Raw genomic sequence first — 288,358 nt, forward strand, 5'->3', positions numbered from 1 at the left:
AGTGGCTCTGGTCTCGGCAGAGAGACGCCCCAGAGGGGCAGAGCATCGCCCCCTGGTGGGCAGAGAGTGGCCCCTGGTGGGCGTGCCGGGTAGATCTCGGTCAGGCGCATGCGGGAGTCTGTCTCGCCCCGTTTCCAGCTTCAGAAAAATACACACACACACACAAAAATAAAGTATTGTCTGAAATAGTATGAAACTGAAAACAAATCTGATGTCTATCACTTTAATGTATCTATGTGAATAGGACATAGCAAGTAAAACAAGCTTTTGAATGAAACATACTTTTCACACTGTTAAATGAAAAACAAAACAGTGTTGATATATATGTACAAGATGATCTTATTTTTGTTTTGGTCTTGTTTAAAATTATTGCTGAGTATCTTTAGAGACCAGATAGTCCCAACATTACATAAATTCTTTCGGAGCAAAGAAAGGAAAACTTTTCTATCTTTTTAAAGAAGAAAGTATAAAATTGATACCCAAGTCTGTAAAGATACCACATAAAGAAAAAAATTATCGGCCAGCATCCCTTACAAATATGGATGCAAAAGTTATAAATAAAATGTCAGCAAATAGACTCAAACATCACATTAAGAAAATAATTTACCATGACTAAGTATGTTTTATGCCAGAAATATATAGATTGCTGAAGGTTAGGAAATATATTAGTTACACTCAATGTATTAATAGATTGAAAGAGAAAGATCACAAGCTTATCTCCATTGATGGCTGGAAAAGCCTTTGACAAATTTAACCATTCCTTATCCAAATCCTTGAAAAAATCAGAGTAGACGAACACTTTTTTTTTTTTTTTTTTTGTATTTTTCTGAAGTTGGAAACGGGGAGGCAGTCAGACAGACTCCCGCATGCGCCCGACCAGGATCCACCTGGCACGCCAACCAGGGGGCGATGCTCTGCCCATCTGGGGCGTCGCTCTGTTGCAACCAGAGCCACTCTAGCGCCTGAGGCAGAGGCCACAGAGCCATCCTCAGTGCCCAGGCCAACTTTGCTCCAATGGAGCCTTGGCTGCAGGAGGGGAAGAGAAAGACAGAGAGGAAGGAGAGGGGGAGGGGTGAAGAAGCAGATAGGCACTTCTCCTGTGTGCCCTGGCCAGGAATCGAACCCGGGACTTCCACACGCCAGGCCAACGCTCTACCACTGAGCCAACCAGCCAGGGCCTAGATGAACACTTTCTTAACATTATAAATTACATATTATAAAAAGCCAGCCTGACCTGTGGTGGCGCAGTGGATAAGGCATCAACCTAGAAATGCTGAGGTCGCCGGTTCGAAGCCCTGGGCTTGCCTGGTCAAGGCACATGTGGGAGTTGATGCTTCCAGCTCCTCCCCACCTTCTCTGTCTCTCTCTCCTGTCTCCCTCTCTGTCTCTCTCTCTCTCCCTTTCTCTCTCCTCTCTAAAATGAATAAATAAATAAATTAAAAAAAAAAAAAAGCCAGAATTTTACTAACTGCAGAAATACTAAAGGCATTCCCACTAAGGTCAGAAACAAGACAAAGATGTTCTCTATCTCTACTATAATTTTATGGGTGGTATTAGCCAATGCAATTAGATTAAAAAACAATTAAAACTATGTCTATTTAAAGATGATGGGATATCACCTGACCAGGCAGTGGCACAGTGGATACAGCATTAGACTGGGTCACAGAGGACCCAGGTTCAAAACCCCGAGGTCACAAGCTTGAATGCAGGCTCACCAGCTTTAGTGTGAGGTCACTGGTTTGAGCGTGGGATCATAGACATGACCCCATGGTCACTGCCTTGAGCCCAAAGGTTGCTGGCTTGAGCAAGGGGTCACTCGCTCTGCTGTAGCCCCCTCCCCCATCAAGGCACATATGAGAAAGCAATCAATGAACAACTAAGGTGCCGCAACAGAGATGATGCTTCTCATCTCTCTCCCTTCCTGGCTGTCTGTCCCTAGCTGTCCCTCTCTGATTCTCTCTATCTCTGTCAAAAAAAAAAAAAAGGATAACTGAAAATCCACAAATAAATTATAAAACAAACTGAAACAAAAAAATAATTTAGCAGGATAGGACATAAAATTAATATGCAAGAACGATAGCCTTTCAGATACCAATAACGTCAGAAAATAAAATGGAAGAGAAAAATCCATCTACAATGACAACAACAAAAAAAATACTTGAGAATAAATACATTTAAGAAATGGGAAGTCTATGTAAAGAAAATTAAACAACTACTGGAAAAACCCTAAAGTATTCTTGAACAAATGGGAAGACATCCCTGGTCCTTAACAGGGTGTTTCACCAAGCGGTCAATTCTCCCCTCATTAATTAAGAAATTTAGTACAATCCAAATTAAAAGAGTACATCAGGATTTTTTTTTACATTAAAATATGAAAAATTGAACTTAGAGTATGATCTCAAGTCAGTTTGTCAACCTAGCACAAAACTGGGACTTCAAGAAGCTGCATGCTGGCGTTTCTCTAAGAAATGAACCGAGTACCATTGAGTCAGCCCTACTCACCTTTAACTGATTTGCTGCATGAAGAATGAGGACCTCGGGTTGCTAAATCATCCAGTTTCCAAGAGAAGCTGAAAAATCTCAATATTCACGTGACATTTTACATGTAGGTATGTTGCAATTAAATTAAAAATAGTTGAGGCAGAAAATACACCCTGTAGTGCCAGTTTTTAAAATGTTGGAGTCTGACAAACTTTTTCTGTAAAGGCACAGATAGTAGTATTTTAGGCTTTGCAGGCCACATACAACCTATGTTGCAATACGCTTATTTTTACATCATTAAAAAAGCAAAAAGACATTCTTAGCTCAAGGGCCGTAAAATCAGGCCTTGGATTTGGCTGTCAGGGTGGTAGCTTGATGGATCGTGGTAAATGGAAATTAGCCTTGAGACTGAACAGGTACCTTCTAAAGAGAGCTACGTTACCTGATATCTATCTCTCACAAATAAATTTTTTTTTTAAATCAAGCTGGGTTAGGGATAATATATATAAAGTCACTAGTGATTGGCAATTTCATAAAGCAGAAAAATTTCCTCCTGTTATACAGTCAGGAAGCATATCCTGAAAAGAGGTTAATACATAATTTTGAGATACCTCTCCATAACCTGTAACCGCTCTTATCAAATGATGCCATTATTAGCTGAAAACCGATTTTCTATTTTATTCCAATCATGTTTTCAAAAGACAGTATTATCAACTTTACAATTTACATATTTCTGCTCCAGATTAGGGTGGTTCTGCCTTCTTGGCTGCCAGATATACTCATTTCCTTTTCTATTCCCTTAAAGAGAATCATTTTGAGAAAGTTCAGGACAACAGCATCTATTTCTGTGACAGGCCGAGAACTTTATCATTCCACTAACTAATGATGTGGCAAACAGCAGAGAAAAGTCATTCCCATTCATCCTTACAAATTGCTTTGGTCTTGGCCCAGCCTCAGAGGGGACATCTCAGTGATTTGACCTGACCCTGGACAATTGTGAAACTAACTAGGAGACTATAAAATATTTCCCAGAATCATTTAAAAATAGGATTGTGAGATTTAAAAAATAACTATATGTGAAGATTGGTAAGATGGATATCAGCTGTCAAATACCTTAAAATTTTTTTTATCTATTGATTTTTAGAGAAACATGGATTTGTCGTTTCACTTATTTTATGCATTCATTCGTTGATTGTTTATGTGTCCTGACTAGGGATCGAACCCACAACCTTGGTATATCAGGTTGATGTTCCAACTAATTGTGCAACCCATCCCAGGCCTCAAATACCTTTTAAATTTCAGAATTCACTGAAAAGATACAGGGAGTATCAATTATAACATTATTTACTGAATCAAATTTGATCCTGGATCACTAGTAAATTGACTCCAGGTCTATCCAAGTTGAACTCAATTTTCAGATCAATAACAAAACCAGCCCAGGATTAAGGATTATCTTGTGTATGGACTAATGCCCCCTCAGGGCACTACCTCTTGATCACTATCTCTAATTTCAAGAAAGAACAAACTCAAACGGGACTTTAAAAAATTTTTTTATTTTATTTTTAGAGAGAGAATGAGAGAGTAACATCGATTTGTTGTTCCACTCACCTGTGCATTCATTGCTTGATTCTTGTGTGTGCCCTGACGGGGGAGCAAACTCCTAATTTTCATGTATTGGGAAGACACTCTCACCAACGGAACTGCCTGGCTAGGGCTCAAAAGCAACTCTTAAATTAAGTACAGTGATGTGCTTGAGTAGGCAAGCCAACTAACTGTTAAGTAACAGAGCGAGCCAGCTGTTAAGCAGCCATCAATAAAGATTAAGTTACATAAACTAAGATGACTATATTATATTCAAAACAATGGCACTCAAACTAAAGCTCATCACTCTCTATTTTACCACTACCTTTACTCTTGAGATTGCTTACATGTATTGTCTCTGCATGTTAGGAAAAGTAGATAATGGTGTGTTACTGAGAATCTTCTACCCACTCTGCATTTGTCATCACACTGAACATCTGAAACTGGTGATGCTGGGGTATTCACACCACACAACAAAGCAGATACTTCAATAATAAGGCCTTTTCTGCACTCTTTATAGAGTCGGTTTAGTTCCAGGCATCCCCAAACTACAGCGCGGGCTGCATGTAGCCGCCTGAGGCCATTTATCCAGCCCCCTGCAGCACTTCCGGAAGGAGCACCTCTTTCATTGGTGGCCAGTGAGAGGAGCACTGTATGTGGCGGCCCTCCAAGGGTCTGAGGGACAGTGAACTGGACCCCTGTGTAAAAAGTTTGGGGACCCCTGAAACATTTCCAAACACTACGGGATCAGGAGGGTTGCACAACCTCTGGTTAGTTCCTGTGCAGACCCCATCTCAGTCTTTCTCAGGCCAGTCCTATCAAATACTCAATTTTAAAAAAGTTACCTAAATATTTATAAAATGGAATGTTTCCGTAATCAGTAGAAGTGGTTTCCTTTTTGAGCACACACACCTTCCCTCTAAAAAGGAAAGCATCTTTTCTAATAAGTAGCAAGCTGGGTCTGAGAAATTTTGGAATTCCCACAATCAATTTTTTACAGAAAGGCTTACCATGGGATATTTTTACTTTTTGTCCTTTGTTTCTTCATCTTTCTCCTGTGAGAAGAGCTGTTGCCCTAAGGCAACACAAACTGGCCTCGAGAACAAACAAAGATGGAAGATGGACCAATTGGCTCCCTCTCACCTCCAGGAAGTGATTAAGTAGGCCCTGAGCTACTCCAGGCAATACAAAGGCCAGATTCACTAACAAATGGCTTGATGCCATTTGGGTCGTTTTAAACATATGGAGTATCTCATTCAAGTTACTTAAAAGAGTATGAAAGCTGGACAGTGTGAGAAAAAAAATTAAGGCATGTGTATAAACATTACATGTGATTTTGATTTTGTTTGTTTATCTTTGAGTGCCTGCAAATACTCTGAATGCTAAGCTACACTGGAAAAAGATATATATATATATCTTTTATATATATATATATGACCCACATTATTTTTAACCTGCTTTTAGATAGTTTAAAAAATCCCCAAATTCAGGGCATATGTAATATACTAATACCACTATATCATCTTATAAAAAGTGTATAAATCAGGACAAAGGGCCATATGCTTGTTCTTTACAACAGAAAGTCACCAAAAATTCAAACGAAAGTAGTTTTCATGTCTGAGGAATAGCTACCTAACTCTAAATTTGAGGAACAGCAACTTTCTCTATTTTTTTTCTGTGGGAAATTTGAAAATATGATGCAGTATACTAAGAATTAATCACACACATTTTCCACTAAATATTAAGAACATTAAAGCAGCCACAAGGGTTTTAAAGGTTATTTCCAAGTATTTATGTGTGAGAGTACATGTGTATAACAGAACATTTAAAGGTACCCTTAGTTAATATTTAATATGAATAAAACTAAAAAATGTTACCAAGTCATGATGGCTTTGATCTCTCAAAAATCACCTATGGACCTGCGGTAGATGGCTGTACTTGCACATCCTACTTTGATGAGCACTGTGGGAACCCTGCTATCATCCTGCTTCCTATCAAACAAAAAGTGGGAAGAACATCTACACCTTATACTTTATTTAAAATGAATGAAATGATCATCACAATTACAGTGAATGACAATTCTATACATTTGGTTGGGTAATATAAAAATTTACATGTTCACACGCACACAGATCCTTCACCGACCCCGAACACTTCAGTCTATGTAGTCAAAGTCTTCTGGAATCCCAAAATGTTTATCAATTTTATTTTCTTCAAACCCAAATTTTCTTTTGGCCCAAGATTTTATTGCAAATATGTTATCTATAAAGAAAATAAAAAACATTTCTGATATTTCAAAACACTACCATAAAATATTTCAAATATAATTATATCCATTGTTTTTACTTTCAGAAGTATCAAAATAAGGAGGTTTCTGTATTTTCAAGAGTAATGGCATAATGGCAATTAGCCATTGAGAAGAGAATATTTCATGAATATTTTGAATAAACAGATCTCATACTTAAAAATCCAGTAAATTAGGTGCCAATGAAGAATACCTGACAAGAATGAGCCATAGACAGGAAAAGTTCCACAGCAGCGGTCAGGACTCTGTCACCCAAGGAGTTCGAGTGGCTCCCACTTCCCGAAGGGTACATATTTTCTCCAGACCTTCTCCTGCCCTCCGACAGAAAGTAATGGCTTCCAGACAACCAGGCCAGTGTGAGGGAGAAGGTCAGGAGGAGAGAAAGTGGGTCCCCTCTCTAAAGACTAAGATAGGAACAGCTGTCTCCTTGTAATCCTCTAGGGGAATTTAAAATGCATTTCACCACTGAGAAAGTGCTATATCTACTGAGAGGAATTGATCCTAAGAAAATAAAACAAATTGTGTACAAAGATGTATGGTCAAATCTTCATCCAAGTATAAAAGAAAAAAAACAAAAGCAATTGCAACGTCTAATCATCCAGAAGGGCGTCTTTGCACTTAACCATTTTTACTCATTTTATTATCATATCAATGGAAGGAAAGACACGTTTTAGTGAAAAGTTTCAGAAGATCTGTGATTGACCTTTAATTAAGTGATTAAGTGTCCTATTCCAACCTGACTGGTGTCCTTCTAAGAAAAGGCAATGTGGACAGACCACGTGAGGACACACGAGAAAGTGGCCATGTACAAGCCAAAGAGAGAGAGGCCTTACAAGAAACCAAAGTTGCCGACACCATGATTTTTAACTTCCAGCCTCCAGAACTTTAAGAAAATAAATAATTTTCGTTTAAACCACACCCAGTCTGAAGTATTTTGTTATGGTATCCTTAGCAAATTAATATATGGAGTTTGATAACTATAAAATTTTTTAAGAAGTTTGATTCCAAGGACACCAACACACAGAGGGAAGACCACGTGCAGACACTGTGAGAAAGTGATCATCTACATGCCAGGAGAGAGGCCTCAGAAAGAGCCAAGCCTGCCCTTACTTTGATCTTGACTTCCAGCTTCCAGGACTGTGAGAAAATACATTTCCTCTGTTTAAAAACACTTAGATCGCAGACTGCAGCAGAAAACAGATGGCACACCCAAAAAGAGTGAGTGAAGAGCGTAGGCCAGGATCAAAGAAACCTACAGATGGTGAAGCAGCCTGGGCAAGCAAGAGAAAGATGTTCCCCCTCCTCCAAAGACAAGGCAAGAAAAGTGCTTCCTGAAGCGGGAGCTCTCTGTCTGGAGGAAAGGGCTATATTAGTGGCTGCGATGCAGAGAGACAGTTATTTCCAAATCACTGCACGGCACGAGAGGAAGCTACTCCAGGATGCGATCTACACGAATAAAGGACTGAATCTAAGAAAGACATGCTATATAGGGAAGTGGAAAATCAGGACACCCAACACAGGGGAGAGGCAATAACCCCAGGATGATGGTGAAAGGAACTTCTAGCTGTGGACCAGCTACAGAAAGCCAGAAGTCCAAATGGTACAAAACAGAAACAACTTCTTCAAGAAGGTGGATGAAAGTTATGAACAACTGATATGTCTGAGCATATGAAGACACTGATGCATCTAGTAGAGTTTGGGGTTGAATTAGCAATAAAGACATGGAAACCTATGCAGACAAAGTCAATTATTAATTCAAGGAAATAAAAATGCAGTATAGGGTTACAATAATACATCATTACATAATTTAATAATGTAAATATTCTTAGCCAGTCAATAATGTAAACACTGAATTATAATAATTATGCTGGGAAGAAAGGAGCAGGGAAGAAAAGTTGTAATGATTAGGAGGCAGAATAGTGGAGCTTTACCTTAGGAATTAAAGCAAAAGCAATATATAAATTGTTATTTGGAATATGATCAGAAGTAATACCAATAATGTCCAATAATTTCCCTGTTATGTGGAAATTTTTATAAATGGACTTTAAAACAATGTTTTGTATTGTTTTTTTAAAGAAATGGCCTTATTAAGACTGGTAGAATTCCTGTTAATTCATACGCTGGCATACTCACAGGAGTAGGAGGGGCGCTAGAGATGCATGAGTCCATGTCAGGGCTCACCACATCCTCCCACTCGCTAAGATGCCTCTCATACAAAGTCACAGAAACTCTACCAGCTTAATTATTAAACAAGATGTTGGATGATATAATTTATTAAATCACATTTAAAGTATATTTACTATCACAAAACATTTAAATGTGATATTTCTAATTCTATTTGTACCCTGAGGTAATCTCTCATTCCATAAAACTGAAACACTGAATTACTGAACAGTCAATATTCTCAACTCTACATACAGTACATTTTAGGGATTTTTTTAAGTAAAAAGAAATCAAACCTTAACTAATAATTACATAACAATCTTTGGTTGTATTATTGATGTTTTCTTTTTGTTTGTTTTGAAGCCTGAGAGATTTCCTGAAGTGCAATTTGTTTTAACTCCATGATCTTTTCATAACACTTTTATGTTGAAAGGAGAGTGTTATAACCTCAAATGGAAATATGGTTCCTAACAGCTGTTCCTGCTCTTCTAAAAATATCTTCCTTCCTACATGATTTTAAAAGTTCCCGGTTCTTTCTCACCTAATAACATAGGGAGAGAAAAGTTGTTCAAAAATATTTTTAAGTTATAATTCTGTAAGTTTGTGATTAACTGGAAATCATGAAAACATTTTTTAAGAGGAGGAAAGGAAAAGGGGAATATATTGATTTGTGTCTAATGTTGTGTTAAATGGCTTACCAACTGTCTTATTTAATCCTCCCAAAATATGAGGTATATATTAACAACATTGAACAGATGAGGAAGAGGGTTCCAAAAAGTTCCGTAAGTCAGAGAGCAAGTAAGGGGCACAGCCTGGACTCCTTTCAGAGCCGAGTTCTCACTGTACACACAGGCTGCCTGTTCCTACTGTTTGCTGAACTGCTTCACTGAGAACTACTGGGAGAAATCTCTTTGTCATTCTTATTTTATTTTTAACCTAAAAATCCACTTGCTATTTTTTCTCACTCAAAATTTTGTATCTTACAAACCCATATAGCACTGTATATATTATTTATTTAGACTTTATTGGACATACTTCATTATTCTCTTTTCTTTAATGTTTGTTGGCCGTTTTACCCCTCTCTGTTCTCACCAGTGAAGCATTATTACATTATTTAGGAAATAACTTTGTAATAAGATTGCAATTTTACAAGAACCAAAGGCCAATTACATTGATTTTATCAGTCTACTTAATTCTAAAATAGAAAAGAAAAAAATGATTCTAAATATGAGAAATAGAGGCCTGGACACAGAGTCAGGAAAGCCTGGCGCAAATCTCTTTCTTCCCGTGACTATCACCTCTGACTTCTGGTGGTCACTTTGCGCTTTCTGATCCCTGCATTAACACAGTCTTGTCCATCCTCCCCCACAGAAATGGAACCAGGATGAGTAATACAGGTGAAGGCATTCTAGACTCTTACCAGGATGGAACAGTTCAATTACCATTATTTTATAATTAAATACTGAAAAAATCTCAGTGTAATTTTCAGACAGGTTTTAACAATACTAATCATACTTGTATATAATTCACAGCAATTATTTATCAGCTGTCTTCTAATAAGGCACATAGGAATGCCTTATAAATTCCCATTCTTTAGAATATCTCTGATGTAGACCAGAGGATATATCCATTGGCAAATGGATGAATGAGGCATTTACAAGAAGGCAGGTAAATAGAGAAGACAGTATCATGTAGTGTTAAGAGCTTGGACTCTGAATTCCGAAAAGCTGGATGCTTATATTTGTTCTACTGCCTAGCACCAGTGTGGCCATGGGCTCCTGCAGGTCTGTGTTTCATCTCTAAAATTAGGGATAATAATCCTATCTACCTCACAAGATTGTTGTAGAGATAAAATGAGAATGCCACAGACACTCTTTATAATGCCTGGCTCCCAGTCAGCCCTCACCAAATGTTAGCTGTTATTATTATTAGCAAGAAGTCAAATCTTTCGGATTCCATGAAACTCTTAAAGTCATATGAAGGTTAAGTGATTAGTCTAAATGACGTATCTGGGGAAAGTTACACAAAAGTTAAACTGTAAAGCAATTACTGGTTTTTCAAAAGTATCTTATACTTTAGAAAATGACTCATAATAAGATATTTTTTAAAAAAACTTTACTACAATGATTTAATATATAAAAACCTGCTTAAATATATGCACTTCCAGAAATGTCTTTCCTTGAACAAAACCAGGCTCAATAGTGTCTGCTTTCAATATCTTAATGAGTAGTGAAGAATTCTAACTATTATTTAGCAGTGCCATTATGATACATACCAGTCCATCTGTTAGCAGCTTCTTTGGCTACTTTATTTGCTTGACCTGAAAAAAGAGAAGAAATATATATATGAGCCTTCCAACTTTGTTTTTTTCCCTCAAGATTCTTTTGGCTATTCTGGGTTCCTTGAATTTTTATATGAATTTTAGGACCCTCTCATCATCATCTGAAAAGAGCAGTTGAATTTTTGATAAGATTTCACAATGAACCTATATATCAATTGGGGAGTATTTATTTCCATCTTAACAATATTAGATCTTCCACTCCATGAACATAGGATGTCTTTCTATTTACATAGGTTGCTAATTTCATTCAATGTTTTGTAGTTTTCAGTATGTCATACACTTCTCTGATTAATTTTATTCCCGGGTGTTTTATTCGTTTTGCTGCTATTGTAATGGAATTTTTCGTAATTTCACTTCAGACTTCTCATTTTTAGTATATAAAATACAAATAATACTTTGTATATCGATTTTGATGTTGCAATCTGATGACCTCACTTATTAGCACTAATAGTTTTGTTTTATTTCATTTTGTTTTGGTGGATTGTTTAGGGCTCTCTAAGATCACGGCAACTACAAATAGCGATACTTTCACTTTTCAACATGGATGCCATTTACTTCTTTCACCTAATTGCTCTGGCTTGAACTTCCAGTATGATGTTGAATAGAAGTAATGAGAGTGGAGAGTCTTGGGGTAAGCATATAGCCTTTTGCCATTCAGTATGATATTAGCTATGGATTTTTTGTAGACATCCTAGATTGAGAGAGCTCGCTTCTGTTCCTAGTTTGCTGAGCGGTTTTATTGTGAAAGGGTGTTAGATATTTTTCAAATACTTTTTTTGGTTTATTGAGACAATTATGTGGTGTTCTTCCAACTTTATTCTATAAATATGTTGTATTTGATGGATTTCTGTATGTTGAACCAACCTTGCATGCCTGGAATAAATGTCAGTTAATCAAGGTGTGTAGTCCTTTTTATATACTGCTGGATTTGATTTGCTAGTATTTTGTTGAGAATTCTTAAATCTATATTCAGAAGCAATACTTATCTATAGTTTACTTTTCTTACAAAGTCTTTGTCTGGTTTTGGTATCTGGTTTTGCTCTTATGGGTTTTTTTTTTATTATTTTTTATTTTAGTAAGAGGAGGGGAGGGAGGGCAGAGAGACAAACTCCGGCATGCACCCTGACTGGGATCCACCATGCAAGTCCACTAGGGGGTGATGCTCTGCCCATCTGGACCGTTGCTCCATTGCTCGGCAACAGAACCATTTTTTTGGCGTCTAAGGAAGAGGCCACAGAGCCATCCTCAGCTTCTGAGACCAACTCGCTCAACCAATTGAGCCATGGCTGTGGGAAGAGAAGAGAGAAAGAGCGAATGAGAGGGAGAAGGAAAGGGAGAGAGAAGGAAGAAGGGTGGAGAAGCAGATGGTCACTTCTGTGTGCCCTGACTGGGAATCAATCCCGGTCTATAATTAATGTGTTCTATGAAAATAGATAATATTTTTAAATGGAGGAAACAAACAGCACAAATCCTGGAAGGACTTATCCACTCACTCCCCTATTAAGATCAGAAATGTACAATGTGAAAATGTCAAAAATTAACACATATATAACAGATTCATCATTACAAATTACATAAAATCCAAATATAGATCCATCTTATGTAGCTGCATGAATAAATATTAAAAGATAATCTAGGACTAGTGTTGATGAAAAATGAAAAAGTCTCTTAACTCACGCTAAATCAAAAAACATTTTCTTCTTATTCAATTAGACCTCAGGCCCATAATGCTCATTCACATTGGTATGTTTTCCTTGGCTGAGAAACAAATGACCAAGTTTTAAATTCAAGGGTTAAGATAAAGAGCAGAATTCAGGCAGCCAGTACAAAATTATTTACAACTTCTTCCTCAACTATGTTTTCTATTCTCCAGAAATCCATCACCCTCTATATACCCTGAAACTTCTTCAAGTTTTATTTTTTATTTTAAGAAGTGATGCACTTGCCAAAACTGCTGCTTGAGTCAGGGGTACAAGGAATGGTAACATCTGAAACCACATGCCTGAAATACAAGTTTTCCCACTTCATGAATCAGCCTGGCACAGTTCTCTATCCCTGTTGCTTTTCTGCAGCTCAAGATGATCCACTGCCTTCCAATTATCAGCAGTATATGTCAGAGCAGTTGTGTAAGCCTAAATAAGTGTTTTGGTCATTCTGGAGAGGATAGACCAAATCAAAATTATGAAAAGTACTGTAAAAATGGGAGGTCATAAGTAGAAAAGATATAAGTCAGGGTCATCTAACCAGCTGTGGCAATACAAGGGGGACCACAGAGTGGGAAAGCGGAAGCCTTGGCTGGGGATGGCTAAGAGCTGCGGGTCCTTGACAGAAAAAAGAATGAAACAGGTAGACCAACAGTTGGTACTCCAAGGACAATGTCCAAGAATTACACAAAACTGAAATCAGGAAGCAAGGCAGAGGCAAGCAGGAGTAACAAATGAAGGATCAGATCTGGTTACTGTTTTGCTGTGTGAAAAGAGAATTCTCAGGATGAACTGCTAGAGGGCACAGCCATATCGATTCTGAAAATAAACCAGGGGAAGTTATAAAATCTGGATAAGAAAACTGTTCCTAAAGTTCTCTTTCTTGAGAAGCTGCTCTAGACAAGACATACAACATCTGATGTCCTTCTTACCACGCAGTCTGTGTTTTCTTTTAAAGGTGAAGCAAAAGCAGACCTAGCTTCCTGGTAGTAACGCCCTACCTCTCCCCTGTTCTCTGATGTGCTTGTAGTCACTGAGGTCATTTGATAATAGTTAAAACTTTAAAATAGATTAACATAGCTAATTTTGTAGCAATCTGATTAGCACTTTCTTCTGCAGGATGATAAATGAAATAAATCTGTGGGTGGCATGAAAGAGCTAACATGTCTCTCCAAAAACTTAATTTACAGAAAATGACTAGTCAGGGGGTTCTTCCGCCTCCACCTTTGAAAGTCACCCTGGGTAATGAGTGGAACCAGAGCCAATACCCAGAACCATCTAGGCCAGGGGTAGTCAACCTTTTTATACCTACCACCCACTTTTGTATCTCTGTTAGTAGTAAAATTTTCTAATCGCCCACCGGTTCCACAGTAATGGTGATTTATAAAGTAGGGAAGTAACTTTACTTTATAAAATTTATAAAGCAGAGTTACAGCAAGTTAAAGCATATAATAATAATTACTTACCAAGTACTTTATGTCGGATTTTCACTAAGTTTGGCAGAATAAATCTTTATAAAACAACTTATTATAGTTAAATCTTTTTTTTTTTTTTCATTTTTCCGAAGCTGGAAACAGGGAGGCAGTCAGACAGACTCCCGCATGCGCCCGACCGGGATCCACCCGGCATGCCCACCAGGGGGTGATGTTCTGCCCCTCTGGGGCACCGCTCTGTTGCATCCAGAGCCATTCTAGCGCCTGAGACAAAAGCCATAGAGCCATCCCCAGCGCCCGGGCCATCTTTGCTCCAATGGAGCCTCGGCTGCGGGAGGAGAAGAGAGAGACAGAGAGGAAGGAGAGGGGGAGGGGTGGAGAAGCAGATGGGCGCCTCTCCTGTGTGCCCTGGCCGGGAATCGAACCCGGGTCCCCTGCACGCCAGGCCGACGCTCTACCGCTGAGCCAACCGGCCAGGGCCTAAATCTATCTTTTTATTTATACTTTGGTTGCTCTGCTACCACCCACCATGAAAGCTGGAACGTCCACGAGTGGGCAGTAGGGACAAGGTTGACTACCACTGGTCTAGGCTATATACATGTATGGGAGTGTGCCTCCTGGCACTGTGCAGAGTGGGGACCCATCTTTAAAGTTCATTTGTGTTTTTTAGATATTTCATTTATTCATTTTAGAAAGTCAAGAGAGAGAGAGAGTGTAAAGAGGGAAAGGAGCAGGAAGCATCAACTCCTGTATGTGCCTGGATCAGATGAACCCAGGGTTTCAAGCCAGTGGCCTCAGTGTTCCAGGTCAATGCTTTATCCATTGCGCCACCACAGGCCAGGCTAAAATTAAGTTTGACTTTAGATTACACTAACTGATTTGCTCAGAGTCTTTTAAATTGTAAAGAATACCATCAAGGATAACTTAAATCAAACTATTTCCAGGTTAATTTTAAAGTGCCAAATATTTTCAGTTTCTCCTGAAGCCTTCAATCACATCATATAATGTTAGTTTTTCTAACAGTTTCACAGTAAAGTTCCTTAAATAAAAAGACAGGCTAAGACAGAAAAATGTGAAGAAAGTTGTATTTTCCTTAGCATCTAAATGCAATGTCTTTACAATACACCTTTTCATTTCTTTAAATATTCATATTTCTATAAAAAGCAAGTCAATACACAGACCGATTTTCTATAACTTGAAAACACTTATATTTTGGTATCATTTTTCCTAGAAGATAATGGTGGATTTCTTTCTAGAGTCACGGTACTTGGGGTCAACTTAGCTTCTTCTCTGAATCTTTAGTTTCCTAAGCTTATATTTTACATTTTTATCCCTTTACCCTACCTAACTTCCTTACTTTTGAAATGCTTTTAATTTTAGTTATCGCTATTCAATGCTTTGACATTAAGTCTACTTAAAGAAAATTTTAATGCAACATTAATACTAGTAATAGCTTTCTTTTCTCATATACATGAAGGTTCCTAGGCAACCAGAAGTGCAAAGTCTCTTTCATTAGCAAAGTTAAAATCCTCAATATGGATATGTGACACAAACTTACGTATTTCTTCCACAACTTGCGGGTCACATTCTTTGTATTTTTCTACTTCTGCCTTTAATTGTTTCCTTTGTTCTTGAAGTGAAGAAAGCTCTTTTGCTAGCCTGGTCCGCTCTTCCTAAATTTAAAATAGTTTTATGTAGAATTAAAGCAAACAAAATGCCATATATTATAAGGTTATACATTTTATAGAAATTTTCATTTAATTTCCTATAATTGATGTACATTAGGTTTCAACATTATAAATACACCTAAAAATATTTACAGCATAAGAACAAACTCAATTATCATTATCACTTTTCCCTGACATCTCAAGCATCCTTTATGTAGATTGACTAGGGCAGCGGTTTTCAACCTGTGGGTCGCGACCCCTGTGTTTGGGTCATTCGACCCCCGCCGGGGTCGCGACCCACAGGTTGAGAACTGCTGGACTAGGGGAATGAGAACAGGTAAAACAAAATGCTCATGAATAGATAAGAGGTCACCGATTATGCATGAACTCAAAGACAATGCCATCTTTTGTTAGGTAAAAAAGGTATATCACTGCTTAGTTTCACAAGATTGTGTCTATATATATATATATATATATATAATATTTAGGGTAGCATCAATTGTTATATAACTTTCCTTAAAAGTGTTCTAGACAATTTTTTAAACTTTAAGGATGATTAACCTTTAAATATATTTAAAGATAGAAGAAATAATGGAATTGTAGTTTGTGGTCTCCATTAAAGCTAAACCAAAATGAACCCTGGCCAGTTTATTCAATGTAGAACACTGTCCTGGAGCGCTGAGGTCACAGGTTCAATCCTTGGTCAGGGTACATATGAGAAGTAACCAATGAGTGTACAACTAAATAAAAAACAACTTTTTTCTCCCCCTTCCTCTCTCTCTCTCAAATCAATGGAAAAAAATAATAAAGCTAACAAGAATAAAGCTTATAAACACAATGTGACCTAATAAATGCCAATTAAAATTTCTAGCCATCCTTCTCACTAAGAGGTAGAAGTCGTGGTGCTTATCAGTATTCAATTCAGTTCATACTGAAATTTGAAAAGTAAGTCCAAATAAAAATCAAATACTGGCAAAGATTATGGTACAGAATTATAGGATAAGTCTGAGCCAAAACCAACTAGTTCATGCTGCTTTAAGGTTCCTTGCTAGTTTGTACAGTATTTATGTACTTGTATTTTTCTGCCTTTGCCTTCCTGTTCTCTTTGGTTCCCAAGTGAAGAAAGGCCTTTGCCAGCATTTGTACAAGACAAGCATGTAGAAAGCAGCCTGCTCTGAAGCAGCACAGCCCAACAGGACTCTGCAGTGATAGGCATGTTCTCAATCTGTGTTCGCCAATACGGAAAATATTGGCCACATGCGGCTACCAAGTACATGAAATGTGGCTATTGGTAACATGAGGCTGAATTAACAGTATTTAATTTTAAGTATAAATAGTTATACATGATTAGCATATACCATATTAGAACAGCTTAGGAGAGATTTAAAAATAACTACACTATAGGATGGTCATTATTTGCCACCCATACCCAAATTATACATGCTCCACAATGAAAAATGAGAGGAGAAAAAGTTAGTACAGACAGAAGAAGCAGAGAAGTAAACATCTGTGTGAATGTAATGATGGCTTTCAGACCCTGAACTGGGAGCCACCTCAGTCTGCTACTAGCACTGAGATTTGTGCCGAATTAGTTAACCTCATTGTGCTTTCACTAAAATAGAGATAGTAATAGTAACTACCTCCTTGAACTACAGGTAAAGTTCAATAAAGATATAAAAGACACTGGGAACAGTACCTGCCTGTCTCATGTTAAGCAGAATATTTATGCTAGCTATTTCTTCCTCCTCCCCATCGTCCGCATCATCACCATAAATGATATCTAATAGATGGGGCTACATATTTCTGAAAAATCCTGACTAGTGAGTTCAGGATGAACAAAAGAGTGCATCTTTCTCAGGAGCCTTTCTGACCACTATATTCTTCTGATAGCTGCAGGTACCAACTAGGCTTGCTTCTGTTGTTTTCCTAGTTGCAATGGTTCCAGTGGACTGGGTAATACTCAACAGACTGGCCGATAACTTGTGTGCATGGGTCATTATTAGCTGTAGGTGTTTCTATAACGTACAGTTATTGCCAATGTTAAAGAAAAAAAGAATCAAATAAAGCAGTGGTAATTGCTACTGTCAACTGAAGAATAAACAACAGGTTCAGGTGATAACCAGAACTTACCTTCCCTTGAAGGTCCTTCAGAAATTACCATTCTCTAATTCCTGTGACTATTCACATGAAACGAGGTATGTGAAATAACTTTGAGAAGCATAAAGCCACTGTAAACCTGAAATGCATTCTTTTCTACAATGTGACAAGTTTGAGTCTCTTTCACAATGAAGTGGGACAAATAGAAGCCTAGATGGAATGCTTAAGTGGTTCGTGTTGATCTTCAATATTTTCTCAAGTCAAAAATCTGTACCTGATAATGATGAACCTAGAGGGTGATTTTTAAAAACCTCTAACACAATACTTTAGCGAACACTGCACTTTAAAAAATAAAATAGTAAGTCAATACTCATTTAAATAATTTAAAAATATTACAAGGCCACAAGGATATTATATTGATAGTTTTCAATTTGTTCTATGCCAAGACTTAAAAAATAAGACTCTTAAAAACATATATAAACATTTATATAGGGCTTACCTTATGCCAGGTTCTCTTCAAAGTGCTTTGCCAATATTAATTTAACCAACACAATTACCCAATGAGGTAGTTTTATTATTCCCTTTTTACAACTGAGAAAACCAAGAACAGAGAGTTTTAGGAGACTTTCAAACCCAGGCAGTCTGGCTCCAGAGTTTATGCTTCTATGCTATGCTGCCATATACAACACAATAAAATAATAATAACCCTAGATTCACAATTAGTGAATCCTGCCAGGTCAAATGTCCCTGCCCTTTGCTGTGACTCACGCCTCTTCTGGTAGAAATGGCACACTCCTGGCAGGAAGCTCTATGTCCTTATTCTTCTATTCAGAAATCAACATTAAAGAATCTGCAGATACAAACTTACTGTTTCATGCCGGCCAATTTTAGCTTTCTCGATGCTTTTCTGCAGGTTTGCATACTTTTGGTTTCCCTCAGATAACTATAGAAGTAAAACAAATAAAATGACTTGCTAAGATAACTTGTTAAACGAAGTTTATGAGTCAAAAAGACAAAATGAGATCTGTCTTCTGCCCAAATCAATGTAATAAAAAGGTCAAAGACTGCATTGGGAACTACTCTAATTTGAAGAAAATGAAGTACGATGAAGCATTAGGACTGAAAAAAATGTTTATTTCTTGCTATCTTATTCAGAAAATGAATAATAAGCTATTGGTCTTTTCTAATCTTCTAATCTTCATTTATCAGGTTCCCCACCCCTATCCCAAATAACTTGAGGTATATTATTTAAAACTGAATTTGAAAATTCAAAATCTGTTCTATATCAATTCTCTTTTCATTTCACTTCTGACTAGTCTTTTCAAATATCCTAAACTGTTTCTTATACACTTGTAGTACTGTGATGTTTCTCACTAACAAAGTCAAAAATAAATGCATCGCTTATTATTCTTAAATAACTTTATGAGGAATTGATACTTTATATTCTAAGTTCTCAGGGAACAAAAACATCTAGCTGCCTGTGGTCAATTTTATGTTTTATGTACCTTAAAAGTGATTAGTTTAAGCACTGTACTAAGCTTAGAAAGTAGTAAATTACATATGAAAATGGATTAAATACTACCAGCATAAAGAGACCATAGATGTAGGAGACTCATTAGCACGTGCCTGGGCCCAAAGAGGACTAGTTAATTTCAGAACATTGCTTACCCTTCTAAATTTTTAAAATCTCATTTAGGCCCATTACTAAATAAATAATCACAGGAAATTCCCAATACTGAATTTTCCATCACATCTTTTGCCAAAAACTAGTCAGAAATTACAGACTCATTTGATTAAGGGCCATCTTAAAATATGTTCCAATCCACCTGACCAGGTGGTTGCACAGCGGATAGAGTATTGACCTGGGATGCTGAGAACCCAGGTTCAAAACCTCATAGTGCTATAACTATGAATTGATGCTTCTCATCTCTCTCCCTTCCTGTTTCTCTCTCTTGTTTAAAAAATAATTTATATATATTATGTATATGCGTATGTGTGTGTTCCAATCTTCCCTCATTCTTGAGTTACAAACATTTAGAAAATAATTAATGATTAAATGAATGATTTCTTTTGGGAGATTATAAGAAACTGACCTTTCATAATATTACCTAATTATATGTAAAGGGTATATACTATTTAGATACTCTTTTTTTATTTAAAAATCACAAACAGTATGTCCAAAACAGTTGGTAGCTTTCTCCTAGCTGTAGGAAATCTTCCACTTCTCAATATGCATAAAGGGAGTAGCGCGGGCTTTCTCTAGCAGCTCCTCCATCACTGACTCTAATCCACAGCATAAACAAGACCCATTCATGATGCCAAGAAGACAGCACCACCGAACCAGTTATACCTCTTCCTGAGAGTAAATATCTTTAGAAGTTGAAACACAAAATCTGCTGTAGATTTAAGAGCCAAAATAAGCTGTCTAAAGCCCTACATTTAGCAGGGAGATCTAGTTCTTTAAAATAAGACTTCTCATTTATAAGATAAAACCATGCAAAAAATGTAATATTCTGCCCTGAAGGATTCACTTGAAATAATAAATGCATGCAACATTTAAGTTCAGGAATGGAGAATTTTCCAATGAAAAAATACATATACACATATTTATTACCATAACCTTTTTCCATTAAAAATGTTTTTAAAATAACCAGATAGGTAGATGTTATAAACAGTTACAAATAAGTTAATAATTATATAAAACTAAGTTAATAATTAATGGATATATATTAATTAATGGACATATACTAATTATAATAAAGTATTTTCCAGGTATTGTATGCCTGCTTATAATTATATATAACTTAAAAGCATTTGAAGGACAGGTAATTCAGGAATTCCTTAACTCTAAAAATAACCTTCTGTATTTGAAATGTGATTTCATGATTTGTCAGTGTTAGTATCTTGATAATGAAGGGAGACACAATCTAAATGATGGAAAGAAATTAGAAGTTTCTGCTAATTGTCCTAAGTACTGAAACAATTTGGTTTAGCTCAATAGTGAAGGATTCTTAGCTCTGTTTAGTTCTTAAACTTTCAACTACTGGAAACAATGAAAGCAACACATGAGGTGGTTGGTCTTTGCTATCAGTGTTTCAACTACACATCTCTTAGAAGCAATATTGCTATAGTTCCTAATGCGTATCTTGGAACTAAACCAAAACCAGGCCTCAAGTGATAAGAGCTGTACAGATAGTATCTTAATCAGTAGTTCTCATATGCCAGACTCACCCAAAGGGCTTGTTAAAACATAGGCTGCTGGGCTCCACCTCCGTGTTTCAGAATAGTAGGTCTGGGGCGGAGCCTAATAATTTGCATTTCCAACACGCCCAGGTGAGGGCGATTCTGATGCTGCTGGTTGGAGAAACCACACGTGAGAACTACTGATCTAAACAAAACCTATTCTTGGGGTAACAAACTCAACAATAATGCACCAGATATTAATATATGGGAGAGTATTATCTAGTTCATTAGCAAAAATGAGTCACTGCTCAATATTGTAGCCTGGATGTAAACAAAGTATCAATCAGTATTTCTGTCACTAGAAGAAATGGAAAAGTCCACATTTACAAAAATAGATAAAAGAGCGGGACTGTATTCAAAGACGGTATTCAGCACAGGATTCTTTTAAAAAGCAAATTCTCCTGACACATTTCTAGAACATAAAGCAAGACCCAACTATATCCTGTAACAAATCCATTTCCAGGTTTCACTGAAGCAAATGATAATTTTTAAAAATCCAGTAATTCAGAACAAAACAACAGCAACAGCAGCAACAAAAACTACCTATAATTAGTAAGAACAGGATTTCATCTTTAGATTTGAGGACCTAACACAATGCTTCTCTTGATTCCAGGCCACCTATACAGACACTCGGGTTGAGAAATATAATGCCAATGTTTTCTAAAGGGGTAATTCACTGCCTGGAGGAACTGCCTATTCATAAGAGGAACAGAAAGATTGATTCAAGCTGGCGGCTTTGGAATTCTGATTTGCTTCTTCTTAGGAAACAAAAAAAATTCCCAAAGCATTAGGGAAGAAAGAAAGAAGTTTTCATAGGTGGGAAAGAATGTCAAGGGAGAGAGAATGGGGAAAAAGAGGTAATAACAAGAGAGTTCAGATCAGCCTATGGTTTTATTAAAATCTATGTACAATATGTCATGAAAAAATAGGTTTATATCTTTAGTTTTTCCTTTTAAGAAAAGTATCATTTAGTTTAAAATATTATATTAATATATTTAAAAAATCTTAAGAGTAGCTAAAACTTTAAAATTACCTTTTAAGGTAATATTTCATTTATGAATCAATCATAACAAAATAAATACAATGAAGATATATTTATATATAAAGACAGAAGTCATGTAACTGTCTTAATAGAGAAATGTTAAATCAATATTTCATGGTATGATGTGTCACAATTATGTAGCCAAAGGAAATGTTTTGATAGAATTTTTAACCCTTTGAGTAGTGAGTTTTTTTCATGCTCACTGAAGCCCGGGAGTGAGGTTTTTTTTCAAAAAATGTTATTTTCTGAATTCCTTTGAATAGTGAGTTTTTTTTCATGCTCACTGACCCCCAGGAGTGAGGTTTTTTTTTTCTTCAAAATGAATGGTCTGGATGGTCAGGACATACATAAACGTTTGTACTACTCAAGGGTTAAAGACACTAAAATACTCAAAGAACAGAGTTTATACTTCCGATACATTTGAATGCCTATATAGGACCAAAAGAAAAAAAAACAAGAAAATGCACAAAAATTTTTAAATGGTTATCTCTATTGTGGAACACACTTTAAAATTCTCTATATAATGAACATATATGAATCTATTACTTAAAAAATTACTTTCCCATGATAAGCAACATATGAATGTATGCTTAAGAATTAAAATAAGCACATTCTTGTTTTAAAAGACTCAAACAATGCAGAAGTATTTAAGCCAAGTCCTCTTCTGTTCTCCTCCTGTCACCACCCCCATGCCCCCTCCCAGAGGGGGCCCCTGTGAAGTCCAGTGGGCATCCTTGTCCTGTTGCTTTGTTTTATATTCAGATAGAGATCACTACAGAGAACATTTCTTTTTTTTTAAATTATATATCTATTTATTCATTTTAGAGAGGAGGGGGGAGATAGATAGATAGATAGATAGAGAGAGAGAGAGAGAGAGAGAGAGAGAAAGGGGGAGGAACAGGAAGCATCAACTCCCATATGTGCCTTGACCAGGCAAGCCAGGGTTTTGAACCGGCAACCTCAGTGTTTCCAGGTTGACGCTTTATCCACTGCGCCACCACAGGTCAGGCTACAGAGAACATTTCAAGATAATATTGGATTATCCTTTACATAATGTTCTGCAACTTATTATTTTCAGAGAACTTTCCATGTCAACATGTCTACTTCATTTTTAAAAATACATTTTACTTTTTTAAATGTGATTTAAAGGTGAAAGGGAAAATATTCCTCATTTGACACATTTATTGTAATCAGGAAAAAAAATATGGTGGTTTATTTTTTAATTTTTGTTGTTGTAGAATTTATTGGAGTGACCTTGGTTGATAGGGTTAGGTAGGTTTCAGGTATATAACTCTGTAATATATCATCTGTGTTGTGCTGTGTTTACCACCCCTAGTCGGATCTCTCTCCCTCACCATTTATTCAGAGTTTGGCAGGGATAAAGACATGGTGGTTTAAAAGCCTAGTCTCTGGGCTTGGGTTCCCTCTTTAGAAGGGCAGTGCTACAAGGGTCCCTGGAAATGTGCTTGGCATGCGATTTTTAAAGTAATTCCTCTTTGATTCACCCCCAAATAAAATTAAGTAAAATAAAATGAAGTACATTTTAGTTGTTAGAGCAGCTTGGGGTTCACGGCAAAACTGGGTGGGAGGCACAGAGCATTCCCATATAACCCATCCCTTCATACACAAGGTTCCCCTGCTGTCAAAGCCCCCAAAGGCTGGTACACTTGTTAGTTTATCAGCTTCAGCACACACACACACACACACGTACACACACACGTACACACACACACACACACACACCCCATTATCATCCCAAGGCCATAGTTTATATCTGGGTTCACTCTTGGTGTAGAGGTTGTGACAAATGTATACTGACGTGTCCTCATTATGGTATCCTTGAGTGTCTTCTCTGTCCCAAGCATCCTCTGTGCCCTCTGCCTATTCATGCCTGCCTCCCCCAACCTCTGGCAAGCACTGGTTTTCCACTCTGTAGCTCTGCCCTTCTAGAATGTCATATAGTTGGAATCATACATCTTGTAACTTTTTCAGACTAGCTCCTTTCATTTAGTAATAATATGCATTATTCACAGCCTGATGCTCATTTCTTTTTATCAATGAATATTCTAATGTATAAATGTAACATAACTTATTTGTGGATTTACCTACTGAAGGACATTGGTGGCTTCCAAATTTTGGCAATTATAAATAAAGCTACTGTAAACATTTGTGGGTACATAAGTCTGAGATTTACACTGAGTAAATCTCAAGGAGCACAACTGCTAGATCATGTAGGAGTAGGTTTAGTTTTGCAAGAAGCTGTCGAACCATCTTCCACCAGCATGGAATGAGAAGACCTGTTGCTCCACATCCTCACCAGCATTTGGTGTTGTGTTCATTCTTTTTTTTTTTTTTCAGTGTCTACATACTATTACTTTATTATTCCACTCTTTATCAATAGCCATTTTGTTAATGTCCAGGTTTTTATTATTGCAAGGCTCCAACACTCCCATCATTGGACATGTCTCTGGGCACATGTCTTTCTGTAAGGTAGATTATAAGCAAAATTGCTGGATCAAAGGATACAAAAATTTAATTTTAAATGCTTTTTATTGTGGAAAAATATATATCAAAATTTACCATTTTAATAATATTTAGGTGTATAATTCAGTGGTGTTAAGTACACTCACAATGTTGTACACCCATCATTATTAGCCATTTCCAAAACTTTTTCACCATCCCCAAAAGAAACTTCATACCCATTACCAAATAGCTCCCATTCCTCTTCTCCATGTAGCGCTTGGTAACCTCTATTCTACTTCCTGCCTCTATGAATGCCTATTCTATGTGTCTTATATTAGTGGAGTCATACATCTGCCCTTTTGAGTCTGGCTTATTTCACTTAGCATGTTTTCAAGGTTCATCCACTTTGTAGCATGTATTGTACCACAATTTCATTTATTTTTATGGCTGAATAATAAATATTACATTGTTGGAATATAACATTTAAAAAAATCCATTTATCTGTTGATGGACATTTGAGTGGTTCCTACCTTTTAGCTACTGTTAATAATGCTGATGTGAACATGGGTGTAAGTGTCTGAATCCCTTCCCTGACTTCAATCTTTTGGATAAATATCTCAATACAGAATTGCTGGATCATATGGTAATTCTGCCTAATATTTTGAGGAATTGTGTTACTGTTTTTCCACACTGGCTCCATCATTTTATATTCCCAGCAGCAATGTAAGGTTTGATTTCTCCAATACTTGTTATTTATAATTTTGTCTTTCTTATTTTTTAATAACAGCCATCCTAATGGGTATAAAGTGAATGTTTAACTTTTAGTCATTTTTCCCTTCACCAGTAGTATATAACAGGCTGACTGCCTGCAGGCAGATATGGGTAATAGTTTAATAGAATGATAATCGGATGGCTGAAAAATGATATTCTATTATTGTTTTAATCTGTATGTTATTAAGATACAGCATCTTCCCAGATATCCATTGATCATATGCATTTATTAATGATTTGTTTAGTAATATCCTTTGACCATTATTTTATTGCACTGTCTACCCTTTTATATTTCTAGGAACTGTTTATATGTAGCAGATGGTAATTATTGGTTATAAATGTTTAACTTTTAATGTTATCTTTCAATGTAAAAATTTTAATGTCTTATGCAAATGCACCTTTTGGTTTCCAGATTCCACGTCTTGTTTAGAAAAGCCTCTCGGGCACCCTGACCAGTTGGCTCAGTGGTAGAGCGTCGGCCTGGTGTGCAGAAGTCCCGGGTTCGATTCCCAGCCAGGGCACACAGGAGAAACGCCCATCTGCTTCTCCACCCCTCCCCCTCTTGCTTCCCTCTCTCTCATTTTCTCCCCTCCTACAGCCATGGCTTGATTGGAGCAAGTTGGCCGCGGGAGCTGAGGATGGCTCCATGGCCTCCACCACAGGCACTGAGAGCTTGGGTGCTGAGCAACGGAGCAATGCCCCACATGGGCAGAGCATTGCTCCCTAGTTGGCTTGCTAGGTGGATCCTGGTTGGGATACATGTGGGAGTCTGTCTCTGCTTCCTCTCCTTTCACTGAATTTAAAAACAAACAAAAAAATGAAAAAAAAAAAGCTTCTCAAACTAATAATATTATACAAATAGTTTCTTTCTATCAATTGTATTCCCTTGATCTTTTGCTTCTTAAAAGGCCGGTTATTTTGGAAATGGTGTGAGTTAAGGCTCTAACTTCATTCATTCCAATGGATATCCAATTATCCCTATAACTCATTAAACAGTCTGTCTTTTTTCCATTGAATTGATAAAGATGTATGGTATCTTTATCACAAAGTAAATAAGTATGTACACATTAGCCTGCTTATGGCTTCCCTGTACTGTTCCACTTACATTTGCATATTCTTACACAAATAGTAAGTTTAATTACTGTAACAGTATATTTGTTTTGATATCTGATAGGGAAAAAAAATCCCACCTCACTGTTCTTCCTTTTTTTTTTTCATATTTTTCTGAAGTGAGAAGTTGGGAGGCAGAGAAACAGATTCCCGCATGTACCCAACTGGGATCCACCTGGCATGCCCACCAGGGGGCGATGCTCTGCCCATCCAGGGTACTGCTCTGTTGCAACCAGAGCCATTCTGGCATCTGAGGCAGAGGTCATGGAGCCATCCTCAGCGCCCGGGGAAACTTTGCTCCAATAGTCTTGGCTGCGGGAGGGGAACAGAGAGACAGAGAGGAAGGAGAGGGGGAGGGGTGGAGAAGCAGATAGGTGCTTCTCTTGTGTGCCCTGGCTGGGAATCAAACCCGGGACTTCCACATGCTGGGCCGACGCTCTACCACTGAACCAACCGGCCAGGGCTGATCTTCCTTTTTAATACTCCTTCTGGCAGTCTCTTCATCACATGAACTTGAGAATTATCCATAAAAATCTAGTGGGACTTTAGTTACCATTACATTAGTTGTCATAGACATAAACTGACATTTTTATATAATAATTGAGTTCTCTCATTCATTAATATGTTGCCCCATTTAGAGTTCTCTCATGTCTTTCAGTAGATAGAGTCTGGTGGTTTTCCTCATGTATGTCTTGGCCATTTCTTATTAGGATTTAATACTGTGTTTGGTGCTGAGGGATGGTGATGATCCCAGGCCTAGGTCTATCACTGTCTATAGCGCTCTTTGCTACAGGGGTTGATTTCAAGTGTTACTTAATCAAAATAAAGTAAAATAATTTGTTCATGGTTGTAGAAAACAACCCTCTGCTGCTCTCTGGAGATTCTAAACTATATTGCTATAAGAAGCAAATAGGCCAAATTACTGCTGGCAGCCATATTAAAACCAGAAGAAAGCCAACTTGTGGACATAAGCATCATAGAAAATGCAAAACAAAGACACAAATGCAGAGAAAAATGCAGAATGTTGATTAAATGATGTCTGGGGTATACTCTACTCTTGAAACTTTTTAATTTAAATGAACCATTAAATCAATTTCACCTTTATTATTTATATCGAATAAATTTGGGTTTTCTATCATTACTACAATAAACATTTTAACTGTTACTACAGATAAAGCTTTAACAACAGTCTGTTTCATAGAGTGCTGGCCAACCATGAAAGCTGTGAAACATTTTGAAAGATATCAAATTTAAAATAGCCTTATTCTTGCCTGACCAGGCAGTGGTGCAGTGGATAGAGCATCGGACTGGGATGCAGAGGACCCAGGTTCGAAACCCAGAGGTTGCCAGCTTGAGCGTGGGCTCATCTGGTTTGAGCACAGCTCATCAGCTTGAAGCCAAGGTTGCTGGCTTGAGCAAGGGGTCACTTGCTCTGCTATAGCCCCCCCTCCCCATCAAAGCACATATGAGAAAGCAATCAATGAACAACTAAGGTGATGCAATGAAGAATTGATGCTTCTCATCTCTCTCTCTTCCTGTCTGTCCCTCTCTCTGTCTCTGTCACACACACACACACACACACACACACACACACATACACACAAGCTTTATTCTTCCATATTGAGTTATAGAATGAAGTCTCCAGGAAAGAGTGGGTGGAATAAAGTAATATATGCCAGTAAGGCTTTTTATTCAATAAGCACCTATGAAGTTCCCACTGTATACAGTTATAATACTATTGGCTCAAATATTTTCATTAACTTAATATAGTAACAAATACCTCAAGGCCTGTAATTAGCGCTGAATGTTTGTTGAATATTTTGAATTAAATTATTTTCCCTTATGCTATAAGACGGTGCTCATTAAAAGATAACAGTCTGAGAAGCTAGTAAAAATATAACACATTAATAGTCCTTTTAGCCGAGATCAAATTTCCAGCAATCCAATCCCAGGGAACACATTGGCCCTATAAACGAGAAAAATACATCAGGAATCCTGAATAATAGACAAAGGAAAAGTGTGGAAATTCCATTAAGAAAGCAACATAGCCTGATGCATTCGACAGAGTGCAGTGGTGGCGCAGTGAAGAGAGTGTTGGCCTGGGATGCTGAGTTCTCAGGTTTGAAACTCTGAGGTCGCTGGCTTGAGGACAGGCTCACCAGCATAAACGCAGGGTTGCCAGCTTGAGCATGGAATCATAGACATGACCCCACGGTTGCTGGCTTGAGTCTAAGGCCGCTGGCTTGAGCAAAGGGTCACTGGTTTGGCTGGAGGGCCCCCTGCCCCAGGTCAAGGCACATATGAGAAAGTAATCAATGAACAACTAAAGTGCCTCAACTACGAGTTGATGCTTCTCATCTACCTCTTTTACTGTCTGTCTGCCTCTCTCTCTATAAAAAGAAAGCAACAACCCAAAGCAATATACAAATTTAATGCAATTCCCATCAAACTTCCAATGACATTTTTTAAAGAAATAGAGCAAAAAATCATCAGATTTATATGGAACTATAAAAAACCCCGAATAGCCAAAGCAATCCTAAAGAAAAAGAATGAAGCTGGGGGCATAACAATACCTGACTTCAAACTCTATTATAGGGCCACGACAATCAAAACAGCATGGTATTGGCAGAAAAATAGACACTCAGACCAATGGAACAGAATAGAAAGTCCAGAAATAAAACCACATATATATAGTCAAATAATTTTTGATAAAGGGGCCAAGAACACACAATGGAGAAAAGAAAGCCTCTTCAATAAATGGTGCTGGGAAAACTGGAAAGCCACATGCAAAAGAATGAAACTGGACTACAGTCTCTCCCCCTGTACAAAAATTAACTCAAAATGGATCAAAGATCTAAACATAAGACCTGAAACAATTAAGTACATAGAAGAAGACATAGGTACTCAACTCATGGACCTGGGTTTTAAAGAGCATTTTATGAATTTGACTCCAATGGCAAGAGAAGTGAAGGCAAAAATCAATGAATGGGACTACATCAGACTAAGAAGTTTTTGCTCAGCAAGAGAAACTGATAACAAAATAAACAGAAAGCCAACTAAATGGGAAATGATATTTTCAAACAACAGCTCAGATAAGGGCCTAATATCCAAAATATACAAAGAACTCATAAAACTCAACAACAAACAAACAAACAATCCAATAAAAAAATGGGAAGAGGATATGAATAGACACTTCTCCCAGGAAGAAATACAAATGGCCAACAGATATATGAAAAGATGCTCATCTTCTTTAGCTATTAGAGAAATGCAAATCAAAACGGCAATGAGATACCACCTCACACCTGTTCGATTAGCTGTTATTAGCAAGTCAGGTAATAGCAAATGTTGGAGAGGCTGTGGAGAAAAAGGAACCCTCATACACTGTTGGTGGGAATGTAAAGTAGTACAACCATTATGGAAGAAAGTATGGTGGTTCCTCAAAAAACTGAAAATAGAACTACCTTATGACCCAGCAATCCCTCTACTGGGTATATATCCCCAAAACTCAGAAACATTGATACGTAAAGACACATGCAGCCCCATGTTTATTGCAGCATTGTTCACAGTGGCCAGGACATGGAAACAACCAAAAAGCCCATCAATAGATGACTGGATAAAGAAGATGTGGCACATATACACTATGGAATACTACTCAGCCATAAGAAATGATGACATCGGAACATTTACAGCAAAATGGTGGGATCCTGATAACATGATACGAAGCGAAATAAGTAAATCAGAAAAAAACAGGAACTGTATTATTCCATACGTAGGTGGGACATAATAGTGAAACTAAGAGACATTGATAAGAGTGTGGTGGTTACGGGGGGAGGGGGGAATGGGAGAGGGATAGGGGGTGGGGAGGGGCACAAAGAAAACAAGATAGAAGGTGACAGAGGACAATCTGACTTTGGGTGGTGGGTATGCAACATAATTGAACGACAAGATAACCTGGACTTGTTATCTTTGAATATAAGTATCCTGATTTATTGATGTCACCCCATTAAAAAAATAAAATTATAAAAAAAAGAAAAAAAAAAGAAAGCAACAAAAAGGGAAAGTAAAGGCAGTCAATAATTAAGTGAATGCTTGAAAACCCACAGAACTCAGATAAATATAATACCTGCTGAAGATAAGGTCCTGATAATCAAAAACTACAATGTGTAGAGATGAACTGGTGCAGTCAGAGCAGAGCACAACAATCATGAGATAAGCCTTCCTTCAAGAAGATTAAAGTAACATAATGAGAAATGGAAAATTAAAGAAATTATAAGGAGAAAGCAAGATTTGAAACTGAACTATTTAAAGATGAATATCTGAAACTGAACTATTTTTAATTTCTGGGAAGTGACAAAATATCAAAAGTAGGTAAGAGATATGGAAGATATAGAAAAAGGCCCAACAAAAGCTTAGAGTGTCATAAGAATGAACTTAGAAGTTGTGCCTACTATGTAGTCAAAGTCTCACGCAGGATCCAAGTAGAGGCCATTTAGATATTTTGAAGGCCAAAGACATGGAAAATCCAATTGATGCAGTGAAGAAAGTTAGAAACAAAGCTTTGGAGAATTATAGACTCTTTAGACATGAGATCTGAGTTCTAATATGACAAACTCAAAGATGAGGACTAAGTAGTAGAAGCTACTAATGGTCTACCAATATCTATTCTTTCTTAGTGACAGGAGCCCAGACACTAGTGAAAATAAATAGGAATTTTTATGTCTGTCAGGCTGTGGGCACAATATGCACTAGGTAAGAAATCTTTGTTAAGAAACCCATCTCACAGAAGAAAACCCAATACCGACTTGGAAGGGCAATTCCAAAATTATCTGGAATGACACTGGTTTCTTTAATAAGTCATTTCTTTAAATTAAGGGAAGATTTAAAATTAAGACTAAAGATGAGCAGATTTATATTAATATTTTTGTGTTGAGAAATAACCTATACATATTTTGCACTGTATGCATGAAGTAAAACCATAGATGCAACTTAACTCTCACCCCTAACCGCCATTTCAGCTCAGTGAGGGAAGGAATTCCTCTGGCCCTAGATAAAGAGTTAGGAGGGCCCTGGCCGGTTGGCTCAGTGGTAGAGCGTCAGCCTGGCGTGCAGGGAACCCGGGTTCGATTCCCGGCCAGGGCATATAGGAGAAGCGCCCATTTGCTTCTCCACCACCCCCTTCCTCTCTGTCTCTCTCTTCCCCTCCCGCAGCCAAGGCTCCATTGGAGCAAAGATGGCCCGGGCGCTGGGGATGGCTCCTTGGCCTCTGCCCCAGGCGCTAGAGTGGCTCTGGTCGTGGCAGAGCGACGCCCCGGAGGGGCAGAGCATCGCCCCCTGGTGGGCAGAGCGTTGCCCCTGGTGGGCGTGCCAGGTGGATCCCGGTCGGGCACATGCGGGAGTCTGTCTGACTGTCTCTCCCTGTTTACAGCTTCAGAAAAATACAAAAAAAAAAAAAAAAAAAAGAGTTAGGAGGACATGACTTTTTGCACTACTCTTTTTGATTTTTTTTAAAGATTTATTTATTTAAAAATTATTTTTATTTATTCATTTTAGAGGAGAGAGAGAGAGAGAGAGAGAGAGAGAAGGAGGGGAGGAGCAAGAAGCATCAACTCCCATATGTGCTTTGACTGGGCAAGCCCAGGGTTTTGAACTGGTGACCTCAGCGTTCCAGGTTGACGCTTGATCCACTGTGCCACCACAGGTCAGGCTGGACTACTTCTAATCAAGATCTATAGTTGTTTTGGCCCTGGCCGGTTGGCTCAGTGGTAGAGCATCGGCTTGGCGTGCAGGAGTCCTGGGTTCAATTCCCGGCCAGGGCACAAAGGAGAGGCACCCATCTGCTTCTCCCCCCTCCCCCTCTCCTTCCTCTGTCTCTCTCTTCTCCTCCTGCAGCCAAGGCTCCACTGGAGCAAAGTTGTCCCGGGTGCTGAGGATGGCTCCATGGCCTCTGCCTCAGGTGCTAGAATGGCTCTGGTTGCAAGAGCGACACCCCAGATGGGCAGAGCATCGCCCTCTGGTGGGCATGCCGGGTGGATCCCGGTCGGGAGCATGCGGGAGTCTGTCTGACTGCCTCCCCGCTTCCAACTTCAAAAAAATACAAAAAAAAAAAAAAAAAGATCTACAGTTGTTTTAAGCTGTTAAGCAAAACCTTGATTCAGAAATTAAAATGTCTAGCCTGATAGTGGTGGCACAGTGGATAGATCATCAACCTGAGATGTGGAGGTCCCTGGTTTGAAACCCTGAGGTCACCAGCTAGAATTCAGGGTTATCAGCTTGAGTGCAGGCTTGCTAGCCTGAACAAAGGCTTACCAGCCTCAGCACGAGGTCACTGGCTTGAGCCCAAAGGTCACTGGCTTGAGCAAGGGGTCTCTGGCTCAACTGGAGCTCTTTGGTCAAGGCATGTATCAGAAACAATCAATGAACAACTAACGTGATGCAACTATAAGTTGATCTTCTCATCTCTTTCTCTCCCACTTCCTCTCTCTAAAAAAAAAAGAATATCTAACACAAAAATCAACATACAAATCTAGATGTCTCCCCTTTTCAGCAACAGCTGGCTCTTTTGCTAGAGGACACATTGTCCTTTTCTCTCCCGGTCTAGCCTTGCTGTTCTTCCACCAGTTCACTGATTCCAGTTTCTCCTTCCTGGCCCCCACCAAGGCTTGGAGAAGGAGTGAAAGAACAGGTAAAGGAGATAGGAAATATCCTACTTAGGTACTGCCGTTAATGTTCCCCAGCGCTCTTCGGGCTTAAGCTGAATACTTGTATGTGCGGGCTCCTTGGTTCTTAGTAGGTTTTTCTGTTGGGTCTCCCTAACTCTAATCCCTGTAAGGCAGAAGGCATAGTCTGTTCCTCTGGGGGCTAAACACCATGCCACCTCTCACCATCCCACTTCCTTCTAGCCTGGTTTTTCAGAGGTTCATTCCACAAAGACTGTCAGTGTTAGGTTTCAATGTCCTCAGGGACAGGATTTAATAAAGCTCCAGGTGGGCTCCTATTCTGTCACTTTTGAGTGTGGCTCACATGCGGTCCACATACATACATCCACATTCATATACCCACTAAACTCCAGATTGCCACCCAGTTTCTTATTTTTCTATATTATAATAATTGACATACTCCATCAATTGATATACATAGATGTTAAAATTATCTTTACATAAGGAATTGCTTATTTTCCTACTACCTTCCAAAAGCATTGGGAAATAATATGTTCACATTTTACTTCTAACATTTCCAATAACTTAAGAGAATTAAGATCATCCACTATTGAAACTTTTAAGAAAAATTTTGTTTAAATACTATTTAAAATGTTTTAAACCATTAAGTTATTCAAGTAATTTAGTTTTATTAGAAGCCAACAATCTAAAATACAACAAATTACTTACTAAAAAGCATCAGTTAAAGTGCTTAAGCTCAAATTTTTATTTAATTTAAATAGAATTCATTTAAAATCAATGCTATAAATTTCTATTTAGGCCAGATCACAATAAACTGCACATTAAATTATAAAGCCAAAGAAAAAGTCATAAAGGGACAATAGTGTTGAGAAATAGTGTCTGGAGTACCTGCCAATAAAGGCATTTAAAAAAATCTTTTTAAGAGAAGGAACAGAACAAGAGCAGAGCAGGCTTTTTGGACAGCTTTGACGATCCTTTGACTTTGACAATATGAAGTCACTGTCAGACATGTCAGTTATGTCAAATGGCAATATGCCCAAGACTGAGGTAATGGGGTGTAACGGTCACGCCCAAGTCCACAAGACTAGACACTCCGATAAGGACTCCAGCTGGAGACTGATATGAGTGGGACCCTGCCCACTGCAGACTGTAAGAATTCAGAGCTCTGACCACCCAACACTCGAGCCTTGCTGTACCACGAGTTGTGCTCGTAGCCCTGCTGGACTTCCACTACACCAGATGCTGCTGCCACCACAGATGCCTGGCTGGAGCCCAACGCCCACCTTTCCACCTGCAGACACCCCGGTGACCAGAAGTTCAGGGCAGATGCTTGCTCTGCTCCCTCCTATGGCATACGCTCCCCTCTCTGGGTGTAACCTGCAGTGACTCTATGTATGGCTCATTGGGGAGGCCTCTCCTAGTAAACTTGGAAAGACACAAATGTATGGGTGACTCCTTTCAGGGATGTTTCCTTGTTCAGAACAGGGAATAATGTTCTTTCTTCTTTTCCTATTTCTGCCTCATAAAATGGAAAGATGCGAGAAAAGTTTAATTTCAGAGGATTAGAAAAGCAAACCATGGCCTTCTCTTCCACAGCATAAACAGCTTAGCAGAGTGCAGAGAGCGACCTAACACATCTCGATGGCACACTAACTCAAGAGTTGAGCAGCCAGAGCTTTGAGGCACTTTGAAGTGTTAAAAATTATTGAAAAGGTGAAATGCATATAGGTTTAAAAAAGAAAATAATTACAGTATTTTTGAAATTGAGGTTGTTTTGCATTTAATCTAAAACTACTTTTCTTTAAAAAAATTTTTTTTCAAATTTATTGATTTTATTTTAATTTTTATTTATTTATTCATTTTAGAGGAGAGAGAGAGAGAGAAAGGGGGGGAAGAGCAGGAAGCATCAACTCTCATATGTGCCTTGACCAGGCAAGCCCAGGGTTTTGAATCGGCGACCTCAGCATTCCAGGTCGATGCTTTATCCACTGCGCCACCACAGGTCAGGCTAAATTTAATGATTTTAGAGAGAGAAGAAGGGAGGGAGAGAGAGAGAGAGAGAGAGAGAGAGAGAGAGAGAGAGAAGAACACTGATCCTTTCCTGTATGTGCCTGGATCAGGGGTTACCTGACAATCTCTTTGCTTTGGGACAACCCCCCGCCAACCGAGCAATCCAGCCATGACTCAAAAGCTACATTTCAGAGTTACAGTATAAAAAATTTATGGTTATAAATAAATATAAATGCTAGGGAACCTGAACAAAGCCCTCTATTTGAATCACATGAAAAATCATACTTTAAACAAAAAAACAGCACACAACAATCAGGGCTAGTTTTGTGAAACTTCCAAATACGTAAGGCAACTATAGACATAAGGAATATTGAAGTATTAAAAAATATAAAATATTGATACACTTTTTGAGGGGAAAAGTGGCCAAACTTACTGAAATTAGAAACTAAGGCTATATACATGACTCTGACACTGCCACCACCTGGTGGCAGGACATCAAAATTGTAGGTCCAGTTCGTGGAGTAAGTCTTCCGGGCTGGTTGATTTTGAGAGAAAACAGTTATGACTGCAGAGTGGCTGCCGTAACCCTGGAACTCCTAGGAAGCAGAGTGTTTTGGGTATGGAATAGAGAATTCGGTAGCTCTAGGGTCAGGTTCCTCCAACTCACCCAGCAAGCTGCTCCAATAGCAAAGGGGAAGAATTCCTGGGGGAGGGTTTAGAAGCTCAGCCCAAAGTACCCTTCTACAAAATCAAAACAACCAAACAAATATAAAAGTAAATCTTTTAAGTCTTAAGTCCTCTCATAAAAATTCATGCAAGTTTCATAGCTGTAATATTAACTATTATAATTTTACATTACTTCAAATTATCTACCAATAAAAATACTCAGTTTATATACTTCTCCTATTCACCACCCACGCACAATGTTTGAGTCACTTGATTTCAACAAACGTATTTAACTCTTGACTATCTAAGGTGATGGAGAAAAGTGACTTTTAAGTGCATATTGATAAAATTTGCATATCCTGTTAGTTGCCTCTCTGAAGCCTCTCTTTGTACACAAAACTCCCACTTTGTCCAGACTGGGTCTGTCAATCTCAAAGGGTGGACCGCGATGGCTCAGCCTTTGCACGTGAGCCTATATCTGACCTGGCCAAGGAGGCATAAAGGAAAGTCTACTTGGGAAAGGGGACATTCTGAGACTTTCCTCTTAATAAAAAGAGAGAGAGATGTACAAGAACAAAGTCCATCTTTCTTCTTGCTTTGAGCTCTGTCAAGGGAAGACACAGTAGCTATAGTAGCTACTTGCATCCAAAATCATGTCAGAGAAGCCTGTCCAGACCTCTGATACCAACATATGATTAGATTAACCAATCCTGAAAGAGCCCACCCCTCCAAATTTTATTTAAGCCAATATGGATCTACTTTTCTGTTATTTAGACTGAAAATATCCTGATTCACGTACATAAAAATGAAAGAATACATATTAAAATACTAACAGTATTTAGTTTTAAATAATAGGACTGCAAGCAATTTAACTTTTTCCTTTTTTCTACTGTGAATACATTTTAAATTTATTATAGAAAAATGCAAATATAAATATTTAAAAATATTATAGTTTTTGTGGCTTGAGACATTCTCACTTGGGTAACATCATGCTAGAGGTATAAATCTAAAGTATGCTAGATGGGTAGCGAGAACAGATGTGAATCCCTGAAGTAGACACTATACATACACACTAATAGAAAGTTGACCACCGTACTTTAGTGCCTTGTAACACGGAGTTGTAATGGGTAAGAGATTATGGGTTAGCTCTTTCAGAGACAATGCATAGGAATATTTAATCAGTACAGCTTTGAACATGGGACGTGGTTTGCCAACTGGCAAGATTATTACAGAGAGCAACATAGAATACATATCAGCTCTGGATATAAGAAAGTAGGCTAAGGCAGTACATAGCCTGATCTGCTTAAACAAACTCATAAAGTTGGGCTGCATTTCCCAACGTATATTCCATGGAACATTAATCCTTCATCTCATGAAAATAGGTCAAGTGAAATTCACAACATTTAATACATATGACAGCAATAAGAACTTTTAAAAACTGATGTGAAATGATTAGTGCTAACAGACTTAGTTGATATAAATATGTTATAAACCAACACTTCCAATCTCCCTAATTATAAAGAAGGGTTAGCTTATTCTTTACATGAGAATCTCATTTTTAAAATTTTTTTTTGTATTTTCCTGAAGCTGGAAACGGGGAGGCAGTCAGACAGACTCCCGCATGTGCCCGACCGGGATCTACCCGGCACGCCCACCAGGGGGTGATGTTCTGCTCATTTGGGGCGTCGCTCTGTTGCGACCAGAGCCAGTCTAGCGCCTGAGGCAGAGGCCACAGAGCCATCCCCAGCACCCGGGCCATCCTTTCTCCAATGGAGCCTCGGCTGCAAGAGGGGAAGAGAGAGACAGAGAAGAAGGAGAGGGGGAGGGGCGGAGAAGCAGATGGGCGCTTCTCCTGTGTGCTCTGGCCGGGAATCGAACCCGGGACTTCCGCATGCCAGACCGACACTCTACCACTGAGCCAACCGGCCAGGGCTGAGAATCTCATTTTTTAAAAAATTATTATTATTTTTTCCCCCAGAGACAGAGAGAGAGAGTCAGAGAGAGGGATAGACAGGGACAGACAGACAGGAACAGAGAAATGAGAAGCATCAATCATTAGTTTTTCGTTGCGACACCTTAGTTGTTCATTGATTGCTTTCTCATATGTGCCTTGACCATGGGCCTTCAGCAGACTGAGTAACCCCTTGCTCAAGCCAGTGACCCTGGGTCCAAGCTGGTGAGCTTTTGCTCAAACCAGATGAGCCCGTGCTCAAGCTGGCGACCTCGGGGTCTTGAACCTGGATCTTTTGCATCCCAGTCCGACGCTCTATCCACTGCGCCATCACCTGGTCAGGGGAGAATCTCATTTTTTTAAGAACTACCATTCATGAGATTTTATAAGTAAATATGTTCTCTGTTAAGATTTTTGAAATAGGAAAAGTAACTCGAACCCAAGCTACCACACTTGACACACTTGGGATGCCCAGCTGGTCCCCAGTGTTCTGTCCTCAGTCCCTTTCCCTCCACACTCTGCACATTCTTCCTGGGAAGTCTCAGCTGCTCCTATGGCTTCCATCGCCACTTCCATACTTCTGAGCTCCCAGTTTTTATGTTCTGCCTATACCTGTGCACTGAGCTCCAGACCTGTGGACTCAAGCTACCTACTGGACATCTCTACTTGGTAGGCAACTCATATGTAGTATGTTCAAAGTTCAGGTCATTATGCAAACCTTTCTTCTGAGTCTTTAGACTCTGAAACTATAGTACTATCCACTTAGTTGCCCAAACCAGAAATCTGGTAAAGATTTTTTTTTCCTCTCCCTTTTCTCCATATCCAGTTGGTTTCAAACCGGTTAATGCCATGTGCTGATATCTCTCAAATCTCTCCCGTTCTCTCCATCACCACTGCCACCACCTTGGCTTGGATATCTCTGGCCCAGAATTCTGATTTAGAGTCTTCACTGGTCAGCCTGTCTCCAGTCCTCACTTTCTCCCATCTGCTATAGTAGTTATCTTTAATGTCCATTGGATGGTTTCCCAACTCTAAATAATAAAGTCCAGATTCCTCAGCCTGGCTTTAAGGCTCTCTGTAACCCTGTTCCTGCCACTGGCCAGCCTAATAAACTGCTGCTGCCCCTTCTGTAACCCTACACACCAGTTATAGCAAATTGTTCACAGCTTCCTGAATGCCATTCATGTAATACCTTTGTGTTTTTACATGCTCTGCCTGGCTGGCTCTTCTTACTCCTCTAACAAACTCCAACTTATCTATTAACCAGTGACACACACAGACACAGACACAGACACACACACACACACACACACACAATCTACTGCAGAAACCTTTTCTTCTGGGAAGTTTTTATCCCCTTCTCCTCAGCAGTTTAGTACTTCTTGTGCTTGACTTTTCATAGAGTGCCTATTTCCACGCAGACATCTTTTTGAGGGCAGGAAGATCTTAATCATGTTTATCTCCAGGTCGGGGTGCTGTTTACGGAGGCATGTAGAAACCCAGTACACATTGCTGAATGAATGCAAAAATCAATGCAGCATTGCCTAGTTTCTGTCCCAACTACCGTGTGCTTGGTCAGAAAGCACATCTCTGGTCCAAAGCTTTTATTTTCCTTCATTTCCACAACATACAGCAGTAAAAATGACTTCCATTAAGTAGCAATGACTATAGTAATCTTGATTTTTTAAAATCAGCCTTAGCAATAGCCTATAGTATATGGAAATAATTAAGCATTACTTTTAATCATTGCCATAATCTACGCTATCTGAACCTGACTCTCAAATAGACAGCATGTATCCCCCATGCACACACAAACAGGCACCAGAGAGGAAATCTATGTTTAGATAAAAATTAATCTGCTTATTTTAAAACCTGAACTTTACAGACCCACAGTGCACACTACTACTGAGCATAGATTCTACCTCCAAAGCTTCTCACCAGTCTGTCTATTATCCCCAGCCCCTGGCCCAGGGTCACAGTTTAAGACTTCATCATCTCCTAGCTGGACAATTTCACAGTGCACACTCCCCCATACAGCCAACAGAACCATCTTTCTAAAATAAAGCCCTGATTATCTCACTTCTCTATTCAAAATTCTTCTGCCAACCCATCTAGTTATAGTTCATTGATCTCTCACACACAAGTGAACAGTACAAAACAACTCAACATTCTCTCACACATGATGTAGTTCTACACACACCACTCTGTCGGCTTTGCATATAATAATGAAAGCACTTACTATGTATTAGTTATTGCTGTAAGCAGTTACATAATACACATTGAATTGTCACAACTCCCTTGTAAAGTAAAAAATATTAGCACCATTTTACAGATGAGAAATCAGAGGTACAAGAGGTTTCTAATAAATGGAAGAAGTTGGATTTGAATCTAGAGTCTAGGTCTAGAGTGTACTCTCTTAAACCACTGCACTATATATACTGCCTCAAAATACTGGCCTCTGTACCCAGAATACCCTGCACCCTAATTACCTCATGAATTCCCATTTAAGTTTCCAGAGCGACCTTCAGTGTCTCTTGCCTCAACTGTAACACCTTTCCTTCCTCAGCAGACCTCTCACTCCTTGCACATATCATACCATATTGCAATGATTGGTTGACATGTATGTCCCACAAGACTATGAGGTCCTGTAGGGCAGGAACTACTAATGTATTTGTCACAATGCCTGCCATAGGAAGCATTCACTAGACAATTATTGAACTGAAAAAAATTCCATAGAGTGTATGCCTATTTTTATTCAAAAACATCTCAAGTCCACACAGGCCAATAGTGGACCTACTCTTTATTCACTCAATTTTGACAAAATTCTCTATACTCATGTCTAAAAACTGATTTTAAAAAAAATCTTTAAATTATCTGGAGAGTCTATTAGTGTCTCCCAAAACCAATACACTATATGTGAAACCCAGCATGATCAGAGTTGACATCAAAATGTAAATCAACTATAGAAATCTGTCCTCTTAACTATCTCCCACTAGCAATAAATGGGATGTAAACCAGAACTTGGATGAAAAACTATGGAAAAATCTTAGTGGAGCAGGAAAACAAAAGAAAGAGTATGATTTCCACAACTTTAACCCTTTAAATAAAACATCAGTTGAAAACTGCTACACAGACTCGTTGCTGAACTGATGAAATTCCCTGAACTACTGAGTGGTTACCATTAAGACTACCTTCACACCCTTTGTTTCCTTTAATTCTCAAATTATCTCCCTTATGCCAAGTACTGCGCTGGGTACTGAGGCTACAAACTGACTAAGAGACGGGGCTCAGTAAGCATACAACGTAGCACAGTGTGGTCCACCGGAGTTAGTTCGGGTGCTACAGCAGCAAAGGAAAATCCAATTTAGGTGGAGTGTGGAAGAAAGGATAGGGGCAGAAACACAAAAACAAAAGCATGTGGGAAATGCTATTCCTTTTGGAAAGTGCTTAAAAGGCATTTCTAATCAGCAGCGGTCAGTCTCTCCCCACTGCCAATAACTCTGCATGAACAGCACATCAAGCACCATGGCTGCAACACTGCCCTTACCCAGTCGTGTAGATATTACAGGACACCATCCTGCATCTGTCAATAGAGGACAAAGTAGGAAGTCATTCCCTTGAAGTTGAGATTGTTCTTTCATTTTTAAAGGCAAGCTACTCCAAGGGGTAAAGAAAAGGAGAGCGCCAGAAGATGAGGAGAAGAAATACTTATCCTCACACATTCTGTCTTGCTTCTCATACAAAAATATTCAGAAAGACCACATACAACACACAAATCATGATCACACTGAAGTAATCAAGTTTCAGCCAACACTGAAAAGTTATCAAGAAGAAAATAGCCTGACCAGGTGGTGGCTCAGTGGATAGAGCGTCGGACTGGGATGCCAAGGACCCAGGTTCAAGACCCCAAGGTCACCAGCTTGAGCGTGGGCTCATCTGGTTTGAGCAAAAGCTCACCAGCTTGGATCCAAGGTCGCTGTCTCGAGCAAGGGGTTACTCGGTCTGCTGAAGGCACATGGTCAAGGCACATATGAAAAAGCAATCAAAGAACAACTAAGGTGTTGCAATGTGCAATGAAAAACTAATGATTGATGCTTCTCGTCTCTCCATTTCTGTCTGTCTGTCCCTGTCTATTCCTCTCTCTGTAATCTGTGTAACAGCTATTTAGAGAGGCTAGCTTTTTTCCTACCCAACCTAAACATTTATTTCAGTTTTGTAGAAATAAAATACTGTATTATATATTTTCAGCAACATTAACAATACTGTATTACATACAGAGATGAGGCAAAAAGTTTTAGCTTAATATAATGCAATAACACTATTTTCTAAGCTCATAATCTAATTTTCAACAGTAATTAGATCAGGAAAAAAACCCATAAAAATAATCTGGCAAGAAAATTTCAACTTCCCCTGCTTGGTGTATGTGATAAAATCCAACCAACCACTAAAACATCCCATAATAAGGGCTAAATCTAATTTCTAACCTTATTTTCCCATTATTATACAACAAAAAATGGCACATTTTTTCCACGCTGGTCACCAACTATTCACTGAGTGTAACTGGCTTTAAGTTTTGTTTCTTTGTGGTCACGAGCAAGGACTACGGAATTGGAATGCCTAAATTTGGACCCTTCTTCACCCCTTACTAATACTGCCGCCTTGGGCAAGTTACTTAACCTCTTGATGTCTTAGTCTTCTTTATGTAAAATGGAGTTATTATCTAATTCAGGCAGTTGTAAGAATCAAATGATATAAAAAAGTTCTGCTATGATCTGAATGTTTGTGTGACCCTCAAATTCATGTATTGAGCCCTAACCACTCAAGGTAATGGTATTAGTAGGTGGGGTTTCTGGGAGGTGGGTTAGTCATGGGGAGGGAACCATCATGAATAAGGTTAGTGCTCTTAGGAAAAAGTATCCAGAGAGATGCTGAGCCCCTTCTACCCTGTGAGTACAGTGAGGAGTCTTGATCTGGGAGAGGGCTCTTACCTAACCCACTTCCAAAACCATGAGAAATAAACGGCTGCTGTTTACAAGCTACCCGGTCCGGGGCATTTTGTCATAGCAGCCGGAACAACTGAGATGAGCTCTAAAACTGTAACTGGCTAAGTGCTCAATACATTTTGGCTGCTATTGTCAATATCAGCCTGAGTGGCTCCCTCTGCCCCCTCCTCGGGAATTTCCTCCATTCATCTACCTCTACTCAACTTTGAGCTCAAAATAATTGTTTCTAAGAAGTTTCCCTTAGTGATATGGATTTTAAAAAATCTTGCTACTCATATAACAGTTAGGACCCATAGCAACAACAGTATTTGGCACTGATCTTACATAAGTTATATCTTACATAGTTAATTAACTTTTCATTAAAAATTAATTCTTTTCATAAAAAATTAACTACTTAATGTGTTTATCTTGCTTTACCAAGTAAAGTGTAAATCATCTCAACATGAAACACATATTCTGTTATTTTTATATCACACAAAGAACTTGGTCCAGTGCATGCAGGGCAGGCACGTAGTCAGTATCTGTTGAAGTAGTTAATGCAACCCACACACTTGTTTGCTAGTGTAGAAAATGTTAAAGAGAAACATAAATTATAATCATGAGGCTTTTTTAGACTGTCTTTAATAATGATCAACACATACAACCTACAGGGGAGAGAGAGAGAAAAAAATGTGTCTCCTGATTTAATTTTCAGATCTACTACAAAAATGTCTATTCCCAAGAGACGAATACATTCCTGCATACAACTGAAATCACTGACAGAACCAAAGCAGAAGAGAATGATGGGGGAAAAAATGAAGAGTTTCCCCTCTTGCTAATCTGGAAGTAATTAAACAAGAAACTCAAAGGAAGTTAACATTTAACTTTGGCAATGTGTTGAATAAAGGGATCCTCAGTGCAACCTTGAATCTGGACTCTGGTTCAATTCAACGTTAACTGAGTGCCTCCTATCCTCATATAAATCCCAGCATCTCCTGCGGCATTTTTATTCTCTTCCACTCATTCAGGCAGTTGGCCATATAACACTCTTCACTCTTACATGTGTATATACACTGCTCACAAAAATTGGGGGATATTTTATCACTCAATATTCATTTTGAAATATCCCCTAATTTATATTAGCTTCAGCACAGGTTACAAGTTCTTTCTTACGAAGCATGGATTTTGAATTCTACTTTTTCTGATATCGTGTAAAATGTTTTATACACAGTAGACCCTCAAATATTTGTTCTGACTGAAAAAACTTATAGTATATACTCCCAGATGAGTACTAATCGAGCTGAATCTGTGGCCAGCATATACTAAGTGCCTATTTCCACCAAGCACTTTACACATAGTGCTTCATCTGCACCACAACCCTTCAAAATAAGTACTCTCATTTAAAAATTGATAAACTGAGGCTTTATAGAAATTAAGATCCTATGGTTAGTAATAAGTAAAATGTGATTTAAATCCATGTCTGATTTCTAACTATCTTTCCATTAAGCCATATCACTTCTCTAAAATGGTAAGTGATCTTCAGAACCATGGTTGAGGGGCACAGTATGATACTGACTTCTCAAATTTCTGCGAAAGAATAAAGTAGGTTTAGATCAGTAAACTGGCACCACATTTTTAGAAAAATTTATAGCAAATGCCAAAGGCTATCACCCTTTTACAAATGATGTATCAAAATCTCATTCATTCATTTACTTCTGGAGTGCTTTAGCCACTGACTTGACCTCTGATTTCTGAGCAGGTGTGTGAGATTAAGCTTTGACCTTCAGCTTGTAAACAGGGATGGGGAAAGAGGGGTGTGTCACAAAATACACTGGACACCAACTCTCAAACCAGTAGAGAGGAGTATATTGACAGTAACTACTTAGAACACCTTACTCCTCAATCATTCAATAAAAATAAGCAATGATATTATTTTTACTTTTAAAAATAGATTCACTGGCCTGACCTGTGGTGGCGCAATGGGTAAAGCATCGACCTGGAATGCTGAGGTCGCTGGTTCAAAACCCCGGGCTTGCCTAGTCAAGGTACATATGGGAGTTGATGCTTCCTGCTCCTTCCCCTTCTCTCTCTGTCTCTGATTCCTCTCTCTAAAATAAATAAATAAAAATCTAAAAAAAATAGATTCACTGTATTAGTATACTATCAAGAATCTCTTGTTTATTTCTATTAATGTTTGCCACACTCCTCTGCTTGCTAAATAGAGATCATGCTAAATCCAGAGGCAAAGAAATGAAGAGTGTACATTCACCGTTTTTTCTCAAAGTCAGAGTTTCTCCGGCTTACAAAGTCAACCAAGAAATGCTTAATCAGCTTAACCATTTTCAGGCATGAATAATTGCCTAGAGGAAAGTAAAATATAGCACCAGAAACACCGGGGGATGCTTTTGGGGAGACACTAGAAGCTATGTAAACACAATAAATAAATAAATAAATAAATAAATAAATAAATAAATAAATAAGCACCAGAAACACCAACCATAAAGAAATAAATTAATAAAAGAGACTTCATCAAAATTAAATATTCTGCTCTTTGAAACAAGAGAATAAAAACGATAAACTACAGACTGGGAGAAAAACATTTGGAAAGCATTTACCTGATATAGGATTTATATCCAGAAAGTACAGAGAACTGTCTAAACTCAAATTAAAAACAATTCAATTTTTTTTTTTTTTTTTTCATTTTTCTGAAGCTGGAAACAGGGAGAGACAGTCAGACAGACTCCCGCATGCGCCCGACCAGGATCCACCCGGCACGCCCACCAGGGGCGACGCTCTGCCCACCAGGGGGCGATGCTCGGCCCATCCTGGGTGTCGCCATATTGCGACCAGAGCCACTCTAGCGCCTGGGGCAGAGGCCACAGAGCCATCCCCAGCGCCCGGGCCATCTTTTGCTCCAATGGAGCCTTGGCTGCGGGAGGGGAAGAGAGAGACAGAGAGGAAGGCGCGGCGGAGGGGTGGAGAAGCAAATGGGCGCTTCTCCTATGTGCCCTGGCCGGGAATCGAACCAAAACAATTCAATTTTTTAAAAGGCAAAAAGATATGTACAGATACTTCATCAATGAAGATACATGGATGACAAACACAGGCGAGGATGCTCAACATTATCAGTCACTAGGGAAACAAATGAAAACCACCAGATATCACTATCTGTTTACTAGAATAGGTATCACACCAAGTATGAGGGACTGGAAGTTTCATACATTGCTAGTGGGAATATAAAACAGCACACACTATGAAAAACACTTTGGCAATCTCTTAAAAAGTTAAACATATGCCTACCATATGATCCAGCTATGCCATTCTGAGATTATTTACTCATTAGATATGAAAACAAACATGCATAAAAAGACTTGCAAATGAATATTCATAGCAGCTTTATTTCTAATAACCCAAAACTAAAACAAAAACCCAAATTTCCATCAATAGGTAAATAGATTGTTGCATATCCATACACAAAATACCACTCAGCAATAAAAACAAATGATTAATACATACTGCAACATGGATACATCTTAAAATAATTATGCTGAGTAAAAGAAGCCAGGAAAAAGAGTACATACTGTATGATTCCATTTATAGAAAATTCTAGGAAACAGAAACTAGCACATAGTGACAGAGCCAATAAGTAGTTGCCTGGGGAGGAGACAGGGGAAGCAGTTCGGGGAAGAGCAGGAGAAAAAATCAACAAGGAGAGTGAAAACCTTGGAGTTACCCACACTGTTGGAGTGATGGGTAACTCATTACCTTGACTATGGTGATGGTTTCATGAATGTACACACACATCAAAGTCTCATTAAATATGAGCAGTTTTTGTGTGTCAATTATTCCTCAGTAAAGTTATTTTTAAAAGCTAATTGAAAAGATAAGACGTATACATGAGAAAAGTTAAAGAAGAGAAGATCTGTGGTATGCATCCTCAAGCTCTGCGAGCTCAAGGTTTCTGAGATGTTTAGAATCGGCTAAGTAGCAAGGAAGGACAAAGGAATCTGCAAAGACGACAAGCAGAACAGAAAAAGTTAGCCTGCAAAAAGTTCTTAATTGCATAACTTTAAACATTTTCTAATTGATTGATTGATTTTAGAGAGCATGGAAGAGACAGAGGCAGAGAGCAAGCGAGAGCGAGAGAAGCATCGATTTTCTGTTCCATTTATGACCACAGTGGTGATTCTTGAATGTGTCCTGACTGGGGATTGAACCCACAACCTTGGCATATCGGGATGATGTTCTAACCAAATGGGCTATCCAGCCAAGGGCCTTCAATTGCACGAATTGTTTAAAAAATTGCTGAATGATGAATACGCATGTTGTTTCCTCACAGGAAAAGTATTCAGCAGCATGTTTAAGAGATAAAAGATGGGCAAAGGATCTAAATAGACAAGTCTCTAAGAAAGATACACAAATGGTGAGTAAACATATGAGAAGATGTTCAATATCCTTAGTCATCAGGACAATGGGAATCAAAACAATAATGAGATACTTCATAACCACCAAGATGGCTAGAATGAAAAAGTCAGGTAAAGTTTTGGTGAGGAAGTGGTGAAATTGGAACCTTCCTACTCTGTAAGTAGGAATGCAGAAGAGTGTAGCTGCTTTAGAAGACAGCCTGAAAGTTCTTCAAACAATTAAACATGTTATTAAATGACTCAGCAATTCCCAAGAGAATGAAAGCCTATGTCTATGCAAAACCTAATACAAGATGGAAACTGTATTAGGTAGGAAGAAGGGGGTAGTTTTAGGGCACGCTCTGTACCTTCCCATCAATTTTTCTGTTAACCTAAAAGGAACTAAAATACTAGGAAATAATATCATGGCATGGGGGAAGATGAAAGTTAAAACATTCTAAGGTCCGTATATTGTTTGGGAGAAAGAGATGTTGATTATCTTTTGACTTTCAGCCAAATAACCCGTGAAAAGTTTAACGGTAACCACTAAATGAAAAGATTAAGTAAAACAAAGTTCTAACAAAGAAAATCTTTTTTAAAATTTTAAATTTTTTTTTATTTTTCTGAAGTGAGAAACAGGGAGGCAGAGACAGACTCCTTCCTGCATGTGCCCAACCAGGATCCACCCAACATGCCCACCAGGGGGCGATGCTCTGCCCAGCTGGGGTGTTGTGCTGTTGCATCCAGAGCCATTCTAGCACCTGAGGCAGAGGCCATGGAGCCATCCTCAGCTCCCGGGGCCAACTTTGCTCCAGTGGAGCCTTGACTGTGGGAGGGGAAGAGAGAGACAGAGAGAGAGAAAGAGAGAGAGAGAAAGGAGAGAGGGAAGGGTGGAGAAGCAGATGGGCGCTTTTCCTGTGTGCCAGGCCGGGAATCAAACCCAGGACTTCCACACACCGGGTCTACGCTCTACCACTGACTAGCTGGCCAGGGCTATTTTTTTCAGAAATACAAGTTGGACCTCATTAGTCACTGGCCAGGGCTGTATTCTATTATTTTTAACATGGTAGCTTACCTGAGACTCCAGAAGCTCCAACTTACGTTTCCTCGCATGAAGCGCTTTACTTGGAAAAGCCCAGTAATAATTAGATGTTCCAATCCTCTCACAGTCAACCATACCATCATCCACTAAGCTTTGAAGAACTTCTTTTACTGACATAGCAGCTAAAAGAAATCATTTTAAAAAATATACCATTAAATAAAATTAAAAAGCCAATAACTTGGGAAAAACAACAAAATTATAGATCAAGAGTTAATAAATAAATAAGGTGCTTTTAAAAATAGTAACAAAAAAAGCTAAATACTCGAATGGAAAAACAAAAATATACCAATAGGCGCCTACAAAATATGCATGGTGAATAAACAAGAAAAATGTTCAACACCATTAATAATTGAAGAAATGTAACATAAAGTAATATAATAAAACATGGTTTTTTAACTACCAAATTAAAAACACTAAACATATACGAAAGGATTCAGGAAAATGGGTTGAGAACACTGCAGCATGTATCTAAAACTTTAGATTTATGCATGGCTTTTATGTAGAAATTCCACTTTTATATATTCAGCCAAAGAAAATAATGACGTCTACATAAGGATGTTTGTCAAAGCACTGTTTTCAACAGTAAAAAGTTGAAATCAGTCCAATAATTGGGCTTTTAAAAGTATTTTATTGTGATGGAATACTATGTAATCATTACATTTTTTATAGAATATTTAATGGCATGGTAAATATACATTCAAATGTATTATATAGGCCTGACCAGGTGGTGGCGCAGTGGATAGAGCGTCGGACTGGGATGCGGAAGGACCCAGGTTCGAGACTCCGAGGTCGCCAGTTTGAGCGCGGGCTCATCTGGCTTGAGCAAAGAGCTCACCAGCTTGGACCCAAGGTCGCTGGCTCCAGCAGGGGGTTACTCGGTCTGCTGAAGGCCCACGGTCAAGGCACATGTGAGAAAGCAATCAATGAACAACTAAGAAGTCGCAACGCGCAACGAGAAACTGATGATTGATGCTTCTCATCTCTCTCCATTCCTATCTGTCTGTCCCTGTCTATCTCTGCCTCTGTAAAAATAAAAATTAAAAAAAAATGTATTATATAGAAAGTATTATATCAAAAAATAGCGTTAAAAGACTATATACTAATTTAGCAGTGGTTATCTTTGAATAACAGGTTAAGAGTAGATTTTTATTTTCTTCTTTTGGCTCATTTTTTTTTTGAACAATAAACATGGATTGCCTTTTTTGCTGCTAAGAAAACTAAAGTAAAACTATTATGAAAAAATAATAAAGAATGGTTAGGGGTAAGTTTAAAGATCAGAAAAGTTTTTTAAAATGGCATATAAAAATACAAAGTCATATTTATAAATGTTTGAAATTAATGATGAACAATTCTTACTATTAAATAAAACTGCCAAGAAATTATCCATATTGTAATGTCCACTTTAATTTTTCCTAGAGCAGATCCCCAAATATAATGAAATATATTAAAAAACTGAAGATTTAATAAATAAAATTGACACCAAATATGGAAAACATTCAACCTCACTTGCAAGGTACAAACAAATGAAATGTCAAAGAATTCTAAAAGTAAAAAGTTCTGAGAAATGAATGTGAGTTTAATTTGGGTAGCCTTTCCTGAGGTAATCTGAGAATAGATGTAAAAAGCCGAAGACTACACAAGTCTCTATTTTCTACTCTATTTCCTTCTGAAGTAATATGAGATGTGGAAAAAAATTTATGAGGGGGAGAGGCAGGGATGAACGGGCAGAGCACAGAGGACTTTTAGGACAGTGAAACTACTCTATATAATACCATAATGATGGATCTGTGTCACTGTATGTTTGTCCAAACCCATGGAATGTACACCACCAAGAATGAACTCCAATGTAAACTGTGGACTTTGGGTGATTATGATGTCAATACATGTTCATCAAATGTAACCAAAGTACCATTGGTGAGAGATGCTGATAAGCATGTTGCCCCTAAGCATGTTGGGGGCAGAAGGCAGGAAGTATATGAGAAATCTCTGTATCTTCCTGTCAATTTTTCTGTGAACCTAAAACTGCTCTAAAAAACACCTATGGATAGCATGTTAATTACACATTAATTTTAGCAGAAAAATTGGGAACAAACTAGATATCGGTTGTTGAACAACAACTGGTAAAGGGCTAAGCAAATTATGGCACAGTAGATAGAGAATTGAACATTAGGAGATACAGACGTTGTACATAATCTTTTAAAGCACATGACATAAGTAAATCTGGGTGATCTAATCTTATATAAAAATATAAGAACACAAAACTATATATATAACACAGTTCCTTCTTAGAGAAATGGACAGATACATACATACAAAGACAGCCAGACCCTGGCATATGAAATCAAAATATATCAAAATGTTAACAGTGGTGGTCTCAAAATAAAGGGATGATGAACAAATTTTATTTTCATTATAGTCTTTATAATTTCCAAATCTGTTAAAATAAGCATATAGTTTATATAATCAAAAAGCAAGGTTTTAAAAAATATGTATCTTATATAGGGGTTTAACAGTGATACCTCAAAGATAACTCCCAGAACCTGTGAATGTGACTTTATTTGGACAAAGCATCTGTACAGATGTAATTAAGGGTCTCAAGAAGAAATCATCCTGGATTTTGGATGGGTTCCAAATCCAATGACATGTGTCCTTGTAAGAGACAAAAGGGAAGGCCACGTGCAGACAGAGGCAGAGATTAGAACGATGGGTCTATAAGCCAAGCACTGCTGGCAGTCACCAGAAGCTAGGAGAGACACAGGAAATGGATTCTCCCTCAGAGCCTCCAGAAGGCTCTTCTTGATTTTTGACTTCTGGTCTCCATAACTTTGAAAGAATAAATTCCTATTGTGTAAGCTACCGAGTTTATGGTAATTTGCTGCTACAGAAGGCTAATACAGCTACAGAAAATCAAAACACCATGTAAAGAGAGAAAGTTAATTTAACAAATATTAAAGTATATATGAACAATTTTTACTTCTTTTGAAATACATTATACCCATAAATAGATAAATGTGTATATTTATGTGCACACATACACGTGTGTCGATTTGTACATGGGCAAGAACGCATATTCCATTTTAATCTTCCTAGAGTAGATACTCCAAACACAGGAGTCATGGCCGTGGCCCAAAGACATCATGTAAGGGATTTTTATAAACATTCATCTCTAGAAATTTGTTTCCATACAGTGAAAGGCTAGCAGAAAAGACTGATATTTCCCTAAATATCCCAGCACATCTTTGATACTTACTAATTCCTTTCTCTTTGGGAGCAATCTTCTCCATGTCTTTTAACTGAAATACATCTTTCTGTTAAAAAAATGTTTTAAGTAATGAAAAACATGTTTTTATTTTCTACTATATATTTATACAATAGTTACCATACTTATGTTCATAAAATATTATACTATGCCTGGAAATCAGCAGTGCACTAGAATTTTGGAGCTGGAAGAAACTGCGATTATTTTATTCAATACCTTCAATAGAAGTTCAAGTGGATAGGTTTCACATAAAAATGCCATTCTGAAGTAACTGGAGAACACCTTCCCACTGAAGTACAAAACTAGTTAAGATGAATCATTTGTTAATATGACATAATCCAGCTTTTCTGACATTGATTTTAAGAAAACACAAATAGTACTTTGCTTAGCATATATCATACATTATAAATTTATCAGTTCTAACTAAAAGCAGAACAGACAACTGTCAAGGTATGTTTACATTTCATGAAAGAGCCACATGGTTTCATGAAAGAGCCACACTTATACAAAAGGAAAGTTATATAATTCATCACTGCCTATCAATCATTCATCTATACATGCTGCATGTCCACCAAAGCAAAACATTATGAGAAGAAGCTCTACATGTAGAATATTTAATCTTACGGTTAGAAAACTTATATAACCAAAGTGAAATATTTAAGATGGAAATATTTAGTAATCAGAAGAGAATTATTGTGAATATTGTTATGGGAATCTGGAATCTATTTCTTCCAAAATAAACTTGAAAAGGCAACTTCAACAGGATGGAAATTAGATTTCATAAAAATTTAAAACTGCTTATCCAAGGGTATATCAAGAACTGAAAAGACAAATACTGACTAGAAGACAATATTCACAAAAAACATACCTGACAAAAGACTAGAACCTGGGTATATATCCCCCCCAAAGGCAAATTAATGGATGGATAAATGAATGGACAGATGACTATATATGTGATAAAGCAAATGGAGTAGAGTAAAATGTTCATGTAAAATGCTTTCATTTTTCATAATAAAATGTTGGAAAAGTAACTTTATCTCACTACACTTAAGATTTAGTAAATTAAGGAAACTACTAAAGTCATTGGTCTTAGGGTATGAAACCAATTTTTGCACATCTGGGGATAAACTGTTTAAAGATAATACTTTAGGGTCTCAGAATACATGCGATGAATTACTGACTTTAGGCCTGTAATGCAATAAAAAAATCAATTAATTGAACCTATCTGAAAATACTTCAGCTTCCCTGAAATAAGGACATGGACTCACTGAGACATCTGCTTATATGTGGTCATCAGGGAAGAGCACAGACATACTGGCTGGCCCAGTGGGGTTGCAGTATAAATAAATGAGCTTGCCAAGAACCCCAGAACTAAAATGTGGTCATTTAAGTGTACAGAGAAAATGGTCTCAAGTATATATTAGTTCTACCCAGCATTAAACAGAGATAATAAAGGAGAGATGAACACAGTGGTTCTAACCCTTAAAAAAGAACAAAACAAAACCTGTATGTAAGATACCACTAGATAACTTAATTAAGCACTTATGACTGGGGCATTATAATGTTTTACAAAGATTATCTCATTTAATTCTTATACTAACACTGTGGCCTGGGTAAAATTATATATTATCATCCACCTTATTAGATGAGGAGAATGAAACTTAGGTCAAATAACTTCCTAAAGTCACAAAGCTATTAGGTGAAACACACTTCAGGTACAAGCTCTCTATCACTGAACTACACTGCTCTCATGTTCTTAAGTAGAACAGGCACAGACTTCTTTTCCTAGTACCTTAGCAACTTCAAATACATATGTTATATATTTTCATGAATGAATATATTTATATATAGGAACATGTGAACTGAAAGCAATCAATCAATCAATCAATCAATACAATTACAATCATGCAGTGTATAATAACATTTTGGTCAACATCCCATAAAGTTACAATGGAGCTGAAAAATTCCTACCACCTACAGACACTGTAGCTAGTTATCCTTCTAGGCAACATATGTATCAATATTATTCACGTGTCTGTGGAGATATTGGTATAAACAAACCTACTGTGCTGCCAGGTGTATAAAAGTAAAGTACAATTATGTCTAATATATAATACTCGATAATGACAATAAATGACTGTTACTAGTTTATGTATTTACTATACTGTACATTTTGCCATTAATTAATTAATTTTATTGATTGATTTTAGAGAGGGAGAGAGAGAAAAGTGAGGGGAGGGGGGGAGGGAGGAAGCATCAACTCCCATATGTGCCTTGACCAGGAAAGCCCAGGGTTTCAAACCGATGACCTCAGAGTTCTAGGTCAACACTTTATCCACTGCACCACCACAGGTCAGGCTGATCTCAGGGTTAAAAAGGCTAAAATCAAATCAACTACACCAAGAGACTAGCATGTAGGAGGTATTCAGTAGATGTGAACTATTCTCATTATTATTTTGGGGCTTAAAGAAGACACAATCAAATATATGCTTCAGAAGATAGTTCTGAGGCCATGTGTAGAACAGACTGAGCGCTGGGGCATGGTTCTTTCAGACCCCCAAGCTCACAAGTACCAAAGATTTGGGGAATTTTATACATTCTTTAGGAAATTGGTAAGTACTGATCTCTAATAAAAAAGGTATAGTTAACACTAGATGATGTATACACAAGAAAAATATTGTGCAAAATATTAAAAATCTTAGGAAAAATGACTTACCGTCTCAAAAAAAATTTCCATCATGCGGACTCTCTTTTCCTCCGCGCTCAGTCCTTTTTTCTTTGACTAAAGTACAAAGATTAAAAAAAACAAAACAAAACAAAAATAAAGCACAAAGATTAAAAAATAAACACTGCAATTTTTTTAAACACTACATTTTAAAATAACTTGGTTTAAGCCATTATCAGAAATTTTTATGCATGATCATAGTGATACCAACAGGTTTGACAACGCTCAGAGCTGGCTTGAAAACTGACTTTTAACTCTTCCACTACTTTAGCCCACGCCTTGTGGGAGGTGTCACCAGTATAATAGAAACCATGATTGAGACAGAGACTGGCATTGTGCAGAAATTCATTATTTATCAAATGATCCATCAACAAGTCACTGTATTGACCTTCAAAAGACTTAGAAATCTCTTTCCAAAAAAAAGATATAACTTATTTATTTATTTATTTATTCATTCATTCATTTTAGAGAGGAGAGGGAGAGACAGAGAGACAGAGAGAAGAGAGACAGAGAGAGAGAAGGGGGGGGAGGAGCTGGAAGCATCAACTCCCAATGTGCCTTGACCAGGCAAACCCAGGGTTTCGAACCGGCGACCTCAGCATTTCCAGGTCGACGCTTTATCCACTGCGCCACCACAGGTCAGGCCAATATAACTTCTTATAACTGATGAACAGGTACATGCACAAATTGTTATCCAGAACAGAATGAATTACTACCCAGGTCAGAATGACTTAATTCCACGCTGGGGAGGGAGGAGAGTTTGCTAGGAAAGTTAAAGATGAGAAGAATTTTGGTGAATTAAGAAATGGTGAGATGGGACTATATCAAACTAAAAAGCTTTTGCACAGCTAAAGACAACAAGAACAGAATAAAAAGACAAACTACACAATGGGAGAACATATTTGACAATACATCTGATAAGGGGTTAATAACCAAAATTTATAAAGAACTTGTAAAACTTAATACCAGGAAGACAAACAATCCAATCCAAAAATGGGCAAAAGAAATGAATAGACACTTCTCCAAAGAGTACATACAGATGGCCAATAGGCATATGAAAAAATGCTCAATATCACTAATCATTAGAGAAATGCAAATTGAAACCACAATGAGATATCACCTCACACCAGTCAGAATGGCACTCATCAACAAAACAACACAGAATAAATGCTGGCAAGGATGTGGAGAAAAGGGAACCCTCCTACACTGCTGGTAGGAATGCAGACTGGTGCAGCCACTGTGGAAAACAGTATGGAGATTCCTCAAAAAATTAAAAATCGAACTGCCTTTTGACCCAGCTATCCCACTGTTAGGAATATACCCCAAGAACACCATAGCACTGTATGAAAAGAAGAAATGCACCCCCATGTTTATGGCAGCATTGTTCACAATAGCGAAGATCTGGAAACAGCCCAAGTGTCCATCAGAGGACGAGTGGATAAAAAAGCTTTGGTACATATATACTATGGAATACTACTCAGCCATAAGAAATGATGACATTGGATCATTTACAATAACATGGATGGACCTTGATAACATTATACGGAGAGAAATAAGTAAATCAGAAAAAAACTAAGAACTATATGAATCCATACATAGATGGGACATAAAAATGAGACTCAGAGACATGAACAAGAATGTGATGGCAATGGGGGTGGGGGGAGGGGGGATGGGGTGAGGACGAAGAGAGGGGTTGGGGGAGGGGAGGGGCACAAAGAAAACCAGATAGAAGGTGACAGAAGACAATTTGACTTTGGGGGAGGGGTATACAGCACAATCAAATGTCAAAATAATCTGGAGATGTTTTCTCTCAACATATGTACCCTGATTTATCAATGTCACTGCATTAAATTTAATAAATTAAATTAAAAAAAAAGAAATGGCGAGAAAGGTGTCCTGAGCAGCCCACACACAGGCACAATGTTATGAAAGGACATGGAATGCTCCAGAAAGACTTGATGATTATTGCACGGTACATGCAGAGAGAATGGCAAGTGAGATGAGAACAGTAGAAATCAGATGATGGAAGGCTGACTGTCCAGCCAAAGAGAGGTGCTCACTTATCTTTTCAGCAGATTAAAAATCTTCAGAACAGAAGTGACTTCAGAGAAATGGTGCCGTGAGGAGCGCTCCCGATACCTCTCCCCAAAATTTCAACAAGTTCTTCAACTAGAGACAGAAAAAAACGACAGGAGCGTCGAGTAAAAGCTCCACCAAGAATACAATAAAATTAAATTTAAACTCTGACAACAAAAATAAAAAAGGGGAGAGGATGAAGATTAACAGTAGCAAAGGACGATGGAGTGCAGAAGCACTCATAAAATATTGTACTACAATGAACATGGTAGGTACCCTTTCCATTACCTAATGGTAACCACCCCTGAAATAACCACCACGGAGCACATGACTTAAAAAAAGAAAGTGACAGAGGAAAGAAGTATGGATTACAACCAATAAAAAACAAATGATAGAAAAACAAAAGAAAGGAATCAAACAAGATACAAAATTAACAGAAAGCAATATATAAAATGGCAATAGGAAACCCTCAAGTGTCAATAATTACACTAAATGTATTCAATACATGGATTGAACTCACCAATAAAAAGACACAGAGTAGGCCCTGGCCAGTTGGCTCAGCGGTAGAGCATCGGCCTGGCGTGCGGGGGGACCTGGGTTCAATTCCCGGCCAGGGCACATAGGAGAAGCGCCCATTTGCTTCTCCACCCCCATGTCCTCCTTCCTCTCTGTCTCTCTCTTCCCCTCCCGCAGCCAAGGCTCCATTGGAGCAAAGATGGTCTGGGCGCTGGGGATGGCTCCTTGGCCTCTGCCCCAGGCGCTAGAGTGGCTCTGGTCGTGGCAGAGCATCGCCCCCTGGTGGGCAGAGCATCGCCCCTGGTGGGCGTGTCGGGTGGATCCTGGTCGGGCGCATGCGAGAGTCTGTCTGGCTGTCTCTCCCCGTTTCCAGCTTCAGAAAAATACAAAAAAAAAAAAAAAAGACACAGAGTAGCAGAATGGATTAAAAAAGAAAATCCAACTGTATACTGCCTACAAGAAACACATCTAAGCAACAAGGATAAAAGCAAATTCAAAGTGAAAGGCTGGAAAACAATACTCCAAGCAAATAACATCCAAAAAAAGCAGGTGTAGCAATACTCATACCTAACAATGCTGACTATAAGACAGCAAAAGTAATCAGAGACAAAAATGGTCATTTCATAATGGCTAAGGGGACACTGAATCAAGAAGACATAACACAACTCTTCTTAATATTATACATATGCACCAAACCAAGGAGCACTAAAATATATAGGACAGCTACTGACTGACCTAAAAACAAAAACTGACAAAAATACAATCATACTTGGAGATCTCAATATACCGCTGACAGCTCTAGATCGTTCATCCAAACATAAAATCAATAAAGAAATATTGGCCTTAAACAAAACACTACAGCAATTAGATATGATAGACATGTACAGGACATTTCATTCCAAAGTGCCAGAGTATACCGTTTTCTCTAGTGTTCATGGAACATTCTCAGGAATTGACCATATGCTGGGCCACAAAATTAACATCAGCAAATTCAGAAAAACTGAAATTGAACCAAGCATATTTTCTGATCATAAAGCCTTGAAACTAGAATTCAGCTGCGAAAAAGAGAGAAAAACCCCCCACAAAAATGTGGAAACTAAACAACATACTTTTAAAAAATGAGTGGGTCAAAGAAGAAAGAAGCGCCGAGATCAAAAGATACATACAGACATGAAAATAACAATATGACATATCAGAATCTCTGGGATGTAGCAAAAGCAGTAATAAGAGCAAAGTTCATATCACTTCAGGCATATATGAACAAACAAGAGAGAGCCCAAGTAAACCACTTAACTTCACATCTTAAGGAATTAGAAAAAGAAGAACAAAGACAACCCAAAACCAGCCAAAGAAAGAAAATAATAAAAATCAGAGCAGAAATAAATGAAACAGAGAACAGAAAAACTATAGAAAAAATTAATAAAACAAGGAGCTGGTTCTTTGAAAAGATCAACAAAATTCACAAACCCTTGGCAAGACTCACCAAGGAAAAAAGAGAAAGGACTCATATAAACAAAATCCAAAATGAAAGAGGAGAAATCACCACAGATATCACAGATATACAAAAAATTATTGTAGAATACTATGAAAAACTATATGCCACCAAATTCAACAATCTAGAAGAAATGGATAAATTCCTAGAACAATACAATCTTCCTAGACTGAGACATGAAGAAGCAGAAAGCCTAAACAGACCAATAAGCAGGGAGGAAATAGAAAAAACTATTAAAAACCTCCCCAAAAATAAAAGCCCAGGTCCAGACGGTTATACTAATGAATTCTATCAAACATTCAAAGAAGACTTGGTTCCTATTCTACTCAAAGTCTTCCAAAAAATTAAAGAAGAAGCAATACTTCCAAACACATTTTATGAGGTCAAAATAACCCACATACCGAAACCTGGCAAGGACGGCACAAAAAAAGAAAACTACAGACCAATATCTCTAATGAATACAGATGCTAAAATACTAAACAAAATACTAGCAAATCAAATACAACAACATATTAAAAAATAACACATCATGATCAAGTGGGATTCATCCCAGAATCTCAAGGATGGTTCAACATATGTAAAACGGTTAACGTAATATACCATATCAACAAAACAAAGAACAAAAACCACATAATCTTATCAATAGATGCAGAAAAGGCATTTGATAAAATACAATACAATTTTATGTTTAAGACTGTCAACAAAATGGGTATAGAAGAAAAATATCTCAACATGATAAAGGTCATTTATGGTAAACCATCAGCTAACATCATATTAAATGGCATAAAACTAAGGACTTTCCCCCTTAAATCAGGAACAAGACAGGGTTGTCCACTCTCTCCACTCTTATTTAACGTGGTGCTAGAAGTTCTGGCCAGAGCAATCAGACAAGATAAAGAAATAAAAGGCATTCATATCGGAAAAGAAGAAGTAAAGGTTTCACTTTTTGCAGATGATATGATCCTATACATCGAAAATCCCAAAGACTCCACAAAATGATTACTAGAAACAATAAACCAATACAGTAAGGTTGCAGGATACAAAATTAATATACAAAAGTCCATAACCTTTCTATATGCAAACAACGAAACATTAGAAAACGAACTCAAAATAATAATCCCTTTCACGGTTGCAACAAAAAAAATAAAATACCTAGGAATAAACATAACAAAGAATGTAAAGGACCTATATAATGAAAACTACAAAGCACTGTTAAGGAAAATCGAAAAAGCTACAATGAAATGAAAAAATATTCCTTGTTCTTGGATAGAAAAAATAAATATAGTCAAAATGACCATATTACCCAAAGCAATATACAAATTTAATGCAATTCCCATCAAAATTCCAATGACATTTTTTTAAAGAAATGGAACAAAAAAATCATCAGATTTATATGGAACCATAAAAAACCCCAAATAACCAAAGCAATCCTAAGGAAAAAGAACAAAGCTGGGGCATTACAATACCTGACTTCAAATTATATTATAGAGCCACGACAATCAAAATAGCAGCATGTATTGGCAGAAAAATAGACACTCAGACCAATGGAACAGAATAGAAAGCCCAGAAATAAAACCACATATATATGGTCAAATAATTTTCAATAAAGGGGCCAATAACACACAATGGAGAAAAGAAAGCCTCTTCAACAAATGGTGCTGGGAAAACTGGAAGGTCACATGCAAAAGAATGAAACTCGACTACAGTTTCTCACCTTGTACTAAAATTAATTCAAAATGGATCAAAGACCTAAATATAAGACCTGAAACAATAAAGTATATAGAAGAAAACATAGGTACTAAATTCATGGACCTTGGTTTTAAAGAGTATTTTATGAATTTGACTCCAAAAGCAAGAGAAGTGAAGGCAAAGATAAATGAATGGGACTACATCAGACTAAGAAGCTTTTGCACAGCAAGAGAAACTGACAACAAAACAAACAGACAGCCAACTAAATGGGAGATGATATTGTCAGCCTGACCTGTCCTGGCGCAGTGGATAAAGCGTTGACCTGGAAATGCTGAGGTCGCCAGTTCGAAACCCTGGGCTTGCCTGGTCAAGGCACATATGGGAGTTGATGCTTCCAGCTCCTCCCCCCTTCTCTCTCTGTCTCTTCTCTCTCTCTCTCTCTTTTTCTCTCTCCCCCCTCGAATAAATTAAATGAAAAAAAATAAATTAAAAAAATAAATGGGGAAAATATTTTCAAACAACAGCCAGATAAGGGCCTAATATCCAAAATATACCAAGAATTCATAAAACTCAATAACAAACAAACAAACAATCCAATAAAAAAAATGGGAAGAGGACATGAACAGACACTTCTCCCAGGAAGAAATACAAATGGCCAACAGATATATGAAAAGATGCTCATCTTCATTAGCTATTAGAGAAATGCAAATCAAAACTACAATGAGATACCACCTCACACCTGTTAGATTAGCTATTATCAACAAGACAGGTAATAACAAGTGTTGGAGAGGCTGTGGAGAAAAAAGAACTCTCATCTACTGTTGGTGGGAATGCAAAGTAGTACAACCACTATGGAAGAAAGAATGGTGGTTCCTCAAAAAATTGAAAATATATAGAACTACCATATGACCCAGCAATCCCTCTACTGAGTGTATACACACATAACTCAAAAACACTGGTACGTAAAGACACATGCAGCCTCACGTTCATTGCAGCATTGTTCACAGTGGCCAAGACATGGAAACAACCAAAAGCCCTTCAATAGATGATTGGATAAAGAAGTGGTACATATATACTATGGAATACTACTCAGCCATAAGAAATGATGACATCAGATCATTTACAACAACATGGATAAATCTTGATAACATTATATGGAGTGAAATAAGTAAATCAGAAAAAAACTAAGAACTGCATGATTCCATACTTCCATGGGACATAAAAACGAGACTAAGAGACATGGACAAGAGTGTGGTGGTTGGGGGGGGAGGAGAGGGAAGGAGAGGGGTGAGGGGAGGGCCACAAAAAAAACCAGATAGAAGGTGACAGAGGACAATTTGACTTTGGGTGATAGGTATGCAACATAATTGAATGACAAGATAACCTGGAGATGTTTTCTTTGAACATATGTACCCTGATTTATTAATGTCACCCCATTAAAATTAAAAAAGAAGCTACAAAAACATAGTCATAGAGCAGAAGGGATATAGTCAGTAATATTGTAATTAACTACGTACGGTGCCATGTGGGCACTAGCATTATCAGGGGATCACTTCAAAAATGATATAACTGTCTAACCATCTAACCACTATGCTGTATACCTGAAACTAATATAAAATAAAATTGAATGTCAATTTAAAAAAAAGAAAAAGAAAATCTTCAGAACATGAACTAACTGCCTTTGCCTTCCCAGAGCTTAGTGCCAGGTTAGACAGAGCAGACAAAAGGCCAAGCTTTAATTTTTAGGATCATGTGTCTAAAGCTTCTCACCCTAAAATTTGAGGCTGTTCAGGCTCCCAAATTCCACAACACCCACTGGACTCAAATAAATATAATACAAGGTGAAATAATAAGAAGAAATTCTGTGATAAGCATTTCTTGCATGGCTTAGAGAGTGAAATCAGAAAAATCTCTGGTAGACCTGTTCACTGAATTTAAGGTCGAGAGCTAGAGTTCAATACTGCTTTCTCAACCTTCCTTCCTTCCTTGGCCTCTGCAGCATCTGAATACACCAAGCATGAAATGCAGTTAGAAGGTCCCCTCTGCTCACTTTGCTAGTTCACTGGGTTTCAAACTGCCATTAGAATCATCTCAGAGGCTTTTAAAAAGTACTGACGCCCAGGGACATTCCCATATGAAATGAGTCCGACTCTGAGAAGGGGCGTCAGCCTAGGCACACTTATTTTAAAAAATCTTTTCCAGGTGCTTTAATTGTGCCCTAGGATTAAGAACACGGTTGGTTTTTTTCCACCCTGGGGAGCAGTGAGAATCCCTTTAGGTCTTCAGTCATGGCTGCATCAGCGAAAAACAGATCCAAAGCTTTAGGAAAGGCTCCTGTCTTGTTATTATAAATAGATCCTTGGAGAGACCTATAGACTCCACAAGAATCTGCCACCCAGAGGCAGGCCATGAGGAAAACGAGTGTCCTGGGGCAGTTTTAAGAAAGCTATATCACTCAGCTCCACAGCTATAAAAGTTACTCAAGAACTATGGATAAATGTTTCATCCATTTACATTGCTTTCAGGCTAATTTAGTCATCGGACTCTTTTATGACTACAAATAGTTTTTTATTATTAATTACAGTAGGGAAGTGTCATGGCCAAAATTAAAATAACATAAAAGGATAATAATATGCCATGTTAATCCATATTTAGAAATTTCTCTAAAAATCAACAAGAGCTCGTTTAATACTAAGATTAATGAAAATCTCCTGATATAAGTTAGAGATGCATTCAAATTAGTAAGGGGACTCAAATCTTAACTTGAGGACAACAAAGGAACCTTCTCCAATTAGGAGTTATAGAATTCCTAAAGTCAACCCTGTTGATCAAATACAATGAAATTTTGGAAACTTAAAAGTAGATGTTATCTGCAGCGCTCAGAAGTGGAAGATTACATTGCATCTCTCCACTTTCAAAAATATAACTGGACTTACACTAATTATAAGCCCAAGCAAATCCAAACAGCTACTCATTCACAATCAGGAAAGAGAGCAAAAGTTATCTTTGATCAACACTGAACTTATTTCTTAATCATTAATAAAAAATAGGAAGTATATAGATTTAGTTTTCTAATGTTTCATGTTTTTCCATTATCAGAAGAATCTGAAAACAGTTAACAGCACATTAAACCATTAAATATTAGAAGATAATTTATGAGAGAGATTAGGTAAAAGGACAAAGTTAATGCGTTTTTGCTGCAAAGCTATCAGTAGTTCTTGATATTAGGCCAGTAACTCTCTAAAGAGACATATATCACAGAGCACTAGTAACAGATTTAAGGGCGGCCCTGTTTGGTTTCTTACATCATTTCATGCCCAGGTGGTTAAGATGGTAGTTTAACCACAAAGAAGCCGTTATCAGCTCTAATGACATCTGGACAAGCATCTTCAAATAAGCACCGTACAACCTAAATCCTTGTTTACCATCACCTTGGGAAAAAAACGGCCACTTAACTAAATTAAGATATTAAAATCTTCTATCCATTTAATTAAGAGGTTGATTCTCTGCCAACAAAGCAGAAAAAAAAACCGAGTATGAAACTTTGAAGTTTTATGTAAATGATCTGATACCGACAAAAGCCATTAAGTTCTGGGACGATGGGCGGGCATGGACACGCACTTAGGGCGGGGCTTCCCTAATAAAGGAACCAGCTCCCTACAATCAGCAGACCGGGGCCCAAAAGGGCAACGATGCCTGCCCTTCAGTAAAACAAAACAAAACAAACCCCAACGAATTGGCACAGAAATCGCCTAACTAGCATAAATGAAGAGTCACTGGGTTACTTCTGAAATTGTGAGCAATTCAGGAACGTGCTCTACACGTTGCGAGGCTTAAAAACCACTCAACTGTCAAGGATCGAGAGAGCCATTTGGGACCCTGGGCGCCCGGTTCCGTCTCGCTGATCCTTTTTCCCAGAGGCCGAACCGGGCAAGCAGGGGCCCAGGTCCGGAAGTATTCGTGGTCTCTCCAGCAGGTGTACGAGTATGTGACATACCCGGGTCACACTCCCCAGCGCTTAGCGTGTTGAACCTAAGCGAAGGGCGGGAGCGGCCGGCGTCCCCGCAGTGCCCTCCCGCGGCCCCGGGGCGCAGGGGACGGGGGCGCAGCGCAGCGATGCAGCCTCCGGCTCCCGCGGCGCAGCGGGTGGGCGGGCGGGCGCGCGCGCGCTCGGGCCGCCCCGCCGCGCCTGGGAAGTGCGCGGTGGTTAGGGCGTCGACCTGGCGGCGCCTCCGTGCGAGCCCCGGAGCCCGAGCCCGCTCGTAAGATCTCCAGGGCCGGAACCCCTACAGCCTCGAGGGGATCCGGGAGCATGACCTCAGCTCTCACCATGTTGCAGGCGGCGCGTCTTCCGGGGACGGAGCCCAGCGCTGGGGGCGAGGGGCGGGTCGCACCAACGAGGGTTTGATTTTGGCGCCAACCCCGCCCTAGGGGCGGAGCAACGTGGGAGAAGGTGGGAGAAAGACCGACCCTGGCCCGGATGGCGTGCAGCGACCCCTGGCGGCTCCACCGAGGCCGGTCAGGGTGGGGCGGGACCTTCTCATTAGTACAACGTTTGGTTGAGGGATTGCTGTGTTCTACAAATTCTAGAACATCCCTTTATTTCTCTTCACTGGGAGCGACACTATGTCAAATAAATTAACATTCACCCTGGAAACGGAGAAAACAAGCTTTATTATAATGATTTGAGATTTTGTGCATGGTAAAGATAATACACATGGATCTTGTTTCTCCTATATTTCAAGACAGAATTAAAGTTTTATTTTAGACTAAAGCATCCAAAATACTTGGTACGTATGTAGCTACGAACATACAAACACTTTGATGCACAGCGTTTATTCTTTTCTTTAAATAGGCAGTCAGCATTTTGATCATAAAAGAACAAATGAGAATATATCAATCAGTATCAACTGCAGAGAGCGCAAGGCTTCGTGTTCTATACACGAAACGTACGAAACAGAGCTATAAAGATGGAATGTACAAAATTTTAGAAGAAAATAAAAGCAAAAAAACCTTTACAGTCATACATAGGCTTGAAAAGCTATAGAACTGAGAATGACATAAAGAATTCTATTACAAGAATACACTCTTGTTGATGGCAGAACATTCCATGTCATAAAGCAAAAGCGCTGAGTTTAAGGCTGCACTGCTTTCAAAAGTTAATGGAAGTGCTGTACATTCACTAAACAACATAGCCAATTTATTAACCAATTTTAGAATATTAATAGCTTTCATACGTTCTCCACAAACAAATCACACAATCACTGCCACACAATTCATCTTCAGAGAGTTTAAGATTAACACCATGATTTGTAGCTTACTGTCATTTAAAACAAACAAAAATTATTTATACCAAATAAATCTTTAATGGGCACTTAGTTCCTTTATGGCAATACTAGATTCCTAGTTATCAAAAATATTAAAATAATTGTAAAGTTTAAAACCCTGCAACGTTGACAGAATGCAACAGTATTACAACTTTCGGTTTTAAGCAAAATTAGATAATGTTTGCAGCAACTATCTTTAATTGTATCCTATCTGGAAATGTCTTTAAAAATTGTTAAACTAAAAATACTCCTCCCTCTTTTCAGAAGCAGGTCAATAGGGAGGATACTATAGAGTCCAAATGTACAAAAAGATTTTTCCTGTTTGAAGCAATCTGATGATCTGATGTTTATTTGGCATTCCCTCCTATTAACTCAGTAGGTATTACCAAAGCATTGATTTGAACCCCTTAATGTTAAGGATCCATAGTCACTTGCTAGTGTACTGCTATTCCAGTTAACTCTGTGTTAGGACATACCCTGTATATTTAGTAGTAGAAGCAAGTGTGTTCTAGTTTCATGGACCTGTAGTATTTATTTGCCTCAAATCTAGTAAAAAAAAAAAAATGAAATAAGGAAACTTGGGGGCTTGTCTGGTTACTGGAGACAAAAGTTTGATCAAGATACTAAGTACCGTTAAAAAAAAATGGCAAACAGTCATAAAGGCTTTTTATTCATGTATCTCTGAATGGTCAAGTGACTCTCTACCACCCCATGTCCAGCAGGGGAGGTCTGTATTGGGAGGGAACACATTGTCACTGACCTTTATTTACATTCTAGCTGGCAATATTTTATCATAGTGCCCGGGGGAGTTTGAATGGGTAATTTTTCAGTGCTACTTATCATGAATGTATGACAGGTTCTGTACACTTGATAAAGAGAAATCAAGCAATAATGGTAGCCCAGAAAAAAATAATCACTTATTTTAATATCCTTCTCAGTTTACCAAAATCCATTTTCCGTAGAATGTGACAAAATTTCACTTAAGTCTTGTCTATCTGTATCTTAGCAGCATTCCCCCTAAAATATGCTTACCAAGAAATACAGTAAATGCACATAGGTATCCAAATATGAAATGTTATATATATTTTAACATATACAATTACATATTTTCGGGGGAAAATATAGTGTTTCCTGGAGTGCCCATAGCATGTGTTTTAGTTACAGAGAAACAGGTCTGAGTATTCTTTAATTCATTTTTCCAACATTGATATGTAAAATAAATTAGCTTTGTCTTCAATCTACTACTTGAGATATCCAACCTGATACAGTATGATGGCTGATTAATTTCTAAATTCACACATGTAATTTAAAGGTTGTGGGGGAAAAAACACACAAAAAACAAACCTTTAAGTAAACTAGTCTTAATTAAGATCAATAGTTTCTGACAGAATGTAAATAAGGAATCCAATTTTACTCATAAAAATAAATTAAAATTAACTTAACCATTTTAAAAAGTTTTCTTTTAAATAGTCTAGGAGCTGCTAAAAGTCTAGATTATTTTTTATGCAGAATATTACTAAATGGAAAAATGGAATTCCCTTCCTAGAGTGTAAGCTCAAGGGGGCAGGAATTTTGTCTGTTTCCCCACCACTATGTCCCCAGTACCTAGAACAGCGCCTGGCTCCTAGTAGGCACTCATTAAATATGAAGGTTTAAATTCAAATACTTATTTCATTAGTGCTAGGAAACTGCATCTTAACATTCTAAAAATGTTACTGAATTTTATAACTTTATCACAGACAATTTCAAATATTTGGAAAGCTCTACATAACTAAAAAAGTACTAAAGCTAAATGTAAATCTTTCTTAAAAAATTAATTTCTGAGGTTGATTTGGGCATAAATTTGATAGACAACTGGAAGTAGCTAGATTTCCCTTCTAAATTTAAAAAATTCCTATGTAAGAGAGTGACTGAGTTATAAATTAATAAGCAATAAACATCACATTCATATAATTATACACTTGGGAAATGTTTTATTATAGTTCAGTTCTAAGGTGCTTTCAGTGTAAAAGATCCCAAAGTCATTATCGAAAATGCCAAGCATGACATCCTATTTGGTAGAACTGAGTAGAAAATTAAACAGTGAAAATAAACCACATCTTATTTTACAATATCAATGACAGACTGATTGACTAAATTATTCTTAACATTTCTCAAAATGCATTTATACTTTGTTCAAACGTAATTCAAGTTCAACTTTTCTCTTTTGACCTGCTTTTTTTTTTTTTTGAAAGACCAGAAAGCCATTTTCTGATGCAATGTCAGCTGGTACCAGCATTCCTGGAAAATGGCAAAAATTAATCTGCTTTAGGGCTTGTTCTACTAGGAAGGCTTGAAGCTGCTCCATGAAGGAATGTGCTGAAGAACGGCTGGATGAGCTTCTGTCTTTCAGAATGCTGCCTATTTCAATACACCAACAATTCAGCTATATATATAGATATATACGATACATTCTACCTTACCCTAATCATGTATACATAGTCCTTTAATGCCTCTACTATTCATTAGACAATGATAAATAACCATAACATGCCCTTACCTGTAACGCTTTCACAACTTTGGTAACACTTGCTTTCTAAGGGGAAACCGTTACTCAATCACATGCCTTTGGTCGACACCATCCGTCCTCCAAAGGGCTACTTATGGCTCTCTGTCCTAGGATACTGGTGTCCTACTACATGTGTTGACGTTTTGCAGGAGGTAAAGCTTTCGCTTTCATGAAGTGGAAGAGGAGGGACACATGTGAGAACATAGCACATAAAACGTCACTAACTTTTTCTTGATTATATTCCAGTGCATTGATCTGGAGCTGGGCTGTTTACCAACGGGTAGTGTTACTGTTATAATATGCTTCTCAAAGCATTAGGAATTTCAGGTTTCCCTGAAGGTGTATTTTGTCTTTTGATATAAGATGAGCAGGAGAGAGGAGGTGAAAAGAACACAAAAAGGATCTCTGCTCTAACCCAGGAAGGATGGAAAATTTGCATTTATTTTTTAAGTGCTAAACTCAGAGGCCTGCTAATCACAGATGAGAAGATTATGCAAGACAGTCTTATTTTTCTTCCTAAAGTAATTTATATATAGTTATTGATAACCAAAAAATGTCACAATACCTAGTGTAAAAGTGAGGTTAGAAGATTCCCCCCGATCTTGTGACCAACGTTAAAGTATATAACTACAACAGATTTTGTTTTTGTTTTGTTTTTGGAAGCTCTGCGCAAAGGCTACCATTCACAGGATTAACAAATACCTTTACATCTTATACGTTGTTTTTTAATGCTTGTTTGATTTGCAAGATTAGTCTAACTACATAAATCCCTGTCCTATAAGCCATAGTTCACAGGTATAAAACTTTGCAGTTTTTATAGATTCAGTAGAAGATCTCTCTCTCCTTTTAACCTTTGAAGTTAACTATAGAAATCAGTTTTTAAGGAAATTGTTACATTCAGAAATAATCTTAGAGAGTTCGCCAATGATTCCTTCTAGCATGAAAAGTTTAGTATGATCTGGTCCCGCGCCGAGACATCCATTCCAGTTTCTAGTGCAAGACCTTTGTGAAGGGCTGTCTCGCTTCCCGCTGTTACTGTAAGTACCGATAGACCTTGAAACAGTGGTTCCCAGAGTCTGCAACCACAACGTGGCCATCTGAAGTCAGGGCCAGGCCTTGGGGGCCATAGAGTGGGTCAGCGGATGTGTTAATGTAGGACAAAAACGATCCACTTCCATCAAAAACCTGTCAAAAATACAGAGTGTGTTATAGGAAAAGTTATAGTAATAGGATGAAATAGGAATTAGGAAATTCTTGATGCTAATGTTTTTAATATATAAAGCATGTGTGAAATACCCTAGGTTTGTTTAGGTCACTGTCATATATATATATATATATACAATCCCTTCCCCAGCTAACCTTGCTTTTTCTCCTCTCGTGCTCTAAGAGTTACTGACAAAGAACATGCCACCAGATCACACTTATATTCTTTCAGTAGTCATATTTGAGGGGAATGCCCTGGATGGCACTTGAAAAATGAATGACCCATATTTTTCACTCAAAGCTTTCATTTTTCCTCCCCTCTAGCCTCACATCCCTCTTTTATCCCCAATCATTAGTGGGAAAAATCAGCAACTAAATCACAGAAGAATGGTCCTGAATCATAATAAGCAATGAGAAAGAGATTCTTTTTTTCCTTTTCAGAAAAGGTAAATTATAAGAAGTCAATGGTTGCACATGTACATTTGGATATAAAGTAGTCTCCTTTTGGTCTGTAAGCTTCTGCTATGCTGAAATAAAAGGATCAGGAACACCTTTCCTTCAGACAGCCATCCTGGTTTCTTTTGACCATTCTGTTTGGCCCGTTGGGTGTCCTAAAAGGCAGGTGCCATGAGGGTAACAACACAGCTGAGCATCTGTGGTCCTACACAGAACTGCTCTGTGAACCTGGTTCCCTGTCTAACTTCTGGCTTCCCAGCAAACATAGACTGCCCCTTTCAAATGTAAATGTCCATTGGGATAATTATGCAAAACAAATATATTTCAGAAATGAAAGCATTTAGCACTACATTTATAGTCTCAACTTTTTTTCTGAGAAGTAGGTAAACAGATCAGTCAAATTGCTGACCATAGCTGTCCTCCCAGAGGCACCTGAATGCTAGTAGATTTAGCCAGTGCATTCCTGGTTTCTCATGTGCATTACATAGGGCCACATTGGCAAGGATGAATAGCCCCATCTATAAATGTATGTTTAGTTAGATCCATGCAGGGTCTACATGGACAAATGGTAGAAAAGAACAGTCTTCTTCAGCCCTGGTTGGTCCGCTCAGTGATACAGCGTACGCCTGGATGTCCCAGGTTTGAATCCTAGTCAGGGCACAGAGGAGAAGCACCTATCTGCTTCTCCACCCCTCCCCTTCTTGCTTCTCCCTCTCTCTCTCTCTCTCCCTGCACTTCCTGCAGCCATGGCTCAATTGGAGCAAGTTGGCCCCAGGCACCAAGGATGGCTCCATAGACTCCGCCTCAGGTGCTAAGAAGAGCTCAGTTGCTGAGCAATGGAGCAACACCCCAAATGGGAAGAGCATTGCCTTCTAGTGGGCTTGCTGGGTGGATCCTAGTCAGGACTCATGCAGGAGTCTGTCTCTGCCTCCCCTCCTCTCACTGAATAAAAAGAAAAAAAGAAAAGAAAAAAAAGAATAGCCTTCTTCAGTTTGAGGATTTAATAGCTTTATTCTGAATTTAGAAAAAATATCAATTTTTTTTGTATCATGGGCCCCTTTGCAGTCTGACAAAGACTATACAGTCTCAAAATAGTGTTTTAATGTTATTTTTTCCAGAATGTAGCCAAGTTTTATTTCTTATACCCAATCAAAATGCCAAATATCATTCATGATATCATTATTCTAAAAACATGAAAATATATTTAAGTTCATTATTATTCTTTTAAATTTGATTTTGTTAACTTTTAAATTTGAAATAATTATAGATTTATAGGAAGCCACAAAGATAGTACAGAGGGGGGCCTGTGTGCCCTTCACCCAGTTTCCCCCAATGGCAAACCCAGCACACTGACATTGGGATGTGTATAGTGTATATCATTTTATCACAGGGATGGATAGGTTCATATAACCACCGCTGCAGTCAATATGCAGAACTATTCCATCTTCACAAAGATCTCCCTCATGCTGCCTCTTTATAATCACACCCACTTCCCTTCCCCCACCACTGCTAACTCTTGTCAACCAGGAATTAATTTTCCTTCTCTGTAATGTTAACATTTCAATGTTACACAAATGAAATCACACAGTATGGGATCTTTTGACAGTGGCTTTTTTCACTCAGCATGATGGCCCTGAGATGCATCTAAGTTGTGAGTATACCATTAGTCTGTTCCTTTATACCTGTCAAAAAATATGTTGGTTATTTTCAGTTTGGGGTTATTACAAATAAAGTTTCTATGAATAACAATGTACACATTTTTTGTGTGGACATTAAGTTCTCATTTCACTGAGTTAAATGCCCAGGCGTGTGACTGCTGAGTTGTATGGTAAATGTATTTTCAGTTTTTGTAAAGCAACTGCCACTATTTCTAAGGCTGACTGTCATAATACATTCCCACTAGCAAGGTATAAGAGATTTAGTTTCTCTGCATGCTTGCCAGCATTAGGCATTATCACTATTTTTAATTTTAGCTAATCTAGTATGTGTGTAGTAATGTCTCATCATGGTCTTAATTTGCACTCCCTTCCTGTCTAGTGATATGGAACATCTTTTCATAGGTATATCCTCTTCAGTGAAGTTTTTCTCTATGTCTTTTTCCCATTTTCTTTTATTTCTTTTTCTCAAGGTTTTATTTATTGATTTTACAGAGGGGGTGGGGGAACGAGAAGTATCAACTCATAGCTGCTTCTCTTTTAGTTGTTCACTGATTGCTTGTTGTATGTACCTTGACTGGGCAAACCCAGGGTTTCAAACTGGAGATCTCAGCACTCCAGGTTGAGGCTCTATCCATTGTGCCACCACAGGCCAGGACTTTTGCCCATTTTCTAATTGGATTGTTTAATTCTTTTACTGTTAAATTCTGGGAACCTTTATACATATATTCTAGGTGTTAAGTCCTTTGTCAGATCGGAAATTTATAAATATTTTCTCCTAGTTTTTGCTTATCTTTTCATTCTCTTCACAGAGCCTTTCACAGGGCAGAAGTTCTTCATTTTGTGGAAGTCCAACTTATTTTTTTTCTTTAATGGATTTTCAAATACTGACACAGCTATACACCCTTGGAATAAACCCCACTTGGACATGGAGAAATTTTTATATATGGTAAATTCTATGTGTTAATATTTTGTTCAAGTATTTTTTCACCTGTATTTATAAGAAATGTGGTCTGCAGTTTTCTTTTTTGTCTGTCTTAGTCTGCTTCTGGGGTCAGGGCATCATAGCTAAGTGGGCAGGTGAATTGCAAAGTGTTCCCATGTCTTCTGTTTTTTGGAAGATATTGTATAGAACAGATACTAAATCTTTAAATATGTGGTAGAATTCTCAAGTAAAACCATCTGAGTCTGGAGTTTATTTTTGGGGAGTTTTAAAATTATGAACTAAAATTCCTTAATCATCGTAGGGCTATTCAAATCATTTATTTTATATTGGGTGAGTTGTGGAGTTTGTATTTTTGAGGAATTGGTCCATTTAAGCTAAATTGTCAAATTGTTGCATGTAGAGTTGTTCATAGAACGTCCTTACTATCCTTTTGATATCTGCAAGGTCTGTATGATGTTAGTATTTTGTATCTTTTTCCTTTTTCTTTGCCAGTCTTGTAGGTTTGTCAAGTTAATTGATCTTTCAAAAGAACCAACTTTTTGTTTTTCTGTCTTGGATTTCATTGACCTGACCCTATCTTCACTACTTTCTTCCTTCCGCTTGCTTTCAGTTTGTTTTACTCTTCTCTTTCTAGATCCTCGAGGTGGGAGCTTAGATTACTGATTTGAGATTTTTCTAATGTATGCATTTAGAGCAATTATTTCCCTTTCCGGTAGAATGGTACTTACCAGGGCTGGGGGTGGAAGAAATGGGGAGGTGCTGGCAAAGGGTACAAACTTCCAGTTAGAAGATGAATAGGTTCTGGGGATCTAATGTACAGCATGGTGATCATAGTTAACCCTGTATTATGCAATTGAAAGCTGCTAAGAGAGTAGGTAGATCTAAATGTTCCTACCACAAAAAAGAAATGGTAATTATGTGACTGTGACAAGATGGAAGTGTTAGCTAATGCCACGGTGCTAATCATTCTATAATATATGTATATCAAATCAACACATTGTACGCCTTAAATTTACACGCTGGGGAAAAAATTTCCCCCTTGGCATTATTTTAGCTGTATTCTACAGAATTTGATATCCTATATTTGCATTTTCATTTAGTCAATATATTTTAAATTTTTCCTTGAGACTTCCTTTTTGATTCAGGTTATTTAGCAAAGTAATGTTTTTAAATGCATAAAACAAAATATATGGGATGATGTAGGAAAACAAACATATTAAAATATAATCAAAACATTACAAAATTTTGATTATAATAGCATGATGTGCTATTTAAACCAACACATTAAATAATAAGAAATAGTGATAGGTCTAATAATAACTGTAATTTTGAAGTAGTAATGAGCATAAATGATAATTTGAGATGTCTGCAACTGTAATAGGAAAATTTCTGTGATTTCTCTTGGTGACAAAGTTATAGATATTACAAAAACTACTGTGATTGTTACCTATATTCATAATTAAAGTAAATGATAATTTTTAATTAGAAGTTGGTAAAAACAATAATGTAATACTTTTATTCAACAGAATTCATGAATTCTTTCCACAAACTCTTTGTGGGGGTATCTGGGGGGTACATGTTAAAAACACCTGATTTAGAGAGTTTCACTCTGGTAATAGGTTGACATTTTTTCTACTCTACCCTCCTTAGTTTGGCAATTCTTGTGAGATTATCTATGGTCTTATGACCCAACCAATGAAGAATGAATACTATTAAGCTTTGGCAACAGCTAATTCTCCACTTTTAACAAATACCAGTCACTACACAAGTAAGTTAGCACTTTAGCCTACCTGGATTCTGCTGTTTCCCCAGTCGGCTACAATGATGTTTCCATTTGAATCCACTGCTACACCCGTTGGAGCATTAAACTGCCCATTTCCTTCTCCATTTGAGCCAAACTTCAACATGAATTCTCCTTCCTGATTAAACACCTGTAAAAATGTTTTGAAATTATTTTATTTTAAATGAAAATAGGTGAGTATGCCTGGCCTGTGGTAGTGCAGTGGATAAAGCGTCGACCTGGAAATGCTGAGGTCGCCGGTTCGAAACCCTGGGCTTGCCTGGTCAAGGCACATATGGGAGTTGATGCTTCCAGTTCCTCCCCCTCTCCTCTCTCTCTCTCTCTCTCTCTCTCTCTCTCTCTCTCCTTCTCCTCTCTAAAATGAATAAATAAATAAAAATTAAAAAAAAAAAAAAAAGAAAATAGGTGAGCCAACATTACGGATTTAAAAATATGTGAGCAGGTTATTTATAACAAGACCTATTATTTAAGTAATCCCTTTTGTTGTTGTTGTTTTAATTAAATGAGATGTGGGGAGGCGGAGACAGACTCACACGTGCAACCTGACCAGGATCCACCCAGCAAGTCTCCTACCAGGTGATGCTCTGCCCATCTGGGGTGCTGTGTTGCTAGGCTACTGAGCTATTTTTAGCACCTGAGGCAAGGCCCTGGAACCATCCTCAGTACTCAGGGCCAGCTTTGCTCCATTTGAGCCATGGCTGCAGGAGAAGAGAAAGAGAGAGATGAGGGGGAGGAGGGGGAGAAGCAGATAGATGGGCGCTAAACAGTCTACAAACTAGATCCCCATATCACTCGAGGTTTCCCAATTTACTGCATAAATCTGATTTATACTGTTTGTTAAATCAGTTTTTTTTCTAGCTTATATCTGTTTATTGAATACTTATGTGAAAAATGCTTTCACCATAAATTATAAAATATATACAAAAATAAGATAGCATGAGAAAGTAGAACTATAATTTTCAACAATACTATTTTTTCTGCCTTTATATAAATAGCTAAATTTCAAGAATAAACTTTGTATTTCTAACAGGATGAGTGATGATTCAAAGTTGGGTCAGAAAGTAGGAGCTTTTTGTTAGTCCAGATGCTCAGAATTTATTACTATTTTACTAAGTCAACAGAAGAAAAAGTAGACTGGACTTCACAATTATAACACAGGAAATGTGTGTGTGTGTGAGAGGGAGAGAGAGAAAGAGATAGGATAGTGGGTGAAGAATAAGAAAAGGGATTTTATATATATATATTTTTAGAATATATTTCAATTAAAATAGAGAGTTTACATGGCCCTCGGCTAGTGAGAGAAGGAAGGCTGACAGAACTGGGAGCTAATCAGAACTCTTAAGCAAATTCTCTAATCTGATATCGGCAAGCAATGGGTTGGCTGCAGTTAATTAAATATTCTTGTTACTAGGGTGTAACTGTGCATGTATCAAATGTAGATTACTGATTTTGAGAGAATTAATATGTGTTTAATGATAAGACTAGAGTAAGTATAATATTATCTTGACAATTCAGGTGATACTTAATGGTTTTGAAATATCTCTAAGATATTATTTTAAGCTTCCATTGTTATGCAGTCTACATGTGGGGAAATACTCATTAATGATCCAAAAGTATTACATGCAAGGCACCATGAGGGTAAGGGTTCCTACAGAATGAAATTGAGGGACTTCACTATAGCTGAGCACAGATCTAATTTGAGGATGACCTCAGGACCTTCCAGATATTGTCCCATTGCCATCTCTGTGATCAAGAAAGAATAAAATGACTTTCTTAGTTACCTACACTGGGAAAATGAGATACTTCCATCTCTGAAGGCTAAACTTACTTTAATATGAAAAGAGTCCAGCCCACTTCCTGAATTACTTGGCAAGTAAGTTTTACCTCTTTGGTTCTTTGGAAAGGACACAGGAACCAGCTTTTATTAAGATACCATGTTTAAAAATCTCTCCTGACACTTTTAAGATATCTCCTTTTGCCCTGGCCGGTTGGCTCAGCGGTAGAGCATCGGCCTGGCGTGCGGGGGACCCGGGTTCGATTCCCAGCCAGGGCACATAGGAGAAGAGCCCATTTGCTTCTCCACTTCCCCCCCCACCACCTCCTTCCTCTCTGTCTCTCTCTTCCCCTCCCGCAGCCAAGGCTCCATTGGAGCAGAGATGACCTGGGCGCTGGGGATGGCTCCTTGGCCTCCGCCCCGGGCGCTAGAGTGGCTCTGGTCGTGGCAGAGCAATGCCCCGGAGGGGCAGAGCATCGCCCCCTGGTGGGCAGAGTGTCGCCCCTGGTGGGCGTGCCGGGTGGATCCCGGTGGGGCGCATGCGGGAGTCTGTCTAACTGTCTCTCCCCGTTTCCAGCTTCAGAAAAATACAAAAAAAAAGAAGAAAAAAAAAAAGATATCTCCTTTTACATAAAACATTCTAGTTTGATAGACCAATGGGAGTGTTTGTATGCTGGTGAGGATGTAATTTATTGTTCTGTAACCTTTTCCTTAAGTCCTACAAATAATCTTTTTGTTGGCTTGTTTGTGTTTATTGCCGACTCAGAAGGTCTTTCTTGGCATCTCAGGTGCTTCTCTGCTTCATTTTAAATGATAGAGAATGCCAAAGTTAGTCTTACTTGTTTTGCCACAAAAAAGAAAGCATATAATGGAAGTAGCTAAAGAATTTATCAAACCATTCATTAGCCCTGACCTACAGGTATAGTTTTTACATTTATCAAGAGAATTGGCCTGACCTGTGGTGGCACAGTGGATAAAGCTTTGACCCGGAACCCTGAGGTTGCTGGTCTGAAACCCTGGGCTCGCCTGGTCAAGGCACATAAGGGAGTTGATGCTGCCTGCTTCTCCCCGCTTCTCTCTCTCCTCTCTAAAATGAATAAATAAAATCTTAAAAAAAAAGAAATGAAGAGAATTGACTTGAATCCAGAACTATTGCTAATTGCTCTGTGTTATATGGGAAAAAAATAAACAAATAGAAAACCTTCAACTATCCATAAAAGTTATATGGTGGCCCTGGCTGGCTGGTTCAATGGTAGAGTGTGTCAATCCAGCATGTGGAAGTCCCGGGTTTGATTCCCAGTCAAGGCACACGGGAGAAGCAACCATCTGCTTCTCTACCTCTCCACTTCCCCTTTTACTCTCTCTCTCTCCTCCTCCCACTGCCATGGCTTGATTGGTCTGAGTGTGTTGGCCCCAGGTGCTGAGAATGGCTCCCTTGAGCCTCTGCCTCAGGTGCTAAAAATAGCTCACTTGTGAGCATCAGCCCCAGGTGGGCAGATCATCAACCTCAAATGGGGGTTGCCAGGTGGATCCCAGTTGAGGTGCATATAGGAGTCTGTCTGTCTCCCCTCCTCTCACTTAAAAAAAAAAAGGCTATATAGCAACTGCCATCAAAGAGAGATAAAAACAAACAAAAAAAGAGACTGGTTTTGTTAAGTAAGAGGAAAATTAAGTTTAAACAACTAAAATAACCTACTTCTACTGTACTAAAAATCCAGTTTTAAAAATTAATAAATGCCCTGGCCAGTTGGCTCAGCGGTAGAGCGTCGGCCTGGCGTGTGGGGGACCCGGGTTCGATTCCCGGCCAGGGCACATAGAAGCGCCCATTTGCTTCTCCACCCCCCTCCCCTCCTTCCTCTCTGTCTCTCTCTTCCCCTCCCACAGCCAAGGCTCCATTGGAGCAAAGATGGCCCAGGCGCTGGGGATGGCTCCTTGGCCTCTGCCCCAGGCGCTAGAGTGGCTCTGGTCGTGGCAGAGCGATGCCCCGGAGGGGCAGAGCATCGCCCCCTGGTGGGCAGAGCGTCGCCCCTGGTGGGCGTGCCAGGTGGATCCCGGTGGGGCGCATGCGGGAGTCTGTCTGACTGTCTCTCCCCGTTTCCGGCTTCAGAAAAATACAAAAAAAAAAAAATCAATAAATATAAATTTCTCATATATTCTCTTTTCCCATCTAAAATGTCAGTTCATTGCTTATGAATTATTCAAATGGAAACATATTAAGCAGTAAAAGTATGAGCTGAAATTGTTATTTATAGCTTTTCTTTTTACAGCAAGCATTTACAGCATGTTTTGTTTTGCTTTTTTATTATAACATTGATAATAATCCTTTTCTGATTTCAAACTTCTGCTCAACTCCAACACTACTCCACTTGGAAGTCTTCCCTGATAGTTTTAGAAATCTTCACTTTTCTCCTGGATACGTATAGAACTTTATATGTACCTATTTGTAAGAAATAATTTCTTGCTCTCTGCCTTGCATTTTTGGTTTCTTACATATGTCCTATGTCCTTCTACTGTGCCAGCCAGGGCTGGTAAGTAGGAGCCATCCATCTCAGGGCCACAGGGTCACAGAGACTGCCTGGAGCCCTGGGATGGGAAAGGCTCTGCAGCCACCGTTGCGCTTCATCCAAAAGAGCAACTTGACTAATGTCACTGCCCTCGGGTGGGGGAGCAGGAGGAGCATATATGGCCAGACATTTGCTGGCCTTTGTATGTTATGATTTATATGGGTTTTCTTCTGGTTGAGGGCCCTGTAATTAAATAAATGATTTCTCTATAAAGTGAGTGAAGGGTAGAAAGCATGATAACTGCTCGTGCCATCCTTTTATACTTACACTCATTGCACAGGACCGTTACAGCCCCCAGGAGGAGGGACAAAGCCCAGTCCCTGGGGTGAGAACTGCAGCTTATTAGCATTAAGGGAGGTGGGGGCAGTGGGGATGGAGTTCTCCAAAGTTGGTAGCAACTCTGGAGAGACAACTTTGGAAGTGAGCTATGGTGGGCATCCTTTCCTTCGGCCTGCCCCATGCCATGGCCCACTGTGCTCTACTCTCTGCACAGGAACTTGGTGTAACCAGCAAAAATATTTGAGGCTTTTCCATTTACTCAGGTTAAAGAAATCCACAATGGGCTGAGAAGAGAGAGTTCCTTTGGCTGTTAAAAATCCCATCTAGCTATTCCAGTTACCAACTCTGACAAATCATTTTTAATGCTGGTTGCTTCATGGTTGCCTCTAAGTGTAAACCTTAGTCACTGGCAATACTGCCTATGCCGTTTCCTCATTATCCTTCCTTTAAAATTCTTAACTTTACAACAGTTAAATGAATTTACTTACAAGGAAACATTCTATCACTTCTATAAATACAAACCAGTATCAAAACATAAACAGAAGGTAACCCTTAAAAATAAATAACAACACTCTTAAAATGAAAACGTCTGCCAGTGCCTGCCCATGACCACCAGGCACACGTTCAGTGAAACATACATCACAGCTTGAGAGGCTTTTTCTAGAATGTTACTAAATATTTTCTCATTTCCGTAAGAAAAATTTGTTTTGAACCACTTTATTATTTCCTGATTTGCTCATAACAAAGATCAAATCTTTCTTCCCCCTATGCCTAGTAAAAAAGATGTACTATACTACTTTACTACATACTTGGAGAAGGGGGGTGGGCGTTTTCTCAATTGTGTGAAAGCATTCTAAAAAGTATGAAATATGCTATCTGAATATATGTTAGGGCTAATTCACTCCCCAAATCTTTTATGGTAGCAGAGTTCTAATATCTATTTTTGTTTGAAGGCTTTATGATGCAGAAAATTTAAAAAGTGATCTTGTTTTAATTATTGAATAGTCACAAAATATTAAGTTTCAGAAAGTTCTGCCTCTCCAAGTTCAAGCAATTACATTGTCAAATTTAATATTCAAGTTGAAATTTACACATTTTCAAATTAAGAAACATTGCCACCATATTCTGATCAATTTTCTGACCCTGCAAAGCATTTATGTCCAAGTTAACAACTGCATCTTTAAAGAGAAGAAAAATCTTCTCTTTTAGGTTAAATCCCTGAGGTCCAAGTGTATATGTGAGTATTATGTTATTTTCTCCCAGATTGATTTATCAATAAAAGCAGCAAAACAGGTAACAACAATTGATGTGTTTATAGTACCTTGACAGAATGATTATGGAAATCTGTAACAATAATTTCATTATTGCTATTGACAGCTGCAAAATGGGGACCTGCAGGAAGAGGGGGAAAAATATGAGATGAGCACATCGACAGAAATGATATAACAACACAGCAGTTATAAAACTTGACATATTACTTAGTTATTTAAGAAAAAACAAAAAAGAGGAGCCTAAGTCCTTGAAAGTGCTCAGCCAGACCTCTGGCTCCAGAGAACAGGGAATCTCTATCATTCTACCCTTGGGACCACCTGCTCTCACTTCCTCCCGATCAAGCTAAGATTCCAGCAGCCCTCAGAAAGAGGGGGGAGCAACACGCATCAGAATTCATCCTCTGAACCAATCTGAACATCATGTCTGCCAGCTTGCCTGAGTACGTGTTAAGTCATTTTAGGGTCCTCAGTTCACACTGAGAAAAAACAGGGTAACTCTCAGCAGTGAGAAAAAAACAAAAAGACTCAAATATATACAGTAAAGCAGAAAACCCACATTCCATAATTTTGGGTGACATTCAGAACACGGCAGAACTAGAGACAAAGCACAAAAAAGGATTATGCAAATTAAGGTTAAAAGCCAAAAACACCCCTCCATGAAAGAAATTTAATAAAGTGCTTTCGGCCTCTTCTCACAGATGTAGAAACAAAGTATGCTGTGACTGAGAAGTGGTATGCCAAAACCCTGTCTCTATAATCACCCAGAAAGGGGAAAAGAATTCTCATTCAGAGGCTCTTTAAATAAAGCTACAGCTAGATGGAAACAGGAGCTAACTCCATTGTTTCTCAAGCATTCTTATTTTAAATATTTTATTTTAAAATTAACATTTTATTTTTTATTATTAGTGGAAGATCAGGCTTCTGAGTTGTGAAGTGCCGCTGATGAAAACTACACAGAGAGGGCAGTGCAACTTCTGGCTGGGGAGCCGCTGAGGAGCACCTAACCGTGCTTTTCCTGAGATTTCATCCCCGGTGTCCTCCCCAAAGCCAGCCCACATACTGGGGGGTGAGGCGTCTCCAACATGCTCCATCATGCAAATGTGAGCAGAAGAGGCATAGAAAAGGGGGTGTACATATTACCATCGAGTGTACCTGCAAACTGCCTGTCCCCGTTTCCTCGGCTACCAAACCTGGTGACTATCTTCCCGTTGGGCTGGAAGATAAACACGCAGCAAGCCTTGTTATCCACCACGATGATGTGCCCGTTGCGGTCCACGGAGACTCCTTTGGGCCCCATCAACTTTCCGGATCCGATTTTTGTCTGTTAGAAACGAGTGCAGCAGTGAAGTTTAAAACATGGCACGGAACTCGAAGACAGGTATTTTCCTTAGTAAAACGTGTACTTGAATAGTTCACACAGGAGAGACAGTGACTCATGTCACAATGATCTCTGTCTTGGAAAATTGCCTTTGTCACATCCATTATCTGGTATGGATATTTATATAAAATCCTTATTTTTCTAAAGGGATCAACCACCAAAAATGTTCTGGGATTCCTTTAACTGGGGTCACAGTTCCCTTCTAAAGAGGCAAAGGTCCCTGAATAAGGAGTAGGGAAACTGTCCTCTCTCTGTCACTTGCTTTGGACACACCTGAGATAGCACAAATATCTTTAAGCTTCAGTTTCCTTATACATGAAAAAAATGTCAAAAAATGATCTCAATAACTTCCAGCGGTATTTTTGGAATATGCATTAAAGTAACACAACGTAGGTAAAGGGTTTAGTGTAGAGCACAGCACATATTAAGCAGTCATAAAAGCGAAGCCATCACTGTCATCATTTTATATTAAAAGTCGTATCGAAATTGCCAGGCATCTGCCATTAAACTTTACTAGAATTAAGTTCCACACAGGCAGAAGTCATGTCTGCTTTATCCAGCACCAGGTACTCAGAATCTAGCGTACTTCTTGCTGTCTAATAGATACCGAACAAATATTTCCTTAGTGTATTCATTTTAAAGCTATGGCATTATAAGGTAAAATGATGATGAAATGGCTCCACTTTTCATGACATTTTGAAACGGGAAGAACACAATAGATTTCTATCAAACGTATATCATATGCATTTTATATTCTTATTCATCTTTGAGTAGACTACAGTGTGTGCGTAGATGCCTGTTAGCCACAAGAGCCATGTCGTAAGCCTTTACTTTTATAACTCCATTTTCTAGAGCTCTTATGCAGTTCTTTAGTCGTTTCCTCAGTTACTTTCTAATTCTACAAACACTGATCGAGCACCGGCTCTGTGGTACTTGGGAGACAAAGACAAATAAGACACAGCCCCTACCCTCAAAGATGCCTCAGTTGCGTTGCAGAGACAAACATGTCTGCCATGCCCTTTTTAAAGTGTGTGGTAGTGAGTGTTCAATTTGGTAGATTTGGGAGCAAATAGGCCATCTCAGAAGGCATGTGGAACGAGCTGATGAGACAGGTCACCATAGACAGGAAAGAGAAAGCGTACCCAAGGCGAGGGAATGGCCAGAAAGAATGCCCAGTAAATGAGAGGACAGCAAGAAGCACAGTTGCCCCGGCACCAAGGCTTAAAATGTCAGAGCAAAGTAGATCTCTGTGCATTCTTAAGAAAGATCTGTCAGATTGCAAAGCAATGTGTAGAACAGTAAGTATAATCTGAGCCCACTTGTGTTAAATGTGTTTATAGATATATACATACTCTTGGAAGAGAAAGGGAAAAAACAAATAGTATTTATATCTTGGAAAGAGATGCTAGTAATGGTAAGAGAAACTCCTAACTTTTCATGTTATACCTGTCTGTAGGCTAATTTGAAAAATCTATTTGCAAACATCACTTTACAAATTAAAGTTTTTAACTCCAGACAAGTTACATTCTCAAAGTTTCTGTTTTAGTCCTCTAATTTTCTATCTCTATATTAGTGCTGTCTGATAGAAATATAATATAATGTGAGTTGCACATGCAACTTAGAAGTCTTCTAATAGCCAGATAGAAAAAAGAAAGAGGGAAAATTAAATTATACGTTTCGTTTCACCCAATATATACCAAAAGTAATCATTTCCACATGTAATCAATATAGAAATTGGGGGTTAAGTCTTTCAATCCAGGATCTATTTTACACTCACAGCACATCTCAAGTCCGACCAACCCCATTTCAAGAACTCACTATTCACATGTGGCTCGTGGCTACCATATTGGACAATGCAACTCTACACTTCTAAGATCTCATTTATCAATTTTCAACTCTATTTATGAAATTCTCACATCTGTATCTTTACTCATGGCCTGTTTTACAAGATTCACCTTAAACTCAACCAACGTCAAGACAAATTTATCTTCTTCATTTCTACCATGGAAAAAAACAAAACAAAAAGAACACTCAGGTCCTGGCCGATTGGCTCAGTGGTAGAGCGTCGGCCAGGCGTGCGGGAGTTCCGGGTTCGATTTCTGGCCAGGGCACACAGAAGCGCCCATTTGCTTCTCCACCCCTCCCCCTTTCCTTCCTCTCTGTCTCTCTCTTCCCCTCCTGCAGCCGAGGCTCCATTGGAGCAGAGTTGGCCCGGGCACTGAGAATGGCTCCATGGCCTCTGTCTCAGGTGCTAGAATGGCTCTGGTCACAACAGAGCAGCGCCCCAGATGGGCAGAGCATCGCCCCCTGGTGGGTGTGCTGGGTGGATCCCGGTCGGGCGCATGCGGGAGTCTGTCTGACTGCCTCCGCGTTTCCAACTTCAGAAAAACACTAAATAAATAAATAAATAAATAAATAAATAAATAGAACACTCAAATTAGCACCTCCCAGTTTCCTAAATCCTTTTATGAGGCCATAGTTTATCCAATTGACCAGGATCAAAATTTCAGAGCAAAATTCATTCATTCTTTCATCAGTTTGAACTTCAGTTTTCTTATTTGTAAAATGGCAACTATGCTATTTACCACCTGGGTCTTGCATATTCTGAAGGAAAAAAAAATGTCAACCACAGGGTATGACACACAGATAATCTCTTTCTACTTCATCCTACTCAGCTGATACCATACTTGACCCACAAAATTATCTTCTTTCCCAACAGTGACATGAAGGTATGTGCAAAAAAGAGTATGAAGAGAAGCATGGTGACTTCCCATTAGTGGGGCTTCAGACTTTGTGTAATCTTTTATTCTTGAAAGTTTATAAATGATGAAGATTTATTCGGTCTCTTTAGAACAAAGACACATATTTACTTAGAAAGGAAACAATGGCATTCTGGCAAGGGAATCTCTTGTATAAATTTAAGTCTGATTCTACAATCTAGTCCAAAGATCAAAGAGGCTACAATAGCTTATAAAGAAACTGTGTACTTTCTTTCATGTCTGAATAGAAGATATGTCAGTAGGGATCAAAAGAGAGAAGACTCTGATTATTAAAACAAGAATTTTGTTAGTACCTAACATTATGAACACTAGTTGTTACTTTGAATGATTCAGCCATATAATAATACCAAGTGGATGATAATTATGTAGCTTAAAAACAGAAAACAAGGGATTACCGCCATTTTATCATGTAGTAAGAACAAGCATATGGGGGTCTAAAAGAAAAAACTTAAATGTTGAATCAAAACCTCTTTTCCTTCCACTTCCCTTCAATCCTAGTTTAGCTGCATTAGCTTCTACCAAGTAAAATAAGAATTCTAGCCTTTGACCTGACAGTGTATCTCCCACCATAAACAGAATAGTAAGCAAAGATATTTTAAATCCTGGCTCTGAAACAGTCAAATGAAAGAATTTAACTCAACAAATAGGTCATTAAATTGAAGAAAGAAGAGACGAGATATTTTAGAATATGGTGGCCAGGATCTTCATTTCCACCCTTAAAAAAATAAAAGAAAACCCCAAATAGCACCTCCTGATTTCCTGATTTCTATGACAGGGGCCTCTGTATCTATTCTGGAGTTGCAAAGGGTTCCTGGATGGGGTGGATGATATAAGTAAGGGGGGAAGATGGAAAGGAAAAAAGAAGCAGAGGGGAATGAGTTTTAGGGCTAAGAAGTTATTGAGTAAAAGAAGGAAAAGGAGATAGGCTGTTATATCCTTAGAACTATTAGGAGTAAATACAAAGAATACACATTTATGGTAAAAGTGTGTCCCTGTGAGCAACTGTTTGATTTTGTTGAATCCCATCAAAGAAGAAAACATGTATCTCTTAGTATACGGTCATGGACATCACACTTGGATAAACTCCCCTAACAGTACTAAACGCTTTCACCTGCTATCCTTCTACCCTTTGGGTTTTAATCAACATCTATTGCAAACAAAAAATTGGTTAGGGGTGGTATGTTGAAGTTATACCATGTCTATTCCTCCAATCCTCTAGGGGGCATAAGAGTTCTTCAGTGTTTATTCTAATTATTATCAATAGTATTCTAACCATGTGCATCCAATTCTTCCAGGAATTATTACATATAGGGTATTGAACCACTTAATAAAAAATGCTTAATTTAGGAAACCCTTCTATCTTCTGTTTCAATATGTTTTAATATAGGTACAAAATATTTCAATATAATAGATGTAAAACTCCTGTTTCAGTACCTATTTTAGCATTTGTTTCTGACTTTAAAAAGACAGGTTATGGTTTTGCTAGAGTATGAAATAAGAACTATGGGTTGTCTCCAAACTAGATAAGATATTTTCAAGAGGTCACTGAATAGTTTTTATTCTATTGATGCTAAAGCTGTCATATTTGGGTATGGTGTACTACAAATACAATTATGAAAACACAAAAGAAAGGGGAGGAAGTCAGAAAGTCAGAGATTCAGAAAAACTAGAAAACTTTCTGTGTCCATGGCCATCATATGAAGTTATTACATTACTAAGTGGTGCAAAAGACTCAAATGCAATTGAAGAATTATGTACAATATAGCAGAATTAAAAACAATTGCTTTTAATTTTCCTAGGCTGAAAAGATGCTGCCCCACACAAAACAGAGACTCCGATCTAAAAATTAGTCATTATGTAAGCAACTTATTTAATAAAAGAAATGCTATAACTATAGTGATCTAACAACTGTCAAAAGGAAAATGTAAGTTCCTCCAATGGAGACAAATGGGTGAACTGCACGTGGTCTTCAGGATTCCAGAACGGATTATGAAGAGCATCATCATCTCTGAACATTTAGACAAAGAAGGGAGGACCATTAAAAGCTAGCATGTGGTCAGGAAGCCCAAATCAGAGCTAACTGAACCGACTTACTTTTGGATGTGGTTACTAAATGCATTGGAAAAGAACATTTCTTTGATGCCTATTTCATAGATGGCATATATAAAATCCAGAAATAAAATCTCATTGAATCCTTACCCAAATCCCAAACCCAAAATTGAAATATGAAGGTCGAGGAAGTTATATAATTAGCCAAAGGCCAAACAGTGAATAAGCTACAGAGCTGGGATTCCACTGGGTTTTGATTTGTCTGAGTTCAAGTTCATGTGTCAACTGAAAAAGAAGCCTCTAGAAGGCTGGAAGGGGGGATATAGGAGGCATAGTGCATATGGCTTTCAAAACCACCTTTGACAAAGTATCTCACAATCTTGTGAACAGTGTAGAAAATGGGCTGCATGATAATATTCTGTGATGATACCTTAAAGAGAGATTTCTGTTATCACCAGAGAGCTCTTTACTCTCGGGTGACTTGCTGAAGAAACAGAAGTGAAGCTGAGAGCGACAGCAAACATGTCAAATGATGGGATCCCTCCAAGTGTAGTAGTCAGTTTGCATTTTCTCTGTGAAGCCAGCCACCATTGTCTTTTCTTTCCAATTCTTACGTTCTATACTTTAACGCTATACTGTACTTTTAGATTGTACTAAACAATGTATGACTGAATAAAGGCTGGCATGAATTGTTTTCTGTCATTTCTTGTATATTAGTCTTATTTTCTCAAGGAGCTTGTAGGGACCGTGTCTTACAATTCTGTTTCACCCATATACCTATCACAGACCTGAGAAAGCAGAAGGCACTTCATAAATGACAACCTGTAGGTTAGTTTGGAAAATAAAAATCGCCTCTTGCCTGACCAGGCAGTGGCGCAGTGGATAGAGCATCGGACTGGGATGCAGAGGACGCAGGTTCGAGACCCCGAGGTTGCCAGCTTGAGCGCGGGCTCATCTGGTTTGAGCAAAAGCCCACCAGCTTGAACCCAAGGTCGCTGGCTCCAGCAAGGGGTTACTCGGTCTGCTGAAGGCCCGCGGTCAAGGCACATATGAGAAAGCAATCAATGAACAACTAAGGTGTTGCAACGCGCAATGAAAAACTAATGATTGATGCTTCTCATCTCTCTCCATTTCTGTCTGTCTGTCTCTGTCTATCCCTCTCTCTGACTCACTCTCTGTCTCTGTAAAAAAAAAAAAAAAAAAATCGCCTCTTAACTCTTTTCTAAAGGTGGTAGTTTTTCGCTGAACTGAAGTGAATCTGACGGTATCACTGACTAGGTAACCTAATTGCTTTACAAAATGAAACCACGTTTAGGATACATAGGAGTAGAATCATGATAATATCATGTCCCTCTCACTTCATGAAACTTAGATGTAACACAGTCAAGATGTCTTTGTAGATGAAGAACTGTCGAATATTTTACTGGATCTCAAAAAAGAAAAAGACAGTTTCATTTTGAATTTCCCATTCCTTCTCTCAACTGTTTAGTGGTTAATCAGTAGTGAATCTTACCTTAAACTTCCCATCTGAAGAGAAAATGCTAACCCATTTATTATCATAATCTGCAATAATTATGTCCCCACTGGGATGCACAGCTACCCCTGTGGGCCGCTGCAGCTGCCCAGGAGAGCGTCCTCGTATGCCAAAACGACTTTTGAACTGGCCATCGTTGGAAAATATCTGTAAAACAAATTACATTCATTGGAATGAAGACTCGCACAGAAATGACAAAGGAAGACACAGGCCAGAAACTTAGTCATCTGTCCCACAGGTCGAAACTTACAAGTTCTATTTCTACAGGAAAGTCTATGCGTACATTGTAAACTTTCCTTGTACCACATACTTCGAGTCTTAATAGAAAAATACACAACTGTCCCTATTTTCTCACCATCATGGTTAAAGGTATACAATTAGGGGCCATACCTGCACACACTGGTTGTTGCTATCTGCAATTAATATCTTCCCACTTGTGGCTGCAGCTACCCCCTGAAGATTTGTAAATTCTCCTTTATTTCTTCCTTTGGTACCTGAAAATAAATTAGAAAAAGACAGGCATTAAGCGATAGAGAATTAGATTTGTCAGTTTCAGCAAAAGACTTATTCAGGCTTCCATCAGTAATCTGAGAATGTGTTGTTTTAAAATTACACTTTAAAAGAGAGAGAGAAAAAAGAGAACTCCCTCCCCATAACCTAATCCACCGTCTACTAAATCTCCCTTCCAGACCAATCAAATCTTCGCAAAGTCACTTTTATAGGCAAATGCCAACTTTCTCTTATTGTCTTGTAACTGTATATTAACATGATTAAAATTGATCTAGAGTCCACAAAGACACCATAATAAAAACTAACATGATAATTGAGGATATGCAATAGGACAGAGTCTTATTTTAGAGTTTTGCCAAAACCCCATCCTCTCTCACTCAGCAGCTCTTAGCAGAAACCCAGGCATTTGAATTTCAGTGCATGTAACAAACAAGGCCACAGATGTTATTAGACTAGCAAGCTGATTTCCATTGACTGAATTTACCTCTGCAACATTTTCACAGACTCAGTATCTCATAGAGTGTATATTCAATATTCAATAGGCTGTATGCAAACGTAGGAGACATCCTGACCGAGCAATTTCTGGATTAAATAAATAAAAAGAGCAAAAGAAAGTAAATTAATGCAAGTTAATCTCATCTTTTTTTTTTTTTTTTAATGAGAGAAATGAGGCAGGAGAGAAAAACAGCAACGGTCTCTACAGGTTAACAGATTTCTTTGTTTCAGAAGAAATGTTTATAACTTATTTAAATAGGACCATGTAATTTATAAAGGATGGAAAGAGAATAAACTTTGCTCAGAAATAACTGGAAGGGAGATTTTTCATAGTGACAAAAAGCTGTCTCGGTTTTATAATTTCATTTATATTCAAAAGAGCAATTTGATATTTTGTTTTTAGACCTCAGTGCGGCGCCTCAGGTGAGAGAGGACAAGGATGCTGAGAGTGGCTTACCTTAAACATGTGCTTAAATTAAGCATTATTCTTAAATTTATGGATTGACTTTAGTGAGAGAAGAAGGGGGAGAGGGGAGTGAAAGAGTGAGAGAGACAGGAACATCCATCTATTCCTGTACGTGCCCTGACCTGGGATTGAACTGGCAACCTCTGTGCTTCAGGACAATGCTCTAACAAACTGAGCTATCCAGCCAGGGCAGAATATATTCTTTTGAAACCAGATTTTTAGGTTGGGAAGTGAAATGGGTGATGGAAGTGAATTCAGAATAAAATCAACAGCAGGACTGCTGGGCAGACCCATGTCAGATCAGCCGGTTCTCACCAGACCCACATGGTCGTGGTTTTACTAAAATCCTGGACTCATCATTTCCTTACCACCTCAGTATCTCAAGTATTCTCACTAATATGAAAGAAAAATCTGAGGTCCAGATCCTCAAAAGAACATCTTCCACATTGTGGAGGAAACTGTTTTATTTTTATTTCAAATGTATAAGGAGAGATGGCCTTTTATACTTGGCCCACATAGTATCTCTATAATATGCATGTCTATGCCATCGGCTACCACTCTTTAAAAATGGGGTGTTGATATGTGTGGTGGGGACAGGGTACGGGATGCTCAGCCCTTGAAGGAGGCATGTGCCAGCATGGTACTCATCATTGGTCATTCCTTTGATTGTTGAAAAACAGCTGGTTGATGGATACAACAAAACTAAAGGGCTAGGAAAAGAAACAGTTCTTCTAAAAATGCTCAATTGATGAATACTTTTTAAAAGGTAGCTGGGCAAGGCCAGGATATCTCAAGAATAAAAACTTATCAAAAACTTTGATAAACAAAAGCATGCAAGTTAGAAAGGTGAAGAACTGAGGCTCAGGTACAGAAACACAACAAAAAAGTGAGTCCAATGACTGAACTGAAATATAAACAAAAGAAGTGACCCTATGAAGACAGCCCAGGCTGGTCGAGATCCCTGCTTAGGTAACGCTGGAAGTGCAGTGTGGCTTAGAGGGCAAACAAGCCAGGGTAAGAAATACTGAAAGTGGGGAGGGGAGTTAAGAACAGAGTAGATGATGAACACTGGTTTGCTTGTCCTCCTGGTCCAGGGAGGGACCAAAACCTGCCCGCTGCCCTCTTTCATTTCACCTTTTGTCCCTCCTCCTAAGGACAAAGCCTGTTCCCTAAGAGTAGGCTCTGCAGGCAGCAGCAGTTAGTGTTTGAAAGAAAGGCAAAAATGGGGAGGATGGGGCTTTATCGGAAGTTAAAGGGTGACTTAGTCAAAGAGATTGAATTTTACTTTTTCTTTTCTTTTTTTTTTTTTTGGTGAGAGGAGGGGAGGCAGAGAGACAGATTCCTGCATACACCCCGACTGGGATCCACCTGGAAAACCCAGTAGGGGCGATGCTCTGTCCATCTGGGGCCCTTGCTCCATTGCAACCTGAGCCATTTTTTTAGCACCTGAGGTCATGGAGTCAGCCTCAGTGCCCGAGACCAACTCACTGGAGCCAACTAAGCCATGGCTGTGGGAGGATAAGAGAAAGAGAAAGAGAAAGAGAAAGAGGGAAGAGGTGGAGAAAGCAGATGGTCGCTTCTCCTGTGTGCCCTGACCAGGAATTAAACCCAAGACTTCCACATACTGGCCAACGCTCTACCACTGAGCCAACCCACCAGGGCCACTTTTTCTTCGGGAAATATAAAGGTGATGTTGGAGGAAGAAAAACACACAAGCAAAAAAACCACCAGCACTTATTTTTCTTTGAAGAAATAAACTTACTTTTGAACGTCAGCAAAAGTGAGAAATAATTGTATTTTGGGGTATAATTTAAAAACTTGAGAAGACATTTAGTTGGACTCCACATCGATGCCATTTGAAAGACTGCCCAGTTTGAAATGAATGTGAGATGCTTGGTACATACCCATACTGGGTCATGAGAGCAATGGAGCTATGCCGGGAAGACCACACTTGCTGGAAAGAGGTTCTCCAACCTCTGCTGAGCTCCAGGGCCATGTGTGGGCCCAGCTCTTATTCTTGGTCTCATGTTAACTAGAGCTCGATTCGAGTCTGTTACCCCACGTGTACATAAAATCACAGGGTTGGAGGCACATCTGTTAGTCCAAGATGGCTTATACCTTTAAAAAGAGCTAAATGGAACAGGCATTGCCATTTTACTTTTATAATATTTGTTTTAACAAAACTGTTTCCTAAAGCCACCTGGCTCAGTTTACAAAGAGCTGGGGCTGCTATCACTGGTAACATCCACTGATTCTAATGAGCATCTTTTGTCAGAGTTATTATTGATCAGCATTTTTTTTAAAAGTCTATGTGTTTTTTTAAGCACAGCAGGATCACAGCATTACTCCTGAGGGTTAAAATAAACTAGCAACATGTGCCAAGAAGTACTATTTTTTCTAGCAGTTAAACTGGGAAAATCTTGATGTTGAGCAATATCACAGAACTACAGCATATTATCATTATAATTATCATTATACTGAAATACCCACAGACCAAGTGTTGATAAAGTGTCTTGAGACCAAAATAAAATAAATAGAAATTCCAGAAGTTAGAAATAATGTGGGATCATGCTTCACTCTTCAAGGTTTTTAGTAAATTCCTTTTAGTCTATAGAAGAGTCCCCCCAAAGTATTCTAAATATAATAATGAAAATGTGTCCTTTCATAACGAATATAAATATAACACACAACACATAGAGTATTTACAAAGTACTGCTACTTTGATATAAAAGATTTCATTTGATGATTACATTTGGCTAGTAGAGCAAGTAACACAAGTTTTAAAAGTCATCATAAACAGTTTGGCAACAATTCCATAAGATAATTAAACTTGTTTTTCCCAGGTGTTAAACTAGCCTACAAAGCACAAAATGAAATTTTAAACCAAATAGCTTCTCATCTGTGCTTCTCCTGGTCACTTCCACCCATGTCTCCAGGAAAATTATAGAAGTAAGGTCATAAGGACTGAAATAGGGAATCAACAACTGTAGATCACCCCTGCCCTGGTCAGCTTAATGAAAAAATTAATATTAAGTAAATCTAGATACTCAGAAAGGGATAATGCAAGAGGCTGAAACTGAGCCAAATATAAGATCTAACACAGGAGCTTCGTGTGGGTGCTTAACCAATGTTTGTTGAGTGAATAAGAGCCTGAATGAATAATTAATAACTGAGTAAGTTGCGACCCATATTACATCATGGGAAAATAAAATGTTCCATAATATTTATGGCACTGTCATATACTTTCTCTCATGAACTCCTTATAACAACACCATGGATTAATACGATAAATATGAAATACCAGTCTATTTTATGAATGCAAATTGAAGCTAGGCATATTAGAAAGGTAGCAGAGACAGACGGAAGACTAAAACTTGGGTTCTCCTGACCAGGAGATTGATATTTACATACCATTTTTTTTTCCTGATACGCACATGCTTCTTTCTAATTGGACTTAAAAACACCAGGCTTCTGAGGTAAGGATAATTACCCTTTGGGCTCTCATGAATCATGCTTTCTCCATAAAAGCCTTCAAAAAATCCCAGTCCTTATTATATGATATTTTAACTGTGTAACCGTCTCCTTCACCAAACTGTGAGGGGTAAGGGGTAACACCGGAAAGGGCAGGGGTAACACCGGAAAGGGCAGGGGTAACACCTGTCCTGTTGCATCCTATAACACCACGCTGCATCTCGCTAGTACTCAGAAAATATTAGTGGCATCCTTTCCCACTTGACATACAAGAACAGTTCCCAAGGATGAGCTGCTTAAGGTGGGTGAGGGCAGGGTGCCTATGATGACCTCGGATGCCAAATTAGTAAGATCTCCTTCCTCTGAAATTCTAGGGAGAGAAAGTGGTGGTTTGCAGAGGTGAGGCTGGGGGGGCACAAAATACCCTATCTTCCGGTGAGCCTCTGACTCATGCTAAGTGATTTCACACATCCATATTATATTAAGAGAAAGCACACTGTTCTAGAGCACAAATGACTGGTTCATTCAACACTTCTCATGGACTCACTGAGGTACGGTGTAGGAATTACATCATTTGAAACAATTCAACTGTACTTCTTTCACTCCCTCCCACATCTTCTGGCTTCCTTTATTCAGTGTCCTTCTTTAGTAGCTGACAAAACCAGCTCCCGGGCTTCTAGTTAGCAAACTTGACACTACAGGGAAAAACAATCCCCATGTTTCAAGGAATCAACCTCAACAGATGCTCTTCCCCAACTCATTCAGGACTGTTCTGAAATACGACATTAGAGAAACACAATAACTCATTCAATATGGGCACATCATTAGGTTTTCAGACGTGGGAGGTTTCAAATATCTCAAATTTGGAAAAGCGCGGAAGTTAAAGGACATTTTAGGTGAGGAGGAATCACTGTGCAATGGAAAAGGCACAGGGCATGGGAGTCGCAGACAGCCTGGGCTCCGACCCCAGCTCTCTGGGCTTCCGTTCTTTCTATGGTAAGGATAATTATACACTGTCCTGGTAGTTTGGCTCTTGAGGGTCAGGGGCTGGGCAGGAGTGCTGGGAGAGGAGCTCTGATTTGTGGCATTTGCCCATTTCAAGAATAAATGCTCCCCTCCTGGCTGACTTCAATCCACAAACATGAAGCCACAGAACACAGATTTGGGAGGTGATCTGAGAACCAGTATAAGCTGACTCTCGCACACCACAAATTATGCTGTAGTGGGTATATGATACTGTGGGGACATTAGGAACTGAAAGTATTTAACACTTACTAAAGATTTTCAGTAGGATGACATACAGAATGGACTGCACAATGCCTGGCTCAGAGAACACCTGCCTCTATTCCCCATCAATTCCTCCCAGAACCACAACTCCTCCCTTCAATATTACAGTGAGACTCATGACATAGAGTAACTTCTCTATACATACACTTCCAAATTGATGTCTAGCCCTGACTTCTTTGCTGCGCTCCAAACCTATACTACCAACTGTCTACAGCACACTTCAACCTGGACGACGAAAACTGAAACATACCTCTCTTTACCTTGCCTTGGCCTTTCACACTGGTCCCTCTACCTGGGGTATCATCTGCACTTGTCAACTTGGGAGGAGTCATATTCATCATTCATGTTCCATTTAAATCCCTACTCATTTCTATAGTTTTCTCACCTAACTCATGGTATCAGGGTTAGCTGGTCATATATCTGTCCTTGGGGGAAGAGATCTCATTTCTTGCATCTCTATATTCCCATCACCTGGCATAGTACGTGGCAGGCACTAGGTGTTCTAGATATGTTCTCAAATTATATTATTGCATAGTGAGTGCCATGCTTCAGCTAGACTCTGGATAGAACATGAGAAATAGGCCAGAAGGACCTGCTTTCCTTTCTGCCCCTACCTATCTGAGGTGTTTAGCATCTGCTGTGGGCTACACTGTGTCACCCCTAAAATCCATACATTGAAGTCCTCATAAGGTAACTGTATTTGGAGATAAGGTCTATAAAGAGTTTATTAACTTAAAATGAGGCCATTGGGGTGAGGCCCTAATCCCATAAGATTAGTGTCCTCATTATAGGAAGAGGAAGAAGCACCAGGGAGGACTGCACAGAAGGACAGCCATGTGAACATAAAACAGCAAGGAGGCTGCTGCCTGCAAGCCCGGGAGAGAGACCGCAGAGGAAACCAACCCTGCCGCCACCGCAATCTTGGACTTTCATCCTCTCAAAATGTGAGAAAATACATTTGTGTTGTTTAAGCCACCCGGTCTGTGGTATTTGATGGCAACCCAAGCAAACTAAGACAGCATCTCTACTTCATGAATACATTCAGACACAGTGCTGCTTGCCAGGCAGTATTTTAAGTGCTTTACAAATGTTTAAACATGTTAACACCTTCCCACCAGTGTCAGTGAATCACTATGCCTGCATTTCTCAATGGTTAGGAGGAGAGAGAACAGACCCTCTTACTCCTAGGGTGGGAGCTGGGAATTCAAAGTCAATATATATTATCGTTGGAGGGAAGACACCCTTTTCTCAGATGAAGATCACAGGTGGAGATGTTGATGACTGATAATAACAATAGTAAAATACGAGCTGCCAGGAACTGAGCACTGTATTTACACGGCAAGTGCCAGCCATACTACAAGAATTCTCTCTCTTTCAACCTCACAACAACCTAAGAGTTAGGTATTATTTCATCCTCTTCCTTTTACAGAGGAGGAAACCAGGTTAAGAAATGATAAGTCAGTTGCCCAGCTGGCAAAGAGAAGCAGAGCCAGAATCAGAGCCAGGTCTGAGCCTTTCACCACCCTGGCACACTGCCTGGACATTTAGACTGAGGCTTCTTGACTGTGGGTTGGCGGTTTTGAATTTGAGACTGAGTTTGTTCTCAATGCAGATCAATGGGCAGCAGTGAGTTAGATTTTTTGAGAAGGTTGTAGGCAAAATCTAGCAACCTTAATTGCATGTCTAAAAACAAACCTTTTCGGCCCGGTTGGCTCAGCGGTAGAGCGTCGGCCTGGCGTGCAGGGGACCCGGGTTCGATTCCCGGCCAGGGCACATAGGAGAAGCACCCATTTGCTTCTTCACCCCCCCTTCCTCTCTGTCTCTCTCTTCCCCTCCCGCAGCCAAGGCTCCATTGGAGCAAAGATGGCCCGGGCGCTGGGGATGGCTCCTTGGCCTCTGCCCCAGGCGCTAGAGTGGCTCTGATCACGACAGAGCAACGCCCCGGATGGGCAGAGAATCGCCCCCTGGTGGGCAGCCGGGTGAATCCCGGTCGGGCGCATGTGGGAGTCTGTCTGACTGTCTCTCCTCGTTTCCAGCTTCAGAAAAATAAAAAAAAATAAAAAAAAAGAAAAACTAATGATTGATGCTTCTCATCTCTCTTCGTTCCTGTCTGTCTGTCCCTCTCTATCCCTCTCTCTGACTCACTCTGTCTCTGTAAAAAAAAAAATAATAATAATAAAAAATAAAAACAAACCTTTTCACTTATTTAGCTCCCCTACGTGCCAGGGCATTACTCTCGAAACTTAGCGGACAGTGCTCAGAAACAGATATTCATATTTTGATTTGATGGACACGGGAACCAAAGCCCAGGGAAGCTAAGAGACCTGCCTAAGGTTCAAGTAAGTGGCAGAACCGGAAAGGCAGACCTGGGAGGCTCCCAAGCTGTGCCCGCCCCAGCTCGCCCACTTTGCTTTAACGGTTGGATCAACAATTTTTGCACCCACACTGCACAAATGGCCAATAAATGTACAAGGTGCCTCCATGCTTTGGCGGATGACTGATGTATCACATCAAGGTCTTTATACGAAGATTCGGCCTAAAGTATTACCATTGAGCCACTTTGCCCAGAAAGGTCCCAAGGAGTCATTTCCCCAAGATGTTCCATGGAAAAAGCTTGATGGTCAGAAGTTTGGAAGTGCTGCCCGTTATCCCTCCCTGGCCTTGTAGACTTAAAGTACACATCAGCAAATACTAAAGGTTTTCAAAAAGCTGTTTCCTTCACTTGAACTAAGGAATTCTTTTTCTATATATGTCACTTAATACATGGGACAGGGCCCTTTTAGGGATACTGTGACAAAGGACTCAAGAGGCAGAAAGAGTAGCAGGCTGGAGCTACTTTGGATACAGTAACTAAAACGCAGACCTTTTTTTTCCCCTTACGAATTATCAAATTGTTTGTTTACATCTAGTTTGCTTTCTACTAAGAAAATAAACCACTAAAAATAACATGACTTAGTAACTTTTGTTTTATATTTTAAAAAATTAGTCTAAAAATCTTTTGATATTAAAAAAAAAAATCAGAGGCAATAAATCAGTAAAGGGGTGGGCTATTGGCATACCCCAGTCCCTTGGCGCATTTGGAACCTCCTGCCTCCACGCCCACCCGTTTCATCTTCCAGGTTCCCACCCACCCTCCCCAGTTTGGGGGCTACTCTCCAGCTAACACACAGGAGGTGACCACAACTTGCAGCGTCCCGTGTCCTCCACCCCCAGCCTTTACAGTAATGCAGAAGCGGGGACAGGGAGTCGGACCCTGCAGGCGCAGGACAGCCCCAGTTCCCAGGGTTCAGAGAAACTGGAGGTTATCTGAAATAACGATCTCTCTGCCTTTGGGTTAGGTGAGCAGTCAGTCCAAAGACATTCCTGTAGGGAGGGAAAAGTTGCCAACATTCCTTCAGAATTTCTAGATTATAAATGCTGTAATTTTCCTTTTTTTTTTTTTTTTTTTTGCTTATTTTTTGAATTTTCTACAGTGAAGATGCAGCATTGTGTGTTAAAACGGGGGAAGGAAGGAGAGGGGACAAGGAGCAAAAAGGAGGAGGGAAAACAAGCCATAGTATCTCCAGGAAAAGAGACCACAGAAGCTCACCTAACAAAATATCCCAATATCTCCCAACATCTTCAGGCAGAAGTTCTGACCTGCAAGACTCCCCTCCGCAGCAACGTCCCCGTTAGCCCAAGCCCGGTCGCCCTCAGCCTGCAAGGCGCGGCGCCGCCTCCTTCCCCACTCGGACGACCTTCCCCACCCGGAAGACCTTCCCCACTGGACGACCTTCCCCACTCGGGAGACCTTCTCCACTCGGACGACCTTCCCCACTCGGGAGACCTTCCCCACTCGGGAGACCTTACCCACTCGGACGACCTTCCCCACTCGGGAGACCTTACCCACTCGGAAGATCAAGTCGTCCTCGATGGGGTTCTCTTTCCTCTTGCCGGTGCTGTACATGCTCGCGGGTCTCTTCACGGCTTTCTGCTTGACGTGGCCGCTCCCCGGGGACTTCACGCGCCTCTTCACGCCCTCCGTGGTGGGCGACACGTCGGCCGACCTGATCACTTTCAGCTTAAAGGGGCTGCCGCGGATGTGCTGGTCGTAGAGCCGCAGCGAGAGGGTGAAGTCGCCCTCCTTCTGCACGGTGTACAGAAACTCGTACGTGCCGTTCTTGTTGTCGAGGATCTCTCCGTCCGCCACGCTGCCGTCGGGCGTGCTCAGCTCCGCCGTGATGTAGGCATTGCCCGTCTTGCAGAGCTCCCCGTCTTTGTCCTTGGTTGTTATAGTAACGGACATGGGCTGCCCAATTATGGTCTGCCGCAGCCCCTCGCCCGTGGCCACCGTCTCGGAGGCAACGGCGTTGGTGGTTAAGATCGTCCCGAGGTTGTGGATGGACTTTTTGAGCCCTTCGGTCTCGACAATGAAATCCAGCTGGTCGTTCTCCCGCGGGTGCAGCGGAAAGTCCTGGTCCGCCAGTTCGTTCAGTTTCTCGCTCATCTGCTTCTTCACCAGCAGCACCTCCGTCTCCGTGCCATGGTTGAGAGCCTGCGCCGTGAAGTTGCTGCAGCTCTTAATACTCTCCTGCCCCTCGAGCAGAGTATCCAGCTGCGACTGGAGGACCTGCAGGAAAAATGCACCGGGTGAGTGCTTTCCTGCAGCTCGCCTTGCGGTTCTGCACCTGCCCACGCTGCTGGCTCTCAGCAAGGGGTGTTTAATTTCACTCAGTGGATCCGGTTCTAAAGCATCATCCTACACTGCATTCCCAGTGCCTGCCTTCTCTTTCCCTTCCGCCTCGCCCTGTTTCTCCCACGCACATATTTCTTGGGTCATGTGTTTTTGATAGGACGCCACCGAGAGAGCTTGGCAAACAGATTGTCATGCCTGACATCTGAAATATTCATTATGCAGGATCTTTCCTTAATGTCCGAGTCTCCTCCCCGCTGTCACCTCTTAAAGGAACAGAAACCAGAGGAAGGGAAACTCTTCACGCCTCAATCTCAGGAGCTTTTCACCCCGGTTTTGTAATCAGATGTGCAGAGTTAAACAAAGGCTGAAGTCAGGGCTCAGTTTGAAGCCGACTAACAGGTTGATGAGGGTGAGGGAACAATTAAGAGACTAGTAGGCATTATAATTAAGGAAGGAAAACAATCTAGTTTAATTCTAAATCCTGAAAGCAGACTCTATATTCAGTCTTGCCTTGTGTCAAATTATAAATTGGGACTTAAGGTCACAGAATTAGAGTTTTGCTGAAATGGGAAGAAAAAAGTAGCAGGGTATGCCATTAAGTGAAAACTGCTGCTTACTGTGTGCAACAGTGACACTTAAGGACCCAGTTGAGCCCCCTTTGCTGCTATTAGAGCACAGTGAGCTGGTGCCATGGAGTCCCCCAGACATCCTGTCTCTTCCAGGATCGCTGTAAGAACAGCTGGAGTCTTACTTTGTGTTTGAGGCCATAGTTGACCTCCAGTTCCATAAGCAGCACGCTCTTGCGTACATTTAAAGTTTTCTGGAGCTCATCAAAGGTAGAATGGATGTCATCCACAATGCTGGCCTTCTGGTTGGTTAACTGGTGAATGATTTCTGAGATGAACTGAAGAGCAGAATCTATTTCTGGGAGCCTGGAGGACAGTTGTTAAAAATGATTATTATTTAACATCAACCTAGAAATAGTAAAAAACAAAACAAAAATAAACTAGACACATTTTATGTGCCTCTCATCATCTTAAAGAAGTAAAAATTGAAGAACAAAATGAATAAGGCATAATTACAGTCTTTGAGAGAAAAGACCTTAAAGGTCCATGTCTATTTCAACCTACCTCAGTCATCTACTTTTAATAATGGATAGTACAAAGCTTTGAAGCTCTCTAAACCCCACAGCTTTTCCTCAATTGAGAAACCAGGCTTTCTCAATTTTGTACTATTGATATTTTGAGCCAGAGAATTCTCTTTTTTGCAGGGACCTTGATGTGCATTACAGATGTCGAACAACATCCTGTCCTATACCAGGCTCCAGTAACACACACACACACACACAGAACACACAGAGTTGTGATACTAAATTGTCTCCAGACATTGCTAAATGTCCTTGGGGTGGGGTGGGAGAGGTATATAATTACTCATGGCTGAGAAGCATTATTCTAAACATACAACCTGTATCTTTTTCTCAATCAAATGAAAAACTTATCCAAACTCAAAGTTCCCTGGGAAACTCTTGAAAGTTTTCATGGTCTTGGCCCTGGCCAGTTGGCTTGGCGGTAGAGTATCAATCAGCCTGGCATGTGGAAGTCCTGGATTTGATTCCCGGCCAGGGCACACAGGAGTAGCGCCCATCTGCTTCTCCACTCTTCCCCCTCTCCTTCCTCTCTCTCTCTTCTCTTCCCGCAGCCAGGGCTCCATTGGAGCAAAGGTGACCCAGGCGCTGAGGACGGCTCCATGGCCTCCGCCTCAGGCGCTAGAATGGCTCAGATGGAGCAACGCTCCAGATGGGCAAAGCATCGCCCCCTGGTGGGCTTGCTGGATGGATCCTGGTCGGGCACACGCAGGAGTCTGACTGACTCCTCGCTTCTAACTTTGGAAAAATACAAAAAAAAAAAAAAAATTTCCATGTTTCCATGGTCTTTTAATTAGTAGGGAATAACCACACTTTTCTCATTATAAATGTTAGTGAAGAGATTTATTTTCAGCTGCTGGCTATTTATTTCCAATCTTAGTCTTTCTCATGCCTCACACAGCTACTCTGTTCCTTCAATTCCATGCCAGAAAAGGAGCCTGGGCATAGGGAAACATAAGGAAAACTGAGCCATCACTGCTCAGTACCATCTTGCTGCACTCAAGCAGAGAGGAGCCAGTCAGTCACAGGAAGTCACAGGAGACACACGGGCCTGTGAGTGTGTCAAGAACAGCAGATAAGAAAGACTCCTCAGCCTGACCAGGCAGTCATACAATGGATAGAGCGTCGGACTGGGACACAGAGAACCCAGGTTCAAAACCCTGAGGTTGCTGGCTCATCCGGCTTGAGGATGGATCATAGACATGACCCTGTGGCTGTTGGCTTGAGCCCCAGGGTCACTGGCTTGAGCAACGGGTCACTGGCTCTGCTGTAGCCCCCTCCCCCCCTTTCAAGGCACATATGAGAAAGCAATTTTTTTTTTTTTTATTTTTCTGAAGTTGGAAACGGGGAGAGACAGTCAGACAGACTCCCGCATGCGCCCAACTGGGATCCACCCGGCACGCCCACCAGGGGCCACGCTCTGCCCACCAGGGGGCGATGCTCTGCCCACCAGGGGGCGATGCTCTGCCCTTCCGGGGTGTCGCTCTGCCACGACCAGAGCCACTCCAGCGCCTGGGGCAGAGGCCAAGGAGCCATCCCCAGCGCCCGGGCCATCCTTGCTCCAATGGAGCCTTGGCTGCGGGAGGGGAAGAGAGAGACAGAGAGGAAGGAGGGGGTGGGGGTGGAGAAGCAAATGGGCGCTTCTCCTATGTGCCCTGGCCGGGAATCGAACCCGGGTCCCCCGCACGCCAGGCCGACGCTCTACCGCTGAGCCAACCGGCCAGGGCCGAGAAAGCAATTAATGAAAAACTAAGGTGCCACAATGAAGAATTGATGCTTCTCATCTCTCTCCCTTCTTGTCTGTCTGTCCCTACCTGTCCCTCTGTCTGTGTCTCTCTCACTCACACACACACACACACACTCACACACACAGAAAGGCTCCTCAGAGATCCTGGTTTCACACACAAATTTTAGAGATCTCCTGAGAGCAGCATTTTCCTCCTGTTTATTTTGTTCATAATCATACTAAGGCAATAAAATGCCACCACTCATAACATGAGGGAATTTTAATCAAGGGGCAGAGGACGACCCTCCACTCACTAGTTTATGACTACAGGTCCACGATCAAATAATTTATTTAGGTGACATGAGCCTACTATCCCAGAGACAAGAGACGCTGAGGCCGAGCCTGACGCCCAGGCGGCCGGAGGGAGCCTGGGGGAGATGTGCGCACCTTTTGTTGACGGCGTCCAGCTGGACCTGGAGGGAGGCCTTGTGCTGCTCCACCACATCCTTGAGGGGCACCGTGGGGTGCTCCGCGTGCTCCCCCTCCGTGCACTCCCGACACATGGCGGTCTCACAAGACTGGCAGTAAAAGTCCATCACCTGCGGGTGACACAAGAACAATTCCAGGCCCGGTGCCACTGACTACCTGCTGTGCCCAGGCCTTCACTTGGCTTGCGTTCTGCCCTTTAATTCTCACAGCCTCTCCTGTGAGAGGGGGTGGGCAATGTCACATGCAGCTTCACAGGAGCAAAGGGAGTATAGGCTGGGATGTGCCAGGTGTCAAACAGAGGCAGCTCGGACTCCAAAGCTGCTGCTTTGGTCACCAAACCAGCTTTTCTGTGACCATTCCACTAAGGCAGAGGACAGTGTAGGGCTGTGGTGCTCTCACTTTCTGGCCTCAGGACCATTTTACCTCTTTATAAATTATCAATGGCTGTAAAGTGCTTTAGTGAGTACTATCTAGAGATAGTTATCGCTTTAAAAATGAAACCGAAAAAGTTTAAATATTAATTTTATTAGAAGCAATGATAAGCCCATTAAATAGTAACATGAATAATACAATTTATAAAAAGGATATTTTGCAAAACAAAAGTTATGAGTAGAGTGGCATCCACCTGAAACCTATAGTTTTATTAAGCAATGTCACCCCAATAAATTCAATTAAGCATTTTAAAAATAAGTAAGTAAATAAATAAATAGAATTTGTCCCCAGAAAAATAAAATAAAGAAACTATCATCAGCTGGCTCCAGTCCCTGGGCAATTTCAAATCCAGACTCTTTAAACAGAATCATTGGCAGGTACAAGGCAAGTCAATGGGACAACAGGTCAACCAGAAAATAGATCGGCTGATCATCAACTATTGCCGTGCCAAGGAGGTGGAGTCTGTGGTATTTGCACCAACCCTCCCAGGGGATATGAGCAGGGCAGATATTGAAACCCAAATAGTACAGACTTGCATAGATGATTACCATCTGAGATGCAGACTTATTGAAAGAATATACAATAAAGTGGGTGTGGTAGCCTAAATAATAGCCCCCCAAAGATGTCCACATCCTACTCCCAAGAACCTGATAATGTGTTTACCTTCTGTGGCCAAATAGTCTTACAGACGTGAATGAGTAAGGATCTTGAGAAGGGATGACTATCCAGGGGGGCCCAGGGTAATCATAAGAGTCCTTGTAAAAGGGAGGCAGGAGGGTCAAAGACAGTATAGGAGATGAGACACAGAAACAAGAGATAGCAGTGATTTGAGGAACAGGTCACAAGCTCAGGAAATGCAGGCAGTCTCTAGAAGCTAAAAAAAAATGCAGGGAAATGGATTCTTTACTGAAGCCTCAAGAAGGAACAGAGCCCCAGTCCCACCTACATTTTGATTTTAGGCATCTGAACTCCCAAAGTGTAAGAGAATAAATGTGTTGTTTTAAACCCCACACAAAAAAGAAAAATGGCATTGTTTTCCTCTGTAAATCTCTTCAGTGTCTGACTTAATAGAACAAAGCTGGGTTCTCACATCTGCTTCTGCATTCAATCTTGTTTCAATAGCACACATAGTCTATAGTCTGTGGAAAATTCCACCATGCACTATTGAGAAAATGAGAGTGAGAAAGGCAAACAGTGCCTTAGTAATATATAAATACAGTTAAGACCTTGTGGAGCCCCCTGAAAGGGCCTTGGGACCCCTGAAGTTTCCTGAACCAGACTTTGAGAAGGCTACTCTTTGGATAAGAGATGAGCTGGACTGAGCAGTTTGCATCCTGGCTTCACTGCTAGGTAACCTCACTGTGTCTCAGTTTTTTCCTCTGTGAAACGGTGACTACAGTAGTACCCTATTTCAGTGGGGGTGCTGTGAGGACTCAGTAGATTAATATGCACAGAAGTCAGACATTACTTGGCACTGGCACATAGAGTAAGTTCTTAATAATGATCTCGTCTGCTTACCTGAAAATGAAACCACATTATCCTAATTATTATGACTCTCAGTGACAGTATAACATAAAACCTGAAAGATAGTTTTGCTGTGAAGATATTCCCCTTATTTTTTCAGCTAAAAATAATTTCTTATAATTTTGAATTCCCAAAGCACTTTAGGGGGAGATCCTTTTCTTGAAATGTAACATACATACAGAAAATGGCATAAATCCTGATACAGATTAATGGAATTTCACAAAGTGAATGCATGCACCAAAGAACTTTTATTCATACCCCATTTATTAAATATTTATGAGATTTTAATTTACTGAGCACAGGAACTCTCTCACTCAGAGGATAACTGTGCACAGAGTAGGTGTGTAATAACACTGCTGAATGGGTGAACTGTATGCTGTCTCGTGTTAGATCCAAAGACACAAATAGGTTAAAAGTAAAAAGACAGAAAAAGATATTCTATGCAAATAGTAACCAACATAGAGCTGGAGTACCTATTCCAATATCAGACAAAACAGAATTTGAGACAAAAATTGTTACAACAGATGAAGAAGGACATTATATAATGATAAAATGGTCAATCCATCAAGAAATATAGCAACTATACATGTTTCCAACAATAGATCCTCAAAATATATGAAGCAGAATCTGACAGAATTGAAGGGAGAAACGAACAACACAACAATAATAGTTGTAGATGTCAATACTCCACTTTCAATAATGATAAACCAACTGAACGGAAGATCAATAAAGAAATAGAGAACTTTAACAAAATTATAAACCAGCCAGACCTAACAGACACATAAGAACACTCTATTCAATAACAGAATTTACATTTTTGTCAAGTACACATGGAACATTCTCCAGAATAGATAATATATTAGGTAACAAAAGTCTCAATACATGTAAAAAAAAATTGAAACCATACCAAATATCTTCTCTGGGCTTAATGGAATAAAATTAGAAATCAATAACAGAAGGAAATCTGGAAAATTAACAAAAATGTGTAAATTAAATAATATACTCTTAAGCAAATAATGAATCAAAGAAGAAATCACAAGGGAAATTAGAAAGTACTTTGAGATGAATAGAAATGAAAACACAACACACCAAAACATATCAGAGGTGGTGCTCAGAGCAAAATTTATAGCCATAAATGCCTGCATTAAAAGGAAGAAAGATTGCAAATCAATAACCTCAGCTTCTACCTTAAGAAACTAGAAAAAAGAACAAACTAAATTTAGAGCAAACAGAAGAAAGAAAATAAAGATTAGAGTGAAGATGAATAAAATTGAGAAAAGGAAAACAATTGAGATAAACAATGAAACCAAAAGTTGGTTCTTTGTAAAGATCAACAAAATTGAGAACAGAGTACTATGAAAAGTTGTATAACAATAAACTGACTAACCTAGATACAGTGGACAAATTTTAAGAAACACACAAACTACCAAAAATGACTAAAAAGAAATAAAAATTCTCAAGAGATCTATCATAAGAAAAGAGATGAATCAATATTCAAAAAACTTCCAGCAAAGGAAAACCCAGGACCAGATGGCTTCACTAATGAATTCTATACCAAAGAATTTTTTTTATCCCCTCCCCCCCACCCCAGTGAAAGGAGAGATGGCAGAGAGGCAGACTCCTGCATGGGCCCCTGACCAGGATCCACCCAGCAAGCACACTAGGGGGCGATGCTCTGCCTATCTAGGGCATTGCTCCATTGCTCAGCAACCAAGCTCTTCTTAGTGCCAAAGGCAGGCCATAAAGCCATCCTCAGTGCCCAGGGCCAACTCACGCCAATTGAGCAATGGCTGCAGGAGTGGAAGACAGCGAGAGAGAGAGAAGCAGGGGTGGGGTGGGGTGGGGTGGAGAAACAGATGGGTGCTTCTCCTCTGTGCCCTGACCAGGAATTGGACCTGGGACAGCCACACGCAGGGCCAATGCTCTACCACTGAGCCAACCAGCCAGAGCACAAGGAATTAACATCAGTCCTTCCAAATTTTTCAAAAAACTGATGGGGAGGGAACATTTCCTAATTTATTCTATTAGACCAGTAATAACCTGACACTAAAGCCAAATACATCACAAGAAAATTGCAGACTAATAGCCCTTTAGATATAGGTGTAAAAACCCTTAACAAAATACTAGTAAACTGAATCCAGCTGCATATTAAAAGGATTACACCATGACCTAATGAAATTATTCTCAGGAATGCAAGAGTGGTTCACATACAAAAGTCGATACATGTAATACATCACACTAACAGAATGAAGGGGAAAACCCACAGGATCATCTCAATTGATGCAGAAAAAATCTGACAATGTTCAACACTCTGTCATGATTAAAAAAGAAAAATTATTAAATTAGACATAGGAAGAAACTGCCTCAACTTGATAAAGGACATTTACAAAATACCCACAGTTAATATCATACCTAAGATTAGGAACAAGACAAGAATGACTCTAGCCAATTCTATTCAACAATGTACTGGAAGTTCTAGCCAGGACATGTAGGCAATAAAAAGAAATGAAATGAAACCAAATTGGAAAGGAAGGTGTAAAAACTTCTCTCTTCAGAGATGACATGATTTTATATACAGAAAATTTTAAACACACACACACACAATTGGAACAAACAAATGAATTCAGCAAAATTGTAGGAAACAACAGCTACTTCACACTGATGAGGATAGTTGGACTGGAAAAGTCAGATAACAGAGGTTGGCGAGAAAGTAGAAAAATCTGAACTCTCATATTTTGCTGGTAGGAATGTAAAATGGTGCAGCCTCTGTAAAAATGGTGATGGCCCTCAGAAGTTAAACATGGAATTAACTTATGACCTAGCAATTCCACTCTGAGTATACACTGAAGAGAATGGAAAACACGTCCACACAAAAACTTGTTCACAAATGTTCATAGCAGCATTATTATTCACAATAGCCAAAAAGTGGCAGCAACCCAAATGTCCGTCAACTGATGAAGGAATAAACACATTTTGGTGTATCCAGACAGTGGAATATTATTTAGCCATAAAAAGCAAATGAAGTTTTGACATGTGCTACAATGTAGATGAACTTTGAAACATTGTGTTAGAAGCTGGACTCAAAAAGCTACATATTGTATGTAAGATTCCATTTATATCAGGTGTTCATATGAACAAATCCAGAGACAGAACGTAGACTGATGGCTGCCAGGGGATAGGGGTAGGGGTGGGGGTGGGGGGGTGGGGTAAATGAATGGATGCTTAATGGATAGAGTTTATTTTTGAGATAACAAAAGAGTTCTGGAATTAGATAGTGGTGATGCTTGCACAACCTTTTGAATATGGTATAAGTCACTGAATTATACACTGTAAAATGTAAATTTTGTTAGGTGAATTTTATCTCAATTTAAAATGTTTTTGATAGTTTAGAAGAGACAGCAGCAAACCTGGGTTATTGTCCCTGATTCAGTATCCCAAGTGTATCTTGGGAAGCAAGGGCCCTGGAATCACTTTGAAGTATGAACAACTAGTCATTCTCAAATGCTTGTGCTTGGGTTCCAACAGCTTTGACTCCAGCTGAGAGCTGACTATATGAGGTGTGGGACCCAGCTGGGCTCATCCATCTTGAGTGAGATAATGCTGGTGCTCCCAGGCACGGGAGGGCCAGAGGCCAGGATGAGCTTACTGTTGTGGACAGGTAGTCACCATCTGTGTTCCTTAGAAGAGAAGCGGACCAGGACCACATGCATTACTAACAGCTAAAATGTATAGTCAGGGCCTGGCTGCCAACCATGATGCTTCTGGAAGTGGAGACCTGCTACTGGCCGGGCATTTTTAATGAGGATCTCTCCTTTGCACCTCTAAACATTCTTGTTAGCAAGGCCTAAGCAAGCAAAAATAGGGTTTAATGATCATTCATGTTCTGGGACTGTAAGCATGAGCCCAAGTGTCTGCATTACGTGCAAAGAACCTCTTAAATCACTGACCGCTATTCCCATTTTTCTTTGTATTTAGACAATTCAGCCATGGCAGTTTAATTAGAAAACAGATTGTGTCATAGCACTTAAAGTAAATGACAGGCTTTCATCCACATGTGCTAATCAGCACCAGGCAGTTTATGACAGCAACATCCTGCTTTATTGTTAATTATCAGATTTTATTAACCTTCAGACGCTTGAAATGTTTTTAAAGATTCACCCATGGCAATTGACTGCAGCAATTTATCTGTAATATCGTGCGCATTTGGCTTGAATATGTAACAAGGACCCCCATTCAAAGCAACAGCAGTGAGCTCTTATACTCTACAGTGAAACAATAGAATGATTCAAGAGACACTGCTAATTTTCCAGAGCCTCTTGATGATTCCAGAGAATCATAAAGACCCAGCATTGAGAACGTGCTCAAAACACACTTTAAATGTCTTCATTCATATTAAAGAGGATCAAATTCTTTAGACAGATTTCATTTTTAGTGTGCTTTGATGGGATGCATTTGGGAGATAGTTTTAACTTAAAGAGTTCTTTAATTTTGCTGAAATGAGCATCTCTGAGAGAGTTTCTGTTTGGTGGCCTGGGCAACCCAGGGCCTCTCTTGCAAGATAGCCTCAGGAAATAACATCTACCAGACTTCTTTTCTATTTGTCCTTCAGGGGCCGATGACATGTTTCTCTTTCCAAAGTTTCTCTAAGATTGATAACGCCATTTTACAGAAATCCATAGTAATTTTAAAGAGCTAACCTCTGTTTCAGTTGGTTGCTCCACTGCTTACACAGGCACCTACGCTAGACACCTGGAAGTCGTGCTGACCCCACCAGGCCACCCACCCACTGATCAACTCTTGCCCGGCCCACTTCTCCAGCTTTGCTCTGGCTGGGTCAGGCCTGCTCTGTGGATCACTCCAGGGGGCTTCCAAGGGTTTTCCCTTGGCCTCTGTCGCTTATGCCTTTGAATCACTCCTCCCCTCCCCCATCACATCTCTAGCAATTTTGAAATGAGCTGAATGCAAATCTTACCTGGACATTTAAATGCTTAACAGCCTTTAACAGACTCAAGTTTCTTAAAGTGGCATCCAGTGCCCTCCAAGACCTTTTACTTCTCTCACCCATCACCTACCACTTCCTGGATCCTGGAACTCTTGAGATCACAGAGAGAACAACAGTCTCCCTGCGTTTCTGTTCTCTCTGTCACTTTGTCCCTTGTGCCCAGAATACCCTTCTCCTCTTTATACTGCATGTATGTATATACATACTATGGTCCTACGATTTAGAAATACAATCTAAACATACAAGCATACTCATATATTGGCATAAGATCATTCATTACCAAAACACCAGTTTTAATGGCTACCCAATAATCAGTTATATGGATTTACTATAATTTAACCATTTCCCTAATATTGCATGTTTAGATAAATTATTTCTAATTTTTACTATAATATAAAATGTTCTATTAACATTCTTGTATCAAATCTTTATCCTCATCTCTAGCTATTTCCTTAGAACTTTTCTGTTAGTGGAATCTCTGGAATAAAGGATAAGAAGTGTGTAAAACACTCATTGCATTTTGTCAAGCTGATATAAACTTTTTGAAGAGCAGTTTACCCTTCTACCCATAGGATAGGAAAATGTCTCACTATACCCTGATCAGCATTGGTTATTATTTTTTTTTAAACTTGTGGTTGCCCTGGTTGGGTAGCTCAACTGGTTAGTCGTCCCAATATGTCAAGGTTATGGGTTTGATCCTCAGTCAGGGCACATACAAGAATCAACCAATAAATACATAAATAAGTGGAACAACAAATTGATGTCTCTCTCTCAAATCAATAAATAATTTTAAAAAAAATAAAACTTGCCTCTAATTTGAGATTTGCCCATTTGTGAAGCTGAGCATTTCCCCTCATGATTATTAACCATTTATTTATATATCCCCTGAGAATCTTCTGAGTTCCTTGCCCGTTTCCTTCTGTAATATGTTTTTTCCTATATTTGAAGTGTTCTAATATTGACAGAATTTGATGGGATATTTTAATTAAGAATTTTACAACTAATTCCATAAACTGAATGTTTAATCCTTTTTTTCTTGTGTGCCTGACTAGATTTTGGTGTCAGGGTTCCATGTGTAACAAGTGAATTGGGGAGCTTTCTATCTTTTCTTATGATCCAGAAGTGTACACACTATGAATCATATCTGCTTTATACATGTTTGAAGGAATTCAGTTTTAAATGAACTTTTACTAGTTTCTTTCAAGATTATCAGTGTCCTCAGGTTTTCTGTTTTTTTGTTTTTTGTGACAGAGATAGAGACAGGGACAGATGGGGACCGATAGACAGGAAGGGAGAGAGATGAGAAGCATCAATTCTTTGATGCGGCACCTTAGTTGTTCATTGATTGCTTTCTCATATGTGCCTTGACCAGGGGGTAGGCTACAGCAGAGCAAGTGACCCCTTGCTCAAGCCAGCGATCTTAGGCTCAAACCAGGTGAGTCCATGCTCAAGCCAGCAACCTCGGGGTTTTGAACCTGGGTCCTCCGTGTCCCAGTCCAATGCTCTGTCCATTGCGCCACCGCCTGGTCAGGCTCCTCAGGTTTTCTTGATCATCTGCAATTTCCTAGATAATCATCTACTTCATTCGCCTTTCAGTCTATTAGCCATTAGCACATATAATCGATTTACTCGTATTAAAATCTTGTTAACTGTACTGATAGCTCTTTATTAGTCCTAATTTGACTTATTTATATTTTCTTTTATTGCTTTATGATATGTCAGATTATTTCATCAATCTGTTTAAAACATTCAGCATTTAGATTTAGTCTGCTTGATTGCTTTATTATTTTCAAACTCTCTAATGTTATTTTCTTTCTTTCTTTCTTTCTGTCCCATATGTTTATTTTGTTGTTTTCCCAAACTTTTTGAACTCTTTTTAAATAAAGTTAAGTACCTAAACTTATAACATTTCCTGGGTAAAGATTTGACTTTACCCTATACATTTATTAAATAAGACTTGCACTTTCAATATTTTGTAGTTTAATTTTGCTATTTTTTCCTTTCATTAGATAATTGTGAGTTTTTAATAAAAGATTTGGATTTCTATAACACATGTTACTAATGTAATTTCAGAGCATTGTGGAACAGGAATTTGGTTTACACAATTGGAAAATATTTAGTTTGCAGCCACTTTTAACCACTCAAATTCTCACAATCCTAACAGCTTAGTCGAACAGATTTTAGCATGTGGCTTTTTATTTTGGGGAAGGCAGATTCTCAACTGCAATAGTACTCTCCTCTCTGAAAGGCCTCTTTTCTTTCCCGAGTCCATTGACGCTATTCTTTCCCGAGTCCATTGACGCTTATCATCTCTCATTGAGACAGCTCAACAAATTCAGAATCAATGTCGCAGCCTCCAGTCTCTGCTACTCCATTCCTCCACAATGCCAGCCACTAAGATACTCCTCTCCTGTTTCAATGTTTCCCCACTGCTTATGGAATTTAGGTCAGACATTTTCCCCATGACCTTCATACCTCACTACCGTTTCTCCCCATCTTTCTTTCCAGGTTCGTCCTGTGTTCTTCAGCCCACCTGTGTTCCTGCCCCACCGCCCTACCTCCTTTCTCGAGCTGCCCTGAGCTGCAGGCTCTTCCCTGAATTCCACGACATGACTTATTGATGTAATGCTTCCAGTTGTCATTGTTTCTCATGCTAAATGCTTGTCCTTTATATCCCAAATTTAGACTAGTATCTATAGTAGTTTTAATGTTTCTAAAACTTGATTCCCCCATCAAGTCAACTCTCCAGAGAGCTCCATGCCAAGATGACACTTTAAGGGGACTTGTACCTGATAGAAATGTCCTCCCAGACTAGTATTTAGAATGTGAGCTCCAGAAGGAGACAGTCTCAACATTCACTAAGAGCCAGGCTGAGGAGTGGTCATAAGGAGAATACTCAAACTGCTTTTGAAGGCGCTATTTCAGGTTCCTTTTATAAAACTTGCATTGTAACTCTTCCTCAGAGTATAGTGTGCAGAAAAGCTACAGCTATTGATAACTTGGTGGGCTTTCAATTAAACAAAGGTAGGTAATCTGTGATGTCTCTTATTTTGGTTCCCAAAAAACCTCAGGGTGCTCTTTCCTCCAGGTCCAGCTTTTATGATATGTCATATAGATTTGTGACTTAATGACTTAAACTTTTCAAGTCTGTTTCTTCATCTATAAAATGATGGTAATGAACACCTACTTTGCAAAATGTTGTGTGAGATGCCAAGCATGGTGTCTGGCACATTCGTTCAACAAATAGGTACCAATTGACTTCTGAAGGACTAAATATACAAAGGGACAATGGCCAGGCCATATTTAAAAATAGAACTCTGACCCATAACCTGCCCAGGAAACTGACTCCATTTCTATAATAAACAGTCCAGGAAGTCAGCCTGCTGTAAGTCAGGTTTGTCGGAAGTCAGACTGCTATCTCTAGTAACAATCCAGAAAGCTAAATAATAACTTTGATGCCAAGTGGCCCCAAATGACTAGCACTTGATAACTGATAGCTTTCCTAGTTTTTGTCTCTGTTCCCAACTTAGGACCAATCAGAGAAAGCCAAATATGTACCCCTAACCAATCACATAGAATGCCCCCTTCTAGCTAGCCCACCTCCAGCTTCCCCACGCCAACAGTCCCACATCAGTGTACACCTGAAGCCTTCTCTTTTTCCCTTTGTTGGGTTTTCCTGCCCCTCTGCCGGCCTTTGAGTCTCTGCCAAAATACAAGTGATGGTGGCCAACTCTTCATAATAGCAAGTTCAGAATGCATAGCCTTTGCTTGTTTTCATCTGCGTGGTCTCTGATGACTTATTTCCATACATCTATGTAGAAGGTACTGTGCCTAGTGCTAGAGGTACAATGGCGAGCATGGTGCCTGACCTCCTGGAGCTCACGTGCTAAATGGAGAACCAGAAGATCAGTAAGTCAGCAAATACACAGACCAAGGTGTGCAGAGCTGCTCTGGGGAGGAAACATTTAAGCTGAAACATGAAGGACAAGAATGAGCTAACCACATCAAGAGAGAGCAAAGAGCATTCCAGACCAGCCAGGCCCCAAAGTAGGAGACCACTTGGAAAGTTCTTGGCCAGTGAGGCTGCAGCACAGTGGGCAGAGAGACTGGGTATGAGATAAAGCAAATAAACATTAGTTACGGCTAACAATAATTGCCTTGCTCAAAAAAAAAAAAAAAAATCCCTTGCTGTTTTAGTGGTTTCCCATTCCTGAGCCTAATATTATAAGCAGCTTCACTTTTAAAGTAGTCATCACATAAAGAAAAAGGGAACTAATGTTATTATTATTTTTTTTTCTTTTTGTATTTTTCTGAAGCTAGAAACCGGGAGAGACAGTCAGACAGACTCCCGCATGCGCCCGACCGGGATCCACCCGGCACGCCCACCAGGGGGCGATGCTCTGCCCCTCCGAGCGTCGCTCTGCCGCGACCAGAGCCACTCTAGCGCCTGGGGCAGAGGCCAAGGAGCCATCCCCAGTGCCCGGGCCATCTTTGCTCCAATGGAGCCTTGGCTGCAGGAGGGGAAGAGAGAGAGAGGAAGGAGAGGGGGAGAGGTGGAGAAGAAAATGGGTGCTTCTCCTGTGTGCCCTGGCCAGGAATCGAACCCGGGACTTCAATACGCCAGGCCGACGCTCTACCACTGAGCCAACCGGCCAGGGCGGGAACTAATGTTATTAATTAGAAATAATTGTAATGGTAACATTTGTCAAGAGCTTACTATCTCCTCTATATGACTTAAGCATTTAATTTCCCCAATTATCCTATATGGAAATACTATTATTACTTCCTTTGTATAGACAAGGAAATGAGACACAAGAGTTTAATCAACCTGCCAAAGCTGGCCCAGACAGTAAGCTGAAGAGCAGGACCTGGACCCCAAAGCCAATGCTCTCGGCCATCGCACAGTGCTGCCTATTCGGTGACACAGCCATTGGGAATCAATTACTTGGTGATGCACATAGGTCCCCTGAGTTTATAACAGTATTTTGCTCCCTAGTAGTACTGACTATGTTTGGAATTCATCATCTGTACTCTACTATCAAGGACTCATATATCTCCAAATTTTATTTATTTCTAAGGAATAAGGTCTAATGAGGCATGAGAAAAATTTCCCTCGCAAGAAAAATAAAGAACCAGAATTCACCTTTTCATACACATCTTCAGTTTGCAGAACTTATCTATTATTAAATCTTTATCTATAATTTATTACACAGATGTTTATGTCATTCAACATATGCCCAACTTGCAAATAGTTACAGGCTTGCTTTCCTGGGGAAACCAACAATTTGTGCTCAGTAGACACAATGAAGATTGCTTTTATTATTTAAATCAATTGGATCAGAGAAAGTAAGTAGGCAAAATAGTCTGAGGGCTGGGGAAAATCTTTTTTAATTATTCCTTTTCCAGGTGGAGGTCTGTTTTCACGCAGAACCTCTGAGTGCCCCAGGCCGACCCACGTCAAGCAGTCATGCTGCGGGGCAGTGACTTACATTCCCATCGTGGTTTGGGCAAGAGAGGGGCTTTCCTGCAGCCACCGCGGTGACCGTCTCCAGGATGGAGGACTCTTCAACATTGCTGCCTGGCGTCCGCTGCAGCACGTCCATCAGGTTCGTGATGAAGAAGTTGTTCTGGAGAGCGGCCACCCCCTTCTCGGGCAGGATGGAGGTCTGGCGGCACACTGGGCAGGAGAGGGTTAAACTGTGGGCGGGAATATAGTTCTGCAGGCACCTGTGGCAGAAGCAGAAGCCAGGGGACTGTCAGCACAGTGGGGCTGAGGGAACGAACCACCGAACCACCGCTTCTCGCAGGTACCACGCACGTTCCCAGCAGCTGCGCGGGCCACTTGGCAGGAACTGCCTTTCTACACCTTTGTAAATGCCTCCACTAGGGAAAGAGGTAGCCTGAACTCACATTGATCCTGTCAAGGGAAAGAGTACTGCCATTGATTTTGGTTTCCTCAAGCATTGCGTGCGCGCACGCGCTCTCTTTCTCTCTCTCTCTCTCTCTCTCTCTCTCTCTCTCTCTCTCTCTCTCTCGTCTCTGGACAGGCAGGGAGCTTGGAAGAAATGCAGAACGTTAGGTCTAATGCATCGGATCCCAGGCAGTTTGTATACACATTAAGGTTGAGAAGTGTTGATCTACAATATCTAGTTTGGTGTTCATGAACTTGTGGACTTTCACAGTTGGGAGAAACATGTCACACTCATTTGTTAGTGGTTTTTTTATTTTATGTATAGAATTATAAGCAGATTTCTGCTGTTAAAAACATATCCAAGTGGAAGTGTTTTGTTTGAAGCTGAAATGGGATTCCCAGAGTCACATTAACATGATCCCTTCTTGCCTTTCCTTAACAGGCATCAATTTAATTCACTTAATTAACAAAATGCATTGCTAATAATGACCAACAGATACACTGACCATTAAATTGAAAGTACTTCCAACAACCCTACGAAGTAGGTACTACGGTGATCACCTTTAGACATATGACAAAATACAGGTAGAGAGATGCTAAGTTACTTGCCCAAGGGACTCAGGCGGTCAAGGGCAGAGCAGGCATTCATATCTAAGGCAATTTAGTACCAGAATCTAAATAACTACACTATACAATGTTTTCTCATTTCTTGGCCAAACAGAATTAAAAAACCAATGATTTCACCCATATCCCTTATTTTGCAGATGAGGATACTGACATTAAGAAGGCTAATTGACCTTCCTTATGTCATGGAGGTAGCTAGAGCTGAAACAATATCAGAAATAAAACAGATTTTGCTAAGGTCACTAATGATATCTAAATCTAATAAACATTTTTAAATTTTGTTTTGCTAGACTGCTTAGCAGCATTCATCAAACTTGACCACGATGCTCCACCCCCCACCCCTTTCTTTGAAACTTTACCTTCCCTTACGACACCACCACGCTCACCTGGTTCTCCTGTTTGCTCTATTTTTTTCTACTGAGTCAGTAAAGTTTGGAGTTAATTCAGGCTCCACTGTAAGCACTCTTCTCTCCCTGGGATATCATACCTACGTGCCTACCTAAAGCATAACACTTCCATGTTTATATTTCTTCCCACTGATATCTCCTCTGAGCCCCAGGTCTGTACACCCACTGCCTTTTCAACATTTCCTCTTAGATATTGCACAGGTTCTAAAACTCAACATGTCCCAAGCTCAGTGCATGATCACTCCCCAAGTTGTGTCTTCCTCCTATCTCAATGAACAGCACCTCTGTTTCATATAGATGGGTTGGGCTAGACCTAACTGAGAGGGCAGGGGCAGACTCAGGGCAGCCCAAAATGTTGCTTCTCACCTGTCAGAACAAGGAAATGGGAACCAAACAACAGACCAACTGGGCATTGAACAGCAGGAAACAGGACCGCTCTGCCTGGCTCTGACCAAGTGGCTCTCAGCGCTGCATGTACAGAGCTCCAGGCTATGGCAACTGCTGCCAATCAAATAACGATCTTACCATGTGAGCCCAGGGACACATGGACAATTAGCTGGTATTTATATTTTAACTATACCTATTGAGTGAGGGGGGAAAAAATCACTCTCCATTTAGCCTTTGGAATATGAATTACAAAGTACTTAAGCCAAAGTATAAAATGAATAAACTAAAAAGTATTGGTGTCCTATATACCACCACTAAAACAGACAAACAAAAACCCTACAGCCACACATACACACAAAACCCCAAAACACCCCACAACAAAGAAAGCAAAGCAAACAAACAGAAAACCAGAACTCCCAATAACAAATCCACCTCTCCCTCTATCCATCCTCACCAAGGATGGGGTTAGTCTGTTGCTACTGAGACCCTCCAAAGTAAATCAACTCAAAGCATGCTCAATCAGTTAACAAATCTATGTTAAACTGGATGGTAGATGTAATTAGCATTGATTGAAGCCTTTGGAAATACCAACTTCCTGTTCTATAACAAAAGCAAAGCATTCTGATTATGTATATAAAATAATAATAGGCCCTGGCCAGTTGGCTCAGTGGAGGAGCGTCGGCCTGGCGTGCAGGAGTCCAAGGTTCGATTCCTGGCCAGGGCACACAGGAGAAGCGCCCATCTGCTTCTCCACCCCCCCCCTTCCTCTCTGTCTCTCTCTTCCCCTCCCGCAGCCAAGGCTCCATTGGACCAAAGTTGGCCCGGGCGCTGAGGATGGCTCCATGGCCTCTGCCTCAGGCACTAGAATGGCCCTGGTTGCAACAGAGCAACGCCCCAGATGGGCAGAGCATCACCTCCTGGTGGGCATGCTGGGTGGATCCCAGTTGGGCACATGTGGGAGTCTGTCTGACTGCCTCTCTGTTTCCAACTTCAGAAAAATACAAAAAAAACCCAACAACAACAACAACAAAAAGAATCACTGGAGAACTTTTACAAACCCAAATAGAATCTAGGTTCCAAGATTCTGCCTCCAGTTGAAAGATAACTGATAGGGTTGGGCTGTATCTAGCAGATGTGTTGAGGCAGGGATATACTTTGAGAACTAAGTAGGGTAAAAGAAACACAAGTTGCCTTGGATGTAAGAGCTGCATTTGATATACCTTTTCACAGACCTCTGGATTCCTTATGAGTTCTCTAAGTGTTTTTGGTTTGTATTTTTTAACCTTTATTATAACAGAAAAAAAATAAAAAAAATAATAATAGCAGATGTATTTAAACAAAATACTACCAAACATAATTACATTTGTTTTTATGAAAAATATAAAATCTTACTAGGGAAATACTTAAATTAGGTCACCGATAAATCAATTACTAATAACATCTTCATTCTTTTTTTTTTTTTTTGTATTTTTCTGAAGTTGGAAATGGGGAGGCAGTCAGACAGACTCCCGCATGCGCCCGACCGGGACCCGGCATGCCCACCAGGGGGCGATGCTCTGCCCATCTGGGGTGTTGCTCTGCTGCAACCAGAGCCACTCTAGCGCCTGAGGCAGAGGCCTCAGCGCCAGGGCCAACTTTGCTCCAATGGAGCCTCGGCTGCAGGAGGGGAAGAGAGAGACAGAGAGGAAGGAGAGGGGGAAGGGTGGAGAAGCAGATGGACGCTTCTCCTGTGTGCCCTGGCCGGGAATCAAACCTGGGACTCCTGCCCGCCAGGCCGACACTCTACCACTGAGCAAAACAGCCAGGGCAACACCTTCATTCTTAATTGCTTATGTGGAAAGTTGAACAAGGGGTAAATGTGTATTCTGATAAATTATTAACTCAATGGAAAACAACATTCAAGAAAGATAAATAAGGAAGTGTATTTTTAGATATAGCAAATTGCATAGTCTGGTAATTTATAATTATTACATCTATATAGTTTTTTCCTTCATATGAAATATAACATTCAAATGTGTCATTTGTATATGTCTTCCAAAGTATCTTTGGAATGAAGCCCTCTCCTTTGCACTAACTCTCACATATGCAGGGTTTTTTTTTTGTTTGTTTGTTTGTTTTTGTATTTTTCCGAAGCTGGAAACGGGGAGAGACAGTCAGACAGACTCCCGCATGCGCCCGACCGGGATCCACCCGGCACGCCCACCAGGGGGTGAGGCTCTGCCCACCAGGGGACGATGCTCTGCCCCTCTGGGGCGTCGCTCCATCTCGATCAGAGCCACTCCAGCGCCTGGGGCAGAGGCCAAGGAGCCAACCCCAGCGCTCGGGCCATCTTTGCTCCAATGTAGCCTCGCTGCGGGAGGGGAAGAGAGAGACAGAGAGGAAGGAGAGGGGGAGGGGTGGAGAAGCAGATGGGCACTTCTCCCATGTGCCCTAGCCGGAAATCGAACCCAGGACCCCTGCACGCCAGGCCGACGCTCTACCACTGAGCCAACAGGCCAGGGCCAGGGTTTTGTTTTGTTTTTTACAGAGACAGAGTCAGAGTCAGAGAGAGGGATAGATAGGAACAGACAGACAGACAGACAGGAACGGAGAGAGATGAGAAGCATCAATTATTCGTTTTTCGTTGAGACACCTTAGTTGTTCATTGATTGCTTTCTCATATGTGCCTTGACCGTGGGCCTATAGCAGACTGAGTAACCCCTTGCTCAAGCCAGCGACCTTGGGTCCAAGCTGGTGAGCTTTGCTCAAACCAGATGAGCCCGCGCTCAAGCTGGCGATCTTGGGGTCCTGAACCTGGGTCCTCCACATCCCAGTCCGACACTCCATCCACTGCACCACCACTTGGTCAGGCCATATGTAGGTATTTTTTATCTGGTTGTTACATGGGAGGAAATGATAGATTTTTAATTGTCCTTCACCAAAGAGCCTTTGTGAGGGAACCATGGTTGGCAAAAATTGGTTCAAAAAGAACAAAGGGGAAAATTTTAATTATTAAAAAAATCTTCAAATATTTAATGCTCTATTTCCTGTGGAAATGAATAAGCAGCTACTATATGGTTTTTGTGTGTCGGGGGGAGTGCCCCACTTGTAATTATTTGAAATAAAGTAAATTATTGGCAATTCATGATTGTTTCCAGATATCTATCAGAAGCACAAAAGATTGATCGTCTCCCGTAGTTAACTGGAGAAATCTGGAAGGAACCCTTAGTAGGAAGTCTGTCTGGGAAACCCCTTCTCCGCGCACAAAGGAGGCTTACCTCTCACAGAAAGTGTGCAGACAGGGGAGAACCTTGGGGTTCTTGTACCGTTCCAGGCATATACTGCAAATCAGAAACTGCTTGTCAATCTGGCGCACCACGGGACTTGGGATGTTGGTGGCTTCACTGGCCATCCTAGACCACTGACATGGGGGGCCAGCTGTCTTTGACCCTGCACACTGCTGCTGTCAGACAGAAAAACCAAAATGGAAAAATATTTAACAATCTATACGTGCAAATCAATCTTTGGCTCATTCACTCTGCGCATTGCGTTATGAATACAGGTAGAATTCCACGTTAGTGACCTCAAAATAACCATGACCAACCCTCATGCTGTTGAGGCAGGACAGCGAGCTTCCTGTTTTGCAAATCAACAAAATAATCACAGGTTCACCATGCAAACAAAGCAAATAAAAAGAAGATGCACTGTACAAGGAGGTAGGCTTGCTGCCTTTCAACGCAGTGGAAGCTGAGCGGTTAAATACTGACATAGCTATGCTTGTTCATGCCTTCAGCCGTGACTATATTTGAATATGGACTTACTGTCTTATTAAAGTAGTCTAGTTAAGATAGACAGTGTTTTTCAACTGCCATTCAGTGGACCAGTCCGCGAAAGAGTTAACCACCCTGATGTGCTATGAAGAGTATAGACCCAGTGATCTCAGTCAAATTCACTTATGTTCAGGGTGATTCCTGCCTTAGTGGTCTCTGACACAATTCCTTATTTTCACCTGTTCCCACATGTAAAAAGGTTGAAAACCTCTGAGATAGAATATATTTTTCCCATTATTATTCTTGAAGGGGATCGAAACATGCCACTTTGACATCAGGACTATTTGAGCTAAAGGCAATTGAGAAACAGCAGACACAGCTCTCTGCCCTCTCCCGGCTGCCTAAAAGCAGGCCAAAAATATCCCGTTTGGGAAGGTACCCCACTCTCCCACACCAGGAAGAAGTGAAGACTCTTAATCACTGCAGATGGCACCAAGTGGAATCCACATAACAAGCCTTACTAAACAACCTTCATCTACCATATATTTCCTGGTCATTTCCCCACAATTTACTGCCCTTAGGAATCCAATTACCTTTTCCTGTCTAGTCACTAATCCACAATTTGTTGCCCTTTGTTAAAATAGTATAGAAGCTCTCAGGTCTAGCAACCTCTTTGGGTTTTCCCTTATTTACTGTGAAGCCCCCATGCATGTAGAATTAAAAGTGCTACCCTAGGCCTGGCAGGATAGCTCAGTTGGTTAGAGCATCATCCCAAAGTGCAGAGATCACCAGTTCAATCCCTGGTCAGGGCACATTCAGGAATAGGTTAACGCTTCTTTTCTCTCTCTCTTTCCCCTTCTCCCTCTCAAAAATCAATCAATAATTTTTTTCAAAAAGTACTAAATCAATAAAATATTACACATTTTATTTGGGGAGGATAAAATATTCATAAATTTTACATCTTTTTCTCCTGATAATCTGCCTTTTGTCAGGTTCATTCGGAGTCCCCAGACACTGAACTTATAGTGTAGAGAAAAAGGTTTTTTCTTTCCTACATAGTGTTAATATGCAGAATAAGAATAATCAGAATTTTTAATTAAAAACTTTGTATGTGGTTCAGAGTGTTTTCTTCAGAACTAAAGGTTTATAGGTTTCATTCTAAAATGTATTTGCCCTGTGTCAGGGACAAAGGCTAGAGTTAGTCCCTATTATTTTAAGAAATGTCGGTTGGTATTCATGTCCGGCCACTCGAGGGGCCTGGTGCAGAGAACTCACTCAGAGGAGGTCTCAGTTAGTGAGGGTCATGCCAGAAATGGGGACTTAGCAGAGGCAGCAGAGAAGCGAGCAGAGGGCCTAGGAGAGCATAAGGGAAGAAAAACTTAGGACGTCAAACACAGCTCCATTTACCACCTTAAAAAATCTATCCCAAATCAAGGCTGAGCTAAAATCCACTCTCTAATTTTCTAAATATTTGGTTAAGTTGTCCACAGCCCTTCAATTCCCAATAGACATTCTCTTTGCCAAAAAAAAAAGAAAAAAAGACCTGCCCAGGTCTTCATGACCCTGGGCAGGCAGGGTATTCTCATTCTATAAGATTTCTAAAAAGTGAGGGTCAGGCCTGACCAGGCGGTGGCACAGTGGATAGAGCATTGGACTGGGATGCGGAAGACCTAGGTTCGAGACCCCGAGGTCGCCAGCTTGAGCATGGGCTCATCTCATCTGGTTTGAGCAAGGTTCACCAGCTTGAGCCCAAGGTCGCTGGCTTGAGCAAGGGGTCCCTGAGCAAGGGGTCACTCAGTCTGCTGTAATCCCACTGTCAAGGCACATATGAGAAAGCAATCAAAGAACAACTAAGGTATCACAACAAAAACCTAATGATTGATACTTCTCATCTCTCTCCATTCCTGTCTGTCTGTCCCTATCTATCCCTCTCTCTGACTGTCTCTGTAAAAAAAAAAAAAAAAGAAAAAAAAAAGAAAAAAGTGAGGTTTGGTTAAGAAATGTGCCAGACTACACCTTACCTGTGGTGGCTCAGTGGATAGAGCGTCGACCTGGAACCCTGAGGTCACCAGTTTGAAACCCTGGGCTTGCCCAGTTTGAAATCCTGGGCTTGCCCTGTCAAGGCACATATAAGAAGCAACTTCCTGCTCTTTTCCCCTGCCTTTCTCTCTATATAATCAATAAATAAGATCTTTTAAAAAATTTTTTTAAAAATGTGCCAGAATGCAAAGTCAGGTGTGTATGTCTCTAAAACCCATGTCTTTTTACTCCTTAAATCACCACACCTCCCTTGGCTTGCATTTTAAGAAGACTGTACTATGGAAACTTGGTTTATATATAACATGTTAATGTGGTCTGGGGCTTGTATTTGAAGGTGGGAAATATACTACTATACATACTTACAGAATAATGATACTATACTTTTTAAAGGCAATACTCTTTTCTAAATATAAATAAGTTTTTCTTTCTCTTTCTTCACCAAATCACCAAATTTTTTAAAAGTATGTCAACTTTTATTAAGAAAATTCTATTTACACATATTTGAGTATAGTTACATACATGGCACATTCTTTTTTTTTTTTTTTTTTTTTTTTTTTGTATTTTTCTGAAGCCGGAAACGGGGATAGACAGTCAGACAGACTCCCGCATGCGCCCCACCGGGATCCACCCAGCACGCCCACCAGGGGCAAAGCTCTGCCCACCAGGGGGTGATGCTCTGCCCCCCCCCTCGGGCATCACTCTGCCGCGACCAGAGCCACTCTAGCGCCTGGGGCAGAGGCCAAGGAGCCATCCCCAGCACCCGGGCCATCTTTGTTCCAATGGAGCCCTGGCTGCAGGAGGGGAAGAGAGAGACAGAGAGGAAGGAGGGCGTGGGGGTGGAGAAGCAAATGGGCGCTTCTCCTATGTGCCCTGGCTGGGAATTGAACCCGGGTTCCCCGCACGCCAGGCCGACGCTCTACCGCTGAGCCAACCGGCCAGGGCCGGCACATCCATTTTTGAACTCTATACCTTCTAGATAAGTTCATTAAAGAGTATGATTAGTAAACAGATAGAACCTTGTGAAAAGACCTGTTATACAAGAATGTCACATTCAAACAACTCACTGTGTTGAACAGTGTAGGTGTGATATACCTAATTAGCCAATATTATCTGCTAGACTTTCATTCAGTGTCCTCCGAAAGAACTAGACTAGAGAATGATATTTATGGAATTAAATTGAGCTCATCTCTCAGGAGCTCAGAGTGTTGGCACATTGGCTGCTTTTCTTTTAACCACATCCCTATGACATCAGGATAGGGAAGGAATGGATTTGCCTGTCTTTAAGATAAGGAAACCAAAGCTAAGGGTTTAAATGACTTGCTCAAGGTCATCCAGCAAAATCAGTGCATCACAAAGCTCTGATTTCAGGTTTTCTGCCTTATCTGATAAGTCACTACACATAATCTTAAACAAGTTTAACACTTAACTGTGTGTGTGTTTGTCTGTTTGTCCTAAAAACTATAGAGTGCTTACTTCAGTAGCACTAAAATTGAAATGATACAGAAGATTAGCATGGGATGGGCCTGGAGCAAGAATGACACACTAATTCTTGATGTGTTCCATATTTTAAATAAATAAATAAATATAGATAGATAGATAGATAGATATTTATGTATCAGACTTAGAGATATGGAAACCAGACTGACAGCAGTCATAAAGGACGGGGGTTGGGGGTTGAGGGGATTAAGCAAAGAAAAAAAACTTAGAGACACAGACAACAGTGTGGGGATGACACAAGGGACAGGGGGTGGGGGCGGTGGGGGAGGGTAGAAGAGGATAGATGATGAAGAAAGGAGACTTAACTTGGGGTGGAGAAAACACAATGTAATATACAGATGATGTATCATAGAATCATGCACCTAACTTGTATGATTTTATTAATCAATGTCACCCCAATAAATTCAATAAAACTTTTCATTTAAAAATAATTTTTATTTTGAATAGCTTTTGAAAATTTTCATATTACCCTTTGAAATAATCAGTCATGCCGAGTATTACATAAAGTAGAGAGAAAAACATCATAATTTTACTTTTAACCTTAGAACTTTGAATTTGGGGCAAAGAAAAAAGCATTTGTTTTAATAATATATGTTGATTAAATAAAATTTCCTGAGCCAACATTTTTTTTTCTCCAAGGCTGAAAAAATATTTTTTATTCTAATTTTATGATCATTATTGTAGTGGATAAGGATCTTTGTTAGCACTAGTAATTTATATGGCAAATTAAGTTTACTCATTAACACTAATTTAAAATCATGACAATATGACAAATCTGTCACAAGTGACCTGTTGAAGACATCTGGATTTTCAGGACTCCCAGAATCAATACAAAAGCTTTCCAACTCCCAAAACAGAGACTTTGCCAGGAACTATCATTCTCTGAATATAAGTGGATACCCACAAGAGGAAGACAATTTACTCCTAAAGGGATAATGTGCTTAGAAAAATGAAAGCATAGAATGTGCCAGCAAGCACCATGGGAAGCTTTCCATCAGTCTGAATACGCCTTGAGGAATATATACAAAATCTATGGCAGCCTTTAATCCAAGTGTTTGGGCATGACCACAGTTTCTGATCTCCTTGATTAGAAAAGCAATAAATTCTTATCTAGATTCTCAGCTGACTTTCTTTCTCGGTCTTGGTTTCTGAAGTGTCAAAGATCCTTCTTAACTCATATAACCAGCAGAAACAAGTGAATGATAATGAAGGAGCTGAGGCTATAGAACTATTTTGCTGGCGATCAGCAAAATTAATCTCTGGAGAGGCACATGTGAAAACATGCCTGGATTGGACTTGGTCTCCAAAGGAGCCCAAATACTTCGGATACAGAAACTAGCACCAGACACACTGACAAAAGGAAATGGAAGAGAAGGGAAGGCAAGAAAAGCCATTTTAAAACTACAGAAATAGCCAACATGACTAAGATATTGACATTAGCCAGCTAGGACAGCTTTTATGTGGGGAGACTAACTGAGCTTCCTGGTTGGAGGCAAACCAAGAGCAATACCACTCACAGAGGGGTTCATGGCCCCTCTTCCAGCTTTGCTCAATATCACCTTTTCGATCTGACCATTGTTTAAAATTGAAACTTGCCCCACGTCCCAAGCAGTTGCTGTTCCCATCCGTGCTCTGCTTTTCTCCATAGCACTGGTCACTTTCTAATATAAATGTGTAATATATTTATTTTGCATATTATCTCCTCCCACACCCCATGGATATAGAGTTCCCAAAGGATTTTTGTCCAACTGCTCACTGCAGTAGTCCCAGTTCCTAGAACTGTGCCTGGTACATAGCAGACATTCTTTTTTGCATGAACTGAATAAGTCAAGTATAACATGGGCATGGACTCAGTCCCATCAGCAGGAAAGAGGGGTACCTGCTGAATGACATGATAAAGAGCAGGGTCATTACCAGCCCTGTGAGTGTTTTCACTTGACATCAGACAGTACCTGCCTCCTCGTGTGATAGTCTTATGCTTAGCAACAGGAGCCATCATCTAGAGGTGAATAGTGAGTGACCTACAGTGTGTCCATAAAGTCATGGTGCACTTTTGACCGGTCACAGGAAAGCAACAAAAGATGATAGAAATGTGAAATCTGCACCAAATAAAGGAAAACTCTCCCAGTTTCATACCTATTCAGTGCAGTTCGATGTGGGCTCACACACAGATTTTTTAGGGCTCCTTAGGTAGCTATCCCGTATAGCCTCTACAGACTCGTCACTGACTGATGGCCTACCAGAACGGGTTTCTCCACCAAAGTGCCAGTTTCCTTCAACTGCTTATCCCACCGAGTAATGTTATTCCTATGTGGTGGTGCTTCGTTATAAACGCGCCGATATTCATGTTGCACTTTGGTCACGATTCTAATTTAGCGAGCCACAGAACACACTGAACTTTCCTCTGTACCGTCCACATCTCGACTGGCATGGCCGTGGGCTGCTCCCCGTACACATGGTGTTACATCATACCTGCGCATGCGCACATGCTGTCACATCATCCTACAGAAACTGGGAGGGTTTTCCTTTTATTTGGTGCAGATTTCACATTTCTATCGTCTTTTGTTGCTTTCCTGTGACCGGTCAAAAGTGCACCATGACTTTACAGACACACTGTATTTTAACACACTCAACAAATGCAGGAAGAGAAAAGGAGAACTATGGAAAGTAAAAGTCTGAGAAGGTTGACACATAAATTCCATATTAGAGGGGGCTTGCCAACTACACACGGCTTGTTGCAGGTAAAAACAATGCAACAATCCCATCACAAAGACTTTGGGCAGAGAAAAAGCCTGGTGTTTTTTTCTGGCTCACGTTCTCAAATCTATTACAACTTGGTGGGAATTACAACCAAATGGAAAAGGAGAACTTGATAGGAAGAGATGAAATGAAAGAAAAATGCCGGCGTCCACAACTCTACAGTTGAGACCAATTTCCCACCCCAAATTATACCATTTAGATCTGAAAACTATCCAAACTCCTATTGCTGACAACACAGTGAGGAAGGGCCAGAAGGGAGGAGGAAAGAGAAAAGCCAAACTGAAAACAGCACTCTTCTTGAGAAGGAGAGAGTTGGTGAAAACTTGTCTGGCTGGTCTAGGAAACATGGTTGGGAAACAGGTCAAGATTCCTTTGGAAAATAAAAATTTAACATGTGATTTGTGGGTAAGAGGCAGCAAGCGTATCTGATTACACATCATACTATAGGCACTAGATTCCATGTCTGTTGCTTAATTTTATGGCATTCCTGGGTTACTCCTCCACTTTGTTGCCATGTAGCTGAATTTATTAATATGGCTACACTTTGAATTGTTCTTGGGCCAATGACAGTGGAGAGGGCATGCTAAAATCGGCTTCTCAAGAAGTTAAAAGCCTTCTGATACGTTTATAGAAAGGAAACCTTGAACCATCAGGATTATCTAACTCACAATATGCAACTTTTTACCTGCTGGGACAAGTGGCACTTGGAGTTCAAGTCACAAGCTGAAACATGGTTAAAGGAACAAAGTATTTTCAATTTTTAACATCTGTGAGCATATGGTCATTCTCCTGCAATGAAATGTGCATTGTTACTGAGAACTCAACTAGAAGAAAGAAAAGAGGACAATCTTCAGTGAAATTAAAACAGGGTGACCTACTTCCAGTTAAATCAAGCTGCTATCCCAAATGGGCCATTTTGTAAATTAGAAGGCCGGCTGCAATATCTTCCCTGACAGTATGTGCGTGCGTGTATGTGTGTGTGAGTGTGCGTGTTGGGGAGGCATTCGGAGGCCACCTACTTTAACTTCTGTCTCTAGGCAAGGACGAGCCCAAGCTTTCCAAAGGTTCTTATTTCGAGTGTCAGATGCATGACAGCTTCCCTAGACTGCTGGGCTATTCCTCATTTATTGCTTATATGGGAGTTGATTTACAAACCAAGTCCCCAGCTTGTTTTTATGATATGTATGCCTATTTCCTCTACCTCTTCCTTAGTATAGATCATTGTTTGCCATTGCTTTCTTCATAAAAGCCCTCACCTTTTGCAGTCAGTTCTTAAGATTTGCTTTGGGTGTTCAAATTCTAGAAGGCTGGGTCTGCATGATGGAGTGTTAAGTGGTCAGGCTAATTGACACTCATCTTACAGTAAGTACCCTGGGACCATCGAGATGAGTGGGGTCTCCTCTGCACACATCTATCACCTTGCTTTCCAAGCCTCCTCCCTTGCTTTCCTTGGGACTACATAAAGAGGCTGAATAGTCTGGGACCACAAAAATGGCAGAGCACAGCCAGGGCCCTAAGCTCTGGTGGTTGGGCGAGATTAGCAAGCAAAGCTAAGAAAAATGTATTCTACATCAGAACTTCAAAAGACAGGCCTACTAACAGCAAACCTTTTTTGTCCCTAGTTAATAGAAAGCATGATTGCTTAATTCTGTTGTTGATTAGAACAAATTTTCACTTACATGAAAACATTTTCAAGAAGAATAAGAAAAAGCACTTAACGGAGGCTACTGAGAATATAAAGGCAGGAAAGGTAAAGTAGAGGTGGGTAGGAACGACTGACTTGCAAAAAGCAGTAATGAATATCTCCTTCAATATTGCCATTTGAATAATTATGCGGGGCTCATTTATTCCTCTGTATGTGGTCTAATTTAAATCTCCAGATTCTAGAAGGATTTGTTAAATTCATACAACCTGCACAATAATAGTCAGCGAACCCTAACAGCCAACCCCTTTATAGAACAAATTCTACTCTGACACTAAAACCCTTATATAATTAATAAAGGGCACAGATGGCATCTGAGGGTTTTTTTTAAAACAATTACACATGTGTTCAAACAGTAATTTTTGCCACAATTAAAAGTCATTCAGTCATTTTATTTTTTTAAAGAAAAATAAACTATGATAGTAAAGAATTCAGCAGCAAATTTTTTAAAGTTAAAAGTATTTTTCTGCTATACATTTTAATAATATGTATCAATGTTTTATTAAAGTCTTAGTCTTATCAGAGAGATGATGAAAAAAGCACAAAGAAGTATTAAAAATTAAGCTTAGTTTAAAAATTTTAAATCGCTATACATTTATATTTTTCTTCACTTAATAAATAAAGATAGATAAAAGAAAGTGTAAGTTTGGATAAATTAATGTCTAAAAATACCCAAATGAAGGACATGTCTACTTCTTATTAAGACAAAGAATGAGTATTTTTTACTTTATTTCACACTCAACAAAATCCACTTAAGCTTTTGTGATATGAAAAGTCATCCCAGGATTATAATATTAACCATGGTAAAAAAAATGTATATAGATTTTATTCTCCATTTAAAAAATCTCTGGGTTACACACTCTTTATATTGTCCGAACCCAGCACATTCTATCAGAGAATCTTTTTTATATTGGGTCGTGTTTTAACCTTCCCAATACAAATCACTTGTGTCTTTCTAGGGGAAAATTGTCAAAGAATCATTGGAGGTTTTGGAAGGGCCACTACTCACATCTCTGCAACAGAAAGCTGCTTTCTCCTACACACACAGGAAACTTTGCGTGGTGTGCTTGGTCGGGTGGGGCGTGCATTATTTAACACTACAGTGCACTAGGGCCCGTGCTGCTAAGGCATCTGCTGGAAAATGATCAAAGGCACCAGGAAATCAGGAAATAGGTTCACACTAGGCAGAATGGAATCCAAATGCTTCAATCAATTTCAGAATCTAGGCAAACAAAAGGCTCTCCTTACATATTCTAATATTTTTTAATAAAAGAAACCTCTACCAATTTAACTGTGAGGAATAAAACTGCCATAAGATGATCTAAGCCAAAGAAGAACCAATAATTTTTTAAATGCCTCACAGTTTCTTAAAGCTGGAAGAGTAAAACCCATCTTTTCTTAAGATAGAAATAGCATCCTATCTTTTGGTTCAGGAATCCACCTAAATTTTAATTTAAAATAAATAGCTTTCCTACTGGCTCTTCTATTATCCACTCTCCCATAAGGAATAATGACAGGGTGGGGCATACTTGTAGAAAAATCTGTTACAAAGATAATGCCCATAGTTTCAGGAAGCAAACCTAAAGTCCAACCCAAAGATTTTTTTTTTCTGTAATGCTACTATTGAACTCCACCCAGATTTGAGCTTACTGCAAAGGCAGAGGAAAATGTCAGGAAAAAAAAAATCATCTCCTGCATATGCTGGTCATCAATGGGATTTGGAATTCAGAGGGTCGAGTCATGCATTATGAATGAATGGGTTTCCAATGGTAACTGGGAACCACCGGCACTCAAACCCAGGCTTCTCTAATAGAGGGCAGGGTGGGGGAAGGGTTGAATCCCACATTCTGCTCCACCCTGGGGTATAGAGGAAGGCATCCTGCAAATTAAATACTGCATCTTCATCTTTGTACCCAACAGATGCAGAAAGAAAAAAAAAATCCTCTATATATAAAATAAGCCGAGATACACATTATAATAAAGACTAGTAAAAATAAAGAGCTAAATCAGATCACATTAGGAACTTAATAAGAAAATCTTGCATGACTTTCCCTATTGTGAATTCGGTGCCTTTGTTGAAGCAAAGAGCGCTTCTCCCTCTATCTTACAGTTGCCTATCTTACACTTAGAGAGCATGCAGCATTACCAAGAGAAAAAAGGTGGGGTGAGGGCAGAACAGAGAGAGCTGGAGAAATCAAGTTATCTACCTGGCGTAATACTAAGCAACTCGAACGTTTAGGACCTACTCATTTCTGCAGACAAACTAATCAGTGAGGCAAAGCATTAAGCCCTGCCGAGCTGCAGCTCCGTGAGAATCCAAAAGGAACAATGCACATTTCTGCCAACGTCTCAAGTTTGGAAGCACCATGCAAAGAAACTGGTTAAAATTCCCTACCATGCAGTGCAGCCATCATCAGAAGCCCAGCATATCTTCTGCTCTCTGGAGGTGTGGGCCAGTTCATGAACAGAGAAGAAAAATGGAGAAAAGGAGAGAAGGCTCAGCAAAGTCCACAGGAATGCTTCTGGGTCCTTAACAAGTGGGAGACCCCTTTCGGCATCCAAACCAATCAATCTTTATCTTACAGGACATCTTTTTTTCTCACTCAGCGTCTGTTGAAAAGACTGCAGCAAACCAGGCAAGGGATTATGGGATTGGGATGCAGCAGCGAGCTGCAATGAGATTCGTGGGTGGCTTGCTCGCCCCTCTGAGTCAGCAGTCAGCTGTTCCCATGCTCTCTGCTGGGCCTCTGAGGTCCATCACCACCATGTGACTGCGATCAACCCGGGGAGAGGCCACCAGGGCACACCTCTCCCGCACCGCGCAGCAGGGACCTGCACGGTGAGTGCTGCAAATCAGAGAGAGGGCGTGCTGAGCCGCCAAACGGGGACGCAGTGAGAATGATTCCACTAAGAAAACTGGACATATGGTGACTCAACCTGAAAAGTTCAAATGTGCACGGTGTGAGGGCACACACTTCCTTTAGGAAAAAAGACGATGCCTTTCCTTAGACTTTTCAAGTAACTTGAAACACAAATGTAAATTAAAAAAAAAAATGCAGAAAGGCTCAGTTCAACAAGCCTTTACTACCTTTTCCCCAGTTCCTCAAAGGCAATTAACGTAAATGATATTACTCTGCTTTTTGTGGTTCTAATCATTCAGAGAAAACTCATATAAGTACATTTATTTGTTTCTGGGAATGAAAATAACTCATTGCTTCTCTGATGATGCAAAAGTTCTTAGTTAAAGGTTGAGAAACTTGACAAACTTATATATACACCTAACTTGACTTCCTACCAAGTCACTAAACTTATTTTTAAAGGGTTCACTAACTTAAAATTATCAGCATATAGTCATATAAAAACAATTAGATCTTCACACTACAGAGAATCCTTTAGAATTAAAAAATTATACATGTCAAGATGGAATTCACAATCATTCCATTTTCTACACCAATAAAGGCGGTTCCAGCATTATATTGCATTCTATTCCTTGGTTAGTTGCTCGTTTAAAAGTGGGCACTACCCCTGGTGGGGAAGCTCAGTTGGTTAGAGTGTTCTCCCCATATACCAAGGTTTATGGGTTCAATCCCTGGTCAGGGCATAGACAAGAATCAACCAATTAATGCATAAATAATTGGAACAACAAATCTCTCTCTCTGTCTTTCTTCCTCTCTAAAATCAATAAAAAGAAAATTTAAAAATAAAAGTGGACATTAATCATTCTTATTTAAAGCAAACTATTTGATTATATCAATATTCCTCACATTCTTTCCTTGCAGTCAGGCACTGCATGAGCCCTGTGAAGAGGCACTCATGTCTGCAGAGCAGTGATCACCTTTCATGGAGGCAGCGGGCAGAGGGTCATAGAGAATCCAGTCAAATCAACAGACCCAGGAAAATGCACAGACATGCCAATTTTAGCATGTTATTCCAGGTAATACACAGTTCTCAAAAGCCCAGGGTAACACCCTGCTGCTTTAGAAGTTGTGTGGGTCTTTTTTTAACAGCTCTATTGAGATATAATTCACATATTATACAATTCCCCCACTTAAAGCATACCATTCAATGGCTTTTAGTATAATCATAGATGTGGGCAACCATCACCATAACCAACTGTAGAACATTTTCATCACCTCAGAAAGAAATCCTGTACCGTACCCTTTAGCTATAACCCCCTACGTGCCATCCCCCACCAGTCCTAAGCAACCACTAACTTACTCTCTGTCTTTATTCTGGCTGCTCACGTAAATGGAATCATATAATATGGGGCCTTCGGTGTCTGGCTTTTTTCACTTAGCATAATGTTTTCAAGGTTCATCCATGTTGTAGCATGCATCAGTATTTAATTTCTTTTTATGGTTGAAAAATATCCCATTGAATGGAGATAGCACATTTTGTTTATCCATCTGTCTGCTGATGGACATTTGGGTTATTTCTACTTTTTGGCTATTATGAATAGTGCTGCAGAAAACTTTCATCTACAGGTGTTTGTGTGGACACATGTTTTGTTCTGGTTTACAACTTAATTAGAACCAACACCTGAAACTAGAGGCAGGCTACCCCCACTTTATTTTACAATGTCTTCTTCCTAAGACAGATCACCACAAAGATGCCTGACTTCCTGTGATGGGAGTCCCCTCTTCTTCTCATTTGTGCTACTGAGCTCATCTGATAGCCAAATTCATCGAACGTTAACCCCTCCCAGAGCACATACTCACTCTATACCTCTCTCCTCCTATTCCCCACTCAACCCTAACTCTGGGGCATAAAACTGGAGTGAGTCTCTGTGCTCAGAAGATGGTGGAGAAGAAGTGGGAGAGATCCTTGGTCTTGTTGCTGGGTTTGTAGTCACAGAAGGTTCACCTACTCATTCCATCATTCATTCCAGTAAATACTTATTGAATGTCTCCTGTGTGCCAGGCATTGAGTAGGCTTTGAGGATACAGAGAAGAATGTAACAGTTTCTTAGCCTTCACGAAGGTCACAACCTAATGTGGGAGATAGATGAGTAAGCAAGCAATTGCAACTTGGCATGGTAAGTGCTTTGATTGCTAGAGGAAATGGGCGCTCTGGAGCCCACCAGAGAGACTGCTGGGACAAGAGAAGTGGGGTGTATTTCAGGCATGGAGCACAGCAAGGCAAAGGCCTGGAGGTGAGAGATGGTCCCAGGAACTGAGAGTGGGAGTGCAGTGTGGCTGGAGCCTGGGGTGTGGTAGAGCAAATGGGGTGATATGTGTTGCTGGTCTTCTCCTGGAACTGGGAAGAGCCCTTCCTGGGAAATGCCATTACACAGAATAGTTGGGTCCCAAATACCCTCTTCATGATGGCTTAACTACTGGCTGAGCCCTCCAAACCCACTTACTCAGACAGGAAACAAACACGTGTAACATCATTTATTATAGGAAAGTGCGGCCTTATTTTTAGTATGTCTGGGCAAGTGAACCAACTGTTTCTAAGTTGGTCCTGAGTTACCAAGGGATGTGTTACAGGCCATAGTATCTTCCCCTTGACTCTCCCTGCAATAGGTGGTGGTGGCCGTGGCGGCCCGTATGTAACAGCGCAGTTTCTTTCTAAATTGAGGTTCACTTGTTTTGAGACCTCAGGAAGCCAGAAGGTGGGATCAGAAGAGCAGAGAAGAGCCCTAAATCCTTGGGATTGAGTCTGCTGCACACCCTGCTTACATCTGGGAGCTGTCTTGCCCTCCCCATGGCTTCCCTCCAGTCGAATAGAAATTAAAGAGTTAACTGTCTTGGGCCAGTTTGACTGTGAGGTACACAGTCACAGGGAGGTATGCAGGCAGTGCATATACCTAAGAACGGGACATGTGCTAACTAAATTGGGTTTAGCAGGATCCTGGAAGACAGAGATTTTAAATTTATTGGCCATTTGTTATGTGCCAAAGCCTTTAATACACTCTATCTCTCCCCAATCAAAGAAATTGCTCCTAGAAAGTAAACTCCTTAAGATGGCACGTTAGACCATTTATCATCTGGCCTGTGCCTTCTTCATTTTTACCACTTTCTGTGTCCTCAGTCATACTCTAGTGCCTAAGACATGCCACCATGTAATTGTTTTAGCAGTGGTTCTCCCCCAGAAAATGGCACCAAGCCCCCTGAGGGAGTGGTGGGGTATGCATTTGGAAATGTGAAAGGGCATTCTGGGCTGTCATATTGGTTGTGTATTTGGGGTGAGGAGGTGGGAAGGTACTGCTGGCACTTAGTGCCCAGGGGCACGAATGCCAAACACCCTCCAGTGCATGGGAGAGTCACATACAAGTACATCTGTCCTCTCAAACTACCAACAGCACCCCCTTTGAGAAACACTAGTTTCTAGGCTCACAGGCCATTTCCTCCTGGAATGCTCTCATCCTTGCCTGACTCCTTCCCCTGGTTAACTCCTTCAAATCCCGCAGAACTTGGCAAAGACATCACCCACTTCAGGAAGGATTCTCTGACAACTCCTCCAATCCCAGACCTTCCCACCCCAGTCTGGATTGGGGCCACTCCTGTATGCTCCATAGCATTCTTTGCTGGAAATTATTAACAGCTCCATCTTTTACCTCAAAATCCCCAGGCCCTAGTGCAGTAGCTGTCACATAGGAGGCACCCAATACACAGATGTGAAATAACAAAAATTCTTTGACAAGTGAATGAGTGACGTAGCATGATGTAAAGCAGTGGTAGTCAACCTGGTCCCTACCGCCCACTAGTGGGCGTTCCAGCTTTCATGGTGGGCAGTAGCGGAGCAACCAAAGTATAAATAAAAAGATAGATTTAACTATAGTAAGTTGTTTTATAAAGACTTATTCTGCCAAACTTAGCGAAAGTCCGACATAAAGTACTTGATAAGTAATTATTATTATATGCTTTAACTTGCTGTAACTCTGCTTTATAAATTTTATAAAGTAAAGTTACTTCCCTACTTTATAAATCACCATTACTGTGGAACCGGTGGGCGGTTAGAAAATTTTACTACTAACAGAGATATAAAAGTGGGCAGTAGGTATAAAGAGGTTGACTATCCCTGATGTAAAAGTAAGTGTTCATTTCAGAATTGGAAAACAGTTGGATCAGAGGCCACCAGGGAAATGCAATCCTTCATATCTGATTGGTGGTTTATAACTTAGAAAGCACCTTCATAATACAAAGCAGAGCAAACCCAGTAACAGTGCAGACAGTTATTATTTTAGTGGAATTGCAGTTCAGAAAGTTTATAGGACCAGCCCACGGTGGAGTAGTCATTATGGAATAGAGGTGAATTACAGTTCAGGTCCTGTGACTGGCACGATTCCTCTTTCAGGGCCACACTGCCCTTCAAGGATGGGCTAAAGCAGGCACAATTATCAGGCGATTCTGCAGTGGAACAAAGCCAGCTGATTAGAGAGCTGTGTGCTCTGGTGAGAGACAAATTCAATCAACTGGAAGGAGGCATCCTGAAATCAGGAGCCTAGAAACTCTGCCTAATGCAATCATTATTGAGTTTTTCTTATCTTTGCTTTCAAAAACCTTTATGAAAACTATTGCCTGGTAGTATTCTGAAAGAGGATGGTGAGGAACAATTATTCCAGCCTTCCATTAAGGCAGGAATAAGTGGAGAAGAGACATTGTTATGATGGATTTCATAGCACTCCAGTCGCGGTTCCTCAAAACCAGGCTCCTTCCAACCACTCCAGACTATAGTTATAGTTTGGGTGAGTGGTTTGGCTTAGACCCAAAGAGGCTCCTTCCTCTCTATTGTCAGTGGCCCTTGGAAATCCCCCACATTTGGGGGTTAGGGGCCATTCTTTAGCGGCTATGGGGAGATCTTAGACTATTTTGAAAAAAAAGAAATGGTGATGAAACAGAAAGAATCTTCCCTTTAAATGTCCTTAAGAAAAGAGAAGGTTCAACCCAGCGGGGTTATGTGGATAAGAACCAGCTGACCCAGTTGCAGCCTGAGAAGTCACACCAGAACTGGCCTGCCTGTGGGATTACCATTTAATGTCCTACATATTACAGATAATTGTGTGCCAGGTGGTGTACTAGGCACTGATGATACTAAATAAAGAAATGAACAGAACCTCTCCAAATCACTCATGGGGAAGAGGACAGAGTTTCCTGCTGACAAGTCACAGTCATGTTGATTGTGTCTCAGCTGTCAGGATATCCCTTCTGAGACAGGCCGAGTGTTTGCAGTAAAATTGACTCAAGATCAAGCACCCCTTACTCCCTGCTCAATGTCTTAGTACCCCCTCTAGGTTGTCTGTATATTTCCTACAGGTGCTGCCCAATACAATGACAAAATCCAGGTAGGGTCTGCTCAGCACAGAATAGAATAAGACTATCACTCCCCTTGCTAGACCATCACTGCCTATACTCTCAATAATGATTGCTGAGTTCATTTGACCTTCCTTGGCACTTTTGTCATGTTGAATCATACTGAAAAGATAACTAAAACTCATGTCTAATAATTCTATCAAAAAGGAAATTCAGAACTGGTCTAATATAATTTATTCTATGGAACCCAGAATGTTTTCTTTTCTAGGCACTTGTAAAACATCCCATTAATAATTCTCAATAAAATTATGCTTGATAGAATTCCTTAGCCCACAATTTCTGGGTCTGATTTTTGTAAATGGAAAGTGTTTTTCTCTATCTCTAGTCTTTAAGAAAGTAAGCTTTTCCTTAATATCTCATAAAAATCTGTGGTTTGGCTATCAGATGTTCTTTCATAAACCCAGAATGTCATTTGTTGAAGCCAGGAGACTTAAAATTTATTTACAGTAACACATTTTTCTTTTTCTTTCTTTGTTGCTTTCTTTCCTTTTTTCTTTTCTTTCTTTCCTTCCTTTCCTTTCCTTTCCTCCCTCCTCCTTCCTTCCTTCCTTCCTTCCTTCCTTCCTTCCTTCCTTCCTTTTCTTCCTTCCTCCCTCCCTTCCTCCCTCCCTCCCTCCCTCCCTCCTTTCCTTCCTTCCTTCCTTCCTTCCTTCCTTCCTTCCTTCCTTCCTTCCTTCCTTCCTTCCTTCCTTCCTTCCTCTACTGTACTTATTTCCTAGGCCTGCTGAAACAAAGTACCACACAGGGGGTAGCTTACAATAACAGTAATTTATTCTCTCACACTTCTGGAGGCTAGGAGTACAAAAACCAAGGCGTCAAGCTCCCTCTAAAGACTCCAGGGGAGGCCTTGGTCAGTTGGCTCAGTGGTAGAGTGTAAGCCCAGCATGTGCAAGTCCTGGGTTTGATTCCTGGTCAGGGCACACAGGAGAAGCAACCATCTGCTTCTCCACCTCTCCCTTTCCCCTTTTCTCTTATTCTCTTTCTCTTCACCTCCTGCAGCCATGGCTGGATATGTTCAAGTGAGTTGGCCCTAGCTGCTGAGGATGGCTCCATTGCCTTGCCTCAGGCACTAAAATACCTCGATTGCAGAACAATGGTCCGAGAAGGGCAGAGTTTCACCTGGTAGGGGGTTTGCCCAGGTAGATCCCATTTGGGGTGCATGTGAGAATCTCTTTGCCTCCCCAACCCTCACTTAAAAAAAAGACTCCAGGGGAAGACTCTCCTTGTCTCTTCTAGTTCCTGGTAGCCTCAGGCACCCCTGCCTTGTAGGTACATCTACCTCTATGACTACATGGCTGTCTTCTCCCTGTGTGTCTCTACACAGCACTCCCTTCCCAGTCTCTGTTTTTTCTTCTTGTAAGGACACCTGTCGTATTGAATGAGGGCCCACCTTCATAGAGTATGACCTTACCTTAAGTTGAATACATCTGCAAAGACCCTATCTCCAAATAAGGTCACATTCATAGGTACTGGGATTTGGAACTTCAGCATATCATTTTGAGGGACATAATTCAACCCACAACACCTACTGTGAATGAAAGGTTAACATGAGGCTGATGTAGGCCCATCTGAGAATGACTAGGTTTTCTCACAGCACTGTTCCCTTGAAAACGTTAGTTAAAATAAATTGGGACTGTTGTGCCTGCTTCACTTACAGAGCTGTGCATTAGCAGAGCTGTGAGATGATTGGCAGAAAAAAGGGGCTATGAGTTCTGTGTGCCAAAGTGCCCCTCCCACCCCTGGCTCTCATCCCTGGTAATACCCCAAGCAGATGAGGGGCAAAGGAACTATCTGGGCCTCCTGATGAAATGATGGACTGTATGTAGCTCCTGTTGTATCTCTTGCCAGTACTTACTAGCCATATAACTAGATTGAAGCCTGCTCATGTCTGTCTGACTGGCTGCTGGAACCAGGGGTGAGATTCAGCCAGTTCACACCGGTTCAGCAGAACCAATACCTAATTTTAACAACCGGTGAACCAGTTATTAAAATGGCAATTGTAATCAAGGTTCTCTCTAAGGTGGACGCCTGGACAGCCGCCCAACATGGAAATCACAAATTTACATTCCTTACTCTTTTAACATTCATCTGTGCAGCAGTGTATTCTAAGCTCCCGTAGTAATGTTCATTCCATCCATAAGTGAAAAAAATTGCAAATGAGGACACCAATCAAGAAGCAATATGGAAATATCTTAAAGAACAGTTTTATTGTCTTTTGTCAGAGACTATTTAATAATTTTTCATTAACAGTTTAAAACTCTTTCTTATAACAATTCAGTTTTGTGTACCTCTTTTATTTAAGTATTGAATGCATGAAATAATAAACTACCTTTTGTTAAATTATTTGAATCCCACCACTGGCTGGACCCTGTGCTGCTGGACGCCCCTGGTGTGACTTCTTTCCCTTAGCCTGCAGAAGCCCTTCACAGAGGAAACTGAAGTGAAGTACAAGGCTCTACTGTCTGCTGACACAGCATGTCACCTCCTCCTTATTCTTTGTCTTGTTCTGACAAAAATGAAAAGCAAAAGCCAGTCAATAAAACACTCTTTTGCCTAAACCCGTGGTGACGCAGTGGCTAACGGTGCACCTGGGTCGCTGAGATCACCTGTTCCGAAGCCCTGAGCAGCAGCTCTGAGTTGATGCTTCCTGCTCCTCCCCACACCTTTCTCTCTCTCTCTCTCTCTCTCTCTCTCTCTCTCTCTCATTCTCTTTCCTCTCTAAAATCAGTAAATGAAATCTTTACAGAAAACAAACACTCTTTTGTCATGCCATTGTTTGGCTTGGTTAATTCAAAGTTGACTCTGTCTGTCCTGAGAATGCTTGGGAGATAACCTCCCAGTCCTAACTCTGGACCCCAAAGCACACTGCTGTTCCCACTGAGGAGCACGCTAGTGTCAGGTTTTTCTCTTCAGCAGTTTCACAATCACACTTCTTCCGTTTGACAAATTCAAAGCGGTGCCAAGTCACTGCTTTAATCAGTGCAGCGGTTCTGTCTACCAGGTTGGGAATTAAAGTCAGGGATTCCATAAAGCAAACTTCCCTTGGGGTCTGACCTAGCGGAGGCGGAGCCCAGATCTGCTGGGTGGGGCCAAGGCCTGACTGACAGCCGCTAGGAGCCATGGTTTGTGCCTTACTTCCTCTCCTCCACATTTCTTCCTCTCTGTCTCCATAACATGGGTTACAACACGCAGTTCAGAGAGAACCTTAGAAACCTTTATATCTGTTGACCAAGTAATCCCACTTCTAGGACTTGACTTGAAGGTAATAATCACAGATAGGGGCCAATCTCAGCCCCTGCAGCGCAGACCAGGCAGAGTAAGCACAACATTCACCAGCTCCCAACGCCGCCACTTGGTGGCGGTTTCTATGGCAACAGGCTCCTCCCCCAGGGAGCCACGCTCCCCTCTGGCTAAAGAAAAGCAGGCGCCTCCTCGACAGAGATGTCCAAGGCTAGGTTTAGTAGGCTTCGTTTTCTAACCTGATTTCTCCCCAGGAAACAGGACAGACAACTAACTCTGTAAAATAACTGATTCGAGTGGTGGCGATGCGGGTGCTAAGCGAGGGAAGGGAGAGTCAGGGCTGCGGTGACAGCTGTCAAAACTGAACTACAGGAATGTCCCTGGCCTGACTGTGCAGCAATGTGGGTGCTCTGACTCTGGCCCTTTCCTATCTTCTGGGACTGAGCGAGTGTGACCATGCTGCTCCAGAATTAAAGTGGGACTTTCTCTCCTTAACATGCCTGAGTTTACTGAGGACTTCTGGGCACACTGGTAGAGAGCTAGTGAAGGGAAGCATGCTTGCCACCCCAAAATATGCCCCGTTGGGATACTGATTATTTTAAGGTGGTTATTTTTAAGAGACAGAGACTCAGGAAAAACCTTTGACCTTCCCTTTAATTGCCCTAGAAGAACAGAAGACCCGCTCCAGGAAGGGAGCTATCATCATAGATAACTTAGAGTTTAATCTTAGTGTGTAGTAAACAGGGAGGAACCTAGCAAGGCCCTTTTGGTCAAAGTCCTCTTTATGTCCTATTGTTAAAGATGATCTAGCAAACATTTATTTGCCAAACATTTGCTTTTCCATTTCCATGTGAATTGACTTCCTCCACTTTGAAGTCCCAAACAGAAGCAACCCTTCACCCCTTCTCCTGAGCTCACCACAGCACATATGCCTGATATGTCCTTGCCCCATAATCTTATAGAACCCCTATATGTGTGTACATCCAAAATTTGGTTACTTCCCCCCGTTAATCTGTCGCATGTCAATTTATTACTGTAAGGCCAGTATCCATGGCCACCATCACAGCCACCTGGCCCATGCAGGTTCACATCAGATTCGGACAGACAATAATGAAACAATGGAGCCAAGAACTGGTGGGCCATTATCTTTAATCCTAGCTTGCACCCAGCGGGCAAGTAAAAACACACACTGGGCTCCAAAACCCACTCATTCAGTGCTCACAAAGCCACTGACTTATTCGAGTTTCCTAGAATCAAAGGTTTCTAGCTCACTAGCCTTATTCACCTCTGTTCCCCATCTCCTTCCTTCTCCCTGTACAAACTCTGCACAAACTGGCTTCTCACTCAGCACTCCACCATCTTGGCTGCTTCTCCTGGCCTCTTCCACGTGGCCTTTCTCTGCTCTCCTCTCTAATGCTAATCTCAGGAACTGAGAGAGAGCAAGCTCCCAGTCTGCCCTACTTTATAGTATAGAAACCAAAACCTTTAATACAATATACAAACAAGGAAGTCTCTGATACAAAGTCACTTATCTGAGGCATAATGAGATTCCCACCATCCTACATCAAAAAAGGTGGGGAGGCTTAGTCCTAAAACCAAGCCCCAGGCTACAACGATCCTGCTTGCCCACAGCCCACCCCCAACACACAATATCACCTGGGCAACAGGCTTCCACGTGGGCAGCGCCATCTTCAACAAAGTGAGCATAATATATTTTATCTGCCCAACAGTGCACTTGTAAAATATTACCTCGTAAGGCTGTCCTGCCAACTAAATGGTATAGTGCATACGTGCCTTAGCACCATGCTGAATGCAGAGCGAGTCTTAAGTAACTATCATCAGAAGGAGCTGTGTGGTGCAGTGGTGTTAAGTATGGGTGCTGGTGCCAGGGTTGATCTGAATCCGGCTTTGCCACTTAAGACCTTGAGTAAGTCATTTAACCTCCCTGTGCCTCAAATTCCTCGTCTGCATAATGGGGATAACCTACTTCAGAGGATAACTGTGAGAATTAATTGGTTAGTCTATGAAGAGAACCTACCACAGTGACTGACATGTAGTCACTACATGCATCAGTATGGTAGTAGTTCTAGCAGTATTGCCAACACATTTATGAGTTCCTTTAGGAATGGCTAATGATTCACTTCTGTATTCCAGAGAACCCCCCATGAAGAGGTTCAATAAACATTTATTTTTTTAGATGAATGGATTAATAATACACTACTCCCCATTAATTATTTTCTTATGTCAAATAAAATAAGTCAGTATATGAGTGGGCAGAATCACGGGGAAATCAGAAGCGATATATATACACCGTTATCATTCTCCCTTGGCCTTCCCACCCACTTAGCACGGGTGTCTCCCAGCTGTCTTTGACACAGTTGAGTAAGAGGCGAAGGTGTTACTTTGTTGCTCTTGGTGAGTCCTCACAGCAGCTCCTAATCCCAGGCCAGCCCCAGGAAGGAAGAGGGTCTCCGTTCAAGCCCATATGCCCCTTGTTCATGTGAGGATGAACAAAAAGGGGGTTCTATGGTAAGTAACCTCTCAGGGTGATCATAAATCCCTAACTGGGCAGGTCACTGGAGTAGACATGCCCCAGGCCTTAACTTCTACAGTGAAAGGTTTTAAGCCAGCCTTGTCCATTGTTCTTGTGCATCTAGGTTAACACACTTTTGGAATACCAGAAGTAATACCCCTTGAAGGGGATACTAACCTTCAAGAGAGCACATAATCTTGTTAACTATCCTGTAATCCATTCCCCACTTTGATTTTTCCAGTGTTTCTTACGTCCCCTCCTTAATTTCACATGCAGAAAAGATGCTGCAAACCATATCTTCCGGAGCATTTGAGGTCTTGTTCCCTGGTGTATGTTGTCAGTTCAGCTCAAATAAACTTATAAAAATTCCCTGCAAGTTTGGACGTTTCTTACATCAGCATAAGAGGGCCCGGTGCTTCACTCTGGTCAACGACCAGTGGAAATGAGTCCTCATTAGCCAGTGTCTCGCCTTGAGAATCAGTGACCTTCTTGGAAAGGTCAGAAGACAAACAATTTCTTTTGGTACCCTTCCAGAGTCAAAATCTGACCCCTTTGATGAAAGTATCGTCTCTAGATGTGAAAATGGGAGGCCTCGCTTCTGTGTCCTCCTCCGAATGAATGTGCTCCAGAGTAAATACTGACTTGCCTGCTTTTCCCCTCAAGGGTTGGCAGTGTGTCCAGGCTGGGTACCAGGAAGCCACAGTACCACCAGAGGTGAGGGGAGCCGGAGTGGGTGAACAGGAGCAGCAAGGCCGCAGCCGAGGAGTATGCACACCAGTCAGGTCGGCTTGCCAAGCCCAGAGTGTCCTGCCAACACTGGTGTGCTCTGGTAGGGGACAAGCCACCCTGGCACCAAGTGGAGCCATCCACGGCCTAGGGGCCAATGCTGGGGGCACTCAGCTCTTCCTTGATAACCTATTTCTTCTTCTTGTCTTTCTCCTTGCCCTTTTCTCCTGCCCTATTCCCTCATCCATTTCCCTCACTCAACCAGCGTCTACTGTATGCTGAGCACTGCATGGGGCTCCACCCTTGGTCACTATCCCTAAGGAACTTGTGCACTCTCATGAGAGAGACAAACAATAAAACCTCACTTAAACAAAAAATTAAATGAACAAAAACAAATATAAATTCAAACTCAAACCATTTCTATCTGTGGCCTCCACCTCAGCCCTACCACGGGTGCTCAGGGGAGCTACCCCAGCTGACCGTGACGGCGTGCAGAGGCCGACGATAAGACGGACCCTGGAACCAGACGTGCCTGCCCATCCCAGCTCCGATGCCGACCAGCGGGGTGGTGTGGGGGAAACTGTACAAACTCTCTGACCCTCCTTTTCCTCATCTGCAAAATGGCGGTAGAAGGGTTACACCTCACAGGATTGCTCTGAAGGGTCAAGAAGATAATGCCTCGAAGATACTTACTTAGTACAGTGCCGGGCACACAGGAAAACTCAAAAGATGCCAACTGTCACGTTGTTGACAATGGTCCAGTGGCTTTCTCTCTTAAGGACCCAGCAGTAATTATACTGTTCACAACAATTAGGGGATATTTTATCGCTTCACATTCATTTTGAAATATCCGCTAATTGTTGTGAGCAGTGTATTTTAGACTTTGTGGTCACACAGTATCTGTCTCATGGACTCACCTCTTTTGCTGTCCTGGGTGCCGTGATGTTAGTGAAGGGGTAGAGCTGCGCTCCAAAAATCTGCATGTATCAACACTAAAATATGAAATTTTATATAATTTCACATGTCACAGAATATTATGATCCACCCCCCCCCCCCAAGCATTAAAAAATACAAAGGCATCCTTAACTCACAGCTGCACAAATGCAGGCAGTGGGTAGATCTGGCTCACAGCTCGCCCACCTCTGATGGAGCCTAATGAAACGGCTGACACTTCCCTTCATGGACTTTGCTTCAAAGGAACACTGACATGTGGGTCTATAATACCCTAATTCACTGTCTGAATATTAAGACATGAGCCCCAGTAACTTTAACACGGTTATAAACCAATCCAAAGACAGCAAAAATCTCCTACAAGATAAACAATCCATGCATAAGCTGAGATAAGTAAACAATACCTACAATTTACTTGTACGCAAGGTAAGAAACGGAAAAGACATCAGTTCCTTAGATGCCCCATCACCTATGTCTCGTAGACAAAAGCAAACTATCTGTCCCCCACAGGTACAAGGACTAAGCTGTGTGTGTCCTCCACGTCTCAGTGGTGGGCACAGAGACATCCAGCTACACGGTACCTCGGAAGTATGAATCTTGGAGGTGTAAATCTGGGAGAAGACACAGAAGCTGGGAGAAGACAGAATGTGCGGCGGGTGAAGCAGGCTAGAGAAAAGGAGAGCAGGCAGGAGAAACCTGCCAGAAAACAGGCCAAGCCCCACCACCATGGAGATCAGATTGCAAATGCTTTCGTTACAAAACAGTGAAAATGCCATGCAATTCCCAATTCCCTTCTTTCCTTGTCTCCAGCCCTGCCTTCCTAGACATCTGTGAATAGAGAGAAGACATTGTGCTTTCCTTTCCACTGCAATCTAGGAAGAGTTTTGCTGTCTAGTTCATATCAAATTCCTCGCAGGCCAGGAATTCTTCCTCTAATGCTATGCAAAGGCCCTATTCCAGGCACATAACAATTAATAATTAAACTTGTTTCTCTTGACTCAAAGGAAATGCAAAGGCTTTCTTATAAAGCCAGTCCAAGAATCAAATACGCTCTTGTACATCTTTAAAAGCCTGTTATCCATGCTCTGCTATCACTACTAGGTAAAGAATCTGTGCATCCAGACTGAAGTGCTGAGCAGTCTTCAAGGTCTATGGCACAGGAATGCCCTCTAACCTGGAGGGGACGCCCCTCCGGGAAGAACATGGCCCACTCACAGATGTGTGTACATAGTTTGAGTCATAGATATCCTGCCGGCTCCCATCAGAATTGCCTCTTTGTTTTAACTGCTGTCTGAAGAAGAAACCAAGCTATACTTCTTCAGAAGGGGAAAGTGAAGTAGGAACTGGAGAGGAACCCTGGTCAGGATATCCCCACTGTACCCAATGCTCCTTCCCTGCCCATCAAGAAGCACAAGTCGCCTGACCTGTGGTGGCACAGTGGATAAAGCATCGACCTGGAAATGCTGAGGTTGCCGGTTCGAAACCCTGGGCTTGCCTGGTCAAGGCACATATGGGAGTTGATGCTTCCAGCTCCTCCCCCCTTCTCTCTCTCTCTCTGTCTCTCCCTCTCCTCTCTAAAATGAATAAATAAATAAAAATTTAAAAAAATTTAAAAAATATAAATAAATAAAATTCAAAAGAAACAAACAAAAAAGAAGCACAAGTCCTCCTGGCCAGGCAGTGGTGCAGTGGATAGAGTGTTGAATTGGGACAAGGAGGATTCAGGTTCAAAACCCCCGAGGTCGCTGGCTTGAGCATGGGCTTATCAGGCTTGAGCCCAAAGGTTGCAGGCTTGAGCAAGAGGTCACTTGCTCTGCTGCAGCCCCACTGTCAAGGCACATATAGAAAAGCAATCAATGAACAACTAAGGAGCCGCAACAAAGAATTGATGCCTCTCATCTAACTCCCTTCCTGTCTGTTTGTCCCTATCTGTCCCTCTCTCTTTGTGTCTGTCAAAAAAAAAAAAAAAAGAAAAAAGAAAAAAGAAAAAGAAAAGAAAAGAAGAAGAAGCACAAGTCCAAGGCAAAAGAACTTAGCTTGGTGTTTTTGTTGTTTGTTTTCTCATATTTACCCCACCACATACTATGGCATTGATACCTCTAAAGCAAAGGTCAGGAACCTTTTTGGCTGAGACCATGAACGCCACATATTTTAAAATGTAATTCTGTGAGAGCCATACAACGACCTGTGTACGTTATGCATTATCCAATAAAAATTTGGTGTTGTCCCGGAGGACAGCTGTGATTGGCTCCAGCCACCCACCTGGAGCCAATGAGCGGTAGGAAATGAATGGATTGTAATACATGAGAATGTTTTATATTTTTAACGTTATTTTTTTAATTAAAGATTTGTCTGCGAGCCATAGGTTCCCAACCTCTGCTCTAAAGGAATGAGTCAACCCTCTGTCAAATGGATCTCCAGTTTCAGTCCAAACAGCCTGGGTCAAGGGCAAAAACTCCATCACTTTCTAAGCCCATCGTCGGGCTCAGTTCTCCCCCAGGTCCAGGTCGGCTCCTACCCCTCCCCTGCCTTGCCCTGGCAGGGCCTCTCACCAGTCACTGGAAGCAGGAGAGCACCAGACCATCTCATCCTTTCATAGAATCAGAGGCATTTGAAGTTGGAAAGAACCATAGAGATGATATAATCCTGTGGTTTTAAAGCCCCAAAATACAGCCTGAGCTGTGGTGGCTCAGTGGATAAAGCATCAACCTAGAATGCAGAGGTTACGGTTCAAAACCCTGGGCTTGCCCCACTGAGGCATGTACGAGAAGCAAGTATGATGAGTTGATGCCTTCTCCTCTTCCCCACTCCCCTTTATTTCTTTCTCTCTCTCTCTCTCTCTCAAATTAATAAGTAAAAAATCTTAAAGTCACAAAACACATTCTCTACAGAACAGGTCCCAGTCCTGGGGGCCCTACCAACACAGTCACCTCTCACTTTTGCAGGGCCCCTAAGGCATCTTTTCAGAACACCTGTAGCTCCATGGTCCTAGTCAGTCTGATCATCATCATAGAAACAAGTCTGGGGAGGTGACGTGACACCCCCCACACCACAGAACTAGCAATTGGCAGAGGCCAGTGCAGGACTCAGGCCTGAGTGCATGCCTCTTTTCGTCTGTCCACTGGCCTTTCTACATGCAGGCCCGGGAGCTGGAGGTCTGTGCGGCTGCCCGGTTAGGTGACAAGGACAGTTCTGCGGAGCCTGTCCCACAACTGAAATGACTGGAAATACAACAAGCATGGGTCTTGCCAAGTGAGAATAAAAACATTAGATTGAGGAATACAAACAGCCCTCATAGCCCAGCTGGTCCGCTCGAAGAGTTAATGATTTAGGTTTATGGACATGTAAACACTGCAGTCAAACAGCAGGAGTTCCCCAGACAGCTGAGAAACAGGAACCCACCCGAAAGGATGACGACAGTGAAAGGTTAAAATATGGCCCATCCACATGGTCAAGGGCAGGGAAAAAATAAACCACGACATCCTGTTTGAAGGGGATTCACAGAGAACGCAGACTCCTGGGACCAGAAAGAAAAAAAAAAAAGACACAGACATAACAGACGGAGGCTAAGTACTGTACCAACTTTGTATAGTTAAGAAGCTGCGTATCTTCAGAACGACCTTGAGAGTAAAAATCTGACACTAAAACAAACACAGAAGAGTGGACATTCAATCATGAGCAGTTGTCCAGGCTGCGTGGGAAGCCTTTTGATTTGGTCACATATGACAGCAGGCTAACGTGATAAAAGCACACAGATTAATTTAAGACTGGTGTTGCTGGCATGGATGGCAGTAGAATTATCATTCTATTTTTCTTTCTTTCTTTTTTTTTTTTTTTTCTTTTCATTTTTCTGAAGCTGGAAATAGGGAGAGACAGTCAGACAGACTCCCGCATGCGCCCGACCGGGATCCACCCGGCACGCCCACCAGGGGGCGACGCTCTGCCCATCCTGGGCGTCGCCATGTTGCGACCAGAGCCACTCTAGCGCCTGGGGCAGAGGCCACAGAGCCATCCCCAGCGCCCGGGCCATCTTTGCTCCTATGGAGCCTTGGCTGCGGGAGGGGACGAGAGAGACAGAGAGGAAAGCGCAGCGGAGGGGTGGAGAAGCAAATGGGCGCTTCTCCTGTGTGCCCTGGCCGGGAATCGAACCCGGGTCCTCCGCACGCTAGGCGGACGCTCTACCGCTGAGCCAACCGGCCAGGGCCTTTTCTTTCTTTCTTACATCCCTTTCTTTCCTTCCCTTCCCCTTCCTTCTTTCCTCCCTCCCTCCCTCCCTCCCTCCCTCCCTCCCTCCTCCTTTCCTTTCCTTTCCCTTCCCTTCCCTTCCCTTCCCTTCCCTTCCCTTCCCTTCCCTTCCTTCCCTTCCCTTCCCTTCCCTTTTCCTTCCTTCCTTCCTTCCTTCCTTCCTTCCTTCCTTCCTTCCTTCCTTCCTTCCTTCCTTCCTTCCTTCCCTGAGTTCTAGAGACAGGAAGGGAAAGACAGACAGAAACATTGATCTGCTCCTGTATGTGCTCTGACCAGGGATCAAACCCATAACTTTTGTGTATCAGGACAATGCTCTACCTAATCAAGCTATCCAGCCAGGGCCATTCTATTTTTCAAAAGCTATTAACACATGTTTGTTTGCCCCCAGAACCAGAAGTGGAGGAACCCAGTCTTAATTTAGACGTGCCTATGAAGCTTATTCATTATAAAAACAGATTGTATTTCTATCTTTCTGTTTATGCCACTGGCCAGGGCTCTCCTAGCAGCATTCTGGGACCTTTACCCAGCCTTCCTGTGGCCTTCGGCTTCTGATCTTTCCTCTGTCATTCATTCTGTCAACCCATTTCTGCATTCTTAAGAGATCTTAAGCCCAGAGAGAGACGGCCTCTCCTTAGTAAATGGCAAACTACCTGGGTCTTCGTGAGACAGGATGAGCTCCTTGCAGGGCACGTTGTTCCCGCGGTGCCACTGCTCCCAGCCCCATGTCGCAATGCTGCCCCTGTTCCCTTAGCTCTCTGCCCAAATGGTGCCTCTTCTCTGAGGCCTTCCCTGACCCTCCAATGATAACAGGACATACCCCCTTTGTGTTCCAGCACCCCATCCTGTTTATGACAATTGTGACGATTGTCACCATTTGTAATGATCTATCTCAGGAGTCCCCAAACTTTTTACACAGGGGGCCAGTTCACTGTCCCTCAGACCATGGGAGGGCTGGACTATAAAAAAAACTATGAACAAATCCCTATGCACACTGCACATATCTTATTTTAAAGTAAAAAAACAAAACGGGAACAAATACAATATTTAAAATAAAGAACAAGTAAGTTTAAATCAACAAACTGACCAGTATTTCAATGGGAACTATGGGCCTGCCTTTGGCTAATGAGATGGTCAATGTGCTCCTCTCACTGACCACCAATGAAAGCGGTGCCCCTTCCGGAAGTGTGGTGGGGGCCGGATAAATGGCCTCAGGGGGCCGCATGCGGCCCACAGGCCGTAGTTTGGGGACCCCTGATCTATTTGCTTGCCTCGTTAGAGTTGCCTCCCCACCAACCTGTGGATGCCATGGATTTAGCTAAGATGAGGACAGTGGGGAAAGAAAGTATCAGGGAAAGGGAGGAAGGAGAGAGAGTGATAATTCCAAGGCTGTAGGATTAAGAAAAGGGTAGGAGGCTTGCATTTTAAAGTCATGGGTTTTTAATATATATAGTTTACATATAGTAAAACTTGCTAGTGTTCAATTCTATGAGTCTTGACACGCATACCACCACCATCAGGACAGAGAACAGTTATCTCACCCGAATATTCCTTCTGCTGAGGGACTTTTTGAGAGAAGACCAGGGAGTGTTAGAAGTCAGAAGGAAGGGAAGCCGTGCTAAAGGAGAAAATGATGGCACCGAAGAGGGAAGGAAAGGTAAGCTGAGGGGGCGAGACCCTGCAGGTGGCGAGGAAGCAGGCGGCCACTCATGAAAAGAAACATTTTTCCTCTTCCTACAAAGCTGAAGGAAGGATGAACGCATTCAGGGTCTACGATAAATTTGAGGAGTGGATCCTACCCTAGCCACCCAAACCATTTCCTGCGCAGCAAGATGTTAAATGCTGTATTCCATAACTTCCGCCCTGGCAGTATTATTTCCATTGCCATTGCTGTCGGCGCGATCCCATTCCAGAGGATGCAGCAGAAGCCTGGTTTCCTTGAGCTGCGCGCCCAAGTTCTGCTGCCATGCAATCCTGTAGCAATTTCAGAACAACTTCAAAACTGTCCAGAGTTAAGCACATCTGCATCTTTTCCTGTACCATCCTGTGGGGAAAGTTGGCAGCAAAAATGGCTTCAAGCCTCATAAATGCATGTGACAGCTGTAAATGACTCACTGCGGAAGCGCTAGCCTGTTTCCACAGACACGTCCTCCGGGCATGATTTGGCACAAGAGACTTGCTACTCATCATGTCATACTTTTGACTTAAATCCTCCTGGAGTAAAGTTTTCTTCAAATGCCTGTGATGTCGCTTCCCTCTCTCCTTGTCTTTGCAGTCCCCTGGCCATCACCCAATTCAGGTGTGGGAGGCAGGAGGGTGTTAAACTGTTAAACCATATAATTCTAAAACTGTGGTTTTCAAGAGTGGCTGGGTATCAAGTTGTGGGCTGCAACCAGCCCGTTTAAACAATGAAATAGAGTAGAAAACAGCAGAGGGCTAAGGGTGATCTCATGCAACTTTTGTTTCTTTGAAATATATGTCTATAGTGGACCACCAAGTAAAATATGTTTGTGCTGTGGATTTCACAGTCATGGCCACGTGTGGCAAATTTGAGTGTAGAAGTATAAATATATGGGTCATCTACTCATAGCAAGATCCTAGGTAGGTTACTACTAAATGTCCTGTGTCTTAGTTAGATCCATAGTCTGTGAAATGTGGAAAACAACAGTTATCTATTCTCTGTGGTTGTTGAAAGGATTGAAGAGAAAATCAGAACGGTGAACCCAACAGCCTGCTTGACATCTCCACATGGTTGTTCCACAGCATCTTCCACTCAACGTATTGAACTTGAATTCAATTCATCAACACCTTCTCTCTCCAGCCCTCGCCTTCCCACTGCTGCTGCCTGGCCCCACGCACACTGACCTTCTGCTGCTCCTCCTGATTCACTCTCTACAAAAGGTGCCAGGACCTCATTATGTGATCTTTTTGGAAATAGGTCTTCACACAGGTAATCACGTAAACATGAGGTCACTAGGTAGGCCTTACAGCAATATGACTGCTGCCCATATTGAAAAGGGAAATTTGGGCACAGAGACACATCAGAGGAAGACACAGAGAGAACAGCAACAAGCCAAAGGACGCCTGAGGCTACCAAAAGCTAAGAGAGAGACACAGAACAGATCCTCCCTCGCAGCCCTCAGAAGAAACCCACCCTGCCCACACACCTTACAGTGCCTCAACATCAGCCCACCTTTCTCCGCCTGGCACTAAAGGTCCTCTTTGATTTGGCCCCAATCTCTCTATTGAGCCTGAATTCCCACGACTTCACTAACTAGACCTTCTGGTCAGCCCTCCTCCAATCAGACGCGTCTCCCTGCTGATCCCCATCTGCAGAGTGGCTCTCCACCTCTTCTGGGGATGTTCCCAACAGCCTACTATGCCCTACCCACTTCTCTCCTCCATCTGAACTTGCACATTCTTTCAGCGCTAGCTGTAGTCCCTCTTCCTCAATCAGACTGCCCCTGATTCTTTGGCCTACAGTGTTCTCCTTCTTCTCTGAACTGTCATTGTACTTATCATCTGTATCATGTATGTTGACACTTGGTTATGTATTATTCACATTGTTTCTCATGGTTTCTCATAAAGTATTCTTGGCTTCTAGAGTTAAATTTTAAGTGAGTAATCTCTATTGAAAGCCACTTCCCAGACGCCTTCCTAGATTTGTTTTCTCAATAAAACAATTCTTGCATGATTTTTATCATTAACTATACAATTGTGGATTATTGAGCATTTAGGTTTAGAGAGGACGTCCTAGGTGTGAGTCCTAACTCTTCCATTACCGGAAAGGCCACTGGACTTCTTTGAGCCTCACTTTCTTTACCTTTAATACATTACCTCTCAGACTCATGATAAAGATAAGATGGAATAATTTATGAGAAAGTGATTTTTTAAAGGTAAAGATTTGCCTGACCAGTGGTGGCGCAGCAGACAAAGCATCTGCCTGGAACGCTGAGGTTGCCAGCTTGAAACCCTGGGCTTGACCGGTCAAGGCACAAAGGAGAAGCAACTACTATGGATTGATGCTTCCCGCTCCTGCCCCCCTCCCCTTCCTCTCCCCCCCTCTCTTCTTGCTGTAAAAAAAGTCAATAAATAAAACCTTTAAAAAAAAAAGGTAAAGATTTGCTCAAATGTGAGATTAAATCATTATTATCATCTCAGTGCCAAGTTAGCTCAGCTAGTTAACTGCGATGCTGATAGAATTATGGGCTTGAACCAAGTGAGCTAGTTCATATAGAATAGATTCATGCCACAGGGGCCAATAAATTTCATGCTAATAAAGAGTGAGAGGAGGGATGGGGGAAACTGCAAAGCACATCCTGGGGGGTCAGCAGGGTTATCTTCATAAATAAGAGAAAGAAAACAATAGTCACTTCAATCTATCTTAAGGCAAGCAGTATGCCAGGCTCTGTGACCCAGGAAGAAATAACTGACAGCCCCTAACATAGTCAGTTCTAGTGTAATCAATCCAACTCTTGCCTAAGTCAAGAGTTTAATGTTTTGTTTGGGGTTTGTTTTTTTTCCCTGTAATTGAATTCTCTGGTTCTAAGAATTGATAAAATATGCCTGCGATACAAAAGGCAAGTCACCCTCTGTCATTTTAGAGTCTCAATATACTTCATCCCTTGAGCCCAATGAATGAAGACAAGCTTTAGTAATATACAAACCACCAAGTTTTCCCTATGAAACCATTCATATAGATTTAGACTTCTTGTGGGGGTTTTTGAATGTAAATGTTTCTATTTTAAAGGAGTTAATTTTTTTTCCTTTTAATTCAACTTTGGTATTTGTTCAACAAATTTTTAAAAGATTTTTATTTAATGATTTTATAGAGAGAAGGGGAAGAAACCAGAAGTATCAACCCATAGTTGCTTCACCTTAGTGGTTCACTGATTGCTTGTCGTATGCATCTTGACTGGGCAAGCCCGGGGATTCGAACCAGCAACCTCTCTGCATTCCAGGTCAAAGCTCTACCCACTGTGCTACCACAGGCCAGGCTGTTCCACAAATTTTGTACCCTGCCCAGTGATTTCAAGTGAATCAAGTGATCATTTTTAAGTTGCAGATGCCAAATACAACATGCATATTAACAAGTGTAATAATTATTGTAGCAGTAAATTCAGAAAGCTGGGCCCTAGAATTTGAGGGACAGAAAAACAGATCTAGGACACAGGAGGAGTTCTGAGTGTCTCTACTTGGAATCACTCCCTCCCTCTGGTCTGCTGGTGAACTCCAGTCCCCCTTGACCACCCATCCAGAGACACCAGCTGATGGGCTGAATAATGAAGACAAAAGGCTAAACTATTCATAGAGAGACCTGGCAACACTTGGGTGAATGCATTTATCTATGGGGTTTAACAAAGAGGAAATGGTTTGGGGGGGAAATCTAGAAAAAGAAATCTGTTTAGTTCTATCTAGATTACTTTTAGCATGAAGCATCTTGTATGGAATAAAACCCAAATATGCTAAGAATATTCTGTGCTGCATTACAAATGAAAAGCAGCTCCCATACAGATGGAATTCAGAATTTCACAACCCAACAAATCTGTCTTCCGCCCATTACAGAAACTGCTTTAACTATTCAAAGCAAACTCTTATTTCCCATACTTGATATTGCAAAGGCTTTTTAGAAAGTAGTATGAATTTGCTCTGTAATCGATGCTTATCAAAGATTCAGAAACAAAACAAAGAAACAAAAAGATTCAGAAACTTTGTTTAAGCAAAGCAATGTGTGTGGACTACAAGTAAAATCCTTGTAGAGGAAATCCCTACGAAATCCAATTTGTTTTCCTTTCATGAAATTGTATTAAAAATAAATAAAACATACTGTCTTCTGCAGAGTCTAGAGCTGGTGGAGATAATAGAATAAATCTCACAGGAAAAAGGAGCACTTTGCACAGCCCCCCCCCAATCCCCTTCACTCCCACCCCTTTCCTTTTTCAAGCTCCTAGATCATCTCACGTGGCTTTGGTGGATGGTTTGGCAGCTTTGAGTGGGGTTTGGCCTTCAGGCGTTAATTGCTTTGTACATCAGGTTTCTTAACTGAGACATCTGGGGAGGAAGGGGTTGAAGGATCCCCAAAGGGTAATTGCTACTTGATGGCCGAAATAGGGAAAAACAGCAAAGAGATTGCAGTCAGCCTCTGCTCAACCTTCCTCTAAGCAAATGGCTCCCTGTCACATCACTTCATTGTACAACATGACTGTGTGACTTCTGTGTGACCTGGGGCAAAAGACAGCATTTATCATTTAAGGCTCATTTGTTACAGAGTGTACGGCACAACAGATGGAAGAAGCATTGCTTCGCTAAAATGGGAATAGCTTTGTAAAAAGGAACTCTTTTGAATGGCACTAGGAATCTGGAGACCACGTTCTGTAACTATTTGTTAAAGTTGGTTTTGGTCAGTGGCTTCATTATTGGCTTGGACTTAGAAGAAAAAGACATCAAGTCTTGGTCATTTGTTTTTCTGCAGCAATCAAGAAGTAAAGCATTCAGCCCATTCAAGTGCCTTTTTATCCACCTTCCTTGTGACTTCTGATTGGCCATGCTAAATAAGGGGGCACCCACAACATAGCTTATGTTTCACAAGACGTTCACTTTTCTAATCTTCTTTGACTAGTATGGTAATTATTTTGCCTTTCATAAGAAGAATCCAATCCATGGCATTAGTGGAAGAAGCACCGGACATTGCTGAACAATAAAGAGGAGCCAGCGGCAAGGAGACAATTCATTCACCGGTACCAAGGGGATTACTACCCACTGAGACAGTGCGCTGCTGCTAAGGCAAACTGTACCATTAATCTTGAATTACCAAATAAAGGGGTCCGTGGGGAGTTGTCAGAACTGATCCCAAGCTTCCCTTCTTCTGAGCATCCTGCAAGTTCCTGCCCTTGCCCTTGCCCATCCTATGCTTCTAGTTCACTATTTTAAGTCCCAGCAGAATCAGAGCTACAGTAGACTGCCCAGCAAATAAGATAGCCAGGCCCCCTCCCATTGTGTCCAATAGTGGAGGAGGTACAGGCAAGCTAACAAATGCAAATCCCATTCAAGGTGGCTAATGCCTTTTTTATCCCAAAGCAAAGGACAAAAAGAAACTCACCCTTTGGAGGTTTTATAATGTGGCTTTAACACCATTGTTGAATGTGCGACACTAATTTAAATAAATTGGATGTAGTCAGCAAAAGAGACAGTTCTTTGCTTAGTCTGAGAGGCTATGTTCATGATTAAGGAGACCTGATCTCATCCTCTCAGTTAAGGCGAAGCTCAAGGATATCTATCATTTATCCTCCAGTCCTTTTGGTGCTAGCCTGTTTCTTTGTTGAACGACTTTATAGAAATAAGGGCAATCACCGAATAGGAGTCTTGTGGTTAGGTAGCAAGTGCCCCTTCGCCCAGGTCATGTTGAAAGAATACACCTCTCACTATCAAAGGAAGCAAAGCTCAGGTCAGGGGACTATCTTGGTTCCTTTAGGAAGTGGGTGTAACTGGACTAGGGCAGAGGGTTTTCTCACAGCCTTTGACCTGGTTACCCAGGTGAGGAAATCAGTGAACAGGTGGAAGAAGGATGCTCACTAATGCCTGAAGGTACCACCCAGACTTGAAAATTCCTTCAGGGCATATGCTATACCTTTTACGCTATTGTACTCTTCAGATCATGAAGCCGGGTTCTTGAAACATAGTATCTGTTCAATAAACCCTGTCCGCTGACAGACTCAGCTTGAAAAACATCTTTCCTTTCTTTTACCTGCTTGGACAGAACAAGTGGAACACAACTGAGTCTAGCTAATTTTTCACATTTTGGGTGTTATGTTAAATTTCTCTTTTCAGAGTCTTAAACTGATTTAAGACTTTTAAGGTAACAGTATCAGAGAGGCTTCTCAGACATCCTGCAATATACAGTGTGTCCTTAAAGTCATGGTGCACTTTTGACCGGTCACAGGAAAGCAACAAAAGACAATAGAAATGTGAAATCTGCACCAAATAAAAGGAAAGCTCTCCCAGTTTCATACCTATCCATTGCAGTTCAATGTGGACTCACGCACAGATTTTTTAGGGCTCCTTAGGTAGCTATCCTGTATAGCCTCTACAGACTCGTCACTGACTGATGGCCTACCAGAACGGGGTTTCTCCACCAAACTGCAGGTTTCTTTCAACTGCTTATCCCACCGAGTAATGTTATTCCTATGTGGTGGTGCTTCGTTATAAACACACCGATATTCATGTTGCACTTTGGTCACGGATTCGAATTTAGCGAGCCACAGAACACACTGAACTTTCCTCTGTACTGTCCACATCTCGACTGGCATGGCCATGGGCTGCTCTGCTGTATACACAGTGTTATGTCATCATCTGCACATGCGCACATGCTGCCACATCATCCTACAGAAACTGGGAGGGTTTTCCTTTTATTTGGTACAGATTTCACATTTCTATTGTCTTTTGTTGCTTTCCCTTGACCGGTCAAAAGTGCACCATGACTTTACGGACACACTTTATTTTTCTCATGAAACCCAAAGGGAAAACTGTCATTGTTCCGTTCTGCACAATTAGCAGCAATATCAGAAGCATCTCACCAGCACCTGCCAACATAGACCTTTAGAGGTCTACAAATCAAGTGAGAACTGCCTTTTGGGAATCTGTAATCCAAGATGGATTTGGTGTAAACCAAGCAGTGGAGTGGTGAGAGAGGAAGAAAGTTCTGACAATGTTTTCCCCCCAGATTCCAGGATTTCTAGAAAGCATGTTTAAGGTTACTTGTGCATTGCTGTATTACCTGATTGGGTTATTTCCCCTGAACAGGTACATTCGCATCAAGTAGCACTTGGTGGTGTTATTGCTGCTCAGAAAAGGCAAAATAAACAGATCACTCATGAGCACCAAGGTAAATATCTAGTTTATTTCCAAAGGAGTTAGTGAATAGATAGAATTCAACTCAAGGGCGGATAATAGAAAAGGTCAGAGTGTATGCTGTTAATTTTTAAGAAGTCTCCTTAACCCATTTATATTCATATCTTATGAGAAGATCCTCTCACTTGTGTTTCACTATGAATCAGAAATAACAGACTGACCAAATAATCAGGAAACTGTGCAAGTCAACATTCAAATGATGATGCAAGAAAAATAATTCAAGATGTAGGTGCCATATTTAATTTTGGATGATAGAATGGAATTTCCAATGGAAGATTTAATAAACATAGATTTTACCAGGAAAATAGAGGCAGGATTTGGAAAAATGGTCCTGAGAATACTGATAAGAGGATAGTCATCGAAATAAACCTTGACACTGAAGGGTAATATCCTAGATTCCACAATCCCAAATAAAGTCATGGTATGCACCTACATGGGATAGTATGGAAAAGTGCAGGAAGAAAAGGGAGGCTATAGGGAAAGGAATGTGTAGATATTAGGGTGAGTGAAGAGATCTGGTGTGAACCTTCCGGTTCCCAGCCCAGAACAAAACTGAATCATGTCACCAGGAAGACATTTCATTAGTGTAGGTGGCCTAACCAGACTCAATCAAATCTGTATTTACCCAAAGGGAGGAGGGAGGTGGAGTTTTTGTTTGTTTTTAATTGACCCTTAATCGCTGGTTGTACCTAAATGTTAAGAGGAAATTAACATAATGCAGTGTGTGTCATAAAGAATTTGATTAAATACTTTAGGTCTTTGGTTAAGGTTGTGGTAGTTTAAGTGTTCTGAACCCTTCCTGCTCTTTTGTTTCTTACAGCTGAAGGGCAGGTAGTGGGTCTGCCAAGGACAAAGTTGAGTGGAAATTTGAGACTATAGGTCAAGTAGAACTGGGAGGCAGTAAACCCAGCACAATGCCTCCTCCCACTCCCTGGAAAAGGAGCTCTGAAATGCAAGTTGTCGTGCAACAATACCCATAACTATATTCTTAAAAAATTGATGTAAAAGTTCATCTCCATTTTTTTTAGAAAAAAATATAGGCTAAAAACTACTGAAAAATGGCATTGGTGTACATGCTGCCAAAGATCAACCACCTGTCCCACTCTAAGGTCTAACTCCATCTTTGGATGCCTGGAATTCTAACTGCTTTAAAATGAACTATTTTATAACCATTTTAATCTAGCCTGACCAGGCGGTGGTGCAGCGGATAGAGCTGCAGCCTAGGATGCTGGGGACTCAGGTTTGAAACACTAAACCCCAAGGTCACCAGCTTGGGCATGGACTTTCTGGCTTGAGCATGGGATCATAGACATGACCCCAAGGTCACTGGCTTGAGCCCAAAGGTTGCTGGCTTGAAGTCCAAGTTCACGGGTTTGAGCCCAAGGTCTCTGGCTTGAGCAAGGGGTCTCTGACTGGGCTGGAAACCTCACACCCCATCAAGGCACATATGAGAAAGCAATCAATGGAAAAACTAAGGTGCCACAACTATGAGTTGTTGCTTCTCACCTATCTCTCTTCCTGTCTGTCTGTCTGTTCTCTAAAAAAAACAACAACAACAATAACAAAAAACATTTTAATCTAGCCCTAGCCTTTGGTTAGAGCATCATACCATAATGCAAAAGTTGTGGGTTGGACGCTGGTCAGGGCACATACAAGAACAGATTAATGTTTCTGTCTCTCCCTTCCTCTCTCTCTAAAATCAATCAACCAATAAAATAAAATCATTTTAATCTAAAGCTGTCTCTATTTCACAAATTAAGGCTGATGATTTATAGGGAGAGAGAAAGGGTGAAGAAGGAACCCATTGCCTTATGGGGTTGGACTACAGAAGAGGAGACGAATTTGGGGTTCACAGAATCCTTTGAATCTGAGGCATTTCATTCAACAAACGTTCCTCGCCAGCCTCAACCTCTTACCTGATTTGTTAGCAGCATGAAGTTTTCAACATGGGACATGTACGTTTCAGAGCACATCAACCCAAAAGAGCCCTGAAAAGCCTCAGAAATCACATCTCCCGCCTTTAATAAGCCAGAACTGTAGTATGAACTTGTACAAAGGATAAGAGTCGAGGAGAATATGAAGGAAATCGATTTCAGTAGTTTTAGGAAAACGGCCAAAATTTGAGAAGGGGTGGGGGATGGGTGGGGAGGAAAACTCCATTTTCCAAAATTATTAAAGCTATTGCTTTAAGGTTGCAGAATATCTTTTCGTTTTTCCTCCCCAGTACAACATGACGTTAAAATCCTTACTTCCGAAGTTTTCGCGGATACTCTTTAAGGAATGGCAAACGGTTCCACCAGCCCGGGAGGCCTCGCTGGCCCGGCCCGGGAGCGGTGCAACCTCAAGGTCGCACTTCCGCAGCCGCCGCGGACAGCGCGTGTGCCCGGCGGTCCCCCGCGCAGCTGCAGCTCGCGCTCCGGGCTGGCCTCCAACCCCGAGCCGGCGTCCGGAAGCGGACTGTTCGCAGGCTGCCCACACACCTCAGTCCTCCCGGCCCTTGCCCGGAGGAAGGTTCCAGGTGGGCAGGCCAGGCCCCCTGGCCGCAGCCGCGTGCTCAGCCCGCCCCGCAGCGACAGCCCTGACTTACTGCGGGGACGCGGCGGGCGACTCAGCCTCCGGCCCGTGGAGCGCCCCGCCAGGCCGGGTGTGCGGCTCACACCCCGGGCAGGGGACCCGGGCGCTGGCGCCGCTCCTGCCCGCCTCCTTCTCCTCCTCGCAGCCGTGGTCCTGCCGTCCGGCGGTGGCGGTCTCGTCTCGGAAGGTGACACTGCTTTAGCGCCAGCGTTTCTGAGCGCTAAGCTGAAGTAGAGACCACAGGCCAGCGGAGGGAAAGCTGCCTCCCGGCTGGATTCCGAGGGCCTTATCTCCGAGCGCTCGGTTCCAAGTGGCTCTCTGGAGGGTCATTCCCATTCTGCGCTCGGGCCGGAGCAGAGACATCTGTGTTCCATATACCGAGAGGCCGAGGCAGAGCCAAATCCTGGATTACATGTTGCCCAGCGAGCTCTCGCCGCATTCCCTACCCGGCCGGCAGCTAATCCCCCACGAAGCACGAAAACAACACGCGAGTCGGTGCCCAGTGCCAGAAAGCTCTGCCAGCGAGATGACTCAAGGCGCCTGTGGCCAGCCTCCTGGAAAGACCAATCCTGGCCCAGGGAAGCAGGAAAAAGGGGCTTGGCTTACTTTGCAGGTCTGCTCCCCAAGACACGCGTCCTCCTGGCTAGCCCTGTACACACAGACGCAAATTCTGTACCTTCAGGGGAAGTGACTTGAGTTTGATGCGGCCCAGAGAGCTGAAGAGGGCCAGTCATCATTATAGGATAGTTCTTTATTAAAAGTATTCACAACTCCTGAGTGTGAGAGAGGACAAATCTCAGCACTTACTTTCATTTTGACAAACAAGCAACTACAACACAACCAGCACTGAATATGGTATCTCTCAGGGTCTTAGTTTTTACTCTCAAACAGGTTGGGGTATGTAGTCTCTCCATCTCTCTCTCCCTCCCTCCCTCCCTTACTCCCTCCGTTACTTTATCCTTTCTTTCTTTTCTCCTTCCTTCCCTCCCTCCCTCCCTTCCTCCCTTCCTTCCTTCCTAAAACATACACGAGTACCTATGTGCCAGACACTAGACTGAGAATAGAAAATTGGAAAAAACCTGAAGTCTTTACTCCCAAGTGCCTTATTATTGTGGAAGGGTGGTGAGAAAGGGGTAGGGGGCAGAGTCCAACAATTTCAGTGCATTGTGTAATTGCTGTGATAGACTGCATGCCCAGTGGGTCACAGGAACACAGAAGTAGGTTTTAAATCATGCTGAAAATCAAGGAAGGCTTCCCAGAGGAGGCTATATTTGAGTTTGAAGCCTGAGCAGGCAGCAGGTAGAATGAAGGGATTAGTGGGAGATCTGAACCTCTGAATGGCTGCAGAAAGCAGGCTGGAGGAGCAAAGGTGAGAGATGAGCTTATGGTGGCAAGGAGTCAGACTACAAAGGTCCAATCTGCTATACCAGGGGTGGGGAACCTATGGCTTGTGAGCCAGATGTGGCTCTTTTGATGGCTGCATCTGGCTCACAAATCTTTAATAAAAATAATAATAACATTAAAAATATAAAACATTCTCATGTATTACAATCCACTCATTTCCTACCACTCATGTTCATGGTTGCGGGTGGCTGAAGCCAATCACAGCTGCCCTCCGAAACAACACCAAATTTTTATTGGATAATGCGTAACGTACATGGGTCATTGTATGGCTCTCATGGAATTACATTTTAAAATATGTGGCATTCATGGCTCTCTCAGCCAAAAAAGGTTCCCGACCCCTGTGCTAAACTCTGGGATTTGACCTTTGTTTGGAAGCTATGGGGACCCTGTAAAGCTATGTCGTCCCCAAACCCCGGGCTGCGGACCGGTACTGGTCCGTGGGCCATTTGGTACCGGTCTGCAGAGAAAGAATAAATAACTTACATTATTTCTGTTTTATTTATATTTAAGTCTGAATAATGTTTTATTTTTAAAAAATGATCAGATTCCCTCTGTTACATCTGTCTAAGACTCACTCTTGATGCTTGTCTCGGTCACGTGATACATTTATCCATCCTACCCTAAATGCTGGTCTGACCATGAAAATATTTTCTGACATTAAACCGGTCCATGGCCCAGAAAAGGTTGGGGACCACTGCTCTAAAGGATTTTAAGCAGATGAGTGACTTGATTAGGTTGTGTTGCAGAAAACATCACTGGGGAAGGCAAATAAGAGGAGGAAAGCCTGGGGAGGAAGCAGAGGTGGGGTTCTGATGGACAAGAAAGATGCCAAAGCTGTGGGTGAGGTGGAAACTTTAGGACTTAATGTCTGGTAACAAGTAGCAGAGTGAAGTTGTAGACTAACACCCAGCTTCTGCCATAGGCAACAACGTGGATGGAGGGTACCAATCACTGAGAGAAAAATGAAGGAGGAGAGGTGGGACCAGGGGAATGATGACTTAAGTTTAGACAAGTCGAACCTGTGCTTTAGTGAAGTATCCAAATGCAAACTCCCAGCAGGTCAAACAGCCACTTGGATCTTATCTGTAAGGCATTTGGGGCATTATGAGCTAGTTCTACAAACTGGGCAGTTGTCTGCCCTGGCTGGGTAGCTCAGTTGGTTAGAACTCATCCCAATATTCCAAGGTTGCAGGTTTGATCACCAGTTAGGGTACATACCAGAATCAACCAATGAGTGTATAAATAAGTGGAACAACAAAGCAATGTCCCTCCGTTACTTTATCCTTTCTTCCTTTCCTCCTTCCCTCCCTCCCTCCCTCCCTTCTTTCCTAAAACATACATGAGTACCTATGTGCCAGACACTAGACTGAGAATAGAAAATTGGAAAAAACCTGTGAAGTCTTTACTCCCTCTCTTTCTTCTCTCTAAAAAAATTAAATAAATAAATAAATAAATAAATAAATAAATAAATAACAAAAAGACTAGGCAGTTTCTCTATGAGGAACAAAGAAAAATTCACTTATCTTGCTAAAGCTGTCCTAACAAAGTACCACAAAGTAACTTAAACAACAGAAATGTATTTGCGCCTGACCTGTGGTGGCGCAGTGGATAAAGCGTCGACCTGGAAATGCTGAGGTTGCCGGTTCAAAACCCTGGGCTTGCCTGGTCAAGGCACATATGGGAGTTGATGCTTCCAGCTCCTCCCCCCTTCTCTCTCTGTCTCTCTCTCCCTCTCTGTCTCTCTCTCTCCCTTTCTCTCTCCTCTCTAAAATGAATAAATAAAATTAAAAAAAAAAAGAAATGTATTTGTTCATGGTTTAAGGCCAAGTTCAGTGTGTCCACAGGATCACTCTCCCTCTGACTGCTGCTGGGGAGGGATCTGTTCCAGAACATTCTCCTGGTTTCTGGAAGTTCATAGGATTGTGGCAACAGAACCCAGTCTTCACATGGCATTCTCCCTGTGTGAGTGTCTGTGTTCAGATTTCCCCTTGCTGTAAGGACACCAGTCACATGGGATGAGGGGCCCACCCTACTCCAGCACAATCTCATTTTAACTAATTACATCTGCCCTTATTCCCGTCTCCTGTTTGGAAATTACCCTATTGTCATGTAAGGTCACATTCTGAGGTACTGGGAATTAGGAGTCAGCCTACAAGTGGGGGGGGGGGCACAATTTAACCAATAACATTCAGACCCTGTTATTTGGTTATTAAAAGGATTGAATTATGGAGATGAGTAATACCAGCTTTAACAGCTCCAGATGGAAATGAAGATAAAACTGATTAAAAAGGTACACACATAGGGAAAAGAAATGTTTAAGAAAGGAGTGATTAACATTGCCAAATGTTTAAAAAGTGAAGGAAGATAAAGCTAGGAAGGAATTGCCCACTGCCTTTGGCAATGTGACAGTCATTGGACCAAATGGTCAGACTAGTAGATGAACTTCAAAGGGCCTGCTTAGCTTCAACATTTAAAAAAAATTTTCTTCTATTGATTTGAGATGGGAGGGGAAAGGAGGGATAGAGGCAGGTAGAGAGGGAGAAAGAGAGAAGGAAAGAGGGAGGGAGAGAGAGAAAGGGAGAGGAGGAGAGAGAGAAGGAGGGAGGGAGGGAGGGAGAGAGAGGGGAGAGGGAGAGAGAGGGAGAGAGAGGGAAGAGGGAGAGAGAGGGAAGAGGGAGAGAGAGGGAGAGAGAGGGGAGAGGGAGAGAGAGGGAGAGAGAGGGAGAGAGAGGGAGAGAGAGGGAGAGAGAGGGAGAGAGAGGGAGAGCAGCATCAACTGTTGTTCCATTTAGTTGTGTACTCACTGATTACTTCTCATATGTGCCCTGACTGGTGATCAAACCCACGACCTCCAGGCATCAGGACAATGCTTTATCCACTGAACCACTCAGCCAGGTCTTAACATTTTATTAAAACCATTGGTTGACCAGGCAAACACACCAAAAGAAAGTAGTACAGTGGGCGTCTGTCTGAGTCTTGCCACCCAGGCTACAACCTGCTTTCTCAGCCTCCCTTGCAGTATGAAACTGACCTAGGCTCGGGCATCAGGTGGACAGACACTAGACTTCAGTTTGTATGAAAACAAGATGAAGAAGCAGACTCCAGAGAAGTCATTTTCGGTGAGTCAGTAGAACCTGGTGGAGTGATGGAGTGATGTGACCTTCAGGGCTAGCTGGAGAAAGGTCGAGTAGCTGTCCAAAGAACTTTGTGGTGCTTCCGCCTAGGGAGTAGTACTAGGGCTCAATCTGCAACCAACTGGTGATATAATTTAGGTGTTGTTCTCAGCTGGGTAGCCTCCGTGCCTGAGACTCTGGATTTCTTAGAGATTCTCTGAGCCACTTACAATTTTAAAAAATATATTGTATATATAACATCTTTATTGAGATATAATTTGCTTACTACAAAATTCATCCATTGAAAGTGTACAGTTCAGTGGGTTTCAGTATATTCACAGCGTTATCCAACCATCACTACCATCTCATTCCAGAACATTTTCATCATCCCAAAAAGAACCTCATTCCCCCTCCCTCTCAGCCCATGGCAACCACTAATCCACTTTCTGTCTCGATGGATTTACTTATTCTGGACATTTCATACAAATACACTCACACAATATGGGCCTTTGTGTCTGCTCTTTTCACTTAGCAAAATTTCTTTAAGGTTTAGCCATACTGTAGCATGTATCAGAACCTCATTCGTTTTTTTTTCTTTCTTTCTTTCTTTTTTTTATTTTTTTATTGATAGAGAGTTAGAGAGAGAGACAGACAGGGACAGACAGACAGGAATGGAGAGAGATGAGAAGCATCAATCATCAGTTTTTCGTTGTGACACCTTAGTTGTTCATTGATTGCTCTCTCATATGTGCCTTGACTGTGGGCCTCCAGCAGACCAAGTAACCCCTTGCTCGAAGCCAGCGACCTTGGGTCCAAGCTGGTGAGCTTTGTTCAAACCAGATGAGCCCGCGCTCAAGGTGGCGACCTCAGGGTCTCAAACCTGGGTCCTCCGCATCCCAGTCCGATGCTCTATCCACTGCGCCACCGCCTGGTCAGGCCCTCATTCGTTTTTATTGCAAAATAATATTCCATTGTATGGATAGACTACATTTTGTTTACCCAGCCATCAGTTCATGAACATGTGGATTGCTTCCAGTTTTTGGCTAGTATGAGTAATGCAAATAATGAATATTTGTGAAAAAAAATTTTTCATTTCTCTTGGTTAAACACCTAGGAGTAGAATTGCTAATTCTATAACATTTCCAGGAACCACCAAACTATTTTCCAAAGCGGTTACATTATTTTATACTATGACCAGCGATATCCAAGGGTTCTAATTTCCTAGTAGGTGTGAAGTGGTATTTCATTGTGGTTTTGATTTGTATTTCCCTGATAACTAATAAGGCTGGCCATCTTTTCATGTGCTGATTGGCCACTTGTGTATCTTCTTTGAAGAAATGTCTCTTGAAATCCTTTGCTTATTTTTTAAAATTAATTTTTAAAATTGTGGTTGAATATACATAATGTTTACCATTTTACGTGTATAGTTCAGTAGTATTAAATACTTCCACATTGTTGAGCAACTATTATTCTTTGTCCATTTTTAATTGTCTGTTAAAACTAATCTTCTACTGTTGAATTTTTATATTCTAGATCCAGTCCCTTATCAGATATACTATTAAAGAATATTTTCTTGCATTCTATAGATTGTCCTATCACTTTCTTGATGATGTCATGATAGTCTTTAATAAATTCCTTTTATGCTCAAGCTAATTAGATTAGTTTCTGTCATCAGTAGCTAAGAATGCTGACAGATACACTAGTGTGTGTGTGTGTTTTATAGTAACCTGTGTCATATCACATCTTCTATTCAATATTGCCTTAGAATTTTTTTTCTGAAAGCGTCTCCTACTCTATTAGAATTCCACCCATATCTTACATTTCCTGTGCGCAAAGTATCAATGGCCACCACTAAAGTAATTATGAGCGCAGCTACCAGCCGCCATCCCACTTAGTTCCCTGCCTCTATTCAGCCCTGACCCTGCACCCTGGCCCTCCTGTGCAATGCCCTCCCTCTCTCCAGACTCCTCCCACTCCACTCCTCCCTTTCCTATTATATTGTCAGAGCCACATGGGATCTTATGAATAAGATCAGTGTCCTCTTTAATCTTTGACTCATCCTCAGTGCCCAGGACAAGGCTTTGGAGCACACTAATTGAATTGAATCATGTGCTCTATTTCTTTTTTTTCTTTTTTTAGTTTTTATTCTAAAATAATATTTACGCAGTCCTTGATTTTAAACTCCCCTGATGGCCACATTGAAAGGATTAGGGTCTGATATTGGGCTGCAGGGCAAATCTATGGTGTTCCATTTGTGACTGGAAGAAGGGGATTCTATGGGGAACTAATCTCTAGGAGGCTGTGAAATGGTGAAAAGAGGTAAAACCCTTAGGACAAAGACAGGAGCTAAAGAGCATTATTGGGGGCATTCTGATTCTATTTCCCAGCAGAATTTTCTGGTGGGTTAGGCTTTAAGACTGCCACTGCTCAGTGCTTGGGGTCTGTTCAGTTTCTGTAGGCGTTCTTATCCCACCCCCTTGCTCCTGTCCCTGTGAAGCTTAAACTTTTCAGATAAGGAACTAAATAAGAGGTACCCATTAGAAATACACAGCTGGAAAGAACCTGCGTTCATTCGGTCATAAGCCCACCCAGTGTTTACTGAACACACACTTTAGGTAAGGCACCACTCTAGACACAAAGAGCAACAAGATTACTTTCTTGTATTAAGGAGTGGGATGACGAATGAGGCAATTAACTGTAGTCTGAAACAGAATGGACTTTCAATAAAAGAAGCATAAAAAACTGTTTTGCGGATTTAAAGAATGAAGAAATTGCCCACTTTTTCAAGTAGTAGGAAAGACTTTATAGGAAAAGGTAGGCAAGAAAAGCTAGGATTTTTGCTGAGAAATATAAGACCTAAGCCTGTTCTTCAGGAGCTCCCAAACTAGTTGGGAAGAAAGTCACACATACAAGTGGCTGCAATTCAAGACCATGTGTGATAAAATGGATATGAAAGAGTCCCAGGAAAACGAGCAGTTGCTTCCTATTAGAGTAACTAGGAGAGACTTTATGGAAGGGTGGACTTGGGCCCTAAAAGATGGAAAGGATTTATTACAGCGCATATTTTAGATAAAAGCAATTAAATGCTCTAGAGAACCTGGAAAACCCAATAAAGTATAAAGAATAAAACAGAAATCACTGCCTACAGATAATGCATTGCCAGACATATATGTTTAATAAATATTTGTGATATGACTAAATGAATGTCATTACCATTTATTGTCTCTATTTTTTATCATGCATATTTTTACTATATACATAATTTTGAAAATTTTGTTTTAAAAATATATCACATAATAAGCATTTTAAATCTGTAAAATCTTTGAGAACACATTTCAAACAGCTGAAGAACATTCCATTAACTGATATATCATTTATGCAACCAATTTCCATAATGCTTACATCTATATTGCTTTTAAATCCCCAATTATTATAAATTAAACTTGAATGAAATGTTAAATATCTCTTTGTCCATACCTCTAGAGTCTTACATAGATTCCTGTAAGTGAAATTATCAAGTTAAGGTGTGCTAACATTTCCAGGGCTCTCAAGAGAGGAAAACATTGCACAATTACTTTCTAGAAAGGTTGTACCAATTTACTTTTCCCATTAACAAAGTATGAGATAGAAATACACACCCTCTTCAAATGTTATTTTAAAATATTTGCTAATCTGATAAGGAGAAAATAGTAGCTCACTGTTCTTACATTTGGTGCTTATTTGATCACTAGTGATGTGGGACATTTTATATAAATATATATATATGTATATATATATATATATATATACACACACACACACACATACACACACACACATATATATTTGGTATTTTTCTGAAGCTGGAAATGGGGAGGCAGTCAGACTCCCGCATGCTCCCGACTGGGATCCACCCAGCATGCCCACCAGGGGGCGATGCTGTGCCCATGGGGGGGGGTCGCTCTGTTGCGACCAGAGCCACTCTAGTGCCTGAGGCAGAGGCCACAGAGCCATTCCCAGTGCCTGGGCCATCTTTGCTCCAATGGAGCCTTGGCTGCAGGAGGGAAAGAGAGAGACAGAAAGGAAGGAGAGGGGGAGGGGTGGAGAAGCAGATGGGTGCTTCTCCTGTGTGCCCTGGCCAGGAATTGAACCCGGGACTTCCTCATGCCAGACCAACGCTCTACTACTGAGCCAACCGGCCAGGACCGATGTGGGACATTTTAAATCTGATCATTTCCATGAATATTTCCTTTAAGTTACTAGTTCACATTCATTCTTTGTCCATTTATCTTCAGGGAAGTTGGAGAGAATCTGCAATTCTTTCAGTCAATTTTAGTGTTCCCCTGGCTATCACTGTGTGAACATCCTGCCATGATAAGTGTGATAATATTTTTGTATTGTATTTTATTTTTTGATCTTATGTTTTTTAAGTTACGTTATCATTTATTCCTTTTCCTCTCTCTGTGAGGTTTCCTCCCCCCCTCCCCCCTTCTCTCCTTCTCTTTTTTTCTCTTGGCCACAGAATAGCCTCGAAACACAGCCAACTACTTCATCTGGTGCTGAAAGAAACTGCGGTCTGTTGCAACACTGGAGAGAGAAACTGTGGCATTAAAATTATTGAAAGACAGTATTTCCAGGTTGTTGAGGGCCATTTAGTCTATCTCTTTAAGTGGTGATTTTAGAATCTAATCTCCTCCTATGGCAGGGGTCGGGAACCTATGGCTCGCAAGCCAGATGTGGCTCTTTTGATGGCTGCATCTGGCTCACAGACAAATCTTTAATGAAAAAAATAATAACATTAAAAATATAAAACATTCCCATGTATTATAATCCATTCATTTCCTACCGCTCATGTTCATGGTTGTTGGTGGCTGGAGCCAATCACAGCTGTCCTCTGGGACAACACCAAATTTTTATTGGATAATGCATAACATACATGGGTCATTGTTATGGCTCTCACAGAATTACATTTTAAAATATGTGGCATTCATGGCTCTCTCAGCCAAAAAAGTTCCCGACCCCTGTTCTATGGTATAACATTAAATGTCACAGTGTTTCCCTGTTGACTCCCTAGTCTCAACTGAACTGCACTTTCCTGCATTCATTGTGTCTGTTCCTGCTGGGCCTGGTGTGGCCTTTTCCAAGTCTTTCCCAGTTCAAATCCTGCCTACCTCGACCAGAAAGCTCAGAGGGCTGTCCTAGGATGGGGATAATCTCTTCCTCTGACTCCCATAGCACATTGCATTTCCTTACCGCACTCCCATTCTCACAGCTTTTCTGGCTATTTGTGCAGCAACCCATCTTCTTTATTACTTTGGAAGCTCTTTAAGGCGTCTGCATGACTGGGTCTACATCTTCTTTATGTCTGGATTCTCACAATACAGTTAGCAGAAATCCAAAAATGTTTTACAAATTTTTTTTTAAAAAGCCATTTAACAGAAATCCAAAAATGTTTTTACACATAAAAAAAAACAAAAACGTCATTTAACTGGGGGAAAAGCTACTTTGAAAGGGGAAAAAGGTTTAATTTTAATTGTATAGTAGTCCCCCTTATCCGCGGTTTTAGTTACCCACAGTCAACCACAATTTGAAAGTATATATTAAATGAAAAGTTTCATCTCACTATATAAGCATTGTATCATCTATCTACATTATCACAAGAAGAAGAGTGAATACAGTATATTTTTAGAGAGAGAGCACATTCACATAAGTTTTATTACAAAATATTGTTGTAAGTGCTCCATTTTATTCTTAGTTCTTATTGTTAATCCCTTACTGTGCCTAAATTATAAAGTAAACTTTATCATAGGTATGTACATATAGGATAAAACACAGTATCTATAGTGTTCGGTATTATCCGCAGCTTCAGGCATCTACTGGGGCTTTTGGAATGTATTCCCCCTAAGGTGGGAATTACTGCATTGATTGTGTGATGTTACGGACTGAACTGTGTCTTCCCTTCAATTTCTTATGATGAAATCCCTAACTCCCATGTTAGGAATAGGACCTTCAGAAAAGTAATAAAGATTAAGTGAGGTTATAAGGATGGGGATCTAATCCAATAGGATAGTATCCTTGTAAGGAGAAGAAGGGACTACAGAAATTTCTCTCTCTTCATTTGCATGCACAGTGAAAAGGCCATGAGAAGACCTAGCAAGAAGCCCTGTCCTGGTTGGTTAGACACTGTCCAGACATGCCAAGGTTACAGGTTCAACAAATGCATAAATAAGTGGAACAACAAATTGGGGGGGGGGGTCTCTCTCTCCTTCCTCTCTCTCTCTCTCTCAAAATTTTAAAATTTTAAAAAAGATTGAAAGGAGTCACCATTTGCAAACCAGAAAGAGAGTTCTCATCAGAACTGAACCATGCAGACACCTTGATCTTGGACTTCCAGCCTTCAGAACCACGGGAAAATAAATTTCTGTTGTTTAAGTCACGAACTGTGTGGTATTTTTATGGCAGTCTGCGTTAATACAGTAGTAATGATAAGATGTTAGGTAGAAATAGAAGAAAATCAATCTAAGCAAAAGAATATTAATAACTCAAAGAACTCACAGAGTCTCATGCTGAGACCTTCGAAGGGTGGAAACTAAAAGAATTATAAAACATGCCTCCTTTTGTCTCATCATAAAAGGCACAAGATGCTCTCTTGTTCCATAGTCATTTAAGTCCTTGGTGGGCAGAAGAATGAAAATGGATAAAAATTACGACAGGAGTCCAGGGACTAAGAAATTGAATGGGGCTAAACAAATAATTTTAGAATATAAAGTCAGCAGAGGCAAATAGGCACCAAAATATATTTCAAAACATTTGGGAAGTTGACAAGGAAATTACTACTGGCTTCTATTAGGCTAAGAGCAGACTTTCTCATGTTTTCTTGAAATGATGATCTATGGTCATGTTAGGCTGATTCATTAGCCATGGAAAGATGTTTCTGAGTCTCTAGGGACATCAGTCAGTAAAGGCATCAGGCCATATCACAGAACCATACACGACTTCAAAATCAAATGTTAAGGAAGAAAACACTAGAAAGCCAAGAAAGAAAAAGAACAACTCTCTTGTTCCTCAGTCCTTGCCAAAAACTCTGTCATCATAACTCTGCGTATTTTAAATATGTGTCATACTTTGGTCCAAGTAAGGTCTTTTTTTGTTTGTTTGAAACTTAAAAAAAAAACACAATAAAAACAGGCAAAGAATATTAGAAACAAAATTGTATTTCTTACGACTATTGTAGTTTAATGTCTTTTCAATTCCTGAATTAGAGATGAAAAGTGGAACCATGAAAATGTTTTTTCAAAACTCCTTTTATCCAACATGTGGAGAAAATACGGCGGCAACTGAGTCATTTTCTTGTTCTATACAATACAGTTCAATGTCTTAAGTGCTTAACTTCATATAGTAGTTTTTAAAGGCATTAATAAGAATAAATTACAAAGAGAGAAATGTGTAAGTCCTAAGGCTTGAATTATCACCATAAAACTACTACGAATAACCAACGGATCAGGAAATAGAGCATTACCAGCTTCCCAGATGCCCCTCCCAAAGGTAGTTTGAAACGAACGAGATATATTTTTTCATAAGAAGAAAACTATTAATGGTAGTAAGTGCCCAGATCAGCCCGTAGAGGCTAACGGGGCTTACGATACATTGCCCAGGGGTAAAGGGGATCCCCAGTTCCCAGGGGCTTCTCTAACTTTTAGATTCCTTAGTCAATGTCACGGTGCTTATGGGAGTACAAATGAGCATACCCACCCAGTGGTACTGGCAAGTCACTTAGTCATATGTATACAGGTCCTTAAAAAATTTATATCTTACGCCTTAGTAATTCCAGTTTGAAAATCTTTCCCAAAACAATTATCAGAGATGAGGTCACAGACACACACTTACTTAGACGGTATCTAACAGCAGCAGCTCCAAGATGGCTCTGCCACTCCTCAGTTGTGCAATCTGGAACAAAATATTAAACCAACTGCTCTGGGCCTTCATGTCCTCATCTGTTAAATGGTGGTATAAAGATTAATGCATAAAGAAGCCCAAACAGTGCCTGTTAAACAGCAAGTAAACAGATGTTCATTATTAGCTATTATTATAAAAAACATTCATTGCCGCATTATTTATGATAGAAATTTTGAAAGAAGTAACTGGAAATAATGAATGAACACGTACACATACACTCTTGGGTATCCATACAAGAGAATACAATGCATTCCAGGGGCATCACATAGTGGTTGAAAACGTAGGCTCTGGAGCCTGTATGCCCGCCTGACCCTGACCAGCTGGGTCATCTTGAACAATTTCTTTTACTCTCTGAGTGTCCCTTTGCTTATCTGAAAATAGAGAATAATAATACCTATCTGGAGTAAGAATGCCGGCTGACATAAATAAACCACTGAGAACAGTTCCTGGCATGCAGCTGGTGTTTAATCCGGGTTAGTCTCTCTATTTGAAGTTTCCGTGCTGCAGCCTGACGGCCTGGTGATGTACTATAACATCGCATGAAGCTTCCCCGTCAGTGGCTGAGAACTCACGTGCCCTGGGAGAAGGCGAACGAACAAAACCTAAATTCCCCTTGGAATCAACAGAAGGATGACAGATGCACGCCTAGGCCTGGATGCTACGTGCACAGTCGCCACGTGAAGGAACTGCAAAAGAGTTGTTCCGCTGGCGGCACCAGAACGGATTGCTTTGATTAACAGTGAAAAATGAAAGGCCCCCACAGAAACTCCCATCACAGCAGCCAGTCTTGGTGAGAGAAAGGAGCTGGGGCTGCTTTCCCGGGCTCGGTCCCTATCCATTTCCCTTCTGCTGCCCTGCCCCCAGTGCGTGGGCTGTTCAGAGATGGCGGGACAGGAAATGGACAAGAGAGATTTTCGTCCACTTGGGGGAGGAGACGTACAATGACAGCTTTCATAGAAGGAACTGGGAGCTGCTCTGATGGGACCCCCACCCCGCTCCTAAAGCTCTGGGGGCGGGGTAGGGTGTGGACAGGGGCTAACCGGGTTTCCATTCTCAAGAAGCAGGGTCACAACCAGCTCCGAACCGGGCTGGTATCAGGAGGTTTCTCTGACCGGTAACCCCAAAGTCTGGAAGGGCCGAGAATCAGCTTTTACCACGCCCTTTGTCCGCCCAGCCCCATTCCACCCTGACTTCAGGTCCTTCATGATCAGGGGATCCCCTCCCCCAAGGACCCTGCTCCTCAAAAGCCACATCCAGAAAAGCTTGAGACACCACCAGTTGTGTGTGCAGGTGGCAGCCGAGGAGGCCTGGGCGGCACGGCCTAGAGAGAAAGGCAGCCCCACACTGGAGGCCAGCCTGCGCTGAATACCCCAGGACAGCCCCAGGGAAGGCAGGGCCGCCAGGGCCACCCCCCCAGCCCTGCAGTGACAGCTCTGACAATGGTGCCCTCGGTTCACTGCACGTGTTCAGTGTGGGAAGAAAGCTGCTTTTTTTCAGGTCTTGTCACTATCCTTCTTTGTCACTTCCAACAAGGCTTCTGGGGCTTGGAGGGTTGCTGCTACCTTATAGGAGTCCTTCTACTTTCTTTTTGTAATGACCCAGCATTAATTAGTATTTATGCTGTACCCGCAGTGTGTCCAGAACACAGAGAGTATCCAGGAGACACGATACCTACCCTCACTGAGGGTTTAGTTAAAGGGGCCACATTTTTAAGAAAGCACTGATTGTTGCTGTTTGCTTGTAAAAGTGCTCTTAAGACAATAGAATCATGCAGTGAGGGGCACGGTCAAGAATCCTACATCCTGAGAGGCTTAGCTGTTCTTGCGTGGTGCCCAGTGATCTACCTATTAAAGGGACACAGTCCTGGCCATTCCTGGGAACGCGGTTATTGCCTGGGAAGCACTGGGGGGCCATGGAAGGAGGGCCTCACGGATTTCCCTGGGCTCCTGTCATAGACAGAGGCTTCGCAGCAACATTATGCTTAAAGCACCCGTATTTCAAATCAAATCATCCAATGTTGCACAGGAATATCTTGGAAAACTCCATGGACTTGAAACTATCCTGGAAAGCACACAGTGCTCTTTGTGGTGTGTAGTTCTGAGGTCAGGTTACAACTTCAAAGTTGAGTTTAAACGCTGTTTCACCCTCTGGGAAGACCTTAGAAGTCCAAGGAAGGAAATGTACCCAGTGAGAACTCTGTCCTTGAAGGTCCCTGGTGGGATCTCAGTTTAAGATATATTTAGCTCCCTAACACATCAAAGAACACATCGTGGAAACTGCCCACTCTGACCAGTTTATGCCAAGGTTTTGAGGGAGCTACAGATTTAAGTATCTTCCTCCTACATACCCCTTAAGGATGAATAGCATTTCCCAAGTCAGTTCCACAGACTAGTGTCAGGAGGCATCTCTGTTATCTGTAAAGTCAGAGGTTGGCCCTGTGGCTCCCTGAGGTTTCTACAGTCAACAGGTTGAGAGAGTTCACTGAAGTTCAGTTTGCACAACAGCTACAGAATGTGAACTGCGCCTCAGTATCAACCTGTCAGCCATGGGACCAGGAGGCGTAGGCCGAGAGTGGGCAGATACACCTGGTGGTTAAAGGCCTGCCTACCAGGCAAAGCTCTCTTTGAGAAGCTGAACAGGACTGCAGGTGTGATAAGGGAAAAGGTTCCCAGCAGGTGTGGCTTTCCCAGAAGGTACAGCTTGAGGTGACATGATGCTTATCTAAATGACTCGCAGGGGCTCCCCAGGGGACGAGATCCCAATCTATGCTCTGATTCTCCTTCCGTCCTTTTTGAGGGGTCACCATATGGGACAGGCTCACCAATGTGGCAGGGCCAGGACCCGAATGCCTCCCCCGGTTGGCCCTTCCTGGCATTGTGCTCACTGGGGCGAGGCTGTTAGTCTTTGGCATGCTCACTCATTTTAAGAAAATGGTTCTCGGTTTTCCTTCCCAGCTGCCAATTAACTTTCTGCAGGAGGTCACATTTTGGTGGCAGTGTCTAGATTCTTAAAAACCTATCACTATGAATGCCAACTATATAAAATCCACAGAAAAATCTTCATTTCATAATACAAGGGTAGGTACTAGATACCTTCTTAATGATTCACATTTCAGATCACTTACTAGCTGTGTGACTTTGTACAAGTTAGTAAACCTCTCTGTGCCCCAGTTCTGTTCTCTGTAAAATGGGGATAATAATTACTTCAAAGGGATTAGTGAGCTAATACAGGTAAAGGCTTGCACACAATATGTGCTCCATAAATAACTATTATTACCATTGGTACTTGTCATTGTCATACATTCCATTAGTACATGTTTGTTTCTTTGGTTTCAACCATCTTCAGTATTTAAAAGCTCTAGGAGAATATTACTTTGTATTGTAAATCTCATGTCTTAGCATTTGTTAATGTAAATTCTGCATCCGCAACATGCTGTCTGAAATTCCAGGAGCCTGGCATGACCACTATTCTGAAAAAAGTAGCCGGGCAGGAGCTGTCTTTGTGCTTGTGGGCTCCCCTGGAAGTCACTCCTACCCGCTCTCACCAGGCTCCCCTCTCTTCCTCCTCACCCGCCATCACCGGCAGGTGGCTGCCTGGTGGGAACATGAGGTGCAGTGACATGAAAAAAGCCAGATTTGTGAGACCAGAGGGAGGTAGGGAGGACGTGCACCCCTTTCCCTTGCTGAGCAGCTCATCCACCCTGTCCTTCCCAGGTTCTGAGGAGATCTGGGGTTCACTTAGGAACCACCTGCTGCTTGCATACACTGCACTGAAGCACTCCTGTTGCTTTGGGTCAAATTCATTTAACAAGTGGCATTTGCATCTGATTTAACTCCTCCAGAAGTCCCCCGAAAGTATCAGTTTTAAACGTGCTGTCTCTGTATAATCCCTAATCTGGGGATTAGGGGAGCTAGGGACATTTATATGGCACTAGAAGTATTAAAGTCCCATGATTCACTTTTTAGTTTTATCTCAAAATGAAACCACCCCTCTTCAGTTTTTCAGGCTCCATCCATATCAAACACAGACTGTGAATTCACCCACTTTACTCCACGAGGGCTCATCAGAAAGGAAAGGACAACGTTTGCTGATCAAAGCTGCCATAGGTGATGTTCAGCAGGAGGCAGGAATTCCCAGGGCTTTAGCTGCTCCATCCCCTCACCCACCCCAGGTGGTCCAAATGACATCCTCCCCCCTTTGTGTGTCCCTGGAAGTACGAGGAGTATCTTACTAGGTGCCAAATGGGGCATCAGAATGAAGTCAGGTCCCAAAGACCTGTGTGTGAACAGTCTTCAGCCTTCACTCATATACATGTTGCCAGAAAGCAGAAAGCCGCGGGTGGGCTGGCTAAGTGCATTGCAGCCTTCAGCCCCATCTCACAGGGCGTCCTCTGACTCCTGAGCCTTCTCTTTTGGGTAGTCAAGGACAAATGCTCTAACTGCCGGGGGCTGTTCTTTCATTCCTGAGCCTCATGACAGACGCAGCCATAGTGACCTTTGAGCACTTTTATGGGGCAGTAAAACTTTACAGCCTGCCAGCTCTGAACTGTTCCCACATTTCTGAATACAACGATTTATGGCATACAAGACTACTTCGGCTTGCCCTTTGAAAATATCCGCAGATATCAGACCCCTTCAAAAGGGGTCGGCTGGGCTGTATCAGCCAACAGCTGGCCTGCAGAAACCACTCAGAGGCAGAGCACAGTTTCTGGCTGTGCACAGTGAAGTTAAAAAATAAAACAGCCTTTCATTCTCACTACATCCCTGAAATGGCTGGAAGCTCTGCCTCTTCCAGGTTGCTTTGGTGTCAAACACGGCACCAAATTGCTTCTCTCTCCTGAATTTTTGTTTTCCTGCTCCTTTCCTGCCTGGGTCTGTGGGGATACCATGAGCTTTGTCAGTAAATGCTAGAGAACCGATCATCTCCTTCTGTCTTCTGTAGGAAAAAGTTAAAACCAGGAAAAAAAAAAAAGGCAGCAACTCAATCACAACCCCCAAATGGTGCTAGAAGAAACTGGCGCCCTGAAGAAGCATCCTTACACACTCAGGAGCGTCCTTACCCGTGTTCCATAACGTCCACTCCTGGGCATCAGAGTCCGGCTGTGGGCTCCTTGGGCATGGGGACACAGCTCTCTGCCGCCCGCGGACAATTGGGCCCATTATAGTCATCAGGCTACCCAGTTAAAGAGTAGCCCTTACAAAAATATAAACAGCTTGTCAGCACAAGCCAATGGGGCGGGGCTACGGTCTCAGGGGACAATGGGAACCAATGATCCGCCTCTTTAGGCTCTGTTAGCTTAAGCTATTGGGTTTCATTCTGAAGTAGGGGAGACAAGCTTGGAGGACACTGAATAGGAAGGGCCAGATCCTGGTCTGTTTGGCCCAGAGGCATTAAAGGGGCCCAAGTGGAAAACTTTCATCACTGTCTGCAGAGGACCAATTTTGAGGAGTTTGTAGGCCTCACACATAATAATAACAATGTATTTTAAAAACCACAGACACACGTGTTATGTTAGCTATTTTTGGTCTTCTGGGTTTAATAAATGTAGTATTCACTAACATATAAGGGAGTTTCTCAATCAAAGAACAAAACTCAAGGAAGATGCTTTTATGACACTCTCATTTTGTGGCCCATATCTGATGAGAGGCTGGCTACATCCATGGAGGAAGTGCTCGATTTGTTTGGTCCACCTTCAGAACCCAGAGAAAGAAGCTTATTTTATTCCCCCAATGTGAGTGGCTCATAGCCATTTTTTAAGTGCTCACTGAACCGAACCATACACAGGAAAACAAAGCAGAAATTTGTTCAGTATATTTGGAAAAAGAAGACCGATAGATAGCTATGATTTCTCTCTCTCCTGAATTTCACTAATTTTTGCTTTTAAAGTGACTACACTGGCTTAACCTTCCAATGGTCCATAATAATAATCACAAGCCAGAAAATAAACTGGGGCTTTCTTCTTTATATGTTTTCAAAATAATCCACTGAAGTAAAAATAAAGTTAAGAGCTGTTTGGTTGAATTGTGGCATTGCATAAGTGACGGGTATACAGACTTTGAAACTAATCATTACAATCTGGAATGGTCTCATTGCTTATAAAGGGAAGCACAGTAGCTATCAAAATTAACCAGCAGAGAAAAATATTATATTATACTTATTTTCCACAAACGCTATATCAAGCTCTTCTGACTCCGACTAGAAAAATAATAACCCAAAGACACTGTCCTTTCTAATATATGTTAGTTTTAAAATATCTATGATTTTGCCACTAATGTTTAATTTGTACCAAAGTACGATTTCTCTGCTAGCTCTTCTGAATGAGACAGTTTCTGGGTATTTCTCTTCTAATGGTTGCCAAGGAACTGTTACATCTGCTGTTGCATGGCTCTTGATTTTAAAGTATGGGTTTTTCCACAAAAGGTTCAGTTTCTCTCTAAAGTGTTTAGATCCTGTCATTAAAAAAAAGAAAAAGGAAAAAAAGATGTTTCAGGACATCAAATACATGAACCACCAAAGAAAAAAATAAGTAAATTGGACTTCAACAAAATTAAAAACTTTTTGTACATCATTGAACACTATCAAGGAAGTGAAAAGAGCCTGACCAGGTGGTGGCGCAGTGGATAGAGCATCAGACTGGGATGCAGAGGACCCAGGTTCAAATCCCCAAAGTGGCCAGCTTAAGCAAGGGGTTACTCACTCTGTTGGAGCCCCCCCCCCACTCCCGGTCAAGGCACATATGAGAAAGCAATCAATGAACAACTATGGTGCTGCAACAAAGAACTAATGCTTCTCATCTCTCTCCCTTCCTGTCAGTCCCTATCTGTTCTTCCCTCTGTCTGTCTCTCTGTCCCTCTCTCTCTAGCTAAAAATAGTAAAAGAAAAAAAAATTTTTTAAGTGAAAACTACAGAATAGGAGAAAATAATGCAAATCGTATATCTTCTGATTAGGTTCTAGTATCCAGAATATATAAAAACCTTTTTTTGTATACAAAATGTGTTTATCAGGATAGTTTCTCACTCATCTTGATTTGGGGTGCTGTTAGTGCTGCGTCCATCTAGGGAGCCACCTCTGTAAGCCCTGCTCTTGCTCCTGTGGGCTGACAGAGGACAGAGGAGCAGCCAATGCATAAAATGACTGTGCGTGGCTACAGAAGGGGATGCTGCTAAGCATCCGGGGCATTTCCCATCCATGCAGCAGGGGCAGGGGATCTGCATGAGGCGCTCCTCCTTGTGTTTCCTCTTCTCTTCTGGAGACAGCTGGAGGGGGTCCTCAGCGCCAGCCAGGTTGTCATGGGGAGGTTATTACCTCCAGAAAGGGGTATAGGAACTCTTATAACTCAACTACAAAAAGAAAAACAGCCCAATTTTAAAATGAGCAAAGGTCTTCAGTAGACATTTCTCCAAAAATGATACACACGCTGCCAATAAAAACATGAAAGGATGTTCAATATCATCAGTTATTTAGGGAAATGCAAATCAAAACACAATGAGGTACTACTTCACAATCACGAGGATAGCTACATAAAAGAATTTAAAAGGAAAACAGAAAGAAAAGTGTTGAGGGTGATGAGGAGAAAGAGGAACCCTTATACATGCTGGTAGAAATGTAAAATGGTGCAGCTGCCGTGGAAAGCAGCTTTGCAGTTCTACAAAGAGTCAGAGAAGTATCACATGACCCAGTAATTCCACTCCTGGATATAAAACCAAAGGAACTGAAAACGGGCACTCAGACGCATACACGTGCATTTACATTCATAGCAGCGTTATTCACCACAGCCAAAAGGTGGAAACACCCAAATGTCCATCCACAGATTAATAGGCAAATTGTGGTATATACATACAATGGAGTAGCATTCAACCATAAAATGGAAGGAAGTACTGATAATATTTATATATTACAACATAGTTGAACATCATGCTAAGTGAAAGAAGCCAGGCGTAAAAGATCAAATATTATACTGGTCCATTTATATGAAATATCCAGAAGAGATAAATCCGTAGAGACAGAATACAGACTGGTGGCCATCATGGACTGGAAGGAGGGGCAGGGATGGGAGAAATGACGCAATGGATACATGGCTTTATTTTGGAACTAAATAGACAAGGTGATTGTATAACACTGAGAATATACTATATGCTACTGAATTGTTCACTTTCAAATGATGGTTATTTTTTTAAGCTACAATACTTTATGGGTTAAACAGGAGCCTTTGTGCAAAGTTATCCTATAAGTTTACTGAAGATTTCAAAAAGATTTATTCAATTCATGCATTCACACAATATTTATGCATTGTTCAACCTCTATTAAGTGCCAGATACTAGGGGGCAGCTGGGTACCAGGATACCCACTTGTATGTCATCCTCTATCAAAGGTGAGAAAGAACAGGACCCTGTAATGGGGAAAGGAAAGTGACAAGCAGGGTGAGTCACTTGGTCACTGGCTGCTACATGTGAGGTCATCTCATGCTTGAGCACAGTTACTATTCTAAACCACCTGCAGGGGTGATGGTAGGAACTATTATTTCCATTTTATAGATACAGAAACTGAGGACTGGAGAGCTTAACTTCCCCAAGTCACTCAGCCTGTAGGCAATGAAGCCAGGGTCTTTCTATTCCACCATGCCACTCCCCGAGCAGAGGCATGTGAAGAACTGATTCCACTGGGGGAAAAGATGTTTCCCAATGCAAAAGGAAAAATAAATAAATTTATTAAGAATTATCTTAGACATCAAAAAGAGCAACCTGACTCTCTTGCTAGTGGGATGAGGAAACAAACCAGGAAAAGACTAGAATAAACTGTCTCAAACTGTTACTCAGTTTCATTTGCAGAAAAACAGCCATGGAACTTTAGAAAACGATGGAGATTCTAAGTAATCTGACCAGCCACTCTCATTTTTTAGATGGGAAATCTGATGCCCTGCAAAATTAAGTGGCCATGCCCAGAGTTATATAGTAAGACAGTAGCAAAACCAGGGGTGGGTCCAAGTCTCTAAACTCCTAGTCTAGTGTTCTTTCTGCAAAGCCATACAAAAAAAATTAAGAAATTAATCCCAGATTTCAACCTTTCACTGAGTAGATCTGAAATTCTTTCTCTCTCCATAGTCTTAGTAGATGTAATTCCTCTTCTTTAAAAACGCTGAGTATAATGACTGACAGAATGTTGGACATTCTCAGTGAGTTTACCACCTCCTTCATCATATATTTTGTTAAAAACCAATTAAAAAACCCCAAGAGATTCACAAGTTGTAATCTGGGAAGAACCATATTTAAATTCAGTTCACTTGAACACAGGTTAACCTCTTGGAAAGTTGGAATAGGATATTGAGAACAAGGAGGAGGAGGAAGCTTTGAAAACATAGAAAGAAGACATTGCCAGGAATTTCATCAAGAAAACATGACTATGGGCCCTGGCCGGTTGGCTCAGCGGTGGAGCATTGGCCTGGCGTGCAGGGGACCCGGGTTCGATTCCCGGCCAGGGCACATAGGAGAAGCACCCATTTGCTTCTCCACCCCCTCCCCCTCCTTCCTCTCTGTCTCTCTCTTCCCCTCCCGCAGCGGAGGCTCCATTGGAGCAAAGATGGCCCGGGCGCTGGGGATGGCTCCTTGGTCTCTACCCCAGGCACTAGAGTGGCTCTGGTCGCGGCAGAGCGATGACCCGGAGGGGCAGAGCATCGCCCCCTGGTGGGCAGAGCTTCGCCCCTGGTGGGCGTGCCGGGTGGATCCCGGTCGGGCGCATGCGGGAGTCTGTCTGACTGTCTCTCCCCGTTTCCAGCTTCGGAAAAATACAAGAAAAGAAAAGAAAAAAAATTATAAAAAAACAAAAACAAAGCACGACTATGGAAGACTGAAAGTCTCTGACAAAGCTGTCCACCCCCCCCCCCCCAGGCCTTTTTCTTTCCTGCCCCTCCTATTGTTGGCATTCGCTCTCTGCTGTTATTAAAAATAACACACAAAATAATGACAGAGGGAGATGTATGTTCTTTTAAAAGATGGGGAGATGACATCACTATTTTCTAAATTTCAAACCATTAGATTATGCAATTCAGAAAATTGCTACATGCCCTTCGAGAATGCTCATCATCCAATTAAAATTTTACCCTTGATCCGGAATGGCCACCTCTTAGTCATCCACCTTGGCAACCTGAGGCTTCAATTACCCATCAGCAGAGCTCCATTCAACCCTTCTAAAGAGCTGAAGCAACAATTAACTGGCTTAGTTCAACATCCCACAGTGCACTCACTAGCAAAACCCTGATTTGCCAACAAACAAAACGCTGTACTGAAGGGAGAATATTAAATTGTCTACTTATATATATATATATTTTTTAAAGTAACATACATATAGTATTAGAATCTCATGTTGAGACCATGGAATTATATGATTAATTGAGTTGGTTGAAGTCACAACAGAGGCCTTTTGGATAATACATGGATGAATGGTAAGACCCCTAAGTCTTCTCAGATGATTCTAGAAATTACAAACTTCTAAGCCTAAATCATCTATTTTTTTTTAATCCTTTACTTTTTTTTTTGTAAAGAAATCAAAGGGATGCATAGGCAACATGGCTTAGTAAAAAGAAGCTGAAAATTTAACCATCAGTAATGTTGAAGAACTCTGTAGATAAATGGAATGAGGGCTACACTCTTTCTTGACTTTGACAAGTCTTTTGACTTTGCTCTGCTGTTCCACCCTGCACTGTAAATGTTGGATGAAAACCATTCACTCTTAGGTCAGCCCATACCCTGTTAAAGAGATGAACACATTCCATTAAACTTTCATTCTCCTCAAATGCATTTATTCTTTGTAGATGAGGCGAGTTATAATAAATTATGTGGATATCCCATATTTATTATTCTACATAATTTCTTTGCAATTCTCTAAAAATGACAATGATGGTAAGACTTAAAGTCAGGGTTCATATGAAGTTGACCTGTGAAGAAAACTCTGCTAACCACACAGTGGGTTTTTACAACCTCTTATATAGTCTTTTAGTCTGTCCCCATATGAGTAATGGCCAGTGGCCCCCATTTGTAAAATGATGCCTAAAGCTAGGCTATAGCCATAGAACAGAGCAGCAAATGGACTTATATAGTGGGCCACACGATGGCCTTGGGCCCATTTGTCTATCACCCTGTCCAGTAAGCTAAATCATGACAATCTTCAACACCACAAAGGTTTTTTTTTTAATTATTTTTATTTATTTATTCATTTTAGAGGGGAGAGAGAGAGAGAGAGAGAGAAGGGGGGAAGGAACAGGAAGCTTCAACTCCCATATGTGTCTTGACCGGGCAAGCCCAGGGTTTTGAACCAGCAACCTCAGCGTTCCAGGTCGACGCTTTATCCCACTGCGCCACCACAGGTCAGGCTTCCAGGTTGACGCTTTTATCCACTGCGCCACCACAGGTCAGGCAACACAAAGATTTTTAATTAGCTGGTGAACCCCATGAGTGAACTTGCTGAACACTTAGCTCAGAATTAATTCCAGGACCCATAATTAAAGGCCATTCTAGATCCAAGAGTAATGCTTGTTTTCAGCAATAACCCAAATGATGGAAGAGAATGTTTTGTTAATTTTAAGGAAGCCATATCTGAGCCACCCCTTCAGAAGTGGAAGCAGAACTTAATAATAGTAATAATATGCATTCAACGTCTATGCCAGGCACTGTTCTAAGAGGTTCACTTGTATTATCTCATTTAACTCTCCCAACTGACTCTAGGCCAGGCGTGGCCAACAGTTTTTGCCCCCAGACCAGATTAGAAAGAAAACTTTTTTCATGGGCCAGATGAAATATTAAAATTTTAAAATGTTAAATACAAAAACAATTCTTTTAAGTAAACAAAATTTTATTATGTCATTTGTTTATGAATAAATGTAAGTAATTTAGTACAACAAATTAACAAAAAACTAATGTGACACATTGAGGCGCTTTGCATTGCTATTATTTTTTTAATATCTGGCTCTGTACTTGTAGTAGATATTCTTAACACAGCCTCCAAATGTAAATCATTCAGTCTTGATCTTGTTGTACTTTTATTTAGATTCATTAAAGAAAAAGTTTGTTCACAATATAAGTTGAGCTGAAGATTACTAAATATTCCGTGGTAAGTTTTTTTAAATTTCCATATTTTCCATTATTCAATTGCTTATAAAAATTGCACAGACAAGTACAAAAGTTATAAATATTTATAATGCAATTCTTTTTAAAAAATAAAGAAGTATCATGACCAATTATTGGAAGTTAACCCTAGATTAGTCACACGTGGAATTCTTTTCAGCGTATCACTATCTTCTTAAATATCTCGATTTCCAATAATCAAAGATGCTTCCGCTTCTGAGTAGCTGAGATTTTAACTTTCATTGTTGTGCAATGGTTAGATATCATAGTTTATGTACAACGATTTAAAAGTACCACTTATTTCATTTCCACAGTGTGTCGTGCGGAGAATATTAAAAATTTAATCGAGGGCCGCATAAACTCATTAGGCGGGCCGAATCAGGCCGTATGTTGGCCATGCTTGTCCTAGGCAGTAGGTACTCACACTTTGACAATCTCTCTAAAGATCCAAAGAAAGCCTCAGGGTGCATGATGGGATTAGTGTCACCAATCAGTCACTGGCCACACTCTTAGTAAGTTTTTCACAGTGAACTTAACTTGCTTTGGATCATAAGTGTAGACTATCTACTAATGTTTTCTTGACCTTTCAGTTCTTTGTTTACATTGATACAGAAAGCTTTCTGTTTTAGCAGTCTAATTCCATATCTATAATTTGTGACTATCAATACCTATAAATAAATTCTGATACTTCCATGGAAATATTGCTTCTCTAGTCTGAAATTAAAATTTATCCCATGTTGACATGGTAATAGATCCTTACTAAGAGTTATCTTCATATAGAATATGCTGTATAAAAGCATGCTGTGAATTTTTAATATTGGCTTGTTGTTTTTTTGGGGTTTTTTTACAGTACAAAAACAGCCTTTCCTAATTTGCAGGAAGGGAATTTTATTAGAATTGATTGCTTTTTCTGGAACGTACCAATACATGTATCATCAATCTATTTGGGCAACTCTGACAACTGTGCTCCCCTTAGGCCAGTGTCCCCATGTAGGCAAAGCTTGTTTTTTTTCTCCTTCCCCTCTCTGGTCATTTCTTAAGATCTAGAAGAGCAGACTCTTTGTGATGAAGAGAGACCTGTAGCAGACAGGGTGCGGCTCTAATTCAGTCAGGGGCCGCAGAAGAATGGCCCGGGCTTGGGAGGGCTGTGCTACTCCTTTCAGGGAATTGGCAGCTGGGACAATACTTGAAAAGCAGCCCTCAGAGGCAGCCGGCTGGCATCTTAGGTTCTGTGTAACTCTAGGAGAAGAGTGTGCTCAGGGCTGTCCCTGGAGTCTCAACAAGAATTCCTTCCTTAGCGACCAAACCTGAGAATGAGGCCCTTCCAGCTCCTTTCACAGGTTTCATGAGGATGACATGGTTCAAATTTTTAGAGGTTCACCTGAGAGTTAAGCACTATTTCCTAGTCTCTTTAAAACCCTCCATACTTCTTCTGCTTTCCTTTTTTAAGTGTGAAATTCTGAAGACATTCACAGCCCATCTTGAATCTCCAGTTTAGCTATTTGCTGAATAACAGACAGACTGTTCGAGCCAAGGTAACCTAAGAGGGCATTACATCATAGAAAAGTAAACCATGCCCCAAGGAGCTGAGTGACCCAGTTAGACTCGGACCAGACTCTCCCTCAGGCTGTCACTGGGTTTCTCAACCTCAGCATTGTTAATACTTTGGTCTGAATAATTCTTTGTGGAGGGGGCCATGATTGTAGGATGCTTATCAGTATCCCTGGCTTCTTCTGCTTCCTTCATTGTGCCAGCCAAAAATGTCTTCAGACCTTGCCAAATGTCCCCTGATTTGCCCTTAGGGGCAAAACCAGCTCTGGTCAAGAGCCACTGGTCTAGCAAATTCGGCAGCCCCTGACCCATAAGTGGGCTGAGGAACAGTGCGGTTTAATAGCAACAGCTGTCTGTACAGCAGTGGTCCCCAAACCCCGGGCCGTGGACTGGTACCGGTCCGTGGGCCATTTGGTACCAGTCCTCAGAGAAAAAATAAATAACTTACATTATTTCTGTTTTATTTATATTTAAGTCTGAATGATGTTTTATTTTTTAAAAATGACCAGATTCCCTCTGTTACTACATCTGTCTAAGACTCACTCTTGACGCTTGTCTCGGTCACGTGATACATTTATCCGTCCCACTGTAAAGGCCAGTCCGTGGCCCAAAAAAGGTTGAGGACCACTGCTGCACAGGATGCCTTCCCTAGTTCACTCCCCTCATTGGCGGCTACTAACTGAACCCAACCTTACTCATCAAACTCCTCCTCAGTGAGCGTCCTCGTCATGATTAGCAGGAACCATGAAATCCTCCTCCAGTTCTGCAGCTCTCACATAATTTCCTGCGTCTGTGTCCCGCCCCCCCTTCCCCCCCCCCCCCCGCCTGCTTTCCTAGCTACCTGGGACTGGAGAGATAGTCTCCCCGATTGGCATAATTCATCCCAGGATCGTCCCTCCTGCATACTGTGTTAGGGACAGAGCAGAAATGCAATAAATGCTCTTGGCTAAACAGCTCCTCAGTGAGGCCTGGCTTTTTCTCAAACACAAAGGCACAGCTGCTCAGGTCACACATGCAAAGCATCAGAGAAAATGTGAAAGGAACACACCCCAGAAAATGACGGGCCGCCGGTCCTGCCATGGCTCAAGATGCCCACAGTCCCACTGAGAAGGTGTTGGCCAGGGGTCCCCAAACTACGGCCCGCAGGCCACATGCAGCCCCCTGAGGCCATTTATCCGGTCCCCGCCGCACTTCCCGAAGGGGCACCTCTTTCATTGGTGGTCAGTGAGAGGAGCATAGTTCCCATTGAAATATTGGTCAGTTTGTTGATTTAAATTTACTTGTTCTTTATTTTAAATATTGTATTTGTTCCCATTTTGTTTTTTTACTTTAAAATAAGATATGTGCAGTGTGCATAGGAATTTGTTCATAGTTTTTTTTTATAGTCCGGCCCTCCAACGGTCTGAGGGACAGTGAACTGGCCCCCTGTGTAAAAAGTTTGGGGACCCCTGGTGTAGGCTATCCCGAATTCCATCGAGCCAGGGTTGCAAAGCCTCTAAGACAGACATTCCTCTGCACTTTATGTAAGTGAGAAAGTAAGCTTGGAACTGAGTCAACTCGGAGAAAAAAAGGCCAATGAGGTGAAAACTAAAATATTTCTGATATTGCCAAATCTTTATGCTAAGTGAATAACTGTTTTGATGAGGAACCTGTCACTTAAGAAACTAATATTACTGGGTACTCTTTTGGCCAGAAAGTTTTTGGGGAAAGAAAGAATAAACTCTGCTCTCAGGGAACTACAAGTCAAAAGGAAAGACTCATTCGTTCATTCATTCATGCACTTGTTTTATAATCATTTGATAAATACATAGGGAGTGTGTATGTATCAAAGGTGGAGACTTAGGGCAAATCACTGGAACAGGGTTACTGAGAATGCCTGTCTAGAAAATTTTGTCCTAGAAGACGGTATTTGGAAATGGTATTTGGAAATTTAACTCCAAAAAGGAGGAATGGCATTCCCACCAGCAGGGGGTAGGGTGGGAGGGGTGGGGAGATGACGGGGCAGACGCTGCTACGTACAGAAATGCACCTGCAGGCACAAGCACGGTGGCTGGGCCTGTGCTTCCGGTGGGGTTTCTCGTATCTGAGGGACTGCACTCCACTTTTCCAAAGCAGTGATGTTGATGCGGACGTCCTAACTCTGAAGGGCTGATCTTTGCTGTGCGCACCATGGAGTTTCACCGCAAGGCTGATCACAGGTGAGCAATACTGAGCCCATCTCTCCTTATACCTGGGATCAAAAGCCCACCCAGGTGACTGCTGGGGAGAACAGGGCTCCAAAGTGTCCAGAGGACTTCTTGTTACTAAAGCTATTCCTATCCTCCCTATTATGGACTGAATATTTACACACACACATCCCCATTCATTTGTTGAAGTCCTGGCTCTGAATGTGGCTGTATTTGGAGATGGGGCCTTTAAGAAAGTAATTAAGGTTAAATGAGGTCATAAGGATGAGGCCTGGATCTGACAGGATTAGTGTCCTTATACAAAGAGAAAACAGCGAGCTCTCTCACTCTCTCTCTCCATATACAACCCAAAGAAATGCCATGTGAGGACACAGTGAGTAGGACACAGAGACGTCTGCAAGCCAGGAAGAGAGCCCACTCTAGAACCGCACCATGCTGACACCCTGGTCTCAGGCTTTCAGCTTTCAGAACAGTGATGTCTGTTGTTTAGGACACCCAGTTTGTGGTATTTTGTCATGGCAGCCCTAGCACACTACTACGCATTCCCTCTCCCATGAACTAGAATCCCAGTCCAAGGTAAAAGGCCCCTTGCTTCACTCATTCTGTTCTGGAAGCTCATCATCACGCAGCCTGGCCTTGCCACACCGCAGACATAGCATTACTGAGCAGTACTGCCTGCTCTACTCTGACTGTTCTGGAAGCTCGTCATCACGCAGCCTGGCCTTGCCCCACCACAGACATAGCATTACTGAGCAGTACTGCCTGCTCTACTCTGACTGTTCTGGAAGCTCGTCATCACGCAGCCTGGCCTTGCCCCACCACAGACATAGCATTACTGAGCAGTACTGCCTGCTCTACCCTGACTCTCCCACTTAATCCCTATGAGGCTGGTGGCTGCCATCCTCCAGGGCTGGTATATGAGAATGCTGGGGTGAGCCCCAACAACAGGGGAAGGTTGCCAGGGACTCATCACTGCTACTCTCTCCTTCTGCATCCTGGCCCTACACTCCACACATCTCATCCTCAGAAAATGAAGATAAAGCCAGAGCTGTCTTCAGTTTGAGAGGTGACAGGATTTGGGGCCACGAGCCTTTTGCAGTTTGGAAGGTCTTTGTTCGAGGTAAGTCTGCCTAGTGTGTCTGTTGGAGCCGAGAGGGCAGGGACCCCTCATTCTGCTCAGAATCTGGCCACCACATGGTCCCTGCCTTGCGTACTGCTCCCCTGGCCTGACACTTGAGATCATAAGCTGTTCTGTTCTGGGTGCCTGTGCACCCAGAAGGACCTGTGCTTCTGATGGCCATAAGGCCTCCAGAACCATCTCTTTTCCTTCACTGACCTTTACAGGCTTTCTAGAGAGGCAGTGCAGCTTAGTGGTTAATGCTAACTGCCTGGATGAGATCCCACCTAGTCTTTGAGGCCGAAGTAAGTCATTTAACCACTGTGGGCTCCAATTTCCCTATCTGGTGAATGAATTTCATGATGGTACCTTCCTCAAAGGGTTTCTATGAGAATGCAAAAACTAATACTCAGACAGAGCAAGGCTCATAATATAAGAGTTAGCTCTTATTATTACCACTATAAATGCCCATCCTCCTGAGTTCTTCCTCAGTCTTTATCACTTCTTTACACCCCTAGAGAGTTCTATGTGACACTTGAGACGAGTGTATAAACACATCTCTTTGAGAGCAGGGCATCTCCAGCACTCAGGACAATGTCTGGCACAAGTGGACCCTGGATATATATTTAGTGAATGAATGAATGAATGAATTGCTCTGTGGATGCCTAAAACAGATAGCAGGAGTGATTAGTATTTTTCTCAAGGGAATTATTATTATTATTATTATTATTATTATTATTATTTCTGAGTAAGATTGCAACACCTAAAACTTGTCTTTCAAAGGCTGTGTGCCCTGACAGCTATGACTTGGGACCCGGCCCTCTTGCCTCTGCGTCTGGCCATGTCCCAATTAGCTGCATGACCGGAGGCTGACTAGAGCCTTCCTTTTCCTGATAAGAATAATAATACTCACTTCCTAGGGGGCATGATAAAAATTAATGAGGTGGCATGTGAAATGTGCCATGAGTTTCACAAAAGAAAGACTTACATTGCTATCAAGCAAAATTATTAAAAATATAGGGAGAAAGCACGGAGTTAATGGGGCTGTTAATTTTCTGAAGACAAAGTATTCCTCTTGTTTAGTTAGTGTCACAGAGGCCAGGTTACAGTGTTACCAGTTGGCTCTCTGAAGAGAAAGCAAATAAATCTATTTTCTTCGCTGCAGGTTTCAAACAAAAAGTGAAAATACCCGTCCTCATCTCTTCATCAGCTTAAATAAAACTCAATTAAGTATGCTGGGAATTTGATGTGGTTTGGAAGAGAACTTCAGCGCTTTGATGCTGGTCCTGTTAACCATTATAGACCTGGCAATAAAGGTCTTACAGTTAAAGGTTGTCCTTCTCCTTAACAGGCGTCCTAAACACAGAGCAGCTGGCCAGCTTTATTCAGATCCCTGGAGGGCGTGCTCCAGGGCTGTGGATGCCCGGGGAGTGGGGGAGGGGCTTCAACCCACAGCCTAACTGTGATACTGCCACAAATAAGGTACTGATTTTCTAAACATGCCTTTAAAAACACTCAAGTGTCATGTCTCAGATAACCATTTTTCAAAGAAGAAATTCTTTAAAAAAAAGAGAAAGAACGAAAGAAAAAAAGTCCAAGTTAAAAAGAAGAAATATTTTTTCTTAGCTAGCTTATTGTCACTTTGACCTTTTACGCTTCAAAACTGACTAATTCTGGGTGCAGTCAAGCTCAATTCAAGGTCCCTGCACGCAGCAGCTTCCCAGACACCTTCCTAGATCTGCCGTACACCCAGCCCCCTTTCCCGTGTTCCGAACCCTGCTCCCGGGAATCCCTCCTGGTCCAGCCGGTCCAGGCGCAGTGGGGCCGTTGTTCTTGCGGTGTTATAAATTCTCGCTTACACAGCAGTCGAGAGTGGAGAACTCTCCACTGTGCCCATCATTTCCAATAGTTGCCTGATGGAATTAATACACTGCACAGGCACTTGACAAAGAGGTGAGAACATAGGTTATTTAAGCCTCCTGAATGGAACCAGCCCTTAAAGGGTTGTTGAAGTTTTGTTCGGATACAGTCGATCAATATCTTGAATACATTTGATAAAGATGACTTAGGAGATATGATTCATTCGTCCCTGAGAGTTTATTTTCACCTTATCTGTTTTTACAGCAAGACCCAAGCCGCTGTACCATCCGCATTGAACACGGGGTGGACACGCGGCAGGCTCTCAGTACACATTTGTGCACTGAAGGAACACTCATGATGCAACCCAGAATCCCATCAATACGAACACTATTCCAGAGGCTATTGGGAGTGAGGATCAGAAAACTGGGCATCATCAACTCTCTCCAGAACTTCTTTCACAGTCAGCTGTCATTATAATACACAAATGCCCTGATTTCTCAAAAATAAAACAACAGAAAAAAGTCAATGTCATTTAAAAAGAGGGAGGGTGAGCCTGACCAGGCAGTGGCGCAGTGGATAGAGCATGGGACTGGGACGCAGAGGCCCCAGGTTCGAGACCCTGAGGTTGCCAGCTTGAGCGCGGCTCATCGGGTTTGAGCAAGGCTCACCAGCTTGAGCCCAAGGTCGCTGGCTTGAGCAAGAGGTTACTCGGTCTGCTGAAGGCCCACGGTCAAGGCACATATGAGAAAGCAATCAATGAACAACTAAGGTGTCACAACGAAAAACTGATGATTGATGCTTCTCATCTCTCTCCCTTCCTGTCTGTCGGTCTCTCTCTCTGACTCTCTCTGTCTCTGCCACACACACACACACACACACACACATACACACACACACACACACAAAGAGGGTGAGACTATAAGAGAAAAAATATGAGACATACCAAATGCAATGTGCACATAATTTCCATTCTTATTCCACAAACTATAAAAAGATGCTTTTGAGACAATTTGAATGTGAACTAGGACTTACATGATATTAAAAAATTATTGTTAATGTTAGGTATGATAATTGCATGGTGGTTATTTATTTATTAAATCCTTATGTTAGTCATCCATACTTAAGTATTTAGAGGGAAATGACACATCTGGGATTTGCTTTCAAATAAAACAAAAAAATAAAATGGAGCAAAAACAGTTGGGGAGGGAGGGGCAAGCTTGGCAAAAATGTCGAATACTGATAACACTGGGTGGATTCACAGAGGTTTCTTATGCTATCTTTTTCTACTTTTCTGTAACCTTGGAATCTTCCAAAAGAAAGATATTTTTTTATTTTTTTATTTTTAAATTTATTTTTAGAGAGGATAGAGAGACAGAGAGAAGGGGGAGGAGCTGGAAGCATCAACTCCCATATGTGCCTTGACCAGGCAAGCCCAGAGATTTGAACCGGCAACCTCAGCGTTTCCAGGTTGACGCTTTACCCACTGTGCCACTAGAGGTCAGGCCAAGAAAGATATTTTAAAAGTGACTAAAACCATAATCTCCAATCCTTGAACGAGAATGAACCATCTTTTTTCCATTAACTAATCCAACACATAGTTATTGAAACTCCACTCTGTAGACAGCATCATGGTGGGAACTGTGAGGTCCAGGGCTACGTAAGACATGATCAAATATCAAATACGTCTAGGAATAAATACCTCCCATGGTTTATATTTGGCCACTTGGGCATGGAAAGCCCTGAGCCTCTCCAGATACGGGATATGCTGATATGTAGCCTGATGACCTTGGTTCTAAAGCTGGCTACACCCCTTACTAACCAGGCGATCTTGGGAGAACCACTTACCTTTTCTAAGCCTCCATTTTCTCACTTATAAAAACCAGCTAATGGTAGTATTCCCTCTGTGGGCTGGTTGTGAGTATTAAGTAAGATAATAAAAGGTCCAGCCTAGTACCTTCCCAGGTTCTCGATAACAGGTCAATAGTAACAGCTAGCATGATCTTCTGGTTAGGAGCAGCCCAGTGGCCGCCCTTTGTGCGACTAGAAAGAGGCAGTCCTTTCTCGGGGCTGGCCTGGCGCTGGACAAGGGTGAAGGGCTTCATGAGCAGGGGCTGGCTGGTTTCACTCCTGGCTGGGCTCCTTGTCCTTGTGTAGGGCTCAATCTGTACGTCGTATCTGGGCTTCTCTGAATAGGCTTCCCAGGCCCACCTTTAATACCCTTCAAATTTCCCAGGAGGAATAAAAGCCCCAGAACTTGCCTACAATTGAGCGTGTGGGTGAAAGTGCTCAGCACTCAAAGAGCAGGTGCATGGTGCTGACCTGTGTTAGCTGAGTGCTGTGGCAGGGCTGCAGGGTCAACACAAAAGCACCCATACAGTAAACGGTGTGCAACTAACTCCCCCGCAACACGACCCTCTCTCTGACCCACTCTGTGCGTCTACTGTGCTGGGTTTGAGCTTAATGCGTCATTCCTGCTGCTCAAGGCATACCAGGCAATCCTACTGATTGATTTTTAAAATTGTACAGGCTTACTTATGTGCCAGTAAACCCATCATAACTTGACACTGTCATAAGTCAAAAATGAATTTATTACACCTAACTTACCAGGCATCATAGCTTACTTAGCCTAGCCTACCTTAAATGTGCTCAGAACACAATATCTAAAAATGCTGGCAAGACAGTACACAGTAGAGTATTGGTCTTTTACCCTGGTGATCACATGGCTGACAGGGAGCTGGGGCTCACTGGCACTGCCCAGCATCAGGAGAGGGTATCATACCACATATTATTAGCTGGGAAAAGATCAAAATTCAAAATACGGGTTTGACTGAATGAATATCACTTTTGCACCATCAAAAAGTCGAGAAATCATTAATTTGAACTGTTGTAAATATAAGACTGTATTCTCGTTTCTCCTAAGTGGTGGTACGGTGACTAATGTATTAATGTCGATTAATTTGAATGTTTCACTTGAAATGAAAGTTACTTTATCAACAGACTTAATCACACCTTGTTTTGTCTCCTCCTCTTACCCCTCTTCCTTCTCCCCCCTCTTTTTCTTTAATTAAAAGCCTAACACTGTTAGCCCCCACACGCAGGCCACTCACTTCAGCATGCATTATGCTGTACAGTGGATTGAGACGCACCATCCTCATTCCAGCTGCAGGCACCACTGGTGCTTCCACGGACACGAGTGCACATCTGTCTCACAGAGGGAGATGGAGCAAGAACGTGCCTGACTGCAGGGACACAGGGCACTCTGCAGAAGAGGGTGATATACGTGCTTCACACATGCACCATATTCAGGCATTGGTAGATGCCACGCCTAGACATGCGGAAATGGAGCATTCAGACCCTTTCAGTGACAGACTATCTGGGAGGCTGGAGGATGGAGAAGCATTGCACCAAGTTCGTGCTTTTTGTCAACGTTATCGTGAAGCATCACAGGGAGGCTTCCTCAGTGCTAGAATGCTCACAAATGCTATGGTTTAGGAATATCTTTTTGAGTGAAATGTCCTATAACTAAACTACATTTACACTCATATATACCCTACACACACACACACATACATTTGTAAAATTTGAATCACACCGGGAAAATGACAGCGGGAAATGACTACCTCAAATAGTCAAGTAAAATTAAACCAAACTTCACATACCAAGGTAGAATGTGATAAGCAGGGCATATTATACAGTTTCTCTTTGAATAATCTGATAACTAAGACTCTTGCCTCTCAGATAACAAGTGTATGGTTAATTATATAAAGCAAGCAAGGTATGTTAAATCTGTACATTAAAGCATGGTACATGAGTCCATGTTTTCTGAAGCATACCAGTCACATGATACTTTTCTTTTAGAATCTGCCTGATATATTGGCCCCAACTGTGACATAAATACCAAAAACCTCTCTGCTCTTCAGTATAGACAGATTTCTTGGAGAGAACAAGTTATTCCACTACTACAGAATTTATATCAAATTAAATTTTTTCATAGAATTTTAAAGAAGTGCTAGATTAGAGCTGAAAAAGACAACACTTTGAAAATGTATTTTAAAGACTCTTAAATAATGTTGCCCTGGCTGGATAGCTCGGTTGCTCAGAGCATCATCCTGATGCACAGAGGTTGTCGGTTTGATTCCCAGTCAGGGCACACACAGGAACAGTTCGATATTTCTGTCTCTCTCTCTAAAATCAATCAATCAATCAATCAATAAAAAACACTTTTGAACAATGCAATTAAATCAACCACTCTTTCTACTATACTTTCTAATTTAAGAAACATTTCATATTTTAAGCCTATTCAACTGGTTTCATCTGAAATAAAAAGTAAGCTGTTTGAGTTATTTCCAAGAAAGTCTCTAGTTCTCATCTCAATCACGATATCCAATATGTGTATTATTAAGTTCATTTTCTTCTAACTCTGTGTTTTCTACTGCCTGCCTTCAGTCACTTGAAAGCTATACATTTTTTTTCTAGTTTCAAGAGCAATAAACGCTCTTTGTAGAAATTTAATTATCTTCTATTACCTACCATGCAGAAATGATTGCTTAATGACTTAGCATTATGCCAGATGGTTTTCTTTCTTTCTTATTTTTATTCTATGAGAGGAGGGGAGGCAGAGACAGACTCCCGCACGTGCCCCTACCAGGATCCACCCAGCAAGCCCACTAGGGGGTGATGGTCTGTCCATTTGGGTGTTGCTCCATTGCTTAGCAACTGAGCTCTTCTTAGTGCCTGAGGCAGGAAGCCACAGAGCTATCCTCAGCACCTGGGGCCAACTTGCTCCAATGGAGCCATGGCTGAGGAGGGAGAGAAAGAGAGAGAGAGAGAGAGAGAGAGAGATGTGAGAGGGGGAGAAGTGGAGAAGCAGATGGGTGCTTCTCCTGTGTGCCCTGACCAGTAATCAAACCCGGGACATCCCCATACCAGGTTGACACTCTATCACTGAGTCAACTGGCCAAGGCCACCAGATGGTTTTCTAAACAACCATATTCTTAACAGTGCTTATTAAAACAAAATAGTACATGATAATTTATCATTTGTTTTACCTTCCTATCATTAACATATGATAGATAACATTCCTTATGGAAATATTTAGTTCTATAAGCCCATTTTTAGCTGTATAGTTGCAGAGTTGGTTGTTTTATGGATATAGCTTACTTTATTTAACCAACCCCCTAGTATAGGCAAATTAATATTATAATTGCAAAGAAGAAAAAAAGCCATTTTTGTACATGTACCTTTGCAATTTTTTCCTATTTAAAATGTTTACTTTAGGCCTGACCTGTGGTGGTGCAGTGGATCAAGCATCAACCTGGAACTCTCAAGTTGCTGGTTCAAAACCCTGGACTTGCCCAGTCAAGGCACATATGGAAGTTGATGCTTCTTGCTCCTCCCCCCCCAATCTCTCTTTCTGTCTGTCTTCTCTAAAAAAGTGAATAAAAATTAAAAAAAAAGATTTTCAAAACTAAAAAATAAAGAAAATAAAATGTTTACTTTATATACATGTAGCTGGTTATATTTTCCCTGCTTTTTAAAAATCGTGGTAGATAAACCCAGAATTTAAATGAGAAGGAAATTGGCAAATGAGTATTGGAAAGTACATTTTTATATTTTGTATTATTCAAACACTTGCATATTTTGTCATTTTCTTTTTTTTATATATACTTTTTTCTTTTTTTATTTATTTATTCATTTTTTAGAAAGGAGAGAGAGAGGGAGAGAGAGAGAGAGGAGAGAGATAGAGAAGGGGGGGAGGAGCAGGAAGCATCAACTCCCATATGTGCCTTGACCAGGCAAGCCCAGGGTTTTGAACCTGCAACCTTGGCATTTCTAGGTCGACACTTTATCCACTGCGCCACCACAGGTCAGGCTATTTTGTCATTTTCTATACGTCTGAGCCAGGAAATCTCCAGAAAATAAATTCTGGGTGGGGGGATTTAGGATCACTTTCAACAACCTCTGCAAATCGAGGCCCATTTTGGGTCAGAACCTCAGGCCTGTCTCCTTGTCCCTAAATGTGTTGTTTGTGAAGGTTTGACTACAGTGTGCCTGCACCTTTCCTCTCCCGCGCTTTCTTCTGGGGAGTTGCTTCTCCCCTTCCTTTATTATTATCGGATATATAGAGTTCTCTGTACTCCATGGTTTTTTACTTATCTCAGAGGCAAGAAGAATTCAAGAGCTGAGACATATCCACAGTAATTTTAAGTAGGGCAGTGAACTGAAAACAAATGACTTGTGAAGGATCCAAGGGTAACATGAACACTGAGTAAGACTTCAAAATAAACATTGTTTCTTTGTCATTTTGTTGCATAGCTTTTGATCCTTTTGTAACACAGAATTTTCATTCAGGACTCTTTCCATATTTGCCATTGCATCATCTTTATGTCATAGTATATACTTTCAATGGCCTATTTGTTTAGAGATTCTTTTTTCCTTGTCTTATTGCCAAATTCTGTGAACAATGAATTACTTCAGTGGGAAACACCATATCATCTTTGCAAACAGATCATGTGTGCAATTGTATTCCTTAGTGCTTTCATTGTTTTGGTTGTGTGTTGTAAAAGAAAGCACTTTAAAAATAGAAAATAGATAGCCAGGTTAAAGGGAAAGAAAATCCAAATGTGTTCTTTTCCTCATTGGGATTTACTTTCACCTTTGGCATGGAGTTGCCAACTGCAGGGTTTAAGGAACTTGACCGAGGTCAGATAGCTTCGTAACAAATGGAGCCAACATTTGAACCCAAATATTCTAGCTACAGAGTCCAAATTCTTGATATTACTCTATGGCTGATTCACCACACATACCCAGCTTTGTCATTAGGTAAAACATTTTTAAAAAATTAATAGCTTCTACTGAAGAGGAGACATTTAATCTGAGGTCACCAGACAGACTCCAGGGGGTTAGAGGCCCACCAGACTGAAAACTGAAGATTAAGCAGTCTGCATACTTTATACCGTGTACTGAACGTAGACATTCCAGGTCCTGTTCTCCTTCATGCTCCCAGAGAGGTAGAAATAAATTTTATCCACTCAAAGCAGAAGCATTCTTAGGAGACTTCTTAGTCTTAGAAGAAATTAAATGTCCCCACTAAAGAAACATTCAACACTACCTTTTGAGGTCCCCCAAAGAAACACCTGGTTTACTGCCAGATCATTCTTCAAAGGAGGTACACCAATTGCCAAACTCACCAATCACACAAAGAGCACGATCAAATGTTTTAGAGCCTCACTCTTAGGCATGTGTGGACTGTCAAAGGTCACCAGGCACTCGGAAAAGAGAAAAAGTCTAAAACAAGCAAACAAGGACTCAGTGGCCACAGAAACAATACAGGGAATAGAAGAAAGGTTTTTTGTTTTTTTAAGTCCACTAAATTTACTATCTTCACAGCCAAAAGAAAAAAGAAGAAGAAATGCATCTATAAAATGATAGGATATTTAGAAAAGAGCATGAATGACACCTTAGAAATTAAGTGTTTAAACAAAAGAGCTCAACAGTCCAAGTGGTGCAATACTTAACTAACTGGAGTTCCAGAAGAAAAAATAGAGGGAAATGGAAGGGCAGAAGTTAATATAATGACAGTCAAGAGCATATTCCCAGAAACAAGGTATGAGTTTCCATGTTAAGAAGGGCCAACGGATAGAACAAAATGTCATCTATAAAAAAAACATAGTTATAGTAAAGAACTTGGCTCAGCAGCAACAATATTTATACGGCTATATTAAACCTAAAAAGTGATTTAATCAAGACTTGTCCGATAACTGAGTTGTAGAAAAGGAAAGAAAATAAACAGAGTGTAGGAAAGGAAGCTCAGTTCTCATCTATTGTAACTGAGAGGCAATATAATACCTAAATTGATTAATAAATAGTAGTATAGGTGTTTGCAAGGAAATTTCAAGAAGGATCTATGAGAGGCTGGTGATATTATTGCTTCCAGAGTGGGAATTAGGGGGCTGAGGGCTGGTGAGGAGACTTGTCATTATTTTTATCCTTTTTTTCTTCTGAATTTTGAACTATATGAATACATTGCCTACTTGAATTAAAGATAAAAAAGGAATAGCAGAAAGAGGATAGTTCTTACAAACAGGAAATGATAGCAGAAGAACGACTAAGAATGTTGAAAGGGGTGGCCTTTAGGGAGGAGGACTGGGGGGTGGGTGTGGAGAGATGAGACTGCTGTATTTGCATAGAAGCCTATAAAAATATCATTGCATTTTAAAAATTAAGCACATGTATTTGTTATATAAATAAAAAGTTAAAACACCAAAATATGAAAACACTTTTCAGGGAGAAGCTAGTAAATTGAACAGGTAAATTGGGTTAAGTATCTGCAGATATCAACCCTGAGTAAGCAAAATGCTAATGTCCTTAATAACACTCCCCCCCAACACTTTTTCTCTAAAAAGGTCAGTATCAAGTGGATTTGTATGAGAATAACAAAAACTGATACAACTTTAATCACAAGGCAGGAACATGTTTTCCGCACTTCTTTACTCCGCAAAATGTTTTAAGACTTAAATCTAGAAAACCGACTCCAGAGTACATGACATGAGTTATACATTTTGGAGTATTAATAATTGAAAAATTTTAGAAATTAACAGAAACCTAATTGCATTAAATAAACTAAACAAAGTAGTCTTAAATATGGTGACGTGCATTTGAGTGTCATGAAGATTCTTTTCTCCATAACTTCTTGTAAAAACTAGGTTCTTACATGTTTTAAGATCCTATCTCCTCTCCCCCAAACCACCCATAAGAAAGACACCCCTTCATCCCTCCAACTCTGGAGAGCATGGTACACGTTCCTACTCCTTTCTTCAGTTCACTCAGTCCAGTGGTAACTGATAACTTGGGCACAAGTGGCCAAAAGAAGATTCACCTAGAGTAGCATTCTGGTTTTAAACTCTGGTCTGTTGGAGCTGCCTCTCTGGGAAGAAAAGTTTTAATTAGCAAGGTTTCCTTTTAACTGGAGCCTATAATAATAGAGACCAACACCTGCCACATCACTTGCTCTGCCTCAGTTCAGAAACTACCAGTTCACATTTACTCACTCAGACATTGTGATGGTTAACTTGATGTGTCCACTTGATTGGGCCAGAGGATACCCAAACATTTAATCAAACATGATTCCCCTAAGTCAGGATGAGGCAGGCTGGGGACCAGGGTACTCTCATGTTTTTGCAAGGATGTTTTTGAATGATGTGGGTCAAATAAGTTTGTAAATATGATATATATGTTTGCTTGCTTATAGTTTGCATTGGGTGTGGGGGACAGGCTGTAAGCAGGCATGGTCATTATAGCCTAAGGCTTAGTTTTAAGACTAAGCTTTTCCTCACACACCCTTCACTGTTGCATGATGGGGTGGTGCACTCTTATGAGGAATCCCATTTATGCCTTAGATAAGTGGCTTTGTATCAGAGACTTTCTTATTTGTAAATTGGCTTAAAGGTTTGGATTTCTACACTATAAAAATGGGACAGACTGGGGCTTGCTTGCTCTCTCAGTTCCTGAGATTAGCATTAGAGAGGAGAGCAGAAGCAGCCAAGATGGCGGAGTGCTGAAGGAGAAGCCAGTTTGTGCAGAGTTTGTTCAGAGAGAAGGAGATGGGGAACAGAGGTGAATAAGGCTGGTGAGCTAGAAACCTTTGATTCTAGGAAACTCGGATAAGTCAGTGGCTTTGGGAGCCCTGAATGGAAAGGGAAGTGTTTTCCCACTGTGCGTATTTCTCGCCCACCAGGTGTGAGCTAGGATTAAAGCTAATGGCCTACCAGTTCTTAGCTCTATTGTTTCATTACCATCTGTATGAATCAAATGTGAACCTGCATGGGCCAGGCAGCTGTGATGGTGGCCGTGGCTACTGGCTTTACAAATGACAATAACAATTTCATTGGTAGAATAAAGCAGATTGCCCTCTGTAATGTGGGTGAGCCTCATCCAATCAGTTGAAGGATTGACTAGAACAAAAAGATGCACCCTCTCCCGAGCAAGAGAAAATGCACAAGAGACTGCCACTGGACTTCATCTGCGGCACTGGCTCTTCCTGTCTCACATTGTTTGAGCTAGAACACTGACTTTTCCCAGGTTTCCAGCCTTTTGCCTTACCCTGCAGATTGAATTTGCCAACCTCCATAATCATGTGAGCCAATTCTTTATAATAAACAAACAAACAAACAAACACCTCATTGGTCTTGCTTCTCTGGAGAACACTAATATACTCATTTATATGAATATTAAACATGAATTATATGCAAAGCAATAAACTAAATGCCAGGATAAAAGGTTAAAATTACAATCCATACCCTTGAGGATTTAGGAATTTGGCAATTATGTATTTAATAGATAGTCTCTCCTGGGAGTAAACTGGCCCCACACAGAGAGAATGTGCCCATGCATTTCTTTTAGGAGTTGGAGGCTTCATTGAGCTTATTTCTGATTAAAGCCTGACCAAATTTGCTTAAGCATCTGGTCTTTCCAGTCTAGCTTTATCTGTTTTTTCCAGAGGCTGGAGGGTTCCAGTGAAGTACTATAAATTTCCACTCCTTAATAATGTCATCTGTGGAAGACACAGTGCCTTTATTGGCTTGTGGTCTGCGGAGTAACCCTACTTACCCTCCTGTGTGGGTCTTGGACATAATTTACCACCCTGGAGTACTGCCCACTATCCAGTCATCTAGGAACTTTGTTTGACCTGCCTTGTAGTGGCTAGCTGGGGAGAACTAGATGATACAAACAAAAGTTTCAAGCGTACCAGCCTTGTCTGTGAGACTTCTTTGCACATAAACCATTCACTAATGAGGGAACCCTAGTGAAACTAAAACTAGGGAACACAACATTCTGAAGAATTCTACTGGGCATCATATTGTGTGTAGACTATACTGGCAAGAGCAATGACTTCAAAGTCTGAGTCACACTCCTGTGCCTGCCTCTTAGTAGCTGGTAACCTTGAAGAATGTATTCAGCCTCTCTCCGCTTTGGTTTCCTTACCTCTAAGAATGAGGACAACCCCTTGTCACAGGATTCCTGGTAGTGCTGCATGGGATCCTGTGGGTACAGTGACAAAGACAGGGCCTGCCACATAGGACAGGTCCACAATCAATGGAAATGGCTTTGTAGTATGGAATGTGGGTGCATCTTCAGCCCATCTCTGTGCTTGTGAAAGCAGTGGGGTTGGTTCTAAACATTTGCCTGCAAAGTGTTTCTGCATAGAGGAAGGATTAGTCTTCATTTCAAAATGTTGTATTGAGCTTTTAGAACAAAGGACCTAGTTCAATTCAAAGTACAACAACATCTTTGTTACTCAGAATACTATAGAATCAGGCCATAAATGGATGGCCAAAGAATCTGGCCAGCAAAGAGTTAATTCACATTGGTGCCTGGTTCCTCTCTCCCTCCTGCAGAAACATGAATGTGAATGAAAGGACAGAAAATGGAAGGCGGTATTGTCTGTGAGGTGGAGAGCTGGCCCCCAAACCTCCCCGTCCACTCTTAAAAAAAAAAAAAAGCCTGGAGAACAATCATCTTCTCAAAATCCTCATACAAGACTGATTTGTTTTTCTTTGGGGAAGCAAATGAGCTCAGTGATTTTTGCTGGATTATCTCAGAAATGCCTATTCCTGGAACTGTGGCGAGGGGGTGTGTGTCAGATAGCAGCTTACTCAGTTCCGCGATTATGTTTAACAAAGAAATCAAGGAAAGGAGGGAAGAGAAGAGTGGGGAGAAAATTTTCACTCCAATGGGTCACAAAAAAGACATTTAAAAACCGCAGCGTGAAGACTGATTGCGTCTGACTCATATTCTAAAAACCGCACTGTACTGTTCTGGAAAGCTGTAATGTAGAGGTATAACATACTGCTCATTGCCAAACCAGAGCATAGTAAAGTTGTAACTTTCACTTAAAATAGCAAAAAATAAAGGGTTGTTGGGATATGTCCCAAGAAGAATATACTAGTAGAAATTAGGTGATCCCGTACTACAGTTAATAAAAATTTTTGAGTATTGAATCGTCACAAAGTTCCTCTGTCACAGAAGTAACTGGCAGTCACAGATTATTACATCATCAAAGTCGGAGTTACTATTAGTTGTCCAGAAAGGCTGGAGGCCAGTGTGGTGCTGACCACAGACCACAGGATTTACTGACAATCATGGAAATTCAGATTAGCTTGTTCAGGTTAATATTTGAATTACAGAGAAGAAGGAAGAGGAGGAAGAGGAAGAGGAAGAGGAGGAGGAGGAGGAGGAGGAGGAGGAGGAGGAGGAGGAGGAGAAAAAACATCCAAGCAGATGGTCACATAGGAATTTGTAAAAGTTCAGTGGTTTCGTTTCCTAAAGTTTTCATTTCCTAAAGACTCCACAGTGGCTCCACAGTGTTGTGGGAGCAAGTTCTACGTCCTCATTCTGATATTGGTGTTGGCTAGAGTCTCATCTTTTATCTTTGTCTTGCTGACAATATTCATCATGGGTTAATTATCTATGTGCCATGAAGCATGCTAGACTCTCTCATCAATTCTCTATAGTCCTTATAATAATGCAATGGTTGCCCCCATTTACTGATGAGGAAATGGAGACTCTGCATGTTAAGCAAACTGCTCACACACCTTTGGAATATAAATCCCAATAGTCTGACTCCAGAAAGGAGGCCTGTCTTCTTTTTTCCCATTAACCAGCATAGCTGAGTTGCCAAATCCATGCCTTTTGAGCCACTGATTAAGCTGTTTGCCTTTAGGTGAAAAATGCCTCCAGCTTCTCTGTCTGCTTACCTTTCCAGTTCTAGACCATTCGTCAAAGCCCTGGAGCCTCCATGGAGGCTCAGACACCGTGTGCCCATCCAGCCTTTACACAGAACTGCCATGTGTCACTTGTTTCAGCATTGGCTTAGTCAGTCTAGCACTACATTTGACACTTCTTTTGTTACAATCCTTGAGAGTTTTTGTGTGTGCGTGTTGTGTAAATCTTTCTTCTAACCTTGATGACTAAAGCTAGTTTGTAAATTGTCACATGCTTCCTTCTTTATACTTGGTGGGAGAAACAGAGCAATTATTTAATAGATTCAATTTAAAATTTCCTGCTTTTTTGATGTTCATTTTATATAACTATACATTAGAAGGATGACTTACTTTTTGGTTTGACAATGAGAACAATCTATTTCGAAATAAAATAAAATTTCCAATGGAATTGCTGCTTTTGTGCTTTACTGATATTCTTATTAATTTCATGTAACAAGAATCTGTGAGCCTGACCAGGCGGTGGCACAGTGGATAGAGTGTCCAACTGGGATGCTGAGGACCCAGGTTTGAGACCCCGAGGGCACCAGCTTAAGCACGGGCTCATCTGGTCTGAGCAAGGTTCAGCAGCTTGAGCCCAGGGTCACTGGCTCAAGCAAGGGTCACTCGGTCTGCTGAAGGCACATATGAGAAAGTAATCAATTAACAACTAAGGTGTCACAGTGCGCAACGAAAAACTAATGATTGATGCTTCTCATCTCTCCGTTCCTGTCTGTCTGTCCTTGTCTATCCCTCTCTCTGACTCTCTCTCTCTGTCTCTGTAAAAAAAAGAAAAAGAATCTGTGATCATGTAAGATGGAGCTGAATGGAATAGTCATAAATATATAGCTCCATTTTAGCCAATGGTATCAGATTTTCTCTTGATTTTTCTACCACCATTAAAAAGAAGTTCAAAAGAATGGATTGAAGTTTTACCTTCCCCCTCTGTCCCTGGAAAAATGTAAGTAGATATTCTCTTAAGAGTAAATTTGCCAAAAAGCATCAAAAGAAAGGTTCTAGAATGGTGAGGCATCTGAATAAACTACCCTAAAGAAAAATAAAAGTTGCGCCTGACCAGGGGGTGGCGCAGTGGATGGAGCATTGGACTGGGGTACGGAGGACCCAGGTTCGAAACCCCTAGGTCGCCAGCTTGAAGCCCTAGGTCACTGGCTTAAGCCCACAGTCACTGGCTTGAGCAGGGGGCCACTTGCTCTGCTGTAGCCCCCCCCAATCAGGGCACATAAGAGAAAGCAATCAATGGACAATGAGGATGCCGCAAAGAAGAGTTGATATTTCTCATCTCTCTCTCCCTTCCTGTCTGTCTGTCCCTGTCTCTGTCAAAAAAAAAAAAATTACAAGTTGCTTGTGTAAACCCTGTGAGACAGCCCATCGGCCAGTGATTCTCCACAGGCAACCTGTCATTGTAAAGCCAGAAATGGGCAGAACTTGATGTTCCAGGTGTTGGGGGAAGGCAATTGATATATTTAAGTGTCAGCCCGGGCTATGGCAGGAAGAAAGACAGACATTAGGTCAGGGTGATTCCAAAGGACACTTGGCCGGTTGGTTCCATGACTACCAGGAGGATGGAGCAGGAGTGATCTTGCATAGAACCGTTCTGGGTTTGAAGTGGGTCAGACCTTCAGATGGGCTTTGAAGCACCCCACCTTACACCCGGCCCTCAGCTTGTCGGGGTAGAATTTAGGATCCCAGAAGAAGAGATGACCACTGGTGTGATGCAGTCAGTCATTAGGGAGAGAGGATGATGCCAGTGTAGAGCACCTCTGTCCCAGCCTAAGGCTCTGGCAGCTCAGTATTTGGGCTGGTGTGGCTTCTACCTCTTCACAAAACACATTTCCAGGTTTTGGCAACCAGAACCCAACCAAATACCTGAGTCCTGTTTCCTCCCCTTTTCTCTGAGCTGTTTGCACATTCTAACTTGAAAACTCTCCTTCCTGTCTCATTGATAGTAAAATGATAGTAAAAGGTGCTGCTTTTTCAACTTTGGAAAATCGAGGGGCTGGAAAGAAAGGGTTGAAGATGCATGGCCAGGGCTTTGGGAGGTTGTCCATCACCACAGAGGGGCTCGTGCATCTGTTCAATCACTCTGGTTTTGCTGCTTACCCAGAGCCTATGGGAAGTGACAACGGGCAGCTGCCATGAACGCTGTTTGCATTTTTGTGCAGAGTCACCTTGTTGAACAAAGCTGCTTTGAACAAAGCTGGCTTCTGGCCATTGTGCTAGGATAAGCGCTCGTCTCCTTGGGGTGAGTCCCTGCCATCCTGCACGCACGGGTCTCTGGGTGAGCCTGTAAGGCTCTCTGTGCTCGTCACAGGGAAGGAGGGAGGCACCACTGTGGTCTTAGCACGACAGTGAGGGGGGCAGCCAGAGGGAGGCAGGTGCTTTGCCTTCCTGTTACTTGGCCTGTCCCAACATCCAAACAAAATAACAGCAGCCCTAACCCAGCGAGGAGAGGCAGGGAGAACGCAGCCATCACATTTTTAGGTCTCGTAAAAAAAAATAAAGTTTTTTTTTTAAATCTCTGGCAAAGAAGTTCTTAACTGTGGAAAGTGGTATTGAATACATCCCCTTTGCACATGGAGACATACTGTCTTCCATTGCTTGTGTAGCTCAGGGAAAGCTAGAGGGAGATTTAAGAGAGTGGGAACAGGAAACTTTTGAAGTCATGCTTGCATGCATGGATGACCCGGGTCGCCCTCTTTCCCAATCTAGGAGACACCAGCAGGCTGCTTCTGGGCAGTTTCCAGGCATCCCATTAAAGGGACCAGGTCTCCCAATCCCGTTCACCCCATCTCCACTACACCAGCAGAGAGAGCTCTGAGCGGCCCCTGCGGGGGAGAGGGCAAGTGTGGTCACCTCCTACCCCAGGAGCCCGTGGTCACTATCCCAACCCCTAGGGGCCAGCCTCCTTCACTTGCAGTCAGGGGAAGGTTAGAGAACTAGAGAACTTTTCTCACTCGAATCATCCAGACAGGTCTATCAAGGAGTATACATTCAGCTAGAAAGACATATGCCTTCAGAAAGAATGAGGCAAAGAAATAGTTCTTTAAGTTAAACATAAAGATTAAAACAAAATAAAACAAAACAAAAAAACCCAGACCCCAAGCTAGCAGAGGCCCTGGGCCAGCCTTGCTCTGCCCCGCCAGGAAGGAGGAGCCCAGTGCTGAGGCTGGCCTGGGGACCAGCTTCCACACGTGTGTTTTGTTTGGCAAGCACAATATACTTTTAAATGTTTTACACCTAAATAGTTGCCAACCTTTTTAAGATCTAGAGATTTCATATTAAGAAATGAAAAATGAGATTCTCTTTAAAGAGATCTCTCTTTAGAGAGAGATAGAGACAGGAAGAGAGAGAGAGGGAAGAGAGTGAGAAACATCAACTCATAGTTGTTTCACTTTAGTTGTTCACTATTGCTTCTCATATGTGCCTTGACCAGAGGGTTCCAGCCAACTCAGTGACCCCTTGTTCAAGCCAGCAACCTTGGGCTTCAAGCCAGCAACCTTGGAATGTCAATGATTCCATGCTCAAGCCAGCAATCCCACGCTCAAGCCAGTGAGCCCATGCTCAAGCCAGTGAACCTGCACTCAAGCCAGCAAGCAACCTTGGAGTTTTGAACCAGGTACCTCAGTGTCCCAGGTCAACACCCTACCTACTGCGCTACCTCCAGTCAGGTTGGTTTTCTCTTATTCCAGTCTTTTCAGCACCTCACACAGCCTCAGGGTTTAAGAAATTTTGTTTAGCTTCTCTTCTTTTTGTTTCATTAAGTTATTTTGGTCCTTCCATTCTGAACCGCTCCTCCAGTTTCTCCACATTCTTTTTAAAAGTACAACAAACAAAATCAGAAACAATACTCTAACCATTAGTTTACTAGAGTAGAATTCAGTAGAGGAATTTATTTCTGGTTCTGTCATGTTAATACTTAACTTCTCAGAATCACATTAATTTCTTTTCACAATGCTCTTCCTCTTTTTTTCTTTTTACTTAATCATTATCCAGTTTTAGTTAATGAGGAAGTCATTTGCAAAAACCCGAGAAACCACACTTGAAGATGGGAAACCAAGATTTGGGGCAAAATTTAAACACCGAATATCAAACCTCATTTTTGACATCAGAGGAGACCAGCGCTTTCAGGGCTACATGGCCGCAGACCAAGCCTCGTTTTCCAGTGAGAGGGACTTTACCTGTCCTCAGGGCTGCACTGATATGCAGAATCAATGCGGTCATATGCATATCCATAGTAGCTTTAGTTCTTTACCTTATAAATTAGTTTACAATTGATATATTAGCCTGTTCTTATGCATTTTCTAGGCTAACTAGATAACTTTTTCTGAGGATTATTATTTTAAATATTCCCATTTTGCAGGGGTTTTCTTCATTTCTTTCCTGTCTGTGCTCATTAAGCCAATCCTCAACTGTCAGTTTATAGCAGAAATGCTGCTTAGCGGAAGATGGAATTGGAAGGCCAGCCCAAATCTTAGCCCACCTTTCTAAACTATCACTTGGTTATACCCATTTTACAGATTACAAAACTGAGGCCTGGAAAGCTTAAAACTGCTGGCCCACAGTTGACTGCCCATATAGCCAACATCACCTGAGTCCTGATTCTGGCCTGCCCCTTGGGGAAGGTGAAGCCTTCCGTGGCCATCTGACGTTGAACACGTCAAACAAGAAACTGAGTCAGGGACAGCGGGAGTCAGGCAAGAGCAGAGACTGTGTCTCAGTTTCACATACTCGAGCCTGAACCAGATGGATATGAAAATGTACACAGAACACTGAACGTGACATTCCAGAGCCAACCGACGCTTTTGAACACTCCTTGGAACCCCTAGGGAAAAGCCACGGTTATTTTTCACAAATGCACAATCCACGGAGAGACGCTTGCCTGATGCAAGCTCTGTAAAGCTGAACATCTTGTCCAGAAATAAAATATGAAAACGAAACTGAACTTTCCAGATCTCCTCTAGCCACCGATAGGAAAAAAAACCCCACACCCCTTCAAACTCCTGCTTTTGGGGGAAAAGGAGCGCATTGAGGTCTTTTCGCTTTATGTCTGGTCCTGGTCTCCATAAAAATGTCTGCGCTGTTAGAACACATTGTGTGAGGAGAGGAAAGCAAGGAGTGAGCTCGAGACTCTGAGATCCCCAAGGAACACCGCAGCCACGCCCCGGTCCCTGCAGAACTGCCCACAGCGCACGAAGGTGCCCCCCGGCGGGCACACACGGACCTGACCTCATTGTTTCCACGGAACCGTGAGACGCAGTTTCTGCCTTTTCTCAAAAAGGACCCGAGGGGTTGGGGCCAGGCAGGGCTACACGGGCTGCCTAGGCCCGAGGTTCTTTGTGCATCCGTGCCCAAAGCACAGGACCCCTCCCCAGCCGTGCGCTAGAGACCGGGCGCTCAAGTCCCCTCCTGCTGTAGCCCTAGTTGTCGCCCTCTCGCGCTCCAGCGCGGACCACCTCCAGCCCAGGCGACCCGCCCGCAGCCTGATCTCCGGGTCTCCGGCCTCTGCGTCTCGGCCACCCGAGGACTGGACGCCTTAGGAACCCAGCCGCTTACCAGCAGCGCCGAGCCACAGATACTCACGTTTTCAATTGTTTCCTTGAGGTGCGCGTGCTCCCCACGCCACTGGTAATTAGCAAAAAAAGTGCTCCGAGAGCCGCCTTTCAGGCAGCGAGAAGTGACAAGCAGGCGGTCAGCTGAAAGCCCCTCATTTTCTGCAAGCTCATTCAAAATGCTCCTCGGGGCCGCCAACGCAGCTGCCAGGTTTAATAACTATGTCAGCCCCTCCTCCCCATACAGAGACACAAAGATGACAGGCTGGGGACCGAGGTCCCCACGTTCAACCACAGTCACCCTACCTCAGCCCAGCAATGCCGCAGCTGCGATGACTGTGCAGGGACCAACCAGACAAGGTTCAAATGCCGGCCTTGACCTAGGAATTCTCCAGAAACCTCGCTCCGAGCACAAATCTGATACTCTTCCCAACGGCATTTATGAAACGAAACAGGAGGCGGGTGCGTTTCCAGTTAACCCAGCTAACCCGCGTCTCAAATGGAAAGGGGATTTACTTAAAGGAACGCCGCTAACCTCAGTCCTGCCGCTGCGTGATTGCTGGGCATTGGTGGGGTGCCCTGGCATCGGGCAATGCGCAGAAAGCTCACGGAACTGTGCTTCCCTCAGTTTTTAGTGGCGCCCCCCAACGCTCCCGCCTCTCCAGAGGGCTCAGGCCAACAGAACCTTACTGTCTGGAGGGGCTCCCTGGCGGATCCTCCTTGACCTGGACCATCTCCAAAGCGCGGACAGCTCCTACAGAACCACTGGATCTTATCAAGCCGGAAGGAAATAGTGGTTCTGGTTTGCAAGTGAAAGTGCTTTATAAAAAAAAAAAACACCCCACACAGTACAGTACATGTAATATCTACGCGGGGCGCACCGCAGCGGGGCGGCCACGCCCCACGGCCTCTCCTGGGCCCCGCCCCGCCCCGCCCCGCCCCGCCCAGGATCCTCCTGGCTCCCGCCGCTCCCGCCGCACCTGCCTCTGCAGGGAGTAGTTTCCGTGGAAACTCTGCAAAGACAGTTCTCCCTTCCCAAACGCTGTTACCCTGACAACCAAGCATTAGGTGGTTCAGGAAAGGATATCAGTGAATGCCTGTTTTAAATCATAGATTCAAAGAGATTCCTGAGGGTGGTAGGAGGGAACAGGAAGACAGAGATATTTGGGGACAGGGGTGGAGACGCTCATGGCTGTCCATGAGTGGGGTTAAGTGAACATCACAGAACTCCGGTTCCCGCATCGCTCCCCGCTCCCTCCACCCAAGAGAATTTAGACATGGCTTTAGAATAAATTCCATCATTCCCTTCAGCATGTTCACTTTTCTCTATCCTGCTTAGCTACTATTTAAGTTATTTTGCACAGACTGAGCACTCTCTAGCTCCTGTAAAAGTGACGATTGTCCTATGAAGTGTGTGGAGCAGAGGGGAGACCTGGGAATCATATTTGACGGTGGACGATCTCATGCACAGGAACTCAAGCACAGTCCTGAAAGTAGCCCTGCACCACCAGGCTCTGATGCACACATGGTTACAAAATTAAACTCATTATTTCAGGAGAAGGTTTGGGTGGGGAAAAGGAAGAGTGGATGAGACTATACATGTATGTTAAAATTTTAAATGTTCATATGTCATCTTCTTACTTTGGGTATGGATATTTTATCTTCATCAAACCACAAATAGGTACTAAAAAGTAAAAATAAAACAAGTTAATGAGTTTTGTGCAAAGGGCTGCACTCACACACATGCCCCATATTGGTTTCTTCTTACTATAAAATGTATATTTTATATCTGAGTTATTAAAAATTAAAAATCAGTGTCATATTTGGACTAAGATTTTACTGTACACGTTATAAGGTGATGACAATTAATCTCTGGGTTGAGACTTTCTTTGTTGGTTGTCAGCAGAGGGCACCTCTTCATGTCAGCTTCACATTGCTCCAACTTCCTGCTGCCTTTTAAAGGGCTCGCATGATTGATTAGGCCCAACCAGACACTGTCCGTTTGCCACCCAGGTAACAATCGTGGGAGTGACATCTCAGCATACACTCAAAGGAGTGGGGATTATACAAGGGTGAGAGCCATTGAGGATCGTTCTTAGAATTCTGCGTACCATACCAAATGACTTAGCCATTCCGTTTCTAGATAGTTACCCAAGAGAAATGAACATATATGTCTATGCAAAGACTTACAGGTGAATATTCATATAGTTTATATTTCTATACCTTATTCATAATAACTAGAACCCAGAAGGTATTCAAATATCCATCAACTAATGAATTAATGAAACAGCTTGGGTATATCCATTCAGTGGAATAGCACTTGTCAATAAGAAAGAAAGATTCCTGCCTGACCTGTGGTGGTGCAGTGGATAAAGCATCGACCTAGAAATGCTGAGGTCGCCGGTTCGAAACCCTGGGCTTGCCTGGTCAAGGCACATATGGGAGTTGATGCTTCCAGCCCCTCCCCCTTCTCTTTCTCTGTCTCTCTCTCCTCTCTCTTTCCTCTCTAAAAATGAATAAATAAAATAAAAATTTAAAAAAAAAGAAAGAAAGATTCCTGACATGCTCACAAACATGGAGAAATCTTAAAAGCATGTCCCCTTTTTTATCAAAAGGAACAATCATGTGATAAATACATATTTCTCTTGCCTTTATTTCTAGTATCCAAATCTGTAAGCATAAATTGAGTGAATTTGGTGGTCTCTCTTTAAAAATGTGATACAGGCATGGCCTGTGGTGGCACAGTGGATAAAGTATCGATCTGGAATGCTGAGGTCGTGAGTTCCAAACCTCGGGCTTGCCTGGTCAAGGCACATATGGGAGTTGATGCTTCCTGTTCATCCCCCCTTCTCTCTCTCTCTCTCTCTCTCATGTGCATACACGTGCGCCTCACTAAAATGAATTTTTAAAAATGTGATACAGTGCCCATTGGTTATTTGCTACCCAGCATCTATTCCCCATCCTGGCAACAGGACCTCGCATGTCCAGAAGAAATTTGGCTTGGATGAGATTGAGCCTACCCCAAGGTTCAAGAGTGGGGCTCTGGTAGGCTTAAACCAACCGGCACAACCACCTGTGTCCCTGTCACCTGGATTGGCTTGGAGGTTGGCACTAACCCAATCAGAGCCAACAATCCAAGAGAAGATATTTGCTGGGGCTTGGGGAGTGGGGGGATAAGCCTTCTTTCTCTTGTGGTTCTGGGGGAAGAGACCGTTCCTTTTACTTTGGATGCGTGAGATGAGGATGTGAATTTCGGAGCTGCTGTGACCATTTTTCCATTAAGGGGGATCCCAGACCTGCCTTTGGGGCCACCTTGTGGAGTCTCAGGATAAAGTCAACACCATATAAGGTGATGTGGGGAGGAGAGAAACTTGGCCCTAGGTGGCATCTTTTGAGCGGCCGGATCAAATCTCACCTGAAACCAGTGCCTCTGGATTATTAGTTACCACTGAACCAATAAACTCCCTGTATCTGAGAAGAAAGCTTGGTTTCAGCTTTCTATCATTTGCAAAAAAAAAAAAAAAAAAAAAAAAAGAGTGGCATTTAGTTTAAAAGATCATCAGATTAAAACTAGAGTGTCATTTAGATATCACCTTGAAGTGCTATATACCTGCTTTTTCATAGACCTTTTACAAAAGTTTCACAATTGGTTTTGTAACCTTTCAGACTTCTAACATCCAGACGCCAAGTTGACTGCTGCCAATGTCCCGACACTTGGTAATTCCCACTAACCTGCTCTTCATAAAGCTTTTATCTCCTGCTCTTCCACATAAGATAAGTGTGCAAAATCTTAAATCAAAAGCCCTAGAAAGGCCAATGAGAAAAACAGGCTGAGCTGGGACACAAATCTGGGTCTACAGCCAAAGTCCGTGTTCTTAAGCAATTCTCCAGGTTTTCCTCAAGTCAAGCCTGTCCACCACTGGTAAAATCATTCCATATTTCATCTAGATAGCAGCCATTCATCGTCCCCTTTCCTTGATACAACTGAGATCACAAAACTCTTTCTTGTCTGTAAGTGAACCACCCTATTCACTGAAAGCTCCCCCATGCATTTGGCCTCTATTTGCATTCACTGGTTTGTAAAACTCAGCAATTGACTCAAAGCAGGCAGAGTACTAACGTGCTGTGGATAGTATTCTGTGTAATAGATAATATTCCCAAAGAGTGAAGAGAAAATCAATGGATAAAGATGCTGATAACAGCTAGCATGTAGTGCTGGGTGCTCCTCTGTACCAAGCACTGGGCTGATGCTTTTTCCCAGCTTTATCTCATGGAGAAATCTCAGCACTTCCTTGCACAAATGGGGAAGTTTGGTGCAAAGGGATTAGCTCACCCCAGATCCCAGTGGACAGAAATGGCAAAACCAGACTTGAGCTCAGGTGGCTTGATCAGAGCCCTGCGTGCTCCTTTTTATCGTAAAAGTACAATGGAACCTGCTGGAAAAGGTTTTTGATAAACCTTTTCAGGGAGAAGAGAAAGGTTCAGTACTGAGGATACATGTTTGTGCCACAGTTCTTTCTACTCTGTTCATATTTCTATTGATCAGGTTTAAGTGTAACACACTGTCGTGTTGTTCACCCAAGACGTTTTGTGGCACCTTTAACATTTCATTTTCAAAGCTACAATCGCAGTATGGTAACCCTCAGATCTTGGAAGAGGTGCCCTGTAGGAAATAAGAAATGAGCATTTCTGCTACCAAACACTTTTGTTTAAAAGGAAAAAAAAAGAGGTACTTAGCTCTCTGAGTTATAGAAGCTTCTGTCATTTTAGATAAACTGCCAGCCCCCAACCAGAACCCACAGGCCAGGGCGGGGACAGTGTCCCTGTTCCAATAAGGGCTGCATGTGACCATCGCAGGAAATGAAATAAAACCCAAAAAGCAGTTCGGAGGTGATGATAGAGATGCTGATGCCAATGAGATTGTTTGGAGCTTTATCGCTTTCAGCGGGCAGCAGCCTTGTTTCCTGGGGACACTTGGTCCCCTGATGTTTGTGGTCGGGGCTTCTGGGCTGGAACTGGATAGGGGTGGGTGTGGATCCAGAGCTGGACCCCGTAACCTGGGAACAGCCTCCTCCCTGGGGAGGCTCTAAGCTGCTTCCTGAGCGCAGTCTCCCACACAGCATCCTTGCATCCCCACTCCTGAAACAGGCGTGCCCCGTGACTCAGACTGAAGTCGAACACCGGCCATGCACCTGTCTACACTCTGCCGGCGAAGCTACGGGGAAAAATAACAAACCTAAAACTCTGAAGTTCGACAGAGTAATGAGAGGAAGCCACCCCCTTGAAACCTTCCCTTCTTTCTTTCTCCTGTGGAAACAGCTTTTAAAATAATGTCGAGTTCCGCCAAGACTTAGGAACTAGAATTTGATTCACAAAAATGCAGTTTTTTCAGACACACAGCAATTCATTATCTGTAATTTGGTAAATTTGACTGTGTAGCAGTCGCCTGAAAACCCTGTGAGTCACCTGCAATTCTGAGAGCCTTGCGTGCAGGGAGTGTCAGCTCAGGAGGCTTCCAGACTTTTAGTTATGGTTCTGAGATACAGTGCAACTGGGGATGACGGGGAGTTATCTGCTTCATTATTCTGCCGCTTGTGACAGGGCTTAGATGTCAGATTATCAGTCCTCAGACAGCTGGGAATGGGAACGGGCGCTGGAAGGTAGGAGCTGGGCTCTGGGGAGCTCCTGGGGGTTCTGATCAGAACTCTGATCAGAAACAGAGTTCTGATGCCCTGGCTGAAATCTTCCAAAACTAAGTCCCAGATTAATTGACTCTCTTTCCCTTTCTTGTATAGCTCAGACTCTTATTCTGTCTGCACGAGGAGAGCCAGGGAGTCATTTTTTCTAAATCACAACTTTACTTGCACTGGTGTTTAATTCCCCACACTCCCCCCAGCCTGGTACAACCAGGGGGCCTCGGTGACTTTTGGGGTGGTTACATCCGCCCCCCTCTCCCGCTGTGGAGGGCCTGTGAGTCCCCAGTACTACTGCTCCACACGTGGGCCATTCCCTGGGTGTCTTCTCATCCCACAATCAGCAAAGACGCCGCCTGCCATGCTTGCTGTAAGTCTCATTATAATTCTGGAAACACCTGCTTGGCATTTCTCTTCTCCAGTATCTGCTTCACAACGATTATGTCTGGGATTTGTGCCACCATCATTTTCCCAGTCGGGTGACACATTGGAAATCCCACCATATTTTTTAACTAGTGCGTGTGAGGAGGGAGAAAGAATGAAATTCCTCAGAGGTTCTACCATCAGGCCCAACAGCTTTGCTTATCAACACCTGTGAAAGTGCGTTGAGAAAATAGCTATGGTCACATATGTGTGTGTATGTATGTGTATATATGTGTGTGTGTATAGATAGATGTATAGATATACATGACAGTGTTTTATTATTGAAAAGTTACAAAAATAAAAGACATTTTTAACAGGAAAAAATGACCATTGTTGTTCCTCTAATGCAAAAGCTGTTTTTGTAAGCGTGTATTCCTTTCCCACCTTTGCCAGATACACTCTGTGTGTTAGATCATGGAACACATGCAGTTTTATTTGCTGACATAGAAACTGCTATTGACGGTTAGTTGCTTCTTTCTCTGCACCTCCCCATAGCATAGCATGTAGTTTGTATTTCTACTCTTGCAATTATCCCCCTGCACCACGATGAATATTTGTGTATCACTCTCCCTTACCCCGGGGGGGAGATCAGATAGTACTTACTGTTATGTCCTTAGCATCAGTACTGTCTGTCTGGTACATAGTTGGCACTTGGTAAATGTCTGTTGAGCAAGTGATTGCAAGTTCAAAGCAATCAGAGAAGTTTAGTCCAGACTGAGGTTATTCCTGTTCGAGGGCTGTGAGTTTACACAGAGTCCAGAGTCAATGGGATTCTAGACATTTAGCACTTGGATTAGAAGGGAGGTCCTGAAATTTTCAAAAAGCATGCTGGTAGTAAGTTCTCAGTAAGATGGAATCAATCAGCAAGATGCATAGTAAACACGCAATGCGACCAGGGAGGAGGAACTATGCTTGATCTGATGTGGCTCAGCTCCTGGTGGAGGACTTGCTGAGTCGCTGGCCCTGAGGGCTGCTGACTGCCAGATGTAATTTGAAAGAACCCAGAGCGCCTGTAGCCTTCAGCTCCAATGAACCAGAGTGATGAACAGCTTGAAGTAACTAACAAGCCTGATATTATTATCACCCTCAGCCTGAGTCTGCACTGCACAAATCAATCAAGTTCAAAGCACACTGCACAATGAAAGGCAGATTAAATTTTATTGTCAGGTGACGGAAGATGACTTGACTTTGGGTGATGGGTATACAACATAATCAACAGTTCAAATGCTATAGAATTGTCTACCTGAAACCTATGTACTCTTATTGATCAATGTCACCCTGATCAAGTTAATTATCTAAATATTTAAAAAAAAATTTATTGTCAGTGAAAAGTTCTAAGGGATTCTGGAAAGTCAGAAGTGAGTGATGACCATGTAGTTTTTATTTATTTATTTTTAATTCCTTTTTTTTAATATAAGATTCTTTTTTTTTTTTCTTCCAGGAACAGAGAGTGAGTCAGAGAGAGGGATAGATAGGGACAGACAGACAGGAATGGAGAGAGATGAGAAGCATCAATCATCAGTTTTTCATTGCGAGAACTTAGTTGTTCATTGATTGCTTTCTCATATGTGCCTTGACCGCGGGCCTTCAGCAGACTGAGTAACCCCTTGCTCGAGCCAGCGACCTTGAGTCCAAACTGGTGAGCTTTTTTTTTTTTTTTTTTACTCAAGCCAGATGAGCCCACGCTCAAGCTGGCAACTTTGAAGTCTCAAACCTGGGTCCTTCCACATCCCAGTTCGACGCTCTATCCATTGCGCCACCGCCTGGTCAGGCTTTAATTCTTTTTAAAAAAATATTTTATTGGCCCTGGCCTGTTGGCTCAGCGGTGAAGCGTCAGCCTGGCGTGCGGGGGGACCCGGGTTCGATTCCCGGCCAGGGCACATAGGAGAGGCGCCCATTTGCTTCTCCACCCCCCCTTCCTCTCTGTCTCTTCCCCTCCCGCAGCCGGGGCTCCATTGGAGCGGGGATGGCCCGGGCGCTGGGGATGGCTCCTTGGCCTCTGCCCCAGGCGCTGGAATGGCTCTGGTCTTGGCAGAGCAACACCCCAGAGGGGCAGAGCATCACCCCCTGGTGGGCAGAGCGTCGCCCCTGGTGGGCCTGCCGGATGGATCCCGGTCGGGCGCATGCGGGAGTCTGTCTGACTATCTCTCCCCGTTTCCAGCTTCAGAAAAATGCAAAAAAAATATGTATATATATTTTATTTATTCATTTTAGAGAAGAGAGAGAGACAGAGAGAGAAGGGGGGAAGGAGCAGGAAGCATCAACTCCCACATGTGTCTTGCCCGGACAAGCCCAGAGTTTATGAACCAGCGACCGCTGCATTCCAGGTCAACACTTTATCCACTGCACCACCACAGGTCAGCCACCACATAGTTTTTAGATCGCACCAAATTCCCTCATAAAAATAGAAAGAGCAACTAAGTAGCAAAACCAAACATCCATGGACAACATTCACAACGCAACTGGAGATTAAGCCATTCCCAAAAGCCCCACACTACAATGAGTAGGAACAAACCACCACAGCCACTGGCCTGCACAGCAATCAGTGTTTGTGCAGAAGAACACAGAGAGCCGTGGGGCGTTTGACAGCCGGTTAACAGGAGAATCTCACAGTAGCGGTCAGGTGCTCACTGGAAAGTGTGCTGGAGCAGTTTGAGAGGAACCGCTGAGACTGACGGGGTTTGTCTGGCCCAATAGCAGGCAGATGAGCAAGGGGCCCTGGAAAGCTCAGTCTGACTCCCCTGACCACCCAAAACGGTCCAGCCAGGGCCCCCTTCCAGCACTCAACTCCACAGCAAGGAGAAGCCGTGCAGCAAAGTGGAGCAGGGCACACGCAGCAAAGACGGGAAAGAGAAGATCCAGGTAAAAGTGAGGAGGGCAGGAGAGCCAGGTAACCTTGGAAAGCATGTTACACACTCTCTCTCACACTCACACACATATATTCTCACACTCACACACTCATACTCTCATGCACTCACACACACTCACACACACACTCACTCACACACTTACAAACTCACACAACCAGAAAACAAGAGGGGGCTCTGGGAAGGTAGAAAGCCCATTCTGCCACCTTCTAAAAGTGAGGAAAAACTAATTTTGCTTAAAAATGCACAACAAAAAAAATAGTCGAATTCCATAGAAAGTTCTAAAGGGGGGAATGGGGGAATAAATGCAGAATAACATTACTACAGACAATGTAAGTACACTAAGAAAAAACTCCACAGAAAAATTACAACTATAACTTTTCTCTTTCAAATGAGCTTAAAGATCCACCTATCTTTACTGAAAACAAATGTCCTACATGTCCTTGCTATTAATCCTGTGTCTAATCGTTTTGTCAAAAAAAAAGTTTTAAAGAATACATTTTGAAATAATTTGAGCAGAGAAAGAAATAAGTCATTAGATTTTAAAAATGAAATTTTGGCTATAGAGTGAGACCATACAATATCTCTTTAAGAAACATTATTAAGATAATAGATCCCCTTGTTTCTTCAAATCACTTTGAAATTTTCAAAGCAAAATAGATATTTTATCTTTAAAAATGAAAGTAGGCCTTTTAGTGCACGGAACATATTATAATTTCTTTTGTGTTCTCTACTACAAAAATTCAAATACAGGGTCTGTTTGGTAACCAGACCAATGGTTCCTGAATTTGCAATTAGTGAGTTGTCCAGAAGAGGGCACTCGTTCCTTAGGCTACTCGAGGTTGCCACCCGACATGGTGGAAGAAGCCGAGTAGCAGAGAACAAAAGAGGCACATTCCACCCAGAGAGCGAAGAACGAAAAGGGTAAAAAATTTAAAAACAAGACAAATTCAACATCTAATGCTGCCTCCCATAATCTTCACAAACAGCTTCTACCTCAGCTACAACTTGTCACAGACAGGCTGAATACTGCATATTGTATATACAAAAAATATTGGAAAGCACCTGTTTGTGTGTTTTTTTAAACACATTGTTTGCACAGTGTAGTAATTCCATCCTAGTAATACTTATTTATTCAACAGTCAATTCTACCTGAGTTGTGTTTCCCTAGGATGAAATGCATGCAGGTGCTGCTGAATCCAAAACCAACATCTTTTAATGTGAATAGGGGTAAGTAAGCAGAGGGGTAGGCTGGTCCCCAGATTGTGCCCTGTGTTCTTATCCCTCCCTTTGTTTGTTCTAGTTTATGACTGAATACACATCTTATCCATAGGAATAGCTTTACTCAAATAATTGTGCTTTTAAAACCTTAGAGCCACTTTCATGATCTGTTTTTCAGAAAACAGCAAATATTCCTCAGCAAACACAAAGATAGGGAAGACCTCTATCTTTGTACTCAAGCAACTCAGTACAAACACACCCGGGGAAACTCCTGCCCCCTTTGTACTTACAGGTCTCTAAACTCTTAGTATTGACATTAGTTTCTTAGGTCTCCCATGCATTTTCTCTTCTATAGCAAATAGCAGCACTTTAATCTATAAAAAGGCAGGTTTTGCTGCTCCAGAAAGATGGGTTAATTGTCTCGCCCCCATCCCCCCACCCCGGACAAAAGAACGAACAGTGCTGAAGAGCGGTCGGCTGTGTAGTGGGGAGCCCACAGGCACGAAGTCTTGGTTGACCAAACAAGCTCTTTTGCATAAGCTATAGCGATGCATTGCAGAATCCAGGCGCAAGACCCGGAACCAGAGACAAACAATCGTGAGACTATAGTGTTTGAGAAGGATTCCCTATGGCTTGCTCGTAGGCATCGTTTGAAAGTATTGCATTGAACTTCAGCATGCCTTTCTAAAAAGTATTTTTAGAAGCAATTGTGTTAAAAGCTTAAGCTCCTTGGAGTTTTATCTATAGGGATATCTCTTGCCCTAAAGGTCCTTAAAGTATTGAATTTAAGTGAGTCTCCTTTTAAAAAGCCACAGCTTCCTGCTTCCTATATAAAGAAAGCGGCCACACGGGTAGTGCCCCAGCCTGAACGCGTTTGGGAAAGGCCAGGTGCGTCAGGTAGGAGCGCAGCTAAGGAGATGAGAGCTGTTGCTTTCAGCATTTTCTTAGATGGGCTAGACTGGCCAGGAAAGGAGCCTGTGGCAGCTTCAAGAAGGGCTCGTCTCCCCGGAGGGTCCCCAGGAGGTTTCGGTGGCAGGCACGCAGGAGAGCTCTCCGCAGCATCCCTCCCCTAGTCCTGTTCGATTTCCGGCCCGGATGGACTAGGAGGCTAAGATGAGGCCAGGCACCCCTGTTACCAGTACCTTGAGAACCAAAGCTCACCCGTCCCTCTGAGCACACCCTCAATCAGCATTGTTTCAACTTTGGTTACTACCTGCTCATTGTGTGGTTAGTACAGGAGATTTTATGCTGAGGCCTAATGGATGGACAGCTTCATGGTCTGGAACCGGAAGTCATGCGCAGGATGTGCGCTTATAAAAATGCCTTAGCTTTCATTGGATTCCCAGAGGAATTTCCAGCTCCTAAGTTGCATGTAAATGGCCCCAGAGGGACTGTGAATGAATGAAAGTCGGAGAAGGCTCTCAGTGATAAGCCACAGCTATCAACACTTGGTAAGCAGAAGAGCCAGAAAGAGCTGTCAGAGCCTCCCACAGCGTGTAGACTGACAAAGGGACCTTAGAGGCCATCTAGTCCAATTCCTTTATTTTGTAAATAAGGAATCTGGGTCTCCTTTTCAGAGATCAGGTGTCAGGCCAGCACCTTGGTCTCCTAATTCTCAATCCAGAGCTCTTTCCATAATGCTGCTCAGGATGGCCAAGTTCTTCCAGGAAATTGTGTAAAGATGTGACAGGAGATGACTTCTAATAGCATCTAAGTCCTTTAAGACTTTGTAGGGTTTATATAAGCAGCACATTGTTGGAGTATGCCCTCTGGAACATGAGTTTGAATCTTGATTTTGCCACTTCTATTGCCTTTAGAAAAATTATTTCATTCTATGCGCCTCGGTTTTCTTATTTGTAAAGTGGGAATAAAAGTAGCACCCCTATCATTTAAGGTTTTGAGGTGAGAATTAAATAGGCAGATGCTTTTTTATATATATTCTATCTAATGCTGAGAATGGGATCTGACTCATACTGAGTACTCATCCTAGTATTAATATTTTAGCAAGTGTTTATTAAGCACCTATTATATTCAAAGTTTTGTGCCAAACACCAAAGATACAAGGACAAAAGACCCAATTTATTCCTTCTAGTAAAGAGTGGGGCATGAGGGAACCACAGTTGATTAAAACATATTGTGGCAAGCACCTCAGTCATGGTTGACTCAATGCTCTTGGTAACTAGGAGGGGCACTAACACACACCTAGTGACTTAAATTTTCCCTGAGACTCAAAATGCAAACCTACACAGATAAAACCACAGTATGCTCTCTGGATCTACCTGCCAAGGGACCTGGGAGGGACTGAGGGTCAGCAATGTGCCAAGGCAAACAGTAGCTGCTCTGCCTACCCAAGGGGTAGGGCTGCCAGTAGCTGCCACGTGGCAGATTGAGATTGCAGTGAAGTTGGGGTGAGGGGGATGGGCTGGGGAGGAGCCACTTGAGGTCTACAGCAAAAACTGCCAGGATATCCCAGGATCTGATTATGCCCCAGAGTTAACAGGCCAACAAGAGCCAAGATACTGAGAAGCAGAGCTGGGGTGAAGACATGAGGAGTCTGGGTTTATTTCTTCCATGGTGGCTGTATGTTCAGACAGCCAGGGCCCTAAGCCTACCACCACTTTGGGTTAAATACAAAGCCCTCTGTATTAGTCAACATTCTCTAGAGACACAGAGCCAATGGGATATACATATATAAAGAGAGATTTATTTAAAGAAATTGGCCCACACCACTGCAGGAGCTGGATGAAATTTGCAGGGTGGGCCAGCAGGCAGGAGACTCAGATGTGAGTTGATATTGTAGTCTTGACTCTGAAGGATGGGAACACAAACAGAATTTCTGTGCTGCCATCCAGAGGCGAAATTTTGACCTTAATCTTTTCTCCTAAGGCCTTCAACTGATCAGATAAGGCCCACCCACAATATGGAAGGCAATCTGCTTTCCTCCAAGTCTTCTGATTTAGCTGTTAATCCCATCTAAAAAAGTACCTTCGCAGCAACATCTAGATTGGTGTTTGACCAAACAACTGGGCACCATTGGTCCCATGGCCTGGCCAAGTTGACACATAAAATTAACCATCACACTCTGACACTAACACCCACCAAAGACTGTGAGGCCACGTGAAGTCAGGCAGGAAGGGGGAGGCTTTTAGTTTTAAAACCCTAGCAGATCTGAACATTTTCTTCCGACTCTCAGTTCACTGTGGTCTCCTCTGGAAAGAGGCTCCCTGACCCTGGGCCGTGAGCCAGGTGCCCCTCCTCAGGGGACCCAGCACCCCCTACCTGCCCTGTGAGCCTGCCTGTTTTGTGTTGTAACCCCATGTCTATTCTTCCGACCCTGTCTTTCATCCCGGTACCCCTAGGGCCTAGCTTTCATTACATCTGCTGCGCACAGTAGGCACTCAATAATGTTTGTTTGGGGATAAAGTTTCTGCTGTGGGAATTCCATCGGAGCCTCCACCTCAGGGAAAAGAGGAACTCAAGTTCCCGGACAAGCTGTGAAGCCAAGAGAGCCCGGCATCAGACATGGCCGACGGCTGGTATGTTTGTGTTGAACACTGAATTTATCAAACACACACCATGCCCCAGTGAGAACACCACTCTTCTGTGCAATGTGCTAATAGAAATACATATTTTTCTTATTCACCATCAGTCAGCAGCTATGAGTCACCTCCTCAGAAGTGGGGGTTCAAACTAAGGATCTTGACAGGGAAGATTCCAGACACAGTCCTCTGGGCCTGTCTGTCGTTCCTTCCTTTACCCCAAGAGCATTAGTTGCGTGCGGACAACGTGCTGGGAGCCTGGCCCCAGCTCTCAAAAAATTCATGGCCTAGGGCTCAAGATTCCACTTACATCTTCATCAAGAAATACCACATTGACTTGATAGCTTGCCATAAGGAAATATAGTGATTTTCAGGTCAAAATGTCATGCTTCTTCATGACCTCATCCTTCAATCTGACACAGTCAGAGCCTTGGGCGTGACGAGGCCCCGGGCCCTTGCAGACTGGGGCCACTTCTCTCATGGAGTGTGCTGTGGAAGAGTGCCCCCTACTGGGCTCTAAGTTCTGGTCCTTAACCACTGCAAACTTAAACCAAAGGCACTGAAAAAAACCACCTCTTCCCCTCCTTTTTTTCCAGCCAATACCTCAAAATTGAATTAGGAAAACCACAGGGAAATAGAGAAAGATTTCTTTTGTAATTATCATAAAATTAGCACACTGTGGAATTTTAGATTATGAAGTAGGGAAGGAAGTTTGGAGGGAATGTCAACAGCACCACCACATGGGGGAGCAATTTGTTATTATCTAAACAGCACAAACGAATGGAAAACGGGGAACATCAGTGGGTAAAGGAGGGCTGAATACACTGTGGCGGTATTCATGCATTGGAATATCACCCATCAGATAAAATGAACAAAACAGATGCCCCTGTATTAATATAAATATATTTGGTGAAGCAAAACGTGCAAGAGGTGTGTTTTTGTACCTAAAAAGGAGCAGAAATACCATATGGTATGGCATATAACTATATACACTAAACAACAATAAACATTTTGAAATTGTACAACCAGCTTCAGAACCATAGCTTCCACGGAGGAAGGAAGGGAAGGAGATTTAAGGGGTAGCACTGAAGATGCCGAGGGTTATTTATTAAGAATTCTTTCTTTAAAAAGATAAATAAAGGAAATATTGCAACATGTTAAAATGTGTTCAATATTAGTGTTTGGCACATGGATATCTGTTAAACTGTTTTTTGTGTGCATGTGTGAATTTGTTTTTTAAAAGGGTGTCTAGCACGGGTTAGGAAACTTTTTGGCTGAGAGAGCCATGAACGCCACATATTTTAAAGTGTAATTCTGTGAGAGCCATACAACGACCCATGTACGTTATGCATTATCCAATAAAAATTTGGTGTTGTCCCGGAGGACAGCTGTGATTGGCTCCAGCCACCCGCAACCATGCACATAAGCGGTAGGAAATGAATAGATTGTAATACTTAAGAATGTTTTATATTTTTAACGTTATTACTTTTTTTTTTTATTAGAGATTTGTCTGTGAGCCAGATGCAGCCATCAAAAGAGCCACATCTGGCTCGCGAGCCATAGGTTCTCAATCCCTGGAAGCGGTCATGGCTAACTCCGCCCACTTTGTAAATCAGAGGAACTAGAATTAGAAGACGCTCCAACTCCATTTATTCAGCTCCCTTGTTTAGATGATAGGAAAAAACAGTAGGCCTAAGGTGATTTTTATCTTTCTTTCTTTTCCGCTGTGTATCCCGTTTCAGCACCTGCAGCCCACGGTAGAGACCAGGCAATGGTTCCGGACCACAGTTTGCTCCGGCATGGGGCACTATGAGAGACCCAGGGTGGCAAGCCTGCCGTAGATCTGAACCCGGGCATCCTAATGCAGTTTTTAAGTTGAGTGTCTGAATATTTTCTGGCATGGATTTCGCTCATAATAGGTAATTGTCAAATACTCATGAGACAGACGGGAGATGCTGTCAAACTGTCCACTTCTTGCCCACTGCACACACTTAGAGTGACCCACCAGGAGGGGTGCAGACTGAGGCTGGTGACTTCACACCTTGTTACTGCCCTGATTCCTACGGCCAGTTTGGGCCAGAGGTTTTTAAGTGAGAGTATACAACCTGTCCCCTGGGAATGTAAACAAAGAAAAAAGCAGCTTTCTTGGTTTTGCTGCCAAAGCCACGCTCTGGTGGACCGGGATGGAGGTGGGGCTGGTGGGGAGTGGGGGACCTTTATTTTTAATGTGCCCTTCAAGAGGCTGCTGGAAACTATCACGCTAAGTGAAATAAGCCGGTCAGAGAAAGACAAGTGCCGGATGATCTCATATGCGGAATCTAATGAACGAAATTATTTAACAAACAAAATAGAAACGGAAGCATAGATACAGAGAACAGACTGACAGCCGTCGGGGGGGGGGGGCTGGCTGAGAAAAGGTGGAGGGGTAAGCCAAAATAGATGTCAAATATATATATGACACATAGACACGGACCACAGTGTGGTGACCACAAGAGGGCAAGGGGGTGAGGGGGGTAGAAGAGGGGGAAGGGGAAGAAGAGGGGGAAAGAGATTTGACTGTGGGTGGCGAGCACACACGGCGGTGAGCAGGTGATGTCTTATCGAGTTGTGCACTTGAAACCTGTATGGTTTTTTTTTTTAATTTTTTTTTAATTTATTCAATTTTTAGAAAGGAGGGTGGGGAGAGAGAGAGGAGAGAGAGAAGGGGGGAGGAGCAGGAAGCATCAACTCCCATATGTGCCTTGACCAGGCAAGCCCAGGGTTTTTTTTGAACCGGCGAACTCAGCATTTCCAGGTTGACGCTTTACGCACTGCGCCACCACAGGTCAGGCCTGTATGGTTTTTATTAACCAATGTCACCCCAATGAAGTCAATTAAAAAAGTTAAGTAAATTAATTTAAAAAAAGAGGCCGCTGATGTGGGTGGCTCACAAGCTGCACTCTGAGGACAATAGCTTTAGCACATTGGGCACCGTTGCTAGAGACCTGCCTTCATTTGCTCTTCTTTGAAAAAACACAAAAACAAACAAACAAACAAAAAAAGGGGGTAGAAAGGAGGCCTGGCTTACTTCAGTGAACATGAGATCTCAGAATCCAGGGCAAGGCTCACCACTCAGCCTCGTGGAAAAAAAAAAAACTGAACTGGTCGCCAAAACGCAAGTAGATTGTCTATCAAGATAGAAATGGAAGCGGTGAGTTTCCATTGAACGTGCCAGGGGAGGTGGGTGGTAAGGCAATGCCCGAGAGAGGAAGTCCAGTCCCTCCCCCCACCCTTGAGGGGCAGACAAGGAAGCATCCCTCCGAGAAAGTTCCTGCTGCCTTACTCACAACCGTGTCCCTACATCTGATCACTTACTCATGCTGGCAAAGTGCTCTCAGCCTCTCTGATAAAAAAAGAAAAAGGAACACAAATATTTGCAACATCTTTGTTACTATGACATTGCAGCAGAGGCCCAGCATGGATATGAAGAGAGCCACTGACAGCCCGCGTGCAGAACTCACGAGCAGGAAGGACAGCCTGGCAGCCAGAACTTCAGAGTGACACAAACCAAGTCTTTATGTTTCCCTTGTGCCACCCTCCAAGTCGCACTCCTCTCCGAAGTCCCAGACAGCTTCTGTAACATAGTTGCCATGAATGGTGTCATCTTTTCTAAAAGGTGATAAGACTGGGGAAAGCCCCTAGTTACCAATGTCAGGGGCATTGGTCATCCTGACGGCCACCCAGAGGCGACCCCAGCGGAGTCCCAGGGGAGGCTGTGAATGGCCCACAGACCCCTCCTCAGCTGGGAAGCGAGGGCACAGACGGTGACCCAGGCTCAGCCGGAAAGGTCCACCTGCTCAGAGTCAGGGATGGGGACAGCATCCTTCAGGCAGTGTCGTGATGGCGGCAGAGCAGTGACCATGTGCAGAGTCCGGTGTAGGCAGAATCCTCACAGCCGGTTCTGGGGCATGATTTTGGCTGAGTCCTGGACTTGGGACTTCCTTTCTCCCCAGTTGTCATTGTTCCCAGTGGCTCTCTGTGAGCTACCCAGTAACCCTTTCGGTATATTTTTTTCTACTTGAATCAGCCAGTTTGTGTCCATTGCTTGCATCCAAGAGCACTCGCTGAATCAACCAAAGAGTTCCAAGTAAAGGATACTACCTACTTAAAAAAAAATCTCCATAACTCTTTCCAGAGATGATAAAGGCCAGAGCATCAAAGCCTTGCTTGTTATTTGTGATGAAAACAGATCAAAGATTTCTGATCATTTAAGAAGTGGCACAAACAATTTACTCAAAGTTTCCTATGCAGGACTTTATCTCCAGAAACATTTCCACGAAGATGATGCAAGCTGTTGGCCTTGAGTTACAAGCAAGGTGGCAGTATCACTTTGGAGGACCGAATGGAGAAAACAGATTGGGTGGAAGGGGGTGGGGCTAGAGGGCACCATTTACCAAAGGTTAAGATTGAGATGCTCCTGAGAGATCTGAAGGAGGTACTAATACTAATCGGTACTGGGATGGGTGTGACAGCCTGGAGGTCAGGGACATTCAAATACAGGAATAAATGGATGGTGTTGAAGGCCATTGATAAAGACTCCTAGGACAAAGAACGTGACAGAGAAGAACGAGAGGGCATAGGCAGAGACAAGGGAGAGGCGGCCCAGTGACGGTGACTAATTAGAAGAGTCTGGTGGGACAGGAGGGCAATTCAGAGAATACTGCATCAGGGAAAATGGGCGAGGAGAGTGATTCAAGAAAACGGAGTGGACAGTTGTGTTGCACCTTACAGGACGGTCATATTAGATGAACTTGGATTTTCAACAGGGAGCCACTGATGACCTTGATGAGAGGGGTTTCCAGGGAGCGATGGAGCCAGAAGCTAGAATGGAGGGGACTGAAGAGTTAATGTTAGGTGACGAAGTACAGATAATGTGTGTAGACAACTTGGAGGAGAAACTTTGCTTTGGAGTTTAGAACAGAGAAAGAAGGGAGAAAAAGTGAGGGCTTGTGGAGTCAAGAACAGACTTTTTAATGACAGGTGATGTCAGCACACGATTGTATGTTTGTGGGAAAGGTCCGTAGTGGAGAAGACGGAGGGCGTGAGTGGGGGGGGGAGCTAGGGGAAGGAAGTCCTCCTTCATTCGACAAGCATTCAGTGCTCACTGCACTTCAGGCACTGTTCGGGGCACATGTTCTCGAGCACTGGCTGGCCCAACAAAGTTGCCACTACCATGAGCTTCCATTCTGGGGCGAGTTCAGGAGGAGAAGCAGCTTTTGATAGAAGCCAGACAAGTTTAGCTGTGGGTACATTTGCAGGTTTGGGGATGGGAAGAGAATTGTGCTCACTTCTGGTGGCATCTGTCTTCTCAGCTACAGGTGAGGCAGGTCATTGGCTAACATTCAAGGGGTCTGGGGGGAGGTCATATGGGGGACGTGAGGAGAGGAGAAGTTATGACATCACTGCGTGGTCCAGGTCCTCTCCATGGAAGTCAATGGGGTAGCTAAGCAGTGCCTCACGGGAGGTTCATGGTCATGAATGTAGAGTGAAACCAGCCAGCCTGGTTGTGTGGTTCCTCATCCTGTCGGTCAGCTGTTCAAGGACGGGCAGGTGGAAGGCCAACATGTGAATCAGTCACGGTGGGGGTTTCACCACAGCGGAGTGACTCAGAGAAGAGAGGAGCATGGGAGTTGAGGAACTCTCCCAGGAAGGGGCAAAAATGATGGCTCTGGCATTCTAAGTGGGTAAGAAGGGCAGTGGTGAGGGAGGGGCGCGGACAAGGCAAAGGCAGGGAAGGTAGACCATCCAGGAATCCGTGCTCTGGGGACGGGGCCCTGGGGACGGGAGAGAGCTGGTGGCACAAGCTTCAAGTCAGCTGTGGTTTCTACAGCCAAGAGGGGAGAAGTGGTGAGGGGTCGGGTGGGGTGGGGGCCCCAGGGAAGCAGTGTCCTGGGGGAGGGGGTGACAGCCTGTTTTCAGCCAACACAGAGATGGAGGGACGCTCAGAGATGGAGTTGGATGGACAGAGGGCACAGATCGCAGCAGAGCGGGGGTGGGGTAAGAGGGGGCAATGGGTACATTTAGGGCAGTGGCCCCCAACCTTTTTTGGGCCACAGACCAGTTTAATGTCAGAAAATATTTTCACGGACTGGCCTTTAGGGTGGGACGGATAAATGTATCACATGACCGAGACAAGCGTCAAAAGTGAGTCTTAGACGGATGTAACAGAGGGAATCTGGTCATTTTTAAAAAATAAAACATTGTTCAGACTTAAAAATAAATAAAACAAAAATAATGTAAGTTAGTTATTCTTTCTCTGCGGACCGGTACCAAATGGCCCATGGACCGGTACCGGTCTGCAGCCCCGGGGTTAGGGACCACTGCTTTAGGGGACATGGGAAGTAGAACAGGATGAGAGGTGGGGGCAGCTGCCCAGAGTTGGACCTCTCTTGGGCCTGGGTTGATAGGCTTATGAGTCCGGCTGCACTGAGCCCTGTGGTCTTGAGAGAGCAGAGGACTGTGGGTCAGGGCAGTGCTCCGTTGTCTGTGGGCCTTGGGGGCAGCTCCCCTGACAGCGTGAGGGCCACCTGGGGCACTGTCATGGGCACACCTGCGTGCGGCCGCCCGCGGGAACTGCTCCAGCGCGCAGCTGGCTTCATAACTTCTCACAGTCGTTTCCTAAGGGCAGAGCTGAAGCGTTGGAGCTTGTTTGTCTAGATTAATGTCCAGATTACATCTCAAGATTTATATTAATGCGTGTCTAGCAATAAGGGGTCTGTTAAATAAATTACAATACCTTCATACAATGGAATGTTAGGTGGCCATTACAAATTATGTGGTTGAAGAACATGGGGAAATGTTCACATTAAATCATTAAGTGCAAAAGCCAGATTACCAAACACACAATTATGATTCCAATTTGGCAAAATAAATAAACCAAAGTTTCCTGGCACATGTAGGCCTGGAAATAGCCTATACTCTAAAACCATAACCACAGTCCTCTGTGGATAGGAACAGGGGGACTTTGTGTTTTCATTGTACTTTACTATAGTTTCCAAAATGACAATGAATGTTTATCACTTTGGGGTTCTGAGGGGAAAAAAAAGAAAGAAAACTAGTCTTGACTAATACACTTCTCAAATGTTTTCTCTCTCTCTCTCTGAGAGGATATTGAAAGAAACTTTTGAAATTTTCAGGGACGGATTGTGGCAAGTAAGAAAAAGGTTGTACAGATAAAATAAAAAACAAAGACACGTCTTATGGTTTCCTTTGGCTCACAGTGGATGGGAGACTTCCCTTTCCGCTGGGCCTGCCCGACCTGCACTCCACCCCCCATGCAGCAGGCGCTCCTTGAACTCGATCCTTAGCTCTCCCGCCAACACGGAATCAAAAGATCTGGAGTCGGAATGCCCAGAGTTCTGGGCCTGCAGATCTCTTCTCCAGTGCCCCTGAGGAGTGGCCTCCCAGACGGGGCCTGTTCCTGTTTGGATGTGACAGCTGACCCGTGCACAGTTTTTGTTACTTTCTTCTTCTTCTAAACCTGCTCGTCCTCACCTAGTACCCCTAAGGGAGCCCAGGGCCCTCAGCCTTCATTTCTCTGACAATGACCCTGTTGCTTCTGACCCTCCCTGACCCCCACCCCCAGCCCCCAGAGCTCAGCCCCCACACCCTTCCAGCTCCCCAGCCCCTCCCAGCCCTTGGCCTCGGATGCCCTGCGTGACGCTGCTCCTGCCCTCGGGACTCAGTGTTAAGTTAGATGTAGACTCAGCCCCGGGGCTCCTCCGTCCCAGCCTCTCTTAGACCCCTGCTGGATGGCCCCCTCTCACCTCCTCCTTGGTTGAATCTTTGAAATCAGGGAGGGGAGGGAGGGGGAAAGATGTGGACAGACCTCTTTCTATGTGTCTCCAGTATTTGCATTTGGTTTGAATTGGCTCATCTCTTAAGAATGTTTTTTTTTTAAATCTTAATTCCATTTCAGGTTACTTACATATATAATTTGCATGTCATCTCTGCCCTTTTGAAAGACATTGGTGAGCATGTTGAATGGGCTCAAGATAGGCCTAAGTGCAGGTCTCCAGAGAACTCCCATAGGCCTGGCTCTTGCAGCACATGGCAACTGAACCCACCTAACCTAGATGATTCAGCCCACCTTTCTCTACATGCTGACAAGGCCAAGGTCAAAGGCCTTGCTGACATCACAGCACGAAAATCTCAGCCCTCCCCTGGTCTGCTGGGCCAGGTTCTTCCTCAATCCCTGCTCTCCTGAGCGCTTTAAAGCCTCCTTCCTCCAGTGCGCACAGTGAGGATAGTGGCAACATCGGTCTCAGGCTGTTTGTGAGATGATGTACGTGACAGCACTCTGAGGCTCGTAATTTATAAGTGTCACCCATTTGTCAGTTGAAACCTTCCCAAGACAAGGCTGAGAGTCAGGCATGACTCGTTTTCTGTGAAATGCGTCCCTCCCAGTGATCGTGACTTCTCATTCTAAATATTCACAAATCATCCGTTGACTGCTCTGCTCTAGAATGTTGCTAGGAATTTATATCAAACTCCATGGTCTACATAGCGCATGAAACGAATCCTCTCCCCTCTTTTGAAAATGGAAGGAAACCACCATACCCTGATCCATCTCTGTCATGGGAGTAGCATCCAGATTATGCATGGAACTCTGATCAATCACCAAGAAAAAGACAACGCAGTAGAAAAGCTGGCAAAGGACACGAACGAGCAATTCACAGAGGAGGAAGCCGAATAGCCCGTATGGTGCCAAAAAATGCTCCAACCCGTTTGTAATCAAAATCATGATGAGAAAGCATTTTGCACCCTTTAGATTAAGAAATGTGACAGTCCCACAATCCCGAGGGCCGTGAGGAGGAAGGGAAGGTTGCACACTGCAGTGGGGTGGGCCCCGGGCAGTTCTGGGGAGCAAGTGGGCAACACCCAGTTACACTGGAGACGTGCACACCCCACATCCAGCAAGACAGCGCCTGGATGTGGACCCGAGATCAGTCCTCGCCCATGTGCCCGGGAGACACAGACCAAATGCTGACAGCAGCATGGTTTATTAGGAGAGAACATGCAAGCCACGTAAATGTTCCTCAGTCGCGAAGTGGGTTTTTTAACTGTCGAATATTTATACGATGGAATTGTATCCCACAGTGGAAATGAATGAACATGGGGGGGGGGTATAAGGCTCCTAAGTCCTAGCAATGCTCACATCTCTGTTAAGCTAAGTAATGGTGACTTGGTGCAATCACTTTGTAAAATACTCCTGAAGCTGCACCTTTAGTGTTTGTGAATCTCATGAAATGGATATTATGCTTCAACAAAAAGGTGTACCAGCCTGACCTGTGGTGGTGCAGTGGATAAAGCGTTGACCTGGAACGCTGAGATCAACAGTTCGAAACCCTGGGCTCGCCCGATCAAGGCACATACAGCAGTTGATACTTCCTGCTCCTCCCCACCTTCTCTCTCTCTCTCTTCCCCCTAAAAGTGAATAAATACAATCTTAAAAAAATAAAAAGGTGTACCAAAAATGAAAGAGCATGAACTACATGTATCATTGTAGATTCATCTCAATATCACAGGCTTAAAAATAAAGAACAGATGTTGCTGAAGGCTACATAACGGATAGTGCCATTTATGCAAAGTCTAAGAACTTGCCAAACAGTTAGGTAAGTTGTTTGTGGGGACACACAGATGTGACACAATTAGGCAGCCGCATGGGGCTGTGGGGGCAGAGGGAGTGGGTACAGAAAGGCCACATGCAACAATGTACCCATAAACTTTTCTTTCGTAAGCTGGGTGGCAGGGACACAAATATGTCATTGTATTATCATTTATATTTTTGTGTAAGTAAAATGTTATTTAAAACTGAGAACTGAAAAATATCAAGACACACAGCATCTCTCTCCAGTTTTCTGGTTCCCTCCTTTTCTCCAGGATTCTCACAGATGCTACGAGACCTGACTGTAGGCTTTTCTCATGCCAAGGGGAGGTCGTGGTGACAACTCTGGGGCCAGACTGCCTGGGCCCAAATCTCAGCTCTGCGATGCGCTAGCGGTGTGACCTTGGGCAGGTGACTCCCTGTGCCTTGGTTTACTCATCTGTGAAAGGGGGATTAGAACAACACCTACCAAGTAGGGTTGTAGACAGGATGAACTGAGTTAAAAGGCCAAGAACTGCGCCTGGTATATGGTGACCACTATGTGCATTAGTTCTGATGATGAACTTGCCAGGCCGGGAGTCTGAGCAGTTAAACAGACTGAGTGTCGTTTCAGAGCTAATCATCTCGTCGCTCTCAGCATTGTTGTTCTGCCCTTTCTAGCCCTCCTCTGAACAGAAGGCACAGAAACAGTCAAAGCAGAGGCTCCCCATGTCTGTTTCCTTCACGGCCCGTCCCAACATACAGGCCTGTCCCTCCCCTCACTGTGGGTGTCTGCCCCCCCCCCCCCAAATCCCCATCTCCAGCGTTCTTCTCCAGCCTGGCTCCCTGACCTCGTGCCTCAGAGGCCATTCACGGTCCACAAAGTGTTTAAAAACATTTGAAATAGTTGCCTACATTTATAAATCAGGAGAGTTCACATTAAAGTCTGGATCTTTAGCTTCTCTTGAAAAATTGGATCTGACGACATTCGGTTCATGTCCCCATATGACAACCATTGATTTGGGCAGAGTGACAGCCGCAGTGAGCCCCATGGCCCTCCCCACTGTCTTACCTGGGGTGCCAGCCACAGAGGATAGGTGTGCCCGCGCAGAGCACCTGGCTAGGGCGCAGGGGGCACTGAAATGCAGCCAGATTCTGCTCACTGAGCTGCGGCAGGAATGCATCTGATTCAGAGATGCGCCTCCCAGAAGGGTCCCAGCTTCCTAAATGCCACTGTGATACCACGTGGGCTTGAGGTGGCCCAGCCTTGTCACCTGGCTTGCTCTGGGCTTTTGAGTTAGCAAGTGCCCCTCAGGCTGGACATCTATGCCCTCTGTGATAGCACCATTCTGTTCCGGGCCCCTCTGTCCATCTTTGGAATTTGAGCCCCCCTTCAAGTGCCTGTAGCCTGTGAAGTCCTGTGAGGAAGCAACTGAAGGTGGCTCTCCTTTGTGGAGAAGATATTTCATGGAGGTTTAGGTATTCGCCTGAAATTCCCTGGAAATGTCAGTTATCCGGGATGAGGATAGGTTGGCATTTCTATGTCAGCACTGCCATCACTGTCACCTCCCATCCTGGACAGTCACTCCTAATCATTCCCAGGTCAGTCCCCGTGACCCATCCCCTATCTAGCCTTCTGTGCAAAGAGGAGGGAGAGGCTGTGGGGGAGGGGCGGGGTGGGAGCCCGAGGCCAGTGCCTCCGTATACCTTGTGCAGGTGGCCGGGCTGAAGGCCCCGCCCCCAGATGTTTGCAGCCTCTGGAATTCCTTCATAATTGCACACGTCTGATCACCATCTATTTTTCTTGGCGATTTGCCAATACAAAGCCTTACCCTGCAGAGATTTTAAACACAAATTTGTGGAAACAACCAGAAAAAAACATTAAGCTTCAAAATCGTCTGATTCAGCAGGTGATTTGGGGGAGAGGGGAAGCCGAAGGGATGGTGGCTGCAACCCTGACAAGGAAGAGAAACCGGCCGGGACCAGGTCCGCAGGGCAGCAGGAGGAAGTGGGGGTCGGAGAGAGGACTGCGGGGCGGAGCCCTCGGAGGCTGGCGGGCCTCTGAAGACGCTGCCCTTCTCTCCAACAATGGGCTCCTTCACATGTCTCTGCTTGGGCTCGTATTTCTGAGAAGCTCCCAGTTTTCTTGACTATTTTCAAAAGCTTAGATCTTGAAATCTGCCCATCTATAGTCAGCAACTGCTTACCAAAATGTCAAACATGTTACAGACCCCCGTGTAGGGGGCCAGCCTATGATTTATTGCACCTCAGGCTATGCCTGGGGTACATATGGAATCAAATGGAATCAAGGACCCCACCCCATGTCCTGGAGGGTCACCAGCAGGTCCCCCCTTTTTTCCTAATCAGATGTAGCCCAGAGCTCACTCCCTGCCTCTGGGAGTCTTTTCATCAAACCTTTGAGGCTCAGATGAAGATTGCTCCAACTGGGACTTTGTAAATTAGAGGGAAAGGAGAATATTGGGATGTGATTTGCAAGTTGTGGTGGCAGACATACTTATATCTCTTTCACTTTTAAGTTTCAGATTGTGTGTGTGTGTGTGAGTGTGTGTACCTTTCTTTCAAACAAGAACTGCAAACCCAATTATCATATTTCTGCCTGGGACTGAGTCCACACTCATGGCTGCCAGGGGGTCGGGGTGAGGAGGGTGGACCAGAGGCTGAGTGGGCAGTGAACAAGTGTCAATGGATGTTCCCCCCACCCCCACTCTTCTCAGAGAGTGTCAGTGAGGAGACACTTTTTCATTCTCACATGTTCTTTGTTCTGATTGATGAGATATAGGTGGAAGTATTGTGTGAGACTTTTAAAATGCAACCTTAATGGATGGGGTGCGCCCTACTTCTCTCTCTTCTTTTTCTGGCTGTCTAAAATCAGGACGTAATGGCCGGAGCCTGACCGGTGATGGCACAGTGGATAGAACATTGACCTGGGATGCTGAGGTCCCTGACTCAAAACCCCAGGGTTGCCTGACCTGTGGGATAAAGCATCAACCTGGAACACTGAGGTTGCTGGTTCAAAACCTTGGGCTTGCCTGGTCAAGGCACATATGGGAGTTGATGCTTCCTGCTACTCCTACTTCTCTCTCTCTGTCTCTCTCTCTCCTCTCTCTAAAATCAATAAAAAAAACAAACAAAAAAACCAGGGTCACTAGCCTGGGCTCAGTGCATCAGCTTCAGTGTGGGGTCGCTGGCTTGAGTGCAGGACCATTGACATGATCCCAAGGTCTCTGGCTCGAGCCCAAAGGTTGCTGGCCTGAAACCCAAGGTTGCTGGCTTGAGCTCAAGGTCGCTGGATTGAACCCAAGGTCAAGGTTACTGGCTTGATGGATAAGAAAACAGGACCCATACATATGCTGTCTACAAGAGACACACCTTAAATCAAAAGATGCATACAGACTGAAGATAAAAGAATGGAAAAAAATATTTCACGCAAATGGAAATGAAAAAAAAGCTGGGGTAGCAATACTTATATCAGACAAAATGGACTTTAGAACAAAGACCATAGTTAGAGATAAAGACGGTCACTACATAATGATAAAGGGAGCAATCCAAAAGGAAGATATAACCATTATAAATATCTACGCACCTAATATAGGAGCACCTAAATATATAAAGCAGACTTTGATAGACTTAAAAGGCGAGATCAACAGCAATACTATAATAGTAGGAGATTTCAATACCCCATTAACATCATTAGATAGATCCTCAAGAAAGAAAATTAACAAAGAAACAGCAGACTTAAAGGACATATTAGATGAACTTGATTTAATAAATATCTTCAGAACCTTTCACCCTAAAACAGCAGAATATACATTCTTTTCAAGCACTCATGGTACATTCTCTAGAATAGACCACATGTTAGGGCACAAAAGCGGGCTCAACAAATTTAAGAAGATTGAAATCATATCGAGCACTTTCTCTGATCACAATGCCATTAAACTAGAAATCAACCACAATAGAAAAATTGAAAAACATTCAAACACTTGGAAACTAAATAGCATGTTGTTAAACAATGAATGGGTTAACATTGAGATCAAAGAAGAAATTAAAAATTTTTAGAAATAAACGATAATGAGCATACATCAACTCAAAATTTATGGGACACAGCAAAAGCAGTCCTGAGAGGGAAGTTTATAGCATTACAGGCATACCTCAAGAAGCTAGAAAAAGCTCAAATAAACAACTTAACCCTGCATCTAAAAGAACTAGAAAAAGAACAACAAGTAAAGCCCAGAGCTAGTAGAAGGAAGGAAATAATAAAGATCAGAGCAGAAATAAATGACATAGAGGCTAAAGAAACAATACAGAGGATCAATGAAACCAGAAGCTGGTTCTTTGAAAAGGTAAACAAGATCGATGAACCTTTAACAAGACTCACCAAGAAAAAAAGAGAGAGGACTCAAATAAATAAAATTAGAAACGAGAGTGGAGAAATAACAACTGACACAACAGAAATACAAAATATTGTAAGAAAATACTATGAAGAACTGTACGCCAAAAAACTAAACAACCTAGATGAAATGGACAAATTCCTTGAATCATATAATCTTCCAAAAATCAATCTGGAAGAATCAGAAAACCTAAACAGACCAATTACAACAAATGAGATTGAAACAGCTATCAAAAAACTCCCAAAAAATAAAAGTCCTGGGCCTGATGGCTTCACAAGTGAATTCTACCAAATATTCAAAGAAGAACTAACTCCTATCCTTCTCAAGCTATTTCAAAAAATTCAAGAGGAAGGAAGACTTCCAAACTCCTTTTATGAGGCAAGCATAATTCTGATTCCAAAACCAGGCAAAGACAACACAAAAAAAGAAAATTATAGGCCAACATCCCTGATGAACTTAGATGCAAAAATCCTCAATAAAATATTAGCAAACCGGATCCAGCAATATATGGAAAAAATCATACACCATGATCAAGTAGGATTTATTCTTGGGAGGCAAGGCTGGTACAATATTCGCAAATCAATCAATGTGATTCATCACATAAACAAAAGAAAGGAGAAAAACCACATGATAATTTCAATAGATGCAGAAAAAGCATTTGATAAAGTCCAGCACCCATTCATGATCAAAACTCTCAGCAAAGTGGGAATACAGGGAACATACCTCAACATGATAAAGGCCATCTATGAAAAACCCACAGCCAACATCATACTCAATGGGCAAAAATTAAAAGCAATCCCCTTAAGATCAGGAACAAGGCAGGGGTGCCCCCTTTCACCACTCTTATTCAACATAGTTCTGGAAGTCCTCGCCACAGCAATCAGACAAGAAAAAGAAATAAAAGGCATCCAAATTGGAAAAGAAGAAGTAAAACTATCATTATTTGCAGATGACATGATATTGTATATAGAAAACCCTAAAGTCTCAGTCAAAAAACTACTAGACTTGATAAAAGAATTTGGCAAGGTGGCAGGATATAAAATCAATACTCAGAAATCAGAGGCGTTTTTATACACTAATAATGAACTGTCAGAAAGAGAAATCAGGGAATCTATCCCCTTTACCATTGAAACCAAAAAAATAAAGTATCTAGGAATAAATCTAACCAAGGAGATTAAAGACTTGTACTCGGAAAATTATAAAACATTGATAAAAGAAATCAGGGAAGATACAAATAAGTGGAGGCATATACCGTGCTCATGGTTAGGAAGAATAAACATCATTAAAATGTCTATATTACCCAAAGCAATTTATAAATTCAATGCAATACCAATGAAAATACCAATGACTTACTTCAAAGATATAGAACACATATTCCATAAATTTATATGGAACCAAAAAAGAACACGAATAGCCTCAGCAATCCTGAAAAGGAAGAAAAAAGCGGGAGGTATCACACTTCCAGATATCAAGTTATATTATAAGGCCATTGTACTCAAACAGCATGGTACTGGCATAAGAACAGGCACATAGATCAATGGAACAGAACAGAGAACTCAGAAATAAACCCACAGCTCTATGGACAACTGATATTTGACAAAGGAGGTAAGACAATACAATGGAGTAAAGACAGCCTCTTCAACAAATGGTGTTGGGAAAACTGGACAGCTACCTGCAAAAAAAATGAAACTAGACCACCAACTTACACCACTGACAAAAATAAACTCAAAATGGATAAAAGACTTGAATGTAAGCTGTGAAACCATAAGCATCTTAGAAGAAAACATAGGCAGTAAGCTCTCTGACATCTCTCGCAGCAACATATTTGCTGATTTGTCTCCACAGGCAAGTGAAATAAAAGACAGAATAAATAAATGGGACTTTATCAAACTAAAAAGCTTCTGCACATCTAAAGACAATAAGAACAGAATAAAAAGACAAACTACATAATGGGAGAATATATTTGACATAGCGTCTGATAAGGGGCTAATAACTAAAATTTATAAAGAACTTGTAAAACTTAATACCAGGAAGACAAACAATCCAATCCAAAAATGGGCAAAAGAAATGAATAGACACTTCTCCAAAGAGGACACACAGATGGCCAATAGGCATATGAAAAAATGTTCAACATCACTAATGATTAGAGAAATGCAAATTAAAACCACAATGAGATATCACCTCACACCAGTCAGAATGGCTCTCATCAATAAAACAACACAGAATAAGTGCTGGCGAGGATGTGGAGAAAAGGGAACCCTCCTGCACTGCTGGTGGGAATGCAGACTGGTGCAGCCACTGTGGAAAACAGTATGGAGATTCCTCAAGAAATTAAAAATCGAACTGCCTTTTGACCCAGCTATACCACTGTTAGGAATATACCCCAAGAACACCATAGCACTGTTTGAAAAGAAGAAATGCACCCCCATGTTTATGGCAGCATTGTTCACAATAGCAAAGATTTGGAAACAGCCCAAGTGTCCATCAGAGGACGAATGGCTTAAAAAGCTTTGGTATATATATATACTATGGAATACTACTCAGCCATAAGAAATGATGACATAGGATCTTTTACAACAACATGGATGGGCCTTGATAACATTATACTGAGTGAAAGAAGTAAATCAGAAAAAAACTAAGAACTATATGTTTCCATACATAGGTGGGACATAAAGATGAGACTCAGAGACATGAACAACAGTGTTGGGGTTACAGGGTGGGGGGAGGAGAGGGAGGGGGTTGGGGGAGGGGAGGGGCACAAAGATCATGGCTTTTCAGCATTTGCCATATTCCCCCCTTAATCTATGGACAGCAAATATTTACGTATGGTGTTTCCACTATAAAGACTGCTGTCTTAGGGACAAATGCTGATAAACTATTTCAGCAGTTCCTCCTTCTTCAAAGACTTATAAGTAAACATAGAGCTCTATGTTTCATAGGACATACTCAAGCTCACTCCATGCTCCCTGGAGCTTTAGCACAAGGGAATGCCCCCCCCCCTTTTTTGTGTTTTTTTTTTTAGTATTTTTTCTTTTATTTATTTATTTTTTGTATATTTCTGAGGATGAGGATGGGGAGGCAGTCAGACAGACTCCTGCATGCGCCTGACTGGGATCCACCTGGCATGCCTACCAGGAGGAATGCTCTGCCCATCTGGGATGTTGCTCTGTTACAACCGGAGCCATTCTAGCAACTGGGGCAGGGGCCATGGGGTCATCCTTAGTGCCCAGGGTGGATTTGCTCCGATGGAGCCTTGGCTGCAGGCGGGAGGAGGGGGGCCGGGGGGAAGGAGAGGGGAGGGAGTGGAGAGGTAGATGGGCACTTCTCCTGTGTGCTCTGGCCGGGAATCGAACCCAGGAATCCTGCACACCAGGCCAATGACTCTGATGGGTCTACCATATCATGCTTTTTAATTAAAAAAAAAAAAATTTACATTTCTTTTGAATGCTGATGAACAGGAGACACCAAATCTTTTTCGCCTGCAAACTACTACCTTCTTTATTAGATCTAGCTAATAACACTGTTCTGTCTTTTTTCCAAATAGCTCCAGATATATGGAAAAGATTTATATAGGCGGATGGGGATCCTCAAACCCCTCAGCGAGATCTTCTGAGAATGGCTCTTAAGATACCTAGAGGCAGAAAAAGCCCAATAGAGATCAGGGGGAACTACCAGCTTTTAGGATACACCCTTAAAGGCTCCAACACCCCAAAGGGGTCTCATAGGATGCCATCTGGGTCCTGCTTCAATAGTGGAAAGGAAGGTCATGGAGCTAAAGCCTGCCAGGCTTACACGCCTCTGCTGTGAGGAAACAGGGACACTGGAAGGTGGGCTTCCCCCTCGCTCCTCTAAGGGAGGGTTCAGTCTCTTCCAGCCCTGCTCCAGCCACCTATGACCTAACCTTGCCCAGAATGCTGGGGTTTGCCACTGAAGGCTGAAGGTGCCCAGGGCCATCGGCCCCATCTACGACACTGTGGACGAGCCTAGGGTATTTCTTCCAAGAAGCAGGTAAACTGATCTCATTCGCACAAGGGCCACTTAACTATGTCTTGCCTGAATAGTCAGGTTTTTTATTCTTCCCTCAAAGATCTCTGTTGTGGGTGTTGATAGTCCTATTTTCTGCTGCTTTGCTTAATATATAGTGTTTCTTTATCCCTCCTACCTCAATGCCCCACTCACATTTCAGGCTGGGACCTACTCTTAATTTAGAGCTCTCTTTCCTCCTTTTGCCAATTTGTATTATGAATTTACCTTTGCCACCCAGCTTAGTGTATCCCAAGGTTCTCTTTACCAGGCCACAGTCACAGAGCTCCAGGGAAAAGCAACCTGGTCTCAACTCTCCAGGCAGAGGAGAACAGGAGCTCCATATCCATGCATGCTGCAAATGGCTTTTTCCAGTCTACCTGAATCATTACCAGCTAGAAGCAGCAGTCATTGGGACTTGGACATGAGCTGCAAAGTATAGAATGGTGACAACAATTCCAGTGCCATGCGGACTTTTCCTGTGGGGAACTTTCCTGGACTCCTGCTCCCTGTGACAGCTCCTAACAGACTGAACTGTGGTTGGGTTGCATTTTTCAGGGATTTGGCATGGTGATGTGGTCAACTTGGACTTGGGGAACATGTTAAGGACACTACTCATTTATGGATTCTTGGTGTATTCGCCAAGAGTTTGCTTAAAGGCTCTTAATCACTGTAAAAAAAAATAGAGGACTAGATGAAGAAGATGGGGCACATATACACCATGGTATATTATTCAGCTAGGAGAAATGGTGACATTGGATCACTAATAGCAAAATGGTGGAGTCTTGGTAGCATTGTGCGGGGTGAAATAAGCGAATCAGAAAAAAACAGGAACTGCAGGATTCCATACATTGGTGGGACATAAAGGCGAGACTGAGAGGCATGAACAGGAGTGTGGTGGCTATGGGGGGTGGGGGGAGGAAAGGAGGGAGAGGGGGAGGGGGAGGGGTACAGAGAGAACTGGATGGAGGGTGGCGGAGGACGATCTCTCTTCGGGTGATGGGTATGCAACAGAACTAAATGACAAGATAACCTGGAAATGTTTTCTTTGAATGTATGTACCCTGATTTATTGATGTCACCCCATTAAAATAAAAATTTATTTATTTAAAAAAAAAAAAAAAAAAAAAGGTTACTGGCTTGAAGGGGTCACTGACTTGGCTGAAGCTCCCCCCCCCCCCCCAGTCAAGGCACATATGAAAAGCAGTCAATGAACAACTAAGTAAAGCAACTACAAGTTAATGCTTCTCATCTTTCTCCTCCTTCTCTAAAAAAAAAAAAAAAAGACATAATGGCTGGAGCCCCTGCAGCCTCCTTGGAGCAATGAAGCAGAAGCCGCATGTTGAGAATGGTGGGAAAGAAAGAGAAAAGCCTGGGTCCCTGAAGCATCCTCCTCAGCATAGACTGCCTACTTTTGGTCTTCTTTTACATGAGACCACTGCTATTCGGGGACCTAGCCTCAACTGATAGGCCTCTCTTTTCATGATGCTAATCCAGGGGTCCCCAAACTACAGCACCCTGAGGCACTTCTGGCCTCCACCGCACTCTTGCGCTGAAGGGTCTCATATTCTCAACTACATGGTAAATGCACAGGGACCAACCACATCTAATGCCTGTTTTGTCTCCTGGTGGACGTGGACGGCCCCTCATAAAGGGGCACCTCTTTCGTCGGTGGTCAGTGAGAGGAGCATAGTTCTCATTGAAATACTGGTCATTTTGTTGATTTAAATTTACTTGTTCTTTATTTTAAATATTGTATTTGTTCCCGTTTTGTTTTTTTACTTTAAAATAAGATATGTGCAGTGTGCATAGGGATTTGTTCATAGTTTTTTTATAGTCCTGCCCTACAATGGTCTGAGGGACAGTGAACTGGCCCCCTGTGTAAAAAGTTTGAGGACCCCTGTGCTAATCACTATTTGTGTCTGACTCATCACAGTGACCTTACCTGACAAAAGAGTCTTTGCTTCCTAACACACCTAAGTCAGCCAGTTTGGTTTTGTTATTCCCACTGTCATAGAAAGAAAAGGGTGGCTAGATGTAGGGGAAACATTTCTAAATGAAAATAGAGCAGAAGTACAAAAGCTATTTTAAAAAAACTTTAAAGTCTTGTCAGTTACGGCTCTGTCGACTGTTTGTTGAGTTGCTTGAACTGCTTTATTATGCAGTTTCAGTTCCGAAAGTGGAAAAGGATGTATTCAGATCAGACTCAATGGCTGCTCTGTGGTGTTAATTATATGTCTGCACTTGCGTGCGTGCTTGTCTTGCGCTGAAGGGTCTCATATTCTCAACTACACGGTAAATGCACAGGGACCAACCACATCTAATGCCTGTTTTGTCTCCTGGTGGACGTGGACGGCCCCTCATAAATGTGTTTCCTGGGATTATGCATGTAAAGCTTTATTAGAATGCTTCAGATACATCAACCATCTACACACTCCCGGATGTCTCATGTTGTGTCCTCACTGTTTCTCTTCTCTCCGTTTCTTCAAAAGAAACTTCTAATCACCTTTAAAATGCCTCCTCTAAGTAATCGTTCAGAGCTTTCCTCTCTGTTCTGAGAATTACACGCAAGCAAGCAGGACTTGCAGATTCTAACTCAGCAGCTGAATGCTTCAAGAGGCTCCTGGGCTCCGTTGCTTTCCTCTGTCTCAGCTCCTTCTAGAAAATAACCTCATTCTTTAAAAATGCAAAAATTGGCCTGACCTGTGGTGGCACAGTGGATAAAGCATCAACCTGGAAATGCTGAGGTTGCCGGTTCGAAACCCTGGGCTTACCTGGTCAAGGCACATATGGGAGTTGATGCTTCCAGCTCCTCCCCCCTTCCCTCTCTGTCTCTCCTCTCTCTCTGTCTCTCCCTCTCCTCTTTAAAAAAAAAAATGAATAAATAAAAATGCAAAAATTGTTATTTCGGAAGCAATGGTATTGTCATTGCCTTGGATTGTGATGATCTTACTCAGCCCTTGCTGGAAGGGGAGTAACATAACGGGCACTGTTAAACACACGTCTGTTTACATGCAGCCTTCTAGTTTCTCTTCAATGGTTTTACACTTTCCATTCTTCCGGCAAAGAAATTTATCATGGCATTAAGCTATTTCATTGTCATATACATTAAAAAATAAAATAAAATAAAAAAACATGTCTTGTCAGAATCCTCAGCTGTGCGCTTGAATCTTACCATGTATAACTGGAACAGAAATGGAAACAGTGTTTCCAAAACCAGCATTTCCACTTCTAAGTTCAGCTTAGTCTTGCCTCAGGCTCCCAGGTTACAGTTGGGGGGAGCCCTCCTGAATATGGGCCGAGGATAGCCCCCAAACTGGTTACCTGAGATTCCTCTGTATATTTGGGAAGAAATTCCCAAAGAAAATGGTCAGCAGCAGCAATCCTCATTCCAAAAGGCCTCTTTTCTGCAGATGGAGGTCACATCCCGTCTCCGAGGCACAGATCTAAGCTGAGAGTTCTGACGTGCAGCCAGTCAATGATAAACCAGGAGAGCTTGTTGAGTCCATTTGTGGAGCATGTTTTAATTCTAGCTGTTCCACACCAACTAACAGGAAGAATTTAAAAGAAAGTCATCTCATTAAATATGGAAGGCGGTAAAAAGGAAAACAAAACCAGGGTCCCCTCTGCCTCACTCAAGGCAATGGTCCGAATTGGCGTTCACACGAAAAAGTTTGGGCAGAGACCTACATAATCCATACCCTAGACCCTAGTACTCAGCCTTTTTTTTTTTTTTTTTTTTTTGTAGTATGAGTCCTTAAGATGAGATTATAAAGAACCTCTTCAAATTAAGAGAGGTACAGGTAAATGGGTAAATAATAGAAAAAATTGAACAGCTTATGCCTACATATAAGCCATTGGCTCTGCGCCTTCTTCTCTGTTTCTCCTTCAGAACCATTTCCGGCCCAGCTCCTTGCCCTGGGAGGCTGACATCTCTGGGCTGCATCACCCAGGCTCCCTGCCCCTGGCCCTGACTTGGGTCAGACCCCTGGTAGGCACCATTAGCAGGTTAGAGAGAAGGAGGAGAAAGAAGTTGAGGTATTAATTTCCATTCTCCTTTTCTATCTCCCGGGCTTTCGTCAAGGTTCACCTGTCCTATTTTCAACAGAATTGCCGGACCAGTCACAGACAGGATGAAGGTGTTCACACCTATTTAAAGAACATGGTGTTCATAGCACTAAGTGAGTGGGCTCAGTAAGTGCCATTGCTGTGAGAACAGAGGCAGCCAGAGAAATGGTGTCAGCAGTGGCTCCTGGCTGATATTTCGGGTTACAGTGCCAGATGCGAATTTCCCCGGGTTCCCCTTTTGTCTCTCCTTCTGAGACAGAGCCACCTCTGCCCATGAGCCCTGTGTTCGGGCCCCTTTCCCTTCACTTGTCTAGTAAACATCAATGGAGTACCCAAGACCTTTAATCTGTGACAATGCATTTGAGCCATGACCGCATCCCAAAGTCACTTCCACACTGCCTTGACTCCATGACTAACGTCAGATGTTCTGTCTGAAAGTCACATACCCATGGCTGCTTTCTGCCATGTGCTCTGAGATTCTTCATTCTACTTTTAGGTCAGAATGAAAAAATTAGCATTTCCCTCTGTAGGAGAAATGATAAACACAGGTAAATAGCTATAAGAGAGCCTGCTTTACAGAGGTATCCCTTACTGGGGTCAGGCACAATGCTAAGCACGGCCACATGTGCTGCCTAATTTAATCTTCTTTTAAAAAAAAAACCTTTGAGGTACTTTTTGAGCATTATTTCCTTCATTTCATAGATAAGAAAACTGATTACTGAGAAGTTACAAAACTTGCCCAAGGTTACGCTTGCTCCTGACTGCCAAGGCCGGATTCAGACAGGCAGACGCCAGAATGCTTGTTCTTAACCAGCACAGTCTAGCTCTGTGAGAACTCAGACAAGCCTGTCATCCTCTTTAAGCCTGAATTTCCTCCACTGAAAATGAAGGGGCAAGATTAAATCATTGTTAAAAGCCCCTCTTGCTCCCAAATCGTGCAGTTTTGCTCGGGAGGCTGCTTTATCTCTATCAACCACCAGGTGGCGCGCAGCCAACCATGCAATCAGGTTGCCAGGGCTTCAGGGCGAAGGCCGATTTGCCCCTTCAATCCTCTCTGATGTGGCGTGGGAATGTGGTGGAAACTTGTTCCCAGTCGTAATTGGTGCAAAGCTAGCTGATTCCACACGACAGAGCCAAGAGTTTAACCAGTTGGTCTGATTCCTTGGGCATGGTATTTCCATCAGCTGTACAACTGCTCCTCTTAGTTGATGGTAAGGCAGGAGACCCAGGGTCTCCAGCCACCAGTTCCTGATAGCTCTTCTGAAGCAACTTTACGTTTCCTGCAAATAAGGGTAAAGAAGTAGATGTACTCAGTGGTAGAGCGTCGGCCTGGCGTGCAGGAGTCCTGGGTTCGATTCCCGGCCAGAGCACACAGGAGAAGCACCCATCTGCTTCTCCACCCCTCTCCCTCTCCTTCCTCTCTGTCTCTCTCTTCCCCTCACGCAGCCAAGGCTCCATTGGAGCAGAGTTGGCCCGGGTGCTGAGGATGGCTCCATGGCCTCTGCCTCAGGCGCTAGAATGGCTCTGGTCGCAACAGAGCGACGCCCCAGATGGGCAGAGCATCGCCCCCTGGTAGGCATGCTGGGTGGATCCCGGTTGGGCGCATGCGGGAGTCTGTCTGACTGCCTCCCCGTTTCCAACTTCAGAAAAAAAAATACAAAAAAAAAAAGAAGTAGATGTATGCCATACCAAGGGGGATGTTCTTAATCAATGAAAGACAGAACTGCTATCAATTGCATGCCCAAACCCACTCTCTGGAATCCCTGAGGCCTCTGATCAGGAGCCCCCATGTGAATGTGAATGTGTAAAAAATGTGTAAAATGAACGTGGATGGAGACATAGTTTGAGACAGAAACACAGCCAGAGGCTTGCTTCCTGCAGAAACGATCTGAAGGACACAGATGCCATCTTCAGGGAGAAGTCCTAGAAGCCTGGATGGTGTGACCACGTGCTGCTCGGACAACCTCAGACAGTTAATGAAATACAGGAATTCTCCCCAGTACAGTGATGCTTTCTTGCTGATGGAGCAAACAAGACCCTGGCTGGCCCAGCCTTTGCCTGCCTCATTCCCGTGCTCTGATATAAACTCCGGAGAACGAAAATGGCCACTGATGCCTGGAGACTTGGGAAGTGAAAAAAAGAAAAGATGGAACAAGGATTCTTCCTTCTTAATACTCTGCCTCAGGTTCACATGTGTGAATGTGTGCTAACTAATGAAACTGGCAATGACAGGCCGACAGCAAACATTTTCAGGGAGAAGACACCGGTCAAGGTGGCAAGCAGGTCAGGTCCACACTAGACCTGAGTCCCAAAATCATTGTTGGTACCTCTACCCCTACTGCACTCGTTGCTCACAGCCAGTCTCCAGATTCTGGAAGCATCTGGGGAGAGATCTGGTAACTCGGAGGAGTCAGACCAGTTATCCTGGCTACCTGGGAAGTCTTTGGGAAAAGACTCTGCTGAAGAGAAGAAAATTATGTTCATTTAGAACTGGGTTTTTCCATTTGGATTCCTGTTTTCTTAGTGGAATATTAAAAAAAATTCTTTAGTCTCTAAAAGATAATTTTAAAAATATTAGTATGATATCTTTAGAAAGTGTGGTTTGTGAATAGGATTCTACAAGAACGGAGTTTCTCACCCCGTACAGCTAGGTCACCCCAAGAGCTAGAAATTAGCTCTGAATCCAGCATCAACATGCTTGTTGGGAGCAATTAACACTGAGTCAGGTCCAAGTACATGTTGGGAGCTGATAGGACTTTAATCATCTCGTCCCACTGTGTGAAGAAACATGCACTTATGTTAGCTCTAGGTCAATGGCTGTGGCTCCCACATTTATGAGCTTGGAGTCTTGTCAGGCTGAACAAATAAAATCACATTTAGGCCTCCTTCAGTCCCACCATCGTCCCTGGCATTGACCATTCTTCCCATGAAATGTCAGCTCTCATGGGCGAAGAAAACAAAGCCAGCCAGGGTATTAACTTGAGGAGAACTAAGACACCATCTGGTGGCCATTCACTATAAATCTTTGCCTTACATGCAAACTCCTCGCACAAAGGAGCCTGACTTTCCGATTTGATTTGTGGACTGCTGGGAAGCAGTCTGCATTACCTGCGAAAGCCTGGGAATACCCAAACCTCCACAGCATGGCCGGCCTCTTTTTAACCCGCCCCCCCCCCCCCAATTTAAAATACTCAACTCCAAATTCTAGAGCAGCATCCTCACCCGAGCGCAGGCAGGAAGCTCTTCTCTAAGGTCTCCCACAGCTGAGGAAAAGAAGGCGCGTCTGTCGGAACATTTCACCCCTCAGTTGGGAGGGTTCTTCAAAAGAAGAAATGCTCCAGAATCCTGATTTTCCCCCCATAAATGTTCTGCAGTAAAAACAAATAAATAAATAGCCTGTCTATCAGGCTCTCTTTCTCAATTAACACTTTCTTCACTGACTAACGAGCATTTTTACAAGACTGACCTGTAAAAATTGCCTTGGGCTCCCTGACCTGTCCTCTTTTTGTAGATGGCAGTGACTAAAGTGACTCCAACGTGACATTTATTAAAGGGTAACCACAGAGCAAGGCTATCCTGAGGAATATCTCCAGGCCCCCACTTAGCTGCTTGTCCCCCTTTGTCCGCTGACCACTTCTCTGCCCAGCTCCACAACAGCCCATCCTGGCCACAGAGGGAAGTTCACATCCCAAACTGGAAGCATCTTGCTTGCTAAAGTGAAATATTCTCTGATAGCTTCATTTTAAAAGGGGCTCCACAGAACCTTCATGAGCCAAAGGGGAGACTTTCTAATAGTGTCATTTTAGGGCAAGGGGAGTTAAAGTGGTGAAAAGAGACATAGGCAGTCACCCTGCTTGAAGCCCCTTCACCTGTAACGACCCCCTGCTTTACCTGCTGGGAAGGCCGGCCCTCCAGAGAGGACCTCTGAGACCCTGAACTTGACGTCCTAAAGGGCGCACGCCCTGCCCCCAGCGCTGGGACCCCGAGGCCCACGGCTGTCACCGAGGTGAGCCGGCTACCTTCGCCGCCTCTCTCCTACCCGGGTTGGTAGCGCTGTGTTCAGACTTGCCTGTTCTGAAATAAATAGTTGGGCACTTCTCAGAAACGGGTACTTCACGTTAATTAACAGGAAGAAGCTGAAACAAGAACCCAGCTCCGGACGAGAGCTCAGCTCTCGGATCAGGAGTAGCAAGTGGGAGGAGGCGGCAGAAGCCCAGGGTGTGGAGGAGGAAGGGGTGCCACCGAGCAGGTAGACATTTTCTCAGGCACAAGCTGTTGGTGTTTGCCTGTCTGGGATTAGAGGAGGTGGGCAGGAGGGCGACTTTCTTTTACCACTCCCTCGCCCGGACACTTGAGTTAAAGCTTAGAGGTGGTCACCAACGCCTCCCATTTGCAAAAGCTGGGACAATCTGGAGGGGCCGATGGCCCTGAGCTCATGGGGGAAAGAAAGCCCATGTTTCTGATTTCACAAACCTCAGATTTTAAGAACGCCCCATCAACCACAAATATGAGAGTTTGTTCAAAGTACTCAGCTGCTGCAAAGGTTTGACAGAAAAATGATGAGGTGTCAGCACCAAGGCACTGCCTGGAGAATAGAAACACAACTGAACACAGCGTCAGGAAAACCAGGGTATTGTGGGTTGAATTGTGTCCTCACAAAACATATATGTTGACTTCCTAACCCCCCTTCCAACCCTGCCCTGGGTCCTTTAGAATGTGACCTTATTTGAAAAGAGGGTTTTTTTTGTTCTTTTGTTTTGTTTTGTTTTTTAACTTTTTATTTGTTGTTTTTAGAGAAAGAAAGAGAGAAAAACATTGATTTGCTGTTCCATTCATTCATGTATTCACTGGTTGATTTTTATACGTGCCCTGACCAGAGATCGAACCTGTAACCTTGGCGTATCAGGAAGACACTCTAACCAACTGAGCTACCCGGCCAGGGCTGGAGAGAGGGACTTTACAGAGGTAATCAAGTTAAGATGGGGTCAATAGGGTGGGCTCTAACTCAGCATGACTGATGCCCTCGTTCAGACGGGAAATTTGAACACAGGCACCCGCAGGGAGAGCGTCATGAGAACATGGAAATGACCATCCACAAGCCAAGGAGAAAGGCCTAGCACCAGGTCTCTCTCACCGCCTTTAGAAGGAACTAATCCTGCTGACATTTTAATTTTGACTTCCATCCTCCAGACTAGGAGATGGCAAGTTTCTACTGTGTAAGCCATCTGGGCTGTGGCAGTTTGTTACTGTAGCCATGGGGAAGGAATACTCAGCCTCTAGCCCTCTAGCCCCTCTCTGACAGCTATCTGCATAGGTCTCTCCACTGCTCTGGGTAATTAGAAGTTTGGTCCAGCATATTCTAGAACCCTTTCCAGCCCAATACTCCAACTCTCTGGCCTCTGGGCCTCTAAGCAGAAGCGCAACACCTGGCCCATGCAAAACCTTAAAAAGGTCATGGCCTGAGACCCAGCTTTTGTGCACGGTGTTCCAGAGACATCATTTTCCAGAACAGCCGCTCCCAGAGGTGGAAGCAGGGCGGAGAAATGCTACCCGATTCTAAAGCATTGTTTAAAATTCTATACACATATGTTAAGAATTTGAAACACATACAAAAATTAATCAGTACATATGCTACAGGGTATTTCTGCCTTCCCCACAAGCCTTGATCTTGCCTTGAAGTTCAGGGCACATTATCCTTCTGTGTCATTACTGGATGGTGGCGATGAGGAGCCCATGCCTTTGAACCCACCGTGCTAACCACATTCTCTGTGCCCGCCCCTTTCCCTCAGCTTCCACCGTGGGTTCGGTTGGGTTTTTGCATGGGGGTTCGTGTGCGCTGGGTGAGCCTGAGTGTGTTTGCAGTGAGTGCAGGTACAGGCTCGTCGGATGAGGAGGTGCAGGGGTGGGTGGGGCAGAGGAGGAGACCGAGGTTGGCACATGCGAGCACCCCCGGGGAACACTTCGGTGGGTCTGCGGGCTCTGGCAGTCGCCTCCCCCTCGGACTACTTGATCTCTTCCCTTAGAAGACGTGAAATTAAGTGGGCAGTAACAGTGGGAACCAGATCTGAAATTAAACGGATCAATTCAAGGGCTTGTTTTGACGTTTTGATATCCAAGTCAGCGGTGGTTCAGTGGGGAGGAAGCCCAGGACCCCTCGCAGAGGCCCCGTTGCGTCTGACGGCGCCATGAGCTCAGAGGCCTGGGCAGCAGGAAAGCCGTGCCTGAGGCTGACTCGGTGGGACTTCTCCCTCCAGGGTGGGCCGGGGAAGGGAGCGGCCTCTGAGGTGTCAGGAAAAGACCGGGAGGGGGCAGGGCAGGCTCCCGGCAGGTTCAATCTGTGCTGAGTGACTACAATGTGGATGATGTCATGAATAATCTGCAGACTTCCAACTGCTATAATTCTGTGTGAATAATTCTGATAATGACCCTTTACTCAGCAAGGGTGGCATCCAGATAAGCAGATTGCCGGAGCTTTCCTGTCAGCTTCTCTCAGGGCACATTCGGCTGCCACCTGAGGTGAGGCAACGCACCACCCGCTGCAGTGACTGACACCCCCTGTGGGGCCTGCCAGGACGGGGGAGAGATGACGAAACCAGGCCTGTCCTGTGGAGAGAGCCGCCTCACGAGGGCTCGGGGCTGTTCGCTCCCTCTGTGCTCCTGGGCGGCCCCTCCTCCCCTCCCTGTGCCAGGCACCAGGCATCCGCCAGCATCTCCGGGGCCAGGAGCAGGGCCAGATGGACATAGGGCCCCCTGAGGGGGGCGGGGAGCTAAAGGTTTTCTTTCCTGTAAGGAGTTTTGTGTGAAGGGGAGAAAGGTTGTCACAACAGAGGTTAGGCTGTGAGTTCCTTGTGCATCTCAAAGTCAGAATTCTGGTACCCAGTGTCCTCTGCTCCACACCCTGTGAAGTTTTGTGTTAGCCTTCCCAGCATGCCTTCCCTTCCTTGCGTAAGCGTACCTCCAAGGTCTCTCTAGGGAACCTTCCTTCCCCCCATGCTCAGTCCATGTGGTTGGGGGACTTCACCCCACTTCTGGCCCTGGAGGGGAGCACACAGCCCAAGACTAACCAGTGAGAGTCCCGCCCTTCCCAGGCAGTGATTGGTTCAGGTGCAAATCAATCAGGGACACTCCCGGGATTTTTGTCACAGCCATTGGGCAATAGGTGTTCTATTTCTGCTAGAGTTGATAAACTAGTTGAATTAATCTAGCATAGTCAGGGATACCTCTGTCAATTTGGGAGGACAAGGTGACTAAGAATAAAGCCAACACAGAATAAAGTCAAGCAGAACAGAGAGATAGAGAGAGAAGGAGAGAAGGAGCACAAATTAAAAAAATGGGCAGAAAAGGTAAATCTGATTAAAGGCTATATAGAGTGTACTACGTACTGTTCCTCTTCTTATAATGTGTCTGTAGATTTAAAATTATTTCCCAATTGGTGTTGTTGGCTTTAAGATGCTGGCACCGGGCCTGGGGACAGTGACTCCCGCCCACTGAGCCCTTTGCCGCATGACCCTGCTTGTCCCCACTGGGGCCCTGCTGTAACTACAGGACCAGCACATGAGACATCTTTCCACATGGATTGGTAGTTTTGTCAGGTGGAATTTAATCCTTCCAGATCAGGAGGATTATTTTGGATAAGCCATTAAAATTATTAATTAAAATGGTAGTGTCTGATTGCCTTTGCTCTTGTGTATGAGAATTCTCTCAGAGCCCAGGCACATTGCTCCTCACTCTGCTGGCTGCCCGACTTAACCGGTTCAACCTGGGGCCTTGGCGTCACTCGGCATTTCTGCCTGTGCCTGAGGAATCCTCTAAAAGGGTGGGCACGGGGTTTAGCCTAACCTGTGGTGGCGCAGTGGATAAAGTGTCGACCTGGAACCATGAGGTCGCCAGTTCAAAACCCTGGGCTTGCCCGGTCAAGGCACATGTAGGAGTTGATGCTCCCTGCTCCTCCCCGCCCCCTCCCATTCTCTCTCCTCTCTAAAATGAATAAATAAATAAATAATAAAAGGGTGGGCACGGGGTTTAGGAGAAAAGACATTGAAAGACATGAACCAAGGTCAGGGGAGGCTGAACATTTCAGACTGACTAGTTTTGGACCCTCCAGCATGTGCAAGGTAGCTGGGGTACAGTGTGGTCTTGTCCTCAGGCAGCTTACAGTCTGAAATGAGAAGGCAAGCAACACACAGAGCGCTGGCTAATCACAGAAGGTGTGTTTTAATAGTCCCCCACACACACACATGGGAAATACTGTCAGGTCATGAAAATTATGAGCTCATTAGCAGAAAACTATTCAATATAAGGGCTCCCAACATTCAGGAAAGAAAAGGATCCCTTAGGTGAAAACGTTTCAGGAGGACTTGCAGAACGAAGAGGTAAGGCTGAGATGGAGGGTGGATTGGATTGGTCTGTGTGGAGAAGACGGGCTTCCCGGAGGGGAGGACCCCATGAACTAGACCATGGAGATGAGAAAGCTCAGGCCTCTTTGAAGTACAGTTACTGGACCGGTTTGTCAGATGTTGAGGGTTCAGGAAGGAGAATTAGAGATGTTTCTTTGAGTAAATTGGTAATGAATATCCCTAGCTTAGGCTTGGTGAAGAATGGAGGATCAAAGAAAAAGTGTTCGGAACAGGGGCTGAGGAAAGAAAGAACCCTTCAGAGGCTACTGGCCACTAGAGCCCGTTTATAGGCCCACTCTGATTCAGGGGCTTCACAGACTTATCTCCAATCCTCAGAAAACCCCTGCAAGGCAGATATAATCACCTTCACATTGGCACAAAGGACTGTGATTCTTGGGAAGGGCAAGTACTTTGCCTGAGAGTGTGTAGGAAGAAGGGACAGAGCCATGGGTCAAAGTGAGGGCTGTTCTGACTTCAGGGGGGAGCTCCCTCCATTTAAAAAAAATCTTTTAAAAAATTTATTGATTGATTTTAGAGAGACAGACAGAAACATCAATCTGTTTCTGTATATGCCTTGACCAGGGATAGAACCGGCAACCTCTCTGTATCAGGACGACACTCCAGAAAATGGTGCCTTCCTGCCAGAGATAGAGCTCTCTCCTTCTCACCATTTCCCTTCCCCATCGTTGTAGTAAGGACAGAGAGCCGTAGTGCCTGAACCAGGGCAGTGTCAATGATCATGGATTTAAAAAAAAAGAAAAGATCTGGGGTAAACAAGAAGGAAAAACTGACACGACTGTGTGACCAATTACATTTAGGAGGTGAATAAAAAGAAAGTGACAAAATCTTCATTTTGTTCTTCAAGCAAAAACTGATTGCTCCTACTGTGCTAGTTATTTGGAGAAAAAAAGAAAAAATCATAATATGGTCCCTGCACCCAAAAACATTGTAGTCTAACATAAGATGTTGCAAATGCACATAAATATGTATATCATGGGGAAGAATTAGATAAATGCTATTAGACTGAAATAGACAAAGTGCCGTAGAGCAGTGGTCCACAACCTTTTTTGGGCCACGGACCGGTTTAATGTCAGAAAATATTTTCACAAACCGCCCTTTAGGGTGGGATGGATAAATGCACAAAATAAAATTATGCGACCGGCGTAAAAACTGGTATTTTTAAATGTAATTGTTGAACTTACGAGACAAGCGTCAAGAGAGTCTTAGACGGATGTAACAGAGGGAATCTGGTCATTTTTTAAAAATAAAACATCGTTCAGACTTAAATGTAAATAAAACGGAAATAATATAAGTTATTTATTCTTTCTCTGCAGACCAGTACCGGTCCGCGGCCCGGGGGCTGAGGACCACTGCTGTAGATGGTGAGAGGGGAGAAAACCTGAGTGATAAAGTGAAGCACTCACGGAAGAGAAAACACTTGATCTGGACTCTAAGTAATGGCCACAGCTCTGATGACGGGGGGGGGGGGGGGGGGGGGGGGGGGGAGTAGGGGGGGGCAATCTAGATCAAGGTTTCTCAGCCTTGGCCTCAGCCTTGGCACTATTGACATTTTCAGCCAGGATACTTCTTTTCTGTGGGGGCCTTTCTGTGCATTGTAGGATGTTTAGCAGCATCTCTGGCTTCTACCCGCCAGATATCCCATCCAGTTCTGACAGCCAAAATGTCTCCAGACATTGCTAAATTTCTCCTGGAGGGCATCGTCGACCTTGGAAAGAACCACTGTTCTCATCTAAGAGAATGATGTTAGAAAGGGAGTATGTTTGGGGAATAACAGAGCATCTGTATGAGTCTATTTCAACATATGTTCCTAGGAACATTAGTGTCTAGTGAGATAAGTGATAGTCCTTTAAACAAGATTCATGGTTAAACATCACTGGGATATACCACATACTTTCTCCCAATTGAAAAGTCACAGTGTACATTGGAATAGTAAAAGCTTTGAGGGATTGTGCAGAAAAGCTACTTGGCATTGGTTGAATTTAATTATCAAAGAACTTTTTTTAAAAAGTCAAGGAACAAGTATTAACCTCCTCAAGGGCACTATTGTATTGCAGGACACAACTTGAAAAATGATGGCATATTTGACTGAAATAGATTGTACAGAAGCTTCAAAGCTGGAGAGATACAAATAGGTCCTAGAACTAGATTCAGAGAGCTGAATTTTATTTAGTCTGAATTTCATTTCATCAACAATAGGGAGGTAGCCAGCAGGTAACATAATTAAAACTGTGCTTTGGTTATTCATTCAACATATGTTAAGCAATATTAATCTAGTATCAGCAAGCCAGAGAGATTAGAAGATAGAGAAACAGGACTAAAAGTACATTGCAAAAGTATTAAGTAGCAATGATGGGAAGAAAAGGCACATGTAAAAAGTATTTTTGAGATTAACAGAACATGTCTGATTTGTTGGAAGGCAGAACAAGACAATAAAGAAGTCAATGATGGCCTCCAATTTTTTTAGGCCTGAGTTACTGAACAGAGAGATAGCCAGGAAAAGAAGCTTATTAGGAGAGAAACTGTCTAATTTTGGACATGTTGAACTTGAGAGGTTAGTAGCACATCCAGAGACAGATGTCCATTAGGTAGCTGAAATTAAGAGTCAAGAGGGAAAATGGAACTGGAAATGAATTTTTGGAAGTCATTTCCTTTTAGGTAATAAAAGAAGTTGTGAATGTGAATGTGGCAAGAACAGGTGAAGGGGGAAAGAACAGGGAGAGAGGAAAAAGAAGATGACTCAGAACAGAGACCTGCAGAGCATCTGCTCTGAGAGGGTGGAAGAAGGAAGAAGGTGTGAATGGAATGGAAGGGCCTCTTAGAAAGTAGAAGATGCAGGGGGAAAAAAATGTTGAAGAAGCCAAAGGGGGAGAAAGTGTCAAGAAGAAACTGACCATGGTACAAAGAGGTCAAAGACATTGCACACTGGAGGAGACCCTCTGGATTTCAGGCTTGGGTCAAAGGAGGTTATTGAAAAACGTCTCTGTGAACTGGTGGGCCTAAAACTAAATTTTAAGGAATGAGTGGCTGGTAATGTCATTAAGACAATGAATACAGATTACCTTTTTGAAAAGTTTGATATTATGACTGCTTAGAAGTCCTAGCCATTGAAGGTATGGAAAACAAGGTTTACTTGTTTGTTTTGGGGTGGAGAGATTGATCATGTTTACTGACAAAAACTAAGGAACCAGAGGAGATTAAGAGATTCAAGAAAGAGGAATGATAATTAATAGGGCAAGGTTTAGGAGGAGTCAACTGAGATGAGATCAAGGTCAGAGATTCTTTGACAAATCAGGAGTAAAAGAAGAGTAGATAAGAATGTAGAGAAATCTTGAGGTGGAGGCTCAATAAATTCAAACATTATTAATTCAGAGATCTGGGTCATCAGCTGACAATAAGGGATGCAGGAATTGGGATCATACATTTGAAAGTGTAGGAAGTAGCTAGCAGTTACGAAGAATACGAAGAGCTAAAAAAAAAAAAAAAGAATAAAAAGATGGCTAAAAGGTTGTCCAAACTAGAACGAAACCTAGCATTTGCTACATGGACTTAAAGCGGACCCAAACACTGTAATTTGGTGAGTTTCTTTAGGAATGCTGAGGACCAAAGAAAGTGAAAAAATGGGCAATAAAAACAGATCCACAGGGGATCCAAACATTGGTGTTAACAAACAGGGAGTTTAAAATAACTGATCAATACAATCAAGAAAATAGATGACAAAAAAAATGGAAAATTTTACCAATGAATTGGAATCTATAAAAGTAACCATGTTAACTAAACTTATCGTGGTAATCATTTTGCAGTGTATATCTATATCAGATCCTTATGTTATACACCTAAAATGAATACAATTTTGCATATTACTTTTATCTCAACTTTAAAACAGTAATCAAATGTAATTGATTGAACTGAAATACAATTCAAATTAAAAACTGAGTTAATGAGTTTAATAGCAAATTAGATATAGCCGAAGAAATGATTAGTGATCTGAAAGAGAGTTCAGATGAAAACATTGTAACTAAAGGAAGGAGATCAAAAAGATTGGAAACTATAGGAAAAAATATAAAAGACAGATGAGACATGACATAAAAGGATCTCATGAGTAAATAACGTGAGTCCCGGGGGGGGGGGGTAAAAGAACATGGAACAGAAGCAATATTTGAAGATAACAGCTGAGAACTTTCTGAAATTTACGATGGCAAGCTACAGATCCAAGCTGAGCCAATATCAAGCAGAATAAATTCAAAGAAGACTATGCATAGGTACAACATAGTATAACTACTGAAAACAAAATACAAAGAAAAGTATATATTAAAAGCTACATAGTACTCAAAAAGAAGCTCCAAAAAGAGTCAGTTAATATTTTATCAGACACAACAGAAGTCAGGAGACAATTCAATAACCTCTTTAATGTGCTGAAAAGGTAAATCAATGTCATCTTAGAATCCTATGCCCAGCCAAAATAGTCTTCAAAATACAAAAATTGCTAAAATTGCTATATCCAAAGAAGGAATAGATAAATCCATGATCAAGAAGGGAGATTTTAACATACCTTCCTCAGAAACTGATAGAACAAGTAGACTGAAGCAGACAACAACAAACTGGTAAAGCCATAAAGATTTAAAGCACATAACTCACAAACTTGACCGAACTTAAATGCTCTAAATACTGTACCCAACAGGTACAGAATAATGTTTTTTTAGTGTTCACATAGATCTTCTACCAAATTGATCTAATGCTAGACCACACAACAAATTCAACAACTTTGAAGGATTAAAATCATACAGATTATGTTTATGGCTAAAATGGAATTGAGCAAGAAATCAATAACAAAAAATACGGTGATAATTCTCCAGTATTATTATATTAGGTGATGCATTACTAAATAACCCATGGGTAAAAGAGGCAGTATCAGTGGAACTGGAAAATATTTTAACTTAATGATAGTGAGAATAAAACAAAGCATTAGAGGAAAATGTATAGTCTTAAACAGTTTAGAAGAAAATATTTGAGTAATAAAGAAGAGAGAAAATTAATGATTCATTCAGCTCAATCTATAAACTATTAAAATTAATAATTAAGCAAATCTGCTGGAAACAGGTCAATATACAAAAATCAATTGTATTTCTAAATATCTACAAGAAATAATCAGAAAATTAAATTCCAAACTTGAAACCATATACAATAGCATAAAAAAGAATCAAATACTTAGAAGTAATTCTAACAAATGATGTGCAAGATCTCTATGCAGAAACTATAAACATAAGTGAAAGCCTTTAAGAAAATCTGAATAAATGGAGGGATAGACCGTATTTGTGGATTGGTGCACATATAATTTTAGAGGTGCTGATTTCCCCAAAATCAATCCAGACATTTCATGTAAACCTCAGAAATATCCTGTCAGGTTTGTTTGTTTGTTTTTGAGGTGCAAGGTAAAAAATAAATTTAAATTATATATGGAAATACAGAGGACCAAGGGCCAAGAATAGCCAGGACAATGATGAAGAAGAACAAAGCTGAAAGACTTACACTAACATCACAAGTTACCATGATGCTAAATAATTAAGAGAGTGTGGTATTAGTATGAGAGAGAAATAGGTCAATGGGATGGAATAGAGAAACCAGAAACAAACTGACAGTGGAATTATAACCAAGATAATATTGTAGCACAGTGGGGGAAAGGACAGTCTTCTTAATAAGTGATTCTGGGTCAGTGGATATCGATATGGAGGAAACCTCATCTTAATCTCTAACTCACATGATTAAGAAGAAAATCCAGCTGGATTGTAGATCTAAATGTGAAAACTAAAACAATGACACTTTGAGAAGATAACACAGGAGAATATTTTTGTGCTATTAAGATATGCAAAGATTTCTTAAACAGGATGTGAAAGTCACTAATCAAAAGAGAAAACATTGATAAATTAGATTACACGAACATAAAGAACTTCTATTCAACAAAAGACACCATTTTAAAAGAATGAAAAGGCAAATCACAGACTAAAAAAAAGAGAGATGCAATATATATTTCTAACAAAGGACTCATTCAGAATGAATAAAGAAGTCCTTGACATTACTAAAGGAAAAAATACAAAATATATATATATATATATATATATATATATATATATATATGGGCAAGGAACTCAGCACGCAGATCACAGGAGAATATCCAAAGGGCCAATACACATCTGAAAAAGTGTTCCCTCATTATTCACCAGGGAAATGACAATTTAAACCATGATTAGATATCACTCTTTACCTACCAGAATGGCTAATAGCAAAACAACTAGGTGTTGGTGAGGGTGTAGAACAATGAGAGATCTCATATACTACTTCCTGGAGGTACTGCAAATTGGTACAACAAATTTGAAAAACTGACAGTTCTACTAAAGCTAAATATGTACATATTATGACCCACCAAATCTACCCTCAGGGATATATTCAACAGAAATGCATACATGTGATCACATAAAAGACATTTAAAGTGTTTCTTGTAGTAGTAGCCATAATAATAAAAAACTAGAAGCAACCCAAAAGTCCCTCAATATTAGAGTGGATAAATAAGTTATTACAAATTTACTGAATGAAATGTTATAATGCATTAAGAGTTAATTAAATATTGCTCTATGCAATGACACAAATGATTCCCATATTTATTTTTTTTTTTTTACAGAGACAGAGAGAGAGAGTCAGAGAGAGGAATAGATAGGGACAGACAGACAGGAATGGAGAGAGATGAGAAGCATCAATCATCAGTCCTTCGTTGCAACATCCTAGCTGTTCATCGATTGCCCTCTCATATGTGCCCTGACCGTGGGCCTTCAGCAGACCGAGTAACCCCCTGCTCGAGCCAGCAACCCTGGGTCCAAGCTGGTGAGCTTTGCTCAAACCAGATGAGCCCACACTCAAGCTGGCAACCCCGGGGTCTCGAACCTGGGTCCTCCACATCCCAGTCTAACACTCCATCCACTGCGCCACCGCCTGGTCAGGCCATAAAAATAATATTAAACAAAAGAATTTGGACACAGAATTATACATATTGAATGGTTCAATTAATATAAGATTCAAAAACACCAGCAACCACCTCACATCCATTAGGATGGCTACTATAAAAAATAATAATAATAAAATAGCAAGTGTTGACAAGAATGTGGAGAAATTAGAACTCTTTTGCACAGTTGGTGAGAAAAAAAATGATAGAGCCACTATGAAAAAAATGATAGGTTGTTTCTCAAAAAGTTAAGAATAGAATTACTATATGATGCAGCATTTCTACTTCTGGGTATGTGCCCACAGGAATTAAAAGTAGGATGTTGAAGAGATATGTACATACCCATGTTCACAGCAACATTATTTACAATAGCCCAAAGGTGGAGGCAACCCAAGTATCCACTGACAGGTGAATGGAGCAACAAAATGTGGTATGTACATACACTGGAATATTATTCAACCACATAAATGGAGAAAATTCCCACACACGCTACCCTATGGATAAATCTTGAGGATATTACCCTAAGTGAAATAAGTCAGTCATAAAAATACAAATTCTGTATGATTCTATTTATATCAGATATCTAGGTGAGTCAAATTCATAGTGACAGGAAGTAGATTGGTGGGTTAGGAAGAGAGGGAAATAGGGAATTATTGTTTAATGAGCATAAAGTTTTAACTTTGCAGGATGAAAAGAGTTCTGGAGGTTGGTTGCACAATAAATGAATGTACTTAAAATGACCAATATGATAAACTTTATGTGTTTTTTTAACATAGTAAAAATTTTTTTAAATTTTATTTATTGCCTGACCTGTGGTGGCGCAGTGGATAAAGCGTCGACCTGGAAATGCTGAGGTCGCCGGTTCGAAACCCTGGGCTTGCCTGGTCAAGGCACATATGGGAGTTGATGCTTCCAGCTCCTCCTCCCTTCTCTCTTTCTCTGTCTCTCTCCTCTCTAAAATGAATAAATAAAATAAAAAAAAATACCTACGTAAATTTTATTTATTGATTCTAGAGTGAGAGAGAAAGGGAAAGAGAGAGAGAGAGACAGAAGTCTGTGTCTATGCCCTGACCAGGGATAGAACTGCTCCCTTTGCATGTCAGGATGATGTTTAACTAACTGAACCATCTGGCTAAGCCACAATTAAAAAATTTTTTTATAATAAATGAACAAAGGTAAAATGAATGTGGTAATTGACATCAATCAGTCCAGTGGTTATCACAAGTAATCAAAGAATTGCAAATCAAAACTATTATCTATATAGGTTTTTCAGATTGGCAAAGTTTAAAAAGCATTTTAAAGCCTAGTGTTGACAAGCATATGAGGAAATTGCCATTATTTTACTCTGATGCTGAGATTTTTTTTTTTTTTTAGGTTTTTTTGTTTTTTGTTTTTTGTATTTTTCTGAAGCTGGTAACACGGAGAGACAGTCAGACTCCCGCATGCGCCCGACCAGGATCCACCCGGCACGCCCACCAGGGGGCGACGCTCTGCCCACCAGGGGGCGATGCTCTGCCCCTCCGGGGCGACGCTCTGTTGCGACCAGAGCCACTCCAGCGCCTGGGGCAGAGGCCAAGGAGCCATCCCCAGCGCCCGGGCCATCTTTGCTCCAATGGAGCCTCGCTGCGGGAGGGGAAGAGAGAGACAGAGAGGAAGGAGAGGGGGAGGGGTGGAGAAGCAGATGGGCGCTTCTCCTGTGTGCCCTGGCCGGGAATCGAACCTGGGACTTCTGCACGCCAGGCTGACGCTCTACCACTGAGCCAACCAGCCAGGGCTGATGCTGAGATTATTAACAGCAGGACAGAATAATAATCTGTATCGAAATTTAAAATAAACTTTCCCTTTGATTCAGCAGTTTAATTTCTAAACATTCACTTTTAATAGCCCAAAATCTAAAAGATGTCTATTGCAGTGTAGTTTGTAACAGCAAAATATTAGAAAAATTAAATATATAACAAATTGGATATAATAAATTATAGTACTCACATACAATGATACACACACACATCTGGAAAAATGTTCACCAATTTTTTTTTTTTTAAGTGAGAGGCAGGGAGGTGGAGAGACAGACTCTGCATGTGCCCCAACCAGGATCCATACAGCAAGTTCCCTACTGGGTGATGCTTTGCCCATTGGGGCCATTGCTTCATTGTTCAGCAACGGAGCTATTTTAGTGCCTGAAGTGAGGCTGTGGAGTCACCCTCAGCTCCTGAGGCCAACTTTGTTTGAACCATTAGAGCCATGCTGCAGGAGGAGAAGAGAGAAGAGAGAGAGAGAGAGATGGGAGGGGAGGTGTAGAGAAGCAGATGGTTGCTTCTGTTGTATGCCTTAACCCAGAATTAAACCCAGGACATCTACATCCTGGGTTGACACTCTACCACTGAGCTAACTGGCCAGGGTCAAGTTCACCAAATTTTAACAGCTGTTATCTCAGAGTGGTAGAGGTCAGCTTTCTTTTTAATACTTCTTTAATGTTTGAATTTTTGAATGGGTAATATGATAAGAAAAAACAATTTTTGAAAAATAGAAGGTCAAGGGGCAATAATCTGAATAATGTGGTCTGTGTGAGTCAGAGGCAACACTTTCACATTCCTATGATGATTGTCACATTTCCCACTTATCCTACTAACCTCCTATCAAAATGGCAAACCACACTGAGAAGGATGGGTGGGCTCTGCAGGGGGTTTCTAGTTTCCTGAATTACAATAAGTGGTACAGGCCAATGGACCCACCACGGCAACTGGAAGGCCTTCTCTCCCTGCATCATGCACGTTGCAAAAGGTTAAGTTGCTTCCTTTGCATTGAAATGCTTGCCTTCCCCAGGAGCTGAGGCTGGGCCTCCTCCTCTGAGCCCCTCTGGAGCAGGAAATCAATGCCCTGTTTTTCCTGTTCAAGTTGTTCAGCATGGCTGGGTGCTTTGCATTTCTATAGGCCTTTCACTAAGAATCTAAGAGCTTGGAGCCATTAATCCTCATTGCAAACTCTGGAGGCCCATGGGGCCAGGAAGGGACTGATTGGTTTTGGTTCTACAATGACAGGTGGAGCATTCTCCCAAAAGAAATTTGGACGTTCAGTCCTACCTATAACCTCTCTTCCACCATGTTTGCAAATCCTACAGGAATAGCCATAATTTTCATTTAAATCAGCAGCTAGGAGATGGGTAATTCAGCAGAATGAGGCAAGCAAGAGAAGAGCGGAAACATTCAGGGTCTGGGCTCAAGACACTGCTTCCAAGAATCACACTGTTCTGATCCAGGGTTGCACACACCACTGACATAACTTGAAGAACTGGAAATTTTGACTTTCTCTCAAGTGACTCCTGCCAGTATAGACATTTTAAGGCACTCGACATTCTTTTCAAGGGGTCGACTGTGATTGAATTCCTACCTTTTAATAAAGATTACAGTCCTGAAAACTGGAGATGCTCAGAGTATTGACCCCAAAGCCTCAAAAAATGGGCCCTGAGGCCTAACTGCAAGCAGCTCTCCTCCCTGACCTGCAGCCAAACCTTTCCTTAGAGAAGCCGGGCCAGGAAGCGCAGGGTCACGTGGGTCCCTACGCGTGCAGGGCCCCTCCCACTAATCTGGAAGTCTGGTTATAAGCCAAGGAGAACTGTTACATAACTCTGAAAATTTAAACTTGGGAAAACACGCACGCATATCTAAACAAGGGCCTGGTGAGAAGGAGCAAACCGCAGCACCAGATCCTGTTTCCCTATTTTATTGCCCTGCAAAGCAATTTATTGTATTCATTGCTACGTCTCCCTGTCTTCCTGGCTGCCCAAATGGTCATGTCATCCATCTAAGTAAAAAGTCCTTGCTGCCTCTTAGAGCCTTTCAGATGCCAACCCCAGTGTGCTAACATAAGTGAAAAATTCTTACAAATGCCAGGTGAGCTCATCTTCGCACTTCTGTCTTATGGGTTGTACCAAGGGCCACTGTCCCAGCCCCAGGGAGTGAAGATGGCTCCTTTCTGGAGATTGTGTGGCACATCAGGGTCAAAGGCACTGAGTAAGCATCCCTTTCTCTCCACTCCACGGGAGCCAGGGAGCAGAGGCTGTGCCAGAAAGTTCAGTAATGGCCTGAAACAAGGTGGGGGGCAAACTGTGAGGGAAGAGCCAAGGCTCCAGTGGGCAGGGCCGCGCCCACCCCTACCCCCCTACCCCCATCCCGGGCTCAGCGCTCTGCCCTGGGCTCTGGGCTTCTTGTTTTCCATCATCTCTGGCTGCAGGGAAGCTCCATGTATAGCTGCAAGGCCAGGGGGCCGGGGCCAGTCAAGCAGCTACAAGGAGGGCAGCTTTTCCAGGTGGGGACAGAGGGAAGGACAGGAAATGCAGTGCACCGCATGACCTTGTGCTAATCCCCATGAGAACTGTTGCCTGGGGAGACTCGGGTAGGAGTCCAGGAGCCAAGGCCCAGGGTGCTGTCCCATAAGAGAGATAATGCCAGCACCCCACCCTGGCTGCTCGGTGGAAGACAGCTGTCTCCTGGAGCACTGGCCCACCCTCTGAAAAATGGGCAGCAAATCTCTCCAGTTGCATCTGCACAACTGACAGCGGGCCCTGCAGCCCTGCTTCCGTCTGTGAGACTCCTGGAGGGGAAGGCGATGAGTTAGCACAAGGCCAGTTGGTGTATTTTGCTTTGACAAAATGAGAAAGAATAAGGATAATGCAGTTTTCAAAAAGCTAAATATATTTTATTTAAAGTTTGTTCTTATTCTAATTCTGTGTCAAGCCTAACATTTTGATGCTTTGATGATGGACCCACAAGGGGATCATTGCTGTTGCTTTTAAAACTTTAGCTGGCCAACTTGTCCGTTGTTTCCTTTTGGTTTTACTGGCCCACTGTACGGCCAGTATTCACAGCTGCCATCAAAGCCGCCTGGTCAATGCAGGTTTGCATTTGATTCAGACAGACAGTAAGGAATCAACAGAGCCAAAAACTGATGGTCCATTTTCCTTTATTCTAGCTTGCACCTGGTGGGCGAGAAAATACATCGGGAAACACTTCCCTTTCTACTCAGGGCTCCCAAAACCACTGACTCATCCGAGTTTTCCTAGAATCAAAGGCTTCTACCTCACCAGTCTTATTCACCTTTGTCCCCCATCTCTTTCTCCTCCACGAACTGGCTTCTCCTTCCCCCATTCTGCTATTTTGGCTGCCTCCTCCAGCGTGGCTTCCCTGCCTGCCTCCATGGGCTCTTCCTCTCTACAAGAATATAATCACTCTCCTCAAATGGCCTCCTAGCTCCACCTTTTAAAACCTTTTGATGGGAAAGCCCTCCCCTAACACACATTAGCACAACCACGCCCCTTCCCAAGCAAGAAGGTGCATTAATATTATCACCTAGTCGATGGCCATCCAAACGGGCAGTGCCATCTTTAAAAAAGTGAGCATAATATATCTTATCTGCCCAACACCCACAAAAACCCAGACTTCAGGGGAGAAAAGCAAATCAGGGCATGATTTTTGGCCCCTTTCCTCTGTGGTTATTCTACCTGTGACTTATTTTATAGTGTGAACACTTAACACTCATTTCATTTAGTCAATCAACAGACATTAAGTAAGCATTTACTATGTGCTAGATAAAGACTTTATCAAGGTAGAATGTTTACTTCAGGGGATAAATTATTCTGACTTTGGCTACATCAGAAATTAACAACATAAAACAAAAGTATTAAATGGGTGCCTTATTTATCCTCGACACATTTAATCCATGAAAAACTTAACCATAGTTTAGCCTCTAACATTTCACCAGTTAACTAGCATTAGGAAACTTTCTCTTTGATCATGAAGCCTAGTTTGTCTTATTTATTTCTGCAAAATTATTATTTAAAAAGTCATGAATTGAAATCCTTCCCAAATTGGCGTGACCACTGCTGCTCTCATTGTCCTTCTATCTACCCAGTAAATGAATGTGGCAGAGACTCCCAGGAACTGGGATTCAGGGCTCATTTGTTACTGCAGCATAACCTAGCCTATCCTGACCCATACAACCTTCCTCATTTAAACTTCTTTCCCTTTGAGTGCTCAGTAGGGCTGACCTAATACCTGAATAAAGTAAGTTATGTTTCTAATGTGTGAGTTGAAGGTTTCTCACCCCAAAGCACTTCTCTTTTGGTTGTCTAAGTTTCTACCTCAGTGATTTGACCTCAGACCTCTTTAAGCTTCGCTCTCCTCGACTATGATGTAATAATAGGTCCTTTCTCACAGGGTTGTGCTGAAAAAATATGTGATTTAACTTGAGTAAATCACTTAACATGATGCCTGCCACTTAGTAATAATTCAAAGGTGATTATTATTATTATTATCATGGTGTGCACTAGTTTCCTAGAGCTACTGTAACAAAGGACAACAAACTGGGTGGCTTAAAACAATAGAAATGTATTTCTCTCACAGTTCTGGGCTAGAAGTCTGAAGTGCAGGCCACGGCAGGGTTGGTTCCTCTGAGGGCTGTGAGCGGAGCCGGCCGAGCCTCTCCCCACACGGTGCTTTGCTGGAGGTCTCTGAGGTTGTTGGTTCTGCTCACTCACATCTCTGCCTTCACCTTCACATAATATTATTCTCTCTCTGTGTCTCTGATGTCACATGTCCATCCTCTCATGTCCAACCAGTCATATTGGATGAGGGTCCCACCATACTCCAGGACTTTATTTTAACTTAATTACACTTACAAGGACCCTCCGTCCAAATAAAGTTAAATTCTGAGGTATTGGGGATTAGGACTTCAACATATCTATTTGGGAGGAAATCCAATTCAACCTATGACACAAAAGATAAAAGTTTTGTTTGTTATTATTACTTTTAAATGTTACATAGTATTTACAAATATTTTTACTATTATTGTAGTGTTCATCATTTTTCTACTGCCAAGTTGTATTAATGTGGCACTATGCACGAAGCAGATAGTCACCAAATGCTGGCCTCACGGTAGTTTCTTAAAGCAGTCCAACACAGTTCTTTGTTGGCGGCTCCCTCCTTCGGTCCCACATTCCCCGCCTCCCCACAAAGCAATTTACTCCTCTTCTCTCCGTCAGTGCCATGTCTTCATCATCTCCCCAGCTTCTGCCCACCCACATCCAAGATGAGGAGGGGCCTCACAGATGGAAGCCCACAGCCACCTGACCTCACACACGTACACTGTGCCTATGAAATTCCGAGGCTGCTCTAGGGCCCTCCAGGCCAGGGTCTCCTGCCGCAGAGTCACGCTCGCTCAGCCTGCCTCAGGCTCCTGGTCGCTCTGGACACCTGGAGATGTAAGCCAGGGGCCATTTCTCTACAGGAATAACTTGCTTTTACAATCCCTGGCCCTCATTACGGTGGTGTGCCAAACTTCCTCTTTTTTTCTTTCCCAAATGGTATCCGATTTTAAATACATGAGAAGGGTTTTACTAATTAAAGAAAGCCTGTGGTTGATCTTGTTGTCAAGAGGATAAAATAATCACGCACTACTGTAGTTTGGGCAAATCCAGACTTTTAGATGTGGTATTGGGTTTGCTTAAATGGGAGTGCACCTCGGCATGGCTTTGCTTAAAGACTTGGGTGTGACCATCAGTGCGATCTGAAGCGATGACAGGCATATTTGGGCCATTGATTTCTGACTTCTGCCAGGGCCTGTCCTACAGGATCTTTAGGTCCCTGGATGCAGACTCTTCCCTCCCTGGCGAGCAGCCACAGTGGGCCCATGACACCTGGATTACTGTTTGGCATTCTGATTGGGTCCTCGCATAGTTTGCAGACTCCCAGGACAGAGTGTGGTTCTGATCCGAAACCGCATCCCTCATCCCAGACTGTCTGTGCCTCACCCAACATCCGGGGCTGAACTGCCGAACCCAAAAGAGTCTTTATGACTACACTTACTACCCTGGCTTAGAGTAAGCGGGAAAGGAAGGGCTGTTCTGTGCCTCTGTGTTACAGTTGCCAGATTTAGCAAATACTTCTGTATGAATATATATAAATATAAGGACTTATATATTTTTTAAAATTACTTATAATGTGAATATACCTTATAGTACTGAACTATAGTTATGTTGCATTAAAAATAAGATAATAAAAAAATTATTTGTTGGTATTTGAGAGTCTAATTTATCTCTGTGTCTTTAGAGAATAGGTAGCTCCAGCCTAATGTAGTGCAAGCTACTTATGCCCAGGAGCATGGGGACAAGGACAAGAAGAGCTTCCTCTTCGTTGCTGCCCCAGGAGTCTTGGTTAGCTTTAGAAATACCTGCCCAATTTGTGTTGTTCCAGGGTACTCAGATACAATCAAGTTGGCGACTGACAGTGTGTTAGGCAACATTAAAATACACACAGTGAACTTTGTAACTATGTTATTATACAAAAGTGCCATACTTTTACGACACAGTCATCTGGATTTTAAAATTTAATTAACAAAAATTAATTAAATGAGAGTGCATGCCTTCTTCAAAAAAAGTTTAAAAAACTCACAGTGACCCATATGTTCAACTAATTTATACCTTTAGAGACTTTCCCTGCAGCTGATTATAGTTGTACCAAAATAAACCATAAAAACATTTCAATAGTTTTCTAATGGCAATTCAGTCTTAAACACACTGAGCATGGCCCCGTGTAGGGCCATGTGATAGAGGCTGGGGTATAAGGACAACTAAGACATGCTCCCTTCTGGAGATGCTTAGGACCTAAGGGCAAAGATTGACAGCAGGACCACCAATCATGGCACAGAGCAGAGTGATAGAGGTGGGTACGGAGATGTCTAAGAACAGAGGATGGCTATGACCCAGCCTGGGCATGGGGGGGGGGGTTGGGAGAGATGAGCAAAGAGGGCTTCCTGAAGGAGGAGGTTCTTGGCAAGGTCTGAAAAAGCAAGTGACAAGTTAGACAAAAGCACCGCTTCTTTGGCAGAGGGGGTTCTACAGTAGAAGCCAACCCAAGTGAGGTCCAGCGTCTTGGCTCAGCTCTACTGACCCCACTATTCTGGTCTCAGCATTTCTTTTGAGTCTCTCTCAAGTGGAACCCACCAGCCACAGTAGACAGAAAAGTGAAATCCCCTTTCGTGAGCTTTCTATGTATTCATTTCAGCCAAGCAGTTAATTAATTTTGGGAGATTCCCAGAGTGATTCTAGCAATTCCATCTAAAGTTCAACTAATGAAAAGCTCCACTGGGATTGTTCTCCAGAGCGTTCAGATTGCTTCTTTCTTGTCTTCATGTTGAATAGGCTGTCTTTGAGGCCAGCAGCTTAGGCAGGCTGCTCGGTTGTTTGCTGGGTTCCATTTTCTGCAGCTTAGCCGTAACTAGGGATTTTGACCACCAGCAGGGCTTTCAACACTTCTGCTCAAGGGCCCGATCATAAAGGCTGTTCTTGGCTCAACGTGGCCTTATCCCACCCCTGCTTCTGTAGCTATGTTCTCCGACAGCCATGTCAACATTCATTCTGTTTGCCCACTCAGTTCACATATAGGCGACATGCAACCCAACTGAAATACTTGAAATGGAGTCAACGATAAGATTTCTGGGAGAGGTGTACATAATAAAACCTTATCAGTAAATCCCCGAGGATAAATGTCAGGGAGAGGAATGTGAACCCAGGGGCCTCACAGTCCAGCAAAGAGCAGGTAGGGGGCCCCAGGACACCTTTTAGATGAAGAGACCCTCCAGGCACCATACTTCCTCAAACCACACCAGACAAATTTAGGTCGAGAAGATTTGCATGAGGGGTATAACAGCTGGATACATCAGAACTTAAGGAGAATGACTAAGAATAGCTTGGAATGGGCAGAGGGTATCTTTAGACTGAGCATATCTGCTGAAGCATGTGGGATTTATTGCAGCATCAGTAGCCTCTCAGAAATTCAAGTGTAGAGCCCTGATATCTTGTTGATAAGGTATCTTTTTTATCATATTTAAGCTAGTTTACAGACAAACACCCAGTCTGAAACACTACTTTAGGTAAGTAACAAGATAAAATCAGTGCTGAGGGATGAGAAAGTGACCCCGGCAGAGTAGAAAAGTTGGAGTGAAGAGATCTGGGGAGGATGAACGAGTCATTGGGAACTTGGGGCATAACAGACATTGAGGAGGTTTGTGGGAGTTTGACAGAAGCCATCGTAGAAACTCTAGACTCTTTTGAAGGCTATGATCAATAGACTGGAAATAAAATTTGATTTTCAATAGTTTTCACATTGCTTGTCCTTCCCTCCAAAAACAAAGGAAAAAAGTATCCCAAGTAAAAAGATATATTTTATTTAAAAATTTTGTTTTCTACATTAAAAATGTTAAAACATTGCCAAGAGAAACTGAAGACCGAAAAGTGGAGGCATAGACAAAGCCTCAATTATGTCAATATTTAAATTCTATCCCCAAATGATCTATGGATTTAATGGAATCCCAATCAAATAGAGGTTGGATGTGTGTGTGTGTTTGTGAATGAGAGAGTGAAAGAGAATTGGCAACCTGATTCTAAAATATATATGGTAATGGGGGAAAAATCCAGAATAGTCAGGATAATCTTGAAGGACAACATTGGAAGATTTATACTAGCAGATAGTAAGATTTATCACAAAGCATCAGTAATCAAGACAGTACAGTATTGGCACAAAGATATTCAAATATGATTCATGGAACAGAATTGAGAGCTCAAAACAGACCTACCCAGACAATTACCTTATGACAGAGGCACTCCTACAACTTAATAAAGAAAAGAATGGTCCTTTCAATAATTAGTTCCTGAGTCAATTATATATCTATATGGGAAAAATAAACTTTGACCCCTACTTAACACTATTCACAAAAATTAATTCAAAATAGATTATAGATCTTCATGTGAAAGGGAAACAGTGACGCTTCTGAAAGAAAACATAAGAGAACATTTTTATGATTTTAGGGGTAATCAAAGATGAAGGCACAAAAGGCACTAATCTTTAAAAATTAGGTTGATCTATTGGACTACATTAAATTTAAAAATGTTTTCTTCACCAAAAGATACAATTAAGAGAGCAAAGAAGCAAACAACAGACTAACAAGTGTTCATAATACCTATATCTAACATGGCATTAGTGTCCAGAATATGTGGACAGCTTCCACAAACAGAAAAGAATAATCCAATTGTTTAAATGAGCAAAAGACTTAAATGGGCACTTGGCCAAAGAGGATATTCAAATGGCCAATAAGCATCTAAAAGTTACTTAATATCAGTACTGCATTAGGAGATGCCAGTCACAATGAAATATTATTATACACCCACCAGAATGACTAAAATGAAAAGGCCAACAAGATAAAGTGTTGACAATAATATTGAACACCAATACACTCACACCTCACTGGTGGGAATGTACATTTGTACAACCCTTTGGAAAACTATTCAGCAATCTCTATTACAGATAATCTATGCTTTCTTTAAAACCCAACAATCTGCCTGACCAGGCGGTGGCGCAGTGGATAGAGCATCAGACTGGGATGTGGACGACCCAGCTTCGAGACCCTGAGGTCACCAGCTTGAGCGTGGGCTCATCTGGCTTGAGGAAAAAAAGCTCACCAGCTTGGGCCCAAGGTCGCTGGCTCCAGCAAGGGGTTACTCAGTCTGCTGTAGCCCCACGGTCAAGACACATATGAGAAAGCAATCAATGAACAACTAAGGTGTTGCAACCAAAAACTGATTGATGCTTCTCATCTCTCTCCATTTCTGTCTGTCTGTCTCTCTCTCTGACTCTCTCTCTGTCCCTGTGAAAAACAAACAAACAAACAAAAAAACCAACAATCCCACTGCTGGTATAGAGTCCAGAGAAACCCAGCTCACAGTCAACTTAGAGCGAACCTCTATGAGAGGAATTTGTAGGGAAATAAAGGAAATGCCAGATTCCAACAGTGTTTGAATTGGAGGTGGGGCTACATTGTGGGGGAGAAGGAAATCCTCCAGGAATCCTCCACCCTTTCTGCAATCTATGCTCCACTGTTGAAGCCAAGGCTGTGACAGGAGGCACTGATGGACAGGCACTCGGGGAGTCAGGAAGAAGAATCCCTCATCTTGAAGTGGCAGATGCATTTGAGCTATAAAAATTAAGAAAATAAAGGGGAAGAAAAGATAAATCAAGGTCAACATGGATGGTCTTTGAGGGTATTATCCTAAGCAAAATAAGTCAGACAGAGAAAGATAATTAAGGCCACATGATTTCACTTACATGTGAAATAAAAATAAAAAAAAAACAGAAGAAAAGAACAAAACAGAAGCAAACTCATAGATACAGAGAACAAGCTGATGGTTGCCAGAGGGGGGCGGGGTTGGGAAGATGGGTTAAAAAGGTGAAGGGACTGCCTGACCAGATGGTGGCGCAGTGGATAGAGCGTCAGACTGGAACATGGAGGACCCAGTTTCGAAACCCCAAGGTCACCAGCCTGAGCATGGGGTTGCTGGCTTGAGCGTGGGACTATAAACATGACCCCATGGTCGCTGGCTTGAGCCCAAGGTCGCTGGCTTGAGCCCAAGGTCACTGGCTTGAGCAAGGGATCACTGGATCTGCTGTAGCCCCTGGTCAAGGCACAATGAGAAAGCAATCAATGAACAACTAAGGTGCCGCAACAAAGACTTGATGCTTCTCATCTCTCTCCCTTCCTGTCTGTCTGTCCCTCTCTGTGTCTCTCTTTGTTGCAAAGAAAAAAAAGGTAAAGGGATTAAGAAGTACAAATTGGCAGTTACAAAAGAGTTGCAGGGATGTAAAGTACAGCATAAGGAGTATAGTCAATAATATTGTAATAACCATGTATGGTGCCCTAGAATTATGAGGGTGACCACTTGGTAAGGTATATAAATGTCTAATCATTCTGTTGTATACCTGAAACTAGTATCTATAATATTGTATGTCAACTGTAATTGAAAACTTTTTAATTTTTTTATTGATTGATTTTAGAGAGAGAAAAAGGGAGAGAGAAGAACAAGAGAGAGAGACAGAAACATTGATCCATTCCTGTATGTGCCCTGACCTGGATCAAACCAGCAACCTGTGTGCTTCAGGATGATACTCTAACCAACTGAGCTATCTGGCCAGGGCTGTAATTGAAAACTTTTTAAAATACAGAAAAAGGGCCCTGGCCGGTTGGCTCAGTGGTAGAGCGTTGGCCTGGCATGCAGAAGTCTCAGGTTCGATTCCCGACCAGGGCACACAGGAGAGGCGCCCATCTGCTTATCCACCCCTCCCCCCTCTCCTTCTTCTCTGTCTCTCTCTTCTCTTCCCGCAGCCAAGGCTTCATTGGAGCAAGGATGGCCCGGGCGCTGGGGATGGCTCCATGGCCTCTGCCTCAGGCACTAGAATGGCTCTGGTTGCAGCAGAGCAACTCCCCAGATGGGCGGAGCATTGCCCCCAGGTGGGCATGCCAGGTGGATCCTGGTTGGGCGCATGCGGGAATCTGTCTGACTGCCTCCCCATTTCCAACTTCAGAAAAAAATAAAATAAATAAAATAAAATACAGAAAAAGAAAGGAAAGGAAAGGAAAGGAAAGGAAAGGAAAGGAAAGGAAAGGAAAGGAAAGGAAAGGAAAGGAAAGGAGAGAAAAAAGAAAAAGAAAAGTCAATGTGTTGAAGTCTGTCAATCAGCAGGGAAATGGTGTTGCTCTCCGCAATAAGCATGTCAGCCAGGATGCCAGGGTATGATCATGGAGTGCGTGTATCCCGTGAGGATGAAGTTCCCCAGAGAGAAAAAAAGAGGATCCAGTCGCGAGCCAAGCCAGGGCTCTCCCGGGCCTCCCCCCACTGCCCCCCGTAACCATTGGCCGAAGTCCTCACAACACCCTGTGGGGTGAGATTGGAAGTCATCATTACTGTCACCATCATCATCATCACAAATAGCTAATTGTGCTAAGTGTTTTACACATTATTTCTCATTTAATCTGCAATAGTCCTACACACCTAAAGTAGTACTATTATTATCCCTATTTTACATACAAGGAAACTGAGGCTTAGGAGAGTTAAGTAACTTGCTCAAGGTCAACACAGCCAGTTAACACCAGAACAACCTTCTAGTTAGACCTGTTGGAACTATCACCACACCCCACTGGTAGAAGCTGGTCCAGCACAGGTGGAGATATGGACACTGAGGCTGTTGCCAAGCCTGGATCCTCGGACTGAGACAAGAAGGTGTGAACGAAAAGGGGATTATATACTAAACCTGATTAGCTCAGAGGTGCCAGATGACAGGCCTTACAAACTCAGTGATGGAAAATAACCACACAGGACGGTCTTATTCGAACATAAAAATTCCTAACTAGGTGGATCATGGTGGGTAGTCACGTCTCGGCCTGCAGCTGCCTTGATAAAAGGTCAATCTTTATCTTAAGCAAGTACCGGCGATTATCTTTGTGTGTTTCGGATCATATGCCTTTGAAATAAATGTCAGAGTAATTTTCTTTTCCAGACCCCCTGAAGGCACGACCGCGGCACCGGAGCCCGAGACCACAGAACTCATTGTTACCTGGTTGGCTGTACACCATCTCTATGCACTGCAGATGTTGATCAGTACCTATCCTGGACACACCAGTGTGAAAGAAGCGTGTGTTTCTCCATGTTGCCTTGTACCGGATCCTAGAGGTTTCCAGCCTTGCTTTCTCCTGCCTCCTTCACCTACTATCAATGGACTTCACGTAGCCTTCCTTACGTTTTCTCCTTTGATTCTTAATGTGTGAAAAGAACTGTAAAACTGTCCTTCGGAGCATTTGCTCCATCTGTTGCGATCCTGTTTCCAGGCATATCCTCAAAAGTTGGTCTCCCTGGAAATGCTGAGGTCGCCGGTTCGAAACCCTGGTCAAGGCACATATGGGAGTTGATGCTTCCAGCTCCTCCCCACCTTCTCTGTCTCTCGCTCTTCCTTTCTCTCTCCTCTCTAAAATGAATAGATAAAATAAAACTAAAAAAAAAAAAAAAAAGTTGGTCTCAAATAAACTTAGAAACTTTTCTGTAGGTTCGGATGTTCTACTGTCGACAAAGGTAACAAGTCTGAGGCTGAGGGCAAGATCATGTCTGGTACTTAGGTGTTTACATCCTGGCCAGGGAAGGTCACCCAGCTAGTTAGTGGCAGAGAAGCACTAGATCTTCTCCATGCTCTGTCCTGGGTTTTGATAAAAGAATAAAAATAAATGAAGGCTTAGCATTGTCAGGATGAATTTCACATCTGTGGCAGTGAGTACACAGAGGGAGGCCTGGGCAGAGGGCCCTTGGGGTGTCAGGGCTGGGAAAACCTTCCCCTTGCCCCTTTGGTTCTTTTGGCTGATCAAACAACTCAAATGATACACAGAAGATTAACAGGAGAAAATCAAATTTTAATATACGTCCAAGGGGAGTTTACACCGAGCATGAAACTTCCAAAGACAGTGAGGCAAAGTGAGGTATATTATGTCATTTTGGATTAAGGAGGGGAAGGTGGGCAATTCACAGGTAGATGAGAAAAAGCCAAAATGTGGCTAAGGAATGATTGCAGGGCATCAAAGAAACAATGGGACCCAGAGGGAATCTAGTGAACAGATTGTAGTTTGGATCCTCCCTGTCTGCCATATTTAATTCATCTGTGCTAAGGTGAATAGCTAAGGTTCCTTTCTGAAGCAGGTTTTTCTACCTGAATTCCTGGAGGCAGGAAAGGGGGAGGGTTCCCAGCTTCTTTCAGAGTCTTTTGTTTCTTAATAACCAGTTTAAAATAAACATCCCAAAAAAGCAGATTTTGGGCTGGCAAAACTGTGGTCTGTCCACTTCAGAGGGACCCGAGAAGAAGGTATCAAGGATGAGGAAGTGACTCAGCTGGAAGGGGAGACTGGGGAGACTTTCCAACTAACGCTACTTCAAGTTAGCTGATTCCGCTGAAAACATCAAGCAGGCCTGATTGGATGTTTCTGCACTTGTGATGATAGGAAGAGACGGTTCAGAATCAGACAATGCCACTGCAGAAGAAAAGGCATTGCTGTGTGAGAGAAAGGTTGGGGAAGACGAGAGACGACAAGACCGCTTCCTCAAAATGAGTGGACCAATCACATATTTTCAGCCTCCTTTTGCTGGGAGACCATGGAGCCCCTGCCTCGTGGCTCTGGAGTCCCCCCCGTCCCCCAAACCCCGTCTCAAAACTTCGGGTGTACCAGTGTGGAATTCAGCCTATGGGAGTGACACGGACAAAACCAATATATGGATTTATGATGCTTACCAAGCCAACCTAAATCATTTTCCTAAATATCTGTCAGTCACCGGCTATCAATCCCTCAGCCTCCCTCTCTAAGTCCCACCCTCTCCTCACAGCCCTGTTGTACCCCACCCCACCCCCACCTCGGGGTGGGGGAGGCTTCTCCAGAACAGAAATTCAGCATGATCACTTTTGTGGTGAGATCTCAGATCCAGAAATGAAAGATGGGCGAGAAGGTTGAACAGAGGGCACCTCATGGATTTGGGGAAAGGTCTACTTTTCAGTATAAATATTATTCTGACATTTAAAAAAAGATTACTTTAACTGATCGCTTGGTGACATTTTGATGGTCAACACAAGCAGACACCGATTCTACAATCCCATAACATTTCTGTCTAAACGGCCACCATTCTGTCCTAAATGGATCCAGAACTTTCAAAGTCCTCAAATGTATGGATCTCTAAAAATATATTTACAAACTTCTAGGGGTTTATGGACTACAATTTGGATCACATTTTTAAAGCCCACTGGCATTAGGGATTTCAGTAGAGCTCACTGGTGTTTTAGGCACCATTAAATTTACACAGACAAGGTGGCTGTGGCCGCGGGAGGTGTGCCTTGCGGGGTCTCTGGTCTCGCTGTAACTCTACTCCACTGAGCTTCTTGGCAGGGTCATGTGTCTTCCTGTGGGGACACCTCCATCACACAGGCTCTTTCTTTATGCCTTCCCCTTTCTACAGTTTCCACAGCACTCAAACTGGAACAAAAACTCCCATCTAATGCCACACAAGGAAGTAAAAACAAGCCAAACTCACATTGTTATATGGGCCTGAGTAGAGCTGAGTTTGTCTCACCTTCAAGCTCGAGAGTTTTACAGTAATAAAAGCAATTTTATCCCCTTCAAGGTATTGCATTTCTCCATTTCATGCCTCTCCAGGGAAAAACCAGCCAGAGGAAGGTCACCCTGCCTATGTCCTGGCGGGTTCTCTCTATGCTCAGGGTTAGAGTACTTAGCATCCAGCTTTCATTGCCCTCTAACAGGATGATGGAATCGGAGGCTTGGTAAGAGACAAGAGAGAACCAGTCCTACTGGTCAAGAGGGAACACTTCAAGGAATTCGTGGACCCACCGGTCTGGACGCTCCATTATTGGGAAGGGGAGAAAAGTGCTGTCTTGAGAAATGTGTTTGTTGGTCAACCCAATAGTGATGCCATAAAAGCATCAGCCAGACCCTGTAACCATGGCTGCCTATTCCATTAGTGTCATGCAACCATCTTCACTCTTCAGTGTGACTCTGTGTGCATATGTTTGTGCACATCTAACACACACACACAAATACACGCAGACTTTCTGAGTCAGCCTTCATAAGATGAGGTCTTCTCAAGATCTTTTTTCAATGACCTAGATCAGTGATTTTCAACCGTTTTCTTCTTGTGGCACACCTAAACTAATTACTAAAAGTCTGTAGCACACTTTTCATCCTTTTTTGCCAATGTGACAAAGACATAAGTGTAATATTGATTTATTCACAATGGACGGCTATTGTGTTGGCTATTGTCATTTTTTAATTTGACAATGTAAGGGAAAAGAGATCAGGCCTGACCTATGGTGATACAGTGGGTAAAGTGTCGAACTGAAACACTAAGGTCACCGGTTCAAAACCCTGGGCTTGCCTGGTCAAGACACATATGGGTGTTGATGCTTCCTACTCCTCCCCTCCCCCCCTTTAAAATGAATAAATACAATATAAAAAAAAAGGTCAGCGCTTGTGACTCACAGTCAGGTATTGCATGTTTTAAAATTCGTGCATCACACTAGTTGAAAATCACTGACCTAGATGATTGAGGTCCTTGAAAGAATAGTTACAATGAACTAATAGTGTTTTGGGTGCTATTAACTTTGACCTTCTGTGACATAGTCAGAAGCACTTTGGTAGGCTTTCCATAAAAGGTTCCAGGCACTCAATATATTTAATGAGAAATAGCAAGTCAGTTCCTTGGGACATCTGGGTTCTCCAACACAAATGTACAAACACACCACGATGGTGAGTGTGACAAGTTGTGTCTGACACTGATATTTGGGGTGACAACCTCAGAGCCAGGAAGATGACGATATGACAAGAAAGCCAGTCCTTGGCAGAAAGGGAAAAGTTCCATGTAGGTCTCTTCATATAATGTTCCAGACCCCACCTAGGGAAAGGGAGAGCCAGGAGCATCTGCCTCTCGCAAAACCAGGAAGTGGACTCTCCGGCTCAAGCTACAATGGTGACAGGACAGAGGCCACCGTGGGAAGGAAATGGTTGTGTGGGAGGACAGCTTGGCCCCTCTGCAACCATTGCAGAGAATGCCTGTGGAGCATGCATGCCCACCATTATTTTAAATTCTGGTGATGGGAAGTGGATGGAAATGCCACAATTGAGGAAGTGGTGATAAGAATAGAGGATCTAAGCTCAAAAAGAAGAAAATCCATATTCCTACCATGTATCCACCCAGATTAAGTGACCAAATGGTCTACATGCTAATAAGTAGCATTAGGCTTCTTAGTGTTGATTTTTAAAATAGATTCTTGGTATACAGCCAGTGCCTTTGGAAAGACTGTAAATTAAAGGACAACCGACTGCGGAATAAATGCTCACATAATAGTCGATATTTTCTGTAGCTTTTTTGTCATCATACAACTAATACATAAAAAATATGGATAACAAGAACAATTAAAATCCTATCCACAGTTCCTTAGCTTTCTTGTCACCACCTCCTGGTCAGGGAGTTGTGTCAGGGTCTCCAGTCACTTGGAGAGTGTGCTGGGATGACCCCAGGGGCCCCAAACGAAGGTGTCTGGGGGACGTCATGGGGACAAGAGCACCTCTGTCCCTGCCATCGAAGCTGAGTCAGAGCCCTGCTCGGGCCTGCCCCTCCCACATGCGGGACCCCCAGGTAGCAGCAGATGACTGTGGCTCCTCTGAGCCTCATAAAGAAAGACTTCATTATAGAATGGATTTTAATCCCAAATTCAAATCAGACTATTCCCTCCTCTTTCCTCATTCCCTTGCATTCTTCCGTCTCTGCTAACTCATGTTTTAAATCATACTAACTGCTACATTGAATGAAAGGGCTCTCTCATTCTCCAAACCCTCTTTCATAGTCTTCCAAAAGAGAGGCAGTATGGTGAAGTGGTTAGAGCACAGGCGGTGAAGTCAGAAAAATCAGAATCTAAATACAAATTTTGCTGGGCAAACTTGGGTAAATTCCTTAACCTCTCTGAGCCTTTATTTCCTTATCAGTAACCCAGACCTAATTACAGACTTGGATTAATGTCAGTTGAGGCCCCGAAAGCAGAAGAACATATTGGGCCCCTTGTCATTAGAAAAAAAGTGTAAAGTTGGGGTTTTGCGGGGCCCTTCAGAAGTGGGGGCCCAGGACATGCACCCCGTATGTCCACTGTTAGGTCCACTTCTACTAATCATTGTAAGCTAATGTGAACACAACTTAGCACCTTGCCTGGCTCATTATAGGCTTCCACGGATGGTAGTTATTAAAGCAAATACTAGAAAATAAGGACTAGTTCCTTGCTATCCCCAAACGGTTCGGCTGTGAGTTTAGGCAGTATTTCTCTCTGCATGTTAGGATCCTCTGGAGAGCTGTGAAAAGCGCTGGTGGCCAGGCCCCACCTCAGCCCCATCACATCAGAGTCTCCAGGGACCAGGGGACCTGAGTGAGTATCAGCTGTGTGTAAAGCTGCCCTGGGGAGCCAGTGTGTGGGCCAATGGGGAAGCTCAGCAATGGAGCTGTGATGAGCCCGCCCCAGCAGGACTGCTGCAGCACAGATACTCAGAGAGGGGCCCCTCGCACCAGTAGTGCCCTGGAGGGTCATGGCAGAGGTGCATCCCGCAGGCCAGACAGAAGATGCCCAAACCCACGTGGCTGGGAGCCAAGGAAAGCGTTTCCAGCCACAAAGGGAACCCATCCCTTCCAGGGGGCTGTGACCTCTGCATCCCTCCCTGACACTCCGTGGGTTCCCTCTGCTCCACTCTTTCTAGCTCTTTCTATGAAGGCCATAGCTCTCTGTGTCTAGCAAAGTGTCAGCGGGCCCCTGCGCCCCGACCTCTGCACATCTCCCTGTGCCAGCGGCTCTCTGTTCAGGACATCGGGCTGCATTCATAAATAACCTCCGGGAAAGACTGAGCAGGTCCCAGTGCTGTTTACCTTTCCAATCCGGAAACAGACAGTGAGCTCCGCAGCCCCACTATCCGTTAGTTCCCGAATGCTAAGCATACCAATGACACGTATTAAAAAGAAAAAACAAAGCAGGTTGCACGTGGTTCAACGGGGAGCCCCAGGATGGGATTTTCCAGAGGCCACCAGCACCCTGGCCTCTCCCGCATTTCTGACGGTCTTGCTCCAGTCCGTGGACCCACGGGGAATTTCGGATTACGGAATAGGAGTGGCTCTTCCTCCACCTCCTGTGGCCGAGAAGAGGGTAGGAAAAGCAGATACACAGAGTAGATAAAGAGACAGGAACTAAAGAGTATAAAGAAGGGCACTTTGGCCTTTAGGATGAATTGAAGAAAGGAGAAATAGAGAATGAATGAATTAAAGAAGGAAATAAGGTGGAATGGAAGCATTAAAATCCACGTGAGGAAAAGATGCTAAAAAGCATTTGTTTTGTCATAGAGTATTAGAACAATGGTCATTTTTTTTCTATTTAAAAAGAAGTTAATAAATATAGGTTTCTTTACAACAAAATAAACATTTTCTTTTCCTCTTTTTTCAAGTGAAAGGAAAGAAGGTAGAGACAGACTTCTGCATACACCCCAACCATGATCCATCTTGCAACCCCCACTGGGGCCAATGCTCTGCCCATCTGGGGCCATACTTGCAACCAAGCTATTTTTAGCACCTGAGGTGGAGGCTCCAGGAGCCATCCTCAGCAATGGGGGCCATGCACTCAAACCAACAGAGCCATGGCTGCAGGAGAGGAAGAGAGAGACAGAGAGAGGGAAGCGAGGAGAAGGGTGGAGAAGCATATATTTGCTTCTCGTGTGTCCTGGACAGGAATCAAACCTGGGACTTCCACATGCCAGGCTGACACTTTACCACTGAGCCAACCAGCCAGGGCCAGACTTGCTTTCTAATAATTCATCTAACCATCACAAATTCTTATTTCTCAAAGAGTGAAACTTGTGGCTCTCCATACAGATTGAACCAACAGATTGTTCAAAACAGCAGAAGCAAGATTTAGTCTACATTTTTAGAATAAAACAGATATATTTGAAAGCCTAATACTTTAATATTTAGAAATATAATGAATAACACAGTGGTATATGTCAGATTATCTATTATACAATATTAAAGAATGTTTTCAAACCATGGGAATTTAAGTAATTGTTCATGAACCCTGGTATTAAGGGAAAATTGAGTCACATGTCTCTCTCGAGTCCCCATAATTTCCTTGGAACACCTCCACCACTGCATTCACCATAGTCCTTTTATTTTTTAATTTTATCTATTCATTTTAGAGAGAGGAGAGAGAGAAAGAAGGGGGGAGGATCAGGAAGCATCAACTCCCATATGTGCCTTGACCAGACAAACCCAGGGTTTCGAACCAGCGACCTCAGTGTTTCAGGTCCTTTATTTAAGATGATTTATCCACTGCGCCACACAGGTCAGGCCCACCATAGTCTTTTATATTTACCTGTTTAAGTGTTTGTCTCTCTTAAAACACTAGGAACTCTTGTTAGGGATGAGTAAAATGCCTCCAGTATAAGGTTGTTGGGAGATTCGATGATGTAATATAGTCAAGTATCTGGAACAGTACCTGGCATATAGTAAAGAATGAACAAATACTTGTTTTAACAAATTATTTTTGGTTGTCTAGCAAAGTGTCTCTTTCATTGTAGCTGCAACTGTTGAATAAATGGGGGGGGGTATGAAGTAAACTTGAGTAAAAATTCTAATTCCGATGAATTAGAAGGATGAATCACAAAGCCTAAATTCTCATAGGAAGGTACCTCCTGGTACCTTCCACAAACCATAGTAAAATCCTCCACTTGTATATTGCTCAGGGATTCCCAAACATGAATCAAATCTCATTATAACAAACTTGACCCTGCCATTGCTGTTGTAAGCAGGCCACCAACTGCTTGGAAATGTTTTATTATACAGGGTTTTTATTGTTGTTGTTTCTTACACTTATATGCATTGCAATTCAATTTAGCTAAGAGCTCTTCTAAAGCACACATATACTCACAAAGCCTATGAGAATTTAAAGAAAATATATAGGACAAAAACCCTCTGTTCCTATTTTTCTATCAAAAGAACCACAATGCATGTAACAATTTTCAAGATTCCTTAAGGAACTGGAACCTCTGGCTTCTCATCGAGCATGACTCAGGAAGACAGTTTCTGGTTCTAGACACTGTCCTTCCAAATGATTTCTGACTCTGTGGCATACTTGCCTAATCCTTGTGCCTGAAATCAGGCTCTGAAGAAGGAGAGAGGACAGGCCTTCTAAAATGAAAATTTCCCCTGAATGGAATTCCAAGATGCTTTCCATAGAATTCTACAACAGCCTGGAATGACAAGCTTCTATCTAAGTGCTTAACAATAAAATGACTAACCTTTAGCTGGTTAAATGGAGTTTGTTAGTTCAGCAAATAATCCAATCTGGTGTGACTTCCTGTGCTTACAGTAGGGGTGGCACAGTGACTAAGGCACAGCCCCTGCCCACCAGGAGTTCTCTGAGGACGAAAGCCACAGGGAAGCAGAGTACGACAGTGCCCTGGCACCGTGCTCCCTCGGGGACAAACTGGAGAGGACAAGGGGTACCTGTCACCTACAATTAAAAGTTAAAACTCATCAGGGCCTCCCTAAGAGTTTTGCAGCTAATCTCTTCTCAGATTTGCCCTGAGTGTTTCAGAATAAAATGCAAACTTTCCCCTAAAAAAAAACGAAACAGAACAAACCCCAAAACCACGCCTAATCATCTCTTACTGAGATGTCTTCCCAAATTTGAGCTAGTGGCCGTTGACTGCTTCAAAGCAAACGCACTTAAAAGCTTGCCTTGCTTCTCTCTATTCAGACAAGTGTCTGATCTTGTTTTTATCCTTGCTTAGTTATTTGCTGTAATAATAACTTGTGGCAGTGAATTCTCCTGGGTTACTATTCACTGTGAAAGGGAAAGGATGCTTTATTGCACTGGTTTAGGTTCATGTGGGAACCATTATGCTCCTGTTATGAGAAATGCTTAGTTTTAAGCTGGTTAATAGCAGCGAAAAGAGGCCATTCATTGCTCTGCTGGGGATATGGATGGGAAAGAGGGTCAGAAGTTCTGGCAACTGGTTCCCAGTTTGTCCCCCACCCCACCCCACAAGTCATTTTAATCAAGCAACATCTTCATTTATAAAAAGAGAATAAAATGTCTTGAAAAAGTTCAGGGGGTCCTTGGGTTAGGACACAGCTCTGTTCCTACCTACAACAGGGACATAACCTGAATTTTGCTGTAAGTTGAAACACACCCTAGCCTAAGTCACTTACCTATCCTAACACAGTTGTAAAATCATAATGTAGAGCTTAAAAACACAACCCAGCCACAGGGGCTGATCCCTTTACATGCTCTAGGATACGGTCTTTATCCTTGATAATTCTTGCTACGGTAGAGTGACTAAGGCCTAGCACATAGCCGGTGTTCATCGATGACTCTCCTTTTTCCTGATCTCTTTACAATGTCTAATTTCACTTCTACTGTGATGGCTTTCCTCTTCTTCGAAACACCACCATCTGAAGAGACTCTGATTTTCGTTTAGAAGCCACGATAAGGGCCAAAAAGTCACCAAACAAAGCAACACAAATGAGACACTTGTGCTTTTAACAGTCCAAAAATGGCATAGGTAAATGTACTGGGGACGCCAACTCCCTCACTCATACGTTGCGTTGCTGCCTATTCTTCCACCGTGTGCAACCAAACCAGTTCATCCACGTAGTCCGTAAGTATGATGCTAATGGCGTAAGCTGAAATGCTCATGTCTCAACTTCTTTAAGTTTTTATGGGAGTGAGCATTGTAAACTCAAAAATGTCATATGTTGAGCCTGACCAGGTGGTGGCGCAGTGGATAGAGCGTTGGACTGGGATGTGGAAGGACCCAGATTCGAGACCCCGAGGTTACCAGCTTGAGCGCGGGCTCATCTGGCTTGAGCAAAAAGCTCACCAGCTTGGACCCAAGGTCGCTGGCCCCAGCAAGGGGTTACTCGGTCTGCTGAAGGCCCATGGTCAAGGCACATATGAGAAAGCAATCAATGAACAACTAAGAAGTCGCAACGCACAACGAAAAACTAATGATTGATGCTTCTCCTCTCTCTCTCCATTCCTATCTGTCTGTCCCTATCTCTGCCTATGTAAAAAAAAAAAAAAAAAAAAAAGTCATATGTTGAGACTGCTGCAACCCAAGGACCCCCTGCATTTGAAATGTCCTCTTTGAGCATAAATTGTAGTAGCATCATGGCACATAGTTCAATATGGGCCACCTTGGGGAGGCACCAAAGAGCAACAGCCCTCTGTTCTGTCAAATATATTTGCTACCTTCCTTCTCCCAGGGCAGCTGTGTGCTCTACCTCTAGCCATTTCATTTGCCAGGTCTCTGGGCAGTCTTTTGAATGAAGGGTTCCAGTATTTTATCACCAAATTAGTGCATTTATTGGGCACTTATATCAGGTCTGAGACTAAGAACATTAGGGCATTGGTCCTCAAAGTGTGGTCCAGGCACCGCTGGGGGTGCCTGACTCCTGCAGGGGCTCCACAAGGCCAACATTTAAGCATGGATACCATCAAAGTGCAAAATAGAAGAATGGAACTTCATGCTACAGAGGATGAACAGTTGCTTTTTGCTGCTGAGTAGTATGCCATTGTGTGAATGTACCACAGCTTGTCTGTCACTCACTCACTGGAAGGTGCCTGGTCATTTCAGGTTTGGGTTATTACAAATAAAGGTGTCATATACATTAAGATACAAGTTTTTGTTGAACGCAAGTCTTTGTTTCTCTGAGATAAATGCCCAAAAGTATAATTACTGGGTCATATGTTAGTTGCATGTTTTATTTTCAAAGAAACTGCCAAACTGTTTTGTAGAGTGGCCATTTTAAATATTGAATTAGCCTTGTATCCCTGGAATAAACCCTGCTTAGTTAGGGTATATAATTTTATACAGTGGTACCTTGAGATATGAACAGACCAACATACAAATTTTTTAAGATACGAGCTGCGACTTGGTCTGTATTTTTGTTCGAGATCCAAGTGAAATTTTGAGATACAAGTCGTGATTCAGGAAGAGCTGCTGCTAGTTGGAGCGTTGGCGCACGGGTCCAATATTGGCAGTTTGATATACGAGTTGACTGACTTACGAGCTTGGTTACAGAACAAATTATATATATATTATATTATATATATAATATAATATATATTATATATATTATATAATATATATATAGCTAAATTCTATTTGATAATATTTTTAAAGGATTTTGCATGAATATTCATGAGGGATATTGGTCCAAAAATTTTTTTTTTCTTTGACAGGGACAGAGAGAGTCAGAGAGAGACAGACAGGAAAGGAGAGAGATGAGAAGCATCAATTCTTTGTTGCGACATCGTGTTTGTTGTTTGCTAGTTCATTGATTGCTTTCTCATATGTGCCTTGACTGGGATGCTACAGCAGAGTGAGTGATCCTTTGCTCAAGTCAGCGACCCTGCACTCAAGCTGGTGAGCCCGCGCTCAAGCCGGATGAGCCCCTGCTCAAGCTGGTGACCTCGGGGTTTTGAACCTCGGTCCTCCATGTCCCAGTCCCACGCTCTATCCGCTGTGCCACTGCCTGGTCAGGCTGGTCCAGAACTTTTTGTATTTTGTCTAGTTTGGGGATCAGGGTAATATTAGTTTCATTGAATCAGTTGGTAAGTGTTCTCTGTCTTCTGTTTTCTGGAAGAGATTGAGGAGAATCGGTATTCCTTTTTAAATTAATGGTGGGATTCTCCAGTGAAACCATCTGGGATTTTTTTAGCAAGTTACTTAGTTACAAATTCAATTCCCTTAATAGTTATAGGACTCCTCAAATGATCTATTTTTTTTAATATATAATTTTATTTTTTTAATGGGGCGACATCAATAAATCAGTATACATATATTCAAAGATAACAAGTCCAGGTTATGTTGTTCAATTATTTTGCATACCCATCACCCAAAGTCAGATTGTCCTCTGTCACCTTCTATCTTGTTTTCTTTGTGCCCCTCCCCCTCCCCCTTTCCCTCTCCCTTTCCCCCCTCCCCCCGTAACCAACACACTCTTATCAATGTCTCTTAGTTTCACTTTTATGTCCCACCTACGTATGGAATAATGCAGTTCCTGGTTTTTTCTAATTTACTTATTTCGCTTCGTATCATGTTATCAAGATCCCACCATTTTGCTGTAAATGATCTGATGTCATCATTTCTTATGGCTGAGTAGTATTCCATAGTGTATATGTGCCACATCTTCTTTATCCAGTCATCTATTGACGGGCTTTTTGGTTGTTTCCATGTCCTGGCCATTGTGAACAATGCTGCAATGAACATGGGGCTGCATGTGTCTTTACGTATCAATGTTTCTGAGTTTTTGGGGTATATACCCAGTAGAGGGATTGCTGGGTCATAAGGTAGTTCTATTTTCAGTTTTTTGAGGAACCACCATACTTTCTTCCATAATGGTTGTACTACTTTACATTCCCACCAACAGTGGATGAGGGTTCCTTTTTCTCCACAGCCTCTCCAACATTTGCTATTACCTGTCTTGCTAATAACAGCTATTCGAACAGGTGTGAGGTGGTATCTCATTGCAGTTTTGATTTGCATTTCTCTAATAGCTAAAGAAGATGAGCATCTTTTCATATAAAATGATCTATTTTCAAGTCAACTCAAATGAATTGAATTTTTTTGAGGAAGTAGTCCAACTCACCAGTGGTCACATTTATGTGCATACAGTTGTTCATAATATTCATGTACTTTGATGTCTGCACGGTCTGTAGTGACATCCTCTGTTTCATTCCAAATATGGGCAATTTGTATCTTTTCTCTTTTTGTCTTGCTAGAGACATCAATTTTATGATTTTCTCAAAGAACCAGCTCTTTGTTTTCATTGATCTTCTTTGAAAAACAGATGTTTCTGTTTCAATTTCATTAACTTTTGTTCTTATTTAAAATTTTTTCTTTTGCTTTCTTTAAGTTCTTGAAGTGGGAGCTTAGATTGTGGCTTTGAGACTGGGCTTCTTTTCTAATGTATGTATTTAGTTCTGTGCGTCTTTTTTCAACTACTTTATCTGTCTCCCACAGTTTTTTAAACCACTCTAACAATTTTTGTCTTCTAATTGTGATGTGGTCCCACTGACACCAGGGTGAGTGTGGCCTCATTACCTCCGGGGAGTGGTTCACGCCTTGACTCTCCACTCAGCTTCCTCCTGGCACCACCCTGGTGGGAGTGTTCGGGTGCCTCATTACAGCCTCAAGGGGATATAAGTCGAGGTCCCCACTGGCCTTTTCTAAGTGGGTTTTGGTGGGGCCATGGTTATTGCCTGGGCTGGCGTGGTTATTGTCTAAAACCTTTCTGTCTTGCCAAGCTGTTGCTTTCCTGACCCTTTAGACTTTCATTGGAGTTTTTCTTGTCTGCACCACTGATATTTGGGAGTTGATGCTTCTCCAGCTCCATGTCCAGGATAATATGGGACAAGAGGTAAACCCAGGAAACAACCTCTGTGTCTTTCCTTGGGTCCCGAGGTCCCAAGCCATCCTACCATCTTCTCTCCACAGGTCAGAGCTCTCTTGTGTTTGTTTTCCATAGACTATCTAGCATGTATTTAGCATGAGAAATGTGGGACAGTTTGTATATCACCTTCCAGAGCAGAAGTCGCCACAGTAATCTGTTAAGAGTGTGAAGGGTCCTGGGTTTGAGAACCACTGGTCTGGAAGATTCAAATGTGTAAATCATAGATCCTTGCCCTCAGGCTTATAACCTTGCTGTGAGTGTGACATGTT

General features: G+C 42.1%; 2 protein-coding genes and 3 non-coding genes across 20 annotated transcripts; 1 reads left to right on the forward strand and 4 right to left on the reverse strand.

Annotated features, from left to right (window-relative positions):
- Positions 1–6,089: 6,089 nt before the first annotated feature.
- On the reverse strand, positions 6,090–64,374 carry MND1 (meiotic nuclear divisions 1). Of its 3 annotated transcripts, XM_066253454.1 has the most exons (9): positions 64,278–64,374; positions 56,236–56,344; positions 54,167–54,232; positions 51,442–51,499; positions 48,165–48,313; positions 18,640–18,714; positions 15,566–15,680; positions 10,806–10,850; positions 6,090–6,324 (listed from the first exon to the last, which is right to left on the reverse strand). In XM_066253454.1, the coding sequence occupies exons 3-9, from the start codon at positions 54,188–54,190 to the stop codon at positions 6,218–6,220; spliced, it is 573 nt and encodes a 190-aa protein (XP_066109551.1). In that variant the 5' UTR covers positions 54,191–54,232; positions 56,236–56,344; positions 64,278–64,374; the 3' UTR covers positions 6,090–6,217. The 3 variants fall into 3 exon arrangements, with proteins under 3 accessions (XP_066109551.1, XP_066109550.1, XP_066109552.1); XM_066253453.1 differs by lacking the exon at positions 56,236–56,344 and having other exon boundaries at positions 64,278–64,357; XM_066253455.1 differs by lacking the exons at positions 56,236–56,344; positions 64,278–64,374 and adding an exon at positions 63,946–64,029.
- Positions 64,375–64,602: 228 nt separating this feature from the next.
- Positions 64,603–209,724, reverse strand: TRIM2 (tripartite motif containing 2). 14 transcript variants are annotated; one of them, XM_066280714.1, is made up of 12 exons: positions 209,601–209,724; positions 119,321–119,505; positions 114,224–114,461; positions 101,735–101,886; positions 99,169–99,349; positions 97,628–98,351; positions 87,904–88,007; positions 87,493–87,660; positions 80,925–81,093; positions 79,823–79,893; positions 73,874–74,014; positions 64,603–69,008 (listed from the first exon to the last, which is right to left on the reverse strand). In XM_066280714.1, the coding sequence occupies exons 2-12, from the start codon at positions 119,452–119,454 to the stop codon at positions 68,856–68,858; spliced, it is 2,235 nt and encodes a 744-aa protein (XP_066136811.1). In that variant the 5' UTR covers positions 119,455–119,505; positions 209,601–209,724; the 3' UTR covers positions 64,603–68,855. The 14 variants fall into 14 exon arrangements, with proteins under 14 accessions (XP_066136811.1, XP_066136819.1, XP_066136843.1 ...); XM_066280722.1 differs by having other exon boundaries at positions 119,321–119,502; positions 209,601–209,622; XM_066280746.1 differs by lacking the exon at positions 209,601–209,724 and adding an exon at positions 208,942–209,072 and having other exon boundaries at positions 119,321–119,502.
- LOC136321114 (U6 spliceosomal RNA) lies at positions 123,318–123,421 on the forward strand. The gene has a single exon (XR_010728409.1). It is a non-coding gene; the product is annotated as a U6 spliceosomal RNA (small nuclear RNA).
- On the reverse strand, positions 147,705–147,780 carry TRNAA-AGC (transfer RNA alanine (anticodon AGC)). The gene has a single exon. It is a non-coding gene; the product is annotated as a tRNA-Ala (tRNA).
- A 14,651-nt stretch (positions 209,725–224,375) lies between the features above and the next one.
- LOC136321214 (small nucleolar RNA SNORA42/SNORA80 family) lies at positions 224,376–224,508 on the reverse strand. The gene has a single exon (XR_010728493.1). It is a non-coding gene; the product is annotated as a small nucleolar RNA SNORA42/SNORA80 family (small nucleolar RNA).
- Between the last annotated feature and the right edge of the window lie 63,850 nt (positions 224,509–288,358).

This window comes from Saccopteryx bilineata, chromosome 1, assembly GCF_036850765.1.
Source record: "Saccopteryx bilineata isolate mSacBil1 chromosome 1, mSacBil1_pri_phased_curated, whole genome shotgun sequence".
NCBI classification, from domain to species: Eukaryota; Metazoa; Chordata; class Mammalia; order Chiroptera; family Emballonuridae; genus Saccopteryx; species Saccopteryx bilineata.

Coding starts and splice junctions, on each gene's coding strand:
- TRIM2 (XM_066280661.1), bottom strand. CDS start 176,840: ATGCCCAGGAGTGGACGTTATGGAACACGG. Junction 101,887..114,223: donor GCCCAAACCACGATGGGAAT/GTAAGTCACTGC, acceptor TGTCACCCGCAG/GTGATGGACTTTTACTGCCA. Junction 69,009..73,873: donor GGGGAAACAGCAGAATCCAG/GTAGGCTAAAGT, acceptor TATTTTTGACAG/GTTTTTGATGGAAGTGGATC.
- MND1 (XM_066253453.1), bottom strand. Junction 18,715..48,164: donor TGGAGCTTCTGGAGTCTCAG/GTAAGCTACCAT, acceptor TTACTTCTATAG/TTATCTGAGGGAAACCAAAA. Junction 10,851..15,565: donor GCAAGTTGTGGAAGAAATAC/GTAAGTTTGTGT, acceptor CTCTTTTTTCAG/GTCAAGCAAATAAAGTAGCC.